Below are 205,348 nucleotides of genomic sequence, written 5' to 3'. Positions count from 1 at the left end.
GCTGAGTGATGTGATAGACATTGAGAACCAGGGAAGCCAGGGATGGATGGGAGAAATTAACTCTGGGACTGGGGATGGCCTCGTGAACAAAGTACCTGGGCCTGGAAGGATGAGAAAAGCTGTTCTGGAATCAGGAATCAGGCACAGACTCTGCTTTAAAGGACAAGCGCAGCCACTCTTATCTCTCAGCCCCTCCACAAAGCCAAACCCAGCAGGAGGAGAGAGGCCCCTGGGCTGGCTACTCTTTGCCTAACCTTCCTTCTCAGAGCTATGTGTCCTGGAGCTGACTCCTGCGGCCAGCCTCTCCTGGGCCCCCTTGCCTTCTGGTTTCAGGTGGGGTTTGGCCAAATTGGGGACCCTGGCAGGAGATCAGAGAGGGAGGATAGTGAGATCAAGATATTTATTTATTTTTATTTTATTTTTTATTTTTTGGGGGACAGAGTCTCGCTCTGTCACCCAGGCTGGAGTGTAGTGCCACGATCTCAGCCCATTGCAACCTCCGCCTCCTGGGTTCAAGTGATTCTCATGCCTCAACCACCCAAGTAGCTGGGACTACAAGCGTGTGCTACCACACCCAGCTAATTTTTGTATTTTTACAAAATACAAAGAGACAGGATTTTGCCATGTTGGCCAGGCTGGTCTCAAACTCCTGACCTCAGGTGATCCACCCACCTCAGCCTCCCAAAGTGCTGGGATTATAGGTGTGAGCCATCATACCCAGCCTAGATAAAGATATTTATTACGCCCCCTCCCTGCCTGCGACTTTGGCAGTAACTATATTCCTCCGCCAAAAGCCATGGCTCCTTTTGGGTGGTTTGTACCCATGGGTACAGCTCTGGCCAGGTTCCTTAACAAGGCTCCCTCCCCTGCTCCTTCAGGCCCAGGGGTAATGATTCCATTCCACCACTGCGAGTCCCAGATGCTCTGCCATTCCTGCCCACACCTCTGTGAATGGTCTCTTCATTAAATCCTCTTCTGGCAAACACTGAGTGTTTGAGTGTGCCCCTGTTTCCTGCTGAGACCCCTAAGATAAAAACTGAACCTTAGAAAGCTGGGCCCTGGACAGATAACTTAGGGAGACTCTTTCTAAATACCCCCCACAGCTGGGTGTGGTGGCTCACACCTCTAATTCCAGGTGTGAGGGAGGCTGAGGCAGGAATATTGCTTGGGTCCAGGAGTTCGAGGCTACAGTAAGCAATGATCGCACCACTGCATGATGCCCTACTGCCTGGGCAACAAAGTGAGACTCTGTCTCCAAAAACATACATAAATAAATCCCCACTGGCTGGGCTCCGTGGCTCACGCCTGTAATCCCAGCACTTTGGGAGGCCAAGGCAGGTGGATCACTTGAGGTCAAGAGTTCAAGACCAGCCTGGCCAACATGGTGAAACCCGGTTTCTACTAAAAATACAAAAACTAGGCCGGGCGTAGTGGCTCATGCCTGTAATCCCAGCACTTTGGGAGGCTGAGGCAGGTGGATCACGAAGTCAGGAGATCGAGACCATCTTGGCTAACACAGTGAAACCCCGTCTCTACTAAAAATACAAAAATTAGCCGGGCGTGGTGGTGGGCACCTGTAGTCCCAGCTACACGGGAGGCTGAGGTAGGAGAATGGCCTGAACCCGGGAGGTGGAGCTTGCAGTGAGCCGAGATTGTGCCACTGCACTCCAGCCTGGACAACAGAGCGAGACTCCGTCTCAAAAAAATAAAAATAAATAAATAAATAAAATAAAAATACAAAAACTAGAGCCAAGCGTGGTGGCTCATGCCTGTAATCCCAGGACTTTGGAAGGCTGAGGCAGGTGGATCACCTGAGGCCAGGAGTTCGAGACCAGCCTGGCCAACCTGGTGAAACCCTGTCTCTACTAAAAATACAAAAATTGGCTGGGTGTAGTGGCTCATGCCTGTAATCCCAGCTACTTGGGAGGCTGAGGCAGGAGAACTGCTTGAACCTGGGAGGTGGAGGTTGCAATGAGCCAAGATTGTGCCACTGCACTCCAGCCTGGGCAACAAGAGCAAAACTCTCTCAAAAAAAGAAAAAAAAAAAAAATCCCCACCAAAAACCAGAATCAGAAAAGTTGTGAACAAATTTCATCTAGAGTGAAGACTTCTGGGCACCACTCCAGGCAGGGTCCCCACCCAAGGGGTCCCTCTGTCTTAGGACTGTAGTTCCTGTGGCTTGTAGAATGGGGCAGGCAGGGGACTATGAGTGAATGGACATGCGTGTGGGAGGAATGGATGGATGAGCTGGGAAGTGGAGAGGCACCAGAGGGCAGCAGGGGAGGCGTGGCCTTGGCAACTGTCTCTACCAGACCCCAGAGCAGATCCTATAGGACCCTGGGAGCCAACCTCCCTGAACCTCAGCTCTCTCTCAGCAAAATGGGCAATTAACACCCTCTTCACAGGATTGTTGTGAAATGCAGTAAAATGTGAGGCTCAACATGTGAGCCACTGGAAGTGGAGTTGCTTTCCAAGCTGAGAGTAGCACATTCCCCATTACTACTGATGCAGGTGGAGGCCATTCTGCTTACTTTTTTTTTTTTTTTTTTTTGAGACGGCGTTCTTGCTCTTGTCACTCAGGCTGGAGTGCAATGGCACGATCTTGGCTCACTGCAACCTCTGCCTCCTGGGTTCAAGCGATTCTTCTGCCTCAGCCTCCCAAGTAGTTGGGATTACAGGCACCTGCCTCCACACCTGGCTAATTTTTGTATTTTTAGTAGAGAAGGGGTTTCTCCATATTGGCCAGGCTGGTCACGAACTCTTGACCTTCAGTCCACTCTCCTGGGCCTCCCAAAGTGCTGGGATTACAGGCATGAGCCACCACGCCCGGCCTCTGCTCACTTTCTTTGTGCCAAGAGCTCCAGCAACCCATCTAGAGGTGGGAGGAGGGTGGTACAGAGATGCCCTGGCAGGGCCCTCAGACCCACAACTTCTGTTTTTTGTTTTCAGACAGAGTCTTGCTCTTGCCCAGGCTGGAGTGCAGTGGTATGATCAGTGGGACCACAGGTGTGTGCCACCCCACCTGGCTAAATATTTTATTTTTTGTACAGATCGCAGCCAGATAGAGGGGTATCTCACCATGTTGCCCAGGCTGGTCTTGAACTCCTGAACTCAAACAATCCTCCAGCCTCGACCTTCCAAAGTGCTGGGATTACAAGCATGAGCCACCACACCCAGCCTTGACCTACTGCTTCTAGAGAGCCAGGGTATGAATCCAAGCTTTGGAGCGCTTACTTGCTGTGTGACCTTAGGAAAGTCACTCCACTTGATGGAAATTGTTTTCTTCTCTGTAAAATTAGATAACACAGCCAGGCGCGGTGGCTCACTCCTGTAATCCCAGCACTTTGGGAGGCCGAGGTGGGTGGATCACCTGAGGTCGGGAGTTCAAGACCAGCCTGACCAACATGGAGAAACCCCATCTCTACTAAAAATACAAAATTAGCCGGGCGTGGTGGTGCATGCCTGTAATCCCAGCTACTCGGAAGGCTGAGGCAGGAGAATCGCTTGAACCCAGGAGGCAGTGGTTGCAGTGAGCCGAGATCGTGCCATTGCACTCCAGCCTGGGAAACAAGAGCGAAATTCTGTCTCAAAACAAAACAAAAACAAGAAATAATTAACTATTATTTTTGAAACTCCCCTTTCTCCTGCTTCCTCTCTCTGAAGCTGCAACCAGGGGCTGGCTGACTACAGCATGTGTCTTCACTCGCTCATTCATTCACTTCACCATTTGTTAGGCCAGACAATGTGTTAAACCCTAAGAACACAAAGACAGTAAGTCATTAAAGCAACACCTATATCTGTATGACTTCATGGCTATGTCCCTTGTCCTTAGGTTTTCAACAAATAGTGGCCAAATGATGTGTTCATGAAGAGTATAGTAATGAATAAGACAAATAGAAGAGAATAAAGAATGAAAAGAAAAAACAAATAGTGGCCAAATTAGTAAATGATGTTAGCTATATATTTTTTTTTGAGACGGAGTCTTGCTCTGTCACCCAGGCTGGAGTGCAGTGGCGCAATTTTGGCTCACTGCAACCTCCACCTCCTGGATTCAAGCAATTCTCCTGCCTCAGCCTCCTGATTAGCTGGGATTACAGGCACCCACCACCATGCCTGGCTAATTTTTGTATTTTTAGTAGAGAGGAGATTTCGCCATGTTGGCCAGGCTGGTCTCAGACTCCTGACCTCAGGTGATCTGCCCGCTTGGGCCTCCCAAAGTGCTGGGATTACAGGCCGGAGCCACTGCGCCTGGGCTAGAAGGCATTTTATCTGCTTTGATGCAATAAATCTTCAGAACAGCCCTATAACATGGGGCCTGTAATAAAGCCCATTTACTGATGAGAAAACTGAGGCTTGGAGAGGTTATGCAACTTAGTTGACCAAAGTCACACAGAGGGGAAATGGTGGCACCCAAGATTCAATACACTGCCTCCACGAATAAATGATGTGTTATCCACATCATTGTCATTAACCTTGACTTCCAGAGACTTATAGTCTAGTGGGAATCTGGCAGCCTTTCCATCCTCAGACTTAGCCCCAAGGGGCCCAGGCATGGCCACAGACTTGTTTTGTGTCTCCGGGCAAATTACTTAACCTCCCTGGTTCTGCTTCTTTTTTTTTTTTTTTTGAGACCAAGTCTCGCTCTGTTGCCCAGGCTGGAGTGCAGTGGCGCCATCTCAGCTCACTGCAAGCTCCTCTTCTCAGGTTCACGACATTCTCCTGCCTCAGCCTCCAGAGTAGCTGGGACTATACGCGCCCACCACCACGCCCAGCTAATTTTTTGTATTTTTAGTAGAGATGGGGTTTCACCGTGTTAGCCAGGATGGTCTCGATCTCCTCACCTCGTGATCCGCCCACCTTGGCCCCCCAAAGTGCTGGGATTACAGGGGTGAGCCACAGCGCCCGGCCACTTCTATTTTTCTTTTTTTGAAACAAAGTCTCACTCTGTCACCCAGGCTAGAGTGCAGTGGATCTCAGCTCACTGCAACCTCCGCCTCCTGAGTTCAAGCAATTCTCCTGCCTTAGCCTCCTGAGTAGCTAGGATTACAGGCACTCGCCACCACGCCCGGCTAGTTTTTGTATTTTTAGTAGAGACGGAGTTCCACTATGTTGGCCGGGCTGGTCTCAAACTCCTGACCTCAGGTGATCCACCCGCCTCGACCTTCCAAAGTGCTGGGATTACAGGCGTGACTGATTCTGCTTCTAGGAAATGAGATTAGGTGGGCGTTAAATGAGAAAATGTGCAGGAAATGCCCAGCCCTTTGCCCGGTATACAAGAGACACTTGATAAGTGTTCTTCTCTTTATTTCCTCCTTTCTCTCTGCCCTCTGGGACCGCTGTCTGGGAGCCACTGGGGCCTACCCGGTGCTGACCACCAGCCACCGCTTCAGAGGAAGCTGCGTTCAGGGTCGTCCCTCCCTAGGTCGGGCAATGCCGAGCACTGCCTCCAGGGGGCGCCGCCACGACAACCCCGCGCCCCGGGGGTTGTCTTTTCCGCCGCGGCCGCGCGGGGCGCGCGGGCCCTGAGTTTTCAGGACCGATGGCGCGCCGACAGTGGGGAGGTCGGCGTCCCAGCTGAATCAAGGACGTCCTTTAGCACCGCAGTGATAATGAACACACAACAACAATAATAGCCGCAGATCCACCCATAGCGAGCTGCTGGAGTTTAAAGGGCTCATGCGCATGCTGGGAGGCTGTGGGACTCAGGGAAGGAGCCAGGCCTTAGACTCTGAGCTGGGTTCGAATCCAGAGCAGAGCATCTCTAACGTTTCCGCTCTGTACCCTTAGGCTTCTCTGAGCTTCTGCTTACTTTTTTTTTTTTTTTTTTTTTTTTGAGATGGAGTCTCGCTCTGTCGCCCAGGCTGGAGTGCAGTGGCGTGATCTCGGGTCACTGCAAGTTCCGCCTTCCAGGTTCATGCCATTCTCCTGCCTCAGCCTCCCGAGTAGCTGGGACTACAGGTGCCCGCCACCACGCCTGGCTAATTTTTTTTATATGTTTTTAGTAGAGACGGGGTTTCACTGTGTTATCCAGGATGGTCTCGATCTCCTGATCTTGTGATCCACCCGCCTCGGCCTCCCAAAGTGCTAGGATTACAGGCGTGAGCCACTGCGCCCAGCCTCCTTTGTTTTAAAATGGGAAATGTATTATAGTTCTTGAGAGGAATAAATGAGCAACTTAGGAGAAGTGCATGTACCGTAATTCCCTCTGTCCTGTGAGGGAGCTCTGATTGAATTCCTTTATGGAATGAGAATGCTGGGGACCCTTTCCCAGGCTTGTGGGCCTCCATGGGTCTCCCTCTCCCCTAGCACAGCCCAGAGGCCAGTCCAGGAGCTCTCTCCCTAAACCCCCTCTTCGGAGCTTCCCCACTCCTCTCTGGAGTTGGCGGCACCTTCAGCTCCTTGGGCTCCTCTGGGAACTGCCCCTCCGTCCCCAGGTGCAGGCCCAAGCCAGCAATCTTCCCCTGGCCAATCCACTACATCCCTCAAACTGAAGCAATGCCACCTGTTTGTTCTCCTTACCTCTTCCAAAACCCCATCCAGCCATCTTCTCCAGAAAAACCTTTCCCAGTGTCCTCTCCCAGGTCCACAGCCTTTGCACATGCCACTCCTTGTATCTGGAACACCCTTTCCCCAAGCCCTAAAGCTTGTTACTCAGAGCACAGCTTAAATATCACTTCTTCCAGGACGCCCCTTCCCTGTGGTGCTATGGTCGCCTGAGTTTCTTCTGCATTTCTTTCTTTTTTTTTTTTTTTTTGAGACGGAGTCTCGCTCTGTCTCCCAGGCTGGAGTGCAGTGGCGCGATCTCCGCTCACTGCAAGCTCTGCCTCCCGAGTTTTATGCCATTCTCCTGCCTCAGCCTCCCGAGTAGCTGGGACTATACAGGTGTGCACCACCTACGCCCCGCTAATTTTTTTTTGTATTTTTTTAGTAGAGATGGGGTTTCACCGTGTTAGCCAGGATGGTCTCGAACTCCTGACCTTGTGATCCGCCCACCTCGGCCTCCCAAAGTGCTGGGATTACAGGCGTGAGCCGCCGCGCCCGGCTGTTTTGTTTTTTAAGATGGAGCCTCACTCTGTCCCCCAGGCTGGAGTGCAGTGGTGCGATCTCGGCTCACTGCAACCTCTACCTCCTGGGTTCAAGCAATTCTCTTGCCTCAGCCTTCTGAGTAGCTGGGAGGGACTACAGGTGTGCGCCACCATGCCTGGCTACTTTTTGTATTTTCACAAAACTACTATATTGGCCAGGCTGGTCACTATATTGGTTTCACTATATTGGCCAGGCTGGTCTCGAAGTCCTGACCTCAGGTGATCTGCCCGACTCAGCCTCCCAAAGTGCTGGGATTACATGTGTGAGCCACCACGCCCAGCAGGATTTTTTTGTTTAGTGCCTAATCTCTCCTCATTACAGAGCGAAGCCCTCAAAAACAAAAACCTCATCAGTCAAGGGCTCCATGTTATGCCTAGGGCCTGCCCTGTGAATGTTCGGTAAATGCGTGTCTAATGAATAAGCGATTCCACCCAACTGGGTCCACACTCAACTAAGCTTTCTCAACAGCCTTGGCTCAAAGGTACATACACAGAGTCAACACAGCCACACACACAGGCACACACATGCACAGAGTCACAAATGGTGCACAAATATGCAACAGGCTCACACACAAAGCTGAATTCATCTGTGCTCACTACTCCTCTGTGTCCCAGGTCTGTTTTCTTTTGTGACTTGAGATCCCTGAGAACAAGAGTGTTTTTTTTTCTTTTTTTAGATGGAGTTTCACTCTTTTGCCCAGGCTGTAGTAAAGTGGCAAGATCTCAGCTCACTGCAACCTCTGCTTCCCAGGTTCAAGTGATTCTCCTGCCTCAGCATCCCGAGTAGCTGGGATTACAGGCGCCCGCTACCATGCCCGGCTAGTTTTTGTATTTTTAATAGAGACAAGATTTCCTCATGTTGGCTAGGCTAGTCTTGAACTCCTGACCTCAGGCGATCCACCTGCCTCTGCCTCCCAAAGTGCTAGAATTACAGGCATGAGCTACTGCACCTGGCAAGAGTTATGTTTTTTTTTCTTCGAGACAGAGTTTCACTCTTTTGCCGAGGCTAGAGTGCAGTGATGCAATCTTGGCTTACTGCAACCTCCGTCTTCCAGTTTCAAGCGATTCTCCTGCCTCAGCCTCCTGAGTAGCTGGGATTACAGGTGCCCGCCACCACGCCTGGCTAACTTTTGTATTTTTAGTAGAGACAGGGTTTCACCATGTTGGCCAGGCTGGTCTTGAACTCCTGACCTTGTGATCCACCTGCCTCAGCCTCCCAAAGTGCTGGGATTACAGGCATGAGCCACTGCGCCCAGCCTTTTTTTTTTTGAGTCGGAGTTTCGCTCTTGTTGCCCAGGCTGGGGTGCAATGGCACGATCTCGGCTCACTGCAACCTCCGCCTCCCAGGTTCAAGTGATTCTCCTGCCTCAGCCTCCCGAGTAGCTGGGATTACAGGCATGTGCCACCATGCCCGGCTAATTTTAGTAGAGACGGGGTTTTTCCATGTTGGTCAGGCTGGTCTCGAACTCCCGACCTCAGGTGATCCACCTGCCTCGGCCTCCCAAAGTGCTGGGATTACAGGCGTGAGCCACCGCGCCCGGAAAGAGTTGTGTTTTTTACCAGCCTAGGAGCCCCTAGGAGAAGGCAATTTGCTCCCATCAGACTGGGAATCCCAGGCGAATGCTCTATCTCCCCAACTAGTTTGAGGACCTGGGCTCAGGAGTGTCTCCCTTACCAGCCCAGAAGCTCCTGGATCAGGCTGCTTCTACTTCAGGCTTTGGAGCCCTTGGGCCATGCTAGATATGTTCACTAATTAGCCTTGGAGCTGCAAGAACAGAATGGGCCTTCCTTGCTTCAGCCAGGTACTCCAGGAGCAGAGCTGAGCTGGATCTCCCCCAGCAGGCTGGTGGCTCCCACAGGCATGGCTGTGTCTCCCTGACCCCTCTCCACCTCTGCCACTGTCCACCAGCCCGACCCTTCTACCTTGATACAGCAGTTAGGGCTGGGCTGGGCTGGGCTGCCCGAGCTTTGGAAGCAGCAGCAAACCACATTGTGAGACAGGTCCTTCGGAATTCCCTAGGAGGTGGCAGGATCAGCGAGGCTGCAGTAGGGGTGACCTGGCCTGCCTCAGTATGTTGGGCAACTCATCCATATATCTAGTCACTCACCAAACTAGTCCAGAGTTCTTGGGCCTGGGCCTGCAGCGCTCTATCTGTATTATGTAGTTAAATTGTCTCATCAATCCTGTGAGGTGGGTGTGATCACACCTCATTTACAGATGAGGAAACTGAGGGTCAGAGAACGGGAGTGACTTGCCCTAAGTCACAGAGCTGGGAAAGAGCTGGCTGGTTGCCTACTGCATCTCCTACCCAGGTTCAGGAAATGTTTAGGGATAGATTCCACAGGTAGAGAGAGGTGTGTGGCGGGATGCTCAGGTTTCTGGCTTGGGTGGCTTTCAGGAGAGTGCTGGCTCCTGAGACAGGCACTGCAAGAAGGTGAGAGTGCCTGTCAGGGAGCTGAGGAGCAGTGGGGAGGCGTAGGTTGCCAAGCAGCCAACCAGGGCAGGCAAGAGGTGGGTCTGGAACCCAGGCTTCCCCATTCCCAGCAGGAGTGTCCCCTGCCTACTCCCCACCCAGCTCTTGGCACTGGAGTCCTGGGTTCAAGTCCCATTCTCCATTTGACCCCATCTGAAAAACATGGGCACAGACCCTGTGAGGTCAACACCTGGGATTCCTGCTCCTTTAAGCCTTTCCCAGTGGAGGGCGTGGCCCTGGCTGCAGGTGAGCGCTGTTGCCACATCAGCCGGGTGAGCCCTGCCCTGTCCCCTCCCCCAGCTCCGGAGGGAGGCCCTAGAGGCCCCAGAGGACGGTGGGAAGTGGGTGGGGAGAAAAGGCGGAGCCTACTTGGCTGGAGAGAAGGGGACGGCCCTAGGGGTGGGTGAAGGCACCTGAGTGTTGAGAACACCTGACTGTGCTAGCCTCTGTGTGTCTGTGAGGGTGTCTGTGAATGTTCCAGAGTGCACAGGAGTGTGTACAAAATAAACGTGCACTTTGACTGTGAGCATACAAGGTTGTATGCAAGACTGCATGAATGTCTCAAATACCTCTTTTGTGTGCCTTTGTTTCTGTGTGGCTGTCCCTGGGTGTGCAGGAGTAAGTATGAATGTGTTTGTGTGTCTCCAGGGTGCCTTTCTGTGGCCAAGTGTGTGTGTGACCCTCTGAATAAGTCTCAGAATAAACCTGAGCTTTTGTGAGTCCACATTTAGAAGCGCCCCTCCAACTGGCCCCAGGCTGATGGAGGCATAAAGCCTGCCCCATCCTTTAGAAAAGCCCAGCCCCTGTGTCCCCTTCTCCCTTCCTGGTGACTTGCCGCTCCCCGCACCTGCCCCCAACCTCCAGAGCCTCCTGCCTTAAAGAGCAGTCCCTCTCTTGCCCAGCTTGTCCTCTCAACACTCAAAGGAAGGCTCAGTCCCCTCCTCTAGGTGGACTGCTGTGACCAGGGAAGGGGGGCCTTACGTTATTTGCTAAGCATCTTCTATTGTACCCCCATTTGACAGATGATGACACACAGCCCAAAGCAGTGCAGTGACCTGCTGCAGGTGGGCACTTGTGTTTGATTCCATGACTCTTTTTTTTTTTTTTTGAGACAGGGTCATGCTCTGTCACCTAGGCTGGAGTGCAGTGGTGCAGTGTTGGCTCATTGCAGCCTCAACCTCCTGGGATCAAGTGATCCTTCTGCCTCAGCCTCCCATGTAGCTGGGACCACATGTGTGCACCACCACACCCCGCTAATTTTATTTCTTTGTAGAGACAGGGTCTCACGTTGTTGTCTAGGCTGGTCTCAAACTTCTGGGCTCAAGTGATCCTCCTGCCTCAGCCTCCCAAACTCCCGGGATTACAGGTGTGAGCCACAGCGCCCGGCAATTCCATGACTCTTAAAGCCCCTGGTGGGATCCCTGGCCATGTCCAGCCCCATCAGTGTCCCCAACCCAGGGACTTTGAACCTGGGAAAGAGAAAGGAAACTGACATTTAGTGAGCCCCTCAGCCGCTCGCTTGGCCTTTCCCATGTTGTCATTTTATTCCCTTCAGGCTTGCTCAGAGAGGGAGGCAGCTTGCCTAGGGTCACATGGTCAGAAAATAGCCAAGCTAGGATTTGAACCCAGGCCTTTCTGGCTCTGGAGCTCATGCTGTTAGGTGTTGGGGGAGGTTGGGGATGGGCTGGTCCAGGACTGACTGACCTCTAGTTGCAGAGAGAAAGGAGGAAAGTATGACGAGACATGGGTGGAAATGGAGAGAAGGCTGAGGTGACACAGTCTCATGTGAGCTCCATCAACAGCCCCAGTAGGACTTCCTGTTCTAACCAGAATCCGGCTGCCTGTCCATTGCCCCTCTCCCCTAGACGGAGGGGGCTGGATTGGGGAAAAACGTGACTAAACCAGCCCAGGCTTGAACAACCTCTCTACTGGCTAGTCGCAAGCGTTTGGAATTCCACCATTCCAGTGACCACAGGCTCCCAGGATGTGTCTAGTCTCCAGCCCCGCCTGGGGAAGTCTGGCTAGAGCAGGGGCACCAGATTGATGGAAGTCCTGGATGCTCTTCTGGAATAAGAGTGGGGGCAGTGGCGATGGGACAGGGCGCCGGCAGGGAGTGGGAAGAGCAGGCCTCTGGGAGGCAGATCACCGCAAAAGCAGGACTTGAATCTCACCTTTGGACTTCAGGTCCAGGGCTCTTGCTACCATATGTGGCTTCCACTGGATACCAGGGCTGACTTTGGCTGGTGGAGGAGGCCACAGAAGCAAGGATGTGAGAGCCAGAGTTCATTTGGCTCTTCTGGGTGACAAGAACCAGATAAATGCTCACCCAAGGGCTTCAGGAGACAAGGCCTTGTTTGAGGCTGTTTGGAGAAGGCAGGCAGGCAGGGATGGTGTCCCTCACCTCCAAGCCTCAGGGAGTCTTCATGGATGTTCACAAAGCAGAATAGCTCTACTGACCTGGATGTCTCCTCTTTGCCTCGGCTGCCTGATGCTCCCGAGTCTGAGGCTTAGTGGTCACAGAGGCTGTCATGCTGAGATGTTGCTTCTGTCCTTCCTGCACATCTTGCCCGACCAGCGTCCTTGCTGCCCTCGGCTCCTGCTGCTTCATGGTCCTGCCCACAGCCTTCTCTGGATACTCCCTCCTCCCTGACAGAGGATCTACTGTTGGGGAGGAGGAGCCAGTGAATCTGATTCTTAGGGAGCAGCTTCAAGCCAGACCATGTCATGGGCCACTGGCCAGCTGAGAGAGGGCCAGGCCCTAGGGCAGGCCTACCTCTGATCTAGTTAGTGGCAGATCAGTTGGGTCACCTGGTGACATAAGAAATCTTTAGAAAGGATGGTGGGCAAGGCAGGCACTTACAGCATAAACCACTCCCTTGAATCCAGACCCCGATTTCAGCCATTTCCATGAAGTATCTTTTGGTGTCTTTGCCCCTATGCACAACACAAGGCTGGCAGAGTTAAGCGTCAGTGACTGTGTTCATGAACAACCAGGTGAGTGAAGTCCGCCAAGGAGCTCTGAGGCTCTGTTGAAGGCCGATGCTGTGCGGTGGGGCCTGGGACTCCTGTGTCCTTGTCCAGGGCTCTCCAGGATCACCATCATCCTGAACATTCCTGCCTCCAGGCCTGTGGGCTTGGGTCCCTCACATGGGTCTGCTTCTCTGTGTCCTGAAGATGCCTTGGCACTGGAGCTCTCTGGTGCCACTCCTGCCACGCCAGACTCCAGGGGGTAAACACACAGCCTCTTTCTTCTTGTAGGTCTGACTATACTATACATCCCTGACCCTGGATCTCACAGCCTCTCTACCTTGCTCCCTCACTGCCTGGGTGTCCTTCTGTTTCCGGCCTTTATGGGTGGCCCTCCCTGACCCCCCTGACCCATGGCCAGGCCTGAGGGGCCGGGTGGGTGGTGGAAGGAGGGTGCACAGTGCAACTCTTGTGCAGGGGATCAGGGTGGGGCCAGTCCCTGCTCTGTGTTCCAGCCTGGCTTGAGTCCTGGTAGGCCAGAGGGTGAGCTGCTGCTCTGCCCACAGCATCATCTCAACATCCGTTCCGCTGAATGGGTCTGGAGCTGCTATGGAAGCTGCCCAAGAAAGCCCTTGGCTGGGCTCTCCTTCCAGGCTATTATTGATCCCTTTGCCTCTGGCTCCTCCATCTCTCAGCCTGTGCCCTGGGCCATGACAATGACAAGGATGTGGCTGGTATGGCTATGGCATGTGAACACAATGCTGGTTCAGGGCTGCAGTTCAAAATGCTTCATCTGGAAACTGGAGGTTAATACCAATGAGGCTTGATGAGGGAGATGGGGAATCAGCGTGGGGACAGGACTAGCTGAAGGGACCAGACTGAGTGAGGGAATTGGGGCTGAGTGAGAGGATGGGGACTCAGTGAGGAGATGGGGACCTAGTGAGGGGATGGGGCTTAGTGAGGGGATGGGGACCTAGTGAGGGGATGGGGCTCAGTGAGGGGTTGGGGCTCAGTGAGGGGATGGGGCTCAGTGAGGGGTTGGGGCTCAGTGAGGAGAGGGACTCAGTGAGGGGATGGAGCTCAGTGAAAGCTTGAATTAGAAAAGGGGTAGACAAGCCTCTGGAACTCATTTCCTTAATGATCTCTTCCCACCCCAGCTCTGGTCCTGGAGCCTACCCCTGGTCTATATTCAGCTTGACCCAAGAGGGACATGGCTGTGCACCTTGGTATCAGTGACCTGTATCTGGGACCAAGACAGGCAACACCAAACAGTCCTGAGTGGCAAACTGTGAGGCGTTAGGGGTTAGGGGGCCAGGGCTGGGAGGGAGCCACGGAAACCAGTGAGAGGGAGGCCTGGCCTTGGGTCCTGGAGGGCAAGGAACCTCTTATTTCCCAAAAGGTTCCTCCCACCTCTAGGGTCCTGTAGGCTGGAGGCAGCTTCCAGAAAGGCATTTGGAATGCTGGGAACAGAGGTGGCCCTATCCCAGGTTCTTGGGATGCCCCTTCCCTCCTCATCACTAAGCCCCCATCTCTATTTTTTTTTTTTAGACAGTCTCACTCTGTCGCCCAGGCTGGAGTGCAGTGGCATGATCTCGGCTCACTGCAACCTCTGCCTCCTGGGACTCAGTGAGGCGATGGGGACCTAGTGAGGGGATGGGGCTCAGTGAGGGGATGGGGACCTAGTGAGGGGATGGGGCTCAGTGAGGAGATGGGGACCTCTCCTTAGTACAGACAGGGTTTCACCATGTTGGCCAGGCTGGTCTCTAACTCCTGGCCTCAAGTGATCCACCCGCCTCAGCCTCCCAAAGTGCTGGGATTACAGGGGTGATCCACCGCACCACAGCCCCCATCTCTTTTTACCAATAACCTCCCCTTGACTGAGCCCACCCTCTACCATAGAGTCCCCACTCTCTCTGTCTCTGTCCTCTTACTGAGCCAAGGTGCCCCTTGAAGAACCCTCAGACCAGAACTGAGACTGTCTTTCAGCTGAAATGTTCAGGCACTGCCCTATCTCACCTTCAGTGAGGGCTGTCTACACTGGTCCCAGCCATTCTGGCTGGCCTAAGGCCTTATTGCCCAAAGAACTCACTGCTCATTTGCATTCATTTACATCTGATCATTTAACATTCAAATACTCAAGCCTGGACTGGTGAGGAATGGCTGCACATATGCATGCTATTTGTATATTCCATTTTAGTGAGAAAATACTCAAACTCTCTTCCCTCTCCAGCTCCCCAAGGTCACCCTGTTTAGAGTCTGAGTTGAGGAGATCCTTGGTTGGGCTCCGCAGAGAAAGTGTAACAGTGCACAGTGTTACATGGGAGCTAGTCTGTGTTCAGAACCCAGAAGTGCACTGAGAACATGGTAGCTACGCAGCATATGTGTGCTACGACTACTCATTTCTGTATTCATGGCAGAAATGATTAACTGATCATGGTACTCTCTCCCTCTAACCCAGAACCATTTTGGGGGCATCAATTGGCATGTGAGATTAAATCTATTTGTCTCCTCTGATTAGTCCAACCATTTCCTTTCCAGACAGGGAAACTGAGGCCCAGAGAAGATGCAGAAAATACAGATCATATCCACCACCAATGCCACTTTCCAGCCTGGAAGCATATGGGCCATTCCCTTGGAGGATGGGGGAGGGCAGTTCTACTCTGTGTAATAAAATCTCCTGTGTCAGCACAGTGGCTCATGCCTATAGTCCCAGCGAGGTGGGAGGATTGCTTGAGGTCAGGAGTTCAAAGCTGCAGTGAGCTATGATCTCACCACTGCACTTCAGCTTGGGTCACAGAGTGAGACACCCCTCTCAAATAAAAAGAAAGAAAGAAAGAGATAAAGAGAAAAAGAGAGAGAGAAAGGAAGGAAAGATGGAGAGAGAGAATGGAAGGAATGAAAGGGAAGGGAAGGAGGAAAGAAGGAAGGAAAAAAGGAAGAAAGGAAGGAAGGAAGGAACGAGAAAGGAAAGGAAAGGAAGGAAGGGAAGGAAGGGAAGAAAAAAAGAAATAAATAAAATATCCTAGGCTAGATGTGATGGCTCATGCCTGTAATACCAGCACTTTAGGAGGCCAAGATGTGCGGATTGCTTGAGGTGAGGAGTTCTAGACTAGCCTGGGCAACATGGCGTAACCTCATTTCTACAAAAGATACAAAAATTAGCTGGGCATGGCCGGGCATGGTGGCTCACGCCTGTAATCCCAGCACTTTGGGAGGCCGAGGTGGGTGGATCACGAGGTCAGCAAATCGAGACCATCCTGGCTAATATGGTGAAACCCCGTCTCTACTAAAAATACAAAAAATTAGCTGGGCATGGTGGCGGGTGCCTGTAGTCCCAGCTACTCGGGAGGCTGAGGCAGGAGAATGGCGTGAACCCGGAAGGCAGAACTTGCAGTGAGCCGAGATTGTGCCACTGCACTCCAGCCTGGGTAACAGCAAGACTCTGTCTCAAAATAAATAAATAAATAAATAAATAAATAAATATTAGCTGGGCATGATGGAAGGTGTATGTAGTCCTGGCTAGCCAGGGGGCTGAGGTGGGAGGATCACCTGAACCTGGGAGGTTAAGGCTGCAGTGAGCCGTGCATGACACTGCACTCCAGCCTGGGTGACAAAGCGAGGCCCTGTCTCAAATAGATACATAAAAGAAAGAAAGAAAGAAAGAAAAATATCACAAAAAGGTACTTCTGGATGGAATTAGAGGTGACTTTTATTTATGACTTTGTGTTTCTCTGTCTGTAATCCCAGTTACTCAGGAGGATGAGGCAGGAGAATTGCTTGAACCTGGGAGGCAAAGTTTGCGGTGAACCAAGATCGCACCACTGCACTCCAGCCTGGGCGACAGAGCAAGACTCTGTCTCAAAAAAAAAAGAAAATTGTCCCAAGATCACACAGCAAGTGGTATGGCTGTGACATCAGCCACATTACATACAATTTAAACCAGTCAAAAGTTAATATCAGGAGCTGGGTATGGTGGCCCGTGCCTGTAGTCTCAACTACTCATGAGGCTGATGCAGGAGGATCACTTGAGCCCAGGAGTTTGAGTCCAGCCTGGGCAATATAGCAAGACCCCATCTCTAAAATAAATAAATGAATTATAACCAAAATTACAATTGGGAGACCAGGTGCAGTGGCTCACGTCTGTAATCCCAGCATTTTGGGAGGCCAAGGCAGGCGGATCACCTGAGGTTGGGAGTTCAAGACCAACCTGACCAACATGGAGAAACCCCATCTCCACTAAAAAAAAAAAAAAATACAAAATTAGCTGGCGTGGTGGTGCATGCCTGTAATCCCAGCTATTTAGGAGCATGACGCAGGATAATTGCTTGAACTAGGGAGGCAGAGGTTGTAGTGAGCCGAGATTGTGTGTGCCATTGCACTGGGCAACAAGAGCAAAACTCCGTCTCAAAAAAAAAAAAAAAAAAAAGGCAAAATTAGCCAGGCATGGTGGCACACACCTGTAATACCAGCTACTTGGGAGGCTGAGGCAGGAGAATTGCTTGAACCTGGGAGGCAGAGGTTGCAGTGAGCTGAGATCGCGCTCCAGCCTGGGCAACAAGAGCAAAACTGTGTCTCAGGAAAAAAAAAAAAGCCCAGGTGCGGTGGCTCATGCCTGTAATCCCAGCACTTTGGGAGGCCGAGGCGGGTGGATCACGAGGTCAGGAGTTCAAGACCAGCCTGGCCAAGGTGGTGAAATCCCATCTCTACTAAAAATACAAAAATTAGCTGGGCGTGGTGGCAGGCTCCTGTAATCCTAGCTACTCGGGAGGCTGAGGCAGAGAATTGCTTGAACCCAGGAGGCGGAGGTTGTAGTGAGCCAAGATCATGCCACTGCACTCCAGCCTGGGTGACAGAGTGAGACTCTGTCTAAAAAAAAAAAAAAAAAAAAATTACTATTGGGGCTAGTCTGGCCTAGAGAAGAACAGTGATTTGCACGCTCTCCTGTATGATGTATGTGCAATACCCCATCCTGTAGGGAGTGAAGTGACTTGCCCAACGTCACACTGCATGTTGTGTAAAAAACCAGCTTGGGCCCCAGAGAAGGCTGCTTTGCAGCCTGGGAAAAGGTGACAGGCCCTGGCATGATCTGCCCTGCCCTCTCAGGACCTGAATGTCCCTCTCCACTCAGGACAATGGGAATGCCTCCTGCCAAAGCCACTGCTATTCCTCTCAGCGGGGAGGAGGGAGGAGACAATGAAAGAGGCTAGGGAATGAGGGGTGTGGGGGACTCCAAACAGAGTCAGCAACAAATGGGCAGAGCACAGAGTGGGGCAGGAAGGATGGCCCTCTCTCCACTGGGACTTTGAGATGGGGCCATTTTGGCAGGAGGATGGGGGCAGTCTGCCTACTGTTATGCTTGAGCCCCTGGACAACCTTCATTGTCACTGTCTCTATACATCACTCCCTCCTGTGTGCCCAGAGCATAGGACGGGGACACCAATGCACTAGCACGCCAAATCTGTGTGACCTCGTGCAAGCCACTTAGTCTCCTCACCTGTGAATTGGAGGCGATCGGCCCTACTTCCCAGGGCTGTTAGGAGCATTAAAGGCAATCGCAGAAGTGAAGCACCCCAGCTGGAGTGGGCGAGGCAGTCCAGCAAAGGCTAGTTGTTACAGTGGCAGAGGCGCTCCTCTCCCAGCCTGCCCCACACAGCTGGCAATGGTGGGGACTGGCCAGGAGAGCTTGTGGAGGAGGAGTCCTCTTCCTTCCTGCCCCTTCCAGCTGGGTATCAAGATCTGAGACCAGATGTGTTGGTGAGTGACTCAGCGCTTTCCTGCCTGGAAACTCCTCCCTGCCTGTCTCACCAGGCTGGGCCAGGGAGGGTGAGACAGCGGACTAGGGGTGGGAGTGGCTGGTTCTGAAAAACCTCAGGGGAGCCACGGGGGCAGGAAGGGAGAGGGAAGGGGGGATGAGAATAGTGTGACTTGGTGTGCAAGATGGGGATGGGATGAAGGAAGTGGGACACTTCTGAGACTGTCAAGGAAGAGCTAGGTTGAGGGTGTCCTTGTCTGTCTAGTCAACCTAAAATGACCAGGTGGGAGAGGAAAGCTCACCCCTTCCTCCTCCCACCTGCATACATTCTAGCCCCAGTATTTCCAGGCCAGCCCAAACCCATTTGTCCTGCTCTCCTGGGCTGCATACCCACACGCCGCTCCCTTCCTTCCCTTTCCTCTCCTCCTCTTCCCAGCCAACCACCTCCACTTCCCCATCTCCCACTCCACTGGATCTGTTACTAACTCCTTGGTACCCACTGTCTCTGGAAGGTTGTCCTCTATTGCCTAATCCCTCACCCTGACAGCTTAATCTGTCAGGGACAGTAAGCATGGTTGACCTGGTCCTTCTGGACCTTCATGGAGCTTTTTTTTTTGAGACGGAGTCTCTCTCTGTCACCCAGGTTGGAGTGCAATGGTGTGATCTCGGCTCACTGCAACCTCTGCCTCCCAGGTTCAAGCGATTCTCCTGCTTCAGCCTCCCAAGTAGCTGGGATTACAGGTGCGCGCCAAGTGGCTAATTTTTGGATTTTTAGTAGAGACGGGGTTTCACCATGTTGTCCACGCTGGTCTCGAACTCCTGACCTCAGATGATCCACCCGACTTGGCTTCCCAAAGTGCTGGGATTACAGACCCGAGCCACCATGCCCGGCATCTTCTTGGAACTCTTTTCTTCATCTCAAATATCACCCTGCTGGTTTCCCTTCTATCTTTTGGACAATTCCTTCTCTAATCTCTTCTTCCCACTCTCCCTCTTAAAGGTAGAGTGTTTTGTTTCGTTTTTTGTTTTTTGAGATGAAGTCTCACTCTGTCGTCCAGGCTGGAGTGCAGAGGCGCGATCTCGGCTCACTGCAAGCTCCGCCTCCCGGGTTCATGCCATTCTCCTGCCTCAGCCTCCCAAGTAGCTGGGACTGCAGGCGCCCACCACCACGCCCAGCTGATTTTTTGTATTATTAGTAGAGACAGGGTTTCACTGTGTTAGCCAGGATGGTCTCGATCTCCTGACCTCATGATTTGCCTGCCTCGGCCTCCCAAAGTGCTGGGATTACAGGCATGAGCCACCACGCCCGGCCTTTTTTTTTTTTTTTTCTTTTGAGACAGAGTTGCTCTCGTTGCCCAGGCTGGAGTGCAATTGCATGATCTTGGCTCACCACAACCTCCACCTCCCGCGTTCAAGCGATTCTCCTGCCTCAGCCTCCCAAATAGCTGGCATTACAGGCATGCGCCACCACACTCAGCTAATTTTTGTATTTTTAATAGAGACAGGGTTTCACCATGTTGGCCAGGATGGTCTTGAACTCTTGACTTTGTGATCCACCTTCCTGAGCCTCCCAAAGTGCTGGGATTACAGGTGTGAGCCACCGAGCCCAGCAAAAGGTAGAGTGTTTTCTAAATTCAGTCCTTTCTTTTTTCTTTTTCTTTTTTTTTTTTTTGAGACGGAGTTTTGCTCTTGTTGCCCAGGTTGGAGTGCAATGGCATGATCTCGGCTCACTGCAACCTCCGCCTCCTGGGTTCAAGCAATTATCCTGCTTAAGCCTCCCGAGTAGCTGAGATTACAGGTGCCCACCACCACGCACAGCTAATTTTTGTATTTTTTAGCAAAGATGGAGGTTTCACCATGTTGGCCAGGCTGTTCTTGAACTCCTGACTTCAGGTGATCCGCCGGCCTCAACCTCCCAAAGTGCTGGGGTTACAGGCATGAGCCTCTGTGCCCGGCCCTAAATTTGGTCCTTTCTAGTCTACCATATGGAGGAAGGATTAAGTGCATGGACCTTGGCATCATATAAACTTGGGTTCAAGTCCTAGCTCTCCTTTTTACTAGCTGTGTAACCTTGGGTAACTCCTCAGCTTCCTCCTCCATTAAATGGGTTGATCTTACCTACCTCCTGGGGATCTAATGCAATAATGTATATAAAGCATTCAGCACTGGGTCTGGTGCATAGTAAGTCAGGTAACGGCACCTGTAGATAATATCCTTTCTTTCTGGTCAGTTCCCCCCACCTCCCAACTCCTACCTCCTGGGCATGTTTTGCTGGATGTCCAAGTCAAATTCTAAGTAGCTAAAAGCAAAATTCCACCTCTTCTTTTTCTTCCCTAAACACCAGCTTCTCTTGCTGCCCTACCTCTATTAATGCCTCACCATCTTTCACTGAGGCCTGAGGCCTAGCCCTTAGGGATGTTGTACAAACAAGTACCAAAGCTATGTGCAGGGGAGGCTGACTTGAAAAATCATTGTCTTTGCCCTTAAGGAACTCACAGTCTGGTGAGAAAGTTAGACAGACAAACAAACATAATAAGATAATTGCTCTACTAGAGGTTTATATGGAGGACCTTCTATGCTTAGAAGGAATGCTGAGCCAGGTGCGGTGGCTCACGCCTGTAATCCCAGCACTTTGGGAGGCCGAGGTGGGCGGATCACCTGAGGTTGGAAGTTCAAGACTAGCCTGACCAACATGGAGAAACCCCATCTCTACTAAAAATACAAAGTTAGCCGGGCGTGGTGGTGCATGCCTGTAATCCCAGCTACTTGGGAAGCTGAGGCAGGAGAATCACTTGAACCCGGGAGGCAGGAGGTTGCAGTGAGCCGAGATCGCACCATTGCACTCCAGCCTGGGCAACAAGAGCGAAATTCTATCTCAAAACAATAAAAAAATAAAAAGAAGGAGTGCTGAAGTGTGGCTGGATCAATCCAGGAAGAATTCCTGGAGATGATAGCATTTGACTTGGCACCTGTAGGCTGAGTAGGAGCTTGAAAGGTAGACAAGTCAGGGAAAGCCAAAAAAATTACCCACAGACAAAGGTGTGGCCATGAGAAGGCAGGGACTGGAAGCTTGCATGTGTTTTGGAGAGCTTCTCTAGGGCAGCACGGAGGATGCTAGAGGGGAGAAAAGCTGAGGCAGCAGACAGATCCAAGAGGAAGGTTTAGGATCTGAAAGTTTACTCATGCTTTGCCATGCAATGCTGTGCAACCTTAGGAAAGTCACTTGAGCTCACTGAGCTTCCATCCCTCATCTGTCAAATGGAGAGAATAATAGGTACCCATGGGGATGTTGGGGAGGGCTGAATGAGCTAATGGAAGGGAAAGTGCTGGATAAATGCAAGCTGTTGTTATTGTAGAGAATCCACCGGGGCAGGCCGTGTTTCAGCTGCAGCCCCACCTCAGAAATGGCCTCCCTGAGCCTCCTCCAAGTCAAGTCCACATCCTCCCAGGCTGGAGGGTGGGCTGGGGTGCAGGATGCAGGGGACAGATGCACACACACCTGACTATGGATCTTGGCTCACTGGCTTTGTGACCTGGGACCAGTGTCTTCTCTCTCTGAACTTCATTTCATAGAGCTAAGAACCCAACTTACAGGGCTTCGGTGAATTCTGTGGGAACAGATAAGTGATCATTAATTGTAGACAGTTAGTTCCCTGTCACCTAGTCTCCAATTCCCTCCTCCAGGGCCTGGCACCAAGCTGAGCAGAGTAAGAAACAGTAAATATTTAATAACAGATGGGCTGAGAGCTCCTAACTGAAGGGAGATGTGGAGGATCCGGAGGACACTTGCTTCCCCAGCAGGGGCAGCTGTGCGGACAGGCCAACCTGGGTTTCAGGGCTAGTGACAGCCAGATCCTGAAGGAGCTCTTGCCTTCCGTGACTTCCTGAGGGAGCCGCAGCTACCAGTGGCCTTCCCAGGGTACCCTAGCCCCACAGCACATCTCTCCTATTTTCTCACTTTGCCACTCAGATGAACATCAAATGGATGTGGACCCCACTCAACAACCACCCACTGAGTCCCTCTCCACTGTGCCAAGCCTCTCCTGGCACTACAAATTCAGAAAGGAAGGAGGCCAGCCCTTGCTCTTCAGGGCCTCCCATCTAGCTGCGAGAGTGATGGAAAACATGTTTGCTAAAATGTGATAGCTAGCCTGGGCAACGTAGGGAGACCCTGTGTCTACCAATAATTAGTAAAATTAGCCGGGCGTGATGGCATGCGCCTGTGGTCCCAGCTACTCGGGAGGCTGAGGTGGAGGATGATCGCCTGAGCCTGGGAGGTCAAGGCTGCAGTGAGTCGTGATCGTGCCACTGCACTCTATCCTGGGCAACAGAGCAAGACCCTGTCTCAAAAAATAAAAATAAAAAAAAAGCTGAGTGGCCGGGTGTGGTCCTGGGGGCTGCAGCTGTGCATGTCATCACTTAGTCACTTGCCTGGTGGTCACCTATGAGTCAATGATTCAAAGGTTTCCATCCCAGGGATACGTCTGCTCCTTAATAGGAATTTACAGGGACAATGCCTTTGACCGGGGGAGCCACCTAAGGGACTGAGACTTGATCCCAGAACAATCAGGCAGAGACACTGTGCAGCTTCCTTTCCCTTCCTGCCCAGATGTGCTGCCCCTCCCTCTGGCCCTGGGCCTCCCCTTTGTGAATTTAGGTCTCTGTGGTTGTCTGTGGGCTGAGGCCGCAAAAAGAGCATTTTGGAGTGAGCCAGAGCTAAATCCAAATCCTGGTTCTATTACTAACTAGCTGTGTGACCTTGGTCCAATTTCTTATCCGCTCTGAGTCAGTTTTGCAGAAAATGTTCAAATTTGCAGTATCTTTACGTACTTGTATGCAAATGCATAGAAAAAGGCCAGAGGGCGATCAGGCGCTGTGGCTCACACCTGAAATCCCAGCACTTTGGGAGGCCGAGGTGGGCGGATCACCTGAGGTCGGGAGTTCAAGACCAGCCTGACCAACACGGAGAAACCCTGTCTCTACTAAAAATACAAAATTAGCCAGGCGTGGTGGTGCATGCCTGTAATCCCAGCTACTCGGAAGGCTGAGGCAGGAGAATCGCTTGAACCCAGGAGACAGAGGTTGCAGTGAGCCGAGATTGCACTATTGCACTCCAGCCTGGGCAACAAGAGCAAAACTCTGTCTCAAAAAAACAAAAAACAAAAAAAGGCCAGGTGTGGTGGCTCATGCCTGTAATCCCGGCACTTTGGGAGGCTGAGGCGGGCAGATCATGAGGTCAGGAGTTCGAGACCAGCCTGGACAACATAGTGAAACCCCCGTCTCTACTAAAAATACAAAAAAATTAGCCGGGCGTGGTGGCAGGCGCCTGTAATCCCAGCTACTTGAGAGGCTGGGGCAGGAGAATCACTTGAACCTGGGAGGCGGAGGTTGCAGTGTGCCAAGATTGCACCACTGTACTCCAGCCCGGGTGCCAGTTCAAAAAAAGAAAAGAAAAGAAAAGAAAAAGGCCGGAGGGGTTTATGCTACCCTTCTCATTAATAGTGGATGGGGTGGGGTGGGAAAGGGGTATGTGATGGGGAACTTTCACATTGTATCCTATTTTCTTCTGTATTATCTGGGCCTTTATAAGCATGTATATTATTGCATTTGTAAGAAGCAGGGATAATCCTACCAACTTTACAGATTATTAGAAGGATTTTAAAAAGATCCTACAGGTAAAACTGTTCTCACGCTGTCTGCTACAAAATTGGCTCTTACCAAGTATTAGTTCCCTTTTCCTCTCTTCCCCTTGCCTGGAACTGTTTCTACTTGTAAGTGTTTGCCTCTTTACATCTATGTTTGTTTACGGGGCCTGGTTGAATCTGTCTGTGGTTTTTTTGTTTTTTTTTTTGAGACGGAGTTTCGCTCTGTCGCCCAGGCTGGAGTGCAGTGGTGCGATCTCCGCTCACTGCAAGCTCCGCCTCCCGGGTTCATGCCATTCTCCTGCCTCAGCCTCCCGAGTAGCTGGAACTACAGGCTCCTGCCACAACGCCTGGCTAATTTTTTTTTGTATTTTTAGTAGAGATGGGGTTTCACTGTGTTAGCCAGGATGGTCTCCATCTCCTGACCTTGTGATTCGCCCTCCTCAGCGTCCCAAAGTGCTGGGATTACAGGTGTGAGCCACCATGCCCCGCCTGTCTGTGGTTTATGGGCTGCTAAGCGTCTGTGTGTATTCTGTTCTTATATTGGTGAATGTCTGTGCATCTGGAAATGTATGCATTTGTGTATGTGTGTCTGTGTGTCTCTGTATAAGTGAGTATATGCTTGGGTGTATTGGTGGTATGTATGTGTGTGGGGTGTAGCTGTGTATCTCAGCTTCTGTTTGTGTCTATTTATATGTGTTTATTTTATTCATTTTTTATTTTTTTTGAGACAGAGTCTCTCTCTGTCGCCCAGGCTGGAGTGCAATGGCACGGTCTCAGCTCACCGCAACTTCCACCTTCTGGGTTCAAGTGATCCTTCTGCTTCAGCCTCCTGCGTAGCTAGGATTACAGGTGCCCGCCACCACACCTGGCTAATTTTTGTATTTTTAGTAGAGACAGGGTTTTCACCATGTTGGCCAGGCTGGTCTCGAATTCCTGATCTTGTGATCCGCCCACCTCAGCCTCCCAAAGTGTTGGGATTACAGGCGTGAGCCACCATGCACCGCCTATATGTCTTTATTATTATTATTTTGTTTTTTTGAGACAGAGTTTCGCTCTTGTTGCCCAGGCTGGAGTGCAATGGTGCAATCTCGGCTCACTGCAACCTCTGCCTCCCAGGTTCAAGTGATTCTTCTGCCTCAGCCTCCCGAGTAGCTAGGATTACAGGTGCGTGCCACCGAGCCCAGCTAATTTTTTTTTTTTTTTTTTTGAGACGGAGTCTTGCTCTGTCCCCCAGGCTGGAGTGCAGTGGTATGATCTTGGCTCACTGCAAGCTCTGCCTCCCGGGTTCACGCCATTCTCCTGCCTCAGCCTCCCGAGTAGCTGGGACAACAGGCGCCCGCCACCACGCCCGGCTGATTTTTTGTATTTTTAGTAGAGACGGGGTTTCACTGTGTTAGCCAGGATGGTCTTGATCTCCTGACCTCGTGATCTGCCCACCTCAGCCTCCCAAAGTACTGGGATTACAGGCATAAGCCACTGCGCCCGGCCGCTAATTTTGTATTTTTAGTAGAGACAGGGTTTCTCCATGTTGGTCAGGTTGGTCTTGAACTCCTGACCTCAGGTGATCCACCCACCTCGGCCCCACAAAGTGCTGGGATTACAGACATGAGCCACCACACCCGGCATGTTTATTATATTTTTAATGCATATATATTTTTGAGACAGAGTCTCTGTTGCCCAGGCTGGAGTGCAGTGGCACGATCATGGCAGCTTTAACCTCCTGGGCCCAAGTGATCCTTCCACCTCAGCCTTTCAAGTAGCTGGGACCACAGGCATGCACCAGGACACCCAGCTAATTTTTCTTTTTTTTTTTTTTGAGATGGAGTTTAGCACTTGTTGCCCAAACTGGAGTGCAATTGGCACTATCCCAGCTCACTGCAACCTCCGCATCCCAGGTTCAAGCGATTCTCCTGCCTCAGCCTCTCGAGTAGCTGGGACTACAGTCATGTGTCCACCACGCCTGACTAATTTTTTATATTTTTAGTAGAAATGGGGTTTCACCATGTTAGCCAGGCTGGTCTCAAACTCCTGACCTCAGGTGATCCACCTGCCTCAGCCTCCGAAAGTGCTGGGATTATAGGCGTGAGCCACCATGCCTGGCCCAGCTAATTTTTAAATTTTTGTAGAGATGGGGGTCTTCCTATGTTGCCCAGGCTGGTCTCAAACTGCCGAGCTCCAGCAATCCTCCCACTTCAGCCTCCCAAATTGTTGCAATTACAGGCGTGGGCCACTGTGGCCAGCTTATATGTTTTTAGATGTCAGTCTGCCTTAGCATATCTGAGTGTTTATGGGTATCTAGGTGTGGCAGTGTGTATCTGGGCTTGTATATTGGTATATGTACCCACATATTTGGATGTGCCACTGTGAAGTGGTGTGTAGGTAGGTTTGTCAACCTCTGTGTCTCAGTGTGTTTGTGTCTACATCTATGTAGATGTGGGGGTGGGAGCTGGGGTCTCTAAGAGTCCACATCCAGTTGTTCTCCTGTCCGTGAGGGGAGAGCTCTGCCCACACATTTCAATCCCTCCCCCCGCTTCCAGAAGGCCCTGAGTGTGGGTGTTTCACTCATAGCCCTGCCCTTGGGCACAGGGCTTGCTGCCCAGGACTAGGGGAGTGCATGTCTGCAAACACCTAGAGAGGGGCTCCAGCCAGCAGCCCCCAACATGTAGCCTTCCCAGTCGGCAGACCAGATTGATCATTTTCCTGTTTCTGAGAAGAACCAAGCCCCTCTCTTTGGAGAGCAGACAGTCCTCTGAATCTTGGGGTCAGGAAATCCCTGCTCTCTCAGCCTAGGTCAGTGTCCATCTGGCTGAGCTTTTCGTGTTTGTCAGATGCAGCCAGACAGTTGGGGAAACAAAACGTGTCTCCATGGTAACCCGCCTCCGCCTTCGAACTTGGGCAGTTCAGTGGTTTTGCAGGGCCCCCTTTGGGCCCAGTGCTGGGATGGGGTAGGTGGTGAGGATGAGTTAATAAGGCTTCTGCATATGTGCACTGCAGCCCCACACCTCAACATACTCAAATACCTCCACACACACTCCTTCCCTAGGTAAAACTGGATGTTCAGAATGGGGAAACTGGTTCCCAGAGAGAGCAATGTCTTGTTGCCCAAGTACACACTTAGCAAGTTAGTGGCAATACCAAAATAATGAGAACCAGGTTAGCTGTAGGGATTCTTTTGCCCCATGTAGTTTTCTCATTCTAGGATTCAATAATTTAGAATATACATATGTAGGCCGGGCGCGGTGGCTCACGCCTGTAATCCCAGCACTTTGGGAGGTGGGCGGATCACGAGGTCAGGAGATCGAGACCATCCTGGCTAACACAGTGAAACCCTGTCTCTACTAAAAATACAAAAAATTAGCTGGGCGTGGTGGTGGGCGCCTGTTGTCCCAGCTACTCGGGAGGCTGAGGCAGGAGAATGGCGTGAATCCGGGAGGCGGAGCTTGCAGTGAGCCGAGATCGTGCCACTGCACTCCAGCCTGGGCAACAGAGCGAGACTGTGTCTCAAAAAAAAAAAAAAAAGAAAGAATATACATATGTATGTATGTTTTATGTATACTGTATATTTATAAAAACATTTTTTTTTTGAGACGGAGTTTCGCTCTTGTTGCCCAGGCTGGAGTGCAATGGCTTGATCTCGGCTCACTGCAACCTCCGCCTCCCAGGTTCAAGCGATTATCCTGCCTCAGCCTCCTGAGTAGCTGGGAATATAGGCATGTGCCATCACGCCCGGCTAATTTTGTAGTTTTAGTAGAGACAGGGTTTCCCCATGTTGGTCAGGCTGGTTTTGAACTCCCAACCTCAGGTGATCCGCCCGCCTTGGCCTCCCAAAGTGCTGAGATTATAGATGTGAGCCACTGCGCCGGCCAAAAACATTTTTTTTGAGACGGAGTCTTGCTCCATCACCCAGGCTGGAGTGCAGTGGTGCCATCTCAGCTCACTGCAACCTCCACTTCCCCGGTTCAAGCCATCCTCCTGCCTCAGCCTCCTGAATACCTGGGATTACAGGCATGTGCTACCACGCCTGGCTAATTTTTGTATTTTTAGTAGAGATGGGGTTTCACCATGTTGGTCAGGCTGGTCTCAAACTCCTGACCTCATGATCCTCCTGCCTCGGCCTCCCAAAATGCTGGGATTACGGGCATGAGTCACTGCACCCATTCCCCAAAACATTTTCTAAAGTAATGAAATGCATGTACACACATATAGTTGAGTTCTATGCTAATTTTTTTTTTTTTTTTTGAGGCGGAGTCTCACTCTCTCGCCAGGCTGGAGTGCAGTGGCGCAATCTTGGCTCACTGCAACCTCTGCCTCCTGGATTCAAGCCATTCTCCTGCCTCAGCCTCCTGAGTAGCTGGGATTACAGGCACGCGCCGCCACTCCCAGCTAATTTTTGTATTTTTAGTAGAGACAGAGTTTCTCCATGTTGGTCAGGTTGGTCTCAAGCTCCTGACCTTGTGATCTGCCCGCCTAGGCCTCCCAAAGTGCTGGGATTACAGGTATGAGCCACCGTGCCCAGCTGATAATTTGTTTCTTTGCAGACCTCAGAATAAAGCTTCTCCTGACATTTTTACGAAGTTGTTAAAACTCTTACTACTGGCCGGGCACGGTGGCTCACGCCTGTAATCCCAGCACTTTGGGAGGCCGAGGCAGGAGGGTCATGAGGTCAGGAGTTCAAGACCAGCCTGGCCAAGATACTGAAACCTCGTCTCCACTAAAAGCACAAAAATTTAGCTGGGCGTGGAGGCATGCACCTGTAATCCCAGCTATTCAGGAGGCTGAGGCAGAAAATTTCTTAAACCCGGGAGGTGGAGGTTGTAGTGAGGAAAGATCGCGCTATTGTACTCCAGCCTGGGCACAGAGTGAGACTCTGTTTCAAAAAAACAAACAAGGACCGGGTGTGGTGGCTCACACCTGTAATCCCAGCACTTTGCGAGGCCGAGGCGGCCAGATCACAAGGTCAGGAGATGGAGACCATCCTGGCTAACATGGTGAAACCCCGCCTCTACTAAAAATACAAAAAATTAGCTGGGCGTGGTGGGAGGCGCCTGTAGTCCCAGCTACTCAGGAGGCTGAGGCAGGAGAATGGCGTGAACCCAGGAGGCGGAGCTTGCAGTGAGCTGAGATCTTGCCACTGCACTCCAGCCTGGTGACAGAGTGAGACTCCGTCTCAAAAAAATAAATAAAATTAAAAAAAATAAAAAAGTAAAGTAAATCGGTGAGAACAGTGATGACTTTCTTTTTTTTTTCTTTTGAGACTGATTCTCACTGTGTTGCCCAGGCTGGAATGCAGTGGCATGATCGCGGCTCACTGCAACCTCCACCTCCTGGGTTCAAGCAATTCTGGTGCCTCAGCCTCCTGAGTAGCTGGGATATCTGTTGAAAGAATGAAGGGAAACACAAGCCGTTGCACACTAGAGATTGGGTGGTGGCAATAACTACCTCTCTGCTCTCTCCTTTCTCTCTTGTTTCCTCCCCCTGCACCCTCACCTCTTCTCCCTCCTCTCTTTTCTTAGGAGCTGGCACCAACTTAAAGCTGGGAACACATAAGACTCCATTTGATCTGGCCACACACCACTAACACCCTATGCGAGCCATTTCTCCTCTCAACTCAGCGGGAGGAAAAATGGGTGGAATTAGGCTTGGGGCTTGATTCTAAGAGATGCCTAGAGGATCAAAGAAGACCTCAGCAGGGAGGTTGTTTGAAATGTTAAGACGGCTGCCACAGATGCCAAGAGCCAGGGATTAGGGGACGTAAGAATGCTGGCTGGGACCTACATCTCCCCCCTCCCAACTTTCAACTATGCAGGATTGCTCTGCCCTCTGATACAATTCCGGCCCCTGCAATTGGTCTAAGAATTGAGGGAAGCCACAGGTGCTCCCATCCCAAGGTTGTCTGTCCCTTCCTGGTCTTCCCTGTAAAATGTAAGAAGCTCAGCCACACCTTTGGCCTGGCTGCCCTGTCTGGAGTGACGAGTCTTTGTGGAAGGAGACCAGGCCCAGCAGAGGACAAAGCTGGCTCCTGTGGAAGGCAGGTCTCCCAAGTGGAAAGGGGGATTGGTGTGTGTGAGGGCAACATCAGGGAGGTCCTGGGCTTTCCCCAAACAGAGGGGCAAAGTTGGAGGGCCCTTGGGATGCTGCCCCAAGCCTGGTTTTTGCTGGTTCCTCCCTGGGGACAGGTTGGAAGTTTCCTTCCCGGTCAGGTGACAGCCTGGCTCCAGGTTGAACTTTGGGCCCTATCCACAGGGACTGCTGGGAAGTCAGCTCCTTCAGCTGCCTGCAAGGCCAGCAAAGACATGTAGCTGAGCTGAACAATCATTAATCCAGAGAGCAGGATTCAGCTACAGCTGAGACACAGGCTAGCTCTTCCTAGGCTAGCCCTCCCTGGGTGGCTCAGAAGCATGTCTGTCCATTAGGCCAGGGGGCAAGAGGGAGAGCTGGGCCTGCTGGTCTGAAGGTGGTCTGGGCTGGGGATGAGAAGTGAGAATCTCTGGGTGCTGGACTCAGGAGCAGTGAAGGGAATAAAACCCTGACCTCTCCTCATTTCCCTTCTTCCTCTCCCTACCTCCAAATCAGAGGATCCAATCTGTGGGTTGGTTCCTGGAAATTTTAGTTTGAGGGGAATTTCCCTGAGGAATTATATGAGACACTGGCAGGGCTATCTTCAGAGGCATGCAAACTGTGTAGTTACACATAGCCCATGCTCAGAAAGGCTCTGTGCTTGGTTGAATGTTTTGCTGTTGCTTTTTTTTTTTTTTTTTTGAGACAGAATCTTGCTCTGTCACCCAGGCTGGAGTGCAGTGGCGCAGTCTCGGCTCACTGCAACCTCGACCTCACAGGTTCAAGCAATTCTCTGCCTCAGCCTCCCAAGTAGATGGGATTACAGGCACCCGCCACTATGCCCGGCTAATTTTTGTATTTTTTTTTTTTTTGAGATGGAGTTTCGCTCTTGTTGCCCAGGCTGGAGGGCAATGGCATGATCTAGGCTCACTGCAACATCTACCTCCCGGGTTCAAGCGATTCTCCTGCTCAGCCTCCAGAGTAGCCGGGACTACAGGCATGTGCCACTACGTCTGGCTAATTTTTGTATTTTTAGTAGAGATGGGGTTTCTCCATGTTGGTCAGGCTGGTCTTGAGCTCCCGACCTCAGGTGATCTGCCTGCCTCGGCCTCCCAAAGTGTGGGGATTACAGGTGTGAGCCACCGCACCTGGCCTAATTTTTGTATTTTTAGTAGAGATGGGGTTTCACCATCTTGGCCAGGCTGGTCTTGAACTCCTGACCTTGTGATCCACCCGCCTCGGCCTCCCAAAGTGCTGGTTTGAGTCACTACGCCCGACCTTTTTTTTTTTTTTTTTTGAGAGGGAGTCTCGCTTTGTCACGCAGGGTGGAGTGCAGTGGCAACATCTTGGTTCACTATAACCTCTGCCTTCTGGGTTCAAGCGTTTCTCCTGCCTCAGCCTCCCAAGCAGCTGGGACCACAGACAAGCACCACCATGCCCCACTAATTTTTTTGTATTTTTATTTATTTTATTGAGACGGAGTTTCGCTCTTGTCGCCCAGGTTGGAGTGCAATGGCATGATCTCAGCTCACTGCAACCTCCGCCTCCTGGGTTCAAGTGATTCTCCTGCCGCAGCTTCCTGAGTAGCTGGGATTATAGGCGCCTGCCAGCACGCCTGGCTAATTTTTTTTTTTTTTTTTTTTTTTTGAGATGGAATCTCACATTGTCACTGGGGCTGGAGTGCAGTGGCGTGATCTCGGCTCACTGCAAACTCCGCCTCCCGGGTTCAAGTGATTCTCCTGCCTCAGCCTCTCGAGTATCTGGGATTACAGGCGTTTGCCACCTCGCCTGGCTAATTTTTGTATTTTTAGTAGAGACGGGGTTTCACTATGTTGGCCAGGCTGGTCTCGAACTCCTGACCTTGTGATCCACCTGCCTCGGCCTCCCAAAGTGCCAGGACTACAGGCGTGAGTCACCTTGCCCAGCCTGCTATTGCCTCTTGAAATTCTTTTTTTAAAAGACAAGCTCAGGCCAGGTGCAGTGGCTCACACCTGTAATCCCAGCACTTTGGGAGGCCGAGGCGTGTGGGTCACCTGAGGTCAGGAGTTCGAGACCAGCCTGACCAATATGGTGAAACCCCGTCTCTACTAAAAATACAAAAATTAGCCAGGCGTGGTGGCGGGCGCCTGTAGTCCCAGCTACTCAGGAGGCTGAGGCAGGAGAATCGCTTGAACCTGGGAGGTGGAGGTTACAGTGAACCGAGATCATGCCACTGCACTCCAGCCTGGGCGACAGAGCGAGACTCAGTCTCAAAAAAACAAACAAACAACAACAACAAAAAGACAAGGTTTCACTCTGTTTTGCAGGCTGCAGTGCAGTGGCACGAACATGGCTCACTATAGCCTTGACCTCCTGGGCTCAAGGGATCCTCCCACCTCAGCCTCCCGAGTGAGTAGCTAGGACCACAGGCACTTGTCACCACACCTGGCTAATGAAAAACAGTTTTTTTTTTGGAGAGATGAGCTCTTACCATGTTGCCCAAGGCTGGTCTCGAACTCCTAGGCTCAAGCAATCCTTCCACCTTGGCCTTCCAAAGTGTTGGGATTACAGACGTGAGCCACTGTGGCAGGCCTTGAAATTCTTTTTTTTTTTTTTTCCCGAGACGGAGTCTCGCTCTGTCGCCCAGGCTGCAGTGCAGTGGGGCGACCTCGGCTCACTGCAAGCTCCGCCTCCGGGGTTCACGCCATTCTCCTGCCTCAGCCTCCCGAGCAGCTGGGACTACAGGTGCCCGCCACCACGCCCAGCTAATTTTTTGTATTTTTAGTAGAGACGGGGTTTCACCGTGTTAGCCAGGATGGTCGCAATCTCCTGACCTCATGAACCGCCCACCTCAGCCTCCCAAAGTGCTGGGATTACAGGCTTGAGCCACCGCACCCGGCCGAAATTCTTAATAAGTTTTTTTTTTTTTTTTTTTTTTTTTTTGAGACAGAGTCTTGCTCTGTCGCCCAGGCTGGAGTGCAATGGTGCAATTTTGGCTCACTGCAACCTCCGCCTACCGAGTTCAAGCGATTCGCCTGCCTTAGTCTCCCAAGTAGCTGGGACTACAGGCATGCACCACCACACCCAACTAAGTTTTTGTATTTAGTAGAGACCGGGTTTCACCATGTTGGTCTGGCTGGTCTTAAACTCCTGACCTCAGGTGATCCACTTGCCTGGGCCTCCCAAAGTGCTGGGAATACAGGCCTGAGCCACCGCGCCTGGCACCTGTAACACTTTTCCCTTGAAAACTGCATTCTCTACATTCCCTTTCCTCACCAACTAACAGAGGAAGAGGCTGAGTTCTTAGGATTAGTGCTAGGCTGAGCCAAGAGCACCCAGAGTACAGGGCTGGTTCCTGATCCAGTACGGGTGTTCTGGGATTGTGGGCTGGATCTGAATGAATGGTGGTTAGACAAGAAACTGAGGCCCAGCATGGACACTGTGTGGTCTGCCCCAGGGCCCCCAGGTGGGAGAGTGTCAATGATGTCCCAGGTTCACCACAGCTGAGCCCCTGGGGACATGCAGGGGGCTAAGGCAGGTTAGGGAGATCCCACTGCACTCTAGTAATCCTGCAATGTTATGGTGAGTGCTATCTACAGTGCACCCGGGCTGAGTGGGCTGGGTGGCCCAGACAAATGGGCCCCTGCCCTCGTGGAGACCAGGACCAAGAGAAAGCCGTGTGACCAGAGTCAGATTGGGTGATTCTGGCCACCCCACTGGTACGGACATCACAAGGCCCTTCTGGGGACTGACGGAGGGGGTTAAAGGGTGCTGAACCCACAGCTGGCCCCCAGCGCAATTTCTAGCCCTTAGGGTTTGAAGCCTCGGACCAGGCTGAGACAAAACCCAGATGCCCATCTTGGCTCCTCTGCTGCTGACCACCTCTGTCCCCTTCTGGCCTCCATTTCCCTTGTCGTGGGATCAGATGATATAAAAGGGCTTGGTCAGCTGTAATAGAGCCAGAGGCCTGTAGGCAATGAGCACAGCAATTTCAGGATTCTTAAACGTTTGCTTTTCTACCAGCCTCCCAGTCACACCTCTCACCTGCTCAGAGTTCAACCCTAATTAGTGTTGAGCATCTCAGTGGGAACTCCTGGTCCAGGCAGGAGTGCCCTGGGGCCTCAAATCCTAGTCCAAGGGTAAACGGAGGAAGGGCTATCCTCATTCTTGCCACCAAAGGATGAGGCAGGAACACAGTGGGCCTGGGCCCTGCACACCGAAGATGGTTGGAGCCTGGAAGGTGTGGTAAAGAGCGAGGAGGCGACCCCAGTTAGCAGATGGGAGGGAAATGCCCACTGCGGGTCACAGGTCTTGGACGTGTCTGAAGCTTCTATTCCTGGCGCAAGCGCCCCAACACTGTCGGGGCTTGGAAGGAATTCTCCAAATTCCCTTATTCCAGGAAAAAATATTCCAGAATCCCCTGTCTATTCCCAGCCCAAACTTGGGATAACAAGACTCCTGGGATCCAACCCCAGCCTCTCGCTCCCCATTTCCTGCGCCCTTCCCCTTTCCGTCCCCACCCCATACCACCCTCTTCCGAACAGACCTCCCGCGGTGCCCCCTGCGGGACCGAACCTCAGTGCCGCCCCCTCCCGGGCGGCCCCACGACCCCTCCCTCTCGGGCCCCAGCGGGGGGCACGACCCTGGGCTCCCGGGGACCCCCTCCTCTCGGGACTGGACCTCGCCCTCCGCCCGGCCCGGGGGAGGCGGGGAGGGGCGGCAGGCAGCGCCGCTCCCGCCCCGCGGCCACTCCCGCCCCGCTCCTTCCCACCCCGCCGGCCTGCGCCCCGCCCGCCGCCCGGCCAGCCCCTCCCGCGCCGCTCCCGCCGCCCGCTCTCCGCGCCCGCTCGGCCTCCGCCGCCCAAACTTTTCTCCGGGCGCGCGTCCCCGGCGGCCGCCCCCGGCATGGGCGCCGCGCTGCAGGGGGCCTGACCCACCGCCCGCTCCGCCCCCGCCTGCTATGGCGGCCCGCGCGCCCCCCGCCGCACCTGCGGCCGAGGAGCCGGGGAACCCGGGCGGCCCCCCGCGCAGGAAGAAGTCCCGCTCCGGCGCGTCCGGCCTCCGCCGCGCCTTCAGCTGGCTGCGGGGCAAGCGGCGCAAGAAGAAGGCGGCGGGGGCCGAGGGCGCCGAACCGGCCGCCCCCCGGGCCAAGAAGGCGGAGGACAAGACCAAGAGGGCCAAGGGCAAAGGCCGAGGTAAGGCGGTCGGCACCTGGGCTGAGCGCGAGGGGGCGTCGAGGGTGCGGCCGCGGGGGCTCTGCCTGGAGTCCGCGCGCGGCGTGTTGGAGGGGGGTGACCCCCAGGAGCTGGTGTTGGAAGGCGAAGAGGCCAGGGCTGAGTCCGAACACCTCCACCCTGCGCTGCCTTCCGCGCTTTCCAGACCCAGTCCTGCCCCGCTGTGAGGGGAGGGGACCCCTGGCTGGGGCAGGGATCCCCTGGCAGAGCAGAAAGTGCTGGTAGCCCGACTCCAGGGCGGTGAGGCGATTCCCCCTCCCCCAGGCTCACCCAGGTTCTGCCCTCTGCTGAGTCAGGGGGTCAGAGACTTAACGCTGGCCTGTGGCCAATGGGAGAGACAAGGTGGCCTTGGGTCTCTGGTGGGGATCCTCTGGGTCTGGAAGGTCAACCGCACTCACAGAGACTTTCAGCTCCAGCTGGATCTGGATTTCCAGCCCCGCAAAGGACCTCGCATGGAGCACAGTGTGCCTTGCCTTAACAGTGCTGGCTTTTCCCACCAGGCCTCCCTGACGCTCACCTGGGCCAGGCCACAAACATCACCTCCTGGGGTAGTGAGCTCACCAGGGTGAACCAACCCGCCCCTCCCTATCACTCCTTCTTCCAGCCCTGGAGAAACATGCCAGTGTCGGAAGTATGCTTACAGATGGGGGAAACTGAAGCCCAAGCTCAATGGAGAGGCTGCACCTGGGCTGGGGTGGGTACTTAAAATTCAACAGCTAATTCTCAGTCTTTCTGAATTTGAGCCCCTGGGCTCCTCCTCTGGCCTGGATGGGCAGCCTGAAAGGCGGAGAAGCCGACCTGGCCTATCCCTGCTGGGGTCATTTTCAGTTCCTTTCTTGGGCCTTCCTTCATTTTCCAGTTTCTGTCTTCCTTTTGCTGGGGAGGGCTTGAGTCTTTGTAAGAGGATGGAGCTCCCTTGGGGCTTGCAGTCCTGGGAAGTCCACCTTTCCTAGACTGCTGCTGCAGTGCTGGAGGTGAGGAAATGGCCGGGTGTGCGGGCCCATCCCATTCTGCCTGTGTTTACCCTCCCAGTGTCCTTTAACCACCTCTTCTGGGAGAGTTAGAAGGAACAGTTTAGGGGTCAGGAAGAGGGTGGAAAGCCTCTTGTGTGATTGTATCCGGCTTGATCTTCCTTTTGGATAAGGGCCCTGCTTCCCTGCGGCACAGCCACAAATAGAAGTGAGGGTGCTGGGGCTGGGGTGACTGGGCCAAACCCTGAGGGAGGATTGGATTTGGGTGAGGGGTGTTTCCAAAGGCTCTGCAGTCCTAACAGGACATGGAGTCTGTCCCAGGGCTGCCCCACTGGGATTCAGTCGGAAGTCATCCCCATCTCATTCAAGAGGGCATTGCAGCAGGATGTATTGTGGTCAGACTGTCAGGATTGGCAGGCAGAAGGTTAGTGGACTAGCAGTGTATACTCCAGGGCAGTGGACCTTTTTCCTCTGGGAGACCAGCCTGGGAGGCAGGAGGCTGGAAAAGCTGAGCCTGTAGGTCACTGCTCCAACAGCCTGGGTTTGGGGTCATTGGGTCAGTGGCCAGGCCTCCCTCTTGCCTTGTGTTTGGTATCAGGTGGCTCTGGGCTTTCTGGGCAGCATGTCAGCCTGATTTGAGCCCACGTGCATGGGTAACACCTCCTTGCCCCTGGCTGTTGTTTCCCCAGGTCTGGAGGTGGCCCTGGGTATGACTGGAGAAGTCCTGTTCCCTTTTACTCCAGCCTCCTTTTATTGCAACTGTTTCCTTGTCACCTGCCTGGCCTAACTTCTTTTCTGTTTATTAAGATAAATAAATCTGATCCCACTAATCTCCACTGGCAACGCTGGCCAGGAACGGGAAGCCTGCAGAAGGCTTAACTCTTTCAGGGAGAATGTTCAGAATGGAGATTGGGAGAGGTGGGGAGGAGGGATACACAGGAGATTCCTGGGAGGTCAGGGATCTTTGCTGGGGAAGTCATTATCTCCTCCATTCCAATCTCTGGCTCAAAGACCTACGAGAGGCAGGTCTTGATTCCTCTAATCTGACTCTCCTACTATAAGATGGAAAAACTGAGCTTGTCATGGAGTTTTGAGCACCAGTCTTCCACGATTCCCTTGCTGACCTCACTACCCTGCACAGACTTAGAAGAAGAGAGGAAGTCTGACATTTATTGATTAGTCTGAATATGTCAGGATCTCACTTGCAGATGAAAAAATTGAGGCTCAGGGACAGTGAGTGACTGATTTGACCAAACTGGGATTCAAACTCAAATCCCCTGCCTCAAAAATCGGGACTGTTTTCATGACTCTCCCAAGGACATAGAGCAGCAGGTAAGGCTTGAAGATCTTCTTGTTCAACTCACTTTACAGATGGGAAATGGCCCAGAGAGAGAAGTAAGGGAATTTGATAGAGTGGGGAGAGTATCAGAATCAGGCCAATGAGAGTTTAAATCCTGGCCCAGCTACTAGCAAGCCCCATGATGTAGGATGAGCAACTTCTCTGTGGGCTCCCTGATTCCACCACTGTCTTGTGGGGAAGAAAGGGGGAATCCTCTGGCTGGACATTGCCTTGATGGGGCTGTGACTTTTCTGTCTCACCAAGATTCTCACAAGAGAGCATATGAAAATTATATTAAAGGCTGGGCGTGGTGGCTCACGCCTGTAATCCTAGTATTTTGGGAGGCCGAGGCGGGCAGATTGCCTGAGCTCAGGAGTTCGAGACCAGCCTGGGCAACACGGTGAAACCCCGTCTCTACTAAAATACAAAAAATTAAGCAGACAAGGTGGCGTGCACCTGTAGTCCCAGCTACCCAGAAGGCTGAAGCAGGAGAATTGCTTGAACTCAGGAGGCAGAGGTTGCAGTGAGCCAAGATTGCACCAGTGCACTCCAGCCTGGGCAACAGAGCGAGACTCAAAAAAAAAAAAAAAAAAGAAAGAAAGAAAATTACATTAAAGAGAAGTCACCATAGAAATGCAAGGGGTTGCTATGACTGTGTTTATAAGTTTAGTCACCTGAGCTCTAAGGATCCAGTCTGGAAGGAATGGGCTCTGGGCCTAAGAACAACTTTGCTTGGCTGGGCGTGGTGGCTCACACCTGTAATCCCAGCACTTTGGGAGTTCGAGGTGGGTGGATCACAAGGTTGGGAGCTCAAGACCAGCCTGACCAACATGGTGAAACCCTGTCTCTACTAAAAATACAAAAATTAGCCGGGCGTGGTGGCGCGTGCCTGTAATCCCAGCTACTCAGGAGGCTGAGGCAGGAGAATCGCTTGAACCCAGGAGGTGGAGGTTGCAGTGAGGTGAGATTGCACCACTGCACTCCAGCCTGGGCGACAGAGCGAGACTAGGTCTCAAAAAGAAAAAAAGGACAACTCTGCTGCCCTGGTCTGCCCTCTCAAGCTACAAGATGCTGGCAGGTTATTCGCCCCTCCAAGCCTCAGTTTCCTTATCTGTAAAATAGGGATAATAAATCCTAGCTTTATAGGGGCCTTTCCAGGATCAAATGAGCTAAAAGACATGCAAGCGCGTTGTGAACTGTGGACCATGGTGCAGCTGGCAGCAGGTTTCTGCTGTTGTTATGCTGCTGAGGACTTGAGCATTAGTTAAGTTCACCCTGATCCATGTTTGGAAAACAGCCCGTGGTGATGATGATTATTGAGGGGGATTCACAGAGGGTAGAGTCTCACCTTTGTCCCACAGGAGGACTCAGACATAAGAAAAACTTAAAAAAAACAGGCCAGGCACGGTGGCTCATGCCTGTAATCCCGGCACTTTGGGAGGCCCAGGCGGGTGGATCACAAGGTCAGGATATCGAGACCATCCTGGCTAACATGGTTGAAACCCTGTCTCTACTAAAAAATACAAAAAATTAGCCGGGTGTGGTGGTGGGCGCCTGTAGTCCCAGCTACTCAGGAGGCTAAGGCAGGAGAATGGCGTGAACCCAGGAGGCGGAGCTTGCAATGAGCCGAGACAATGAGCCGCTTGCACTCTAGCCTGGGCGACAGAGGGAGACTCCATCTCAAAAAAAAAAAAAAAAAAAAAAACGAAAAAGTTAAAAAAACAAAAACAAACAGGAATCCATATCTTCCAGAAATATCACCTGGACTCTAGACAAGTGTGTGGGTAGGAAGTGTTTCTGGGACAGATGCCAGGATTGGAGCCCAGCAGATAATCAGGGGAGGCTTTCTGGAGGAGGCGAGCAGCCTGTGGAAGGAGGGCAGGGTCCTGGCTAATCTGAATGGGAAGAGATGTAATAGGAAGGCTGCTATGTGCTGTATATACCCTGGCCAGGCATTTTCATCAAAGTCTTCCCATGTCCTTACAGCAACCTGGGAGGTGGACAGTTATCACCATTTGTAGGTGAGAAAAAAGGGGTGAGAGTAAGTAGCCCAAGGTCACTCAGCTTCATTTATTTGAAGAAGACATATTCTTTACTCTGTAGTGTCAGGCACTGTTCAAGGTGATGCGAATGCCAGAGGACCAGACAGGCAAGGTCCTCCTCTATGTGGAAGTGAGGTTCACAGCATCACAATGACGGAGCCACTCAGTCTGCCTCCAGAGGCCACACTCTACAAAGAAAAGTATATGATGATGGCTGTGTTTCTGACTCTCGAGCGGGGTAACCTCTCTAGAGTCTTAGACAAAACCAGTTTTGGGGAAAGGGGTATGTAGTCCTCCTGAGGGTTTCTCTTGTGCAGTGGGTAGCGGCTGAGGGGTGGGAGTGGGCATGGCTCTGATACTGAGAATTTGAGAGCCACCCTGCCAGGCCTAGCTGATTTAGCCCCATGTTAACGCCAGCCAGTTCACTGTGGCCTCTCCAAGTTCCCTCTAGCCACTCAGGGAGGACTGTCCTTTCATGGTGTGGAGTTGTGGAGAGAACCCCGAGTTTGAGTTCTGCTCTGTTGTATGACCTTGGGTAAGTCCTGCCCCTCTTTGGACCAGACATGCCCTGTCTTGACAAAGATGGTTTTTTGTTTTTTTTTTTGTTTTTTTTTTGAGACAGAGTCTCACTCTGTCGCTCAGGCTGGCGTGCAGTGGCGAGATCTCAGCTCACTGCAACCTCTGCCTCCCAGGTTCAAGCGATTCTTCTGCTTCAGCCTGAGACTACAGGTACGTGCCACTATGCCTGGCTAATTTTTGTATTTTTAGTAGAGACGAGGTTTCACCATATTGGCCAGGCTGGTCTCAAACTCCTGACCTCGTGATCCGCCCGCCTTGGCCTCCCAAAGTGCTGGGATTACAGGCGTGAGCTACCGCGCCTGGCCGACAAAGATGGGGTTTAATGGCCTCTGAGACTCTTGCTAGTTCTAGGATTCTGTGGGTTTGAGAATGGGCTGAGGGAGCAAGCCTGTAGGGGCTGGGGGCTAGGCATGGGGATGGGAGCTGTGTCCAGGAAAGGAGAGCTGACCTCCAGCCAGCCAGATAAGACACTGAGACCCAGTGGCCTGGATGTCATAGGAAGGTGAGTAAGGTGGCTGGGCGTGGTGGCTCACACCTGTAATCCCAGCACTTTGGGAGGCTGAGGCGGGTGGATCACTTGAGGTCAGGAGTTCGAAACCAGCCTGGCCAACATGGTGAAACCCTGTTTCTACTAAAAATACAAAAATTATGGCCGGGCACAGTGGCTCACGCCTGTAATCCCAGTGCTTTGGGGGGCCAAGGCGGGAGGGGATCACCTGAGGTCAGGAGTTCGAGACTAGCCTGGCCAACATGGCAAAACCCCATCTCTACTAAAAATGCAAAAATTAGCTGGGCATGGTGGCATGCACCTGTAATCCCAGGCTACTTGGGAGGCCGAGGCAGGAGAATAGCTTGAACCCAGGAGGCAGAGGTTGCAGTGAGCTGTGATCGTGCCATTGCACTTCAGCCTGGGCGACAAGAACAAAAAGCTCCGTCTCAAAACAAAAAACAAAAATTAGCCAGGTGTAGTGGCAGGCGCCTGTAGTCCCAGGTACTTGGGAGGCTGAGGCAGGAGAATCACTTGAAGCCAGGAGGCAGAGGCTGCAGTGAGCTGAGATCACGCCACTGTACTCCAGCCTGGGCGACGGGAGTTCAACTGGGTGACAGTTTCATTCAAAACTCAAAAAAAGAGGAAGGTGGGTAAGGAGAGTCCATTATGAACAATGTCATTTCTCTCTGCTGAGGAAGGGGCCTAGATAGTTCCAAAGCAAAGTGAGAGTCAAGTCTCTGGGGTCGTGGGTACCTTGCCCTTCTGAGGTCAGGATGGTGTCTGTTTGCCTGTCAGTCAACACTCCATGTGTTTTTCCCTTCTGTGTCAGTTCCTGTGCTGCTTCTCCTGTGTGGGGTGTGCTCCCCTTCACTTTGCTATCCAGTGAACTATTCAGCCCTCAGGGCCTGGTGTCAGTGTCATCTCTGTGACACTCCCAGGGGAAATTATTGTCCCCAGACCCTAGAGCAAGGTGCTTAAGAGAGTTGGGGTTGGGCAGTATATGCTTTTCCAGCCACTTTCTTCTTGGGTAAAGGGCACCTCAGTGTCCTTACCTGGGGCCTGGACCAATGTAATAGGGGCTGAGTTCCCTCTGCTATGGGATACCTCCAATAGGGGAGTGGTTTCCCCAGAGGAGTTTGGGGTTTCTCAATAAGAATGTGACATTTTGGCTTCCCGGAAATGTAAAAAATAAAGAGTGTGACAGGGTGGCTGCTCTGTCTCCCCCAGACCCCTGTGAAAGGATGGACATTGTTTTCCTAGGGTCCAGACGGGAGAGGGAGCCTCACTCACTTATTTCACAGATATTTCCTAAGTGTTATACACCAGGCACTGTCCTAGGGATGAATAAGAGAGACAAAGTCCTGGGCCTCATGAACCTCACAATGAGTGTGTGTATAGGGGGGAAAATACGCTGAACAAGTAACTAAGGGTTAAAAAGTGTGACAAGGGGAAGCACAGCAATCTGAGGGAGGTCAGGGACGGCTTCCCCAGGGAGGTGGCGCTTGAGCTGAAATGGAAGGATGAAAGGAAGCTGGGATTGAAGGGTTTGTGGCACTGGCGTCAGGCAAAGCACGTGCTGGGGACTTGGGACCAGCTGGCTATCTGGGGTTCTGTGGGATCCAGGGATTGCTGTACCTCACTATTTTGAATACCTGAAGGGCAGAGACTGGGTTGACAGACTCTTCCCTCTGCCCTGGCCAGCACAAGGCCTGGCTAAGTGGCCTTGGATGATAGGTAATGCTCCAGTATGGGCCCCCAGAGATGGGCATCTCTGGATCCTAGACTCTCAGAGCTCATGGCCTGAGATGTCATAGGGAGCCCTCATGGTACATACAGACGGGGCAGCTGAGGCCCAGAGGGGGAAGTGACTTGCTCAAGTTCACATGGCCATCTAGTGTCAGAGGCAGAAGAAAAGCCCACAACTGCCAGGCCTTCAGCTTCTTCACTCCTTTGTTCAGACTTCAAATGGAAAATCCCATCCCAGAGAGGTGCCTCTGCTAGGGGTGTGAAGAGCTGAGAAGGAAGCAAGGCCAAGGGAGTCTTCCCTGTCCTCCCCTCAACACCTTCAGGGGCTCCTTCCAGCTCTCTCTCCCTCACCCTTCTCTTGGAAATTCCCCTTGGGCCTGAAAGGGGCTCTCAATCAGTGTGCTTTCCCCACACTATACCCTCCCTGCAGTCCCTGAAGCAGGGCTCCTAGCAAGGGTTGAACTGTGGTGGCCAAGCCCTGTGACCCCAAAAATCTGCATTCTCTTGTCAGCAGAGGGCAGAGTGAGAGCCTCCCCTCAGCACCTGCTCCTTGGAAATCCCTCTCTCTCCAGACCCTCAAAGCTGTCTCAGCTGCTCATGGCCTGTCACATGCTAAAGAAAACGAATAAGAGGAAGCATTGTATGTTATTTGGGCCACAGTGAACATGGCGGGGTTGGAGGAGCAGGGACACACACCTTCCTTGTGCAGACCCCAAGGCCACCTCCAGCCCGTTGGCAGACTTGGGAAAGTCAGCCAAGTTCCTGCAGCTTCCTCGGGTAGGAGGAGTGAAATCTCTGTCCGCCTGCCCCATCGTTAGTTATACCCCACTGTACTCTATGCCCTTATACTCCACTGTCCTGAGGGGCTGATTCATTAAAGGACTGTCAGCCCACTCACAGGGTGCCCAGCTTTGTGCTTGGCATGGAAGGGGCGATAGAGACAGTTCAGCCCACAGAGGATTTAAACCCTGAATCTTGTAGCAAAGTGCGATTCCCAGGAGGCTCCTGGTAGGGAGATTACTAAGCGAGGCCTCCTATCTGCTTAGGACACCCCCTCCTCCAAGTCTGGTCAAGTGGGGTCTTCCCCACCATTTTCATTTTTATTTTTGGAGACAGAGTTTCGCTCTTGTTTCCCAGGCTGGAGTGCAGTGGTGTGATCTCTGCTCACTGCAACCTCCACCTCCTGGGTTCAAGTGATTCTCCTGCCTCAGCCTCCTGAGTAGCTGGGATTATAGGTGCCTGCCACCATGCCCAGCAAATTTTTGTATTTTTAGTAGAGACGGGGTTTCACCATGTTGGCCAGGCTGGTCTTAAACTGCTGACCTTGTGATCCGCCGGCCTCAGCCTTCCAAAGTGCTGGGATTACAGGCATGAGCCACAGCGCCCGGCCCCTTTTATTTATTTATTTTTTTGAGACAGTCTCGCTGTGTCGCCCAGGCTGGAGTGCAGTGGTGTGATCTCAGCTCACTGCAACCTCTGACTCCCAGGTTCAAACGATTCTCCTGCCTCAGCCTCCCAAGTAGCCGGGACTACAGGCGCCCGCCACCATGCCTGGCTAATTTTGTATTTTTAGTAGAGACAGGGTTTCACCATGTTGGTCAGGCTGGTCTCGAACTCCTGACCTCAGGTGATCTGCCCACCTCTGCCTCCGAAAGTGCTGGGATTACAGGCATGAGCCACCGCGCCCGGCCTTCCCCACCATTTTCTAAGAGGGTCACGAGGCATTCCAGCTCATTCTTGTGGTTCCTGGAATTCTGGTCCATATGCCTTCCATACCACCTACTTCTTCCCACCAGTCCTAGCCTAGCCTGTCCTGTGTTCTTGGCAGTGGGCAGTACTCCTCCCACAGGATCCTGGAGCAAGCACTGCCTTTGCAGTGAAAGTATTTATGCGCTATCATCACTACCTCCGTCAGTATGCAAGCGTCACCGTTGCTACTACAGCTAATCTACAAGCCCCACCATCTCCACCTCCACCAGTTTCTATTAAACACATAAGTGCACCTACTATGTGCTGAGCCTGGGGTTACTAAAAGGAGTCAGACAATCACTGCTCTTCAGGAAACTGTTCTGGTTGGAAAGGCAGACACTAAAACTATTGTCTGAAGGCAAGTTCTGGGATGGTGAACACGGGGTGCAGGGGAGCCCTGGGGTGTGATCAGTACTATATCAGAAGGCAGCACTAATGTCTGTGGGGCCTTCATTAAGGAAGCACTGAGCTGGGGGAAGAGGGGGTGCAAGGAAGACTTCATGGAGGAGCAGCATGTAGAGCAGGGCATTGAGAATGAAAAGGCACCTTTCAGGCCAAGGTGGAAGAGGGGATGGCAGGTGTGAATGCCTGGAGTTGTGTGCTGGAGGGTGGCAAGCAGTTTTGTGTGGTTGTAGCTCTGAGAAGGAGAAGATTCTCATCTCAGAGATGAGGTCGGAGATGAGGCTGAACTGATGGGCAGGGGCAGCTCCTCCAACGCTTCTTGTGAAGGCCAGGGAACCTGCCACACTTCAGACATCCTTTGAGCCTCTTCACATACCTGTCCTCACTTAATTCATGCCAAGAAATTTAGACTTTATCCTTGGGTATTCCCTCTACTCCACCATACTAACTGTCCTTTTTATGGGCCCCAGTTTCCCTATCTATATAGATTCAGGGAATTGGCTAGCTGAGTTCTGAGGTCTTTTTCAGCTTTGACACTAGGACCATTTTCTCTGTGCAAAGTGTACACGCAGCTTGGTACACATTGTATGCTCAATGAATATTTTCTATGGGTGAATAACTTGCCAGCCTTTCAAGGACTGCACTGTTGTCAACCTGAGACTCTAGCAAGAGAAGGGCCTCAGGGAGAGTTGGGTTTAGCTTTGACTCTCACATTTTGCAGGGAGGGAAGAGGGTTTGCTGGAGCCATCAGGCATAAGAGGCAGCACGGTATAGTGGAGGGGCTTGTTCTGGTGGCAGGAAGGATAAGCCATGTGGGGCCTAGAACTGAGGGCTCTAGACTTCCAGCCCAGTGCTCTCTCTGCTCTACCATGTTGCCTCTAGTTGGAGAGACAGGGCAGAAGTGATGGTAAAGAAGAGTCATTGCCCAGGCAGTGGGGCCCTGGGGAGGTCCCTCAGCACAAGGACACCTGTGATGAGGAGACAGAGGTGGGAGCCCCAGGCAGCCTAGAAGGCTTTTCATCTCTCTGTTTTTAATTTTTCACTCTGTCACCCAGGCTGGAGTGCAGTAGCGTGATCTTGGCTCACTGCAACCTCTGCCTCCCAGGTTCAAGCGATCCTCCCACCTCAGCCTCCCAAGTAGCTGGGATTACAAGCATGAGCCACCACGCCTGGCTAATGTTTTGTGTTTTTAGCAGAGATGAGGTTTTACCATGTTGGCCAGGCTAGTCTCGAACTCCTGACCTGAAGTGATCTGCCCGCCTTGGCCTCCCAAAGTGCTGGGATTACAGGTGTGAGCCACAACGCCTGGCGTTTTTAAAGAAACACACACACACACACACACACACACATATATTTTTGAGACGGACTTTCACACACACACACACACACACACACACATATTTTTGAGACGGACTTTCACACACACACACACACACACACACACACACACACACACACACATACATATATTTTTGAGACGGACTTTGTCGCCCGGGCTGGAGTGCAGTGGTGTGATCTTGGCTCACTACAACCTCCACCTCCTGGGTTCAAGCGATTCTCCTGCCTCAGCCTTCTGAGTAGGTGGGATTACAGGCATGTGCCACCAAGCCTGGCTAATTTTTGTATTTTTAGTAGAGACAGGGTTTCACCATGTTGGCCAGGCTGGTTAAAAAAATATTTAACAGGCCAGGTGGTGTGGCTCACGCCTGTAATCTCAGCACTTTGGGAGGCCGAAGCAGGCATATCACCTGAGGTCAGGAGTTTGAGACCAGCCAGAACAACATGGTGAAACCCCGTCTCTACTAAAATTACAAAAATTAGCCGGCCGTGGTGGTGCGCACCTGTAGTCCCAGCTACTCGGGAGGCTGAGGCAGGAGAATCGTTTGAACCCGGCAGGCGGAGGTTGCAGTGAGCCGAGAGCGTGCCCCTGCCCTCCAGCCTGGGTGACAGCGAGACTTGGTCTCAAAAAAAAAAAAAAAAAAGGACCGGCCTTACACAATTGTCTTGTGGATAAAATGAAGTAATGCATGAAAGCGGTTAGCACAGAGCCTGGCACATAGTAAACACTAAGTAAAAGGGTGCTACTATTTTGAACACTATAACTACAGAAATACAGTCAGTTCGATACATTTGTACACACAGGCACGTGACACTCATGGGGAGGTGGCTGGTGGGCTCTAGCGGCAGCAGGGCTCCGGATCCGCGTTCTCCCAGCTCCATTGCACTCCTCAGAGCGGTAGCCTCTGGGCTGAGAGAGCGGGCAACCCGCCTGCCCCACCTGGACTGGACAGGCCTTCCCCTGTGCGCCCTTGGCTGGGCGGCTCAGCAGGTCTCCCAGGTCCCGGGAGGGCGGAGCCGACGGGGGTGCGCGCCAGGCCCCGCCCCTCCTCCGGCCCCGCCCCCGGCCTGGCCATTGGCCGCAGAGCTCGGGGGCGTGGTCGAGCTGGGGCTGGGGGCGCCCGCGGTGCCCGACCGCGAGTCTCGCTGCCTCCCTCCCGGGGCTGCGGGCCCGGCGGCCGGGCTGGCTGGGCCGCGTTTGGGTTCCCGCGCCGGCTCCCGCACCCGCAATGGGGAACTCACACCACAAGAGGAAGGCCCCCAGCGGTCCCCGGGTCCGCAGCTTCTGGCGGTTCGGGCGGTCGGCGAAGCGGCCGGCAGGTAGGGGCCGGGGTGGGGGCGGGGCAGGCAGGGAGGAGGGTCCCTACTGCGGCCGTCGCCACCGCTGCTGCCCCCTCCCGGGGCCTGGAGGGCGTGAGTGTGGGGGGGGGTCGGGAATCCCCGCGCAGACCCCACCCCTCACAGGCACACGGAGACACACGTACACGGTAATACCTACGGGCGGGCACACGTACATGTTCGCAGTTTACACAGTCACACGCACAACGCCCACTCAGATGTACGGACACGCAGACACAGGATCACATACACCATCACACCCACACTCTCGTACCATCGCAGTAGGACGCACAGAGCCTGAGACACAGATACATGTATACCTATGCATGCGGTTTACACAGCCACACGGATTACACCCACGCGCAGATCCAGACACACAGGCACACAGTCATTCACACACATCGGTCATGTGGGTACGGTTGCCCAGCGTCTTAGGCACACAGATGTACACACAGGTTCATAACTGCACAACCAACCGGACTCGCATTCAGGCTCACAGCAGACCCTAAGGCACTCGGACACACACGCTTATTCCCCAGATCTTAGTCCCCAACAGGCTGAAGGCTGAAAGTTTGTAGGAGGGAGGGGAGACAAAGGTGGAAGGGAGAAGCTGGAAACCCAGGGCTGGAGTCTGGGGACCGCCTCCATCTGGCGCGATCGGGAGTCGGACTGGTTTTCTTGACTCCCTCCCTACCCCCACCCGCGCCACCGCGACTTCTCCCCGCCTCCCCCGCTCCCCCGTCCCCGCGGTCCCCGAGGTCGCCGCCGCATCTCCCCCTTTCAATGCAGCCACCGAGCTGGAACGCAGCCCTTGCCGGCTGCTGCGGGATCCCTCCGCGGGTCACATTCCAGGCTCCAGTGGGGAGTGGAGGGAAAGGGGAAGGCCTCCAACCCCAGGAGATGGGATTCCTGTTTCCCCCAACAAGTGCGGCAGTTCAGGGTATCCCCGAGGGGTGCTGAAGGAGGGGCTATCGAGAGTGCCTAGTTACTGGTGAATCCAGAGATGGGGGAAGGGCAGGGTGATGGTTCCATTCCCTCCTCCTCAAGATAGAGGGTCTTCAACATAGGCAGGCACCTTAGCGATACCTGTTGGTCTGGGGGAGTGAGGAAATCCCAGAGGAGGTGGAGTGAAGGGGGCCCTGCTGTGGTGGGAGAATCTACGGGTGTATTCCCAGGATGGCCCACATTCCTAGAGATTCCGAACCAGAGCTTGATGATCTCATCGCTCCATGGAGGGGGTGGTGGAAAGAGCCTGGGCTGGGAAGTGGGGGACCTCTTCTCTCAATGAGGCTGTGGAATAGGCCCTGGTGACCTTGAGCAGATTCCTTTCACTTGTCTGGACCACCCTGGCTCCTACAGTGGTTCTGTCTGTGAAATCAGGGGCCCTAGGTGACTTCTTGGGACCCTTACCGTTTTGGCTAGCCGTTTCATGGATGAAGAGACTGAGGTCCAGGAAAGAGGGACTTGTCCAAGGTCATTTGCCTATGGTGGTTTGAGGTAGTAATATAATCAAAATGACAATAAGAAAAGGGTAGGCCGGGCGCGGTGGCTCACGCCTGTAATCCCAGCACTTTGGGAGGCCGAGGCGGGTGGATCACGAGGTCAGGAGATTGAGACCATCCTGGCTGACACGGTGAAACCTCGTCTCTACTAAAAATACAAAAAATTAGCCGGGCGCGGTGGCAGGTGCCTGTAGTCCCAGCTACTCCGGAGGCTGAGGCGGGAGAATCGCTTGAACCCGGGAGGCGGAGTTTGCAGTGAGCCGAGATCGTGCCACTGCACTCCAGACTGGGCGACAGAGCGAGACTCCGTCTCAATAAAAAAAAAAAAAAAAAAAAAAAAAAAAGAAAAGGGTTAACTAAGTTCAGTTAGGCTCTTTGAGGATTTCTCAGAAGGTAGGTGTTGATGAGAATCTCCAGGACCTTCCAGCACTCTCCCTGCCCCAGCAGTTCTGAAAGCCCTGTCTGTGCCTACCTGTCTCTCCTAGAATCTGCACTGAGGGGGCAGGGCTGGGGCTTTTCATCTGTCATCTGATGGTCACTCGGATCTGATGGTTTCCTAGGAACTAACTGTGGGCCCAGACTTGTGACCATTTGTGATGGAGGAGAGAGAAGATAAGAAGGCTGTGTTTATAGTCTCTTGCCTACTGGCCCTTGAGGAAGTGGCCTGGGGCTTCCAGCAACACTTGTGAGCTTCCAGCTCCTGCTGCAACTCATGGGTCAACTCAGGCTTTAAGGCGTTCTGAAAAAAAATTAGAAAGCAATGTCAAGACAACACAGAAATTAAGTGTGAGGGGCTAGGAAATATTCTAGGCAATATATCAAAAGCCTTCTGGGTTGGGGTCAGCTTTAGAAAACTGAGGAGATGGTCCTAATTGGTCTTTGAAGTAATCACAGGATTGAAATTAGTCCTAAATTGTTGGTTAAATGAGAGAACCAGGGATTTGTTTCAGCTGTGGGGTATGGTCGTGAGCAAAGGCATGGAGTTGAAGTCAGGCGAGGTGGCTCATGCCTGTAATCCCAGCATTTTGGGAGGCGGAGTTGGGAGGATAACTTGAGCCCAGGAGTTCGAGAGTAGCTTGGGGCAACATGACGAGACCCCCCTCATTTCTACAAGAAATAAAACAGTATCTGGGCGTGGTGGCACATGTGCCTTTGGTCCCAGTAGCTTGAGAGGCTGAGGTGAGGGGATTACGTGAGCCTGGGAGGTCAAGGCTGCAGTAAGCCGATCGTGCCACTGCACTCCAGTCTGGGTGACAGAGTGAGACCCTGTCTCAAAAAAAAAAAAAAAAAAAAAAAAAAGAATGGGCTGGATGCAGTAGCTCACACCTGTAATCCCAGCACTTTAGGAGGTTGAGGTGGGTGGATCACCTGAGGTCAGGAGTTCAAGACCAGCCCAGCCAACATGGTGAAACCCTGTCTCTACTAAAAATACAAAAACTAGCCAGGCGTGGTGGCGGGCATCTGTAATCCCAGCTACTTGGGAGGCTGAGGCAGGAGAATCGCTTGAACCCAGGAGGTGGAGGTTACAGCGAGCCAAGATTGCGCCACTGCACTCCAGCCTGGGTGACAAGAACTCGACTCCATTTCAAAAACAAACAAAAAACAAATGGAGTTGAGACTGAGCATGGAGGTGGGAGGGCAAAGTAGCTGAGGGTCCTTTTGAGGTTCCATTATGAATGTAAACCTTGGTACCTTTGGTTTTACTTGTGCTGAGGATCCTAAGTCATCCTCAGCTTCAGCCTCTGCTGTGACAGGGCCAGGTGGGGACTGGAGCTTGAGTATAAGTACTCAAGCGCCAGTATAAGTACTCATTTCATTAGTCTGTGAGAGGAGGAGGGAGAGAGTACAAGGCAGGGAGAGAGGTCTGGAGTCTGCAGGCCATAGGGAGCCAGTGAAGGTGTTTGAGCAAGGGAGGAGTCTACAAAAGTGGGGTGTTAGGAAGATGGCTCTAGGGTGGGGGCAGGTGCAGGCAGGACAGGTTGAGGGGTGGGGTGGTGAGAGTGGAGGCTCAGAGACTGTTGCAGTAATCCAGGGGAGAGGTGATGAGGTGAGGGCTGGGGACAGGGTGGGGGCTGTGGGAGTGGAGAGGAGTGGCAGCTGCAGAGACACTTCGGAGGAAGTGGCTGAATTGATAAGACCTGAGATTAACCAGATGTTGAGAGTAAGGGCTAGAGGGAGCTGTGTGGACTTCTGTGCTTGAGGCTGCTTGGCTGGGAGATGGTAGCAGAGATAAAAATAAGGCCCTATGCTGTCGCTTTACATCATTTGTCCTTTGTCCTCCAACAGTCCTCCATTTAATTCATTTGTCCTTTGTCCTCCAACAGTCCCACAAGCCACAGGCTATTCTCCCATTTTAGAGATGAGGAAGCTGGAGTTCAGAGAAGTGAAGTCACTTTCTCAAGGCCACACAGCAAGGAGGTGGCTGAATCTGGATTCAAACTCAAGCCTGTTACAAAGCCTGTGCCCTTAATCAGTTTAGGAATAGAAGGGTGTCATCTTACGATGGAGGTGCCTGCACGTCCTCTGGGCAGAGAAAGCCTGTGGCCCCAGGGGATTTGGACTATGTAAAGAGGACTAGTGGAGGAAGCACTGTGGGGAGGGTTAGGGGTTGAGGACTAAGCATTAAAGCCTCCAAGCACTTAGAGAGGGAGCAAGTGGGAAGGGGAAATCAAGACTCAAGGAAGGGTTGATCCCTCGGATCAAATGCCCTTGGAAGGTAGAGAAGGGTGAAGGTGTATGAGATGAGGCCTCCTGACTGCTGGAAAGATACTGTAACCTGCCGGGATTGTTTGGTCTTGGCACTCAGGGATCCACCCAACTCTCCCCTTCCCAGGCTAGCTGGGCACTCGGTCCTGGGCAGGTTGGGGAATGGTGGTGGATCTGAATTGGTAGCCCAGGAAGACCCGCCCTCTTCCTTTTCCCATGCATTGCACTGTCAAGCTCACACACATGGCCCTCCTTCTGGTTGGATTTATTGTTCCCATCGTGCACATGGGGAGACTGAGGGAAGGGATTGCTGGAGTCAGACCATCTGGAGTTCTTTTCATCCTTCCTCCTGCCTGTAGACCTGGAGGTTTAACTTCTTGGAGTCTGGGGTCTTTGGTAGGTTCCACAGCTGGAGAAGGCTCCCTCCTCCATTCCCCCCATGTCTCGTCCCTGTTCTTGTGGGGAGACTTGTGACCAACTGCTTGGGTGACTTGCTTGTGGGAGCCCTGGGCTTCCAGATAAGAGGCTGGTCCAGCTCTCTCTGATCCCAGGGATCTGAGATAAGTGGAATCTCTTTACTGCCCCAGGCCCCGACTCAAAGAAGGGAACCACTGACCCCCCTTCCTTCTAGGGGCAAAATCATCCATGGTGAGGGCTCTTTGGAGATCATCTCTCCAACCCCCCCACATCTCAGGTGAAGAAACTGAGGCCCAGAAAAGCACAATACCTGGCTCAGGATCATGTTGCAATTAAGGGGAAATGAAAGCTCCAACCTTAGGACTCCTCACTCCAGGGCAGTGAGATCTGGTCTGGGCCTGGAATTCCCTTCCCTCCCAAACTGAGGGGTTAGGGCTGCCACATGGAGGGGTATCACTAAGGAGAGATAGGGAGCTGATGTCAAGTGTTCCTTATCAGACCTTATCTTAATGGTCCTTAACCTTATTTGAGATTTGAAGAGAGCTGGAGTGGTGGGGAGAGGAGGCTGCTGGTGGCATGGGAAGAACATGATTTTGCAGCCAGAGTTGGGCTCACATCCTGCCTCTGCCATTTCTAGCAGTGTGACCTTGGGCAAGTCTCTGACCCTTGGGGTCAGGGTTTACACTTAGATTGTGTGGCTTTCTTTAAGGTTCCCAGGCACTCTGTGATGTGGGTATTAGTCCCACCTTACAGATGAGGGGACTGAGGCCCAGAGAGGCCCATTGATTCACCCAAGGCCTGGAATCCAGACCTGCTGATTCCAGCTCTTTCTTCTCCCTACTCTGTGGTGTCTGCCTCTGGCATCCATAAGATGGGGATAATCATGCCTTGAAGGAACTAAGCAAAGGGCTGTGGAAAGTTAGAATTGTGCCTTGGCTGAAAGGGATTATTATGTCATTGCTGGGAGCAAATACTGGCCCAGAAACTCATTAGGACATTTAATTAATATTATTGTAGCTAATTCCTCCGTGCACTACTGCCTGTTCCCCCAGGGCACCCCGTGGGATTGGCTCCTCCCCTCCCTGCTCTGGGCACTCCCTGACCCCCATTATTTACCTTAGAACCGGCCTGTCAGCTCAGTCCCTGCTGGGGTGGGGCTGGACACCAAGGGAAGGAAGGAGGGGGATTCCGGCACAGGTGGGGTGCAGAGCCCCTACTTTCTTTGGGCAGAGATTGAGGTCGTGCCCCTCCCCCAACCGCCCTTACCCATTAACTTTCTCAGACTTAGGATCACTAAGGTTGTTGGAGTGAGACCCAGGTTCAACCACTCCCTGGTTGGGTGACCTTGAGCAAGTTAGTCACTTTCCCTTGAGCCTCCTGGTGCTCATTTGTAAAAAGGAACCACTCCTGCCTTTTAACTTTCTTGTTAGGTGTTCTGCGAGACAGTAGAAGAGAAAGTGTTTTGAGAACCGTAAAGCGCCTTCACCTGAAAGTTTGTTATGCTCATTTTCCTTTGTCTTGCCTCTTTGGGAATAAAATCTACATTCTGGTTTCTGCTTCTGCTTCTAGAATGTGTAATGGCGGGGGAGGGGGGCGGGGGCCTTCGTTTGTCCACCTGTACAGTGAGGGGTTGAGGCTAAGGGCCTCTGAACACCCAGGATTCTGGCTCATGGGCTGGCCAGGGACAGTTTGGAGAGGAGTAGGGAGTTGGTGGCTGGGTTGGCTTCAGAGGGTTCGGCCTCCTGAGCAAGGCCACCTGGACAGCTGTGCCCTCCCCCCTCATTCCTCTCCCCTGAGTCAGGCCTGCCTGGCTGTGGGCGTGCCACCACCCCCGCCCCTTGCTCTGGAATGGGGCAGGTTGAGGCCTCACCCCATGGAGGATGTTGCCAAGACAGTGCGTGCGCATGCGCGTGGCCTTGAGCTGCAGGGGCTCCCTCCCCGATTCTTCCCTTTCCCCAGGCTTAGGAAAGCCTCTGAGTAGGGGCTACACACACCTGTTTTTCTGTACACACGCCCCTTGGCAGGCCCTGTGTGGGTCTGTGTGGTCGCTCATGGGTGAGGAAGGCAGGGACTAGGGTGGCTTAGGTGTGCTTTAGGGGTGTGTGTGTTTTTTTTTTGTTTTGTTTGAGACGGAGTCTCTGTCACCCAGGCTGGAGTGCAATGGCGTGGTCTCGGCTCACTGCAACCTTCGCCTCCCGGGTTCAAGTGATTCTCCCGCCTCAGCTTCCTGAGTAGCCGGGATTACAGGAGCTCGACACCATGCCCGGCTAATTTTTGTATTTTTGGTAGAGACGGGGTTTCACTGTGTTGGCCAGGCTGGTCTTGAACTCCTGACCTCACGATCCGCCTGCCTTGGCCTCCCAAAGTACTGGGATTACAGGCGTGAGCCACTGCACCGGGCCATGTGGGTGTGGTTTTGAGAGTGCCCACCTGTGGAGGTGGCCCCAGTGGAACGCTGCCTGCTGCCTGAGTCTCTGCCCTGGTAAACTGTCTCTGAGTTGAGGAGCCCGCAAGTGTGCTTCCCGGTGTGCCCTGCGTGCTGGGGGCGTGGCCACCAGGAGCAAGGTGTCTTCTCAGATCCAGGAAGCCTCCTCCCCCAGGCATGTTGGGGATGGGGGTGCGGTATGGGATGCTTCCCTCATGGCTTCAGCCCTAGGCTGCACCTCTGGACTGCCAGGGCAGAAAGCCCTGGAACAAGGACTCTTAAGTGTGGCTGTGGGCAAGGTCTTTCCACTCTCTGGACCTCAGTTTCTTTCTGAAGTACCCCTCCCAGTCACCTGAGACTCAGGTTGCTGAGCCCCTCCCCAAGCGAGCCACAGGTATATAGCTCTGGGGTGACTCGGAGAGGCTGCGGGCTCTGACTTGGGTGGGGAGGGGCAGGGGTGTTGCTGGGGCAACCAGATGTTATCAAGTGTAAGCCCTTGGATCTCTGGGAATTTGCAGCTGTGGCCCTGACTGCCAGCTGTGGGCCTGGGACCTTGATGAGCTGATGTTCCTCCACCCCCATCTTGGCAGGAGCTCAGCCCTTAAGTTTCCCTGGTTAGAGGGTAGCTGAAGATGACTGTCCTATGTGGTGAAAGGCTCCAGTTTTAGAGCCAGCCAGAGTTCGGGAGGTCACTTAGCTCTCTGAGCCTCACAGGCCCATGATCAATTACTAGGAAAGTACCTTCCAGTACCTGCCTCGAAGAACTTTTGTAAGATCCATGAGGACAGAGACTACGTTTTGCCTTTCACCACGACCTGGCATGGTGCCTGGCATGAATTAATCACCCTGCAAATGTCGGTCTACTGGTCTTTTCTGTTTGTGTGAGACTGATAAGAAGGGTGGGTGGGTGGATCTGGCCTAAGAGGGGAAGAGTGGGGACAGTAGGTGGTCGAGAAATCTCCAATTTGTAGGGATGATGGGGTCCCATGACCCTTTTTCAGAGGGGAGATCAGGTCTGTAGCTGGCACAGTGCACAGAACATGGCTTTTGGATTCAAGTTGTTCTGAGTGAGAATACTGCTTTGCCATTTGTACCATGGAGGCCAGAGAGGGCAGCTTTATAATGCTTGCTCCCTCTGGTTTCCATTTCCTCATCCATAAAATGGGAATAAAAGTGTCTACTTCTTAGGATTGTTGTTTAGATCTCATTGATTTGTTGATGTGACTATTCAGCTCCACAGATGTTTGTTCTCTGGAGAGCAAGACCTCAGCTTGTACTTGAGTAGTCTCCAAGAGGCCAGTGCTAGGGTGGCAGCAACTGGGGAGGGAACTGCAGGGGGGTCGTGTTGCTTGGGAGCCTCTGTGAATTTTTAGTTCCCTAGGGACTCAGAGAGAAAAATGCTATGACAGAGGGGTGTCCTTATGCACGGCTGGTGGGATACTGCACAGATACATATATATATAGTTCACAGACTCTCTTTCATAGTCTCTGCTATGTTTTTTAGAGTTATCAGGGGAATCTTTTTTTTTTTAGCTTTATTTTTATATATTTACTTTTTTTTTTTTAGAGACAGGGACTTACTGTGTTGCCCAGGCTGTAGTGCAGTGGTACAATTATAGCTCACTGTAACCTCGAACTCCTGGGCTCAAGCCCAGCCTCCCAGGAAATCTTTTATTTTATTTTTTTTGAGACGGAATTTTTTTGCTCTCTTGCCCAGGCTGGAATGCAATGGCTGCGATCTTGGCTCACAGCAATCTCTGCCTCCTGGATTCAAGCGATTCTCCTGCCTCAGCCTCCCGAGTAGCTGGGATTACAGGCACCTGCTACCACACCCGGCTAATTTTTTTTTTCCCCCAGATGGGAGTCTTGCTCTGTCACCCAGGTTGAGTGCAGTGGCATGATCTCAGCTTACTGCAACCTCTGCCTCCTGGGTTCAAGCAATTCTCCTGCCTCAGCCTCCCAAGTAGCTGGGATTACAGGCGCCTGCCACCGCACCTTGCTAATTTTTGTATTTTTAGTAGAGACGGGCTTTCACCATATTGACCAGGCTGGTCTCAAACTCCTGACCTTGTGATCCACCCACCTTGGCCTCCCAAAGTGCTGGGATTACAGGTGTGAGCCACCACGGCCGGCCTTTGTGTATTTTTTTTTAGTAGAGACGAGGTTTCACCATGTTGGCCAGGCTAGTCTCGAACTCGAACTCTTTTTTTTTTTTGAGACGGAGTTTCACTCTTCTTGCCCAGGCTGGAGTGCAATGGCGCGGTCTTGGCTCACCGCAACCTCCACCTCCTGGGTTCAAGTGATTCTCCTGCCTCAGCCTCCCCAGTAGCTGGGATTCGCCCGGCTAATTTTGTATTTTTAGTAGAGAGGGGGTTTCTCCATGTTGGTCGGGCTGGTCTCGAACTCCCGACCTCAAGTGATCCGCCCACCTCGGCCTCCCAAAGTGCTGGGATTACAGGAGTGGGCCACCACGCCTGGCCCGGTCTTGAGCTCTTGACCTCAGGTGATCTGCCCACCTCAGTCTCTCAAAGTGCTAGGATTACAGGTGTGAGCCACAGTGCTAGCCTGGAATTTTTTTTTTTTTTTTTTTTGAGACGGAGTCTCTCTGTGTCACCCAGGCTGGAGTGCAATGGCGCAATCTCAGCTCACTGCAACTTCTGCCTCCTGGGTTTGAGCAATTCTCTCACCTCTGCCTCCTGAGTAGCTAGGACTACAGGTACACACCACCACCACGCCCGGCTCATTTTTGTGTTTTTAGGTTTCACCATGTTGGTCAGGCTGGTCTTGAACTCCTGACCTCAAGTGATCCACCTGCCTCAGCCTCCCAAAGTGCTGGGATTACAGGCGTGAGCCACCGTGCACGGCCGGAATATTTTTTTAACAGTGTCACTACCCAGCTGAAACCCTCAAGACCTATGGGGCCCAGCCTGACCTGGGGCCTGCTCTCCTCTGATTCTGTCTCCTACCATTCTTTCCATTGCTCAGTCCTCCAGCCATACTGGCCTCCTCTCCCCTGAAATCCACCACTCCTGCCTCAAGGCCTTTCCACTTGCTGTAGCCTGTCTAGAAGACTCTTCCCCAGGTACCTGCCCTGACTGGCTCCTCAGTATTCAAGTCTCAGTTCCAATGTCCTTTTCTGTTTATTTTATTTTATTTATTTTTGAGGCAGAGTCTCACTCTTGCCCAGACTGGAATGCAGTGGCGGGATCTCAGCTTACTGCAACCTCTGCCTCCTGGGTTCAAGCGATTCTCCTGCCTCAGCCTCCCGAGTAGCTGGAATTACAGGTGTGCACCACCACGCCCTGCTCATTTTTTTGTACTTTTAATAGAGACAGGTTTCACCATGTTGGCCAGGCTGGTCTCAAACTCCTGACCTCAGGTGATCTGCCCGCCTCGGCCTCCCAAAGTGCTGGGATTACAGGCGTGAGCCACCACGCCTGGCTGATTTTATTTTTTAAAGATGCCTGTCACCCAGGCTGGAGTGCAGTGGCTCAAACATGGCTCACTGCAGCCCCAACCTCCCAGGCTCAAGCAATCCTCCTGTCTTAGCCCCCCAATAGCTGGGACCACACGTGTGTGTCACCACGCCTGGGTAATTTTCAAAGTTTTTTGTAGAGATAGGATCTTGCCTTGTTGCCCAGGCTGATCTTGAATTCCTGACCACAAGCCATCTTCCTGCTTCGGCCTCCCATAGTGCTGGGATTATAGGTGTGAGCCACCATGCCCAGCCTATTCTTTTCTTAGAGGGGCTTTTCTTGACAACCTAACTAAACCACTCTCCCCGCCCCCCGGCCCCACCAAACCTTCCTGTCACATCTCTGGAGTCTTCACTACCCAAAATTACATTGCTAGTTTACCTCATCCATGTATGCATCAAATATTTTTTGAACTCAACTCATAACATGTTCCAGGCACTGATATCGCCTCTGGGGATAAACTGGTGAACAAGATAAAGTTCTTCTCCATTAACTATAGTCCCTAGTACTAGGTTAACACATGTTTGCTGATCAAATGGATGGATACAACCATCTTGTTTTTTTCTTTTTCTTTTTGAAATGGAGTCTTGCTCTGTCATCCAGGCTGGAGTGCAGTGGTGGGATCTGGGCTCACTGCAATCTTCGGCTCCCGGGTTCAAGAGATTCTCCTGCCTCAGCCTCCTGAGTAGCTGAGATTACAGGCATGCACCACCACACCAAGCTAATTTTTAATTTTAGTAGAGACAGGGTTTCACCATGTTGGGCCAGGCTGATCTCGAACTCCTGACATCAAGTGATCTGCCCGCCTTGGCTTCCCAAAATGCTGGGATTACAGGCATGAGCCACAGCAATCTTAAAAAGAGGAGGTATTGGCCTTGTTTTCATTATGAGATCGTGACTTGTGTGATGGAGCTGGATTTGAACCTGGACCTGACTTCCTTTCCAGTACTTCTCCACCTCACCTCCTTTTTTATTGCCTTCACCCATGGGCTGTTTCTTGGCTAATTCTGTTCTCCCTGCCTGGTGATCCAGGACAGAATCACTGACAGCGTGGGGCCAATGTGAAGAATTCCAGGCTAGGGGAGAAGGAGGTCTGCTTTGAAGTCTAGCCTCTGCAAGATTAAGTGTGATCTTGGAGAGTTCACTGTGTTTCTCTGGGCTTCTGATGTCACATTGCCGAAGTAGGAAGAAAGTCCTTTGGAAAGTGTGGGGCTGAACCTACGTATGAGCGGCTGTACCGCCAGCCACTGTGGGTCTGCTCTGGGCATCTCCCTGACTTCCCAGGACTGTGTCCTGGGACTGGCCCCTGCCCCTCTGGGGGCCTCTGCCCACAGCCTTGCCATCCCACTAGCAGCTCTGGGCTCCTGCCTGGCTGCTGCAGGCTCTGAGCTCTTTCCCCAGGGAATTACACTAGCCAGCCAGGAGGCTTGCAGGTGGGCACCCTGCCAAGTCTAGTCTGGTGGCCCCTCCACCCACCATCTGGCAGCTGGGACCCCTGCCTTAACTCTGGACTTGGGGGCAGGGTGAGTGATCTGCTACTGGATTGAGTAGCTTCGGTCCTCCTAATCATACTCTGCTGGAGCAGAGCACCCACGGACTCCTGGCCTCAGTTTCCTTTCTGTGCCCCTGCACCCCCATTTAAGGGGCGGGATCGGCAGATGGGCGGGATCAGTGGCGAAGGTGGGAGGAGGACCTGGAGAGCAGCCCCTCCCCCTCCTCTGTCTGGAGCCGGTGCTCTGCGGCGGGGCAGGAGGGCTCGCATCCCTATAGTGCTGGGTTACAGTGAAGGCACGCCCCGCGCTCTGCTCTGGAGAGGCAGAGTGGGATAGGCAACGTCCCGAGTGGCGCCCGCAGTCATGGTGGTGTTCGTGGGCCACCACCTCCCGGCGCTCTTAGGGCTGTTTAAGAAGAAGGGTGAGTGGGTGTGGCTTGGGGGGAGGGGAGGGATGCTCGATGCCTCCCTTTGCCAGACCCTTATGTAGAATGAGGGATCAAGGCTGGGCAAGAGTAATGGGGTGGGGGTTGGGGGCTGGGGGCTGATAATGAGGCCAGAATCTCCCGTCCGGCTGTGCTTTTGTCCAGCCGCTTTGTTGCTGCCTTTGTCTGGGCCCTGCTCGTGGCTTGGGAGGATGGATCCAGGTGTCTCTGACCTCGAAGCCTACAGCCCTCCCGTGAGACTTGCCTCCCTGCCGGGGTACCCACACTTTACTGGGTACAGCCTCCCAGTCAGGATGTACTAGCCTTTCCTAGTGTGCCAGGGAGGATGGGACATGGGCAGCCCAGAAGAGAGGAGAGTAGTACTACTGGAAGTTGGGGAGCCTGCTCAGTGAAATCCTGTTTAGAGGCCTGGGAATGGAGAAGTTTTGGAGGGAGGGGCCTGTTCCTCCTTCCTTCTCCTAGGAATTGGGCTTTCAGACCTGTATTAAGACATAGCGACAAGAGTTTATTGGACTTTTGAGGATTGGGGGCCCCCAGTCTGAGTGTGATCCAGGAGTCCCTTCTGAGAACCTGGAGTTGAGTCCAGGGTCTGTCTGACTCCTATTGCTGGCTGACTTTAGGCAAGGCCTTGCCCCTTTGAACGGCTTCCCCACTTGTAAAATCTGGGGATCTCGGGCACTGTTCTGGTTGGATCTGTTGGGGGCCTCCTAGCTTTGACCTGTGGGATTCCTGCAGACTCCCTAGGGCAGGAGCTCTGGCTGTTGATGAATGGGCTGAGGGAGGAGGAAAGGCAGGTTTCTGAACTGAAGACCCTGCTCCTGGAGCATGGCCCTTTAAAGGGCTTGTTTTGTTCCTGTCCCTTTATAAGGTGTTACCAAGGTCACATGACCCTTCCAGCGCTTTTGCTTATGTTGTGGGTTTCATTTAAAGGGGGGCTGGGGCTGCAAAGTGCTGACACAGCCCCCCATCCCCAGGATTAGATGGCCAGCCCCTCCACAGGCGGGGCTTGTAACAGGATCCTTTGTAATGGATCCCTGGCTCTCTGCAACAGGGGCCAGGGCCAGGGCCAGGGCCTCCGGGAGAGGGGGATACCTGGGACTATTTCCCCAAGAGAGACTGGAGCTCCCTTGGGCGGGTGGAGAGGCCTGGGTCTTTCTTCTCCCCTGCCCTGCCTATCCTTCCACTAAGGGGCAGCCACATGGGTGAGTAGGAGACCCAGGAGGCCATCTCCCTGGTCTGCATCCCCCCTAGGATTTTCTGGGAATCTGGCTGTAACTCATGCCAGCTCCCACTCCTTCCTGATTTCCCATGGTATCTTCTTCCTGGACCTCAGTCAAGTGGTGGCATGAAAAGAGTGGTTTGTTTTCCTGTGAAGTGGGGTTTTGGGTATGGAGGCGAGAGCAATGTATTTGCTATGGGCTATGTGTATACTCGGGATGTCTTTTGTGGGGCCCTGAGTGACGTGTGAGTACACAGTCGTGTGTATACTTGGTTACTGTTTGTGTATATACAGAGCAGGGACTGTGGGTGTTGTGTGTTTACATGCGGGCTGGGTGTGCTCGGTGTGTGTACCTGTATGTGTTTGTACTCTGATGCCCTTTGTTTATATACATGAATGACATCTGTGGGTGCTGTGTACATACACAGTAGACCTGTGTACCTGTGTGCCCTGTGTGTGGTGCCTCGTATGGGGCCCTTTGTGTGGTGTGGGTACTCAGATTTCTGTACACTTGGGTGTAGTTTGTGTATATGGGGGCTGTGTGTGTTGAGTGTTTACTCCAGAACCGTGGGTTATGTGTCCAGACTCGGGGAAGGGGGCATTGCTTATATATGCAAGGGCCTTGTGTAGTCTGGGGACCATGAGTGCTCTTGCCGTGGGACCTGTGCACCTGCAGGGCCCAGATGCCTTTGCCTCATTTCCCTTCCTCCTCCCTCCTACTAGGCTCTGCCAAGGCTGAGAATGACAAACGTCTAAGTGTAGGGCCCGGCCAGGGGCCAGGGTCTGCAGTGGATGAGCACCAGGACAACGTCTTCTTTCCCAGTGGGCGACCCCCCCACCTGGAAGAGCTGCACACTCAGGCCCAGGAGGGGCTCCGCTCCCTACAACACCAAGGTAAGCTTCCTCTCCACTCCCCTCCCCTCTCCTTCCAGTGCTGCACTGTCAGCTCTCAAGGTCAGGGGCCTAACCCAACAAACCCTTCTGGTGTCTTCCAGAGAAACAGAAACTGAACAAGGGTGGCTGGGACCATGGAGACACCCAGAGTATCCAGGTGAGCCCTGCCTCCAGCTCAGTCCTGACTCTTCTCTACCTGCTTGACCCCTGGCAAGGATGTCTTGGAACATTTCTGGGTCTCAGTTTCTTTATCACAAAGGGCTACACGAAATGACCCCTGAGGGCCAGTCCAGGGTTGCTCAGTGCTAGGTGATGCTGGAGGGGATCTGTGACTCAAAAGTTCGAGTGGGAGGCTGGGCGAGGTGGCTTACACCTGTAACCCCAAGCACTTTGGAACGCCGAGGTGGGCAGATCACTTGAGGTCAGGATTTCAAGACCAGCCTGGCCAAAGTGGTGAAACCCTGTCTCTACCAAAAATACAAAAATTAGCCAGGCATGGTGGGAGGTACCTATAATCCCAGCTGCTTGAGAGGCTGAGGCAGGATAATCGCTTGAACTTGGGAGGCGGAGGTTGCGGTGAGCCAAGATTTCGCTACTGCACTCCAGCCTGAGCTGGATTTGTCTCAAAAAAAAAAGTTCCAATGGGGAGCCTTGAGGAGGCAGCCCCACCCAGATCTCCTTCTACCCTGATAGTCCTCCCGGACGGGGCCGGATGAAGACAACATCTCCTTCTGCAGCCAGACCACATCCTACGTGGCTGAGAGCTCCACAGCAGAGGACGCGCTCTCCATCCGCTCGGAGATGATCCAGCGCAAAGGTGGATTCATGGGCAGGGGAGAGGGACGGTGGGCACCATTGGGTCCCAGCATCTGTAGCTTCTTTTCCTCCTTATCCAGTGTTTTGCCAGGCTCTCTGATTCAATGAATTCGGGAAACATGGTACCCTGTGTCCTCTTGCACGTTCATGATACACACTAACTATAAAGCAGTTAAGAGTTAGAAAATCTTGGCGGCCGGGTGCGGTGGCTCACGCCTGTAATCCCAGCACTTTGGGAGGTCGAGGTGGGCAGGTCACGACGTCAGGAGATCCAGACCATCCTGGCTAACACGGTGAAACCCCGTCTCTACTAAAAATACAAAAAATTAGCCTTGCCTGGTGGCGGGTGCCTGTAGTCCCAGCTACTCGGGAGGCTGAGGCAGGAGAATGGCGTGAACCTGGGAGGTGGAGCTTGCAGTGAGCCAAGATGGCGCCACTGCACTCCAGCCTGGTCAACAGTGTGAGACTCCATCTCAAAACAAAAAAAAAAAGAGTTAGAAAATCTTAACTGTTGGAGGCCTGGTGTAACTACGTGCCAGCTGTGTGACCTTGGGAAAACCCTTAACCTCTCTGAACTTCTGTTTGATGTTCTATAAAAATGAGGATAAGTATCCTATTGGAATGAATGCCAAATGTTTAGCATGACGACTAACACATAATAATATGTTTACTAAATAATAAGCTGTCACTAAAGGGAAATTACCATCATTGACTTAGTAGCCTTCCAGAAGTCTTACAGAAAAGAACCTCTAGCTTTGTTTAACCTAGCCTTGCCCATATCTACTTGACTGTGGAAACCATTTCTCGCAGAGCTCTTATTACAAAAGTAGTGCCCTGCAGAATGTGCCCTGAGTCCTTTGCTCTAACAGTTTTTCTCCTACGACTGGCCCCCAGGTTCCACCTTCCGACCCCATGACTCATTTCCCAAATCTGGAAAGTCAGGGCGGCGTCGGCGGGAGCGGCGGAGCACTGTGCTGGGACTCCCGCAGCATGTGCAGAAGGAGCTTGGTGAGGCCTGGGTTAGGAGGGCAGTGGTGGGGTGGGTGGGGAGCCTTGGTCATCCCCTCTCTGCTGACCCGACCTCCTCCCTGTCCCTTCCAGGCCTGCGGAATGAGCGTGAGGCACCAGGCACACCCCGGGCTCCTGGTGCACGGGATGCTGTACGCATCCCCACAGTGGACGGCCGCCCCCGAGGCACCTCAGGGATGGGGGCCCGGGTGTCCCTGCAGGCGCTGGAGGCGGAGGCGGAGGCTGGCGCTGAGACAGAGGCCATGCTGCAGCGCCACATTGACCGCATCTACCGGGATGACACCTTTGTTGGCCGGTCCACGGGCGCCCGGCCCACACCATTGACCCGGCCCATGTCCCTAGCAGTGCCTGGATTGACAGGAGGGGCAGGGCCTGCAGAGCCCCTGAGCCCGGCCATGTCCATCTCCCCACAGGCCACCTACCTGTCGAAGTTGATTCCACATGCTGTGCTGCCACCCACAGTGGACGTGGTGGCCCTGGGCCGCTGCAGCCTGCGCACACTAAGCCGCTGCAGCCTGCACTCGGCCAGCCCAGCCTCCGTCCGCTCGCTGGGGCGCTTCTCCTCCGTCTCCAGCCCACAGCCCCGCAGCCGCCACCCATCCTCCTCCAGTGACACCTGGAGCCACTCTCAATCCTCCGACACCATTGTGTCTGACGGTTCCACCCTATCCTCTAAGGGTGGCTCTGAGGGCCAGCCGGAGAGCTCTACGGCTAGCAATAGCGTGGCACCCCCTCCCCAGGGAGGCAGTGGGAGGGGCTCCCCCAGTGGGGGCAGCACTGCTGAGGCCTCAGACACACTCAGCATTCGGAGCAGTGGGCAGTTGTCTGGCCGGAGTGTGTCCCTACGTAAGCTGAAGCGGCCTCCACCCCCTCCCCGCCGGACCCACTCCCTCCATCAGCGGGGCTTAGCAGTGCCTGATGGGCGTTTAGGGTTGCCCCCTAAGCCTGAGCGTAAGCAGCAGCCCCAGCTGCCTCGGCCACCCACCACTGGTGGCTCAGAAGGGGTGGGGGCAGCACCCTGTCCACCCAACCCAGCCAACAGCTGGGTACCTGGCTTGTCTCCGGGTGGTTCCCGGCGCCCCCCACGCTCCCCAGAACGGACACTTTCGCCCTCCAGTGGATACTCGAGCCAAAGTGGTACTCCCACCCTCCCTCCCAAGGGCCTGGCAGGTCCCCCTGCTTCCCCAGGCAAGGCCCAGCCCCCTAAACCAGAGCGTGTCACGTCCCTTCGCTCCCCTGGGGCCTCCGTCTCCTCTTCCCTCACGTCTTTATGTTCCTCCTCCTCTGACCCAGCCCCCTCAGACCGCTCTGGGCCACAGATGTTGATCCCTCTGGGTGACAGGTTTGTCATACCTCCTCACCCCAAGGTGCCTGCCCCCTTCTCCCCACCTCCCTCCAAGCCCAGGAGCCCTAACCCAGCTGCCCCTGCTCTAGCCACCCCTGCTGTGGTTCCTGGGCCTGTTTCTACCACTGATGCCAATCCTCAGTCCCCTCCCACTCCCCAGACAACCTTGACTCCACTGCAGGAGTCTCCTGTCATCTCCAAAGACCAGTCACCCCCACCATCCCCACCCCCATCTTATCATCCACCCCCACCACCCACTAAGAAGCCAGAGGTGGTTGTGGAGGCACCATCTGCCCCAGATACTGCTGAGGAGCCCCTCCAAGATCCCAACTGGCCCCCGCCCCCACCCCCTGCCCCTGAGGAGCAGGACCTGTCCATGGCTGACTTCCCCCCACCAGAGGAGGCCTTTTTCTCTGTGGCCAGCCCTGAGCCTGCAGGCCCTTTAGGCTCCCCAGAGCTTGTCAGCTCCCCAGCTGCTTTGTCCTCCTCAGCTACTGCTTTGCAGATTCAGCCCCTGGGTAGCCCAGACCCTCCTCCAGCTCCGCCAGCCCTAGCTCCTGCTAGTTCCGCCCCAGGGCATGTGGCCAAGCTCCCTCAGAAGGAACCGGTGGCCTGTAGCAAGGGCAGCGGGCCTCCCAGGGAGGACATAGGTGTGCCGCTGGTCACGCCCTCGCTCCTGCAGATGGTGCGGCTACGCTCCGTGGGTGCTCCAGGAGGGGCTCCCACCCCAGCACTGGGGCCATCGGCCCCCCAGAAACCACTACGAAGGGCCCTGTCAGGGCGGGCCAGCCCAGTGCCTGCCCCCTCCTCAGGGCTCCATGCTGCCGTCCGACTCAAGGCCTGCAGCCTGGCTGCCAGCGAAGGCCTCTCAAGTGCCCAGCCCAATAGACCGCCTGAGGCAGAGCCACGGCCTCCCCAGTCCCCTGCCTCAACGGCCAGCTTCATTTTCTGCAAGGGCACTAGGAAGCTGCAGCTGGAGCGGCCCGTGTCCCCTGAGACCCAGGCTGACCTCCAGCGGAATCTGGTGGCAGAACTCCGGAGCATCTCAGAGCAGCGGCCACCCCAAGCCCCAAAGAAGTCACCTAAGGCTCCCCCGCCTGTGGCCCGCAAGCCATCTGTGGGAGTCCCCCCACCCGCCTCCCCCAGTTACCCTCGAGCTGAGCCCCTTACTGCTCCTCCCACCAATGGGCTCCCTCACACCCCGGACAGGACTAAGAGGGAGCTGGCGGAGAATGGAGGTGTCCTGCAGCTGGTGGGCCCAGAGGAGAAGATGGGCCTCCCAGGCTCAGGTACAGTGGGCAGTGCTAGGGTGAGGTTCCGTTGCTGATGATGAGAAGTAGGAATCTGAAGTCCCGCCATGGGGGATTTGCTCTTGGATCTTTAATTTTTCTGGTCTGAGAATGCCTGGGAAGGGCAAGCTGGGAAGGCCCTTGCTGGGCCCCAGAGGAGGAGAATGGTGTGTGAGTGTCAGGCCTACTGTGTTTGAATTCCAACTTTGCCTCTTTCCCTACCCTTCCTAGCTACATTGTAAAGTGTGGGGCAGTGACACCTACATTATAGTGTTGGAACATTTGTAGGGTGTCCAGCCCAGTGCTGCAGGCATGGTCAGTAAGTCAAAGGGGTAAGAAGGTTGGGTGACGGTGTGCCTTGTTGGGCTCCTACTGCCAGAACCAAGCCAGGAGGCCCCTTGCTAAGTGTCCCTTATTTTTCTCCTCCAGACTCACAGAAAGAGCTGGCCTGACCACCAGGCACCTCACTGGCACTGCTGACCCATCCCAGAAACACAATCTCAGGGACCCGAGCAGCTCCAAGGACGAGAGGATACAGCAGACACAACCTAATAGAGAGGGCGCCTGCAGCCTTAACCTCCACGGCCTTCGATACTTATGCAAGCCTGGTGTTGCTCCTGTCCTCCGAATCATCCCGCGCTCATGCCTTTTCCCGAATGGGTTCACCTCCGGCAGTTGCCGCTTCAGTCTTGGCCTTAGCCTCATCTTGAAGGAGGTAGCTGGCAGGAGAGGGTGGCTGCGCCCCCTGCTGGCCCTGAGGCCGCAGAGTTGGGAGCAGGACACCTCACCTGAGTTTAATTTTTTTTTCATGTCCAAACCATGCACATACTATAGTCCAGAATCAAAGCACTTTTGAAAAGTGGCTGCATGGCCATCCTCCAGGGCCCAGGAAGTTGCATTCCAAGGGCCTGTTTACATGGCAGCAGAATCCATCCCTGGCAGTCAGCCCATAGCTTGGGACCAGTCTGTGCCCTCCTGCCCAATCCAGTTTACTCCTCTTGGTTCCTGAAGGTGGCCAAGTCATTGTGTTCCCACAGGCTTCTTTAGGCTGGGGGCAGGGGTGGGGCTGTGGAATTCCAAAGCACAAAAGGTGCAGAGGGGATTGGCCTTCCTGTGCCTCAACTCACCAACCACCCTCCTGCCTTCCAGTTCTGCCAGGTGCTCCATGCTGGGGACAAGTAGGAGACTGCCAGGGCCCAAAGAAATGGGTGAGCAGTAGAGTCATCTCGGGGCACTTGGCATTGTCAAGCACCTGCCCCTTGCCTCCTTGACCACACTGGGGTGGGTGGGCCCCCAGCACTTCAGAGGCAGGAGCCTTTGGGCTGAGCAAGCACTGAGGAGGTGGATGGATGGGAGCATCTGGAGGGGGAGAGCTTCCTTGAGCAGTGGGCCCAGGCCTGGCCCTCCACACTTCATTCTCTGACCTTTCTCTCTACTCGTTTCGGTGCATGTCCTTTCTGCAGCTGCCTTTCAGCACAGGTGGTTCCACTGGGGGCGGCTAACACTGAGTGACAAGGATGGGAAGCCACAGGTGCATTTTACTCAAGTCTTCCCTAGTCAGTGAGGGGCACCCAGTGCTCCTAGGGCAGGCTGGGTGGTGGTCCCCTAGGTATCAGCCTCTCTCACTGCACTCTCCGGGAATGTTAACCTATTTTCAGCCTGTGCCACCTGTCTAGGCAAGCTGGCTTCCCCATTGGCTCCTGTGGGTCCACAGCAGCGTGGCTGCCCCCCAGGGCCACCCCTTCTTTCTTGATCCTCTTTCCTTAACAGTGACTTGGGCTTGAGTCTGGCAAGGAACCTTGCTTTTAGCTTCGCCACCAAGGAGAGAGGTTGACATGACCTCCCCGCCCCCTCACCAAGGCTGGGAACAGAGGGGATGTGGTGAGAGCCAGGTTCCTCTGGCCCTCTCCAGGGTGTTTTCCACTAGTCACTACCGTCTTCTCCTCGTAGCTAATCAATCAATATTCTTCCCTTGCCTGTGGGCAGTGGAGAGTGCTGCTGGGTGTACGCTGCACCTGCCCACTGAGTTGGGGAAAGAGGATAATAGGTGAGCACTGTTCTGCTCAGAGCTCCTGATCTACCCTACCCCCTAGGATCCAGGACTGGGTCAAAGCTGCATGAAACCAGGCCCTGGCAGCAACCTGGGAATGGCTGGAGGTGGGAGAGAACCTGACTTCTCTTTCCCTCTCCCTCCTCCAACGTTACTGGAACTCTTTATCCTGTTAGGATCTTCTGAGCTTGTTTCCCTGCTGGGTGGGACAGAGGACAAAGGAGAAGAGGGTCTAGAAGAGGCAACCCTTCTTTGTCCTCTGGGGTAAATGAGCTTGACCTAGAGTAAATGGAGAGACCAAAAGCCTCTTGATTTTTAATTTCCATAAAATGTTAGAAGTATATATATACATATATATATTTCTTTAAATTTTTGAGTCTTTGCTATGTCTAAACAAAAAATCCCTCTGCCCTGAAGCCTGAGTGAGACACATGAAGAAAACTGTGTTTCATTTAAAGGTGTTAATTAAATGATTGAAACTTGGCTGTGGCTACTGCTTCTTAATGTGGGGGAGACAGGGCAGTGGTCTGGGTCCACATTTAGAAGGGAAAATGTTTTGCCTGCTGCACACATTGGACCCAAGTATGGCCTCTTCTGCCTAGTACTGCCAAAGGGACTGTCAAGGTGTCTTGTCCATCTTATACCTCCCACCCCCTATTACAGGGTAAAGGAACCCCAGACTAGGTGAGGGGCCAGCAGCTGCCTCACATTTGTGTTCTCTCCTGAGATGGTCCAGCTCGCATCCAGACACCCTTGTTCAGACATTTTATTTGAATTTATGACAGTGATGGGGATTTGACTGAGATGCCTTATGGAGAAGTACCCCACACTCTCTGAAGACAGAATCACTCTGCCATTCATTCTGCCTGATGCTAACAACACGCAGCTGGTTTAGGGAGTGTCCCAGCCTAGCTGGATCAAGGGAAATTCCAGGAGCCCTGGGGCAGGCCCTGCCCCCCAGTGCCAAGCCTCAGAGTAAGCAGACGTTGGGAAAGTTGCCAACCACTTGGTAGACCACTAGGTTCTCTGTTTTCCCTTCCCTTTCCTTTTCAAATCCCACAGTTTCCTGTTGGGGAGAAGCTGTAATTAGCCTAGTCCAGGTACTAGATCCCAGCTAGAGGCGCAGCTGCTTGGGTAACTCCAAGAAAACCTGGGCACCAGTATTTTTCCAATTACAAGACTGTGGCATAAATTTTTAAATGAGTTATATTGAAACCAGATTTCTCCAGCTGCCAAGGGAAGAAGGTAGGGCTGGACTCCCTGCTGCGGCCCAGCCCTTGTTAGGGGTTGGTCTCTCACTGCAGCCAGACAGGATGATCCTGGGTTCTGGGGAGGGTAAGCTGCCCCTTGCTGAGTTCTGCACCGAATAAAGAGTCCAAACCCGCTGCTTCCGTGTCCTGAGAGATGTGTAAATGGGTGATGGCTGGAGCAGACTGAAGAGACAGCAGATGACTCAGTGGTGGAAGAAGGGAGGAAGATGCTGGGCTGGCTAGCTAATGTTCCCCCCTTTCAGCGATTTACAGGAAATGGAGCCCAGCTTGGTCATGAAGTTGGTTTGCTTCCACTGTGCGATGCACTCCTCAGAAATTTTAAAGTCAGCCTGGACAAGATAGATAAAAGAGATTTTAATGATGGTGGTGGGACTGCAAGAAAAAGCTTTCTTTTTTTTTTTTTTGGGGGGGGGGGCAGAGTTTTGCTCTTGTTGCCCAGGCTGGAGTGCAATGGCGTGATCTTGGCTCACCGCAACCTCTGCCTCCCAGGTTCAAGTGATTCTCCTGCCTGAGCCTCCCGAGTAGCTGGCACTACAGGCATGCACCACCACGGCCCGGCTAATTTTATACTTTTAGTAGACACGGGGTTTCTCCATGGTGGTCAGGCTGGTCTTGAACTCCCAACCTCCAGTGATCCACCTGCCTCGGCCTCGGCCTCCCAAAGTGTTGGGATTACAGGCGTGAGCCACCGCGCCCAGCCTGAAAACTCTTATATACCAGTAGGGTAAGCTGGCTCAGCTTTTCTAAGAGATGTTTGTCAAAAGCTTTCACATTCATCTTTTGACTCAAGTAAGTTCATTTCAGGGAGTTAGTTTAAGAAAATAAACCTAAGTGCAAAGGCCTATGCACCAAGACATCTGTCCCATCATTCTAACAGTGAAAAACCGAACAACCTCAATGTCTAATAAGAGTTTAGTTAGATTGCCGGACATGGTGGCTCACACTTGTAATCCCAGCATTTTGGGAGGCCGAGGTGGGCGGATCACGAGGTCAGCAGATCGAGACCATCCTGGCTAACGCAGTGAAACCCTGTCTCTACTAAAATTACAAAAAAGTAGCTGGGCGTGGTGGTGGGGTGCCTGTAGTCCCAGCTACTCAGAAGGCTGAGGCAGGAGAATCACTTGAACCTGAGAGGCGGAGGTTGCGGCGAGCCGAGATCGCGCCACCACACTCCAGCCTGGGTGACACAGTGAGACTCTGTCTCAAAAAAAAAAAAAAAAAAAAAAAGAGCTTAGTTAGATTTTGATAATTATGGTAGAATACTATACAGTGCAACCCCTCAAATTTTTTTTTTTTTTTTGAGATGGAGTTTTGCTCCTATTGCCTAGGCTGGAGTGCAATAGTGTGATCTTGGCTCACTGCAACCTCCACCTCCCAGGTTCAAGCGATTCTCCTGCCTAAGCGTCTTAAGTAGCTGGGATTACAGGCATATGCCACCGTGCCTGGCTAATTTTGTATTTTTAGTAGAGACGGGGTTTCTCCATGTTGGTCAGGCTGGTCTCGAACTCCCACCCTCAGGATCTGCCTGCCTCGGCCTCCCAAAGTGCTGGGATTACAGGTGTGAAAGAAATCACGGCCAGGAGGCTCGGCGCAGTGGCTCACACCTGTAATCCCAGCACTTTGGGAGGCCCAGGTAGGTGGATCATGAGGTCAGGAGCTTAAGACCAGCCTGGCCAACATGGTGAAACCCCATCTCTAATAAAAATACAAAAATCAGCTGGACGTGGTCGCAGGCACCTGTAATCCCAGCTACTCAGGAGGCTGAGGCAGGAGAATTGCTTGAACCTGGGAGGCAGAGGTTGCAGTGAGCTGAGATTGTGCCACTGCACTCACTCTAGCTTGGGTGACAGAGCAAGACTCCATCTTGGAAAAATAAATAAATAAATAAATAAATAAAATAAAAATCATGGCCAGGTATAGTAGCTCATGCCTATAATTCCAGTGCTTTGCAAGGCCTAGGCGGGAGAATCACTTGAGTCCAGGAGGTTTACAGGCTTGAGGTTACAGGGAGCTATGATGGCACCACTGTAATCCAGCTTGGGTGACAGAGCGAGACCCTGTTTCTAATTAATAAACATCATTTAGTATGACTTAAACTGTAAACGTATTATCACTCCAAGCATAGCAAAAGACCAGAAGGAAATAATCACTAATAACATTCTTTAATATCTCTAGGTGGCAGGACTAGGATATTGTGTTTTTTTTTGTTTTTCTCCTATATTTTAGATGTTTTCTACCATGAAAATTTATTTTATAGCCAGAAAAAAGAGATCCACAAAGTCAGCCTAGAAAACCAGGAAAGGAGGGAGTGGGCAAAGCAAATGGCCTCATGCAAGAGGATGGAGAGTAGAAATGACTCTCAGGATCCTCCGGAAGCACTCATCTATCTCACTGAAGAAACACGGTGTTAATTAGAAAGAGTCAACTCCTGCTGCTTTATTCGTTGAGGTAGCCCAAGCACCCGGAATACTGCCTGACACCTGTATTATGGACTCGGTATTTGTTAAATGAATGAGTGAATGAATTCAGGGATCACTGCCAGATTTTCATTGTCCAGAAGGCAAGGAGACAATGAGTGCTCTAAACTCAAGGTGGGCAGGAGGGACCCTGGGAAGGTTTTGATCCTGGCCTCATCATTCTTTCTTTCTTTTTTTTTTTTTGAGACAGAATCTTACTCTTTTTTTCTTTTCTTTTCTTTTTTTTTTTTTTTGAGACAGAGTCTTACTCTGTTGCCCAGCCTGTTGCCCAGGCTGGCACGATCTTGGCTCACTGCAAGCTCCGCCTCCCAGGTTCATGCCATTCTTGTCTCAACCTCCCGAGTAGCTGGGACTACAGGCGTCCGCCACCACGCCCAACTAATTTTTTTCTATTTTTAGTAGAGATGGGGTTTCACTGTGTTAGCCAGGATGCTCTCAATCTCCTGACCTCATGATCTGCCTGTCTCAGCCTCCCAAAGTGCTGGGATTACAGGTGTGAGCCACCATGCCCGGCCGATCCTGGCCTCATCATTTCTTTTCTTTTCTTTTTTTTTTTTGAGACGGAGTTTCACTCTTGTTGCCCAGGCTGGAATGCAATGGCGTGATGTTGGCTCATTGCAACCTCCGCCTCCTGGGTTCAAGCGATTCTCCTGCCTCAGCCTCTGGAGTAGCTGGGATTACAGGCGCCCACCACCACACCTGGCTAATTTTTTGTATTTTTAGTAGAGACAGGGTTTCACCATGTTGGCCAGGCTGGTCTTGAACTCCTGACCTCAGGTGATCTGCCTGCCTTGGTCTCCCAAAGTGCTGTGATTACAGGCATGAGCCACCGCGCCTGGCCCTGCCCTCATCATTTCTGGTGACCCTATGTGGTCTTGTCAGGTATCCTGCCAGGTAAAATGGGGATAATCTCCTATCACAGACTGAAGATCAAATGAAGAAATGTCTGAAGTCCCTGACACAGGGCCTCAAATGATCTGTTGGAGATGTAATGCAAGGTCCTAAGACCCCCATGCTCCTCAGGCACCTTGAATTCAGAAAGGTCTGGAAAGAAGGAGGAAGAGACGGGCTCAAATGCAGGAAGTCCCAACAGAGAGGGGCAGCTATGGCTTCAGTAACAGGACAGTCTGGGGACACAGTCCAGGCAGCCCAGCCAAGAAAGGGAACAATTATAGCTTTTTACCTGCAACTTCTCGAAGACTTTCTTCTTGGGCTTGAGCTCCTCATCTGGTTGGCCCTTTTCATAGCCCTTCACAAACACGCGCTCACCAGGAGCAGAGCCTGCCGGAGGGTCCAGAGGTTCAACCTGGCGGTTTATCCCTTCTCTGGGAAGACACACAGGACAAAGGAAGAGTGAGGCTATGGATGGGTTCCAGTGACTGTGGAGGCCAAAGCAATCCGGGCATTTACACAGGGGCCCTGATGGAATTTAGGGCATCCTCAGTACCAGAGCCCCAGGAAGTCCTCTTATCTTGCTACATCCCTGCATGTCACCAGGGTTAGATTAACCCAGGCTATACCAAAATTGTGTGTCAAGAGAGATACCAAAATTGTGTGTCAAGAGAGATACCAAAATCTGTGTTTCTAGGGGAGGAAGTATAAAATAACATAGCGAGGACTTTATAGACATCAAAACTGGGATTTGAATCCCTGCCCCACTCCTTACTAGTAGTAAGACTTGGGCATGTACTGGTTTGAGCCCTCCATTTCTATTTTAACAAAATTAACTGTAGGTAAAATGCTTCATTCACAGTACTTGTACAATAAGTCCTTCATGCATCAACTTTCGGCATCAGCGAGGAAGAGGCACGTGTTCTCAGAGCTTCCACCTGGTGTGTGGAAGGTCATCATATGGGTTGATTCCCCACTCTTCCTGGCCTCCCCAGGTCTTGTGCCCCACCCCAAGTCCTCACTCACATAGAAGCACACAGAAGCATGCCTTGGGACTCGACTCCTCTCATCTTTTGGGGTTTCAGGTTGCACAGCACCACTACCAGCCTGTCCTGCAGTTCCTCCTTGGGCACGAACTGTACCAGGCCGCTCACCACAGTCCGTGGTTCAGCTTCCCCCACGTCAATCTTCTCCACATACAGGCTGTCTGCGTCTGGGTGCTGCCAGGGAGAGACGTCAGGAGGAAGAGGATCATCGTCCATTAGAGAAGCAGCCTGGTGAACTCTTGGATTCCAGAAAGGAGCATCCACTCCTTACAGAGGCCCCCGGAAAGACCCCTTAGAGCTAATTTTCTTTCCAGGTCCCAGACAGCAGACAGGAGAATGGGCTCTGATGGTATATTCTGCTCTCAAGTGAGGCCAGATTTGAGTAAAATGGACCTAGATGCTTGTGCTAAGAGGTGGAAGGATCTCTAATAGAGATTAAACAACCCAGACTGTCTAGATGGCTACCATTATGGTGCATGTGCTGCACCAGACAGGTCCTAGGTGGGCTGGGAGATGGGAGGGGGACAATTGCTGGCCTTGCCATCTGATGCAGGAGCACCAGCATTGATCTCAGGGTGGTTTTGGTGGTTGGGGTACACAGTGAGAAGCAAATCAATGTCGAAGGGAAAAAAAGCCCAGAACAATGGTCCCAGGCCACTGGGTGCATAACCTTCTGTCTCTGGGAAAAAGGAAGTCTTCTTCCCTCCACCACTTTCTGAAGGGGGCAAAATGGTCTTCCAAGATAAGGCCTGTAGCTAGTCCAGACAAGCTGACAGGGATCAGGTGAGTCTATCAGACCAGATTTAACAGATAAACAAGTTCCCTCTGACTAACATCCGTCCCCCATGCTGAGTTCCTGGCTGTGTTTGGTTGTGTAATGTCCACAGGCAACAATCGCAACAGAAAGCCTGATGCCTGGAATTAGACACCTGCACTCTGACTTGCAATATGACCTCAGGATGTTACTTCCCATCTCCAGGCCACGTTTCCTCCGCATGGAAACAGACAAACCTGACCCCAATCTGCCTCTCTGAGATGTGGTGGAAAATGAGTACCTTCTCCACAGTGATGATTTTCCCCACACGGATATCCAGCCGGGATGGGATGACCTCCTCTGGTTCTGAATTCTTGGCAGGGCCTTTGGCCATTGGCTCTGGGAATGAGAAGAACCCCATGAGGTAGAATTCTTCCCTCTGGCAGGTCAGCTGCTGATCCCACCACGTGAAGACACTGAGATTAGGTAAGATTTAGTGTAGAATCCCGAGTCTAAACACTGAGTTACTGGGTTGGCAACCTTTCAGACATGACATACCTGATTTTCATCTGTTCTCTCCCTCAATTATTAGACTAGCGGGGAGGGAGCAGTAGTAGCTTTGCCTCCTTTAGGTATTTCCATTCATGCATTCCACATAGAATTTACTGAGTCTTGGCCAGCTGTGGTGGCTCACACCTGTAATTCTAGCACTTTGGGAGGCTGAGGCGGGAGGACTGCTTAAGCCCAGGACTTCAAGACCAGCCTGGGCAACAGAGCCAGACTCTGTCTCTTTTAGAAAAAAAAAAAAAAAAATTTTACTGAGTTACTGAGTTTTTTTCTGGCAGGGTCGCACAAAGCTATCAATGCCAATATCTCAGCATTATGCATAAGTGGATGGCCATCTAAGAGCCAGGCCCATGCACATAGAAGGAAACTGGGAGAATCTAAAGATAAGCTTCTCTAAGCTCTGCAGGCTCTGCCCAACAGCTGTATAAGAGACTATCGATACCCTATATATCGGTTGGGTATAATAGGTCTAATCTAATTTCTATCATTTTTCTTTTTTTGAGACATAGAGTCTCACTCTGTTGCCCAGGCTGGAGTGCAGTGGTGCGATCATGGCTCACTGCAGTCTCAACTTCCCCATGCTCAGGTGATCCTCTCACCTCAGCCTCCCAAGTAGCTGCGACTATAGGCATGTGCTACTATGCCTGGCTAAATTTTTTTTTTTTTTTTTTTTTTGGGGGTAGAGACTGGGTTTTGGTTTCTAACTTTCGGGCTCAAGTGATCCATCTGCCTCAGCCTTCCAAAGTGTTATGATTACAGGTGTGAGCCACTGTGTCTGGCCCCGGTCACTATCTTTAATGAAGAGGCAGATTTAACAAACAGACTAGAAGGACCAAAGTATACATCTTACACCAGCAGCTCTCAGCAATGCTGGTACAAAAGGATGTGATCACTTCCTGGTGTTAACCAAACCCAAATCAAAATGACTCAAGTTCCATTCTAGGAGCCAGTAGGATGTGACATTCCTGCACTTCAGACCCCATGGGTTGTTGTGCCCTCAATTTAAGACAGGCATTTTTCCAAGGCTCATTGACAAGCTCTCTCTCCTGATGATGTCGGCCCCTCTCCGGCTGGCCTTACTCTGCTTCGAGGGATCTGGGTAGGCAGCGCTGGCCAGTTTTTTCAGGGCAGGGGTATTAAACTTTTCCCGGATTGGATCCAGCAACTTGTTCAGTGCGACTTCAACAGAATTCTTCAGGTCTCCAGGATGTACAACCTGCAAAATCGAACAAGACCTAGTGAGATAAGGTCTAGAACAGGGCACAGGACACCTGAATCCAAAAAAGTAGGATCAAGGGAGTTTTTCCCAACAGTCTTATTTGATCCTTGTGATAATCTTGTGAGGCAGGTAGAAGAGAGAAGGGAAAATACATTCAGAAAGACTAATGTGTCCGAAATCCAAGTCTTCTGATTCTGAAATCTATACTAACTTGAGGGTGTTTAGGAGCTGAACGTATTTGTTAGTCTAATTCTTCTAGTCCCTCCATTTATGCTTAGAGTAAGGTCACAGACCAAGTGGTATTTACAAGCAGAGAAACATTCACATAGGTAATCCAAGGCCTAAAGATAACCAGAGGGAGAGAGCTGAGTAAGAAGAAAGAGGAAGGGCTTTGGAGTTCGACAGACCCAGATTAGATTCCCAGCTAGCTGTGTGTGACTCCAAACTAGGCACATAACCCCTCTAAGCTTTGGCTGCTGCTTTTTCTCTTTTCTTTTTGTAGAGACAGGGTCTTGCTATGTTACCCAGGCTGGTCTTGAACTCCTGGGTTCAGGCAATCTGCCTGCCTCTGCCTCCCAAAGTGCTGGGATTACAGGTGTGAGCCACCGCACCTGGCGTACATTAACATTTCTAACAGTCCCATTAAATTGGTTGGACCTGAATTCAGAGTCCAACGCGCCCAGCCAGTGTTGGCTTTGTTACTTATAAAGTGAAGCTAACAATAGCTATATCTCACAGGATGGAGATGAGGGTTAAATCACTGAATGTGGGTGAAAATAATGAGAACACTGCTGGTACATGGTAATAGTTCAGTAATTCCGTTTTATTCCTTGTGTCCTGTGACTGCCTTTTCTTTGAGACGGAGTCTTGCTTCGTCGCCCAGGCTGGGGTGCAGTGGCGCAATCTCAGCTCACTGCAACTTCCTCCTCCTGGGTTCAAGCAATTCTCCTGCCTCAGCTTCCTGAGTAGCTGGGACTACAGGTGCATGCAGCCACGCCCAGCTAATTTTTTGTATTTTAGTAGAGACGGGGTTTCACCATGTTGCCCAGACTGGTCTTGAACTCCTGACCTCGTGATCTGCCTGCCTCAGCCTCCTAAAGTGCTGGGATTACAGGTGTGAGCCACCACGCCCAGCTGACTGCCTTTTTTATATCTCAAATCTGGTCTGAAAGAATCTTCTAGATATTCTGAGGGGACATCCCTTAGGAATGAACACTTTTAATACAACAAAGCGAACATTTTTGTTTCTGATGCTACTTCTTCATTTCCTTGGGAATATTTAATTTTAATAAAGCTCTAGGGCTGCTGCTGTCCAATATGGCGGCTACTAGCCTTGTGTGGGTATTTAAATGCAAACTGAAATTCAGTTCTTCAGCTGCACCTGCCACATTGCAAGTGCTCAACAGCCACATGTGGCTTCTGTATCAGGCAGTACAGATAGGACATATCCACCAACACAGAAAGTACTGTTGGATAACATGGCTGCAGACCTTTTTTCTGAGGAATTTCATCTATTCCTAATTCCCACAAAAGACTTTTTTTTTGAGACATGGTCTCACTCTGTTACCCAGCTGGAGTACAGTGGCGCAATCATGGCTCACTGCAGCTTTGATCTCCTGGGCTCAAGCGATCCTCCCACCTCAGCCTTCCCAGTAGCTGCGACTACAGGCATGCCATCATGGCTGGCCAGTATTTTGATTTTTTTTTTTTTTTTTTTTAGAGACAGAGTCTCACTATGTTGCCTAGGCTAGCCTTCAACTCCTGAGCTCAAGCAATTCTCCTGCCCTGGCCTCCCAAAGTGCTGGGATTACAGGTGTGAGCCACCGCACCTGGCGTACATTAACATTTCTAACAGCCCCATTAAATTGGTTGGACCTGAATTCAGAGTCAATCACAACACCCCCCATTTCATTCCCTATATACGGTATTATCATGTCTTCCCTTTGTGACCTGGCCCTGCCTATCTCTCCCACAATCCCCCTCCTCACCTTTTAGACTCTAGTCAGACCAAACCACCTGCAATTCCTCATACATCATGCTGTTTCATCCTACCATGTCTTTGTACAATTTATTCCCTCACAGATTTCCTTGTGAACTCCTATTCCTCAAGCAAAATAGTGCTTGGATAGTGTCTCCTCCACAAGCTTTTCTAGAGAGTCAGTTAATCACTTCCTCCTATATTATTTCTGGTATATATATATTCTTTTCATTATATATATTCACATATATATTTCCACACATATATATTATATTCACATATATACACACATACACACAAAAACACATATGTTAAAAATACACATAGATATATATGTAAAATGCAGCCAATGAAATGTTTACAAATCTGCCTTTCCTACTGGACTGAGCATTAGGAGGACTGAACCCTCTGTGTAATACCAGTCCCTAGCATAGTGCCTAACACATGGGCACCTCGTAAGTCTTTTGTTAAGGTGTTTGTTGAAATGAATAGGAGCCTCTATTCTGTCCTTTTATAATTATCTCTTATTTTTGAACCCTGATTTTGCCTCTGTTCCTGAAATACTTCATCTTTGCTGAATTAGGTCCTTTATTCCAGTCTGCTAAGTCATTTGGAGAGTGATTAAAGCACCAGTATATTAGCTTTGTACCATTTGCCCATCGAATCTGGGAACCACCTGAATCCTCATCAAAGCCATTAACAAAATATGGAGCCCTGGAGAGCATAAACAGAGCCCTGGCCGGGCCCAGGGGCTCATGCCTGTAATCCCAGCACTTTGGGAGGCCGAGGTAGCTGGATCACCTGAGGTCAGGAGTTCAAGACCAGCCTGGCCAACATGGTGAAACCCCGTCTCTACTAAAAAATACGAAAATTAGCCGGGTGTGGTGGTGGGCACCTGTAATCCTGGCTACTCGGGAGTCTGAGGCAGGAGAATCGCTTGAACCTGGGAGGCGGAGGTTGCAGTGAGCCGAGATCGTGCCACTGCACTCCAGGCTAGGCGACAGAGTGAGACTCTGTCTCAAAAAAAAAAAAAAAAAAAATCCCACAAAAACACAGAGTCCTGTAGCATATAACTACAAACCTAGTGGGCCAAGATGGAGAGGCCTGGCAGAGTTGAGTGGGGATTATCTTTCTTTTTCTTTTCTTTTCCTTTCTTTTTTTCTTTTTGAGACACAGTTTCACTCTTGTTGCCCAGGCTGGAGTGCAATGGCGCGATCTTGGTTCACTGCAACCTCCGACTCCCAGGTTCAAGCGAATCCCCTGTCTCAGCCTCCTGAGTAGCTGGGATTACAGGTGCGTGACACCATGCCTGGCTACTTTTTTGTATTTTTAGTAGAGATGGGGTTTCTCCGTGTTGGTCAGGCTGGTCTCGAACTCCCGACCTCAGGTGATCTGCCCACCTCGGCCTCCCAAAGTGCTGGGATTACAGGTGTGAGCTGCTGCACCCAGACCATTCTTTTCTTTTTTTTTTTAGTATCTCATGTAATTTATTGAATACGGTACAGAAAGTGAAAAACAGAATGGTTGTATGGGTACTTGAAGTATGGTTTCTACTGAATGAGTACTGCTTTTGTACATCCTAAAGGGACCACTCATGTGTGTAAGATTACAGACATTTACTGATAAGAAATGTTTCCTGAGAAGAGGTGAGAGAGAGTCCCTGCCAGGTAAGGAAAGGGCCCCGAGGGATAGAAATCCATCTGCATTAACGAAATTCCTAAATCAGAAAAGCTAACTGACAAGAAACTTTAACCAAAACTGCAATTTTGAAGGAAAATGGACACTAGTGAGATTACCAAAAGTAGAGCAAAAATAGCAGGCAGCTCACTTTTACACAGAACAAGTTGTTCTAAACAAGTTCTAACAGTCAGCAAAAAATAACAAAATACAGATCTTCATGAAAGGATTCCTTTTCCTTTCATGTTACCTCAGCAGCAAAGTCCTTTTCCAGGTCCATGTAAGCTGTGTAGGTTTTGTTTCCACCCCATTTCTCATCTCGTAGGATCACAAACTCTATAAGGAAAAGGATCCATGTCAACAAACTCATTGACAGCAGCAGAATCGGTGTTCCTAGCCCACATGCATGACTATTTGTAGTTTTTGCCATATATTCTGAACTTTATTGTATGGTATTATTCTTAAATTGGATGAGTGGCACTATTGTATACCCAGCTAGCGTCTCAGCTGCTTCAGGGGAAGGCTTGTGGTTTATATCTATTTTGTTGTATTCCTCTAGTTCAACAAGTCTGCCCCCACCCTTACTTCTAACACCTCGGCCCACCCCAATATTCCCTCAGAAGCTAGCCTGGTAACGAATATATGGACAATTAAATTACATCCCAACATCATTCATACTTTAATATATAAGAAATCAGAGCAGAGAATCAGGGCAGCCAGTCCCTGGAGGGAGAGTCTTTGACAAATCACAAGTATGATCACAGCACGAATTTTTCTATCCTAGCCTGGCCTCTAGGAAGAAAACAGAGAGTGTTACCGGACTTAAGAGGAAAAAGGACATGCTTGATGAAGGACAGAACCCCATTGTTCTCCACATTTCCTGGCTCACAGAAGGCCTTCTTCAGTTTTTTCTTCACATCCTCCTTCCGATCAAGGAGATCAATCTTGGACTCCTAGAAGTCATGTAACGGAAGAGGACCTCTTGTGGTTGAAAATGAGAATATGCTCAACTAATAGGAGTTAAATTTTGTTTTTTCTTCTCTGTCGCCCAGGCTGGAGTGCAGTGGCACAATCATGGCTCACTGCAGCCTCAACCTCCTGGGCTCAAGAGATTCTCCCATCTCAGCCTCCTGGAAAGCTGGGACTACAGGATTGTGTCACCACACCCAGCTAATTCTATTTTTTGTAGAGACAGGGTTTCATCATGTGGCCCAGGCTGGTCTCAAACTTCTGGGCTCAAACAATTTTCCTGCCTTGGCCTCCCAAAGTGCTGGGATTAAAGGTGCGAGCCATTGTGCCTCGCTAAAAAAATTCTTTTTACAAAGATTTTACCATTAGGTACTTGCAGATATTTTCCTGTGGACGTGGTAAAAGAAAAAAAAAAAAAATATATATATATATATACATTTTTGAGACGGAGTCTCACTCTGTCACCCAGGCTGGAGCGCAGTGGCGCCATCTGAGCTCACTGGAAGCTCCGCCTCCCAGGTTCACGCCATTCTCCCACCTCAGCCTCCCGAATAGCTGGGATTACAGGTGCCCGTCACCACGTCCGGCTAATTTTTTTTTTGTATTTTTAGTAGAGACGGGGTTTCACTGTAGTAGCCAGGATGGTCTCGATCTCCTGACCTCGTGATCTGCCCGCCTTGGCCTCTCAAAGTACTGGGATTACAGGTGTGAGCCATCGCGCCCGGGCAATAAAAATATTTTAACATTAGGCTGGGCACAGTGGCTCACACGTGTAGTCTTATCACTTTTGGAGGCCGGAGAGTCGTTTGAGCCCAGGAGTTCAAGACCAGTGTGGGCAACATAGTAAGACCTCATCTCTACTGAAAATAAAATATTAGCTGGGTGTGGTAGTATGCGCCTGTGGTCCCAGCTACTCAGGAGGCTGAGGCGGGAGGATCACTTGAGCCCGAGGCTGAAAGTGCAGTGAGGCATGATCATGCCATTACACTCCAGCCTGGGCGACAGTGAAAACCCACTCACAATCCTGCCATCTAACAAATTAAACTATTTTATTTTTTGTGTTCTTCTCAGGCTTTGTTTATAGCATACAAAATTGTTATGAATTTGTAGTTGGAGAATAAATGTCTATCTCGTAAGTATTTCTGAGTGGCTACCTGGTCCTTACTTATAATTTTTTTTCTTTTCAGACGGTCTCGCTCTGTTGCTCAGGATGGAGTATAGTGGTGCAATTATAGTTCACTGTAACCTCGAACTCCTGCCATTAAGTGATCCTCTGACCTCAGCCTCATGAGGAGCTAAGACTACAGGTGTACACAACCATGCCTGGCTAATTTTTTTTTATTATTTATTTATTTATTTATTTTTTGAGACGGAGTCTTGCTTTTGTTGCCCAGGCTGGAGTACAATGGCATGATCTTGGCTCACCTCAACCTCTGCCTCCTGGGTTCAAGCGGTTCCTCCTGCCTCAGCCTCCCAAGTAGCTGGGATTACAGGCATGCACCACCACGCCCAGCTAATTTTGTATTTTTAGTAGAGACGGGGTTTCTCCATGTTGGTCAGGCTGGTGTCGAACTCCCGACCTTAGGTGATTCACCCGCCTTGGCCTCCCAAAGTGCTGGGATTACAGGCGTGAGCCACCGCACCTGGCATGCCTGGCTAATTTTTATTTTTGTTAAAATGGGGTCTCACTGTGTTGCCCAGGACAATCTCAAACTCCTGGCCTCTAGCAATCCTCCTGCCTCAGCTTCCCAAAGTGTTGGGATTGATAGGATCTTGCTTGCTCTGTCGCCCCAGCTGGAGTGTGGTGGCACAATCATGGCCCACTGTGACCTTTGCCTCCCAGGCTCAAGTAGTCCTCCTACCTCAGCCTCCCATGTAGCTGGAACTATTGGTGCATGCCACCATGCCTAGCTAATTTTTAAAATTTTTTGTAGAGACGGGATTTTATCATGTTGCCAAGGCTGGTCTTGAACTCCTGGACTCAACCTATCTGCCCGCCTTGGCTTCCCAAAGTGCTAGGATTACAGGTATGAACCACAATGTGTGGCCTACTTATAGTTTTTATGCTGTATTATATTCCCAATTATTAGTGGAAACATAATTTAACAAACTCCAAACTGTTAGATTCTATCCTAATTTTTACAAATTACATATAATGCTACATTGGACATCTTTGCAGAGTTTTTTCCCTTCTCTAGAATCATTTCCTCAAGCTGCCCAAAACTGCTAGGTTCAAAATTGTTTTTTGAAAGGTATCCTAATCAACATTGCTGTTGAAAATGTGTGAGGATACTTGTTCACAGCAATCAGCCACACTAAGTATTATATATTATCTACAGCCATTTTTCCTTTTTAGGTAATAGGCTTTGTTTCTTATTTGGAAAGAGTGAGTTCATGGTCATTTGAGTTCAGTGGTTACCAAATTCTAGCTCACGTGTAACAGTATATGAATCACCTTTTACTGGGTTCCACCCAAACCGAATGAATCAAAATCTCTTGGGATTGGGCCAGGCATTTTTTTTTTTTTTTTTTTTTTTTTTGAGATGGAGTCTCACTCTGTGGCCCAGGCTGGAGTGCAGTGATGCAGTCTTGACTCAGTGCAACTTCTGTCTCCCGGGTTCAAGCGATTCTCCTGCCTCAGCCTCCTGAGTAGCTGGGATTACAGGTGCATGCCACCACACCCAGCTGAATTTTATATATTTAGTAGAGAAGGGATTTCACCATGTTGGCCAGGCTGGTCTAGAACTCCTGACCTCAGGTGATCCACCTGCCTTGGCCTCCCAAAGTGCTGGGATTACAGGTGTGAGCCACTGTGCCCAGACTTTTTTTTTTTTGAGAGGGAGTCTCACTCTTGTTGCCCAGGCTGGAGTGCAATGGCATGATCTCGGCTCACCGTAAGCTCTGCCTCCTGGGTTCAAGCAATTCTCCTGCCTCAGCCTACCTAGTAGCTGGGATTACAGGCGCCTGCCACCACGCCTGGCTAATTTTTGTACTTTTAGTAGAGATGGGGTTTCACCGTGTTGGACAGGCTGGTCTCGAACTCCTGACCTCAGGTATCCATCTGCCATGGCCTCCCAAGGTGCTGGGATTACAGGTGTGAGCCACCATGCCGGCCTTTTTTTTTTTTTTTTTTAATTTATATTTTTAAAAACATTTTGGCTGGGCGCAGTGGCTCACGCCTATAATCCCAGCACCTTGGGAGGCTGAGGTGGGCGGATCATGAGGTCAAGAGATCAAGACCATCCTGGCTAACACAGTGAAACCCCGTCTCTACTAAAAAAATACAAAAAAAAATTAGCCAGGCATGGTGGCGGGCGCCTGTAGTCCCAGCTACTCCGGGAGGCTGAGGCAGGAGAATGGTGTGAACCCGAGAGGCGGAGCTTGCAGTGAGCCGAGATCGCACCACTGTACTCCAGCCTGGGTGACAGAGACTCCATTTCCAAAAAAAAAAAAAAAGGAAGGAAGGAAGGAAGGAAATACAGATTCCTAACTTCCTCCCAGAACTACTTTATCAGAATCTCTGTGGACAAGGTCTAATCAACACTTTTTTTTTTTTTTTTTAATTCCCTAGATGATTTTGAAGGTAAGCCATGTTTGGGAACCCAGAACTCAACTTTTCACATCTTTGGATTTCCACGCTCTAATGATCAGAACCAAAGTGAACTTGCCCTCAAGTACATGAGCTCAAGAGGGACTCTTAAATATTAAAAGATATCATAATATTAATATCAAGTATTACCCTAGGAATCAAAATGCTAATTAGTGAAATGCAACCGAAGTGCTCTCATTAATAAGGCTGAATTCTATCACAGTTCTATGAACAAAGACATTAGTTTTGCTTGTATTTTTTTATCAGCAGTAAAAACCATTAAGTTATGATTAGATCTCATCAGGACTGCTCTGGATCCTTTGATACTCAAGAACTACTGAACTAATTGAATGGTGTAAGGCCCCTTCTAACTCAAATATTGGAGAATTCTAGTTAGCTAGGTCACTGTTCTTTTCAGTCCTCAATCTCTCCATTGAGGCTGAAGACTGCTAAATTCAAGTCTCAGCTGGCAACTTACCTCTTCTGAAGAGCTCATTTTGCTGCCTGTTAATCCTGGAACCATAGGATTCATCAGATGGACCCGTTTTGAATAGCCAAGTGCAGGGAGGTACTGAGTGATTAGAGAAACACACAAAAGCAGATATTAGTCTAAGTTCCTCCTCAGTGCCCTGATCTCATCTAACTTGGCCAGCAACTGAGTAGTTGTTATATTGCTTCCAATCTTTTTATACTGAATATGTAGATTTGACAGTGACTGTAATTCAAGCGAAGTTTTTTTCCCTACTGCTTTTCTATCAGTACTACATTGTGAGGCTATTGGACTTATGTCACCATAAACAACAATAAAAGCTGGAAATACATAAAACAACAGGGCAAGCCGGGCGCGGTGGCTCACGCCTGTAATCCCAGCACTTTGGGAGGCTGAGGTGGGTGGATCACCTAAGGTTAGGAGTTCGAGATGAGCCTGGCCAACATAGTGAAACCCCATCTCTACTAAGAATACAAAAATTAGCTGAGCGTGGTGGCAGGCACCTGTAATCCCAGCTACTCGGGAGGCTGAGGCAGTAGGATTGCTTGAACGTGGGAGGCGGAGGTTGCAGTGAGCCAAGATCGTGCCATTGCACTCCAGCCTGGGCGACAAGAGCGAGACTCCATCTCAAAAAACAAAAACAAAAACAAAACAAACGAAAAACAAAAAAACCCAACAGGGCAGCAAATCTTGAGCGAAGGGAAGTAAGGTAACTACACACTTGCCTTGGGCTTTCTCACTGAGGGTATTTTTTTGCAAACCAGGTGCTGAGAAAAAGAGACCAAGCAGACAGCAAGAGACTAAGCAGAGGAAATAGCTATTGGAGTTCAGGGCTGGAGGAGGCTAGGGATTGGGATGGGTTCTTCAGCTTATGTCAAAACTCCCCACTGATTTCTTGACTGACTCATAGCTGTGTATGCACATAGTGAGATACCAGGAAGTCTGGCAGAGAACAGACTCTGGGAGGCTGGAGACCTGGGCAGAGATTTTGGAGGCTGCACAGTACTGGGGAGACAGAGATGGAAGTTTAGGTCCAATCAAAGTAGAGAGGGCTTTGTGAACACCGTGATATTTCGGTTTGAGTCTCTAGAAAGGCCATGCTCTAGGAACAAGGACCACACCACAGGAGTAAAGGCCAAGCTGAAGTAGATGTGTTCTAACAAAGCCTAAAACCAACCCCTGACAGAACCCAGGTGATAAGTCAGTAATTTAGCAATCTACAGAAAACATATCATCCTATAAACACAATCCAGAGGGTCTACAATGCATCTATAATCCCTTTGATACACACATACAAAAAAATACTAGAAATGGGAAGCAGAGAAAAGTGGCTGACAGTCAGAGAAAATAGTCAATAGAAGCAGATTCAGAAACAATCCAGATATTGCAATAAACAGATCTTGATGCCAAAATAACTGTGATTGGCAGGTTAAAGAAAATAAGCCGGGCATGTTGGCTCATGCCTGTAATCCCAGCACTTTGGGAGGCCGAGACGAGCGGATCACGAGGTCAGGAGATCGAGACCATCCTGGCTAACACGGTGAAACCCCGTCTCTACTAAAAATACAAAAAGTTAGCTGGGCGTGGTGGCGGGCGCCTGTAGTCTCAGCTACTTGGGAGGCTGAGGCAGGAGAATGGCATGAACCCAGGAGGCGGAGCTTGCAGTGAGCCAAGATCACGCCACTGCACTCTAGCCTGGGTGACAAAAGCAAGACTCCATCTCAAAAATAAAAATAAATAAATAAATAAATAAATAAAATAAAATAAGGGTACATAGGCAGAATAGGCAGGAAAAACAAACCAAAAAGGAAATAAGAAAAGACAGACAAAATGGATGAAAGAGAATTGTAAAAGACAATTGGAATCTATAAAATAAAGAATCAAATGGAAGTTCTAAAATGTCACAATACGATACTGGATTTAACAGAAGACAGGATTGATAAACTTGAAGAAAGTTCAATAGAACATATCCAAACTAAAGCACAGAGGGAACAAAGAAAGGAAAACAGAACAGAATATGAGACATGAGTTTTATAAAGTCCCTAGAGGAGAAAAAGAATAAGAAAGAAGCAGTATTTGAGGAAATCATGGTAGACAATTTCCCAAATTTGATGAAAACAAATCCACTGATTCAAGAAGCTCAGCAAAATCTAAGCAGGATAAATACAAAGAAAACTATAGCTGAAAACATCATAGCTGGTCAGGCACAGCAGTTCACACCTGTAATCCTAGCAATTTGGGAGGCCAAGGCAGGCAAATCATTTGAGCTCAGGAGTTTGAGACTAGCCTGGCCAACATGGTGAAATTCCATCTCCAAAAAAAAATTCAAAAATTAGCCAGGCCTGGTGGCACACACCCATAGTCCCAGCTACTCGGGAGGCTGAGGTGGGAGGATCACCTGAGCCCAGGAAGTCGAGGCTACAGTGAGCCAAGATCAATCACTCCAGCCTGGGCAATGCCAGCAAGACCCTGTCTCAAAGAAAACAACAACAAAAACATCATAGTCAAATTGCTGAAAATCAGAAACAAGAAAAAATCTTAAAAGCAGTCAAAGACATATTATCTGTAAAGGAGAAACAATAAACTTAGAGGTGACTTTTCCGTCGAAACTATGGAAGCCAGAAGGCAATGCAATGATCCTTTAAAAGTGCCAAAGGAAAAATAATTGCAAACTTCAAATTTCATACCCAGTGAAAGAAATTGAAAGATGTTTTCAGATAAAAGAAAGCTGAAAGAACTCATTACTGAAAGAAATGCACTACAAACACAAAATGCTAAGTTGGGGCTCTAGGTTGAAGGAAAATGAACTCACACAGAAGCAAAGAACTGCAGGCAAGAATCAAGAGTATCAGAAAGAGGAAGTAGGGGTAGATATAGATGAAAAGTGACTTAAAAAACAATTATAGGCTGGGCGCAGTGGCTCACGCCTGTAATCCCAGCACTTTAGGAGGCCAAGGTGGGCGGACAGCTTGAGGTCAGGAGTTCAAGACCAGCCTGGCCAACATGGTGAAACCCCGTTTCTACTAAAAATACAAAAATTAGCCGGGCATGGTGGCGGGCACCTGTGATCCCAGCCACTCAGTAGGCTGAGGCACGAGAATCCCTTGAACCAGGGAGACGGATGTTGCAGTGAGCCGAGATCATGCCACTGCCCTTCAGCCTGGGCGATAGAGGGAGACTCAGTCTCAGAAAAATTAAAAAAAAAAATTGTAATAAAGTCTTTAAGATTTTATTTTATTTTTGAGACAAGGTCTCTCTCTGTTGCCCAGCCTGGAGTGCAATGGTGCGATCTCAGCTTACTGCAACCTCTGCCTCCCAGGCTCAAACAATTCTCCTGTGTCAGCCTCTTGAATAGCTGGGATTATAGGCGCACACCACCGTGTCCAGCTAATTTTTGTATTTTTACTAGAAACGGGGTTTCATCATGTTGGCCAAGCTGGTCTCAAACTTCTGACCTCAGGTGATCTGCCCGTCTTGGCCTTCCAAAGTGCTGGGATTACAGGAGTGACCCATTGCGCCCGGCCAAGGGATTGAAAATTTATGTCAAAAACGAGTTTTGAGGCCGGGCGTGGTGGCTCATGCCTGTAATCCCAGCACTTTGGGAGGCCGAGGCGGGTGGGTCACGAGGTCAGGAGATCGAGATCATCCTGACCAACACGGTGAAACCCCATCTCTACTAAAAATACAAAAATTAGCTGGACATGGTTGTGGGCACCTGTAATCCCAGCTACTCGGGAGGCTGAGGCAGGAGAATGGCTTGAACCCGGGAGGCGGAGGTTGCAGTGAACCAAGATCACGCCACTGCACTCCAGCCTGGTGACAGAGCAAGACTCTGTCTCAAAAAAAAAAAAAAAAAAAAAAAAAGATGAGTTTTGCCAGGCGCGGTGGCTCACGCCTGTAATCTCAGCACTTTGGGAGGCCAAGGTCAGAGGATCACGAGGTCAGGAGATCGAGACCACCTTGGCTAACACGGTGAAACCCCGTCTCTACTAAAAATACAAAAAATTAGCCGGGTGTGGTGGCGGGCACCTGTAGTCCCAGCTACTTGGGAGGCTGAGGCAGGAGAATGGCGTGAACCTGGGAGGTGGAGGTTGCAGTGAGCCGAGATGGCGCTATTGCACTCCAGCCTGGGCGACAGAGCAAGATTCCGTCTCAAAAAACAAAAACAAACAAACAAAAAAAATGAGTTTTACTCCAACTGTTGTTGGAGCAAAAATGTAGTAAAACTGTTTCTTGCATTGTTGGGCAGTGGTAAAAATATCTAACTTAAACTGTAATAAATTGCAAGGATACATGTTGTAATCTCTAGGGCAGGGATGGGCAAACTGTTTTAGAAAGGGTCAGTTAATAAAGATTTTAGGGGCTGGACGCGGTGGCTCACGTCTGTAATCCTAGCACTATAGGAGGCCAAGGCGGGCAGATCATGAGGTCAAGAGATCAAGACCATTCCTGGCCAACATGGTGAAACCCTGTCTCTACTAAAAATACAAAAATTAGCTGGGTGTGGTGGCACGCGCCTGTAGTCCCAGCTACTTGGGAGGTTGAGGCAGGAGAATCGCTTGAACCCAGGAGGCAGAGGTTGCAGTGAGTCAAGATTGCGCCACTGCACTCCAGCATGGGTGACAAACCGAGACTCCCTCTCAAAAAAAAAAAAAAAAAGATTTTAGGCTTTATGGGCCACATATGCTCTTTACTGCTTATTCTTCATCTTTTTTCACAATCCTTAAACAATGTAAAAACCATTCTTAGCTCATGAATCATACAAAAACAAGGTATGGCCCAAATCCCTGCTCTAATAATAAAAGAAGGTCCAACTAAAAAGTTAATCAAGCAGATAAAATGAAATAATAGGCCGGGCGCAGTGGCTCATACTTGTAATCCCAGTACTTTGACAGGCTGAGGCGGGTGGATCATGAGGTCAGGAGTTCGAGATTAGCCTGGCCAACATAGTGAAACTCCGTCTCTACTAAAAATACAAAAAAATTAGCCGGGTGTGGTGGCAGGCACCTGTAATCCCAGCTACTTGGGAGGCTGAGGCAGAGAGTCGCTTGAACCTGGGAAACAGAGGTTGCAGTGAGCCAAGATCGCACCACTGCACTCCAGCCCAGGCAACAGTGTGAGACTCTCTCTTTAAAAACAAAAACAAAAACAAAAAATAATAAGAAATAATCAAAAAATGTATTTATTTTATTCTTTTTTTTTTCAGAGACAAGGTCTTGCTTTGTTACCCAGTTTGGAGTGTGATGGTGTGATCATGGCTCACTGCAGCCATGATCATACCTCCTGGGCTCAAGCAATTATTCTGCCTCAGCCTCCTGAATAGCTGGGACTACAGAGGCATGCCTGGCTAATTTTTTATTTTATTGTGGAGACAGAGTCTTGCTATGTGACCCAGGCTGGTCTCAAACTCCTGGGCTCAAATGATCCTCCTGCCTCAGCCTCCCAACGTGCTGGGATTAAAGGCATGAGCCATAGCGCCTGGCCCTCAAAAAATTTATACTGTGGCTGGGTGCAGTGGCTCACACCTGTAATCCCAGTGCTTTGGAAGGCTGAGATGGGTGGATCACCTGAGGTCAGGAGATCAAAACCAGCCTGGCCAACATGGTGAAACCCCATCTCTACTTAAAAATATAAAAATTACCTAGGCATGGTGGCAGGAGCCTGTAATCCTAGCTACTCGGGAGGCTGAGGCAGGAGAATCGCTTGAACCCGGGAAGTGGAGGTTGCAGTGAGCCGAGAGTGAGCCATTGCACTCCAGCCTGGGTGACAAGAGTGAAACTCTGTCTCAAAAAAAAAAAAAAAAATATATATATATATATATATATACACACACACACACACACACACACATACATATACACATATATACTATATACTATATATATAGTAGTATATATATAGCATATATAGCATATATACTACATATATATAACCATATATATGTAGTATATATATATAGTAAGCATTTCTGCATTCATTAAATATAACAAAAAACTAAGCCAGGCACAGTGGATCTCGCCTATATCCCAGCACTTTGGGAGGCCAAGGCAGGAAGACTGCTTGAGCCCAGGGGTTTGAGACCTGCCTGGGCAACACAGGGAGGCCTCATCTCTACAAGTAATTTTAAAACTACCTGGGTGTTGTGGCATGCACCTGTGGTCCCAGCTACTTGGGAAGCTGAGGTGGGAGAACTGCTTGAGCCAAGGCTGTCGAGGCTGTGATGAGCCGTGACCGCACCAGTGCACTCTGGCCTGGGCGACAGAGTGAGAACTTGTCTCAAAAAAAAAGACAAGAAAAAGAAAAAGGAAAAGATGCTGGGAAATGCGAACCAAATGCTCTGTGAAAGGATAGTAGTTCCAACTGGTAATGCCTCTCCTTGAAAACTGGGCTATTAGGAAAGGAGTAAATCCAACAGGTGTGGGAGCAGCTTCCTGGTTGTCACCAGGCACATGGGCTTTGGAGTTTGAAAGATCTAATTATTATTAGTAAATAATTCCTGCTCAGTTACTAACTGTGTGATATTGGACAACTTCTTATCTTCTATCCTCAGTGTTCTCATCTGCAAAACAAGGAGAATATTTACCATACACTATGACTAGTGGGACTGACACATCATAGTTCAATAAACATAGTTGCATACCTCTGAGGTGCAAGTGAAAAAAGACAGGAAAGTGGACACTCACCTTCTCTGCAAAGGTAAAAATCTTTCTCTGATCAACGCCTCCAAATTGGGCATCTACTTTTAAATACTCTTCATCCAAAGCCTGTGGAAAGAAACACATGAACATAAACATCTACTTTATTTTTTTGAGACAGGTCTCGCTCTGTCGCCCAGGCTGGAGTGCTGTGGCATTATCTCGGCTCACTGCCACCTCTGCCTCTCGGGTTCAAGTGAGTCTCCTGCCTCAGCCTTCCGAGTAGTTGGGGTTACAGACATGCACCACCATGCCCGGCTAATTTTTTGTATTTTTAGTAGAGACGGCGTTTTGCCATGTTGCCCAGGTTGGCCTTAAACTCCTGAGCTCAGGTGATCCACCTACCTTGGCCTCCCAAAGCGCTGGGATTACAGGCGAGAGCCACTATGCCCGGCCTAAACATCTACTTTATTTCTTCTATATGGGTCTAAGAAATCAGAAACTTTAGGAAATTACTAGATTTTTCAGAAGGTAAAGCCAAGAAGAAAATAAACAGCAGTCAGCTTCCCTCTTGGCCTCAAAAGCTGCAAAGACAGTTGCTGAGTGTTTGCAGTGAACATTACTCCATGTGGATGTCATGGGATAAAAAAATAAGAGTAGTCTCATCCCTCAGAATATGCAGAATCCTGCAGGGAAGGAGAGAAGAAGAAAACAAACCATAGTGATGTCAAAGGTATCCTACTGAATAAGGTGGCCTGTGACAAATGACATATAAGTAGCATAAAGAAGTCCTGTGAGAATTCGGGAAAAAGGTAAGACTGAACTAGAAAACAGTGACTGTCTGGGTGCAATGGCTCACGCCTGTAATCCCAGCACTTTGGGAGGCTGAGGTGGAAAGATCACTTGAGCCCAGGTGTCTCTCCAAAAATAAAAAACAAACAAACAAAAAGAAATTAGCCAAGTGTGATGGCGCGCATCTATAGTCCCAGCTACTCAGGAGGCTGAGGTAGGAGGACCACCTAAGCCCAGAGAGGTTGTGGCTGCAGTGAGCCATGATTGTGCCACTGCACCCCAGCCTGGGAGAGAGGGTGAGGCCCTGTCTCAAAAAATAAAATTAAATTAAAATAAATAAATAAAACGGTGACTGTCACTCATGACATGCCAGGCCTGCTGCCAGCTCCGTGGATGGTGAGATAAATCAGACCCAGATTCTCCCTTCAAGAAGCCCAATTATCCAGCTGGGGAGAGACATGTAAACAGATCATTTCAACTCAGTGTGCTAAGGGTTAACCCAGATGTTCATATAAGGAACAGTGTTGACATAAAAGAAGAAATTATCTCTATTTAGTAAGATGGGTGTGGAGAAGGCTTCCTAGAATCAGATTGTGGGCTAAGCTTGGTTTTGAAGAACATATAGATGTTTTTCACCATGCAGAGGAAATAGAATGTGAGAAGGCACAGACGTGTGAAGTGTTTAGGGAAATTCTAAGTGATTCAGTCTGCAAAAGTACAAACTTCAAGGGAGGTGGGAAGTAGTGACTGATGAGGTTAGAAAAGTAGGTAAGGACCATGAAATGTCATGCTAGGGTACCTAGTGTTATCTTGGCCAACGAAAGGTTTTAAGGAGAGGAGAAATATGACCAGCAGTGTAGGAAGATCGCAACAGTAACAGGGCAGGGCAGAGACTGGAGACCCATGGGTTGGAGACAAAGTGAATGGCTCGAAGGCTATTGTGAAAGTCTAAGTGAGAAATACTGATGAACAAAAGACAATGAGGACGCAGAGCAAGAATGAATTTAAGACATTTTAAAAAAATAGAATTGATAAAATTTAGTGCATCATTGGCTGATGGGAAGAGGAAGAGAAGGCTGAACAAGCAGGAACAGTCTAGAACAGCATTATCCAACAGAATCTTCTGTGGTGAGGAATATGTTGTATGTCTGTGCTGTCCAATATAGTAGCTAACCAAGAACTTGATATATAGCCAATACGACTAGAGAACAAAAATTTCCATTTTATTTAATTTTAATAGCCACATATGACTAGGACTAGAGGCTACCACATTAGACAGTACAGACCTAGTTTTTTCTTTCTTTCTTTCTTTTTTTTTTTTTAGAGATGGAGTCTCACACACACAGAATAAAACAGAGATGGAGTCTTGCTATGTTGCCTAGGCTGGTCTTGAACTCCTGGCCTCAAGCGATCCTCCTGCCTTGGACTTGGGATTATAGGCATAAACCATGGCACCCAGCCAACAGTGCAGAACTAGCATGTCTCCGGGTTTTCTTTTTTTAAGATAGGGTCTCACTTTGTCACCCAGGCTGGAGGGCAGTGGCGTGATCTCAGCTCACTGCAACCTCCACCTCCTGGGTTCAAGCGTTTCTCCCACTTCAGCCTCACAAATAGCTGGGACTACAGGGGCATGCCACCACACCTGGCTAATTTTTGTATTATTTGGTAGAGATGGGGTTTCACCATATTGGTCAGGCTGGTCTTGAACTTCCAACCTCAAGTGATCTGCCTGTCTTGGCCTCCCAAAGTGTTGGGATTACAGGTGCCAGCCACTGCACCCAGCTCCAGGTTTAACCTTGGAAAATATCTCTTTGAGGTGACAAGGGAAAATTTTATTTTCTCATACCAAACATTATAGAGGGCTAGACGTGTTGGCTCACGCAATTTCAGCACTTTGGGAGACTAAGGCAGGAGGATCACTTGAGGCCAGGAGTTCAAGACCAGCCTAGACAACATAGTGAGACCCTGTCTCTACAAAAAATTTAATTAAAAAAAAATTATACAGATATACAAAGAAAAAGTGAAGTCTATCCATATTTTCATCCTGCCTTCACAAGGTAACCAGTATCAACAGCTTGGTTTGTACTTTTCTTTTTCTTTTTTTTTTGGAGATGGAGTCTTGCACTGTCTGTCACCCAGGCTGGAGTGCAGTGGCGCGAGCTCCGCCTCCTAGGTTCATGCCATTCTCCTGCCTCAGCCTCCTGAGTTGCTGGGACTACAGGTGCCCGTCACCACACCTGGCTAATTTTTTGTATTTTTAGTAGAGACGGGGTTTCACCATGTTAGCCAGGATGGTCTCGATCTCCTGACCTCGTGATCCGCCCGCCTCGGCCTCCCAAAGTGCTGGGATTACAGGTGTGAGCCACTGCGCCCGCCTGGTTTGTATTTTTCTATCCTTCTCCTTGCTCATACAAATATACGTGCACACAAAGGAAACAGAAGGATGTTTCTGTTAAACAAAACATGTATTTGTTTTGTTTAACAGAAAACAGGATCATGCTCAAATTTATTTTCACATATCGCTCTGAAGTTTATTTCCTTTATTAAGATAATGACAAAAAGGATTATGATTAACATAAAGATGTATGAGATGAACAATGTCTTAAAGGACAGACAGAGAAAGAATTGTAATGGAAGAAGTAAAAGAGCTTCCCAGGAAGTGGGGAAGGAAGAGGAGAGACACACAGGAAGGCCTGCCTACAGGTTGGAGAAGGAATAGCAAAAGTATATATTTAACTGGTGCCAGGAGAGAGGTTTGTGTACAGTATAGGCATACCTCAGAGATACTGTGGGTTCAGTTCCAGACAACCACAATAAAGTGAGTCACTTGGATTTTTTTGTTTCTCAGTGCATATAAAAGTTGTGGTTACACTATACCGTAGTCTATTTAAAGTGTGTAATAGCGTTACGTCTACAAAAACAACGTACATACTTTAATTTGGTTAAGGTATGTCTAAAAATGCTAACGATCATCTGAGCCTTCAGCAAGTCATAATCTTCTTGCTGGTGGAGGGTCTTGCCTCCATGTCTGATGGCTGCTGACTGATCAGGGTGGTGGTTGCTGAAGGCTGCAGTGGCTGTGGCAATTCCCTAAAATAAGACAACAATGAAGTTTGCCACATCAATTGACTCTCCCTTTCACGAAAGATTTATCTGGTGCAGGTGATGTTGTTTGATAGCATTCTGTCCACAGTAGAACTTCTTTCAATATTGGAGTCCATCCTCTCAAACCCTGCTGCTGCTTTATCAACTAAGTTAATGTGATATTCAAAATCTTTTGTTGCCATTTCAACAACGTTCACAGAATCCTCACCAGTAGTTTCCATTTCAAGAAACCACTTTCTTTGCTCATCCATAAGAAGCAATTCCTCATCTGTTCAAAATTTATCATGAGATTGCAGCAATTCAGTCACATCTTCAGGCTCCACTCCTAATTGTAGTTCTCTTGTTATTTCTACCCCATGTACAGTGACTTCCCTCACTGAAGTCTTGAATCCCTCAAAGTCACCCATGACAGTTACCATCCACTTCTTCCAAACTTCTGTTAAAATGGATATTTTTACTTCCTCCCACGAATCACGAATATTCTTAATAACACCTAGAATGCTGGATCCTTTTCAGAGGTTTTCAGTTTACTTTGCCCAGATCTATCAGAGGAATCACTATCTATGGCAGCTATAGCCTTTTGAAATATATTTCTTAAATAGTAGGACTTGAAAGTTGAAATCACTCCTTGATCCATGGGCTATAGAATGGATGTTGTGTTAGCAGGCATGAAAATAACATTCAACTCCTGAACATCTCAAGCTCTACAGAAGCTCTCCATCAGAGCTCTTAGGTGACTAGGTGCACTGTCAATGAGTAGTAATGTTTCAAAAAGAATCTTTCTTTTTGAGGAATAGGTCTCAAAAGTGGGCTTAAAATGCTCAGTAAATCATACTGTTAGCAGATGTGCTACTATCCAGGCTTTGTTTTTCCATTTATAGAGCTCAGGCAGAGTAGACTTAGCATAATTCTTTTTTGAGATGGAGTCTCACTCTGTTACCCAGGCTGGAGTGCAGTGGTGTGATCTCGGCTCACTGCAATCTCTGCCTCCTAGGTTTAAGTGATTCTCCTGCCTCAGCCTCCCGAGTAGCTGGGGTTACAGATGCGCGCCACAACACCTGGCTATTTTTTTTTTTTTTTTTTTGAGATGGAGTCTTGCATTGTTGCCCGGGCTGGAGTGCAATGGCACGATCTCGGCTTACTGCAATCTCCGCCTCCCGGGTTCAAGCGACTGTCCTGCCTCAGCCTCTAGAGTAGCTGGGACTACAGTTGCACGCCATCGTGCCCGGCTAATTTTTGTATTTTTAGTAGAGACGGGGTTTTACTATGATGGCCAGGATGGTCTCGAACTCCTGACCTCGTGATCTGCCTGCCTCGGCCTCCCAAAGTGCTGAGTTACAGGTGTGAGCTATCACGCCTGGCCTAATTCTTTTTTTTTTTTTTTTTTTTTGTAGTTTTAGTAGAGACAGGATTTCACCATGTTGGCCAGGCTGGTCTCGAACTCCTGGCCTCAAGTGATTTGCTTACCTCGGCCTCCCAAAGTGCTGGGATTACAGGCATGAGCCACCATGCCCGGCCTATTTAGCATAATTCTTAAAGGCACTAGGATTTTTGGAATGTAAATGAGCATTGGCTTCAACTTCAAGTCACCAGCTGCATTAGCTCCTAACAAAAGAGTCAGCCTGTCCTTTGAAGATCTGAAGCCAGGAATCAACTTCTCTCTAGCTATGAAAGTCTGAGATGGCATCTTCTTCCGAAAAAAGGCTATTTCATCTACCTTGAAAATCCATTGTTTAGTGTAGCCACCTTCATCAATAATCTTAGCTAGATCTTCTGGGTAACTTGCTGCAACTTCTACATCAGCGCTTGCTGCTTCACCTTGCACTTTCATGTTATGGAGATGGCTTTTTTCCCTTTAAACTTCATGAACCAATCTCTCAGCCTTCATAAAACTGAAGACAGGGCCTTTCTTTGGAGTAGGCTTTAGATTAAGGTAACATTGTGGCTGGCTTGATCTTCTATCCAGAGCACTACAATTTTCTGCATCTCAGCATAAGTGAAACTTATGTCTGTTTCACTTTCTATTTTTCAGGTGTTCACTGGAGTAGCACTTTGAACTTCCTTCAAGAACTTTCCCTATGGATTCCCAACCTGGCTATTTGGTGCAAGAGGCCCAGCTTTCTGCCTGCCTCGGCTTTTGACACTCCTTCTTCACTAAGCTTAATCATTTCTAGGTATAGATTTAAAGTGACAGATGTGCAGCCGGGCACGGTAGCTCATGTCTATAATCCCAGCACTGTGGGAGGCCAAGGTGGGTGGATCTCGAGGTCAGGAGTTCAAGACCAGCCTGGCCAAGATGGTGAAACCCCGTCTCTACTAAAAATACAAAAAAATCAGCCGGGCATGGTGGCAGGAGCCTGTAATCCCAGCTACTCGGGAGGCTGAGGCAGAGAATTGCTTGAACCAGGGAGGCGGAGGTTGCAGTGAGCCGAGATTGCGCCACTGCACTCCAGCCTGGGCGACAGAGTGAGACTCCGTCTCAAAAATAAATAAATAAATAAAGTGAGATATGTGTGACTCTCCCTTTCAACACTTAGAGGCCATTGTAGGGTTATTAATTAGCCTAATTTTAATATTGTTGTGTTTCAGGAAATAAGGAGGCCAGGAGAGTGAGGAAATGGCTGGATGGTAGAGTAGTCAGAACACACACAATATTTATTAAGTTCGTTGTCTTATATGGGCACAGTTTGTGGTACCCCAAAACAATGACAATATTAACATCAAAGGTCACAGATCACATATCACCATGCAGATATGATAATAATGAAAAAGCTTGAAATACTGTGAGAATTACCAAAATATGGCACAGAGACATGAAGTGAGCACATGCTGTTGGAAAAATGGTGCTGGTGGACTTGCTGGACACAGGATTGCCACACACCTTCAATTTGTAAAAAACACTATCTGCGTAGTGCAGTAAAGCAAAGTGCAATAAGATATGCCTGTCATCAAACCAGAGCAGAAAAGGTCATCGGGCCACTCCATCCCCCTTAAGTACCTGCAGTCCGGGGTACAAGAGGCCACTCAGCAAAGGGTGCTCCACCTGCTTTACCACCTCAGCTCCAGCCTTCTTGGAATCGTGTTGTGTGACCACGGAGGAGAGTCTGTACACATCTAGTGTGTACTCTCTGAAGAGGAAAGGAAGAGGGGACAGCTGTAAACCTGGGCCTAGGCCTCAGTTTCCTAGGAAATCTAAAGCACATTAATTTACTTCCCTAACCTTAGTGTAACCAGGGATCTCAGTTTTAAAAATATATTTTAATCACCAACGTTCTTCTTCTTTCCCTCCTTTCTGGCAATGCATGCTTATTTAATTATGTTCTTGCTTAAGAAATTCCAGAGAGGAGGGTGAGGATTCAAAAACTACCTATTGGGTATTGTGCTGATTACCTGGGTGACAAAACTGTCTGTACACCAAACTCCTGTGACATGTAATTTACTCATGTAACAAACCTGCACATGCACCCCTTGAATCTAAAATAAAAGTTGGAAAAAAAGAAATCCCAGAAGCTAATCTTGAAACAAACTAGGCATGGAGCCCAGACTGCAGAATCCTCCTGCTCAGAGGGAGTCTGGAATGATTAGTCCATCACCATCAGTCTGAAGTCAAGATAATACCAACCATACCTCCTGACAGGCAATTATGCAAGACAGCCATCAGAAAAAAGACACACAGACCCTGCATTCTCACCACTCCTGCATGTCTCCCACACCAAGTCTCCCTTTAAAAACACTATGGTAACATTTAGAATTTAAGATAGTACTTTAGAACACTAGCTCACCATCTTCTCAGTTTGTTGGCTTTCTGATTAAACCTGCTTTTCCTCCTACCAACCCTTGTCTCTTGTGTCTGGCTTTCAAGTGGCCGGGCAGCCAAACCTGGGTCCAGTTACATTAGGACATTCAAACAGAGCACTGCCTGGTAGCTTCTAAAATGTGATAGACCTATCTTCTCATCTAAAATATTACTTTATTTTTATGTTTTTCCTTTTATCTTTTTTTGAGACAGGGTCTCACTCTGTCGCCTGGGCTGGAACACAGTGGTGTAATCACAGCTCATTGCAGCCTCAATCTCCCTGGGCTCAGGTGATCCTCCCACCTCAGCCTCCAAAGGAACTAGAACTATAGGCATGTGCCACCACACCTGGCTAATTTTTCTATTTTTTGTAGAGACGTGGTTTCCCCACATTGCCCAGGCTGGTCTGGAACTGCTGGGCTCAAGCAATCTGCCCACCCCAGCCTGCCAAAGTGCTGGGAAAACAAGCCACAGTACCGGGCTTGTTTTTCTTTTTAAAAGAGGGCTTTAATTAGTATTTTTCTTCACTTCTGGAAAATGTTCTGCCATTATCTCTTGAAATACTGCTTCTCTGCCATTCTCCTTCAGTCTCTTCATTTGGAAGGCCTTTTCAACTGATATCAAAATTTCCCAATCTATTTCCATGTTTTTTTTTGAGACAGGATCTTGCTCTGTTGCCCAGGTTGCAGTATAATGGCACAATCATAGTCACTGCAGCTTTGATCTCAGCTCAAGTGATCCTCCCACCTCAGCCTCTCAAGTAGCTGGGATTACAGGTGCATGCCATGATGCCTAGCTAATTTTTTGATTTTTAGTAGAGATGAGGTCTCGCTACGCCCACTCTGGTCTCGAATTCCTGAGCTCAAGTGATTCTCCTGCCTTGGCCTCCCAAAGTGCTGGGATTACAGGCATGAGCCACTGCATCCAGCAACCCCCACTCCCCCACCATTTTTTTTTTTTTTTGAAACAGAGTCTCACTCTGTTGCCCAGGCTGGAGTGCAGTGGTGCGATCTCGGCTCACCGCAACCTCTGCCCCGTGTGTTCAAGCGATTATCCTGCCTCAGCCTCCTGAGTACTGGGATTACAGGCATGTACCACCACACCTGGCTAATTTTTGTATTTTTAGTAGAGATGGGGTTTCACCATGTTGGCCAGGCTGGTCTTGAACTCCTGACCTCAGCCTCCCAAAGTGCTGAGATTACAGGCGTGAGCCACCATGCTTGGCCCTAAAGTCACTTCTGTATATAGAAAAGTATCAAGTGACTTTGAAGCAAGATAGCTTTATTTATCCCACCTTCCCATATCCCAAATTCTCTTAAGTTCTTGGAGAATAAAAACCATGCCTGTGTTCTTCACAGGTATAACCCCAGTGCCTAGACTAGTGTCTCGCACATAGCAAGAATTCAATATATATTTGCAAGACTCACTCCCTCACCTTATTCAGGTTTCTGCCTAATGTCATTTTAGTAGAGAGGGCTTCCCTAACCATCTCATTCAAATTGAAACCCCCCCGCTTCCTGAAAACTTTCTCTACCCTGGCCTGCCTGCTTTGTTTCAGCTATCGCCATCTGATACACATATAACTCATTATTTACTGTCTGTATTTCCTTGCTGGAATGTAAGCCCCATTAGGATAGGGACTTTTGTTTTGGCTTACTTTTGCATATCCAGTATCTAGAATAGTGCTTATCATATACCAGGGGTTCCATAAAGATCTGTAGATTAAATGTAAAAATGAATAAAATTTCAGGTACTCTACGAAGGCTGTAGATTCAAAGATGTTCATATGCTTTATTTATTCATTTCTTTTTCTTTCTTTCCTTTTTTTTTGAGATGGAGTCTCACTCTGTTGCCCAGGCTGGAGTGCAGTGGTATGATCTCCACTCACTGCAACCTCCACCTCCCGGGTTCAAGTGATTCTCATGCCTCAGCCTCCCGAGTAGCTGTGATTACAGGTGTACGCCACCATGCCCAGGTAATTTTTTGTATTTTTAGTAGAGATGGGGTTTCACCATGTTGGCTAGACTGGTCTCAAACGCCTGGCCTCAAGTTATCTGCCCACCTCAGACTTCCAAAGCATTGGGATTACAGGTGTGAGCCACCATGCCTGGCCCTATTTTTCTTTCTTTCTTTTCTTTTTTTTAGAGATGAGGACTTGCCATGTTGGCCAGGGTAGTGTTGAACTCTTGGCCTCAGGCAATTCTCCCAGCTTGGCCTCCCAAAGTGCTCAGATTACAGATGTGAGCCACCCTGCCCAGCCTATATGCTTTATTTAAAGCCTTAATTGTATCAAGTGAGGAATGGTAAAGAAAATTATGTTAGATGCAGTAAAAAGACAAAGTTACTAGTAAGAGATCTGGGTTCACATCCTGACTCATCTACTTACTAGATGTATAAACTCGGGAAAGTTAAATCTGAATTAATTTCCTTAGCAAAATAATGCTTACTTTAAAAAGTTGTTCTAAGGGTTTAAATGCAAAAGTGACTAATAGAGTGCTATGTACTTATAAATGCATATCTGAGGTTAAGAAAGAGTAAGTTAGGCTGGGCGAGGTGGCTTACGCCTGTAATCCCAGCACTTTGGGAGATCGAGGTGGGCGGATCACCTGAGGTCAGGAGTTTGGTACCAGCCTGACCAACATGGAGAAACCCTGTCTCTACTAAAAATACAAAATTAGCCGGGTGTGGTGGCGCATGCCTGTAATACCAGGTACTCAGGAGGCTGAGGGAGGAGAATCTCTTGAACCCAGGAAGCGGAGGTTGCAGTGAGTCAAGATCGCGCCATTGCACTCCAGCCTGGGCAACAAGAGCGAAACTCCATCTCAAAAAAAAAAAAAAAAAAAAAAGAATAAGTTAAACATTAGGACATGAAATATCTATGCTAACTTTCCAAATATGAACAAAACTCACAAAGATAAAAAACAATAACAATTGTTGGGGTGGTGAGAAATAAGTGAAATATTTTTCTTTCACATTTCTTTTATTATTATTTGCTGAGGCTGGAAGAGAAAGGGAGGCTGAATTGTTCACCATCACTCTCCCATATGCTGTGAGTTCTGCAAGGCCAAGGACTTTGTTATGGTTACGTTTATATTTCCAGCAAATAGGACAGTATTAAGGCATTTACTAGTCAGTACACTTCTGATGGATGAATTACAAGGACAATGAGGTTTTAATGGACAAAGTTTTAAATGGTTCTTAATAGGTCACGCCAGACAGCTTCTAATCTAAATGTAAAGAATGCCTGGACTCCACAGGCCTGTAATTAGCTAGAAGCACCAGAGCCACAAGGAGGGTGGATGATCAGGCACTTACTTGCTGAGCTGGTAATCAGTGCCTTTGATGAACGTGAGCTTCTCCAAGGGCACACCAATGCTCTCCAGCATTGCTTTGATCACATTCTCATAGTAACTGACTCGGAGTTCTAGAAGTTCCCATGGGGCTTTCATGTTATCCAGGTATGCGTGGAGGTCCGCAAACAGAATTGTTACCTGGACAAGAGATAAGGGGCCACCAAAATGTGAATTTGTCCAATTACCTCCAACCTATCTCCTCCAGCCCCACCCTGTCCTTGTTAAGTCTCTCTTGGGTCTCCCTTGGGTAATTCCCCAAGGGCTTATAGCATTAGTTCTTACCTCACACCCTGCCTTCAAGAAGTCTGCAATCTTTGACATGGGCACAAAGTAAGCCACATGTGGTTTGCCCGTGGTTGCCGTTCCCCAGTAAATTTTAAGTTCCCGCTCCTTCAGTATCTCCTTCAGCTTCTCTTCCCCTAGAACCTCCTATTGTGGAAGCAGAAGAGTTAGTTTAATGTTGGTGCCTCACCTTGCTCATCCTTTACCGTGTGACAAGGAAAACAACAGCATGTGTCACTGGAGAACCAGGCTCAGAGCCATCAAGGAGGTCCAGCCATGTTCTCAGTGCAGACGTGATACCCTACCTTGTTTTAACCTGAATTGACTCTCCCTTAGCTGAGAGAGCCAGACAAACTCCATTTTGGCTCCTTCACTTGTAGCCCCTTGCAGCCTCTTACCCACCCCGCTTCCTCAAGGACCTAACTTGTGCAAGCTGACTCCCAGCACATCAAAGAACGCAAATAACTGATAAGATACTATGGCAAGCTATATCTGCAGTTCCCAGGAATTTGCCCGGTTGATAGTACCCTAAGCCCCCGCATTTGTGTCTGGCTGATGGTACCCAAAGCCTCCTTGTCTATCACCTTGTGATGGATTTAAAGCCCCTGCACCCGGAACTGTTTGTTTTCCCGTAACCATTTGTCTTTCTTACTTTTTTGCCTCTTTTACTTCCGTAAGATTGCTTCAGCTAGGCTCCTCCTCCCCTTTCTAAACCAAAGTATAAAAGAAAATCTAGCCCCTTCTTCGGGGCAGAGAGAATTTTGAGCACTAGCCATCTCTCGGTCGCTGGCTAATAAAGGACTCCTGAATTCATCTCAGAGTGTGGCGTTTCTCTATAACTCGCTTGGTTACAACACGGAGAGCCAATGTAAAGTTGGTGCTGCTGCTAGTATCATCCCCGATGTTGGGGAGTGGGGACATGCCCCTAACTGCACCTTTAACTGCAGCAGCTACCCGTAAACCAAAACTAAACTCTAAGCCCCCCAACTGTTGGAATGGACCCCACATTTTGGCCAACAGGATCCCAAAGAAACTTAAAAAACTAGTTCAGGCCAAGGCAGGAAGGAAGGGTCTGACATGCCTCATTATACCCTTCTCCCTTTGGAGTATATTTATTCATTTATTTTTTTGAGACAAGGTCTTGCTATGCTGCCCTGGCAGGAGTCCGGTTGTGCAAACACAGCTCACTGCAGCCTCGACCTCCAGGCTCAACAATCCTCCCACTTCAGCCTTGGGGCTACCAGCACATGTATGCCTGGCTAGTTTTTTCGGTTTAGTAGAGAAGTCTCACTATGTTGCCCAGGCTGGTCTCGAACTCTTGGACTCAAGTGATCCTCTGGCCTCAGTCTCCCAAAGTGCTGGGATTATAGGCGTGAGCCACCCACCTGGTGATCCTCTGGAGTTTAGACACAACTGACCAGCATGAACATTAAAACAGAGATAGTAAGATTGACAAAACAAACTCTCTGTAGCAATAAGATACCAAATTCCAAACTGATTCTGGTATAGCACCACATGACAGATAGCAGGCCCTAAAGGAAATCAAAGTATTTTACCCCAAAAGAGATTTCTTTGACATATTTTGAAATGGCCCTGCAAAACTGTCTATTGTGGGGGGAAATTTGCATTCTGTAGAGAAATCTCTTCCCCACACTAAGTCTTTTCTGGAGAGTCTGACACCTTTTAAGGTCAGATAACAGACATTCACCATCAATTCTCTCTGAAGCCAGCTACCTGGAGGCTTCATCTACATGAGAAGAACCTTGGCTTCAGCTGGGTGCAGCACCTCACGCCTGTAATCCCAGCACTTTGGGAGGCCAAGGCGGGCAGATCATGAGGTCAGGGGTCGAGACCAGCCTGGCCAACATGGTGAAACCGTCTCTACTAAAAATACAAAAATTAGCAGGGCATGGTAGCAGGCGCCTGTAATCCCAGCTACTCGGGAGGCTGAGGCAGGAGAATCGCTTGAACCTGGAAGGCGGAGGTAGCAGTGAGCCAATATTGCACCATTGCACTCCAGCCTGTGCAACAGGAACAACACTCTGTCTCCAAAAAAAAAAAAAAAAACCTTGGCTTCCACAACCCTCCTTATCTTAACTCAAGCTGACTTCAACTCTTCAGGCAGAGTTTTTTAACTCTTTCAATCAATTGCCAAACAGGAAATCTTTGAATCTATCTACCTAGAACCTAGAACCCCCACCCCCTTTCTGGGCAAACCAATGTATGCCTTACTTGTATTGATTTATGTTTTTGCCTGTAACTTCTGTCTCCCCAAAACGTATAAAATGAAGCTGTAACCCAACCACCCTGGACACGTTCTCAGAACTTCCTGAGGCTGTGTCAGGTGCCATGGTCTTTAACCTTAGCAAAATAAACCTCTAAATTAATTGAGACTTGTCTCAGATACTTTTTGTTTTTTTCAAGATGGAGTCTCACTCTGTTGCCCAGGCTGGAGCACAGTTCTGTGACCTCCGCTCACTGTAACCTCCGCCTCTGGGGTTCAAGTGATTCTCCTGCCTCAGCTTCCAGAGTAGCTGAGATTACAGGCATGCACCACCACACTCAGCTAATTGTTTGTATTTTTAGTAGAGATGGGGTTTCACCATGTTGGTCAGGTTGGTCTCAAACTCCTGACCTCAAATGATCCACCTGTGTCAGCCTCCCAAAGGGCTGGGATTATAGGTGTGGGCCACCACACCTGGCCTCAGATACTTTTTGGTTTACATGCCCCTAACTCACTCTCCTTCCTTTCATAGCCAATTTCTTGAAACAGCTGTCTCTTCTTTTGGTCTCCATTTCCTAATCTCCCATTCCAATTTGAATTCCATACTACATCATACTACTAAACTCCATATCACATCACACATAATCTTGCTAAGATCACAGAAGACCTTCATGTTGCTAAATTCAATGAGTATTTTTTAGTCCTCACTTCCTCCCAGAAGCATTCTCCTCTTTTGGTCTCCTTTATTTTATTCTCTTAGTTTTCCTCTTCTCTGCCTGCTTAGCTTTCTTTGCAACTGTTCTTATTTTTCCTAGTCATTAAATATTAGCAATCTTTGGGGCTCTGGTCTTTTGTCTTCTTACTCTACAGTATCCTTAACTGATCCCCTTCAGTTGCTTCAATTACTACTATGAGCCAGTAACTCCCAAATCTCCTGCTTACGCCCATATACAGAACCGTGTTCCTGTTATCAACCCAATCATTCAAACTCAGTGTGTTCAAAATAAAACTCATGCTCTAGACTTCTTACTTCACTCCCCAACCATCTTTTTCACTGATAGTTTCACTCCTACTACAGTAAATGGTACCATCATTTAGAGTTGTTCAAGGACTCCAAAATTGCTCTTCAACCCTCCTATTTCTCTCTGCCTCTACATTACCACCCAAATCCAGGCCCTATCAGATCACACCAGGATTACCGTAATATTCTCCTAACAGGTCTCCCAAATCTACTCTTACTCCCTCCAATCCAAGTTCTTTTTTTATTTTTTTGAGACGGAGTCTTGCTCTGTCACCCAAGCTGGAGTGCAGTGATGCAATCTTGAGTCACTGCAACCTCTGCTCCTGGGTTCAAACGATTCTCCTGCTTCAGTCTCCCAAGTAGCTGGAATTACAGGTGCCCGCCACCATGCCAGAGAAATTTTTGTATTTTTAGTAGAGATGGAGTTTCACTATGTTGGCCAGGTTGGTCTTGAACTCCCGACCTCAAGTGATCTGCCCGCGTGGGCCTCCCAAAGTGTTGGGATTACTAGCATGAGCCACTGCGCCTGGCCCCTCCAATCCATGTTCTAAAAGGTAGCCAGAGATAGTCTTTAAAACTCAAAAACTTCTTTAAAACTCATTTTCCTTTTTACAAACCTTTAATGATTTCTTTTTGGCCTATGACAGTATTGGAAAAATTCTAACAGGCCAGTATACCCCGATAAGAGGTTGTAGTGTTTCCTCAAGTTACGGTTTTGGGAGGCTGTTAGAAACCATGATAGACTGTTGGTTTGAATCATGTTTTACCAGGACTTGTTAAAATCCTGTGCTCCAAGTCTTTTGGCAGCTGATCCCGCATGCTCAAGAGCACCCCTGACTACGTGGACACTTGGAGGGTTCTCACCACCCAAGAAGATGTCACATTACTTAGCCTTTAAAACCTGAGTGAGGCCGGGCGCTGTGGCTCACTCTGTAATCCCAGCACTTTGGGAAGCCGAATTTGGCGGATAACTTGAGGTCAGGAATTTGAGACCAGCCTGGCCAACATGGTGAAACCCCGTGTCTACTAAAAATACAAAAATTAGCCCGGCGTGGTGGTGCACGTCTGTAATCCCAGCTACTCAGGAGGCTGAGGCAGGAGAATCACTTGAGCCCAGGAGGCAGAGATTGCAGTGAGCTGAGATTGTGCCATTGCACTCCAGCCTGGGCGACAAGAGAGAAACTCCGTTCCAGAAAAAAAAATCCCAAAAACAAAAAACCCAATTGAGTCAATTCTAATAGTTTTGTGTATTTTTAGTCTCCAACCAGCACTATTTTATGGAGAGAGAATAGGAAACAAAGAATCTAGCTAGGGGAAGCATGCAAAAACCTTTGGTTAAGACTAAGTTGTGAATGGAATAACCCAAATGTCCATCAACTGATGAACGGATAAACAAAATGTATATCCATACAATAGAGTATCATTCAACCATAAAAAGGAATGACGTTCTTCTAGGTGCAAATACATGCATAAACTTTGAAAACATTATGCTAAGTGCAAAAAGTCAGACGCAACAAGACACATATTGTATGATTCTAGTTACAGGAAATGCCCAGAATACGCAAATACCTGGAGACAGAGAGTAGATTAGTGTTTCCCTAAGGCTAGGAGTAGTGGGTAATAGGTAACGTCTGCTAACGGGTGCAAGTTTTATTAGATAGTGTGATGCTTGTGGCCGGGCGCCGTGGCTCACGCCTGTAGTCCCACCACTTTGGGAGGCCGAGGCGGGTGGATCACGAGGTCAGCAGATCGAGACCACCCTGGCTAACACTGTGAAACCCCGTCTCTACTAAAAATACAAAAAATTACCCGGGCGTGGTGGCGGGCGCCTGTAGTCCCAGCTACTCGGGAGGCTGAGGCAGGAGAATGGCGTGAACGCGGGGGGGCGGAGCTTGCAATGAGTCGAGATCGCGCCACTGCACTCCAGCCTGGGCGACAGAGCGAGACTCCGTCTCAAAAAAAAAAAAAAAAAAAAAAAGATAGTGTGATGGTTGCACAACCTTGTGAACATACTAAAACCCACTGAATTGTGCACTTTAAAAGGGTGAATTTTATAGTATGTGAAGTACATCTCTAAAAAGAAAAAACAGAACAGGCTGTGTGGCCCAACTGATTTATCACTACTCTTAGAAGAAAGCCCAATTTAAAATTGAACAGAATAAGGCCTGCAAGGCTCCCGTGACTTGGTCCCTGCCTACCTCTCTTAAACAAATAAATAAAATGTATACTATGTAGAAACAATAACAAAAAAAGGCAGAGCAAGGCATGGGGCAGTTCTGGTGCCAGAGGGTTTGTTATTTAAATAAAGTGGTCGAAAATCATGCGTCCCTGATAAAGTGACTATAGTCAGAAGCTTGAAAAAGTTAAGGGGTAAACAATATAAATATTTAAGTGCTTCCTCATAACTTTGCTCACTCCACTCCAGCTAAATTAGCCACAATTTCTGTTTCCTCCATCTGAAATGCTCTCCCTCCTTATTCTTCCATTCTTCCTCTGGTTCACTTCTACTCCTGTAGTTCTTGGTAACAATCGGAACATTTGTGGAGTAAGGGGGGATCCATTTCCTTCAAGGCGCAGTTTAGAGGTCACTTCCTCAGGGAAGCCTTCCCTTCTCTCTTTCCCTTTAAAGCTCCCAGTATAGCATCTTCCAGTACTTACTTGAACCGTAATGGGTCATTTTTAACGTCTGATCCCCTTCAGACAAGCTCTGGCAGGCCCTTGACGTATCCCCAGCGACTAAGCACCACGTCTGGCACTTAATAAGGAGGTGGAGTGGCAGTCCTGGATTCAAATTTTGGCTCCAACACAAGGTAACAAGGTAACAAGGTAACGCAAGAGATGAGCCCACCGTGATTTCTGTGGAACCCAAGGAAGGGCTGCTTGACTGACTGACCGACCAGCAATGAGATCTACAGGCTCTCTCAGAGGTGCCCCAGCGCCGAGTCCCCGGCCCCACATACTTAGAACCCCGTAATGGGGCTCAAAATCACTGAACCTCGGGCTCCTAATCCCCAACGGCACATTTCCAACCCCCAGGCCTGACCTGCAGGTTCCGGGTGATAAGGTGCAGTTTCTCTTCAGGGCTGGGAGCGTCCCCCATGGCTCCGCTCCCCCTGCTTCCCTCGCTCAGCCCGGCACTAGAGCCCCTTCCTGGGTCACCGTCGCCGCCGCGTGCCGGGAACTGTCACGCGAGTCCAGCCAGGTTGCATCAGCTGGGCTCGGCGCTCCGCTTGCTCGGCCTGGACCCCTCCGGCAGTAGCCGGAAAAAGTGAGGAGCAGCGGAGAGTCGAGCAGGTCGATGAGACGGGAAAAGGTGGAGCCAGTGGGCACGGTGGGCGGTGCGGAGGGCGGGGCTGAGGCGCCTGCGCGGGGCACAGCCCTCCTAGAGGCGGGACGGTTTCCTGCCAATCACTGCTGGTTTGCCCTCCCCCTGGCGTTGGCCCGGTTGACTCGGGGTGGGGGAGGTCGGGGAGGGGGCGATAAAATGGCGCAGGGGGCGGAGTGAGGCGCAGTCGTTCGCCCAGGCTTTGGCCCGGCTTCCGGAGGTGAAGAGCGGGAGGGACAAGGGGGTCGGCGTTACCCGGATTGGAGGGGGATGGGGGCGCCTGTTGCTTCTCCAGGGGGTTGCGCACGCCGTCCGCCCCTTGGAGGGATTGGAAGGCCCACGCCCTGCTGCGAGAAGGGCGCGTTCTAGCTCCTGAGGTGATGGCGAGGGAATGTCCCTGCCCCCCACCTCCAAGTCGGCGGGCGACAGATGCCCCTCACCCCGCTGAGGAAAAGGGAAGCTCCCTGGTCGTCTGAGAGTCGGGGAGCGCCGTCTGCAGTCCCTGCCCAGTGGGGGTGGGGGCCGCCTCTGCCCCGGCCGGCTCGGCGGGAGGCTGTTGCTGGCGGGAAGATAGCCGCGGGCTTTTCTGCCGCGTCTCGCGGGTGGGGGCAGGAAGAGGACGACCCATTCCCCGGGGAGATCTGAGGACGGTGGTCCCCGGGAGAGGAACTCACAGCCCAGGCCTGCTGAGGGGCGGGTTTGCCCCTACTGGGGGAGGGGCGGGGAGAAAACTCCCGCTTCTCCCGCTTTCCGCCGGGAGGCGGGAATTCGCGGTGTCCCCGGGAGAGGGAGATGCAAAGGCCCTTCCTGGAAGGCGACACCGTCCCGGGCCGTTGCATTTGTGAGAGAGAGCCAAGGCAGTATCCTCCAAAGGTTGGGCCTGGGCCACCCTTTCTCCGGGTCCTCAAGGGCTGGAGGCGGCTTCACCACTTACTTCCAGGGCAAGAGGGAAAGCAGTTATTACCTCGGTGGGCCCTGGAAAGGTCCTAGAAGTGGTTGAATTGCCCACGGCCTGCCCTAACCTGATCTCCGGTGTTTTGTGTATTTAGTAGGGACTCCAAGCTCTAGCAGACCTGCCTGAAGTGTTTTAAAGCACATTTTCTTTTTGAAAAGAAACCTGTTGCTGCAGCTTAGCGAATCTGTTCTCTGTGTCCATGTGGGAGGAGAATCCTAGCACCCTCATCTAGTGAAATGTTACCTAAAGCAAAGATTTGCAGCCCTGGGTTGTTTTTTCCGTCCTGCAGTGTTTTTAGTTACTTCGAAGGAATTTGCAAAACTGTTACAGATAATTTCAGTTCATTTTGATTTTTTGTAAATGTTGTGCCTATTTTATGGAGTGATAAAGCCTGCTGAGTGCGTTTCGTGCTGTGTGCTTCACATGTATTGCATTTGGGAAAGGTTGGAAATCAAAGGCCAGGGGGAGGTCTTGTCCATTGGAAATAATCTTTGCCCTTGGCTGTACCTGTCAGACCCTGCTTGGTAATGGTCTTGACTTTAGAGCTTGAAAGAGGATGTGGGTTTGCATCTGGTGTTGCAGTTTGAGTGGCCTCAATAAAGTAAGGCTTTGTGCTCGAAGGCAGTAGGTTTTCTGAGGTGAGATAAAAATAGAAAGGGAACCAGTTTCTGAGGTTGCAACCAGGAGGTTCGAGAACAGAGAGGGGGTGGTAAACTGAAGTGTGAAGAAGGGGGTGGACAGGTGAGAGAGATGTGGAAGGACAAAATGGGGTCACAGAAAGGATGGGGTGTAGAGGAACTAAGAGATAGAAGATCGGAAAAATATTCTTCCCTTAAAAATAAAGGGATATGGCCAGACATGGTGGCTCACGCCTGTAATCCCAGCACTTGGGGAGGCCAAGGCCGGAGGATTGCTTGAGGCCAGGAGTTCAAGACCAGACGGGCCAACATAGCAAAACCCCATCTCTACTGTAAATACAAAAATTAGCCGAGCATGGTGGACGCCTGTAATCCCAGCTACTGGGAGGCTGCGGCATGAGAATCGCTTGAAACTGGGAGGCAGAGGTTGCAGTGAGCCCAGATCACGCCACTGCATTTCAGCCTGGGTGATTGAGTGAGACCGTGTCTCAAAAATAAAAATAAAATAAAAAAAAAGGGGTCCCCGTATTTTTAAGTGGAGGTTACCAGACAAGTGCCAAGAAAGGTGGTAGATGGTAGACAGAGAAGTAAGCAAGCCTTCTTTTGACAGAGAAGTAATAAGTAAGGCTGTCTTTGGAATTTCACTGAAGAACTTCAGTTTTATATGAGGATTTCCCCCCTTGCACATTCATTAAATACCAGGTTTTTTTGGTATAGAACTTTTAGGTTTAGAGTACTTTCATAAACATCCTCTTTTTTCTCATGATAATCTGTGTTTGAAGTTAGCAGTATTTACCCCCTTTTTAGATGCATGTTCTCATCTGTATTGAGGTTCAGAGACTTGAAGTGAATTGCTGAGGTCCAGTACCTCTATAAAGGATAGTTCAGTGAACATTAATTTGCATAATTTGCCTGATATTTCAGATGTCTACCTAGGCTGGTCTTTAGTGACAATATGGTTGAATGCTGGATTAAACTAGATGAGAGTAGAGTATATTAGATAATTTCAAGCAGGGTCTAGGGGAAATTCCCTACCAGTTTAGCACTCTTTTTTTCCTACCATTCCTATGCTTTTTTTTTTTTTTTTTTTTTGAGACGGAGTCTTGCTCTGTCACCCAGGCTGGAGTGCAGTGGTGCGATCTCAGCTCATTGCAACCTCCGCTTCCTGGGTTCCAGCGATTCTCCTGCTTCAGCTTCCCAAGTAGCTGGGATTACAGGCATGCACCACACACCCAGCTAATTTTTGTATTTTTAGTAGAGACAGGGTTTCACCATGTTGGCCAGGCTGGTCTTGAACTCCTGACCTCAGATGATCCGCCCACCTTGGCCTCCCAAAGTGCTGGGATTACAGGCATCAGCCTCTGTGCCTGGCCCTGTGCTTCTCTTAAGACTCCAGGGGTCAGGGCAATGATGGTGGTGGGGTGAAATGATAACTATGGCCACCAGTTATTTGTCTCTTACGTCATGCCTCTAGTGTGCTAAATTTATGTTCACGATCTCATTTAATTCTTGTCACAACCCTATCAGGTAGGTACTGTGATATATGAGGACATTTGATACTTCACAGAGTATAATCATTGTATCTTTCCCATTGACTTCATAATTATAAAATGTTTTTATTATTTCAAGCATATAAAAAAGTATAGTGGCTGGGTATGGTGGCTCAATGCCTGTAATCCCAGCACTTTGGAAAACCAATGCAGGATTGCTTGACTCCAGGAGTTCAATACCAGCCTGGGCAACATAATGAGACTATGTCTCTACAAAAATTAAAAATAAAAAATTAGCCGGGTATGGTGGTGTGTACCTGTAGTCCCAGCAGCCCCGGGGTTCAAGGCTGCAGTGAACTATGATCACGCCACTGTTTTCTGCCTGGGCAACAAACCTGAGACCCTGTCTCAAAAAAATAACAATAATTTAACAGTATAAAAGTAACATAATAATGAACATTATTATACCTACCATACTGCTTTGTCTTAGGTTGCCATATTTCTTTCAGGTCTCTTCTTGCTATTTTTTTTTCCTTATTTATTTATCATCATGTAGCCTAAGATGAGATATTGTTTTCTTAAGAAATAAAACGTTGGCTGGGCGCGATGGTTCACACCTGTAATCCCAGCACTTTGGGAGGCTGAGGCGGGCGAATCACAAGATCAGGAGATCAAGACCATCCTGAATTCCGGCCTTTCATGCATATTTTAATAATTTTGTGATATATGTATCCATACATAATATGTGGTATTGTGGCTTTTTTGTTGTTGTTTTTTGAGACTGACTCTTGCTCTGTCGCCCAGGCTGGAGTGCAGTGGCGCGCTCTGGGCTCACTGCAACCTCCGCCTCCTGGGTTCAAACAGTTCCCCTGCCTCAGCCTCCCGAATAGCTGGGGTTATAGGCGTGCACCACCAAGCCCAGCTAATTTTTGTATTTTTAGTAGAGTTGGGGTTTCACCATGTTGGTCCAGATGGTCTCGAACTCCTGACCTCGTGATCCGCCCTCGTCGGCCTCCCAAAGTGCTAGGATTACAGGAGTGAGCCATTGCACCTGGCCTGTTTCTTTTTTCTTTTCTTTTTTTTTTTTTTTTTTGAGACACAGTTTCACTGTGTCACCCAGGCTGGAGTGTAGTGGTGCGATCTCTGCCCACCGCAACCTCCACCTCCTGGGTTTCAGCGATTCTCCTGTCTCAGACTTCTGAATAGCTGGGGCTACAGGCCCGCGTCACCATGCCCAGCTAAATTTTCTTTGTAGTTTTAGTAGAAATGGGGTTCCGCCATGTTGGTCAGGCTGGTCTCAAACTCCTGGCCTCAAGTGATCCGCCCAACTTAGCCTCCCAAAGTGTTGGGATTACAGGCGTAAGCCATCTTGCGTATTTTTTTTTAATAAAGTAATTGCAGGGGGAAAAGATCTGAAATCTTTAGATTAAAATACACATAAGACATTATCAGCCAGTCACATTGTATGGACCTTACTTGGATACTGATTATTTTTTAGCCTTAAAAAAAAATGACATAAGATAATTGGAAATCTGAACTGTATATTTTATGATAAGGAATTCTTGTTATTTACAGATGAAATGATACAATGCCTGGCATTTGCTTCAAAACAATCTGGTGAAGGTGGGAAGTGGATGGGGTAAGATTAGCTATGAGTTGATAGTCATTGGGGTTGAGTGATGGGTATGTGATGGTTCATAATACTATTATGTTACTTATGTATATGTTTTACTTTCTTTATAATAAGTACTTTTGAAAATGAGGAAATGGCCGGGCATGGTGGCTCACGCCTGTAATCCCAGCACTTTGGGAGGCCGAGGCGGGCGGATCACGAGGTCAGGAGATCAAGCCCATCCTGGCTAACACTGTGAAACCCCGTCTCTACTAAAAATACAAAAATTAGCCGGGCGTGGTGGCGGGCGCCTGCAGCACCAGCTACTCGGGAGGCTGAGTGAAGCAGGAGAATGGTGTGAACCCGGGAGGCGGAGCTTGCAGTGAGCCGAGATCGCGCCACTGCACTGCAGCCTGGGCTACAGAGCTAGACTCTGTCTCAAAAAAAAAAAAAAAAAAAAAAGAAAATGAGGAAATAACATCAGACATCAGAAAGAGAATGATTTGTACAAATTAAAATTATCTCCTCCTCTATATATACCATATATATGGTATTGTTTTGTATACTTTTGTTCCCAGATCTATTGGAACATAAGGGAAGCTCAGAAAAGCCCATTTTTTTGCATCTGGATGTCATGTTGTGTAGGAATTGATTATTGCAATGGTTACGAAGGATATTGGTCCTATTAAGGTGGCTTAAAATATTTTTTCCAAGAGACTAAAAGCCCTCTTTGGTCTTTACTCTTGCACAGTTTGTTATAGATTGTACTGAATTTAGAAGGCCTGAGTTTGGATTCTAACTCTGTCATTTGCTGACCAATCCTGTGCAAGTTTGTCACAGATGTAGTGGGAAAAACATTGCAATTGAAATTAGACCTGGGTTTCTATCCTTGTTCTAACATTATTAGCTATGTGTACTTGGTTAAGTTACTTCATGCTTCTGAACTTTAGTTTCCCAAGAGGGAAAATATATTGAACTCTCCATTTGGCCAACCAAGGGCTTGAACTAGACCTTTTGTAAGGCGTCAGAATGGGGGGCAATGGCCCAGAAAGGGCATCTAAGAAATGTAGCTGCTTAACCCCAGTGCCTGTGATAACCTGTGCCTGACAACCATAAATTTTCTTAAGTCAAAGAACGTTTTCCATACTAAACTTTTTTTTCTAACTGCTTCCTAAAGCAATAAAATAAATAAAATAACTCAGTCACTAACGCAGAGAAATTACTTTTCATAGAGGCAGCTGCTTCAACTCCTAGAACTCTCACAATTGCTGGAATATAGTACTGGTAAAATAAAATAAGTTTTAGCAGCTCTAAGTTTAAATACAACAGAAAATGATTTCTTTGATAAGATTAATTTTACAGAATTGTGTTGAGAGGTTAAATTAGAGTTGTAAAATGTGTCTCAGAGCACCTGATTTATAATACGTATTTAATATTTCTTTTTCTCCCATTTCATTTCTAATATGAGTAAGTTTAACTAGGTCCCTTCTAATTCTAAAACTCTATAATCCCTCCCTTTGCATCTCTTTCTCTAGTACTTTATTGTCCATACCATTTTATATTATCTCTCATGTTGGTGTTTAATTTTCAGTGTTGTTTCTCTAGCAAGATTATACATTAAGATTATACATTACATATTATACATTATGAGGGTAGGAGCTATATCTTGATTTCTTGGAAATCATAAAGAGACATATCACGCAGCTTGTGGTGTGTGATGATTGTAGCTCAAAAAATATCTTCTAAAAGAATGCATGAACTAGGCTGGGTGCAGTGGCTCACGCCTATAATCCCAGCACTTTGGGAGGCCGAGGCAGGCGGATCGCAAGGTCAGGAGATGGAGACCATCCTGGCTAACACAGTGAAACCCCGTCTCTACTAAAAATACAACAAATTAGCCGGGTGTGGTGGCAGGCACCTGTAGTCCCAGCTACTCGGGAGGCTGAGGCAGGAGAATGGCGTGAACCTGGGAGGCGGACCTTGCAGTGAGCCAAGATCGTGCCACTGCACTCTAGCCTGAGCAACAGAGTGAGACTCCGTCTCAAAAAAAAAAAAAGGAATGCATGAACTAAAGTTAAAACTCAGGATGTGGTATGGAGGGTCATGGAGTAGGGGAAATTTTATAGTTAACAAGGCTACAAGTACTTTTCCAAATTTTTGACTTCAGTATTTAAGCATTTCTTATACTTCTCAGATATGTGAAATACTAGCATTTTATCACCTTTCACATCTGGAAAATAATTATAGATTAGATCTGTCATTAGCTGTTTAAAAACTAGGTTTTAATTATACAACTAACTAAATATTCAAGTAGAAAAGTAAAATGATACAAAGTCCAACCTTGACCTACCTTTATGGTCCCTGCAAGTTATAATAGTCATCAATTTTTGTTTGTATCTTTTTTTTATTTTCTTTTGAGACAGGGTCTTGCTCTGTCACCCTGGCTGGAGTGCAGCGGTATGATGACTGCTCTCTGCAGCCTTGACCTCCCATCCTCAAGTGATCCTCTCACCTCAGCCCCATGAGTAGCTGGAACTACAGGCATGTGCCACCATGCCCTGCTGATTTTTCTATTTGTTTGTAGAGACAGCATTTCACCTTGTGTCCAGGCTTGTGTTTGTATCTGTAATGACCTTTTTTTTTTTTTTTTTGCATTTTTTCTATACATATATACATATATATATTATATATATAAAAAGATTTTTGTGTGTGTGATCACGATTAATTTTTAGATTTTGGTGGAACCTTAGACATTGCCTAGCACCCCTTTTCCATCCCTTTCCCATTTTGTAAATGAGGAAACAAGTCTAAATGGTCAAGTGGCATACCCAAGTTATTGGAGCTGGCTAGTGATACAACCAGGACTACACCCCAGGTCTTTGGACTCCCATGCCAGTATTCATCCTACTAAAGTAGATGATAGTCTTAAGAAAGTATAAATTGTTGGGAGGAACAAAACTAGTTCGCTTAGTTGCATAATTTTTCTTTCTTTGAAGATTTTTTTCTTTGGTGTTCTTGACTCAGAAAATCCAACTTTCTGGTATTACAAAAAAATCAAGATTAAAATTAATCGAGCACCTTAAAGCATAATACAGTTGACTTTGTAATTAGCAGAGTTGAAAGTGATGAGAAGATCCTCTAATTTTCTTTTTGCCTGCAGGAAGGTGGGAGTCAATCATTTTGACAAGTCTCCTGAAAGGAACAGCTAGCAGGAATTGAAACCTTTTTCCATTTGGTCTCGTGGCAAAGGCAGAGATTGCTCCAGCAGCTCCACACAGTATGGAAGACAGTTATTTACCTTCTTGTGTTCTCGAATTTTGTTTTATTTCAAAAGTAATACATTTTTGTTTTGTGTTAAAGTGTAAACTGAATATTCAGACATTTTACATAATATACATTTGTTTTGTTTGTCTGTTGTAGATATCATTCCATGATAGTACATACAGATCTACTTCATTGTGTTTTTAAATAATTGAAAAGTACTCCATAGCACAAACGTACCATGATTTACTGAACAGTTCTCTTGGTAATGGACATTTAGGTTGCCTCAAGGATTTGGCTACTTTGAACATCCATGTATATATATATATGAAGTTCTAGAAGTGAAATTGCTGGGTCAAATGGTATAGTCAAATTACTCTTCACAAAATATTGTACTGACTTACGCTTTTACTGATAGTGTGTGAATGCTTGTTTCTCCACATCTCACCAATCCAGATTATCATGCCATCTTAATTATCACCATTTTGATAGGCAAAAGTATCTCATTGTTCTAATGTGTATTTCCATGTTTCTGGTAAGGTTAAATATCTTAAAATTATTTCTTATGCTACAAGTCATAGTGCAAAGATTTTGAAATACTAGAACATTACCCACATACAGTGGACTGGAGTTGGTGTAAGGTTATTTTCTCTTCCTCAGTGAAACTGTCTCTTATTTCTCCAGAAATGATGTGCTCACGGGTGCCCTCTGAACAGTCTTCTGGTACCTCTCTCTTGCCTAAAGACAGTGCCCCATTTTCTTGGGGTTCCTTGGATGAGGATGGATTGGATGACTCCTTGCTGGAGCTGTCAGAGGGAGAGGAAGATGATGGTGATGTAAATTACACAGAGGAAGAGATTGATGCACTGTTGAAGGAAGATGACCCATCATATGAGCAGTCTTCTGGAGAAGATGACGGTGGGCATGTTGAGAAGGGAGAAAGAGGGAGTCAAATTCTACTTGATACTCCCCAAGAGAAAAATTCATCGTATAGCCTGGGACCAGTAGCTGAGACTCCTGACCTCTTCAAACTACCTCAGCTAAGTACATCAAGTGGTCATGGACCAGCTCATACTAAACCATTAAACAGACGCTCTGTGCTAGAAAAGAATCTTATAAAAGTAACTGTTGCACCATTTAATCCAACAGTTTGTGATGTTGTGCTTGATAAGGACGAGACTGATTCATCCAAAGATACTGAAAGACTCTCTTCCCTTGGAGAAGAGATGAGAGAAGATGGTCTTAGCCCAAATGAAAGCAAACTTTGTACTGAATCTGAAGGGATCAGCCCCAATAACTCTGCCTGGGATGGGCCCCAGCTCTCTTCTTCAAACAATAACTTTGAACAGACTGTCTCTGATAAAAATATGCCTGACAGTGAGAACCCTACGTCTGTATTCTCTCGGATCTCAGACCATTCAGAGACTCCTTCTACTATGGAGTTATCCTGCAGAAATGGTTCACACAAGTCAAGTTGTGAAATGAGATCTCTGGTTGTTTCCAGCTCATCAAACAAAGTAAGTACATTTTATTCAAGGTGAAGAGAAAAATGAAATTATTTTTATTCAGATGTATAGCAGAGTTTCCATATACCTGCTATCTCCACACATACATAACTTCCCCTGCTGTGGGTATCCTACACCACAGTGGTACATTTGTTATAATCTGGCAGAGCTTTGTATTCAGACAAGTTGGGGTTTGAATCCTGACTAGCACTGTGACCCTGGGCTAATTATTTAGCCTCTATGTTTCCCCACGTTTCTTACCTAAATTGGAGTAAATAATACTTCATAGTATAATAAGGATTAATGAAATAATGTATTTATATCACCTGGCACATAATATTAAATTACCCTCTGTTGAATAATTACTAAGATGGTAATTCTATTATTTTTCTTGTCTTTGGGCTTCAGCCTATGTCTGATCTTTATTGCCATGCTATATATTAAGATACAGCACTAGCTCTGAATGAGCCATCAAAGAGCTGAAAAATCTTGGGCAATTTATCTGACATTTTTGAGCCTGATTCCCTATCTGCCAAATGAGTGTAATAATCCCTGCCACGTAGGATTTCTTTTTTTTTTTTGAGATAGAGCCTCACTCTGTCCCTCAGGCTGCAGTGCAGTGGCACGATCTCAGCTCACTGCAACTCCCGCCTCTCGAGTTCAAGCGGTTCTCTTGTCTCAGCCTCTCAAGTAGCTGCGATTACAAACGTGCACCACCATGCCCAGTTAATTTTTGTGTTTTAGCAGAGACGGTGTTTCACCATGTTGGCCAGGGTGGTCTCGAACTCCTGACCTCAGGTGATCCACCCGCCTTGGCCTCCCAAAGTGTTGGGATTATAGGCATGAGCCACTACACCTGGCCACGGTTTTTTTTTTTTCTTTTTTAAGATTACAGAAAAAGATTACAAGTTATCTCATTTGAAGCACTACTGTCATATGTGGTACACAGTAGTGTTCACGAATAGGCTTTTGTAGCCTTTAGTTAAAAAATATTTCCATAAATAGTGTTGTTTTCAGTGGTTTTCTTATAACTAAGAATCACCTTTCCTTTTGCATTCCTTTTCCTCAAAAAAGCAGGATGTTCTTAAGGATTCTGGGAAGATGAAAGGCCATGAGAGAAGACTAGGCAAAGTCATTCCTGTTCTACAAACCAAGACCAGGTAATGTAAAGTATAATGAAATATTCTGATTTCTTTTGGTTCTCTTCAATTTCTTTCTTCCCCTCCCCAGTTTCCTCTTAGTGTAGGGAAAAAAACCCTACTCCAGGAGTAAGCAAACTTGAAGTTCTAGCACTACCAACTATGTAACTTTTGGCAAGTCAATTAATCTCTTACCTCAGTTTTTATGCATGAAATAAGGCTAATGATGCCTCCTCTGCTGCTTTACAGGGTTATTTTGAAAGCAAAATAGACATATTAGTGAAAACACTACAAATGTAAGATATCTTCTCCTGTGCATGGGGCAGCCTGGTCACATATATGATAAGAGGTTAGAATAATTTTAACCAAAATGTTAAAATACAACTAGTAGAAAATCATTTTGTTGTCTCTCCCAACTTGCGTACAACTTGCCCTTGCGAAAAAATTCCAGTAGGGGTTGCAAATTTGCGTCATCTTTTCAATTTATTCTCTTGTTGCCAGGAGATGGCAGTGTCTCTACATGGTCCTTTTAAATTGAATCTACTAGAAAAGCTTTTTTTAAAATGTTGAATCAGATTAGCTTCCTTACAGTGAGATTTTAAAAAATTCTTTTGATTATACATTTATTACATTAATTTTGCTTAAAAAATTTAATTACGCCGGGCGCGGTGGCTCACACCTGTAATCCCAGCACTTTGGGAGGCTGAGGTGGGCCAATTGCTAGAACTCAGGAGTTCAGTACCAATCTGGGCAACATGGCAAGACCCCGCCTCTACTAAAAATACAAAAAAATACCCAGGTGTGGTGGCGCACACCTGTGGTCCCAGCTACTAGGAAGACTGAGGTGGGAAGATTGCTTGAGCCCAGGGGACAGAGGTTGCACTGAGCCGAGATCATGCCACTGCACACCAGCCTGGGAGACAGACCTTGTATAAAAAATAAAATAAAAATTTAAATTATTACAAACAAGGCTAAAGTTTCCTTTGACTGTCATCCCGAATCCCAGTTTCCTGGTTTTTTGTTTTGTTTGCATAATTGAGAGAAACCTTGTGAATTGCTTACAATGTAAGTGATAATCAAAAGCTCACAACTCAGGCTACTTGGGACAGTAATAAATTTGCAATCTCAATATTCTCATCCACTGATTCTTTAGTACAGTCAGTCAGTATGAGTATGGGCCAGAAATTGCTCTCACCAAGGTCACCATTGCTCTGATTGCCAGATCTAGTGATTCTTTTCAGTCTTTATCCCGTTTAACTTTTCAGTTTCACTCTAGAAAGCTATTGTCTGACTAACCTTGAATTACTCAACAAATGCTTTCTCTAGGGACTAGTAATCTTCACCTTTCTATTCCTTGTTAGCAGGAGGTTGTATCTATTTCCTTCTTCTCTTCGTCTTTTTAAAAATTATTTTATTTTTTTAGAGACAGGGTCTCACTCTGTGGCCCAAGCTGGAATGCAGTGGTGTGATCATAGCTCACAGTAGCCTTGAACTCGTGGACTCAAGTTATCCTCCCTCCTGAGCCTCCTGAGTAGCTAGAACTACAGGCACATGCAACCATGTCCAGCTAATTTTTAAAAAAAATTTCTTGGGTCTCGCTGTGTTGCCCTGGCTGGTCTCAAATTCCTAGCCTCAAGCAGTCCTCCTGCCTGTGACTCCCAGAGTGCTGGGATTACAGGTGTGAGCCACCACACCCAGCTTCTCTTCTTTTTCTCTTGATTCCATACTCCATTTTAGTTTTTTTGTGTGTGTGACTAATACTGTCCTCTGCCTCTCGATCATAAAGATAATTTTGCCTCTGAAACTTAGTTCTAATCAATCAGCAGTATATCTCTTCTCTCTACAAAGCGCTATATTCCTGTTTCTAATGGGCTGTTTTTCTTTTTTCTGGTTTGCTTTATTCAAGGACTAATGTTCCGACGTTTTCACAATCAAATCTAGAACAGCAGAAGCAGCTTTATCTCAGGAGTGTCATTGCTCATATAGAAGACCCAGAGGACACTAACCAAGGTAACGTGGTACCCAAAGAAAGGCATATAAAACATGTGATGTGACTTTCTCTTTCCAGTGTAACAGCTTAAACTGGGAGATTGTTTAGAATTTTCTTAAATTCTTGAGAAAGATAACTTCCTTACTCAAAGATTTTCACTTAAAGGGATTGCCTAACCAGATAATTCTCGAAGTGGTTTGGTTAACCAGTTTTAGAGAGGGGTCTAAGCACGTTTACAACAGTATATGAAAGGTGCCTCCCTCATGGTTGAGGGCTTTAACCCAGACTGGTACATTTTTGCTAGGGATTTTTTGTCTGAAAAATAATGGAAGTGGATGACCAGGTGCTGCTTACTAATCAGTGGTTTTTTAAATTTGAAATGTTTTATTTTTCCTGTTACCTTCAGCATTTAAAAGCAGGCATTTCAACCACCATTCTGCATTTTGGCTTCTGAATAAAAGCTCTTGAAAGGTTTGGCTACCTTCCATATTCTTCAAGTTGTGTTCTCCCAACTTCATTAGAAGATATTGCAAACCAAAGTGACTAGATTCTTTCTCCAGCTCTCAAGAGACTACAGTCCATGTTATCATTCAGCCTGAACCTATTGGCTGATGGGAAAGCTCCTAAAGGGGAGACTTAGGGGAAGAACTGAAGGTGAAAGGGTTAGAGAGGTTTTATACTGATAAAAGAATCACTTCTTAAAAAGATCACTCCAGGCTAGGCGTGGTGGCTCATGCCTGTAATCTCAGCACTTTGGAGGCAGAGGCAGGCAGGTCATTTGAGGCCAGGAGTTTAAGACCAGCCTGGCCAGCATGGCAAAACCCCATCTCTACTAAAACTATAAAAATTAGCCGGATCGTATTCTTTTGGGGAAAAAAAAATTAGCCAGGCGTGGTGGCACATGCCTATAATCCTAGCTACTCGGGTGGCTGAGGCACAACAATCACTTGAACCCGGGAGGCAGAGGTTGTAGTGAGCCAAGATCATGCCGTCGCACTTTAACATGGGTGACAGAATGAGACTGTCTCAAAAAAAAAAAAAAAAAATCACTCCATATTCTGTCATCTTTATTCATTCAGCAAACTTTTCTCGAGTATTTCAGTCGTGGTAGGTTTGAAGATAAGGAATTGGAAATGTAAAGAGGAGTAAGATAGGGTCTTGGCCCTCTGGGAATTCATAGCCTGGAGAAGAAGATAATTACACTGCCGTATTGATTAGAGTTCTAATAGAATTACATATAAAGTACAGTAGGAGCAGGGAAGGAGCCCTTCTGCTTGTGTTGGGGAAAAGTGGAAGATGGGGAAGGAGGATGCCCTAGGTGAGCTCCACAGAGAAGATAATTAGTTTAATTACTCTAAGATCTATTGTAAATCACTAGGGAGGGTTTTAGGAGAATTTTTGGTCCTTTTGCAGAGGAGACTCTTCTTTCTTTTGACAAATCCTGAATTATGTAGTAGTTTTTCTTGTTTGTTTTATAAGATTATGATGAGACATCAGTCAGAAGAATTTTTTATCCCGTATCCTTTTATTTTTCACTGACTATTTCATAAGCAACCAAATATTACTTACACTGATTTCTTAGCCCTCTGCTTGTGAGATCCCTTTGCTAAAACTATTTTAGGTCTGATAGAAGTAGAGAAACCTCTCCTCTCCACCTCTCCGCCCATCATCGGAGGGGCAAATTTAAAAGAAATCTGTCTATATTCAAGCTCTGTGGAACAGGCCTAGTCATGTCATTGCTTTTCCCTCTGTGAGCTGACTCCTTTTTTTTATATCCTAGGCAGTTGACACTGATGATATCCAGTTATGTTTTCTCTCTCATTTGGAGCATTTAAAGAAAATTTCCCAAGAAAAGCAAAGAGCAGCTGTTCACACTATAACATCATTTTCAATCTTTTCCCCATTCAGCAGTTCCTCTCCCAGTATTACCACAACAATCTATATCCCATAAGGAATAGCTAGAATAACTATAGTGAATAGGCAGCATACTTTAGTGGTTGAGAGAGTAAAGTCTAGGTTCACATCTTGGCACCACTGCTTACTGGCTGGGTGAGCCATTAAATATTGATTTGTAAAATTGGGATAATAACAAGGCTTAACTTACATGAAAATTATACAGGTATAAAGCATAGAACAGTACCTAGCTCTAGTAACTAACATTTATTGAATAGTTGCTGTTACCAGCAAGAAAGGATATCTTTTCATACTGAAGTTTTTTTTTTAGGTAAAATAGCATTATATCTAGTGTTTGTTTTTAAATCACAGACAAAAATTACTGGAAACAGCTTTGATAAAATGTTGATAAATGAAGGTGAGTGGTGAGTACACTTTCTACTTTTGTGTATATTTGACAATTTCCATAATTAAAAAGTTGTTTTTTAAGCACGTCTTTTAGGGCATTCATTTTTTTCAGCATTACAAATTACTCTAAAAATTTCACAGACCTCTGGCACTTCCTTCCGCCTTCCAGGAACCCAGTATAATATGAAGTTTTTCTATCACTTCCCATTGCCCAGTATTCCTACATCCAAAAATCATAAGATTTTTATATACCTTATTGCAAGGGCGGGGGTGGTATGTTCTTCACCTTTCCTCCATTTGTATGTGAATTATAGTGCAGCCAGAAGCACAAAAGGGGAGCATAGTACTTCTTGTCCTCCTCCTCTTTGAGATGTTTATTGCATTTAACCTTGAAAAAGTGTAATTATTCAGGTTATCAGACACAGAGAAATTAGTAAGGAGTAGATTCAAATGTAGTTCTTGCCAGAGAAATTAGTAAGGAGTAGATTCAAATGTAGTTCTTGCCAGTTCAGTTTGAATCCTCTCCATTGGGTTAGTTATCTCTTTTCACTTTATTAATAATGTATATATTATTGATGTAGAATGTAACAGAGTAAATCATCCTTCAACTCCATTATTCTAATGTAAGTATAATCTCTTTAGTTTAATGCCCCATGGGGTTTTTTTTTTTTATAATAACACTTAAAAAGAAATACCAACCACTTCCTTTCTGGTATCCCTGCACATGGAAAACTTTCTATGAAATTATAAGTACTTAAAGTAGAAAAGGATCATTAAGAGCTTCTCTTTAATCTCCTAACACATAAATCTGTTCTATATATTTTTGCCAAGTGACCATTTAGCCTTTGCTTAGAGTTCTAATAATGCAAAACGCATTACCTCATAAGGCAGGTCATTCATTGCTTAGAAAATTTTAGTTGTTAGAAAGTTATTCCTTACGTTGAGTCAAACGTGGCTTCCCTGTAACTTCTAGTGGTAGTTCCTAGTTCTGCCCTCTAGCATCATGAAAAATAACTTTGTTCTCTTTCATTTTTTATTATTATCTTTTTTTTTTTTGGAGACAGAGTCTGTTGCCCAGACTGGAGTGCAGTGGCGCGATCTCGGCTCACTGCAGCCTCTCCCTCCTGGGTTCAAGCGATTCTCTTGCCTCAGCCTCCTGAGTAGCTGGGACCACAGGCGCAGGCAACCACACCTGGTTAATTTTTGTATTTTTAGTAGAGACAGGGTTTCATCATTTTGGCCAGGCTGGTCTCAAACTCCTGGCCTCAAGTGATCCACCCACGTTGGCCTCCCAAAGTGCTGGGATTACAGGCATGAGACACAGCACCCAGCCCATTTTTTATTCTTTCAGACATTAGAAATAATGATTCTCTCTCCTACAAAGAAAAAAACTTAAAATCACCTATAAATCTATCCTGCCACCTAGAAATAACAAAATTAACATTTTGATAATTATCTTTCCTGTAAGGTAGAATATATACAGGGAAATTACATACTAATAGTTTATAATCTGCTTTCTTTGTACTTAATGTATTTTAAGGACCTTTTCATGTTAAATATTTGAAATTAAGATTTTTAATGATTACAAAGTATTTTATTATATAATTTATTTCATCTTGGTAAATTAGATTGTGTCCATTTTCATTAGTAATGCTGCAGTGAACATTCTGGTCAATAAATGTTTATGTACAACTCTTATTTCTATAGGATGAATCCCTAGAAGTGGAATTGCTGGGTAAAGTATATAAACATTTAAAAAACTGTTACATGTTACCAGATGGTCCTGCCCCAAAAAATTGTATTAATTTTTAGTGTCACCAATTTGATAGGTAAATTTTAACATATTTTGTTTTAATACTTGGTAAGGTTAAATGTTTTTTGTTTATTGGTAATTTATATTTAATCATAATTTTTTAAAAATCATCTAATATATATTCCATATTCCAATTTCCATAGTTGTCCCAAAAATATATTCTTGTAACTTTGGTGAAATAGCATCTAATCAAAGTTCACATGTTTAGTTATTGTCTCCTTAATCTCTTTTAATTTAGGTCACTTGTTTTATAGATTGTCCCACATTCTGAATTTTGTCTGTTTCTTGTGGTATCATTTAATTTGTTCCTCCATTCTCTGTATTTCCTGTAAACTAGAAGCTGGGTCCAGAGGTGGGATTAGATTCAAATTAAGTGTTTTTGGCAGGGATAATTCCTAGGTGCTATCGTGTATTCATCCTACATTATACCCTACACTATATCCTCCTAATCAAATTAGCAGGCATATATGACACTTAATGACAGGTTGTTCCACAAATAGTAATACTAAGTTTGTTAAGGTGTTAACTGCCATATCTTTCCATTGTAAAGTACATTTACCCCTTTGTAATTAGTAAATTATCTGTGGGGTGATGCTTTGGTACCATGTGAATATCCTATTCCCCAACAACTAACTGTTCACCTAATTGCTTGAGCATTTATTGATGATCCTTGCTTGAATGAGCTGCTGAACTGGGAGTTACATAGAAAATGTTCTTTTTTGGCCAGGCGCGGTAGCTCATGCTTGTAATCCCAGCACTTTGGGAGGCCGAGGCAGATGGATCATCTGAAGTCAGGAGTTCGAGACCAGCCTGACTAACATGATGAAACCTGTCTCTACTAAAAATATAAAAATTAGCTGGGCGTGGTCGTGGGCGCCTGTAATCCCAGCTACTCGGGAGGCTGAGGCAGGAGAATCTCTTGAACCCAAGAGGCAGAAGTTGTAGTGAGCAAAGATCACGCCATTGCACTCCAGCCTGGGCAACAAGCAAAATTCCATCTCAAAAGAAAAAAATGTTCATTTTCTAAATATATAATTTCTTCTACAGTTATTAACTAGCATTCTTTTATAAGGATTTTCTATTATTTTAGTATTAATATAACCTCATGGATTTTTTTTAAAGAATCAATGTGTTGTAATCAATTATAGCTACTGTTCTTTCTTTCTTTTTGATGCTCAGTTTGTCTCAAATTTGATAAATGGGAGCTCCTTCAAGATGACTCTTGTTCCTATTGACATGATCCCATTAATCTTGTTTTAATTGTAAAAAAAAAATACATCTAATGTAAAATTACCATCTTAATCATTTTTAAGTGCACAATTCAGTAATGTTACATATATTCACATTGTTGTGAAACATATCTCCAGAACCTCTTCATCTTGCAAATCTAAAACCCTACCTGCACAACAGTTCCCCCTCTCTCCCTTCAGTCTCTGGTAACCACCATTCTACTTTCTTTTTTTTTTAAATATGACTACTTTAGATACCTTTTATAAGAGGAATCATACAATATTTATCTTTTTGTGACTGGCTTATTTCATTTAGTATAATGTCTTCAAGGTTTACCCATTGTGGCATGTGACAGGATTTCCTTCCTTTTTAAATATTTTTATTTTTATTTTTTTTCTATTTTTCTCACCACTCAATTTCCTTCCTTTTTAAGGCTGAATAATATTCCATTGTATATATACACACCATTTTGTTTAATCCATTCATCTGTCAGTGGACATTTGGGTTGCTTCCACTTCTTGGCTATTGTGAATTGTGCCACTATGAACATGGGTCTACGGATATCTCTTTAAGACCCTATTTTTAATTCTTCTGGATATATATGCAGAAGTGGGATTGCTGGACCATATGGTAGGTCTGTTTTTAATTTTTTGAGGAACTTCATACTGGTTTTCACAGCAGTTGCACCATTTTGCAGTCCTACCAACAGTGCACAAGAGTTCTAATTTTTCCCTATCCTTGCCAGCACTTATTTTTTTGTGCTTTTTTTTTTTTTTTTTTTTTTTTTGAGGCTGGAGTCTCACTCTGTCACCCAGGCTGGTGCAGTGGTGCAGTCTTGGCTCACCACAATGATGATGAGGCACAAGAATCAAGCGATTCTTGTGCCTCATCCTCCCAAGTAGCTGGGACTACAGGCGCACTCCATCACGTCCGGCTAATTTTTGTATTTTAGTAGAGATGGGGTTTTGCCATGTTGGTCAGGCTGGTCTCGAACTCCTGAGCTCAAGTGATCTCCCCATCTCGGCCTCCCAAAGTGCTGGGATTGCAGGTATGAACCATTGTGCCTGGCTTGTGTTTTTGTTTTTGTTTTGTTTTTTTTACAGTAGCTATCCTAAAGGGTGTTAAATCAGTATTCATTGTTTTTGTGTCACAACTAAGTATTATTCACTGAAAAGCCAAGTAGTATATTATGGCTTCATTTTCTTTCTTGAATTGTTTATTTTTGTAGAGTTGTTAATTGCTTCAGTTTCTTTCATTAAATTTTTTTTTCGGGAGAGCTTTTTCCTAGAGCCTTCTGTTCTACTGCTCCAATTTTCACTGCTTGTTCTTTAGCCCTGCAACAGAGCTGTCATCCCAGGATTTTCCTCTGCTGCCCTCCTGGGTCGAATCCTGTTTCTTGGATCCTATATCTTCCTCTTTCTTATTTTTGGTTTTAGTAGAGGACATCCTCTGAGAATATCTAAGAAAGGGTGCATAGATGTTTTCTTTGTCTCTACATATCTGAACATGTCTTTATTCTGTCCTCATACTTGATCGATAGTTTGATATAGAATTCTAAATTTAAAATCAATTTTTGCTCAGAAATTTGAAGACATGGCCAGGCCCAGTGGCTCACGCCTGTAATCCCAGCACTTTGGGAGGCTGAGGCAGGCGGATCCCAAGGTCAGGAGTTCGAGACCAGTCTGGCCAATTTGGTGAAACCCCATCTCTACTAAAAAAAAAAACATACAAAAATTAGCTGGGTGTGGTGGCGGGCGCCTGTAGTTCAGCCTGGGCAACAGAGCAAGACTCCGTCTCAAAAAAAAAAAGAAATTTGAAGACATTCAGTATTGCTCTTAAGAAGTCTGAAGTCTGTTAATTTAACTTTTATTTCTTTGTATGTGATCTGTCTTTTTCTCTCTGGAAGTTCTTTTTGTTTGTTTGTTTGTTTGTTTTTTTGAGACAGAGTCTTGCTCTGTTGCCCAGGCTGGAGTGCAGTGGCGTAATCTGAGCTCACTGCAACCTCCACCTCCCAGGTTCAAGCAGTTCTCCTGCCTCAGCCTCCCAGCTGGGATTATAGGCACCCACCACCTGCCTGTAATCCCAGCTACTCGGGAGGCTGAGGCAGGAGAATCACTTGAACCCAGGAGTTGGAGGTTGCGGTGAGCCGCGATCGCGCCATTGCACTCCGGCCTGGGCAATAAAAGCAAAACTCCGTCTCAAAAAAAAAAAAAAAAAAGATAATAAGCATATTGGACTAAAAACTTTCTTTGTGCACCTTTGTAATTCCTCCTTTCTGCCTATCTCTGCCCCCTCTAATCCCCAGGCAAGATTGACCACTGATCTAGTGTCTACTGCAGTTAGTTTGCATTTTCTAAAGTTTTATGTGATGGAATCGTATACTATGTACTCTTTTGAGTCTGGCTTCTTTCTCTCAACATAATTATTTTGAAATTCATCCATGTTGCATGTTTATTTCTTTTTATTGCTGAGTAGTATTCCATTATATAGATTTATCCCTAAGTGAATGTTTACCCATTCACTTAGATGGGCATTTGGCTTATGTTCAATTTTTGGCTATTACAGATAAAGCTGTTAGGAACATTCATGCACAAATCTTTGTATAGATATGGTTTTATTTTTCTTAAGTAAATATCTAGAGTAAAATGACTGGGTCATATGGTAGGTGTGTGTTTAACTTTTTAAGAAACTGCTGGCTGGGCGCGGTGGCTCACGCCTGTAATCCCAGCCCTTTTGGAGGCCGAGGCGGGCGGATCACGAGGTCAGGAGATCGAGACCATCCTGGCTAACACGGTGAAACTCCGTCTCTACTAAAAATACAAAAAATTAGCCGGGCGCAGCGGCGGGCGCCTGTAGTCTCAGCTACTCGAGAGGCTGAGGCAGGAGAATGGCGTGAACCCAGGAGGTGGAGCTTTCAGTGAGCTGAAATAGCGCCACTGCAGTCTGGCCTGGGTGAAAGAGCAAGACTCTGTCTCAAAAAATAAAAAATAAAAAATAAAAAAACTGCCAAACTGTTCGCAAGTAGTTGTGCCATTTTTTATTTCTATTAGCAGTTGTATGAATTCCGGTTGTCCCCAGCCTTACCAACAATTGGATATGGTCACTATTTTAAATTTTTTTCCCCAACTTTTTAATTGTAAAATACACATAATATACACATAACCATCTTTTTAAAACCTTTTTATAAAAACATTTTGGCTGGGTGCAGTGGCTCACGCCTGTAATCCCAGCACTTTGAGAGGCTGGGATGGGCGGATCACCTGAGGTCAGGAGTTCAAGACCAGCCTGGCCAACATGGTGAAACCCCGTCTCTACTAAAAATACAAAAATTAACTAGGCGTGGTGGCCCGTGCCTGCAATCCCAGCTACTCTGGAGGCTGAGGCAGGAGAATCGCTGGAACCCAGGAGGCAGAGGTTGCAGTGAGCTGAGATCATGCCATTGCACTTCAGCCTGGGCGACAAGAGTGAAACTCCGTCTCAAAAAAAAAAAAAAAGTTGTAAGTGTACATTTCAGTGGTATTAAGTATATTCATATTGTTGTACAGCCATCACCATATCCATTTCAATAGTTTTTTGGTCTTGCACATCTGAAGCTTTGTTTTTTATTTTTTTGAAAATGAAGGTCTTGCTATATTTCCCAGGCTAGGCTCAAACACCTAGGCTTAAGCAGTCCTCCTCCTCAGCCTCCCGAGTGTCTGAGACTACAGGCACACATCGCTGCACCCACTACAAATCCATAGCTCTATACCCATTAAACAATAACTCCCCATTCCCATCTCCTTTGAGCCCCTGACAACCACCATTCCACTTTATGTGTTTATGAATTTGACTACTCTAGGTACCTCATATAAGTGGAGTCAAAGTGGTATTTGTCTTTTTGTGACTGGCTTATTTCACTTAGCATAATGTCCTCAAGGTTCATGTTTGTGTAGCATGTGTCAGAATCTCCTTCCTTTTTAAGACTTAATAATATAGTGTATGGATACCACATTTTGATTATCCATTTATACATCAATGGACACTTGGTTTGCTTCCACCTTTTAGCTTTGTGAATAATGCCGCTATGCATATGCATCTACACTTATCTTTTTGAGACCCTGCTTGCAATTCTTACATACCGAGAAGAGAAGAGGAATTCTAGATCATATGCTAATTCTATTTTTATGTTTTTATTTTTATTTTTATTTTTGACATGGAGTCTAGCTCTGTCACCCAGGCTGGAGTGCAGTGGCACAACCGTAGTGCAGTACAGCCTCAAACTCCTGGCATCAGTCTCCTGAATAAGGTTAAACTACAGGTGCACACCACCGTGCCTGGCTAATTTCTTTTTATTTTTAGAGACGGGGTCTCACTGTGTTGCTCAGGCTGGTTGTGAACTCCTGGGCTCAAACTATCCTCCCACCCCAGCCTCTTGAGTAACTGAGATTATAGGTGCATACCACTGCACCCAGACTATTTTCTTTTACTTATTTATTTGTTTTTTGAGACAGGGTCTCTGTCACTGGGGTTGGAGTACAGTGGTGTGATCTTGATTCACTGCAACTTCTGCCTCCCAGGCTCAAGCAATCCTCCCACCTCAGCCTCCCGAGTAGCTGGGACTACAGGCTCACCACCACACCTGACTAATTTTTTGTTTTGTTTTGTTTTTTTGAGATAGAGTCTTGCTCTGTTGCTCAGGCTGGAGTACAGTGGTGCAATCTCAGGTTACTGCAACCTCTGCCTCCCAGGTTCAAGCGATTCTCCTGTCTCAGCCTCCTGAGTAGCTGGGATAACAGGTGTGCATCCACCACATTCGGCTAATTTTTGTATTTTTAGTAGAGATGGGGTTTCACCATGTTGGCCAGGCTGGTCTTGAACTCCTGACCTCAAGTGATCTGCCCACCTTGGCCTCCCAAAGCACTGGGATTACAGGCTTGAGCCACCGCACTCGGCCTAATTTTTTATATTTTTGGTAGAGACCGTGTTTTACCATGCCGCCGCACCTGGCCCCCTATTTTCTGTTTGTTTGTTTGTTTGTTTTATTTTGAGGCAGAGTCTTGCTCTCTTGCCCAAGTTGGAATGCAATGGCGTGATCTTGGCTCGCTACAACCTCCCCCTCCTGGGTTCAAGCAATTCTCCCTGCCTCAGCCTCCCAAGTAGCTGGGATTACAGGCACCCGCCACCACGTCTGGCTGATTTTTGTATTTTTAGTAGAGACAGGGTTTTACCATGTTGGCCAGGCTGGTTTCGAACTCCTGACCTCAGGTGATCCGCCTGCCTTGGCCTCCCAAAGTATTGGATTACAGGTGTGAGCCACCACGCCCGACCTATTTTCTGTTTTTCAATGGGAGTCATCCTAATGGGTTTAAAGTGGTCAGTTTTTATAATTTTAGACATTCTAATATATGTGTAGTGATATCGCATTGTAGTTTTCATTTGCATTTTCCTAATGAGTAATAATGTTGAGCATCTTTTCATGTGCTTATTTGCCACCTGTATATCTTCTTTGGTGAAGTATTTTTTGCTCATTTAAAAAATTGAATTATTTTCGGCTGGGTGAGGTGGCTCAAGCCTGTAATCCCAGCACTTTGGAAGGCCGAGGCGGGCGGATCACGAGGTCAGGAGATCAAGACTGTCCTGGCTAACACGGTGAAACCCCGTCTCTACTAAAAATACAAAAAAAGTAGCTGGGCGTGGTGGCGGGTGCCTGTAGTCCCAGCTACTCAGGAGGCTGAGGCAGGAGAATGGCGTGAACCTGGGAGATGGAGCTTGCAGTAAGCCGAGATTGTGCCACTGCACTCCAGCCTGGGTGACAGAGCAAGATTCTGTCTCAAAAAAAAAAAAAAAATTGGATTATTTTCTTATTACTGAGTTTCGAGAGTTCTTTAAATACATATTCCGAATGCAAGTTTCTTTGCCAGATAAGTAATTTGGAAATATTTTCTCCCAGTATATGCCTTGTCTTTTCATTCCCGTAAGTGTCTTCTAAAGGACAGAATTCTTAGTTTTGATGAAGTAAGTTTGTTTATATTTATTTATTTATTTTTCTTGGTAGTCACTGGTTATAGCAGATGAAATAAGTTTAATCAGGTTTTTAAAAATTTTATGGGTCGGAAGCGGTGGCTCACACCTGTAATCCCGGCACTTTAGGAGGCCGAGGCAGGCAGATCACCTGAGGTCGGGAGTTCGAGACCTGACCAACATGGAGAAAGCCCATCTCTACTAAAAATACAAAATTAGCCGGTCGTAGTGGCGCATGCCTGTAATCCCAGCTACTCAGGAGGCTGAGGCAGGAGAATTGCTTGAACCCAGAAAGTGAAGGTTGCGGTGGGCCGAGATAGCGCCATTGCACTCCAGCCTGGGCAACAAGAGCAAAACTCTGTCTCAAAAAAAAAAAAAAAAAAAAATTACGGATTATGCTTTCATGTGGTATCTAAGAAATCTTTGCCTAAAAGAAAAGGCCACAAAAATTTTCTATGTTTTTTTCTAGAGGTTTTATAGCTTTAGGGATTACATTTAGATCTATGATCCTTTTAAAATTTATTCTGTATGTAGTGCAAGATATGGATTAAAGCCTGTAATCCCAGCACTTTGGGAGGCTCAGGTGGGAAGATTGCTTGAGCCCAAGAGTTTGAGACCAGCCTGGGCAATGTGGTGAAACCTTGCCTCTACCAAAAAAAATTAAAAGGTTAGCCGGGCGTGGTGACACACACCTGTAGTCCTAGCTACTCAGAAGGCTAAGGCAGGAGGATTGCTTGAGCCCAGAAGAGGGAGGTTGCATTGATGTACCACTGCACTCCAGCCTGGGTGACAGAGTGTAAGACTGTCTCCAAAAAAAAAAAAAAAAAAAAAAAAAAAAATATATATATATATATATATATATATATGAATGTAAGATTTGTTTTCTTGGCACATGGATATTCAATTGCTTCTTTACCATTTATTGAAAAGACTGTCCATTCTGCATTGAATTGCCTTTGTACCTTTGTCAAAAATCATTTGTCTCTAGAAAAATCAGGTTTCCAGGAAAAAAAAGACTAATGTGTTCCACTAGTGTTCTTATTTTCCGGTTGTGTTGGCTTTTGTAGATTCTTTGCATTTCCATATAAATTTTAGAATTAGCGTATCAATTTCTTAAAAAAGGCTTGGTGGGATTTCGATTTGGGTTGTATTGAGTCTATATAAATAAATAAAATAAAACAGAGAATTAACATTTTATTTTATTTTTTTGAGATGGAGTCTCGCTCTGTTGCCTAGGCTGTCGTGCAGTGGTGCGATCTCAGCTCACTGCAACCTCTGCCTCCAAGATTCAAGCAATTCTCCTGCCTCAGTCTCCCAAGTAGCTGAGATTACAAATGGCTGCCACTACACTCAGCTTAATTTTTTAATTTTTAATACAGACAGGGTTTCACCAAGTTGGCCAGGCCGTTCTCGAACTCTTGACTTCAAGTGATCAGCCCTCCTCAGCCTCCCAAAGTGCTGAGATTACAGGTGTGAGCCCCCGAGCCTGACTGAGAATTAACATTTTAATATTGAGTGTTTTGATTAAAGTCTTCTCTAATTTCCTTCAGAAATGTTTGTAGCTTTTGTACAGTCTTGCACATCTTTTATCCAATTTATCCCTGAGTGTTTCATATTGTGATGCTTTTGTAAAATGACTTAGTTTTTAAAATTTCAGTATCTGTTCATTGCTATTATATAGAAATGTAATTGATTTTTGTGTCTTGGTCTTATATTCTATAACCTTCCTAAATTCTTTTATTAGTTTTGGTAACTTTTTCATAGATTTCATCAGGTTTTCTCTGTAGGTTATCTTATTGTCAGCAAATAAAGAAATTTTTACTTATTTCTTTCTGACTTGGATGCCTTTTATTTGCTTTTCGTGTTCTGCCTAGAACCTCCAGTTTAAGTACAAATGAGATCTTTTCTTTTTGTTTTTTGTTGTTGTTGTTGTTGTTGTTGTTGAGACAGAGTCTCGCTCTGTTGCCCAGACTGGAGCACAGTGGCGTGATCTCGGCTCACTGCAACCTCAGCCTCCTGAGTAGCTAGGACTACAGGCATGAGCCACCACACCCGGCTAATTTTTTTTTTTTTGAGATGAAGTTTCACTCTTCTTGCCCAGGCTGAAGTGCGATGGCACAATCTTGGCTCACCAAAACCTCCGCCTTCCATGTTTAAGCGATTCTCCTGCTTCAGCCTCCTAAATAGCTGGGATTACAGGCATGTGCCACTGTACCTGGCTAATTTTGTACTTTTAGTAGAGACAGGGTTTCTCCATATTGGTCAGGCTGGTCTCGAACTCCCTACCTCAAGTGATCCGCCCACCTTGGCCTCTCAACGTGCTGGGATTACAGGTGTGAGCCACTGCACATGGCCTAATTTTTTGTATTTTTAGTAAAGACGGGGTTTCACCGTGTTAGCCAGGATGGTCTCGATCTCCTGACCTCGTGATCTGCCCATCTTGGCCTCCCAAAATGGTGGGATTACAGGCGTGAGCCACCATGCCCGGCTGAGATTTTTTCCCATCCCCTTGTTGACTTTTTTTTTCTTTTTTTTGAGATGGAGTCTCGCTCTGTCGCCCAGACTGGAGTGCAGTGGCTCGATCTCCGCTCACTGCAGTCTCCGCCTTCCAGGTTCAAGTGATTCTCCTGCCTCAGCCTCCCGAGTAGCTGGGACTACAGGCACCTGCCACCATGCCTGGCTAATTTTTGTATTTTTAGTAGAGACAGGGTTTCACCATGTTGGCCAGGCTGGTCTTGAACTCCTGACCTTAGGTGATCCGCCCACTTCGGCCTCCGCAATTGCTGGATTACAGGTGTGAACCACTGTGCCCAGCCAATTTTTTGTATTTTTAGCAGAGGTGGGGTTTTGCTATATTGGCCAGGCTGGTCTCAAATTTCTGGCCTCAAGTATCTGCCTGCCTCTGCCTCCCAAAGTGTTGGGATTACAGGTGTGAGCCATTGTGCCCGACCCTGTTACTGATTTTAGAAAAACATTTGGAACTGGGCACGGTGGCTCATGCCTGTAATCCCAGTGCTTTGGGAGGCCAATGTGGGAGGATCTCTTGTGCCTAGCCTAGGTTACAGAGCAAACCCTGTTTTGTTACTAATTTTTATGAGATGGGGTCTGGTTCTGTACCCCAGGCTAGAGTGCAGTGGGGCCATCACAGCTCACTGCAGCCTCTACCTCCTTAGCTCAAGTAATACTCTTACCTCGGCCTCCAGAGTAGCTGGGACTACAGGCACGTGCCACTATGCCTAGCTAATTTTTAAATTTTTTTGTAGAGATGGTCTCCAGCTTTGGCCTCCCAAAGTACTGGGATTATGAGCATGAGCCACCATGCCCTTCCTGTTTTCTGATTTCTATTCCGAGATAGAGATATATATAGATATCTATACAGAGATATCTCTCTCTCTCTCTCTCTCTCTCTCTCTCTCTCTATATATATATACCTTTTTTTGAGATGGAATCTCGCTCTGTCGCCCAGGCTGGAGTGCAGTGGCGTGATCTCGGCTCACTGCAAGCTGTGCCTCCTGGGTTCACGCCATTCTCCTGCCTCAGCCTCCCGAGTAGCTGGGACTACAGGCACCCCCCACCACGCCTGGCTAATTTTTTTGTATTTTTATTATTTATTATTTATTTATTTATTTGTTTGTTTTTGAGACGGAGTCTCGCTGTTGCCCAGGCTGGAGTGCAGTGGCGCGATCTTGGCTCACTGCAGGCTCCGCCCCCCGGGTTCACGCCATTCTCCTGCGTCAGCCTCCTGAGTAGTTGGGACTACAGGTGCCCGCCACCTCGCCCGGCTAATTTTTTGTATTTTTAGTAGAGACGGGGTTTCACCATGTTAGCTGGGTTAGCCAGGATGGTCTCGATCTCCTGACCTTTCTTTTTTAAAAAATAGAGACAGTAGCCGAGCATTGTGGTGGCACATACTTGTAGTCCCAGCTACTTGAGAGGCTGAGGTGGGAGGAACCCTTGAACCCAGGAGGCTGAGTGAACCAATGTCGTGTCACAGCACTCCAGCCTAGGTGACTGAGTGAGACCCTGTCTCAAAAAAAAAGTTAGAGATGGCATCTCACTGTTACCCAGGCTAGTCTTGAACTCTTGGCCTCCCAAAGTGCCACAAATACAGGCATGAGTCACCATGCCTGGCCTTGTTTTCTAGCTTTTTAATGTGGAAGATCGGATCATTGATCTTGAGAACTTTCTATTTTCTCTAAGCATTTTAAGCCATAGGCTCCCCTTTAGGCACTGCTAGCTGCATCCCACACATTTTGATATGTTTTCATTTTCTTTTTTTTTTTTTTTTTTAAGATAAAGCCTTACTCTGTCACCCAGCCTGAGTGCAGTGGTACAATCATGGTTCACTGTAGCATCAACCTCCCGGGCTCATGATCTTCCTACCTCAGCCTCCCAGGTAGCTGGGACTACAGGTGTGTGCTGCCAAGCCTGGCTAATTTTTTGTATTTTTTGTAGAGATGGGGTTTTGCCATGTTGCCCACGCTGGTCTCTAAACTCCTGGGCTCAAGTGATTTACCCACCTTGGCCTCCCAAAGTGCTAGGATTACAGGTGTGAGCCACTGGGCCTTGCCTTAATTAATTAATTAATTTTTTTTTTTTTTTTTTTTTGAGACAGAGTCTCACTCTGTCACCCAGGCTGGAGTGCTATAGCATGGTCTTGGCTTACTGCAACCCCCACCTCCTGGGTTCAAGCAATTCTCCTGCCTCAGCCTCCTGAGTAGCTGGGACTACAGGTGCATGCCACCACACCCGGCTTATTTTTGTAGTTTTTTAGTAGAGATGGGGTTTCACTGTGTTGGCCAGGCTGGTCTTGAACTCCTGACCTCGTGATCTGCCTGCCTCGACCTCCCAAAGTGCTGGGATTACAGGCATGAGCCACCGCGCCTGACCTCCTTAATTTACTTTTATGTTTAAAGTAGATGTCTTATAGACAGCATACAATTGGTAGCTGGGTCTTGCTTTTTTTTTTTTTCCCAGTCTCACAATCTCAGTCTTTAATTGGAGCGTTAATCCATTTACATTTAAGGTACAATCCCATATGGCTGGATTTAAATCTACCATCTTGTTACTTGTTTTCTATTTGTTTTTTGTTTCCGCTTCCATCTTTCCCTGACTCATTTAATTTTTGTAGTATTTTTTAGTATTCCATTTTATCTCCATACTTACTGCCTATATCTTTGTTGTATTTTTATTATCTTATTAAATTTATTATTATTATTATGGAGATGGGATCTCACTCTGTTGCCTAGGCTGGAGTGCAGTAACATGATTATAGCTCACTGTAGTCTTGACCTCCTGGCCTCAAGCAATCCTCCCACCTCATCCTTCAAAGTGTTGGGATTACAGGTATGTTATTTTTACTTTAAACAGTAAATTGTCTTTCTTTTTTTTTTTTTTTTTGAGATGGAGTTTCGCTCTTGTTGCCCAGGCTGTAGTGCAATGGTGCGATCTCGGCTCACCGCAACCTCCGCCTCCAGGTTCAAGCGATTCTCCTGCCTCAGCCTCCCTAGTAGCTAGGATTACAGGCACGTGCCACCACACCCGGCTAATTTTGTGTTTTTAGTAGAGACGGGGTTTCTCCATGTTGGTCAGGCTGGTCTCGAACTCCCAAATTCAGGTGATCCGCCCGCCTCGGCCTCCCAAAGTGCTGGGATTACAGGCATGAGCCACCGCGCCTTGCCATAACAGTAAATTATCTTTTAAAGACATCATCTGAATAGGAAAAATAGCCTTTTATATGTACTCACATACTTAACCATTTCCAGTGCTTTTGATTATTTTCTATAGATCCAAGTTTCGATATGATATTATTTTCCTTTTTCCTAATGAACAACTTTTAATGTTTGTTGTAGTGCACATCTACTGATGAAGTCTCTCTGCTTTTATTTAGAACCTGTTTATTTTGTCTTCATTTAAAAAGCTTTTTATTTTGAAAAATTATAGACTTATAAGAAGTTTCAAGACTCACCTCAGTTGTTTCTCTTTCCTCGGGGATCACAATTCTCAGTAGTCTGAAAGCACTTGTTTCATAATTTTGCCTAGTTTCCAGTAGCTTACAATGAGAGGTTAAGTCCCCCATTCATCTTAGCTAAAAGTGGAAATAGCTGCTTTGATTTTTATTGACGATCATAAACAGCAATGGTTATATAAATTCTGATTCTGAATTTCCCAGTACTGTTGAGGACATTCATATATCATTCAGTATCCCCTGTATCACTTCATAAATGAGTTATATAATAACTCCTGTTTCTTTTACTTTTTCCCTTGCCTGCAAGGAAAATCAGTCAAGATTTCTACTAGATCATCGCAATTTTGTTGACCTAGAGGTGACACATTTGCATTCTTGCCTTCTACTTATTTTTTTCTTTTCATTTATATTTTATTAATCTATTTATAAAAGCAGTAGCCCATGTCCCCTGTAGCACATTTTTTCTTTCCTTCTCTCTCCATTCCCTCCCCGGTATTAAGTACTTTACATTGCATGGAATAGAGACATTATGATAGCCTTTAAGTAACTGAGTTTAAGGATTTACAGGAAAAGATGATTAGATGAGACTCTTTTCATCAGGCCTCGTAGTGAAAAGAATTAACCATAGAGCCGAACTACACGCTCCGTCAGAAATGTGTGCCTCTGACCAGGTGCTGCAGCTCACACCTGTAATCCCAGCACTTTGGGAGGCCAAGGTGGGCGGATCATGAAGTCAGGAGTTCGAGACCAACCTCGCCAAGATGATGCAACCCCATCTCTACTAAAAATACAAAAATTAGCCGAGTATGGTGGCGGGCACCTGTAATCCCAGCTACTCGGGAGGCTGAGGCAGGAGAATTGCTTGAAACCGGAAGGCGGGGTTTGCAGTGAGCCAATATCAAGCCACTACACTCCAGCCTGGGCAAAAGAGCGAAACTTCGTCTCAGAAAAAAAGAAAGAAAAAAGAAATGTGTGCCTCTGTTCCCTATTGGGATTTTCCCTAATCTAATCTGTTTCTGTGACCAGTACTTTTGCTGCTGTTTAGCTATCTCAAGTAACTGTTTTTCCTAGAGCCCTGCATGTGTGCTGTTCTCTCTCTTGTTCTCATTACGAAAGCTCACATTGACATTTCAAAGGAGAGTATCTGATTGGTTTACTTAATGACCTGCTGGTACCAGGCAGCCTTCTAGGTCATTAGGTCATTAGCCAGCTGAGAGAGTCGCTGTTCTTTGGTCACGTGCCACACTTGATTGAGTTAGGGTCATGTGGGTGGTAAAAAGTATTATGTTCTATAAAACCTGTCAGAATTGGCATAGCAGGTACTCAGCATTATCCATCCTCCTCCATTATGATATAAAAATTGATTCACTTTAAACTTAAACTGGATGTTTCCCCAAAACCAGTCACCTTGATACTTATAGATTAAGATTTAGATGAATTGTTGACTTCATTCCTGAAATATTGGGGTTTTTCCCCTTCTTTATTTCATTCTTAGTCACAAAACAAAGGACAGTCTTTACCACCTTTTTGCCACAACTTAAAATAAACCCATGGTACTGATTGTTGGTCCAAGAAAGCCCATCTGTTAGAGACTATGAAGAGAAGAGAAAATTCAAATGTTCCCATTCTTGTTAGCATCTCTAAATTTGGAGGAAGATGAGGTTCAAACTATAAGCTAAAATGAGGTTTTTGGATTATTAGCCCCACCTGGGTTTGAATCCTGGCTTTTCTGATTTACTAGGTGATAGATGAGTATCTTTTCTTTTTTTTTTTTTTTTTTGGAGACAGTGTCTTGCTCTGTCACCCAGGTTGGAGTGCAGTGGTATGATCCTGGCTCACTGCAGCCTCCACCTCATGGGCTCAGGTGATCCTCCTACCTCAGCCCTCTGGAGTCGATGGGACTACAGGTGTGTACTACCACACCCGGGTACTTTTTGTAGAGACGGGGTTTCACCATGTTGCCCAGGCTGGTCTTGAACTCCTGGGCTCAAGCCATCCACCTGCCTCGGCCTCCCAAAGTGCTGGGAAAGTATTTTTTTGTAAGCTTCAGTTTACTTGTGAATAAAATGGAGGTTATAGAGTTTGCCATCTGTGATTGTTAGAATTAAATTGTAGGATAAATGCAAAGCAGTTAGCAAAGTACCTAGCACATAAGAAGTGCTTGATAAATGTTAGCTCTCATTATCTCTAGATCATTAAATCTTATTAATAATAAAGGTTAGGCTAGCCTAACAGTTATTAGTGCTAAGGAAAATTAAAATTTTTTGGTACATGAGCTGAAATCTAATTATTGAGCCCTTGTTTACAAAAGACATGGCTATATGATTTTTACTTTCTAATCTCAACTGTGAAATGTTGCTCCCAGAAAATTTTTTAAGGAAAGTCAATCCTATGATAGTTTTATATTGTTGGAATTCTGGCTTTGTCACTAGACATGTGACTTTGGGCAAATTAGTTAACTTTTCTGTGCCTCAGTTTCTTTACAGTTTTATATACTTTTGTCTGTAAAACGGGGAAAATACCTTATAGGATAGTTGTAAAGAATGAGTTGATATATATAAACTAGCGCATAGGACAGTGCCTTTATTTATTTATTTAAACAGGCTTGATATATAGTGTTATATAAATTGCTGCTGCTGGATTTGACTCCTAGAAGTTAAATATTTGAATATTAGGCCCCTTTGGCTAACTGGCTATTCTTCTCATCATTTAATGTGAATAGATATGTTTGTAGATTTAATATCTTTAGTTTTCATTGCCAGATTAATTTTCTAAAATGCAGGTGATAAGAAATGAGTGAGCTGAAGGACATGTTCTATAGATAATCTTGTGGTTCCATTTTGATGGACACAGAATTTCCATATATTGCTAGCCTTCCTTTGTGAAGCTTTGGTAGGAAAAATGTATCTTGAAATTTTTATAAAAGCTGATTCTCCCCTCCCCTGCCTCCCACTGAAATGTCCTTTTTGGGTGACCACAGGGAGTGGAGTGCTAGCGAGGTGAAAGTGGGCTATTGGAAAGGCAATTTGAATTGAGACCTTTGATTTTAGCTTTACAAATCCAGCAGGTAAGGAATTTTCTAATCAAGAGTTACTTCCCTTCACGAGGAAACTCATTTCTGATTTATTTTTCCTTCTCAAGGAGTGACAGTAATGCCTTTTCTTTCCATGAGTGAGATTGAACATTGTTTTTATTATGTTTATTGATCACTTGTAATAATTTTGCAAGTTGTCTATTCATGCCCTTGACCTTTTTTAAAAAATAAAGAGACTGTAGATAAAGGACATTAAACTTTTGCCAAGTATGTTTCAAATATATTTTTCATTTTGTCAATTATCTTTCATTTGGTCGTGCTTTTTTAACAGTAGAGAAACTTTTAATGAAATCTATAAATTTTTCCTAAAAAGTGTTATAGTTAGAAAAATATTTGAGTGCCATAAAATGTCATAGTTTATGTGTGGATGGATCCATTTAATAAATGTTTTTCCTTAAAATTTCACAGGATTTGCAGAGTCTTTGCAAGCTAACATAGGCCTGAGGTGCTAACATCATAATAGCTACTACCACTCACTGCACACATGCTGTGTGCCATAGCAATGTGCTAGGTCTTTTACGTACAATATTCCTAAAACTCAGCTTCAAGCTAAATTGTATTATCTGCTTTTCATAGATGAGTAGTGAGCCCTGAAGAAGTGAAATAATTTGCCCAGGGTCACAGAGCTAATTGATGGATTGGAATTTTAACTCAACTCTGCCTAACTCCAAAGTATATAGTATACTTTTTCTACAAAGCTCTACTTTTTGAGGCTTCAAATAAATTACATTTATCCTAAAAGTTACGTTACTTTTACTAGAACTTGAAAATATGAGTCTGTAGCCTACTGAGACTGCTTTTGATTCCCGAAAGCACAGTGGATAAGGTAATGAAAAACATGTAAACGAGCTGAAAAGTCTCCACTGTCTAGGGCTTTGATTTTCAAAGTGTGCTTCTCAGCCGGGCATAGTAACTCACGCCTGTAATCCCAGCCTTTGGGAGGCCAAGGCGGGTGGATCACTTGAGGTCAGGAGTTCAAGAACAGCCTGGCCAACATGGTGAAACCCTGTCTCTACTAAAAATACAAAAATTAGCCAGGCATGGTGGCAGGCCCCTGTAATCCCAGCTACTTAGGAGGCTGAGGCAGGAGAATCACTTGAACCCGGGAGGAGGAGGTTGCAGTGAGCCCAGATCATACCACTGCACTTTGGCCTGGGTGACAGAGTGAGACTCCATCTCCCACCCCACCACCTGCAAAAAAAAAAAAAAAAAAATGTGGTTCTTAGACCACCAGCATCAGCATCACTTGGGAATTTGCTTGAAATGCAAATTCTCAGGCCCTACCCAGGTCTGTAGTTTTCTGATTATGTATAATCAGAAAGTCTGGAGGCTAGGCCCAGCAATCTGTTTTACAATACCTCCAGTTGATTATAATGTATGTTAAAATTTGCGAACCACTGGTCTAGGGGAATTATTTCCTAACTAGTGTTTTATTTCTGCTTCTATTGAGTTTTAGCCTAAGTCTCAATCGTTGAGTGCAAAATTAGCATTATTGCATAGTGGCAAGGACATGGAGTCACACAGGAGCTAGTTGAATCCTGGGTCATCAAGAATTTCAGGGCCATGCATGGTGGCTCACACCTGTAATCCTAGCACTTTGGGAGGATCATTTGAGGTCAGGAATTGGAGACCAGCCTTGCCAACATGGTGAAACCCCATCTCTACTAAAAATATAAAAATTAGCCTGGCATGGTGGTAGGCGCCTGTAGTCCCAGCTACCCAGGAGGCTGAGGCAAGAGAATCGCTTGAACCTAGGAGGCAGAGGTTGCAGTGAACCGAAATCACGCCATTGCACTCTAGCCTGGACGACAGAGCAAGACTCTGTCTCAAAAAAAAAAAAGTATTTCAGGCAAGTTCACCTCCCATAGTTTCCCATCTTTGAAATGATATTAATAACATCTATCTCCATGTAAGATTTTTTTTTAGAATTAAGTAAGATAATATGTAAAGTGTCTAGTACATTGCTAGGATCCCAGGTGTTTGAGAAATTGCATCTAGCAATTTTTCTTGTTAGCAAAGAGCGCCCACCTCCATCTGTTCTAAACTCCTCTTGTTTCTTGAATGTATTTGCTGTCTTTTGTTTCTGGGGCTTTGTATTAACTGTTATCTTTTGGCATCCAACCTCCTAACCCTCTTTACCTCACTAATTTTATACATCCTTTAGATCACTGCTATAGTTACTCCCCCTGGAGGGGGCTTTCCCTAACCCCCACCCCCCCAGTCTCTATAGCAGTCTGTATTTCTATCACTGCATTTATCACACCACTTTGGAATCATCTGTCTCCTGTATAAACTTCATTGAGGTAGTGTCTTGTTCACTGCCATATTCCTAGGGACAAGTAAAGTTCCCTGTATATTGTAGGAGCTAAGTGTTGAATGAATGAATGGTGGCTGCCATTATTGCTTCACCTTCACCCTCTAAGAGCAGTCTCCCCATTCTGGTTTATAGTTTCTGTGCTCACTGCTTGTGATAATCATAAGTATATATTGTTGAGAACAGTGCCTGTTTTCTCTTTCCCTGAAAGCACCTACTTTGACGTTGGCTGACATAGTTCACTCAGCTGTCTCCTAACCACTGATCCCTCTGTATCACAGGTATCTCGGGGGAGCTTTGTGCCTTGATGGATCAAGTTCATCATATGCAGCACTCAAAATGGCAGCATCCTTCGGACCTCACCACGCGGTGAGTGGGTGATTAGAAGAAGATGGAAAAGGGTAGAATGGCTGGGCGCGGTGGCTCACACCTGTAATCCCAGCACTTTGGATGGCCAAGGTGGGTGGGTCACTTGAGGTCAGGAGTTTGAGACCATCCTGGCCAACATGGTGAAACCCCATATCTACCAAAAATACAAAAATTAGCTGGGCGTGGTGGCAAGCATCTGTAGTCCCAGCTACTCAGGAGGCTGAGGCAGGACAGTTGCTTGAATCCGGTGGCGAAGGTTGCAGTGAGCCAAGATGGTGCCACTGTACTCAAGCCTGGGCGGCAGAGCAAGACTCCGTCAAAAAAGAAGAAAAAAGGGTGGGGTGGGGTGGTGAAATTTGGCTGCAGGAGGAATGTAGTGGGGAGTAGGGGTTGGAATTGTTTAATTCAAGAGGCGGGGGGAAAAAGTGATGCAGTATAATGGAATAAGAACTGGACTGAGGCTGAGCACAGTAGCTCATGCCTGTAATTCCAGCACTTTGGGAGGCCAAGGCAGGAGGATTGCTTGAGCCCAGGAGTTCGAGACCAGCGTGGCCAATGTGAGACCTCGTCGCTACAAAAAATCCAAAACTTAACTGGGCATGGTGGTGTGTGTCTGTAGTCCTTGAGAGTGCCTGAGAGAAAAGGATTGCTTGAAGCCCAGGAGCTTGAGGCTGTAATGAGCAATGATTATGCCACTGCACTCCAGCCTGGGCAACAGGGTGAGACCCTGTCTCAAAAAACAAACAGACAAAACAAAAACTGGACTGAAATTCAGGAAACCTCAGTTCTAATACTAGCTTTGCAACTTGGTGTCAAAGGACCTTCCTAATTCTGAAATCTTCTGGAATTTTTTTTTTAAGACTCAAATTTAGTATTACAGTTTTCTGGATTCTTGATGCAGTGTGGCTGTACAAATTTATTCAGTTACTTTGATTCAGATACTCAAAAACCTTGGAATCATCTTTTACTTTTTTCTCTCTCACCCCATATTCAGTCTATCAGCAAATCCCATAGGCTCTGCATATACAGTTGTCCTTGGTATTCATGAGGGATTAGTTCCAGGACCCTCTTTGGATACCAAAATCCACGGATGCTCACGTTCCTTATATAAAATGCCATAGTGTTTGCATAACCTGTGCACATCCTTCCATATACTTTAAATCATCTCTATATTACTTATAACTAATACAGTATAAATGCTATGCAAATAGTTGTTATACTGTATTGTTTAGGAAATAATGACAAGGAAAAAATGTCTGTACATGTTCGGTACAGATGGAACCATCCATTTTTCTTTGAATATTTTTGACCCATGGTTGGTTAAATCCATGGATGTAGAACCCATGGATATGGAGGGTCAGCTGTATATCCAAAGCCTAACTATTTCTCATCATTTGACCTGGATTGTTGCAAGTCTCCTAAATGCCCTCCCTGCTTCTGCCCTTGCCAGTGCATTGTTCACAACTCAGCAGCCAAAGAAAGAGATTCTTTTAAAGCATAAATCATATTTGCTCAGTATTTCCCAGTGGCTTCCCATCTCACATCTTCCCATTCTCGTAATCCCCTACAAAGGCCTATATGCTTTGGCCTATGCTCACCAACCTCATCTCCTAATACTCTTCCTCTTGCTTCAGGGCCTTTACAGTCATATTCCCTCTGTAGTTGTCAAAATCATAGCATTTCTCAGAAGGAAAGGCAGTGTAGTGTAATTGTTATTAGATAAATTCTGGAGTCAGATGTGAATTCAAATCCAGTTCTTCTGCTTATTCTACTGTATGACCTTGGGTAAGTTATTAACCTGAGGCTCAATTTCCTTACCTATACAAGGACTTAATGAAAATACTAGTAGGATTGTCACAGTATTAAGTGAGGAGAGGTATTTAAAGAATTCAGCAAGTACTTGCATATAGGAATAGATAAATGTCAGGTACTGTTACAGTTATTTTCAACCCTGGCTACTACTCATAATCACCTGCGGAGATGTCTAAAAATACAGATGTTTGTATCCTGATTCCAGGTATTCTAAGTCATTAAGTCTGGGAGGAGGGAGAGGCCAAGAATCCATATCTGTATTTGTTTTTTCTTTTTCTTTTTTTAAATTTTAGAATGCGTATCTTCAGAAAGCTTCCTAGATTATTAGGAGCACTTTCAGAGTCGAAAATGGGATCAAATTATCTCAGAGCGTCTTGCTCAGAACTGCAGCCCAGCACATAACTAAAAGAGACTTTTAAGAAATTTTACTTTGAGTCTGTGCTGTTAATTTTTGAGTCTCTAAACTCACATGATGACTTACCTTTCTGGGAATTTATTCTAATTTTAACTACTGTGTCCTGAGCAACCTTGAGCTGTGTCAGACAATGAGGTCCTTTTGGAGGTACAGGTCTGATACAAACAATGAAATATAGATCCTACCCTAAATTCTTCTGGAGGAAGAAAATGGGTTTTTTTTTTTCTCCCCTACTTACACATTATTCTACATTAGTTTTCCTTAGAACATTGTGTATATGGCACATAGCACCATAATATCTATGGGAATTAGGTGGCTTTGGGAGTTGGAAAGAAATAGCACTTACGGTGTGGTGTTCATATAAATGAAATAGTATAAAATTTCTAAAATTGCGAGAATTGAAATATAAAATTAATATCTGATTTCCAAAAGAAAGATTTTCTTACAATTGTTGTGCTGGCCTTTTTTTATGTACAGATAGCCATTCTAGTTGAAATAGCCTTCCTGTTTGTACTCTCCCTCTCTCTTGATAGAAACTACGCCCGCCGACAGAAACATCTGCAAAGATACAGTCTGACTCAGTGGGTTGACAGGAACATGCGAAGCCACCATCGGTTCCAGCGTCTCCCAGACTTCTCGTACAGTTAACTTGTGTCATCCCATCAGCAATGAAGGTCCCTATCCAGGGTCCTGCTTGGAGCAGCATTTCATGTTCTTTTGCTGTTTTGTGCTTTGCCGATTTTGGATTTTATTTTTCACAAGGTTTTTATTTAAAAAACTCATCACCTTTTGGAAATGCCCATTGCCGACTTGAATTTTTTTGTATGAAGTCCCTCCTGATTTTGTGTGTGTGTGTCTGTGTTTAAGCAAGCGTTCGGTTGGTATAGTTTTTTTTGTTTTTTTAATTTAAATTGAAGGTAGCTGCCTCCTGAAAGCCAGCATTAAGCCAGAACACCCAGGTTCAAGCAAAAGACCCACCTCTCTGCGGAGGCAAAGTCTACTTTCTGGTACCTCAAAGAAATCATTGTTCAATCTCCCATAAGGAAGAGATTCTTTACCAGGCTGTGAGCCAGTGTTAGGTGACTTGTGAATGGACATAAGTTACTTTTAACAACCCCTCTTATTTTTTATTTGAATCCTCTGAATACCTGTCAGTATTTTAAAGTTGGCAATCCAGGACATTATAAGTAGGATGGAGCAGGAGAAGAATCCTATCGAAAGGACAAATTAAAATAGTAAATCCTCTCCTCTCCCTTCTGTATGTACTAGCTGCCTTGATTTTTTTTGTTGGGGGGGGATTTTTTCATTCCTTATTGAACTTATTTTGCACAATAGTGTTTACAAATCTTATACATCTTACTTTGACAGAAGACTTATAATACCTTGTGGTCTTGAGACTGGTTGTCTCCTTTGCCTTTCTTCAAGGATTTTCCTTTTTCTTTTTACCCCCCAGTGACCACTCTGCTCGGTAGGATTCTAGTGGCAGTATTCTTGTAACCTGTTAGACGTGGATATGCCTCTTCAGGATGGCCTCCTTGCTGTCTTTATTGAAGAGCTGCCCACCCAGGGTCTTGACTCTAGGGCAGGCTAGTGCTATTGTGGTGTCAGTTGGTATTTAGTTTCATTTGCTGAACCCCAAATTTGAGTGTTAGTTAGGGAGCCTCCATTCTGTGGGAGAGTGTGGAAAGGCACTCTTTTGTCTCCATTATTAGTTAACAAGAGGTGTCTTTAGGCCCTGGATGTTATCATCTCATTTGGTCAAGCCCCTGATACCTAGTTTCACATGGATGCTAACGTGGATGTAATATAGTTGTGACTAAGCCTATGCACAAAAGCATTACCTGATCTTAAGGTTTGGTATTCTAACCAAAGTTGACAGACTGTGCGTCTGTCTTAATGGATGTCTTAGGAGTTGGTTATTCTCTCTTTTTTTTTTTTGAGACGGAGTTTCATTCTTGTTGCCCAGGCTGGAGTGCAATGGCGTGATCTCTGCTCACCACAACCTCCACCTCCTGGGTTCAAGTGATTCTCCTGTCTCAGCCTCCCGAGTAGCTGTGATTACAGGCATGCGCCACCATGCCCGGCTAATTTCGTATTTTTTAGTAGAGACAGGATTTCTCCATGTTGGTCAGGCTGGTCTTGAACTCCTGACCTCAGGTGATCCGCCCACCTCGGCCTCCTAAAGTGCTGGGATTACACGCGTGAGCCACTGCACCTGGCCGGTTATTCTCTCTTTACAGATAGCTATAGACATCATTTTAGGAAGTTTTGCAGTCTGGCATTTGTGCTGTTGTTCATTCTCTGTGAAGGTTGTTCATAGTTGCTATAGCCTGTGTTTAGTTTTGTGATTTCATCAATCCCATCTTTCTGTGTGAGTAACGCATTCTAAACATCCTACCCCACTTTAGAAACTGACGTGGGGAAAGCTTGGTCATTTAAGCCAACAATAAATTTGGGTGAATGTCCCTAAGTGTTTACTGTTTTTATCCAGTCAAAGATTTGCTTTTCCTTGAACATTTGGTTTAAATTCTGGGGCCAAAATGCAAAGGAGAAGTTCTATTCAAAGGCAGTAGTTGAAATCTATTATTTTAGTTAGCCTACTTGGCATTTACTACATTGGTCACTTCTCCAGGCTGCCCTAAATTAGGCTGATGGAGTGAGACATGCCAAACATCCACCTTTGGGACCATAGCATAGTTAAAATTAAATGTAGTTGGAATAGCTAGCATTGCAGCTGTCTCGTTCCCTACAGAAAACCCAAGGAGTGAAGGGACAGGATTTTGCCTAGGCAAAAATCTAAGACTCATGCCCTCCTGGTACATGGGGTTTTAAGACTGAATGTGTAATAGGAGCACTGCCTTTGCCAAATCAAATGAGTGACAGGTTAACTAGAAAATGTGACAATCACATTTCCTCTTAGCTCAAATAATTCTGTTTTTCCCAGGCTTTAGCAGCTTAATTAAATCTGTTGGACTGGGGGAGGAGAGAGCTGTTCTCTAGTGGTTAACATGGTATTCTTTAAGAAGAAAAAACAAAGCCAAAGAAAACTCATTATCTGGCATGTTCGCCTTAAAGATGGTAGTGGGTAGAATCTGGAGTTTTCATCTCTTTTCAAAGCTGCATATCTCTTATATTTGGTGTTGGCCTCTAAGTCTAATATTGCAGTTGGAATTCTTGCTGTATTATTTTTTAAGCAAGTGTTAGGTGCATTTAACTGCTTTCTTCATCCATGATGACATTCCCACCATGGGGGTCTTGACAAAGCAGAGTAAAAACATGCTGTTTACATTGTTTACTTATAAGTAAGGAGCCTGAAATAACCTGTAGTTTCTAATGCAGGCCCTGATTTACTGGCGTTGTCAGTTTCAATTATGAAACTGAAGTTTGGTGCCTCCTCTTTATCATGTTTTTTCCCTTGTAGCAGTTGTGTTTAATGTCATTAAAAAGAAATAAAAGTTCTTTGTCAGTGACATATGTACTGTGGCGGTCTGTCATAGGCTTCGATGGAAGGTTATTTGACTTCTTCCTTTGCGTAGGTAGGTTAGTGGGGTGGGGAGGGGGGCGGCAGTTAGTAGAACGTGGTACTGGGAAGGCGAGGGTGCTTGCTCCCTATTCTTTTGAAGGTAAATTACAGTGTTGAGAAAGGTGTTCTAGCAGTTAAGAAATGTTGAAATTGATTGGGATTTGCAGCTACATACGGTGCATGTCAGGAGCCTGACATAGGGAGAGCCTGAAATATCATTATGCCTCAGTTTTTGCAGAGGGGGAAGATGGCTCAGCCGTGATCAGGCAGGCATTGCCTTTTATTCCTTCCCATGGCTGTGTGATTGACCTCCATATCTCTGCTTCTCTAGAGCTTGCATTGATTATGGAAGAAGCCATGCTATCCCAGAGCATTCTCTTTGAAGGGGATGTAAGAAACCAGAATCAGTGGTACAGAATTGATGGTTGTTCATAACCCAGTTTCTCCAGAAACTGCGACTTCTAAAAACTGGGTGAAGGTTGGGTAAGTGTGGGTAGATGTGGGAGACACAGTGTTCCTTAGATCCCTTTCGTGAACCAAAGCTTCTTAGACTTACCCCCAGAAGCAAGGAAAAAAGGGAAGGCAATAATAACTTGTCACCTATATTAGCCAGTGCTTTAAAAATCTGAGTTCATGCTGAGAAAACAAGTAGCAACATGTTTAGCCATGCTATCTGGCCTGCTGTGCTATAAGTTTTGTCTATAAATTCTAGACAAAATATAATATTGAGTCCATGCAAAAGACTCAATATAAGTTTGCTAAGTACTCAGCAACTTGACATTCTTGTCTCAATCTGAGGTACTCTCCTTAACCTATGCATATCTGTTTTGTTCCTATCAGGTGTAGATAGGATCTTTTGTCCATTTTACATTACGGAAAAGTGAAGAGGAAAAGGAGAAATGGACCTTCTCCAAGAGGAAGGGGGTCATTCTCTAATTAGCTTATTTTGAGCTTTTATAGGGAGAAAAAACCCAACCACCTGAAGCTAGAAAGTGGAGTTCCCTGCTTCTCTTAGTAATGTTCTGCTTTTCTAAGAGAAAACAATTATTCCTAAGCTGATTTTAGTGTATGCTTGCTTTGTATGCCAGAGCACCTGTCAGGAAAAAAAAAAAAAAAATTCCACTTGTCACAGTATCAGCTGGTCAGTGGTGGAATTCCTAAATGAACAGGCTCCTGCCTTGTCCTTGCTCCCCACCTGTCCTCCCCCTGTGACAACTGGGACATACCATAGATGGAAAATCTGGCCCTCCCCAGCACCCATTGAAGGGGTGGAATATAATATTTTGGATAACCTTTAAAGCAGTCTAAGTGATAGTCCTGAAATATATCACTAAGGAACTATTTGTTTTGAGACAGCATCTCACTCTCTTGCCCAGGCTGGAGTGCAATGGCGCAATCTCGGCTCACTGCAACCTCCACCTCCTGGGTTCAAGTGATTCTCATGTCTCAGCCTCCTGAGTAGCTGGGATTACAGGTGTACGCCAACACGCCTGGTTAATTTTTGTATTTTTAGTAGAGACAGGGTTTCACCATGTTGGCCAGGCTGGTCTTGAACTCCTGGCCTCAAGTGATCTGCCCCACCTTGGCCTCCCAAAGTGTTGGGGTTATAGGCGTGAGCCACTGCACCTGGCTAGGAACTATTTGTATACAAAGTTTTCCTTCAACTTAACTTCAAGTCACATTTGAAGGTTTGGTAATATTTTGTACGGATGGAGCTTGATGGAGCTGGGCAAGGGAGGAGGGTGAGCAGGGTGTCCCATTTATAGAAGCAATTTGTTCTTGGAGGCTACTTAAATGCACATTCCAGTAAACATCAAATAGGTTTAAAGAGAGTCAGAAATAAATCTAAAGCTCATGTTAATGGGTTGGTGAGATTTTGCACATTTTTGTAAAGGGTTGAACCAAAACTCTTAAAAATGCATTCTTGACAAGGCCCATTCTGAAAAACTAGGGAACAAGAGTAGGAGGAGAAAAGGACTCTTGCCTCATAGAAACACTCACCAGTCTGCCTGCCTTCCCTCAGACCCTGAGGTTTCCCTCATGCTCCTAGGAGGATGCAACTTGGCTCCTATTGTAGGAAGTAGGTAGAGTCTGGGAATCTTCTAAATTCTCTGTTTTTGGCAGATAAGGACACCACAACCTAACCTCAGAGAATTAACTTGCCTGAGGTGTTAGGTGATTACAAGGCAGGGTCTCCTGTCTCTCAGACCAACATTTCTCCCATAGACCTGCTGTAGTCTCCAAGTGAGGTCTCTTGGTCTCAAAGACCTGCCTGTGCCTTTCCACAGTTGTGAGAAAATGTCCGTGGATCTATGTGATGGTGGTGAAAGGATCACATCCCAAGTCTAGCTGTGTAGGGTTCGACTTTGCAACTACAGTGGATTCAGGGAAGGCTCAATTGTTATACAATTGGGAGTTTAGGGAGGTAATTAAAGGGAATGGGATTTTATCTAAGCCAAGAGTGTTACCTCCTTTTCTCTCATACCCTTTATGATGTACCACAGGCACAGATTAAGTTGAAGACAGGAAACCCCCATTAGCAGAGCTCCCTGAGCCCCACTGACTATACTATACCTAGTGCTGACTTGGGGGCTTTTCCATCATTTGGCACTAGATGGGTCCAGAGGGCCTAGGAAGTACCTCTCTGAGGTTTGGCTTAGAGTTGGTGTGCAACTCAGTTTCCTACTTTGCTGTGCAGCCTCTAAACCTTCTTTCCCTCTGCTTTCAAAACCTTCTAGAACAGTCAACTCTAAGCCCTGCTCACCGGACGTTTTCTCTCCAAGCTTCTTCCTGGCTCTGGACAGGAATGTTCAAGGTGCCCCATTTACTGGTTTTTGCTCCTTGGCTAATGTCATCATTACTCTTTCAGCCTGCTGTTGGGATCATAATGGTGTTCCTTTAACAGCCTAGAACAGCACGCTGTGAATAGTGAGCTGCAGAAAGCAGCTTTTGCTGTTCCCCTTCACTTCCTTCCTTACCCTGGGGAGAAACAAGAATTGCATTCCTTTGGCCAGGAAAAGCACCCAGCCCCATCCAGAGGGGAAAACCCTTTGTTTTAAAAACTGAGTACCAGCCTGCATACCTATCTAGTGAGGCAGCCCAAGCTTGGTTTGGGGGAGCCTCAGTAATAGGATGATGGAAAAGCTATTTTCTTCTCCTACACGTGCACCCCCATCTGTTTGAGATTTCCCTTCCAACTCCAGCTTGGCTGGCAGGCATGTCCCTAAGAAGCTGCAGGCCAAAATGGAGAGAAACTGACTCCCTCCTCCACACATCCTGACTTGCTGCCAATTGCCAGAAAAAGAGGGCAACATTTGGGCATTTACCAGAAGACAAGGATGTGCCTTTTCATTTGTCTTTTTATTTTACATTTAAAAAGTGGTTATTGCTCTAAGTGGATCAGAGGTAAGGACCTCTCCCCTAAGGAGCCTTGGCCTTGCAGCCCCATTCAGCAGGGATGGAAGTCACAAGACAATGAGTGGAGCCTCATGCCCTCCCATGAGGAAGCCCTTAATATTGCTGACATCTGCCCTTTATCCTGTCTCTCCTCCCCAGTGCTGCCACACTTGGGCAAAGCAGAGTGGTGGCAGACCCAGCCTTGAGAGCTCTTGTAGACCGGAAGGAAGGGGCGGTCATTTGGTGATGGCTTCTGGCTCTCTGGCTTGGGGACCAATGCTCTTACCATTCATTTCAACAAATATTTACTGAGTACCAGGCTTGTGCTAGGTGTGGTTCTCCCACATCCATCTTTGGCCACCAATGGAAGATGCAGAGGTCCACCTCTTCCCATGCAGGCATCTGGCAGCCGTAACTCGTCAGTCCTAGGGAAGAGTCTACCTTCCCTCATCAAGCACCATTTTTTTAAACCAGAAAGGGGCAGTGGAGAGAGAGAGACCTGTCACCTCACACCACTCAGGCTCTAAGGAAGGACATGAGGACCCTGGGTAACTCACGGAACCCTGGATGAGATGGCAAGATATGAAAACCCCAGAGGCGAGTGGTGATAGCCAGGGCTGCTCTTCCTGTCCGTGGTGAATGGCTCAGGCCTGCCTTCCAGCAGCTTCTACTCCAGAAGGGGTGTTTTAGTAGCCCCCAGAATGCCAGATGTGATGTGACTTTTCAGTTGTCCAAGCTAGCATTTCTGAAACTCCAAGAGATACTTCCTAAATAAATTGGACCAGAACCTTCCAAACTGATGATCTTTCAGTCATAAGGGTCAAAGAAGATAGAGGATGCAGGCAACCAGCTCAGTCTTTGGGGGAATTTCTCTGCCCTCTAGAATGCGGCCTTCTGATTTTTGTTTTCCAAAAGAGACAAACCAGGTAACATCTTACACGCTTGCAAAGGTGTGCATCACACCACAACATGTTCTTGATGGCTGGATCCAGAAAAGGCTTGATGGCAGCCATGATCCTGCCTGGCAGGCAGCCCCACAGCTTCTCTGATGTTCCTTGGTCTGAAAGACACAGCTTGAGTCAGTCCTTGTGCTTGTCATCTCCCAGGGCTTTGTGCATTTTCTCAAAGAGGAAGCCAGTCCAGGAGAGGCGAGGCAGAAGGCTGTGTCTCATGCAGCTTTGCCTTTTCCAGAATGGGGCCAGGCCTTTTAGTTTTGTGGCTTATGTTTATTTTTTTGCAGAATTTGGGTTTGTAGTTCAGCCTCCTTCATCTGACTAGGGCAAGGAGAAGAGAGAACTGTGCAGCTAGCTGCACCTCCTCCCCACTGCTGCAGTCGTCCCTCTCCCTGTGCCCGTGGGCCTGGGGACCAGCTGAGAAGAAAAATGGAATCCTTCTCCCTGCAGACAGGCAGTCACGCTTCAATGATGTTCACTGAGGGCTTGTTTGGAAACTGGGAGGAAAAAAATGAGAGAAGTGGCCAGGCCTAATTGTGAATAGCCTTCTTGCAAGGCTGGAAACAGGACAGAAGACGGAAAGGAGAAGCAGCAGGGCTGCAGCCTAAATAAGCCAAGCTTTTGTCCCTTGTAGAAAGAAAAGAGAAGCCCTGCCTGGATGTCTTGTCTTTTTGCCTTTTCAAACCCAGCCTTCAGCCTCACTCAACTGAATGGCCAAACTGGGTCTTGGGCCCATAGCCCCTGGCACCCAGTCTACCCCCAGCAGTCATCCCTCTGAGTGCAGCCTCAGCCACTGACATTGTTGAGGTGCTTCTGGAGATGGGGGTTAATAGGAGGCTTCAGGAAAGTGCGCCAGAGAGAGGACAGTAAGCCAGAGGGTATAGGAGATGGAGGGAAGAGATGTAGAGAGGGCCAGATGTTTGTTGGATAATCATCATCAGAATCATGAGATCCTCTCACATTCTCTACTGTCTGTCTTCTTAGCTGCTGAGGGCAAGCACTGAAAAGGTTTTCATATCTGTTTTACAGAAGAGGAAATGAAGGTACAGCGGTAAAGCACCTGCCCAAGGTCACAAGGCACAGCAGGAGCAGGAATGGGCCAGACACCCCACTCCTATTGTCCTGCGCCAGCCAAGAATTCTGCCCTCCCCACTCACTGCTTTTTTTTTTTTTTTTTTCTTCAAATCACCACTGGCCCCTGGCACCCTGCAAAAGGAGAGGATCCAAAATCAACTTGCAGTGTCCCTGTGTCACATAGGCAGCAGCCAAGTCTGGCTGTGCCCAGCTGTCACCATGCCAGGCCCCGAGCTGACCCCCTCTGCAGTCCAGGGATTACCAGAGCATGAGACACAGGGTGGCCCACCCAGGCCCAGGTCTTGCCCTCACCTTGCTGCGGAGAAGCCCCCCGCCCTGGTGCTCTGGTGTGCTGGTTTCTGATGCACTCTTGGTTTTTTCCTTGTTGTTATTGGGTTCATTGTCCTTGATGATGTCATACTGGCGGCAGAAGAGGGCGATGACACCTGAGCGGGGACAAGTGAGCAGTCACAGGCCAGGGCCTGGGTTCCTGCCTCCCCTGCTTCTTTCCCACTAGTGCTTGCCAATGAATGGTCTCTCCAGATTGTACCTCACCCGTACTACTGCAGCACCCTCCCTCTGCCCTCTGGCTCCTGTTTTCACCTGTGCCCTCACCAACCACCCCTTTCACTGCTGCTAGGCTGATCTTCCTACAATATGTGTCTGATCATATCTCCTCTCCTCCTTTCCTTTAAACCTCTGACAACGGCCAGGTGCGGTGGGTGGCTCACGCCTGTAATTCCAGCACTTTGGTTTTGTTTTTTGTTTTTTGTTTTGAGATGGAGTTTCTCGTTGCCCAGGCTGGAGTGCAATGGCGCGATCTTGGCTCACTGCAACCTCTGCCTCCCAGGTTCAAGTGATTCTCCTGCCTCAGCCTTCTGAGTAGCTGGGATTACAGGTATGTGCCACCACGTCCAGCTAATTTTGTATTTTTAGTAGAGACGGGGTTTCTCCATGTTGGTCAGGCTGGTCTGGAACTCCTGACCTCAGGTGATCCGCCCACCTTGGCCTCCCAAAGTACTGGGATTACAGGTGTGAGCCACCGTGCCCGGCAATCCCAGCACTTCGGGAGGCCAACGTGGGCGGATCACAAGGTCAGGAAATAGAGACCAGCCTGGCCAACATGGTGAAACCCTGTCTACTAAAAATACAAAAATTAGCTGGGTGTGGTGGCAGGTGCCTATAATCCCAGCTACTCAGGAGGCTGAGGCAGGAGAATAGCTTGAACCTGGGAGGCAGAGGTTGCAGTGAGCTGAGATCAGGCCACTGCACTCCAGCCTGGGCAACAGAGAGAGACTCTGTCTCAAAGAAAAACAAACAAAAAAACCTCTGATAGCTCCTGTTTTCCCTGAGGGGAAAATAGAAACAATAATAGCATTTGTTGAGCTTGTGCCAGGCCCTGTGCTGTGCACTGACATATTCTATCTCACTTAATCCTCACAACTCTGTGAGGATACCTATTATTATCATTCCCAGGGTACAAGTGAGGACACTGATGCAGAGAGAGTTTCACTAACTTAACTCAAGGTCACACAGTGGTGGAACTAGGACATGAACTCCAGGGCCTGCAGTCTGTTAAATGTTTAGTTTTATCAAACTAATAATACATGAACAGAATGTTTTTTGAAAGTCAGACAGTATTAAGGCAGCCAACTCCAGTCCTTCTAGGTGTTTTCCCAATTTTACCTCTATATTTAGAATGTTATTTCTTGATCTATTTTAGAAGTCTGTTGACTTCCAAACGTAGTAGATAAAACATAACAACTTCCTCTACTTCCCTCCCTATTATCCTAACAAAATTACATCACAATTTTGGGTTAATTTGCTATGTTTATATTGTTATGATTATATAAATACTGTGTGTGCCAAATGTAATAACGCACCATAAGCAAACCTCCTCTTTTGTACAACCCTTTGTTTTTCCCTCATTTTTCCAAGTGCCTCTTTTTCTGTGTGCCTAAGGAACATTTTTTTTCCAAATGCTTCTACAATACAGCCTGCCTTTCTCAACCACCATGCTTAATAAAGCTTTAGCATGGTATTCAAATCCCTCAAAAGACTCCAGTCTGCAGCCTCGCCATCCTTTACTCCCCCACGTTCTACCCTCTCTCTTGGATTGCAGCTGCCCTGAACCAGACTGAGCTTACTTTATTTCTTGAACACACCATGCCCTGAACACTATTCCTCTTTTGGCTGCCTGGTGAACTCCTATTTATCCTTCAAAGCTCAATTCCCATGTTATCTCCTCTCTGTGTTTTTCCTGATTTCTAACCCACAGTTATTCCCTCTCCTCTGCTCTCCTACATGGTACTATCATAGCACTCATCACATTGGATTATAGTTAAGTTCAGCCCAAGAAAATGAAAAAAGAAGAGTAAACGAAAAGAAAAAAAAAAAAGTTCGGGCCTGGCTTCGCCCAGACAGTTCTTTGCAAGCAGAGGGGTCTTCTTAGTCATGATTGTAGCACTACTGTTTGGGCTGGAGTGATTGTTCAGTAAATGCTGGTTGAATTGAGTACAAAGATGAATGAAACTTGGCCTTTACCAGCCTGGGCAACATAGCAAGACCCTATCTCTACAAAAAACAAAAAATTAGCCAGGCATGGTGGCACATGTCCGTAGTCTCAGCTACTCAGGAGGCTAAGGCATGAGGATCACTTGAGCCCAGGAGGTCAAGGCTGCAGTGAGCTGTGATTGCACCACTGCACTCCAACCTGGGTCTCAAAAAACAAAACGTTGGTCTCAAAAAACAAAACGTTTGTCTCAAAAAACAAAACAAAACAAAACAAACAAAAAAAACTTGGTCTTCATTCTCAGGGAGCTCACAGACCACAGGTAAAGGAGAGACATGAGCCGAACTAACTTACACAAGAAGGGCTAAAGAGAGGAGTGAACAGTATGCGGTGGGGGTGTGGAAGCAGGAGGGCCATTCTAATGGATGGATTGAGGGAGTTTTCACGGTGGCTGTCTCACAGCCATGGCGGCTGGGTCTAGAAGGGTGAGTAGGTTAGGATAATGTCCCCAGGCTAGGCAGTGACTTCCCTTGAGCTTCCCAGGCCTGGACCCCTGGAAGCACAGCACCCCAGAAGAGGAAAAAAAGGCTGTGGCCATGACCAGAGGTAAAGGGCCTGTGGAAGTGTCCAGCCCCAAGAAGCTGAACCTTTTCTGAGGGAGGGCGAAGGCAAGTACTCATCTAATCCTATAAGGCAGCTAACAATATGCTGGTTTTTTGGTGAAGAGTGAGGTAGAGAAGGGGTCAGATCTGGTTCCCAGAACTGTCGTTGGCAGGACTTGGAGACTTTTCACCTTAGAGATGTCCAAACCCCTTACCCTTTTTTTCATGAGAGAAGGGGCTGGTCAGACTCCTCCATTTCCCAGAGGCTGAGGGAAGAAGAAGGGCTCGGAGGCCAGACTCACCTGCCCACATGAACAGGACCACGACGATGATCAGCACCTCGCCTGTCCGCAGCTGTTGGTTCCTCCCCATCTCTTTCATGGTTACCTCATCTGCAGGGAGAGAGACACTAGATCCAGCGCTCCTTTCCTCCCTCAGCCACTCCTCTAGGGCCAGGCCCAAGACAACAGAGCTGATTTCTACAGGTGCCCACACATCTAACATACATTCTAGAATGCCCTGATGGCTACTTGGGGTGGCAGTGATAGGACTGAGTCTAAAGGGAGTTTATATGCTCAGCGTCTTGTGATGGACTAGCGTGAACCCTGTCTCAGGTACTGCTTTACTTGCCAGCAGGGGGTGAGGGGGAGGAGACAGAGCTTTCCTCAAGCCACCCACTGGTCTGGTCCTGACCACCCCTCACCCCACCCCATTCCTCTTAACAGTGACCCGGGCCTGCCTTTGTTCTTGGAGGCCATCTTCTCAGCCTCACGCGGGGTCTTGAAGAGCACAGGCTCGCTGGCTGGGCTCTGGCCCTGAATGGAGATGGCCTGCACATGGACTATGTACTCTGTATCCTCCTCCAGGTCCCAGAGGGCACACGAGCGGGTGGTGGTGTTCACCTCCTGGATGAAGCGCAGCATCCGCACATCCTTCTTCTGTAGACAAGCGCCGGTCACTGCTGTCAACACTCAGTGACCAGCCCCGCTCCTGCCTACCTCCCAGTGGTGACAAAGCCTTTACATACACAATCTTCATCATTCCATCACCTCCGCTATCAATATCTCCATTTTACAGGGAAGGAAACAGGTTCAGAGAGGTTAGGGAAGTTGCCCAAGGCCACACATCTAGTAAGCACAGGAGCTAGGTCCTAAATGCAGATGTCTCTGAGATTAAAACCATGCTCTTAATTTCTATGTTCCACTTGAAAGTTCCCGAACCCTCCCTCACTGACTGATTCTCTTCTAGAGAATTTTCAGACATATGTCTGAATGGGGCCCCAATTTTCAGACATATGTCCAAATTCCTGTTCATCTCCCTTGCCCCAAGTTCCTATTTCCTTTCTATTTCTCCATCACCACCACCGCCACACTCCTACCCCCATCCACCACTACTGTCTTGATGTGTCCTTCCCTCCTAAGGACAGTGGAGCATTACCTGCTGGGAGATGGCAAATCCGATGACAACCTCATCCTCCAGAACATCCCAGCTCACCACTGCAGAGTTGGCCTTGAGGTGCCTGACGGTGACGTTCACTGGGGCTGAGGGACTGTCTGGGGGATGGGGAGGCACCTAAGCCTGAGCATCCCCTGTTGTGAGGCCCAGACCCACTGTCTCATAAGTAAGAAGGGGAAACCTGGGGAAGGCCATGCAGGAGGGGAAGGAACAAACTAAGGCCTCAGGTGGGGTCCAGTGACATGGCTCTCAGCTCTTCAGTGGGTTGAAGAACCAAGCCCAAGAGGCCCCAGGCTCCTCATGACTGGGATGGAAGCCCCTGCTGGCCACAGGCCAGCCCCACGAGGGGTCCAAGGCTCAAAGTGATGGGCCTGGGCCAGGGCCATATCTAAGGGATGGGTGGTTAGAGTTGTGGAGAGAGTTATGTAGGGGACATAGGTGGACAGAAACTGAAGGTTAGCTGATGAAAAGCAGACAAAAGGACTCCCAGTCCAGTGCTCTTTTGACAATACTGCCCTGTCCAATGAGTGACCTTGAGCGAAGGAGAAAGACCCAGAGATCGAGAAGTGTCAGGCTGGGGTGAGCCCTGGACTGGAAGTGAGGAGAACAGAAGTATCCCCAGAACTGTGGTGGCCCAGGCAGAATAAAGCCTGGGGAAGAGTCTGTGTGAGCCTCTTATCCATGCTCTTCCAGCCCCAAGATGCAGGTGGGGAGGTGGCAGAGGAAGATGGGGTCACTCAGAGCAGGGCCCCTCCATGGCGAGTGGAGAGGAGAGAACAGGTAGGGGAAGAGGATGAATGAGGAATCACTCCAGAAGGGACAGGAGGGAAGTGGGGGTGAGAGTGATAGGGATAGTTGGGGTCAGTGAGGAAAACCGTACAGGAGAGGGGCAGTGCAGTCACATAAGCCTCTGTATCTTCCAAGGGGCAGGTGCAGCACAGGGCAGAGCTGGGCCTGAGCAGCACCCCTCGCACCACAGAGAGTGAACTTGAGACCCAGGGGGCTGGGCCTGGGACTTGAAGGAGACAGAGCCAGACATGGAGAGGGAGGTGGAGAGACAGGACACAGACAGGTGGCGGCAGACACAGAACCAGAGGATAGAGAAGTGGGGCATCTGAGAAAGACAGCTGCGAGAGAGCGCTCCCCGAGCCACGGAGGGAGAGATGAGCCGGGCAGCGGCAGCCAGGAGGGACAAAGACAGAGTGGCAGGAGAGGCTGGGCAAGGACGGGCCGGCCCCATGGGGCAGGCCAGACACTGCACCAGCTCAGGGGTGCCGGGGCCCACCCCACGCCCTGCGCCCTCAGGTGCCAGCCCCCATCCCCTTCACACGTGCTCCTGCACAGCGGGACCCCATCTGCCCCTGCAGAGTTGGCCTGCAGGGCTTTGAGAGGTCCTGGGGACACGGAGAGAGGCCCAGGTGGGGGAACTGGTGTCCTCAGCTGCTCCCTGGGCCAAAGAAGGGCGCTAGGGAAGCTGAGGCAAAGACCTGGGGTTAGGGGAATGGGATTAGGGGACTGGGGACCACAAGACCCTAGGAAACCCAGGGCTGAGGTGACAGGGGAGGTTTGGAAACTGAAGGACAGGTCTGGGGGTCAAGGAGGTAGGGAAGACGCTAGGGGCTGGGTTAGGGGAACAGTGTTTGGGCCGAGACAGGAGTCCCTAGGGGGCAGAGAAAGGACCAGGGGACTCCCAGGTAGCTGGGCTCGAGAGGAGCCTGCCCCGGCGCCGGCCCCCCGCCCCGGGCCCCCTTACCCGCCTGCACCAGCGCGAAGCAGACGCAGCCCAGCCACAGGCGGAGCGCGGCGCGGGCGCGGGGCGGCCAGGCGCTCGGCGACCCGGGGTGCATGGTGGCTCCTCCGGCCGGCAGGCCCGGGGCGGCGCAGGGGGACGCGGCCCCGGCGCCCGGCGGCCGCTCGCGCTCGCGCTCCGGCCCGCGGCCCGGCCGGCCCGGCCGGCCCGGCCGCCCCGCGCCGCCCCGAGCCGCCTGCATGTCGGATCCGCGGACAGCGACTCCCGCGCGGCGGCGGTGGCGGCGGCCGCGTCCACGTCGGGCGCCCGGGGGGCGGGGCGCCCCCGCTGCGGGGAGAGGTGCGGGGGCGGGGTGAGGACCGGAGGGCGCCCCCACTCCCGCCCCCGCTGCCTATTAGGTCCTCTGCGGGGGAGGAAGGGGCGGGGGAGAAGGGGCTTCGCGGACCCACGGCTCCTACCCTCTCACCGAGCGGGAGCCCAGCGGGGTTCTCCGCGCCCCCGCCGCCGTCACTCTCTCGCCCGTGCACAGCCCTGACTCGGCTGCCGCTTTCTGCCCTTTCTCAGGGTAGAGAGAGGACAAGTGCCACGGAGATGCCCGTTTGTGCCCCCACCCCGAAGCGCGCCTCCCTTCCCTGGGCCTAGGGATCCCCTCACTCCACGCTAGACCCGAGGCCTTGCAGCTGGGGCAGACGGGAGCAGAGGGGAGACATCACAGTAAGGCTGGGGTGAGCAGAGAGTGCTAAGTGCACACTAGGGCTCCGTGTTTCCAGTGGGGTTGGGAAGAGGCTGCTCTGACTCACTGGAGAGTCCAGCTCTGTGACCCCAGGCCAGCCCTTTTCCTTCATTTTCATCCCCATAGTGAGGGCAGTAATGAGCGTCTACCAGGGGCCAGATACTATGCTGAGCTTTCTTTGCATTATGTGGCTTAATTCTCAGGGCAACCCTGTAAAGTCATACTCTGTGCACACTTTGCACAGGAGGAGCCTGCAGCTTGGACAGACTACTTGACTTGTCCAGGGACCCACAGCAGAGCCAGGATTTGAGCACAGGCTGATCTGACTCCCAAAGCTGTGCTTAACTGAACTGTCTCCCCACCCAGAGTGACTTCACCCATCCCGAGATTCCTGAGATTCTAGAATTGGCCGGGGCCAGCCCCTCCCCAGCCAGAAAACAGTCTGCAAGCAATCTCTCTAAGAGCATCTCTGAGAGGGGGAGTGGCTCCAGCCTCCTTCCCTCATCCCAGCCAGAGAAACAAGGTGGAGGAGGGAGGCATGGACCAGGGCTCAGGGCCTTTTGTCTCAGCAAGAACCCCTGAGCCCCCTCCCACGACTATCCGAAATTCCACCATTAGCGGGGCATTCCTTTGGGTCCTAAAGGTTTTCCAGAAGCCCTGGAAGGGCTAATTTTCTTTGGAAAGGAGACGTCTTGCAAAGTTCTGCCACAGAAACGTCTTCAGGGTCTTCCTCTCCATCCCCCTGGTTTTACATTAAGGAAGTGAGGTCTAGCGATGTGAAGAGCTTGGTGCAAATTCACACAGTGGGTCAAGAGGAGCGGTAGACAACCCTCCTCTCCTAATGCCCACCCAGGACTCCCTCACTGGCCCTGAGTTTCTCCTTGGTCACCTTGGAAGGGGTGAGATGGAAGCGAGCTTAGGGGCTCTTGTTGAGCAGCAGAATTTTCCTGCCCATCCCCTCAGTGCCCCCAGACCTGCCCCACTTGGCAGGGTGACACTGCCCAGCCCCATCATTTCCTCTGCCACATACCTTGTCCTGGGAGAGCCTCAGCTGGGACCTCAACCCGTTTGGGAGAAGAGCCCTGGAGCCAGAGCACCTCTCTCTCTCTTTGCTGTCTTTCTCTTTCTCTCTCCTTATTATCTTCTCTCTCTTTCTCCCCGCAGCTGCTGCCTGCCCCACCCCACCCGGCCCCGCCCCACCAGCTGCAGCTTAGCCCCTAGGGACCCCCCACCCCCCATCCATCAGACAGGAAGACAACCAGGAGGCCCGCAGGAGCAACTGGAGCCTCTTCAGGCCTCCATCACAGGAACCAGCAGGAAGGAGAGGGTTCAGTTAGAGGACACAGAATCTACTCCCATCCCTGCAGGAGAGAAAAGGAGGGAGGGTCCTGGTGGGGTCTTGGCCTCCAGTCCAGCGCTGGGGAAAGGGGAGCTTTGGCGCCACCTGCTGGCCTCTTTGGGTAAAACGTAGATAGATGTGGGGCATTGGGAGGGAGGAGATAGCAGTGCCTGAGGGCTTGAAAGAGAAGGCGGCTGAAGGAGGGGGCTTGGAGGATTGGGAGGATTTGGAGAGTTGGGACTGTGGGGGTACAACCTTCTCAGGCCTCATGATGCATGGGGTGCTTGGGCCTTAATTCTGGGGAAAGCCCTGGTGCCTGGAATCTGGCAGCCAGTGGGAGCTGGCTGGGAGGATTTAGTGGAGCCCTGGGTGAACTTGGGAGGGAGCTGTCAGAAGCAGCCACTGCAGTCCAGGGTGCTGGCTCACGCCTGTAATCCTAGCACTGTGGGAGTCCGAGGTGGGTGGATCACCTGAGGTCAGAAGTTCGAGACCAGCCTGGCCATGGTGAAACTGCCTCTACTAAAAATACAAAATTAGCTGGGCATGGTGGTGCATGCCTGTAATCCCAGCTACTCGGGAGGCTGAGGCATGAGAATCATTTGAACCCGGGATGCAGAGGTTGCAGTGAGCTGAGTGCACCGCTGCATTCCAGCTTGGGCGACAGAGAAAGACTCCGTCTCAAAAAAACCCAGCCACTTTATGTACCCCATCCCTTAGCACAAGGCTTATGATGCAGTTGGGGCTCATTAAATGATTGTTGACTGTATAGAAAAAAAATCATTCTTCCATCGTATGTTTATTGAGTACCTATTATGGACCAGGCCCTGTGTAATATTCTGGAAACACAGCAGTGAAAGAATGAATGAAACCATAAATGTCCTCCCAAGCTGCACTCACTGGGCTTCATTTGGAGGATTCCACAGACACCCCCTTGAGGGCTAGCCGGTCACTTACACATTGACACCTAATGGGGTCACCAGCATTTGGATCCTCCTGCGTGTCCAGAGTCTCAGCGCCTAACTCGGGCTGCAGGTGCCCAAGCCAGCCCCGGGTACCCATTTAGAATAGGAAGGTTCCTTTTTATAGCCTAGGATGGTGATGGCCCCAGTCAAGGGTGGTCGCTAGACACCCCTTACCCGCCCTGCAAATCACAGGAAGAATCAGGAGGTCAGGAGTTGCTTTGGGGATATAATAATTGAGCACCTACTTTATCCATGTTTTTATTTTATTTTATTTTATTTTATTTTGAGATGGAGTTTCACTCTTTTGCCCAGGCTGGAGTGCAGTGGCATGATCTTGGCTTGCTGCAATCTCCACTTCCCAGGTTCAAGCGATTGTCCTGCCTCAGCCTCCCGAGTAGCTGGGACTACAGGTGCCCACCACCACGCCCGGCTAATTTTTTAATTTTTAGTAGAGATGGGGTTTCATCATGTTGGCCAGGCTGGTCTCGAACTCCTGATCTCAGGTGATCCACCCACCTCAGCCTCCTAAAGTGCTGGGATTACAGGTGTGAGCCACTGCACCTGGCCTTTATCCATGTTATTTTGAGTCTTAGGCTGGTATGTGTCATTAGCTTCCATTCCACATCAGGAAGTTGAGGATCAGAGAGGTAAGAGGACTTGCCCTGTGTCACACAGCCAGTGAACTATAGAGACATGTCTCAAATTAAATTATGTGGCTGCAAGTTGAGGGCTTGCTCCAGTCTGCCTACCACCTCCCCTCACCTCTAAGGACCTCTGAGGACAAGGATCCAGGGCTCAGGGCTCACCAGAGGACATCACATCAATCTCCTTCCCTGAAGGGCTCAAGGGGACTTATTGCTCACAGAGGCAGTTGCTAATCCCAGGGCCAAGACAAGGGACCCCCAACTCACCCAACACTTTTCCCGTGCTGACACATTATGTACATAAGGGAAGCCTCTTTGAATCCTCAGAGGAGTTGGAATTATACCCACTTTACAGATGAGGAAACTGAGGCTTGAAGAGAAGAAGGGGCTTGCCATGGGTCATACAGCTGGGAGACATTGATCTAGCCTCTCTGATCCTCAAAATCCCCATCATGGCAATGATGAAGTCAGGCCAGTTTAGTATTTCCTGAGTGCTGGTGGTGCTGAGGACATAGTGATGAACCAGACTGGTCCTAGTCCTTAAGGAGTTCTTATGGCTGGGGAAGAGGGGAGAGATGCTCTTAAAATACAAAGAGGGGACTGCCTTCTGGAATAGGAGGCACCTGGGGCCTACAGGGACAGAAAAGTTAATTAACTTGAGAGGAAAGCAGGAAGGGCTTCTGGGAAGAGGTGATGCTTGAGCCTAATAAGTACTGACAGTCAGGTGGAAATTAGCCAAGTGAGAAGAAAGAGGCAGAGGGAAAGAGGAATCATTCGCCCTGAGGTCTGGAGTGTTTCTGTGGAGGGAAAGCAGGAGAGACAGAATGTTTATGTGGGCGTTTGCTATAGGCTCTGAGCTGTGATATTGGGAGCAGGAAAAGTAGAACTAGATTGGGAAGATTGTTCCCAGCTTGCAAGAGAAGCTGGGGCTAGGAAGGGCTTTATTTATTCAACAAACATTTATTGAGCACCTACTAAGTGCCAGCAGCATCACAGCTGTGACCAAGACAACAGGGTCCCTGCCCCATGTGAATCTCATATTCCAGGGGAAGAGAAAAGCAATAAACAAGTGAGCTGATGACCAAATGAAATATCTTCAGAGACTGAGAGTGGCTGTGAAAACAATGAAGTCATGTGGTGGAGAGTGGCTGGGTGGGGTGACATTACCTGGTGTGGGCTGAGGGGGAGTCATCTGAACTGACACCTGAAGGCAAAGGAGGCGGCAGCACACAGCACAGGAAGGGAGCTCCAGCCCCAGAACAGCAAGTGCCAAGGCCCTGAGGCAGGAGCAAGCTTGGCATGTCGGGGAAACAGAAAGAAGCCAGTGAGCCTGGAGCTTTATAAGCAAGAAAGAGGCAGTGAGGGCAGGTGGGATTGGATAGCACATGGCCTCCAGGTGTGGAAGGGAGGTTAGGTTGATCCCACTCACAATGGGAAGCTTCGAGGGGAAATGAGATGGGATGTGATTTGCATTTTAAAAGGCTCACTTTGCCCGCTTCAGTGTGCAGGCTGGATGGCAGAGAACAGGAGTGGGGGGCCAGGTGCCCTGTGAGGAGGCAAGGAGGGTGCTGCGGTCTCACGGCCAGAAAGGATGCGGTGTTGGCCTGGGTGGTGGCAGGGGACAGAGAGAGAAGTCGATGGAGGATTTGGGATGGTTTTTTTTTTTTTTTTTTTTTTTTTTGTAGGAGGAGCTGATGCATCCGACATATAGGAGGAGATGAAAAGGAAGCAGGGCAGAGGTCAGCCCTCCAAAGTCCAGATTCTGAAGCCAGAAACCCCTAGCTGGGTGACCTAGGGCCAAGTAACTCTAGCTTTCTGAGCCTAAAATGCCTCCTCTGGTCGGGGTGGAGAAGAGGAAGAGAGAAAGAAAGAGGTAGGAGGACGGGGACCGGGAGGGGGGTGGGGGGTGTGGTGGGGAGGGAGGAGGACGGGGGAGGGAGGAGGAGGAGCGGCGGAATAGAACCTTCTAATCGGGTAAAGGAGACCTCCTCAAATCTCTTCAGTTCTTCAGAGTCTACACAGGAAGGCTCCCATCCAACAGCACTCAGAGAGGTTGAGAATCTCACCCAGTATCACAAAGCCAGTCAGTGGCAGCTCCAGGCCTCAAACCCTGGACCCTGGCTTTGCCTTTGGAGACAGATTCTCAGCTGCACACCAGTCACCCAGATTCCTCAAAAACAGTGGGGCCAGAGGCCCTATTTTAGAGGCTCAGAGTGGAAGGCAGTGGAGGAGGTGGAGGCAGCTAGGGGAAGACGAGAGAGGGGTAGAAGGACAAAAGCCTGGGAGTGAAGACTGCCTTTATGTTCACTCCTCAGCTCAGCCCCGGACTGCCGGAGTGACCTTGGCATCTGTTCTCACTGGCGAACAGCGGCCATCCGCAGTGAAGGTCTGACCCTGAGGCTCCAAGGCCGGTCCACCTCCCACAACCCAAGTCCACGGAGGGCCTCCCTCGTGGCTCTGCACAGCCTGGGCACAGCCAGCAGAGGGCGCCACCTCAGCCACAGTGGAGCCCGCGTTGCCCCAGCGCAGAAACGGCCCCAGGAGGAGACCCCGGCTGGCAGAGGCTGCCTTGCCTGCTGCTTAGCTCTCAGGAGGTCAACTCCCAGGCGAGCCGACCACAGACGCAGCAGCCAGGTAGAGCCTGCATCTTGCTGCCTCTGCCTGTAAACATGTCTCTGAACCTCTCTGAGCCTCAGTTTCCCCATCTATAAATGGGCCTAACAATAGTGCCTGCCTCATAGGGTTCTGTGAGGAGTCGATGAAGATCAGCCACATAAGGGCTGAGTTCCTAGCAGCTGCCATTTTTATTAGCAGTAGTGGCAGTTGTATCATATCTTAAAGCGCCTGACACAAAGCAAGTCCAATCAGTGGTGGCTACGATGATGACAAAGATGATGACGAGATGTTGCAGGGACTCGGTCATTGCTTGTCTCAAATTTCCTCACCAGGGTGTATCCAGTGCCTGCCAACCTGGGATGCCTCTAGTGAGGGGCATTGCTGCCTTCCTGGCGACACTGCCAGACCATCCTTTTGCTGAAAACTGCCTCCTGGAAGCCATCCCCCCACTGGCCCACCCAACTCCCCGCTCAGGATGATGCAGCTGGCCCAGCCTCTGGCCTCAGGCCCCTTTGTTAAAAGTCTGCATGAGAGGTCTCAGAGAAGGCTGGAGGAGAGTTCCAGCAGCTGGACTCATCTCTTTGCTGGAAGGGAAGGGAACCCGGGTGGCTTCCCAGGCAGGAGATTCTCAGTGGGTCTTGTTCTTGCTGCTCAAAGTTCCTTTTCTGCACACTGGGAAGAAATAAGTGAAAGAAAAAATCCCTGTGTTGTCTAAACCTCCCCTCATACCTCTGACCCAGGAATGGCTGGAGGCTGAAGAGGGAGTATGATGGCCCAGAGTGACAAGCCCAGGAATCCTGGCATTCTAGTTGGCTCTGGTCCCACCTGCTGCCAGACACACCCATCTGTGTTTGTGGGTCCTGGAGTGAGTGCTTGTGGGTCTGGCATCAAGGGGTCTGGTGAGGAAGGCAAGAGTCCAAGGCTTGGAGCCAAACAGTTTGGGCTCACACATTGGCTCAGCCCCACACTACAGTGTGACCTCTGGCAAATCACTCTCCTGGCATCCATCCCAGAGTGGTGTTGTGGGGAACACAGGAGATATTACATGTGAAGAGGAAAGCGCAGGACCTGGCACGTGCTAAGTATCTATAAATGTTGCAGTGGGTATTATTATAAAGCGCAAGTCCCTCATTTCCCTGAGATGCTCTCTGCATCTGAGTGGGCCAGGGTGGCTGTGGGAGTGGGTTATGTCAGGCAGGATGACGTTCTGACCCACTTCTGGGTCAGCGGGCCAGGGCTTGAAGCGCTGTGCCCGTGCCTGCATTTGCAAGGGTGTGCGTGTGTGTTTGGGAGGAGGAAGGGGTGTGCATTGGGTGTGCATGTGTGCAAAGGTGTGCATATGCTTGTGTGTATGCACCAAAGGCAGCCCCATCCCAGGCATTCCTGGGGCAAATGCATACTTGCAGGTACCAGTGCAGTCTCCCAGCAGTGATTCAGGAGGCCCTGCTGTTCACTGTTACTATGGAAACAATGAGGCAATCCTCAGCCTCCGGGAGATCCTAAGGTGCCAAGAATGAGAGCTGGCCTGGTCTTCCCAGGGAGGGAGACAAATTGGGAGCACACGGTTCCTGGGATAGGGCAACCTCGGACTCTGGGGTGGGGTTCTGGAACTCTGGGTACCCCTGGACCCTCTGGGAAGTCTTCTCACTCCTCCAAGGAAGGCTGGCCCACTGGAAAGAGCTCAGAGACAGAGCTGGGTTCTAGCTTGCCTCTGGCTCTAACCCCATGCATAGTCTCAGGGAAGGAACTAGGGTGCCAGCAGCAGTCTAGAGCTGGGGTGTGACCTTTCCTCTCACTAGGGCACCTGCCAGCAAGGCTGTGTGAATGTGTATCCCGGAGCCCTGAAGTGTCACGGAGCAGCCTCCTTCACGTGCACTACCCTCCACAGTGTCTTGTAGGTTCCCCACAGCAGCTCTGCAAGGGAAGCAGGGATCAGCTACATGCACAGTCCCTCCGCCCCCAGAGCCACACCACACAGGTGGCTGGGAATTCCAACCACTTTTCTGGGTTATGAGGAGCAGGCTGGGAGGAGAATCCCCCAGAGCTATGGGCAGTGGATGCAGCGTTCAGCCTGGACAACCCCAGCAGAGCTGGGCCGCTGGAAGGCTTCTGGGAGGCAAATCCTGGTTTAGGGGGCACTTTTTTATTTTTATTTCACTTATGTATTTAGAGACAGGGTCTCGCTCACTGCAACCTCCATTTCCCGGGCTCAACAATCCTCCTGGCTCAGCCTCCTGATTACACACCCAGCTAATTAAAAAAAATTTTTTTTTGTAGAGATGGGATCTCACCATGTTGCCCAGGATGGTCTCAAACTCCTGGCCTCCAGCAATCCTCCTGCCTCGGCTTCCCCAAGTTTCTTTCTTTTTTTTTTGAGACGGAGTCTCGCTCTGTCTACCAGGCTGGACTGCAGTGGCGCAATCTCCGCTCACTGCAAGCTCTGCCTCCCAGGTTCACGCCATTTTCCTGCCTCAGTCTCTCGAGTAGCTGGGACTACAGGCGCCCGCCACCAGGCTTGGCTAATTTTTTGTATTTTTAGTAGAGATGGGGTTTCACCGTGTTAGCCAGTCTCGATCTCCTGATGGCGTGACCCGCCTGCCTTGGCCTCTCAAAGTGCTGGGATTACAGGGGTGAGCCACCGTGCCTGGCCCGAGGAAGTTTCTTTTAAAATCTTAATTTGGGGCTGGGCTTGGTGGCTCACGCCTGTAATCCCAACACTTTGGGAGGTAGAGGCGGGTGGATCACAAGGTCAGGCATTCGAGAACAGCCTGGCCATCATAGTGAAACCCTGTCTCTACTAAAAATACAAAAAATTAGGCCAAGCATGGTGGCTTACACCTGTAATCCCAGCACTTTGGGAAGCTGAGGCGGGCGGATCACCTGAGATCAGGAGTTTGAGATCAGCCTGACCAACATGGAGAAACCCTGTCTCTACTCAAAGTACAAAATTAGCCGAGCGTGGTGGCGCATGCCTGTAATCCCAGCTACTCGGGAGGCTGAGGCAGAAGAATCACTTGCACCTGGGAGGCAGAGGTTGCGGTAAGCCGAGATCATGCCATCTCCAGCCTGGGCAACAAGAGCAACAAACAAACAAACAGAAACCAAGAAGCCAGGCATGGTGGCGCATGCCTGTAATCCCAGCTATTTGGGAGGCTGAGGCAGGAGAATCACTTGAACCTGGGAGGCGGAGTTGCAGTGAGCTGAGATTGCGTCACTGGACTCCAGCCCGGGCAACAGTGCAAGACTCCGTGTCAAAAAAAAAAAAATCTTGGCCAGGCGCGGTGGCTTACGCCTGTAATCCCAGCACTTTGGGAGGCCAAGGTGGGCGGATCACGAGGTTAGAAGATCGAGACCATCCTGGCTAACACGGTGAAACCTCGTCTCTACTAAAAAAAAAAAAATACGAAACAATTAGCCGGGCATGATGGCGGGCACCTGTAGTCCCAGCTATTCGGGAGGCTGAGTCAGGAGAATGGCGTGAACCCAGGAGGCGGAGCTTGCAGTAAGCCGAAATTGCGCCACTGCACTCCAGCCTGGGCAACAGAGCGAGACTCCGTCTCAAAAAAAAAAAAAAAAAAAAAAATCTTAATTTTGACTCAAGTCTAAAATATCCTCCATGCCCAGGTTTTAATACATTCAGACAGAAGGGAATATAAAATTACAAGTGAAGACTCAGCCTCCTGCCCTCCACTCCACTTCCAAGAAGTGACTGGTCCCTTTGCCATGACCCAGGAATGATTTTCAAATGGTCCTGTCCAAGATAGACCAAGAGAAGTGGCAGAATTGAGCTCCCCAGCAATGGAATTATGGAAGAAAGATCTCAATGTTTTGATTACAGAGGCTGTGAAGGGGCCACTTCTAATTGAGGGGAGCAGAAACAGGGTGGGCCTGGCTGGGTGATCTCAGGCAAGTCACTGTCCCTCTCTGGTCCACTCCTGAGGCCCTTCCAGCTATGAGTTGCTTTCACCAGCAAAAAGAAAAGTGATTACTCTGCTGGGCAAATGTGGCCCGGATGTGACCCCAGATGCTGGCATTACTTCATCCACCCCCAAGGCCACCTCCCATATGGGAGAGATTAGGGCTGAGAGAGGGTCAGGGAGCCCCTTCATCTGGTGTGGGGAAGATCCTGGTCATCCAGGGCAGGGGTTGCTGGGCTGGTGGGACATTATTAGGGGAAAGGAAGGTGGAGGGAGAAGAGATGGGGTGGAAGGTGAGGGTTCAGGCATGTCTCAGAGAGCCTCTGGTAGGCAGTGGGGAGCCATGGAAGTTTATTAAGCAGGGAGGAAGGTAATCAGATTTAGAGAAACTGATCAGAGCAGGGGAGCTATGGGAAGGCCAGAGCTGTAATACCAGGCAGATATGACCAGGAAGTGAGTGGCACTGGGGAGAAGAGGGCAGGTCTGAGACCTCCTCTGCTACAATGGGCCAGACTTGGGAAGAAGGCAGGTGTGGGAGTGAGGAAGAGGGAGGCGTCCTAGATGGGGTGGGGCCTCAGCCTCCTTTGGTGGATGGAGGGGGCCCAAGGGCAGGACAGGCTGTGGGAGAAGGTGATGGGGTAACCATTGGCAGGCTTACGTCAGGATGTCTGCGGGCTTCTGGCAGCAAGTCCTGGAAGTGGCTGCAAAGGCAGGTTTTACAGAAAATGGACCAGAGGGGTTGTTTTTGCCAACTTCCCCCAAAAGATAAAAGGCCATGCCAGGATTTGAATCTGGATCTGTCACCCCGGGAAATCTGTACTTGCATGTTGAGGAACCAGCTAAGATGCAGCACTTTCTCTATCTCTTGGGCTCCCTGACAGTGGACTTGGCATGGAGCTCGGTGCTTTTACCCAGGAGTCAGGGCTCTTCTTGGGGACCCATTGGAGCCATCTCCATCTTGCAGAGCTCAGCAGCCTCAGGGGCTCTCCCAGCAGGATCTTCAAACCCAGACTTCTGTTTGGAGAAGGACCATCTCAAGCAGCTCCAGCATTCCTGATCTCCCAACACCAGGGGTTGCCTAGGAGCCACGTGGAGCCCTGTGAGTACTGACAGCCAACATTAGCTGGGCACTGACTGGGCGCAGGCGCTATGCCAGGCACCTCGCAGGCTGCCTCCCTCTTAATCCTCACAGCAGCCCTTCCAGTGCTATTATTATTGTTTCCATTTACAGACCAGGGAACCAACCGAAGCTTCCAGAGGTCAAGGGCCTTGTCCCGCTCCACTATGGGGTGGGTAACGCTGCTGTGTGACCTGGGCTCCGCATATAAAGTGAGGGACTTTGCTTGAGGCCCCCAGCACCTCACACTCCATCCCTGAATTTGGGTCTGCAGTTCCAGCTCCCAGGACTTTCCCACCTCTCGCTCCAGTGTGCTGTTTCTTAGGGCCCAGCTCCCTTGGGAACAGCCAGGCCTGTCCCCTCCCCCTCCCGGGCTGTGCTCCTGGCAGCTCTGCTGCCCTAGGCTCTGGTCTGGGGGTGGTCCCTGGCAGAGAGGGGGCCGGGCAGAAGATGGGATGCTGGGGCTGAGATGCGGGGTACTCGGAGACCCCCAGGCCCCCACCTCAGAGCCCACTGTGCTCTAGGCTGGGGTAGGCAGGGCCTTTTGGAAAGGGGTGGCTTGGGGTTTTAATCACTTTTTCAATGTTTGTTTGTGTAATTCAGCCCCAAAATGCTTTTCCCTCCATCTGTCCCACCATCTGCTCCCGTCAGGATTTTCCAAACCGTTTGGGACCAAAGAGGCAACAAGGTGGGGGGTGGGGGGTAGGGGGTGGGGGAGTAGGGTGGCTGGGCCTCTGAGGAGGCTGGGGAGGGGCCACCTTCACCCACTTCATTGAGAGGTTTCCAGAGAGGGCCTGGGCTCCTGAGTCACACAGAACTGGGTTCAATTTTTTCTTTTTTTAGAGACAGGGTCTTGCTTTGTTGACCAGGCTGGGGTGCAGTGGCGCAATCATAGCTCAAATTCCTCAAAATTCCTGGGCTCAAGCAATCCTCCCACCTCAGCCTCCCAAGTAGCTCAGACTACAGGCGCCTGCCACCATGCCCAACTAATTTTTGCTTTTTTTTTTTTTTTTTTTTGAGACGGAGTCTTGCTCTGTCCCCCAGGCTGGAGTGCGGTGGTGCAATCTCGGCTCACTGCAAGCTCTGCCTGCCGGATTCACGCCATTCTCCTGCCTCAGCCTCCTGAGTAGCTGGGACTACAGGCGCCCACCACCATGCCCGGCTAATTTTTTTGTATTTTTAGTAGAGACGAGGTTTCACCATGTTAGCCAGGATGGTCTTGATCTCCTGACCTCGTGATCCACCCGCCTCAGCCTCCCAAAGTGCTGGGATTACCGGTGTGAACCATCGCGCCCAGCCAATTTTTGCATTTTTTTGTAGAGATGGGGTCTCACTTTGTTGCCCAGGCTGACCTTGAACTCCTGGCCTTCAGTGATCCTCCCTCCTCAGCCTCCCAAAGTGCTGGGGGTATAGATGTGAACCGCCACACTTGGCCAGAACTGGGTTCAAATTCTGACACTGTTGCTTTCTTGCTGTGTCACCTCAGCCAGGTGACTTTACTTCTCTGAGCCCCAGTTTTCCTATCTGTAAAATGGCAGTTAACATTATTGATTCCTCAGGATCATTGAAGATCCAGTGAGGTGACGTGTGCCGAGAACTCTACACACTGTAGGTGCTTGAGATATCACGTCTCTCTCTCTGGCATCCCAGGAGCAGTTCTGTCCCTCCCTTGGTAGTGGTAGAGGAGGGTAGTCGGCCGATTTACGTGCCCCTCTCCTCCCTCCTCAGATGCTGGGGACTTCCCCTTCCCTGGAACTTGCTCGCCCTTCCATGGACCCTGCCACTGCCTGGCTCTCTCAATTACCTGCCTCCGCTTCTACCCCACCCCTGCCTCTCCCTCCTCCTAGGCGCCTCAGTCTGAGGTGGGAGGGACTAAGTATCACCAGCAAGGACACCGCCCCACACACAAGAGGCTTCCAGGGTCAGGAGGCCTCATTCATTCACTCTTACATCACCTGTCTGAACTCTCTGCTCAGAAAGGGGAAGAGACTTGCTCTGGGTTGTCCAGAGCGAGGGACCCAGGCCTGCTGCCCAGCTTCCCCTCGGCCGCCCTTTTCATGGCCATATCTTAGGGCTTGGACCAAGGGCTGCGTTGTGCAGTGTGGGGAGCCCTGAACCTTCTTTTGCTGTTGGGGGGTGGGCTTGCAATGCTTCTTAGTCCCTCTGAAAGGTGCAGGTGGCTGATGGGAAGTAGCAGCAGAACCCACTAGGGCCCACACTCTGCCTCCAGAACCACCTACACAGTCTAGGTGCAGGGAAAGACAAAGGCAGGAGGGGCTCATGGGGAGGCGAGACATGGCCTTGCCTTCCAAAACCCCTATCTACTGGGGAGACAGAACGCAGACTGGGGCTCCAAAGGCAGGGCACCAGAGTCACCCTCAAAGAAGAAAGGTGGTTGGTGGTGGGGGTGGTGGTGGTGGGGAGAAGTCAGCCCCTGAGGGGGTGAGCCTGCAGGAGGCTGAGCTGGGGAAGTGGGGAGAAGGCAGAGAGGGAGCTGAGCAGCCCAAGATGGGGATAAACCGAGTCCCCCAAGGATAAAGAAGAGGATCCAGACCACTCAGGAGAGAGAGGAAGGGGTGATGGGGGAGGGGGCTGAGAGGGTGAGAGAGGGCAGGACCGTCTCCCTGACCCCAGCACAGCTGGTCCCCCAGGCCTGGTGGGGAAATGGGAGGGAGCTTGCCATTGGAGGGCCCTGGGGTGGCGGCTGAGCAGCGAGTCTCTCCCAGCCCCCAGGTCCTCACGCAGGAGGCAGCTGGGAACCACCTACGCTCATCTGGCGTCTCTCACGCCTCCACTGGGGGTCCCAACATCAGAGCCAAGGCACACAGTGAAGCCGGTGTTCCTGAGAGCCCAGCTGTCCCCACCCCACCCCAGCCTGGCTCCTCAGTTCCTCCAAGCGAGACCTCCCCGCCTGCCTCCAAGCAGGAGGGACTAAGGCTAGACTCTGAGGACTTGAGAGGCTCAGTCTGGGAGCCTGGAGGCGGAGCCCTGGGGTGCCAGGAGGGGCTGAGCTGCCGATGCTGAAGAAACTCTGGGCTGAGAAGGGCCCTCTGGGCAGACGGCAAATGCTGCCGGCTTTACCTTCGAAGTAAATCCAGAAACCAGACCCACCCCGGCCATCTCTCAGCCTGAAATGGCCCCTTCTCCCACCTTGCCCCCAACTCCTCAAAGTCTCTTCTTGACATAATAACCAAAGGAAGCCGTCCACATGGAGGTCACACCCTCTCACTCTGCTCAAAGCCCCCCAGGACTTCCCATCTCATCTGGAATAAAATGCCTAAAGTCATTGTCATAGGCCCCAAGGCTCTGGATGGCCCCAATGGCAGTTACCATTCTAACTGCCACACCCAAATCCCAACGTTTAAAAACACATGTCTAATATCGACATGTATATTGTGTCCATTGTTTATTGTCTGCACCTGTAGTCCCACTACCTAGACAGAACAATGCTGGCCGCAGAACTAGTGTTTTATATGTATTTGTGGAATGAATGGACGAGGGCGCACACACTGGAAAAATCACTTAACCCCTTTGAGCCCATTTCTTCATGGGGACAATAAGGACCAACCCCTAGAAATGGAAAAAGGACAAAATCTCAGCCCAGCATGCGGAGAATGTTGCTGAGGCTGGGGGTAGGTGGAGCTGGGCTAGGGGTCATCGACTCTGAAGAGGAGCTGTGCAGTCGGCAGGCAGTGGGTAGGTGCCACAGGATCCCCAGGCAGAAGATGTTCTGCCCTCCTGTCATGGCCTGCACAATCAGAGGCTGAGGAGGGAGGAAGGGAGGGGGTTTCCTTGATTGGAAGGGGGAGTGGGAGGAGCAGCTGACACCAAAGTTGGGAGGTGGGATTAATTCTGAGAGGGGGGTCGGGGTGAGGTCTGGAGTGGTGGGTTTGAGATGGGGGCCGGCTCGCCAAGGTGGAGGTGGGGAAGGGGGCGTGTCTGCCCCCTACCCCGAAGACCTCAGTAGCTGGAGGAATGGGCGCTCCACGCTCCCAGCTCCGTTAGTTGGGAGTTGAGGCGCAGGAGCAGGGAGGGTGCCCAGGGTGCCAATTCGGCCCTCGAAGCGACGTGCGGCTCAGAGCCCAGGTGGGTATAGGGAAGGAAGCCGGGCGGAGTGGCCTGGGATCGCCCCCGGCTCAGGAGAGAGACCTCTTGGCACTACCCTGTCCCTCCATTCCGGCCACCACAGCCGAGGTGCCGAGGAGAGGGGCGCCGCGGTCCTCCTCCCCGGGCAGGGTGCTCCCTCGAGGGGGACCGGGGAACTGAGGGCGTCCCCTTCTCTCTCCGGGGCGGGGGTGGGGGGCGGAGCCCAGCGCACCGCTCCCCAGCCCCCAGGGCTGGCGGGGACCCCCCCCAGGGGAGGGGCTCCGGGTGAGCGCTGCGGGGCGTCTCCCTCGCAGTCCCGCCCGCCCCTCCTGCCGCCCCTGCCGCGCGCGCCGCAGCAGCGCCGCCTTCCCTGCGCAGTCGGTGTCTCCGCGTCGCTGGGTGAGTGGGGGCAGCTCCAGCCGGGGCCGGGGGATGAGGGCAGGGGGTTCCCGGAGCCGGGGGCCCACGTCCAGGGCTTCCCAACACCGCCGCTCCCGGGCTTCCCTGGAATCCTTGCCCCGGGTGGCGGGGGCGCTGGGGACCGGGGAGCGCGCGGTGCTCTCCAGGGTCCTGACCGCCGAGTGGCCGGCCCCTAGGAACGGCGTTCGACCGCCCTGGAGCGCCCCCTCCAGGAGGGGCCACGCGCCGGGCGCTGTCCTAGTGCTGAGCGGATGGAGGCGGGGGCTGGGGGACAGAGCTGAGGGAGGTTTGGAGCGGGTCCCCGGGGCTGGCTTCTCAGGTCGAGCTGAGGGGGTTCTTCCCATACGGGGGACTGGAGGTCTTTGCGGGCAGCTGAATCTTCTTCCAACCGGGAGGGGCAACTCCGAGGGTGGCAGGGAGGAGGGGGCACTGGAGGAGCTCTCCTGCTCCGCGCATCTCTCTGCCCCCACCCCGGTGACCCAGTTCCTTGGACCTTGAGGAGGGCAGTGCGGGACATGCCCCAGACCTTCTCATTTCCTTAGCCCTTTCCCACTCACTTGTCGGGTGGGTCCTTAGCCTGGGCCATAAGAGGCTGGTCTAGAAAGGAGGGGCACCAACTTACAGAAACATGCATGTGACACACCGCCGAGGACACACACGGGTCCTCCAAATGGCCACACGGGCTCATTCCCTCACGCTGTGACGGGTGCATACCTGATCACATGCACATCTGAAGCACATGCAGGGACACAGATGGAAAGACACGGCAGGCAAATGCAATGCAAAAACCAGCGGTACACATCATGCATGAGCACATGCACTCACAACACACCCATTCACATGTGTGCAGAGCTTCATGCACATGTATGCACAAGGAACCCCCTCCTTGCCCCAAGTGGGTGGGGGTCACCTGCACACATGCCTACATCCCTGTGCAGAACTGGCTGGCTGTTTCCTCTTCATTGCCTTCTACTCAGCCTCCACAATCTAACCTGCACTCAGGGGACCTTTCAGGACTAGAGGAAGGGTAAGTGTTGGGGAGGCTTGGATGGGCTTGGGGGGGTCTCCTTGGAAAGGGGCCCCCAGCAGGTCTGGGGAGGTTTGCAGCTCCCTCTCCTGGGACCTAGCAGCACCCCTGGGAAAACAGAAGGAAAACAAAGAAAAATGGCAAGGGTGCCTGAAGGTCCCACGTGCAGCTGGCCATGTGAGAGGTGTCGGCATGCGAGTTGGCGTGTGATGGCATGTGTGAGACATGTGGGGTCGTGGGCTGGTGTGTCTTGATGCACAGGGTATGGGAGTTGTGCGTGGTGCCATGTGTCGATTCGTGTGAGTTGTGGAGCAGAGGGAATGTCGTCATGTATGGAGGCATGCTGACCCATGGGTGGGCGTGGGCTGGTACGTGAGTGGCATGGGATCTAGGGTGTGGATCTGGTGAGCTATGAAGCATATGGTTATCGGTATACATTCGTTTGCACAGTTTTTGTATGAGTTTTGTGGCACCTGGGTATATGTAAGTCATTTTTATTTATTTAACACTTATGTAGCACTTATCTATGCAGCCATGGTTCTAAGTGCTTCACACATATTAACTAATTTAATCCCCAAAACAACCCTCTTAGGTAAGTACTGTTATTACCCCACTTTAAAGATAAGGCAGAGAGAGTTTAAGGAACTTGCCCAAGGTCACGTAGCTGGTAAGAGGAGGAGCTGGGATTCAAATCTAGGTGATCTGACTCTGGAGCCCACGGTAACACCTCCCTCTGCTGCCTCTTGTTGGGCACACCTGTCAGAGGGAGAACAGGGCAGTGTCTGGGCTGCGGGTATATTCAGTGCTGAGCAGGCACATGTGAGGCAATGAGAAGGCAGTGGGTAGGACGGAGGAGGATCAGAAGGTTTTTCTGCACCTCTGTGGGCAACTCTAGGAGGCAGCCTCATAATGCCATGGCTGTGTGACCTGAAGCAGCCACCTCACCTCGGTAAGCCTGCCTTCTCATCTGTAAAATGGGGCAAGTCCCCATACAACCTGTTGTGAAGGTGAATTGATGTGCATTTGTGAAGGCTTAGTGGCCGGCACCGAGAAGGGCCTCAGTAAATGTGAACCCCCCTTCCCATCCTCCCTCTCCCAGGAAAGTGTATGGTCCAGGGAGATGGTGTGGAGCATGGCATAGATACAGGATGCCTGGGTCTAGGCTGTGTGACCTTGGGCCAGTTCCTCTCTTTCACTGGGCCAAACAAGAGGCAGGGATGGCTATTGGCAGGGGGACCCATCTGGAGCAGTGTCTAGTAGCCAGGAGGGCCTGATCACTCCTCTCTGCCCTTGACCCCCTTGGGGACCCAGGTGGGACTTGGCTCAGCGGCCATGGGCAAGCAGAACAGCAAGCTGCGGCCCGAGATGTTGCAGGACCTGCGGGAGAACACGGAGTTCTCAGAGCTGGAGCTGCAGGAGTGGTACAAGGGCTTCCTCAAGGACTGCCCCACAGGAATCCTCAACGTGGATGAGTTCAAGAAGATCTACGCCAACTTCTTTCCCTATGGTGACGCCTCCAAGTTTGCTGAGCACGTCTTCCGCACCTTTGACACCAACAGCGATGGCACCATAGACTTTCGGGAGTTCATCATTGCGCTGAGCGTGACCTCGCGCGGCCGCCTGGAGCAGAAGCTCATGTGGGCCTTCAGCATGTATGACCTGGACGGCAACGGCTACATCAGCCGGGAGGAGATGCTGGAGATCGTGCAGGTGGGCCCCTGGGCCCCTCAGAATGCCGGGCACAGGGCCCGGCAGCTTGCACCCACCACCCCTTTTGATCCTCTCAGCAGATCTCGTAGGCAAGTGGTGGCAGGGGATATTCTTGCAATCCCATTTTAAAAATTGTTTTTAGGAAATATTTCCCATTTAAAGAAAAGTTGAGAAAACTCCCCTATACCCTCTACCCAGATTCGCCAATTAACATTTTCCCACAGTTGCTTCATCATTATCAGTGTGCGTGTGCGTGTGCGCACACTAGTGTGTAACATTTTCTTGCTGTTCTGAACATTGGCCCTTTACCCCGGATACATTAGGATATATTTCCTAAAAATAAGGACATTCTCTTATATAACCCATAATATGATTACCAAAGCCAGGATATTTAACATAGAAACAATGCTATTATCTAATCTACCAACCATATTCCAATTTTGCCAACTGTCTCCATAATGTTCTTTATAGCATTTTTGGCCCTGACCTGGGGTCATGCATTGCATCTAGTTCTCATGTCTCTTTAGCCCCCTTTAATCTGGAATAGCTCCTCATCCTTTCTTTATCTTTTATGAATTGACACTTCTGCAGAGCACAGTCCAGTTATGTCTAATTGATCCTCATTTACACCAGAGGAAACGGATGCTCAGAGAGATAAAGGCACTTGCTTGAGGCCACACAGCCTGTGTGAGTGGGCCATCTGGCACCACTGTCCACATTCCATCTGGATACCCAGCCATCTTTTAACTAATTGATTGAGGGCCCACTATGAGCCTAGCATTCAGTGAGGTGCTCATGAGCTCAGTGCGTACTTACAACAACCCCATGAGGCTCAGAAAGGTGAAGTGATATGCCCAAAGTCACACAGCACGTAAGTGGAGAAAAGCTCTGGCTGGCCACTACTCAGAGCTGTCTACTGAGAGGGCTCTGGACTCATAGCCAGGAGGTCTGGCTTCCAGTTCTGGAAGTGGCCTTCAATCTTAGGTTGCTCATCTGTACGGTGATACTGACTTCACAAGGAGATTTAAGGACCGGATATAAATGCCTTTTGTTAGTACAAGTTTAAGTGTGCTGCATGTTAGCTTTATTTCAGAAACCACCCATCCCCTCAGCCCAGGCTTGAAGATGGCCAGGGCTCTGGTTCTATTTTATCTGCCTTTTTCCTAAGCCTTTACAGGTTTTTTCACCTGTAAAGTGGGGGTGTTAAGCCCCTGCCTCACAAGGCTATTGCAGGAATAGAGTGAGATAAGGACTTGAGTGGAAGGCTTGGCATATAATTGGTACTTGTTAGACATTAGCAATTGTCTGTTATTATTTTCTCCTCTGCACATCCTCTGCTCTAGCCAGAAGGGCCTTTTCAGCATCTTTGAAATGTGCCCTGACTAATCCTTTCACGCAGCTTTGCACAAGCTCTTGCCCCCTTTCCTTCTGCATCTCTGAATCCTTTCCCTTCTGGTCCCTCAGCTCCACAGACTGCTGCCCCAGCCACTGCTGGACTCTTGACTTTGGCTTCTCCTCTTGCTAAGGTCTGGGCCTGCTCTCCAGGTGGAGATGTGATGCCCTCCCCATACCTATGGCTAGAGGGGGGAAAGCCCTAATGTTTGCCATGGACTACTGTGAGCCAGGCATTTGACCCTTTAGTTGCTTGATGGTAGGGGGATCTGGGGGTCCTGATGGTAGGGCCAAGTGGCCAGAATGGTGGAGGATCACCCGGACATGGACAGCAGCTGGGTACTGACCAATCTGAAGGGATGTTGGCATTTTACCACTTAGTGTGTTGCACTGGTGTGTAATGGTAAACCCCAGTCCTGCTGGAGCCACCACGCCCAGGGCATCAGTCAAGCTAGACCCATTCCCTGGGCATCCTCAGGACCCCTTTCTGGTGGCCTCTGCTATCCAGGCCCTGGCTTCTTTTATGGCGGCCCGGGGGCCCCAGACAGCTGGTGCACACAGAGCTCTGCAAGCCCCAGTGCCTGATTAATGACAAGTCGGCTCCCATGAAACCATGAGTAAGCAGCAATTCCAGACAATTAGTTAGGAGGCCCAGGAGAAGGCTATCACAGGGTTACTGGTCACTGGCCCAGTTCTTCTCAAGACGCAGCCGTGTGCCAGGTAGTGGACACACTGGAGAGGAAGAGACTGCGCCTCTTGGGGCTCCCACTCTGGTGGGGGAGACAGATGTGTAGGTCACACTGACAAGCTCAGTGACAGGGGTGTAAAGGTGTCATCTGGGAACCAGGGGACTGAGTGGCAGGGAAGATTTGAGGATGTGGAGGATGAATAATGACTGTAATATGAGCTGCTGTTTACTGACCACCCACTCTAGCCAGCCACGGTTCCTCACACATAATCTCATTTAATCTGAGGAAACTGAGGCTCACAGATACATATGTGTCCAAGGCTACAGTTAGTGAGTAGTTCAACCAGGACGCCACTCCAGGTCCATCTAACTTTAGAAACTTGAGACTACCAGACCCCTCTATTCATGTGCTGGTCAGACAGGTACTGATAAACTGGTCACAACTGTGGCTACCATTCATTGAGCAGTTAATACAGACTGGGTCTAATGCTAAAGGCCCTGCTGATTGTCACTACCCCACACTACCCAAGCATACCTCCAGCAGCTAAGAGGGAACAGGTACAAATCAAGTCTCCACCATCAATTTCCTTCTGAGCCTCAGTTTCTTATCTGGAAAATGAGTATCATGATACCTGTTTTTCAGGGCTTGTGTGAGGTTTAGAAATAGTGCATGTAAAGTACCTGGCACAGAGCGGGCCCCTGATAAGTGGTAGTTAGTATTGTTATTCCGGGCAAAGCCTGTAAATGCTGGAGAATCTGAAGGGCCAGGGGTGTTTGGCTGTTGGCAGAATCACCCAGCCAGGGGAGACCTGATGGAAGAGGGTCAGCAGTGGACAGATTGTAAAGCATCTTAAATCCCAAGGGCCGAATGGTTTGAACTTGGTACAGAGGGCAGTGGGAAGTGCCAATGGCTTTTAAATAGGGAAGTCCCTGCCTGGTGCCAGGTTCTGGGGATATGGGCATTAGCTAGACGTCCAAGTTTGCAGGAACAACCCTGCAAAGACATAATTACTTCTGGAGAGATGTCTGCAAAGGAAAAGTCCGCCAGGCTCTGGGCCCATATGCACCCTGACCCAGCCTGGGTTGGAGAAGACCTCGCTAAGAAAACAGCTTGTAAACTGAGCCCCAAGGAGGAGTGGGAGGCAGCAGAAGGAGCTGGGTGCAAGGCGGGCCTAAGGGGAGGTCTGTGTGTGACGGGAGTGAGGGGGTGGTGTGCGGGCTGGGGACGTAACAGTGGAGATCTGTGTTTGGAAAGAGCTTTCAGAGGCAGCATGGGGGAGAGACCCAAGGGACAGAGGCTGGAAGAGACCAGTGTGGAGGCTGAAGCTGGATCTGAGGCAGCAGAAGTTTATGGGATGGGAGAAGGGAGGCTTCTTGGAGGAAGTGTCGGTCGGGTAAAGCTGGAAGATTGAGGAGACAGGTTCCGTCCTTGAGCTCCAGGGCACTGCGACCCAAGCTACAGGCCAAGCCCTACGTGCTCGGTACATTTAGCGCAAGAACTCTCTTTCACGTCGCCTCGGGAGCTACTGCACGTGGCGGCTGCCGCACTCTGCCCAGCCCAGCCTAGCCAAGCCTGGCGGTCCCTGCCCGCTGCAGATGCTCATTTGCATTCATTTGCATACTGTTCCCCGCCCCTCTGGGCCCAGCTGCCTCTGGCCCTCCAGCCCACGCCGCGCCCCCTGCCGGCCGCAGACGGCCCCGCAGCGCAGTGCCGACCCCTTGGCCCGGCGCCCCCTTTCGACCACCGACCGCGGGCCGCCCTGGGCCCGGGTGCCAGCCCGGTACTTACCCCCGACCCGCGTCCCGGGCACGCGCTCCTCAGCCTGCCGCTCCAGGCCCTCCACTGTCGGGCCCCGGTGTCCTCCAACATCTCTCCTGACCCCCTGCGCCCCCAGATTCCCGGCGCCCGCTCGGAGCTTTTGCTCCTTTCCCACCCAGCCCTCCAAGGGAGCGCGGCAGGGCCCGCCCGATAGCCCCCTCTTCTGGGAGGCCTTCCCGGACACGCCTTCCCGAAGCCCTCGGCTCCCCACGCCTCCGTGATTCCCCACTCCACCTTGCCCAGGCGGGGGCAGCAAACGTCAGAGAGCCCGGGGGCGCCTCTGAATCTTGCGGGTGGGGGCTCGGGCAGGCTCCTCTCACTCCCCGCCTCCCCTCCCGCCCCCAGGCCATTTACAAGATGGTTTCGTCCGTGATGAAGATGCCGGAGGACGAGTCGACCCCGGAAAAGAGAACTGAGAAAATCTTCCGCCAAATGGACACAAACAACGACGGTGAGGGGCAGGGGCGGGACGGGGTGGACGGGGCGGGCGCCTTTCCCTCTCTCCCTCCCTCCCTCCCTTTCCCGCTCTGCCTCCCCTCGATAGGCTGCCGCCTCCTTCCCCATCACCGCTCCCCTCGCCCTGCAGGCAAGCTGTCCTTGGAGGAGTTCATCCGCGGGGCCAAAAGCGACCCGTCCATCGTGCGTCTGCTGCAGTGCGACCCCAGCAGCGCCTCCCAGTTCTGAGAGGAGCCAGGTTCCCCTTCCTCCCTCCCTTCACCGGCCCCCTCCCGGCTCTTAACTTCCTCTCCCTTGTGTGTATTCTGGCTGGGGGCCAGATTGGGGAAGCCCTTCTCCCCGGGTCTGCCCTGTGGGGGGCTTCCGGAAAAAGGAACCCTGCGGTACCCCCAGGCCAAAGCAAGTAAGCGGTCAGCACCCCCCAATCCCAGAGGCAACAATAGAGACACAGGCTGGGTTGGTCTGCCCCTCAGTCAGGCCCCCTTACCCACCCACCAGCCCCGAGGCCAGACTCCTCCCCCAAAGGGGCAGTCCCTGTCTTGCAGGTCTCAGCTTGGGGGGTGGGGGGAGTCATGCCCAGGGGAGGAGCCTTTTTATCTGGAGGGGAGAGAAGGATTCTAGGGGTGTGGAGTTGGAGAAAGAGGCTTCCCTGAGCCACCCTTCCCTGCAGAAGGGCCTCAGCCCTTCCCACCCCAGCCCTTGCTGGTCCCTAGGCCAAGCCACCAAATGAAACCTTCCAGGATACTAGCCCACCAGCTGTGGGTCCCAGAAAGCCCGCCTGCCTTTTAGCACTTTGATACACACAGACCCACGGAGCTCTCTGTGTTTGGCCTCTCACACACACACAGGCCCATAGACAGATGGGCAGATGCACCCAGAGCCCCATGCACAGTGTTCTGCGTGGGAAAGAGACACGGTCCCCCCGGCTGAGCCCCTGTCCTCCCCTCTGTCCCCCCAACCGCCCCCCCTGCATGCAGCCAGATGGAGCATCTCTGTTCTTTTTAATAATTTCAGAATAAAGTCTCATTTCAGTGCAGTGGGCTGGGTGGTGGGGGAGAGGGTTGAAAGCCCCACTTGGGTTCCCCGAGGGTCCATTGAGCCCTCTCAGGCCAGCTCCAGGAATCCTGGCCTGGTCACAGAGCAGAGCTGCTTACAGGGTCCTGGTGGCCATGGGGCCTGGGCAGGATATCATCTCTCAGAGGGTCAGAGGCTCAGAGCTGGTGCAGCTCAGCAGGTCACGGCCCTCCACCAGCTCTGGGTTCTCCCGCATCTGCAGAGACACAGGAGGCTGCCAGACCCACTGGTTCTCAGCCTGGGTCTCCTCCTCCAGGACATCCGGGAAATGGAAGGAGGTGAGGGCTGGAAGGATCTCTGGGGGCAAAGGGGCATCACTACCCACTCCACTGCAAGAGCCAGGCCTGACCTTTGGAATGCCCTCAGTGCGAGCCCAGACACCCCTGCCCCTCCTTCAAGACTCATCCTGGGCCCTAGGAGAGCCAGGTGTCAGTGTGTGTGACTCTGCTGGGAGATCTCACCTCTCCGAGCCTCCAGGCCTCTCCCTTTGCTCCTGGGGAGAAAACTTTTGCCCCATTTCTCAAGGTGGGGGCCCATACATAGGGGTGGGGCAGAGCAGCTTGGGCACCCTGGCAGGGGCTCCCAGGAAATCCACGGAGTCAGGGCTGTGGAGGGAACTTACCATGTGGTGGCTGCTTTTCCCCCACCAGGGCCTCAGCTCCAGCAGCTGGTGGGTGAGCTGAGCGCAGCGCAGAGCAAAGACGTTCTCCGCCACGCAGAGCACTAGGGCGATGCCCCAGAGGCACAGGCTGGAGCTCTGCGGGGCATGGGGCAGAGATGGCTGGCTGGAGTTGGGGGTGGAGGGTGGATTCCAAGAGCCCTTCCCACCCGTGCGAGGGCCTGGTGCCCCTACTCCAGGCCTAGGTACTCACATAAATGCGTGTGGGGTCGAAGGGACAGTCAGGTGCGAGGGCCAGTAGTTCAGAGCTCCCAAAAGTGCAGGCAGCCAGCAGCGCCTTGCCCTGGGTGGCAAAGGTCACGGCGATGGAGGCCAAGAGGCCGAGGGCACAGGTCAGAGAGAGGAGAGCACAGGCCACGCTCGAGCTAAACACTGTCCAGCGCTGGACGGGGGAGGCCACTGGTCAATGGGTGTCGTGCTTGGCCCCCATGGGCAGCTCTGACCTCCCTGAGGGTCAGCCTTACCGCCTCCAAGGAGGCCAGGCTCTTGGCGGGTGGCTGCTGTCCCTACCCTTCCCTCACAGCCGCATCCCAGGAGGCACCACGTACCAGGGGGGTGCTGGGGAGGTAGCGTGACAACACGATGGCTGCGATGCCTGAGGTGATGACCTGTAGGGAAGGCTCAAGTCAGCCCTGACTCCTTGGCTAGAGGAGCAGGGGCAGGGGGATCAGGGCCACTCTGGGATAATGATCTCACCGGCGCCAACCATTGCCCTCCAGACTCCCCCACCCCTCACCCGCTGCTTAGCCTGGGCCTCACATCTCCATCTGCCTCCTTATAGTCCAGCCTGACATGATGTTTCTAAAACAGTCACTCCCTCTCTACAACTATCCATGAGTCCCCACTGCCTAAGGCTGTGTCTCAAGCAGGCTCATGTATCCTGGGGCCACCGGGGCATGCCAGGGTATGCATGGGACACCCCTTTCTGGAATGAAAAAGATTGTGGGAGAAACTAACCCAGTTAGCAAGGAACTAAAATCAAAATTGTTACATTGAAACAAACCAAGACATGTTATGGAGTAGAATTTTAAATCTCTGGGAGTATTTTCAATGATTCCAGGCTCTCAGTGACCAGACCCCAGCCCCAACCCTGCTGGCTTCTCAGCCCTACCTGGGCTACCTTCCTCCCTCACTGCTCTGGATGTGGATGCCCATACACAGCCTGCTCAGGACGCTGCCCACGCACCCTCTCACCAGGAACACCCTTCCTGCTCCTCTGCCCGTGTGGATCCTGCAAGCCCTGCTCAGGTTTGCACACGTTTCCCTAACCAGCCTTGATCCCAAAAGGTGGGGCTACCCCACAGTTGAGCCCAACAGCTGCCATCTGGATCTTTGGGGTCCACCCAGCCAGCCTTCCTCCTGATGTTCCTCACTGGACCAGGCTTGGGCCGGACCCATTTGAGCCAGGTGGTATGACGGGGTCCTGGGTTCCAGGCCTAGCATGTCTTTAGTTCACATGAGAGCCACGACAGAGTGCCGCAATCTCTGTGGGCTTAGCCCCACTCTGCAGGATGAGCTGACAGAAAGGACACTGGTTTTGGTGTCAGACACAAATAGGTTCCAATCCGGTTTGGCTTCTGTGTATCAGCAGGAGGTTGGGTGAATCCGTGAGTCTTGGTTTCCTCTTTTGTGAAACAGGGATAATAATGGCCCCCAGTTACTGGGAGCAGCGAGGATTAACTGAGTAAGTGAGGGGAAGGCTGAAGTGGTCCAGCTCAAAGCCCATCCTGGTGGACCTCCTCGCCCTGAGCTCACTGCCTTCCCTGCCTTGCTCGCAACAGTATTAGTCAGAGGAACTCCAAGGACCCTGCACACATCCGCCCAGCTCAGCCCTGTCCCACCAACAGAGCCTCTCCTTCTTGCTGGGACCTATGACCCCCATTCTCCCAAGCCTTGAGGCCAGCAGGCTGTCTGAGCTTTATTTTGCAAGGGAGGAACAGGCCTAGAGAGAGAAATAAGTCCCTCAGCCAGGAGGAGGCAGGGATGGAACTCAGACACTGATGTGAGGGAGGATCTTCCCCCCAGGCTGTGGCCACTTGTGCTGACCGGCAGGAAAGAGCTTGAGACTACCAGACCCCTCCATTCATGTGCTAGTCAAACAGGTACTGATATCCGGTCACAACCGTGGCTACCATTCATTGAGCAGTTGCTACAGACCAGGCCTAGTGCTAAGCTCCTGTCAAATTGGTTTTCTCAGAATCTCCAGAACAGATCTTAGCCATTTCCACCTCCAACCTTCCAGTCTCCCGTTCTCTGTACTCGGAATGCCATCTCAGCTTCCTTTCCTGCCTATACTAGCCTCAGCATGCCAATACGTAGGTTCTGGTCATGGCAGCCTGTCTCTGAACTCCTGCTCATCCGTCAATACCCAGGTCAGAGGCCTGCACTCTGTGAAACCCTCTGGCACCCTCCCAAGCTCACCTCCTGTTCCTTTCTTCTGTCCAGTGGTGCTGTGGATATTCCTCGATGTAATAATCATCTTAGCTCACAGTAGTGGGCGCTAACAACATGCCAGACACTGTGCTAAGCACTTTGTGTAGATGATCTCATCAGTACCCATCAGGACCCTCAGAGGTAAACACTGTTACCATCTCCATTTTATAGATGAAGAAGTTGAGTGACTTGGGCAGTTGGTAAGTGGCAGACAAAGGGTTAGTCCTTGAGGCTCTCTGCTTACCACCACAGGCTCTGGGTGGGGACCTGTTGAAGACCCTTCAAGCCCCCTCCAGCCTCATCCCACCAACCACCCTCCCAGCCTGGCCATACCACGATGGCGGAAGTGACAGAGAGGATGTTGACCACGCAGTACTGCAGAGCCACCGCATCTTGGGGGGTGCCCACGTAGCGCAGCACTGTGCCATGGAACAGGGCAGCTGTGATGAAGCTCACATGGCCCAGCACCACCAGCACCAGGCCTGTCTTCATCAGCAACTTCCGGAAGTCGCCCACACTCAGGCCTCCTGTGGGGGACAGCTATGTCAGGGCTGTGCGTGGGGCTTATCCTGCTGGGCAGAAGGGGAAGCTGAGGCCCTGGCCCTAGTGATGGACATTGGGTTCTAAACGTATTTCTGGATGACTTGGAGCCAGTAAGTTGTCTTCTTTGAGCCTTGGTCTCCTCATCCATAAAAGGGGTTCGGGATGCCTTTGTGAGAATCCTTGGGACTCTAGGGCTGGGCAAGCATACAGGTGGCTCTTAGCAGTAGCGCTTGTTAGTGTTCAACGTCATGAGTGGGGGGCGCTAGCTCAGGTCTCTAGCTCTAGACTTTGAGATCCTTCCACTAAACTCCCCATTCACTGATTCGTGTGTTCACTACACGTGTTCACAGAGTGTCTGCTCTGTGCCAGGCCCTGGGGTACCACGGTGAGCTCCACAGTCACTCTCCAGGCCACAAGGAGCCAGTTCATTGGGCAGGAATTGGGCCCTGCTTGGTACTCAGATTTGTGGATAGGGCCTGGAACACAGCAGATGCTGACACTGCTGCTGAACTGAACTGCCCAGAGCCAGGTGACTTGGGGAGGTAACTCAAGGCTCTGAGTCTCCATGTCCCCATCTGTAAAATAGGAAGAAGAACCTTGCCTCTTAGTGGGTCCATGAGGAAGTGGATGGGAAAGTGTGGCGTACCCTGAGGGTACTGGGAAAAGCAAGATCTCAGTGCAGGGGGAACCTGGCAGGATGGAGTGAGTGGGGGAAGCTGGGATCAAAAGAACACTGGGACTCATTCAGATGCTCTCAGTGGCCAAGTAGCTGTCCAGCCCTACCTGCACATGCCAGCTCCCAACCTGCTCTCTGAAATTTGCCCATAAGTCCTAGCTCTGCCTTCAAGGAGACACACCACACCCCCTGGCCCTGCCAGCCCCTCACTAGAGCCAGCTCTGAGACTTAAAGACTGTGGTCAGGCCCTAGAACTAAACATCCCCTTCTTTAGCTGCTTCTGATGGGATGTGACTCTGAGTCCCTTCCTAGACCTCCGTCTCCTCATCTGTGGTAGAGCGGTTTGGTCATATTTAATATATGGTAGCTCTGCAGCTGAAAAAAAAAAAGTGGTCATGCCTCTAATTCCAGCACTTTGGGAGGGCAAGGTGGGAGAATCACTTAAAGCCAGGAGTTCAAGACCAGCCTGATGAACATAGCAAGATCCCATCTCTACCAAAAAGATCAAAATAAAAAATTAGGCAGGCATGGTGGTGCATGCCTCTAGTCCCAGTTATTCAGGAGGCTGAGGCAGAAGGATCTTCTGAGCCCAGGAGGTGGAGGCCACAGTGAGCTATAATCGTGCCATTACACTCCAGCCTGGGCTACAGAGCCAGAGACCCCGTCTAAAAAAACTGAAATCTCTACATTGGACACTCTGGGACATCTGTCCCAAGTTGTGCCAAGAGACAGTGTCCAGGGAGCAGGAAGGGATGGGGCCATTCAGTCACAGACTTGCTGTGTGACTGTGCACCAGCCCCTCCCCTCTGGGCCCCAAGTTCCACATCTATAAAATGGGGAGGCATTGGTCTAGCCAGTCTCTGAGACCCCTGGAGCCTGCAGGACCCTCTGGAGCTGAACTAGGTCTAGGAGAAGCAGAGGGCAGACGATGGGCTGGACAGGCACCATGAAACTGGAATAGCATTGTGAAGATGGACTGCCAGCCAAGCAGGAAGGGGCACGGCAGCTTCAGCGCAGGAGCCTGACCCACCTCACCCCATCCACCCACCTACCTACCTGGGAGCTCAGTGTCTACCTTCCAGCTCAGGGCTGGGCTCAATAACAACAGCATCCCAGGACCAAGACTTTGGTCAAAGAGGAGGCACGGTGCCAGCATGGGGCTGTGCCTGGAGCACTGGACTGAGCCTGGAGCAGTCCTTGACTTTTTAAATTAAATTGGTGGAGACAGGGTCTCACTCTGTAGCCCAGGCTGGAGTCCACTGGCCTGATCGTGGCTCACTGAAACCTCTGCCTCCTGGGCTCAGGTGATCCTTCCACCTCAGCCTCCTGAGTAGCTGGGCTAAATTTTTTTTTTCTTTTTTAAAATTTTTTGTAGAGACGGATTTCACTATGTTTGCCAGGCTAGTCTCTCCTGTACTCAAGCGATCCGCCTCGGCCTCCCAAAGTGCTGCCTCCCAGATGAAGCCCAGCTGGCTTCATTTCTAGCTTACCACTGCGGGAGCGCATAGCAGCGCAGCCGGCAAGGTGCTAAGCGCTTTACTCTTAGAAGCTGCCCTCATCCTCATAGTAGTCCTAGGAGGTGGGAACTACTGTCCCCCTCTTACCGACAAAGAAACTGAGGCTCACAAGGTCTCTCGGCTAGACAGCGGGGATGCCCCAGGACTCTGCGGCCCACAAGCAGCATCACAGTGCCCAGGCAATGAAGGGAGGGGGCACATTAGTCCAACTCCCCCGCTGCTGATCCTTTTTGCCCACGGCTTTCCTTCCTGGCCTCGGGAGAGTGGAGAGTATGTAAGTGGGAGCCCCTTGTAAGGCTGGGGAAGCTGAGGCCTGGCCCCGGGGTCCCTTCTGGGTAAGATGGGGCTGCTCTCTCCAGCGTCTCCTCTGCCGCCCACCCGGGGGTCCCCGAGGGCAGTCGTGCGCCTCCGCAGGAAAGGCAAGAGAGGGCGAGGGTAAGAGACGCTACAGCCACATCGAGAAGACACCTGCAGCGCTCCTCCCTCCATTTCACTGCTGGGGAAACTGAGGCCCAGAGAGGAAAGTGACCCGCCCCCGGCCTCGTAGTAAGTTAGAGGCAGAGCAGGTGGCCTGGCCCCCTGGGGGCTCGGGCTCCGGGCTCAGTGCTCCGCTCCCGTGGGAGGGTTGGGGTGGTTCGGGGCCTCCCGCGCGTCCCCCGTCGCTCACCGAGGCGCAGACACATGTCGGCTCCGCGCTGGTCCCGCCCCCGGCTTCAGCGCGGCTCCAGAGGCTGCGGGCCGCCGGGGGACCCTGCTCCCATCCCGCTGGCCCGTCGCCCGCGCGTCCCGCACCGCCGCGCTCGCCCACTTCCCGCCCGGAGCCCGGGGCTGGGCGGCGCTGGGCCGGCCTCCCTTCCCGTCACCCCCCGGGCCGCCCGGCCCCGCAGCGCCCCTGCGGCTCGTGCGCTTCCCGGCCGGTCGGACCGGCTGAGCAGCCGGTGGCCCGCCCGCTGAGTCAGGCGCCGCCCCGCCCGGCCCGCCCGGCGCCGAGCCGCCCTCCCTCAGCCCACCCGCGGCGGCGGGCCCGCTCTACAAAGGGAAACTGAGGCTCTGAGGAGCCGCCCCGCGCGGGCCCGCGGGCGAGCTGGGGGCTGCACGCGTAGCTGTGGTTACCGTGACCTGGGTGTGGCGCTTGGGCGGAAAGCCCCGGGGCCCAAGGCTGGGACGGAGAGGGGCAGCTGCTGGGGACTGGGGTCTGCCCCTGCCTGCTGTATGACCTCAGGCAAATCGCCTCCCCTCTCTGCGCTTACCTTTACCGCCCGCGAGTCTTGTCTTCCACGCCGAAAAAGGCGCTTTACGTCTCCTTCTTGGTCGGGAGGGCCTCAGTTCCGTCCTTGGAAAATCAGGGATAATTCCTGTCCTCTAAGGTCGTGGTGAGACAAAACAGGATACAAAAATTAGGTAAGAAAGCGCTTTCGGCCGGGCGCAGCGGCTCATGCCTGTAATCTCAGCACTTTGGAAGGCCTAGGCAGACAGATCACCTGAGGTCAGGAGTTCGAGACCTGCCTGGCCATCATGGTGAAAGCCCCCCCACCCGCCCCGTCTCTACTAAAAATACAAAAATTAGCCGGATGTGGTGGGGCAAGTCTATACTCCCAGCTACTCTGGAGGCTGAGGCAGGAGAAAAGCTTGAACCCGGGAGGCAGAGGTTACAGTGAGCTGAGATCCTGCCACTCCGTCTCAAAACAACAAAACAACAACAACACGCTTTGGAAACTCTCCAGACTGTCTTTATGGACAAAGTGTAGACCTAGCAAGAGCACATAGTAAGAGCTTTATTAGTACTGCTCTGGGTTGCTGAGCCCTTTAATGTGTCAGGATGGACCCCAGTGAGGTCCCTTGTTAGTCTCAGCATCCCTTTGGTGGAGGTACCTTGCCTGCACCTTTGGGTTCAGAGACCACAGACCACTCACCTAAGACCACCAGCTGGAAGTGGTGGAGTAGGTAGGAGCCTGGAATCCCCCTGGGTCTCTGTGCCCAAGTTCTGTAGAGTGGCCACATTATGGCCACCTCCCTGGGCTCTCTCGGTCCTTGGAGGCCCTTACTGTGGGAACTGGACAACATCTGTTCACAGCTTGCCCCACTTACTCCACTGGGCAGTGTCCCAGAGGCCAGGGGCTGGCTGGCTGTCTCTGGGTGCTTGGTTGGAGCCTGTCCTGGGGTCTGTCCACTGTCTGTGTGTCTTTCTGCACACCTGTGCTGACACCTGCGGCGCTGTGCGTGTTGGGCAGTTGGGTCAGGTGTAGAGCCTCTGGAGTTTGGAGAACGCATTAACACCATGGGAGGGAGTGGAGCCATTTCTCTTAGGAAGCCCCGTGGGGCATCCCATCTGGTGACCCCCCCAGCAGAGCTGCTTCCCTGTCACCTGCTGTCTGAAGGGGGATAATGTGCAGGGAATTCCGCGTGGGGAGACAGATTTGTCAGGTGGAAGGGAAGATGGGGGCAGTTTATGAAGACATCGGGCTGGCATCGGAATGTTGATGTCCTCAGACAATCTTTTAGTAGGGCAATTTGGGTAGTACTTACTCATATTATAAATGTTCAGACACTTGTGGCCGGGTGCGGTGGCTCACGCCTGTAATCCCAGCACTTTGGGAAGCCAAGGTGGGTGGATCACGAGGTCAGGAGATCAAGACCATCCTGGCTAATATGGTGAAACCCTATCTCTACTAAAAATACAAAAAAAAAAAATTAGCCGGTGTGGTGGCAGGGGCCTGTAGTCCCAGCTACTCAGGAGGCTGAGGCCAGAGAATGGCGTGAACCCGGGAGGTGGAGCTTGCAGTGAGCCAATATCGGGTAACTATACTCCAGCCTGGGTGACAGAGTGAGACTCCGTCTCAAAAAAAAAAAAAAAAAAAAAATGTTCAGACACTTGTAAATGTGGCCCAGAAATTCCATTTGTAGATCTTTATCCTACGCACCAGAGTGCAAAGATATGCATGCATTTAATGGTGTTTGTGGACAAACTGTTCCTAATAGCAAGCAATGGCACCAAAGTGATAACCAAGAGTGATGCAGGAGAGTGAGGGGAAGGATTTTGCTTTTTGTTTTACACATGGCTGTATGGTTGAAGTTGGAGTCTTAAAATGAATTCATGCCTTGGTTTTGTTGAAAAGAAAGGAAGGGCCGGCCTGGCGCAGTGGCTCATGCCTGTAATCCCAGCACTTTGGGAGGCCAAGGCAGGTGGATCACTTGAGGCCAAGAGTTCGAGATCCGCCTGGCCAACATAGCAAAACCACCATCTCTACTAAAAATACAAAAATTAGCTGGGCATGGTGGCAGGCGCCTGTAATCCCAACTACTCGGGAGGCTGAGGGAGGAGAATCCCTTGAACCCGGAAGGCAGGGGTTGCAGTGAGCCGAGATTGTACCACTGCACTCCAGCCTGGGCAACAGAGCAAAACTCTGTCTCAAAAAAAAAAAAAAAAAAAAAAGAAAAAAAAAAAGAAAAAGAAAAGAAGGGCCCCTTCATCACCATTGCCCTGCCCTCATTTCACCAACAGCTTGTGATGCCAATGCCCATCTCCCAGGGGCTGCCCCGGAGAGCGCAGGTGGTCACTGCAAAGCCGATGTCAAACCTCATGTGTGTGCATGGATGTGGCTTCTCTATCAGTCAGTGTCAGGCAGTCCTATTGACTCTAACTCCTGCTGGAGCCTTCTGGAATTAGGTTGGGGACCTTTTAAATGCTTTTGTTTCCAGATGCATAGATGATGATTCTCTTTTATCCTTGGAACAACACAGAATTAAAGATAATCACTCCATTTTACAGATGAGAAAATTGAGACCCAGAGAGGTAAAGGACTTTTTAAAGACCCTACAACATACATCAGTGGTAAAGCTGAGACTTGAACCTGGACCTGTCTGACTGTGAGGCTGCTCCTGACTTCTGAGTGTCTGTGTGTTGGGGGTGGCAAGAGCCACAGTCCCCAGGAATGTGCCTGCCCTCTGGGACCTCTGAGGAAGGAAAACTTTCCACCTGCTTCTCTCCAGACCATAATTTCCCAGCCATCAGCCAACCTCAGTGGTCTGAAGTTTTGCCACTTCTTTACCTTATTGCCACTTCTTTTCCTTATTGCCATGTGGCCAAAGTCCAGCAGAGGCAAGGCTTGGCCTCTGCTCCACCCCTCTGCACGCTGGCCTGAGGTTCTGGAAAGAACTCCAGGTCTGAGCTCTAGTTCCTTATCCTCCATCAACTCACTGTGATATCCTGGCAGCTCACTGCCATTTTCTGGGCCTCAGTTTCCCTATCTGTCAAATGGGGATAATGATTTTCTTTCCAGGCTTCCCAGATTTTTTGAGCCATAAATGACTTGTGAGATATGAAAGTTCATTGGAAGCTAGTCAGAGAAATACAAATAGCAATTATCTTCCTGGTACATTTAACAACCAGGTGTGGCCCGTGCACTTAGCTGGGAGCTGGATCTCCCTAGGGCAGGGGCTCCCATGGGGCTGCTTAGCTGGGGAGGTGAGTTCAGGCTGCCAGTCCCTGTGCATCCCCTCCTCAATTTAAAGAAGGTTGCCATCCCTCCCTGATTTTAAGAACTGTTCCTCCATGTAAGTAAAGCCATCACACACAACTGTACCAGATTCTAGTTTATGTATGTATATATCTGTATATAAAACTAAAAACCAACTGACCGTGCTTGTCTGAGAGAAGAAGAGGCAGTTAAAGGAGACTTTCACTATAGCTCTAAAATTTTTTTAAAAGCAAATATGACATGTTTACAATTATGGATTCTAGATGGTGTGAATAGGAGTGTTTGTTACATTAATTTTTGTATTCTTTTACATGTCTGGAAAAAAAAACTCATTATAGAAAAATTGAGAGAAAAACAGAAAAGTATAAAGCAGAAATCAGGCGGGGCACGGTGGCTCATGCCTGTAATCTCATCACTTTGGGAGGCCAAAGCAGGTGGATCACCTGAGGTCAGGAGTTTGAGACCAGCCTGGCCAACAAGGTGAAACTCCATCTCTACTAAAAATACTAAAATTAGCTAACGTGGTGGCACGTGCCTGTTGTCCCAGCTACTTGGGAGGCCGAGGCAGGAGAATCGCTTGAACCTGGGAGGCAGAGGTTGCAGTGAGCCAAGATCGTGCTACTGCACTCCAGCCTACGCGTCAGAGGGAGACTTTGTACCTCCATTCACATTTTGGAAGTTTTTTGTGCCTTTCTTTCTTTTCCCCCTCCCTCCCTCCATTCCTCCCTTCCTCCCTTCCTTCCTTGCTTTCTTTTCTCTTCTTTCTTTCTCTCTCTCTCTCCCTTCCTTCCTTCCTTTCTTTCTTTCCCTCTTTCTTTCTTTTTCTTTTTTTCTTTCTTTCTTTCTTTCTTTTCTTTCTTCCTTCCTTCCTTCCTTTTCTTTCTTTCCTTCTTTCTTTCTCTCTTTCTTCCTTTCCTTCCTTCTTTCTTTCTTTCTTTTCTTTCTTTCCAGACGGAGTCTTGCTCTATCACCCAGGCTGGAGTGCAGGTGCCATCTTGGCTCACTGCAATCTCTGCCTCCTGGATTCAGGTGATTCTCCTGCCTCAGCCTCCCAAATAGCTGGGACTACAGGCAGAAGCCACCACACCCGGCTAATTTTTGTATTTTCTAGTAGAGACGGGGTTTCACCTCGTTGGCCAGGCTGGTCTTGAGCTCCTGACCTCAGGTGATCTGCCCACCTTGGCCTCCTAAAGTGCTGGGATTACAGGCGTGAGCCACAATGACCCCCACCCCCCCTCTTTTTTTTTGAGACAGAGTCTCACTCTGTCACCCAGGCTGGAGTTCAATGGCTCAATGTCGACTCACTGCAACCTCTACCTCCGAGACTCAAGCAGTCCTCCCACCTCAGTCTCCCAAGTAGCTGGGACCACAGGCACACGCCACCACACCAGGCTAATTTTTTTTTTTTCCGTAGAGACAAGATCTTACTATATTGCCCAGGCTGGTCTTGAACTCCTGGCCTCAAGCAATCCTCCCACCTCAGCCTCCCAAAGTGCTGTGATTATAGGCTTGTGCCTGGCTTTATGTTTTGTTTTGTTTTGTTTTCTGTGTGCATATGTTATCTTTTTTTTTCTCCTCTGAGACTTCTGCTGCCTGGCCCTACTCTGCTGTGCCTCCCCATCACCTTCATCTTCACTGCATCTTCTGTCTTCCCTGTCATCTCCCTTCATCCATCCGGGACTTGGGTTTCTGTCCTAATGTCCTGCTTATCCGTGTGAATGTCCCAGGGTCCTTCCTTGCCATCCTCAGTGGCCTTCACATGACTGTAGCTATTCTCTCCAGAGCCACGCCTAGAACAGCCTTCTCTGAAATCCCAACCTCAAGCATCACCAAGTCCTCCCCAGCAGCATGCCCGTATTCGGACTCCCCATGCTGGCCCCTTCTGTTTTCTTCCATTCAGTTAGCCCTGTCCTGGCCTCTTCACCACCAAGCCTAAACCACAGATGCTGGACTGAGCATCTGAAGTCCAGCTCAGTTGTCCCAGTGAGAGATGAGGCCTGTAGGGGGACTTGGACTTGGACCAGAATGGTAGCTGTCAAGATGGAGAGAGGGGGGAGATTTGAGATATGTAACTCATATGCATGCACATTAACGTCAGAAAAGCACTGTTCTAAGTCCTCTCACCTCCATAGAAAAAAAATTTTTGTTGTTGTTTGTTTTCTTTTTTGAGACGGCATCTTACCCTGTCACCCAGGCTGGAGTGCAGTTGGCACCATCTTGGCTCACTGCAACATCCACCTCCTGGGTTCAAGCGATTCTCTTGTCTCAGCCTCCCAAGTAGCTGGGATTACAGGTGCCCGCTACCAAGCCCGGCTAATTTTTGTATTTTTAGTAGAGATGGGGTTTTGCCATGTTGGCCGGGCTGTCTTGAACTCTTGACCTCAGGTGATAACCCACCTCGGCCTCCCCAAGTGCTGGGATTACAGGTGCGAGCCGCTGCACCCGGCCCATATAAAAAAAATTTTAAAAATCAGTGTAGAATCAAGCAGGGTTAAAAGAAAATAAATAAAATCAATCCTCTCCCTCCTTACTCCTCCCAGCTCTACAAGGACTCTCTATCCCTCATCCTCTGCCTTTCATCTGCTTTCGTTCCTCAGCCTATAAACTCACCCAAGTCTCTTTTGTCCTAAAAAGCACAACCTCCTCTTGACCCTCTTTACATTCCTAGTTACTGCTTTTTCACTTCTTTTCCTTTCCCCCTGCAAACATGTGGAATGAGTTATCTTTATTTGCTGTCTCCACCTTCCCAACTCCCACTTCCTCTTCAGTTCACAGCAGCGTGGCTTCAGCTTCAGCAAAAGAGTCGTTGCCAGGGTCACCAGTGACTTCTAATTTGGCTAATTCCGAAGGAAGCATTTCAGTCCTTAAGTTGTTATTATTAGCCACTCTCCCTGCGTCTCTTTCTGGAGCTTCCTCCTGCCTCTCTGGTTGTTCCTTCTCAGTCTCCTTTTGTGGACTTTTTTCATCAACTCAGCCTTGGAATTCCTAGTTTTGCTGTGCGTCCTTTCTGCTTCCTTTACTTTTCCCATCAGTTGGCTTGTGCACTGTCACAGCTCTCCTTTTATATGATGAGTGTCAAATCACTATTCCCAGACTAGATTCTCCTCTTAGCATTGGACTCAGATATCCGACTACCTTACCTTTCCACCTGGGTGTCCCTTCACCACCTGAAGCTCAGCAGGCACAAACTGATCACTTCATCTTTCCCCCTAAACTATATTTTCCTATCTCAATTGGTGGCGTCGTGATGTACCCAAGCCCAAACCTGGGAGTTGTTCTTTACTCTTCCCTTTCTACATAAAGTCAATCACCAAGTCCCGTCCATAAATATTTATGTAATGAGTGACTTCCTCTTTGTCTCTGCCCTTGTTCATATAGCGTCTCTTTGCCCATGAATTATTTTTCCACACTACTGAGTAATCTTCGTTTTTTTTTGAGACAGACTCTCACTCTGTCATCCAGGCTGGAGTGCATTGGTGTGGTCTCGACTCACTGCAACCTCCGCCTCCCGGGTTCAAGCGATTCTTCTGCCTCAGCCTCCTGAGTAGCTGGGATTACAGGTGCCCGCCACCACGCCCAACTAATTTTTGTAATTTTAGTAGAGACAGGGTTTCACCATGTTGGCCAGGCTGGTCTCGAACTGCTGACCTTGTGATCTGCCCGCCTCAGCCTCCCAAAGTGCTGGGATTACAAGCGTGAGCCACCTCGCCCAGCCACTACTGAGTAATCTTCTTAAAGTATAAATCAAATCATGATATTCTTCTGCTTAAAACCGGTAACATGAAAGACACGAAAGGCCAGGCACACTGCCTCATGCCTGTAATCCCAGCACTGTGGGAGGCCAAGGTGGGAGGATCATTTGAGTTCAGTTTGAGACCAGCCAGGGCAACATAGCGAGACCCCATCTCTACCCTTCCTCCCCCGCGAATTAGCTGGGTGTGGTGGCACCTGTGGTCCTAGCTACTTGGGAGGCTGAAGTGGAAGGACTGCTTGAGCCCAGGAGTTCACAGTGAGCTAACAGAGTGAGATCTTATCTCTTTAAAAAAAAAAAGAAATTAAAGAAGACCTAAGTAAATACAAAGACATCCTAAGTTCATAAATTGGAAGACTTAATATCATTAAGATGGCAATTCTCCCAAATTGATCTACAGATTCAATATAATCCCTATCAAAATCCAAGCTGCTCTGGAGGGAGGTTGAGAGAGGGGTGAGAGTTGAAAAATTACCTATCAGGTACAATGTTCACTATTTGGACACTGGATACAATAGAAGCCTGATCCCCATCAATATGCTATATACCCATGTAACTGCAAGCACATGTACCCCCTAAATCTAAAATAAACTAGTTAAAAAAATAAAAACTGCCTTTTTTGCAGAAATTGGTAAACTGATCCTAAATTTATATGGAAATACAGAAGGTACAGAATAACCAAAACAATCCTGAGAAAGAAAATAAAAGTTGAAGAACTCACACTTCCCAATTCTAACTTACAATAAAGTTAAAATAATCAAGACAATGTGGTACTGACATAAGGATGGACATATGGATCAATGGAATAGAACTGAGAGTCCAAAAATAAAGAAACCAGAAATAAACGAGGAATAAAAATACACATATGGTCAATTGATCTTTTTCTTTTCTATTTTTTGGAGACAGGGTTGCTCTGTTGCCCAGGCTGGAGTGCTGTGGCTTGATGATAGGTCACTATAGCCTTGAATTCCTGGGCTCAAGCAATCCTCCTGCCTCAACCTCCCAGACCTAAGAGTCTGGGTGCATACTACTGTGCTCAGCTAATTTAAACTAAATTTTTTTTTTTTTTTTTTTATAGAGACAAAGTCTCATTATGTTGCCCAAGCTGATCTCAAACTCCTGGCTTCAAGTGATCCTCTTTCCTTGGCCTTTCAAAGTGCTGGGATTACAGGTGTGAGCCACCATGCCCGGCCTTGGTTAATTGAGTTTTGACAAGGATGCCAAGATGATTCAAGGAAGAAATAATAGTCTTTCAACAAATGGAGCTGGGACAATTGGGTATCCCATGCAAAAGGATGAGGCTGGACCCCTAACTCATACCATGTACAAAAATACACTCAAACTGAATCAAAGACCTAAATGTAAGAGCTAAAACTATAAAACTCTTTTAAGAAAACATAGACATAAGTCTTTGTGACCTTGGATCAGACAATGATTTCTTACTTATGACACTAAAAGCACAAGCAACCAAAGAAAAATAGGTAATTATGATTTCTTCGAAATTAAAAACTTTTGTGCTTCAAAGGACACTATCAGGAAAGTAAAAAGATAACCCATCAAAAATATTTGCAAGTCATACATCTGATAGACATCTAGTATCCAAAATACATAAAAAAGTCTTACGATTCAACAACAAAAGGACAAATAACCCAACTGAAAAAGAGGCAAAAGAGTTTAATAAACATTTATCCAAACAAGAAACATAGATGGCTAAGAAGTACAGAAAAAGATGCTCAACATCATTAGTCAATAGGGAAATACAAATAAAAACTACAATAAGATACCACTTCATATTCACTAGCATGGCTATAACCAGAAAGACAGACAATAATAAGTGCTGGTGAAGATGTGGAGAAATTGGAACCCTCATGTACTACTGATGAGAATGTAAAATGGTGCAAGCACTTTGGAAAACCATACGGCAGTTCCTCAAAAAATTAAACATAAGCCCGGGCCACATAGTGAGACCCCATCTCTACAAAAATATTTAAAAATTAGCCAGGCATGGTGATATGCAGCCGTGGTCCCAGCTACTTGGGAGGCTGAGGTGGAAGGATCACTTGAGCCCAGGAGATCAAGGCTGTAGTAAGCCGTGATCACACCACTGCACTCCAGCCTAGGCGACAGAGCCACCCTGTCTCCAAAAAAAACGAACAAACGTAGAGTTTTCAGATGACCCAGCAATTTCATTCCTAGGTATATTCTCAAGAGAACTGAAGACATATTCATACAAAAATTTGTATATGAATGTTCAGAGCAGCATTGTTTACAATTGTATCACCACAACTAGACAGGAACCCACACTCTCTGCCTTCTTCCCTGTTACCATAAATAAAGTCCTCTCGCTACTTTCTAAGGCTAACTCTCACCTTGTCAAGGGCTTTGCTTCTGCAACTACATACTTTTTCTCCTGCAACACCAGATAATCTCTCTCTCTCCAATAGAGCATTCCAATCAATACACAAACATGTTATATATTTACATCTTCACAACATGAAACAACCAAACCTCCCTTGACTCTACTTGCCCTCCAGCTACTACTCGTTTTCCCTTCATTCCTACTTCCTCAAATCTCATCACTCTTCAACCCACTCTCTTTAGGCTCCCAACCTCACCACTCCACTGAAACTGCTCTTATCAAGAGTGCCAACATCTTTCATGCTACCAAATCCAGTGGGCACACTAGTCTGTTGTCACCTTAACCTGTCAGCAATGGTCAACCAAAGTGACCACTTTTTCCTTTTTAAAACAAGCTGCTTTTTTTTTTTTTTTTTTTTTTTGAGACTGAGTCTCGCTCTGTTGCCCAGGCTGGAGTGTGCAGTGGCACCATCTTGGCTCACTGCAAGCTCTGCCTCCCGAGTTCACGCCATTCTCCTGCCTCAGCCTCCTGAGTAGCTGGGACTACAGGTGCCCGCCACCATGCCTGGCTAATTTTTTGTATTTTTAGTAGAGATGGGGTTTCACCGTGTTAGCCAGGATGGTCTCGATCTCCTGACCTCGTGATCTGCCCACCTCGACCTCCCAAAGTGCTGGGATTACAGGCGTGAGCCACCGTGCCCAGACAAAACATGCTTCTTTTGGTTCTATGACCCCATACCCGTCAGGTTTTCCTCCTACCTTTGTCACCATTCATTCTTGGTCCTTCTAAGTTGATTTCTCCCTCCTGGACCTCTAAGTCCCGTCCTCAATGGCCCATTCTAAGGTCAAATCTTTGACCTCGTTATCATCAATAACTATACTACTTCTAAGACCTTACATTTCAGCACCCTACTCCCCCAACACCCATCTTCTATCTTTCCAGACCACTTACTCTAATATCTTAACAATTCTTCGGCTTCTTGAGATCTCCACTCTTTGACCCTTCATGATGGCACACTTGAGAATTTGGTCAAAGTCCTCTTCTTTTCTCATCTGTGCCCGCTTTCTCAGTGATCTCATCCACACTCTTGGCTTTTATACTATCAATGTGTCAGTGATTCCTATATACAGTCGCCTCTCAGCATCTGTAGGGGATTCGTTCCAGGAACCCTTCAGATGCCAAAATTTTTGGATGTTCAAGTCCCTTGTATGAAATGCCATAGTATTTGCATATAACCTATGCACATCCTTCCATATACTTTAAATCATCTCTAGATTACTTGTAATACTTATTACAACATAATGCTATTTAAATTGTTGTTACACTGTATATTAAAATTGGTATTTTTTATTGCTGTATTGTTATTATTTCAAAAAATATTTTTGGGCTGGGTGCAGTGGCTCATGCCTGTAATCCCAGCACTTTGAGAAGCTGAGGTGGGCAGATCACCTGAGGTCAGGAGTTCAAGACCAGCCTGGCCTACATGGTGAAACCTCATGTGTACTAAAAATACAAAAATTAGTTGGGCCTGGTGGCATGTACCTATAATCCCAGCTACTTGGGAGGCTGAGGCAGGAAAATTGCTTGAATCTGGAAGGTGGAGGTTGCATTGAGCTGAGATGGTGCCACTGCACTCCAGCCTGGGCCACAGAGCGAGACTCTGGCTTTTTTTTTTTTTTTTTTTTTGTGAGACGGAGTCTCGCTCTGTCGCCCAGGCTGGAGTGCCGTGGCGCGGTCTCGGCTCACTGCAAGCTCCGCCTCCCGAGTTCAGGCCATTCTCCTGCCTCAGCTTCCCCAGTAGCTGGGACTACAGGTGCCCGCCACCACGCCTGGCTAATTTTTTGTATTTTTAAGAGAGATGGGGTTTCACCGTGTTAGCCAAGATGGTCTCGATCTCTTGACCTCGTGATCCGCCCGCCTCGGCCTCCCAAAGTGCTGGGATTACAGGCGTGAGCCACCGCGCCTGGCCTGAGACTCTGTCTTAAAA

The 205,348-nt window shown here is 49.1% G+C and overlaps 6 protein-coding genes across 29 annotated transcripts; 3 read left to right on the top strand and 3 right to left on the bottom strand.

Moving 5' to 3' along the window:
- The first annotated feature begins 34,756 nt into the window (after positions 1 to 34,756).
- Positions 34,757 to 68,776, top strand: NHSL3 (NHS like 3). 3 transcript variants are annotated; one of them, XM_054464247.2, is made up of 7 exons: positions 34,757 to 35,154; positions 61,594 to 61,764; positions 61,866 to 61,921; positions 62,458 to 62,581; positions 63,475 to 63,588; positions 63,682 to 66,243; positions 66,673 to 68,776. In XM_054464247.2, the coding sequence occupies exons 1-7, from the start codon at positions 34,920 to 34,922 to the stop codon at positions 66,693 to 66,695; spliced, it is 3,285 nt and encodes a 1,094-aa protein (XP_054320222.1). In that variant the 5' UTR covers positions 34,757 to 34,919; the 3' UTR covers positions 66,696 to 68,776. The 3 variants fall into 3 exon arrangements, with proteins under 3 accessions (XP_054320222.1, XP_054320230.1, XP_063513703.1); XM_054464255.2 differs by lacking the exon at positions 34,757 to 35,154 and adding an exon at positions 46,963 to 47,169; XM_063657633.1 differs by lacking the exon at positions 34,757 to 35,154 and adding an exon at positions 59,422 to 59,627.
- Positions 68,777 to 69,481: 705 nt separating this feature from the next.
- Positions 69,482 to 109,769, bottom strand: YARS1 (tyrosyl-tRNA synthetase 1). Of its 2 annotated transcripts, XM_063657638.1 has the most exons (14): positions 109,088 to 109,280; positions 108,239 to 108,381; positions 103,185 to 103,331; positions 102,865 to 103,040; positions 98,752 to 98,881; positions 91,905 to 91,985; positions 85,210 to 85,302; positions 80,991 to 81,126; positions 80,424 to 80,509; positions 76,380 to 76,515; positions 75,034 to 75,131; positions 73,959 to 74,152; positions 73,225 to 73,366; positions 69,482 to 69,893 (listed from the first exon to the last, which is right to left on the bottom strand). In XM_063657638.1, exons 1-14 carry the CDS (start codon positions 109,104 to 109,106, stop codon positions 69,783 to 69,785), a joined length of 1,692 nt encoding a protein of 563 aa, XP_063513708.1. In that variant the 5' UTR covers positions 109,107 to 109,280; the 3' UTR covers positions 69,482 to 69,782. The 2 variants fall into 2 exon arrangements, with proteins under 2 accessions (XP_063513708.1, XP_054320243.1); XM_054464268.2 differs by lacking the exons at positions 108,239 to 108,381; positions 109,088 to 109,280 and adding an exon at positions 109,473 to 109,769.
- A 14-nt stretch (positions 109,770 to 109,783) lies between these two features.
- S100PBP (S100P binding protein) lies at positions 109,784 to 151,130 on the top strand. 15 transcript variants are annotated; one of them, XM_054464345.2, is made up of 8 exons: positions 109,819 to 109,974; positions 114,413 to 114,476; positions 117,610 to 117,726; positions 118,395 to 119,227; positions 120,290 to 120,375; positions 122,261 to 122,364; positions 145,346 to 145,433; positions 148,194 to 151,130. In XM_054464345.2, exons 4-8 carry the CDS (start codon positions 118,397 to 118,399, stop codon positions 148,306 to 148,308), a joined length of 1,224 nt encoding a protein of 407 aa, XP_054320320.1. In that variant the 5' UTR covers positions 109,819 to 109,974; positions 114,413 to 114,476; positions 117,610 to 117,726; positions 118,395 to 118,396; the 3' UTR covers positions 148,309 to 151,130. The 15 variants fall into 15 exon arrangements, 14 of the variants coding, with proteins under 14 accessions (XP_054320347.1, XP_054320320.1, XP_054320311.1 ...); XR_010124924.1 differs by lacking the exons at positions 114,413 to 114,476; positions 145,346 to 145,433; positions 148,194 to 151,130 and adding exons at positions 124,610 to 124,662; positions 126,353 to 126,380; positions 127,186 to 128,289 and having other exon boundaries at positions 109,841 to 109,974; XM_054464294.2 differs by having other exon boundaries at positions 109,851 to 109,974; positions 120,293 to 120,375.
- Positions 151,131 to 154,524: 3,394 nt separating this feature from the next.
- On the bottom strand, positions 154,525 to 164,797 carry FNDC5 (fibronectin type III domain containing 5). 3 transcript variants are annotated; one of them, XM_054464161.2, is made up of 7 exons: positions 164,689 to 164,797; positions 162,929 to 163,252; positions 161,158 to 161,273; positions 160,460 to 160,658; positions 160,023 to 160,112; positions 156,919 to 157,052; positions 154,525 to 156,029 (listed from the first exon to the last, which is right to left on the bottom strand). In XM_054464161.2, the coding sequence occupies exons 2-7, from the start codon at positions 163,164 to 163,166 to the stop codon at positions 155,991 to 155,993; spliced, it is 816 nt and encodes a 271-aa protein (XP_054320136.1). In that variant the 5' UTR covers positions 163,167 to 163,252; positions 164,689 to 164,797; the 3' UTR covers positions 154,525 to 155,990. The 3 variants fall into 3 exon arrangements, with proteins under 3 accessions (XP_054320136.1, XP_063513654.1, XP_063513663.1); XM_063657584.1 differs by lacking the exon at positions 154,525 to 156,029 and having other exon boundaries at positions 156,587 to 157,052; XM_063657593.1 differs by lacking the exons at positions 154,525 to 156,029; positions 162,929 to 163,252 and having other exon boundaries at positions 156,587 to 157,052; positions 164,689 to 164,766.
- A 12,948-nt stretch (positions 164,798 to 177,745) lies between these two features.
- Positions 177,746 to 186,887, top strand: HPCA (hippocalcin). 2 transcript variants are annotated; one of them, XM_054464234.2, is made up of 4 exons: positions 177,746 to 178,339; positions 181,098 to 181,496; positions 185,741 to 185,846; positions 185,982 to 186,887. In XM_054464234.2, exons 2-4 carry the CDS (start codon positions 181,119 to 181,121, stop codon positions 186,077 to 186,079), a joined length of 582 nt encoding a protein of 193 aa, XP_054320209.1. In that variant the 5' UTR covers positions 177,746 to 178,339; positions 181,098 to 181,118; the 3' UTR covers positions 186,080 to 186,887. The 2 variants fall into 2 exon arrangements, with proteins under 2 accessions (XP_054320209.1, XP_054320200.1); XM_054464225.2 differs by lacking the exon at positions 177,746 to 178,339 and adding an exon at positions 178,644 to 178,738.
- On the bottom strand, positions 186,836 to 193,703 carry TMEM54 (transmembrane protein 54). 4 transcript variants are annotated; one of them, XM_054464203.2, is made up of 6 exons: positions 193,441 to 193,703; positions 190,371 to 190,564; positions 188,153 to 188,212; positions 187,798 to 187,887; positions 187,548 to 187,682; positions 186,836 to 187,175 (listed from the first exon to the last, which is right to left on the bottom strand). In XM_054464203.2, exons 1-6 carry the CDS (start codon positions 193,454 to 193,456, stop codon positions 187,047 to 187,049), a joined length of 624 nt encoding a protein of 207 aa, XP_054320178.1. In that variant the 5' UTR covers positions 193,457 to 193,703; the 3' UTR covers positions 186,836 to 187,046. The 4 variants fall into 4 exon arrangements, with proteins under 4 accessions (XP_054320178.1, XP_054320159.1, XP_054320187.1 ...); XM_054464184.2 differs by having other exon boundaries at positions 187,798 to 187,986; positions 193,441 to 193,697; XM_054464212.2 differs by having other exon boundaries at positions 186,836 to 187,121; positions 193,441 to 193,695.
- Positions 193,704 to 205,348: the final 11,645 nt, after the last annotated feature.

Source organism: Pongo pygmaeus, chromosome 1 (assembly GCF_028885625.2).
Source record: "Pongo pygmaeus isolate AG05252 chromosome 1, NHGRI_mPonPyg2-v2.0_pri, whole genome shotgun sequence".
In the NCBI taxonomy this organism is placed as follows: Eukaryota; Metazoa; Chordata; class Mammalia; order Primates; family Hominidae; genus Pongo; species Pongo pygmaeus.
Note: the sequence above shows the minus strand (reverse complement) of the source record. Positions and strands in the feature narration are given on the sequence as shown.

Excerpts from the sequence above, each read along its gene's own strand:
- NHSL3 (XM_054464247.2), top strand. The coding sequence starts at position 34,920 with ATGGCGGCCCGCGCGCCCCCCGCCGCACCTGCGGCCGAGGAGCCGGGG. Across the intron at positions 35,155-61,593 it reads GGCCAAGGGCAAAGGCCGAG|GCTCTGCCAAGGCTGAGAAT; the intron begins GTAAGGCGGTCG and ends CCCTCCTACTAG. Across the intron at positions 61,922-62,457 it reads GAGACACCCAGAGTATCCAG|TCCTCCCGGACGGGGCCGGA; the intron begins GTGAGCCCTGCC and ends CTACCCTGATAG.
- YARS1 (XM_063657638.1), bottom strand. Across the intron at positions 98,882-102,864 it reads ACTGATTACCAGCTCAGCAA|AGAGTACACACTAGATGTGT; the intron begins GTAAGTGCCTGA and ends TTTCCTCTTCAG. Across the intron at positions 80,510-80,990 it reads CCTTTTTCCTCTTAAGTCCG|AGTTTGTGATCCTACGAGAT; the intron begins GTAACACTCTCT and ends TTTTCCTTATAG.
- S100PBP (XM_054464345.2), top strand. The coding sequence starts at position 118,397 with ATGATGTGCTCACGGGTGCCCTCTGAACAGTCTTCTGGTACCTCTCTC. Across the intron at positions 119,228-120,289 it reads TTTCCAGCTCATCAAACAAA|CAGGATGTTCTTAAGGATTC; the intron begins GTAAGTACATTT and ends TCCTCAAAAAAG. Across the intron at positions 120,376-122,260 it reads GTTCTACAAACCAAGACCAG|GACTAATGTTCCGACGTTTT; the intron begins GTAATGTAAAGT and ends GCTTTATTCAAG.
- FNDC5 (XM_063657584.1), bottom strand. The coding sequence starts at position 163,166 with ATGCAGGCGGCTCGGGGCGGCGCGGGGCGGCCGGGCCGGCCGGGCCGG. Across the intron at positions 161,274-162,928 it reads CTTCGCGCTGGTGCAGGCGG|ACAGTCCCTCAGCCCCAGTG; the intron begins GTAAGGGGGCCC and ends CCCATCCCCCAG. Across the intron at positions 160,113-160,459 it reads GATGGCCTCCAAGAACAAAG|ATGAGGTAACCATGAAAGAG; the intron begins GCAGGCCCGGGT and ends CTCTCCCTGCAG.
- HPCA (XM_054464234.2), top strand. The coding sequence starts at position 181,119 with ATGGGCAAGCAGAACAGCAAGCTGCGGCCCGAGATGTTGCAGGACCTG. Across the intron at positions 181,497-185,740 it reads AGATGCTGGAGATCGTGCAG|GCCATTTACAAGATGGTTTC; the intron begins GTGGGCCCCTGG and ends TCCCGCCCCCAG. Across the intron at positions 185,847-185,981 it reads AATGGACACAAACAACGACG|GCAAGCTGTCCTTGGAGGAG; the intron begins GTGAGGGGCAGG and ends CTCGCCCTGCAG.
- TMEM54 (XM_054464184.2), bottom strand. Across the intron at positions 187,683-187,797 it reads TCGACCCCACACGCATTTAT|AGCTCCAGCCTGTGCCTCTG; the intron begins GTGAGTACCTAG and ends CATGCCCCGCAG. Across the intron at positions 187,176-187,547 it reads GGAAAAGCAGCCACCACATG|GAGGAGACCCAGGCTGAGAA; the intron begins GTAAGTTCCCTC and ends GATGTCCTGGAG.